The 273,864-nt window shown below is 32.0% G+C and overlaps 37 protein-coding genes, 2 long non-coding RNA genes, 1 other non-coding gene and 2 pseudogenes across 68 annotated transcripts; 23 read left to right on the top strand and 19 right to left on the bottom strand.

Moving 5' to 3' along the window:
* Window positions 1-359: 359 nt before the first annotated feature.
* Window positions 360-3,385, bottom strand: LOC123195923 (ferredoxin C 2, chloroplastic-like). The gene is made up of 6 exons (XM_044609787.1): window positions 3,059-3,385; window positions 2,844-2,907; window positions 1,766-1,854; window positions 1,077-1,145; window positions 763-807; window positions 360-657 (listed from the first exon to the last, which is right to left on the bottom strand). The coding sequence occupies exons 1-6, from the start codon at window positions 3,314-3,316 to the stop codon at window positions 613-615; spliced, it is 570 nt and encodes a 189-aa protein (XP_044465722.1). The 5' UTR covers window positions 3,317-3,385; the 3' UTR covers window positions 360-612.
* A 339-nt stretch (window positions 3,386-3,724) lies between these two features.
* On the top strand, window positions 3,725-4,307 carry LOC123196517 (annotated as a pseudogene).
* Window positions 4,278-7,016, bottom strand: LOC123195924. The gene is made up of 2 exons (XM_044609788.1): window positions 6,628-7,016; window positions 4,278-4,779 (listed from the first exon to the last, which is right to left on the bottom strand). Exons 1-2 carry the CDS (start codon window positions 6,862-6,864, stop codon window positions 4,543-4,545), a joined length of 474 nt encoding a protein of 157 aa, XP_044465723.1. The 5' UTR covers window positions 6,865-7,016; the 3' UTR covers window positions 4,278-4,542.
* A 641-nt stretch (window positions 7,017-7,657) lies between these two features.
* LOC123196984 (AP-2 complex subunit mu) lies at window positions 7,658-13,495 on the top strand. The gene is made up of 13 exons (XM_044611151.1): window positions 7,658-8,002; window positions 8,085-8,262; window positions 8,350-8,440; window positions 9,437-9,531; window positions 9,751-9,840; window positions 9,929-9,977; window positions 10,049-10,187; window positions 11,207-11,323; window positions 11,982-12,072; window positions 12,144-12,286; window positions 12,645-12,759; window positions 12,910-12,954; window positions 13,030-13,495. Exons 1-13 carry the CDS (start codon window positions 7,920-7,922, stop codon window positions 13,108-13,110), a joined length of 1,317 nt encoding a protein of 438 aa, XP_044467086.1. The 5' UTR covers window positions 7,658-7,919; the 3' UTR covers window positions 13,111-13,495.
* Window positions 13,496-14,584: 1,089 nt separating this feature from the next.
* LOC123195762 (AT-hook motif nuclear-localized protein 13-like) lies at window positions 14,585-19,863 on the top strand. Its single transcript, XM_044609591.1, has 5 exons — window positions 14,585-15,477; window positions 15,570-15,625; window positions 17,149-17,280; window positions 19,068-19,229; window positions 19,335-19,863. The coding sequence occupies exons 1-5, from the start codon at window positions 15,009-15,011 to the stop codon at window positions 19,602-19,604; spliced, it is 1,089 nt and encodes a 362-aa protein (XP_044465526.1). The 5' UTR covers window positions 14,585-15,008; the 3' UTR covers window positions 19,605-19,863.
* A 2,943-nt stretch (window positions 19,864-22,806) lies between these two features.
* Window positions 22,807-23,447, top strand: LOC123197054. The gene has a single exon (XM_044611235.1). The coding sequence runs from the start codon at window positions 22,955-22,957 to the stop codon at window positions 23,330-23,332; it is 378 nt and encodes a 125-aa protein (XP_044467170.1). The 5' UTR covers window positions 22,807-22,954; the 3' UTR covers window positions 23,333-23,447.
* Window positions 23,448-29,773: 6,326 nt separating this feature from the next.
* LOC123196850 (AT-hook motif nuclear-localized protein 23-like) lies at window positions 29,774-31,269 on the bottom strand. Its single transcript, XM_044610992.1, has one exon. It carries the CDS (start codon window positions 31,024-31,026, stop codon window positions 30,160-30,162), a length of 867 nt encoding a protein of 288 aa, XP_044466927.1. The 5' UTR covers window positions 31,027-31,269; the 3' UTR covers window positions 29,774-30,159.
* A 16,719-nt stretch (window positions 31,270-47,988) lies between these two features.
* Window positions 47,989-56,682, bottom strand: LOC123195642. Of its 5 annotated transcripts, XR_006497508.1 has the most exons (6): window positions 56,542-56,682; window positions 56,103-56,219; window positions 50,979-51,131; window positions 49,251-49,494; window positions 48,331-48,699; window positions 47,989-48,225 (listed from the first exon to the last, which is right to left on the bottom strand). It is a non-coding gene; the product is annotated as an uncharacterized LOC123195642 (long non-coding RNA). The 5 variants fall into 5 exon arrangements; XR_006497509.1 differs by lacking the exon at window positions 48,331-48,699; XR_006497507.1 differs by having other exon boundaries at window positions 48,149-48,699.
* Window positions 56,683-60,842: 4,160 nt separating this feature from the next.
* LOC123196971 (transcriptional regulator SUPERMAN-like) lies at window positions 60,843-61,733 on the top strand. The gene has a single exon (XM_044611136.1). It carries the CDS (start codon window positions 60,891-60,893, stop codon window positions 61,599-61,601), a length of 711 nt encoding a protein of 236 aa, XP_044467071.1. The 5' UTR covers window positions 60,843-60,890; the 3' UTR covers window positions 61,602-61,733.
* Window positions 61,734-70,894: 9,161 nt separating this feature from the next.
* On the top strand, window positions 70,895-84,345 carry LOC123196419 (acetylornithine deacetylase-like). Of its 2 annotated transcripts, none has more exons than XM_044610440.1 (10): window positions 70,895-71,329; window positions 71,569-71,813; window positions 71,951-72,059; window positions 72,494-72,632; window positions 72,714-72,771; window positions 81,096-81,113; window positions 81,260-81,382; window positions 81,531-81,684; window positions 81,770-81,803; window positions 83,960-84,345. In XM_044610440.1, the coding sequence occupies exons 1-10, from the start codon at window positions 71,003-71,005 to the stop codon at window positions 84,061-84,063; spliced, it is 1,311 nt and encodes a 436-aa protein (XP_044466375.1). In that variant the 5' UTR covers window positions 70,895-71,002; the 3' UTR covers window positions 84,064-84,345. The 2 variants fall into 2 exon arrangements, with proteins under 2 accessions (XP_044466375.1, XP_044466374.1); XM_044610439.1 differs by lacking the exons at window positions 70,895-71,329; window positions 71,569-71,813; window positions 71,951-72,059; window positions 72,494-72,632; window positions 72,714-72,771 and adding exons at window positions 79,122-79,564; window positions 79,794-80,038; window positions 80,176-80,284; window positions 80,719-80,857; window positions 80,939-80,996.
* Window positions 72,857-74,684, bottom strand: LOC123196107 (acetylornithine deacetylase-like; the record flags this gene model as incomplete). The annotated part of the gene is made up of 5 exons (XM_044609989.1): window positions 74,301-74,684; window positions 73,819-74,063; window positions 73,573-73,681; window positions 73,000-73,138; window positions 72,857-72,918 (listed from the first exon to the last, which is right to left on the bottom strand). Coding segments are annotated over exons 1-5 (882 nt in total), but the record flags the coding sequence as incomplete, so codon positions are not given.
* A 2,902-nt stretch (window positions 84,346-87,247) lies between the features above and the next one.
* Window positions 87,248-90,611, top strand: LOC123195505. 6 transcript variants are annotated; one of them, XM_044609246.1, is made up of 10 exons: window positions 87,248-87,725; window positions 88,145-88,296; window positions 88,557-88,598; window positions 88,671-88,766; window positions 88,865-88,927; window positions 89,252-89,317; window positions 89,403-89,505; window positions 89,603-89,674; window positions 90,097-90,182; window positions 90,273-90,611. In XM_044609246.1, the coding sequence occupies exons 1-10, from the start codon at window positions 87,386-87,388 to the stop codon at window positions 90,423-90,425; spliced, it is 1,173 nt and encodes a 390-aa protein (XP_044465181.1). In that variant the 5' UTR covers window positions 87,248-87,385; the 3' UTR covers window positions 90,426-90,611. The 6 variants fall into 6 exon arrangements, with proteins under 6 accessions (XP_044465181.1, XP_044465180.1, XP_044465183.1 ...); XM_044609245.1 differs by having other exon boundaries at window positions 87,254-87,725; window positions 90,094-90,182; XM_044609249.1 differs by having other exon boundaries at window positions 87,313-87,725; window positions 88,141-88,296; window positions 90,094-90,182.
* Window positions 90,612-93,438: 2,827 nt separating this feature from the next.
* LOC123195536 lies at window positions 93,439-100,766 on the top strand. 8 transcript variants are annotated; one of them, XM_044609305.1, is made up of 11 exons: window positions 93,439-93,734; window positions 94,112-94,189; window positions 94,799-95,605; window positions 95,700-95,987; window positions 97,546-97,631; window positions 97,769-98,277; window positions 98,383-99,070; window positions 99,185-99,415; window positions 99,500-99,624; window positions 99,730-100,148; window positions 100,226-100,766. In XM_044609305.1, exons 1-11 carry the CDS (start codon window positions 93,699-93,701, stop codon window positions 100,625-100,627), a joined length of 3,669 nt encoding a protein of 1,222 aa, XP_044465240.1. In that variant the 5' UTR covers window positions 93,439-93,698; the 3' UTR covers window positions 100,628-100,766. The 8 variants fall into 8 exon arrangements, with proteins under 8 accessions (XP_044465240.1, XP_044465241.1, XP_044465238.1 ...); XM_044609306.1 differs by having other exon boundaries at window positions 94,802-95,605; XM_044609303.1 differs by having other exon boundaries at window positions 93,439-93,730.
* Window positions 100,767-100,913: 147 nt separating this feature from the next.
* On the top strand, window positions 100,914-102,423 carry LOC123195538. Its single transcript, XM_044609312.1, has 4 exons — window positions 100,914-101,281; window positions 101,370-101,534; window positions 101,672-101,860; window positions 102,047-102,423. Exons 1-4 carry the CDS (start codon window positions 101,204-101,206, stop codon window positions 102,329-102,331), a joined length of 717 nt encoding a protein of 238 aa, XP_044465247.1. The 5' UTR covers window positions 100,914-101,203; the 3' UTR covers window positions 102,332-102,423.
* Window positions 102,424-103,833: 1,410 nt separating this feature from the next.
* LOC123196744 (mitochondrial carnitine/acylcarnitine carrier-like protein) lies at window positions 103,834-107,462 on the top strand. 3 transcript variants are annotated; one of them, XM_044610847.1, is made up of 4 exons: window positions 103,834-104,045; window positions 104,234-104,317; window positions 105,864-106,267; window positions 106,724-107,462. In XM_044610847.1, exons 3-4 carry the CDS (start codon window positions 105,876-105,878, stop codon window positions 107,223-107,225), a joined length of 894 nt encoding a protein of 297 aa, XP_044466782.1. In that variant the 5' UTR covers window positions 103,834-104,045; window positions 104,234-104,317; window positions 105,864-105,875; the 3' UTR covers window positions 107,226-107,462. The 3 variants fall into 3 exon arrangements, with proteins under 3 accessions (XP_044466782.1, XP_044466780.1, XP_044466781.1); XM_044610845.1 differs by having other exon boundaries at window positions 103,838-104,045; window positions 105,876-106,267; XM_044610846.1 differs by lacking the exon at window positions 103,834-104,045 and having other exon boundaries at window positions 104,053-104,317.
* Window positions 107,463-112,268: 4,806 nt separating this feature from the next.
* On the top strand, window positions 112,269-113,212 carry LOC123195735 (abscisic acid receptor PYR1-like). The gene has a single exon (XM_044609556.1). It carries the CDS (start codon window positions 112,360-112,362, stop codon window positions 112,999-113,001), a length of 642 nt encoding a protein of 213 aa, XP_044465491.1. The 5' UTR covers window positions 112,269-112,359; the 3' UTR covers window positions 113,002-113,212.
* Window positions 113,213-117,769: 4,557 nt separating this feature from the next.
* On the bottom strand, window positions 117,770-120,203 carry LOC123196897 (protein HAIKU1-like). Its single transcript, XM_044611047.1, has one exon. It carries the CDS (start codon window positions 119,262-119,264, stop codon window positions 118,275-118,277), a length of 990 nt encoding a protein of 329 aa, XP_044466982.1. The 5' UTR covers window positions 119,265-120,203; the 3' UTR covers window positions 117,770-118,274.
* Window positions 120,204-122,146: 1,943 nt separating this feature from the next.
* On the bottom strand, window positions 122,147-122,235 carry TRNAM-CAU. Its single transcript is given in 2 exon segments — window positions 122,147-122,182; window positions 122,198-122,235. It is a non-coding gene; the product is annotated as a tRNA-Met (tRNA).
* A 415-nt stretch (window positions 122,236-122,650) lies between these two features.
* Window positions 122,651-126,111, top strand: LOC123195640. 5 transcript variants are annotated; one of them, XR_006497503.1, is made up of 3 exons: window positions 122,651-122,935; window positions 123,305-123,380; window positions 125,372-126,111. XR_006497503.1 is itself a non-coding variant. In XM_044609458.1 (2 exons), exon 2 carries the CDS (start codon window positions 125,361-125,363, stop codon window positions 125,877-125,879), a length of 519 nt encoding a protein of 172 aa, XP_044465393.1. In that variant the 5' UTR covers window positions 122,665-122,935; window positions 125,342-125,360; the 3' UTR covers window positions 125,880-126,111. The 5 variants fall into 5 exon arrangements, 2 of the variants coding, with proteins under 2 accessions (XP_044465393.1, XP_044465394.1); XR_006497504.1 differs by lacking the exon at window positions 125,372-126,111 and adding an exon at window positions 125,233-125,347; XR_006497505.1 differs by lacking the exon at window positions 125,372-126,111 and adding an exon at window positions 124,153-124,328.
* Window positions 126,112-127,446: 1,335 nt separating this feature from the next.
* On the bottom strand, window positions 127,447-127,803 carry LOC123196518. The gene has a single exon (XM_044610583.1). The coding sequence runs from the start codon at window positions 127,801-127,803 to the stop codon at window positions 127,447-127,449; it is 357 nt and encodes a 118-aa protein (XP_044466518.1).
* A 1,507-nt stretch (window positions 127,804-129,310) lies between these two features.
* On the bottom strand, window positions 129,311-131,590 carry LOC123196519 (transcription factor MYC2-like; the record flags this gene model as incomplete). The annotated part of the gene is made up of 1 exon (XM_044610584.1): window positions 129,311-131,590. A coding segment is annotated over one exon (2,004 nt), but the record flags the coding sequence as incomplete, so codon positions are not given.
* Window positions 131,591-144,171: 12,581 nt separating this feature from the next.
* Window positions 144,172-148,138, top strand: LOC123196805 (probable ADP-ribosylation factor GTPase-activating protein AGD8). Its single transcript, XM_044610931.1, has 7 exons — window positions 144,172-144,373; window positions 144,490-144,608; window positions 145,655-146,108; window positions 146,253-146,507; window positions 146,999-147,124; window positions 147,696-147,797; window positions 147,906-148,138. Exons 1-7 carry the CDS (start codon window positions 144,305-144,307, stop codon window positions 148,011-148,013), a joined length of 1,233 nt encoding a protein of 410 aa, XP_044466866.1. The 5' UTR covers window positions 144,172-144,304; the 3' UTR covers window positions 148,014-148,138.
* A 672-nt stretch (window positions 148,139-148,810) lies between these two features.
* On the top strand, window positions 148,811-150,855 carry LOC123196899. The gene is made up of 2 exons (XR_006497757.1): window positions 148,811-149,245; window positions 150,154-150,855. It is a non-coding gene; the product is annotated as an uncharacterized LOC123196899 (long non-coding RNA).
* Window positions 150,856-151,556: 701 nt separating this feature from the next.
* On the top strand, window positions 151,557-155,801 carry LOC123197077 (ubiquitin carboxyl-terminal hydrolase 21-like). Of its 2 annotated transcripts, XM_044611261.1 has the most exons (9): window positions 151,557-152,269; window positions 152,364-152,484; window positions 152,801-152,911; window positions 153,254-153,426; window positions 153,560-153,898; window positions 154,225-154,347; window positions 154,551-154,776; window positions 154,876-155,118; window positions 155,219-155,801. In XM_044611261.1, the coding sequence occupies exons 1-9, from the start codon at window positions 151,802-151,804 to the stop codon at window positions 155,512-155,514; spliced, it is 2,100 nt and encodes a 699-aa protein (XP_044467196.1). In that variant the 5' UTR covers window positions 151,557-151,801; the 3' UTR covers window positions 155,515-155,801. The 2 variants fall into 2 exon arrangements, with proteins under 2 accessions (XP_044467196.1, XP_044467195.1); XM_044611260.1 differs by having other exon boundaries at window positions 154,551-155,118.
* A 2,849-nt stretch (window positions 155,802-158,650) lies between these two features.
* Window positions 158,651-163,116, bottom strand: LOC123196521 (glycine-rich cell wall structural protein 1.8-like). Its single transcript, XM_044610586.1, has 2 exons — window positions 162,186-163,116; window positions 158,651-160,015 (listed from the first exon to the last, which is right to left on the bottom strand). The coding sequence occupies exons 1-2, from the start codon at window positions 162,969-162,971 to the stop codon at window positions 158,783-158,785; spliced, it is 2,019 nt and encodes a 672-aa protein (XP_044466521.1). The 5' UTR covers window positions 162,972-163,116; the 3' UTR covers window positions 158,651-158,782.
* Window positions 163,117-167,105: 3,989 nt separating this feature from the next.
* LOC123195885 lies at window positions 167,106-168,069 on the bottom strand. Its single transcript, XM_044609749.1, has one exon. It carries the CDS (start codon window positions 167,900-167,902, stop codon window positions 167,252-167,254), a length of 651 nt encoding a protein of 216 aa, XP_044465684.1. The 5' UTR covers window positions 167,903-168,069; the 3' UTR covers window positions 167,106-167,251.
* A 9,472-nt stretch (window positions 168,070-177,541) lies between these two features.
* Window positions 177,542-179,736, top strand: LOC123196937 (protein RGF1 INDUCIBLE TRANSCRIPTION FACTOR 1-like). The gene is made up of 4 exons (XM_044611090.1): window positions 177,542-177,801; window positions 177,901-178,089; window positions 178,668-178,883; window positions 179,197-179,736. Exons 1-4 carry the CDS (start codon window positions 177,799-177,801, stop codon window positions 179,446-179,448), a joined length of 660 nt encoding a protein of 219 aa, XP_044467025.1. The 5' UTR covers window positions 177,542-177,798; the 3' UTR covers window positions 179,449-179,736.
* An 8,200-nt stretch (window positions 179,737-187,936) lies between these two features.
* Window positions 187,937-189,844, bottom strand: LOC123196025 (protein TORNADO 2-like). The gene is made up of 2 exons (XM_044609907.1): window positions 188,990-189,844; window positions 187,937-188,527 (listed from the first exon to the last, which is right to left on the bottom strand). The coding sequence occupies exons 1-2, from the start codon at window positions 189,485-189,487 to the stop codon at window positions 188,210-188,212; spliced, it is 816 nt and encodes a 271-aa protein (XP_044465842.1). The 5' UTR covers window positions 189,488-189,844; the 3' UTR covers window positions 187,937-188,209.
* A 355-nt stretch (window positions 189,845-190,199) lies between these two features.
* On the top strand, window positions 190,200-192,771 carry LOC123196522 (annotated as a pseudogene).
* A 3,001-nt stretch (window positions 192,772-195,772) lies between these two features.
* LOC123195908 (RING-H2 finger protein ATL52-like) lies at window positions 195,773-197,427 on the top strand. The gene has a single exon (XM_044609775.1). It carries the CDS (start codon window positions 196,127-196,129, stop codon window positions 197,222-197,224), a length of 1,098 nt encoding a protein of 365 aa, XP_044465710.1. The 5' UTR covers window positions 195,773-196,126; the 3' UTR covers window positions 197,225-197,427.
* A 2,772-nt stretch (window positions 197,428-200,199) lies between these two features.
* LOC123196020 (transcription factor bHLH71-like) lies at window positions 200,200-202,327 on the bottom strand. The gene is made up of 3 exons (XM_044609901.1): window positions 201,684-202,327; window positions 200,831-201,256; window positions 200,200-200,442 (listed from the first exon to the last, which is right to left on the bottom strand). The coding sequence occupies exons 1-3, from the start codon at window positions 202,107-202,109 to the stop codon at window positions 200,329-200,331; spliced, it is 966 nt and encodes a 321-aa protein (XP_044465836.1). The 5' UTR covers window positions 202,110-202,327; the 3' UTR covers window positions 200,200-200,328.
* Window positions 202,328-204,803: 2,476 nt separating this feature from the next.
* On the bottom strand, window positions 204,804-214,108 carry LOC123197085 (uncharacterized protein At4g17910). 3 transcript variants are annotated; one of them, XM_044611269.1, is made up of 16 exons: window positions 214,026-214,108; window positions 213,875-213,938; window positions 213,748-213,793; window positions 213,550-213,677; window positions 213,396-213,466; window positions 212,929-213,004; window positions 212,733-212,822; window positions 211,716-211,789; window positions 210,872-210,959; window positions 209,594-209,720; window positions 209,401-209,505; window positions 208,143-208,272; window positions 207,996-208,047; window positions 207,868-207,912; window positions 205,421-205,519; window positions 204,804-205,322 (listed from the first exon to the last, which is right to left on the bottom strand). In XM_044611269.1, exons 1-16 carry the CDS (start codon window positions 214,061-214,063, stop codon window positions 205,170-205,172), a joined length of 1,386 nt encoding a protein of 461 aa, XP_044467204.1. In that variant the 5' UTR covers window positions 214,064-214,108; the 3' UTR covers window positions 204,804-205,169. The 3 variants fall into 3 exon arrangements, with proteins under 3 accessions (XP_044467204.1, XP_044467205.1, XP_044467207.1); XM_044611270.1 differs by lacking the exon at window positions 212,929-213,004 and having other exon boundaries at window positions 212,733-212,781; XM_044611272.1 differs by lacking the exons at window positions 204,804-205,322; window positions 205,421-205,519 and adding an exon at window positions 205,895-206,205.
* A 1,794-nt stretch (window positions 214,109-215,902) lies between these two features.
* On the bottom strand, window positions 215,903-216,730 carry LOC123196523 (RING-H2 finger protein ATL29). Its single transcript, XM_044610587.1, has one exon. The coding sequence runs from the start codon at window positions 216,728-216,730 to the stop codon at window positions 215,903-215,905; it is 828 nt and encodes a 275-aa protein (XP_044466522.1).
* A 1,231-nt stretch (window positions 216,731-217,961) lies between these two features.
* LOC123196465 (zinc finger CCCH domain-containing protein 12) lies at window positions 217,962-221,113 on the bottom strand. Its single transcript, XM_044610510.1, has 2 exons — window positions 219,720-221,113; window positions 217,962-218,619 (listed from the first exon to the last, which is right to left on the bottom strand). Exons 1-2 carry the CDS (start codon window positions 220,552-220,554, stop codon window positions 218,339-218,341), a joined length of 1,116 nt encoding a protein of 371 aa, XP_044466445.1. The 5' UTR covers window positions 220,555-221,113; the 3' UTR covers window positions 217,962-218,338.
* A 582-nt stretch (window positions 221,114-221,695) lies between these two features.
* On the bottom strand, window positions 221,696-224,148 carry LOC123196466 (cinnamoyl-CoA reductase-like SNL6). The gene is made up of 4 exons (XM_044610511.1): window positions 223,749-224,148; window positions 223,516-223,673; window positions 222,374-222,565; window positions 221,696-222,290 (listed from the first exon to the last, which is right to left on the bottom strand). Exons 1-4 carry the CDS (start codon window positions 223,885-223,887, stop codon window positions 221,859-221,861), a joined length of 921 nt encoding a protein of 306 aa, XP_044466446.1. The 5' UTR covers window positions 223,888-224,148; the 3' UTR covers window positions 221,696-221,858.
* A 755-nt stretch (window positions 224,149-224,903) lies between these two features.
* LOC123195638 lies at window positions 224,904-227,696 on the top strand. The gene is made up of 4 exons (XM_044609456.1): window positions 224,904-225,276; window positions 225,446-225,584; window positions 226,884-226,969; window positions 227,114-227,696. Exons 1-4 carry the CDS (start codon window positions 225,010-225,012, stop codon window positions 227,240-227,242), a joined length of 621 nt encoding a protein of 206 aa, XP_044465391.1. The 5' UTR covers window positions 224,904-225,009; the 3' UTR covers window positions 227,243-227,696.
* A 4,686-nt stretch (window positions 227,697-232,382) lies between these two features.
* Window positions 232,383-233,286, top strand: LOC123195933. Its single transcript, XM_044609797.1, has 3 exons — window positions 232,383-232,600; window positions 232,701-232,873; window positions 232,961-233,286. The coding sequence occupies exons 1-3, from the start codon at window positions 232,412-232,414 to the stop codon at window positions 233,076-233,078; spliced, it is 480 nt and encodes a 159-aa protein (XP_044465732.1). The 5' UTR covers window positions 232,383-232,411; the 3' UTR covers window positions 233,079-233,286.
* Window positions 233,287-234,612: 1,326 nt separating this feature from the next.
* On the top strand, window positions 234,613-237,993 carry LOC123196312 (RNA-binding protein 34-like). The gene is given in 7 exon segments (XM_044610287.1): window positions 234,613-234,792; window positions 234,795-235,309; window positions 235,431-235,489; window positions 235,850-235,919; window positions 236,010-236,135; window positions 236,239-236,367; window positions 237,329-237,993. Coding segments are annotated over 7 exon segments (1,476 nt in total). The 5' UTR covers window positions 234,613-234,686; the 3' UTR covers window positions 237,800-237,993.
* Window positions 237,994-238,448: 455 nt separating this feature from the next.
* LOC123196313 (uncharacterized membrane protein At4g09580-like) lies at window positions 238,449-241,658 on the bottom strand. The gene is made up of 4 exons (XM_044610288.1): window positions 241,202-241,658; window positions 239,654-239,924; window positions 239,407-239,577; window positions 238,449-238,904 (listed from the first exon to the last, which is right to left on the bottom strand). Exons 1-4 carry the CDS (start codon window positions 241,396-241,398, stop codon window positions 238,779-238,781), a joined length of 765 nt encoding a protein of 254 aa, XP_044466223.1. The 5' UTR covers window positions 241,399-241,658; the 3' UTR covers window positions 238,449-238,778.
* A 13,465-nt stretch (window positions 241,659-255,123) lies between these two features.
* On the top strand, window positions 255,124-256,811 carry LOC123195519 (inositol-tetrakisphosphate 1-kinase 1-like). Of its 2 annotated transcripts, XM_044609278.1 has the most exons (2): window positions 255,124-256,140; window positions 256,238-256,811. In XM_044609278.1, the coding sequence occupies exons 1-2, from the start codon at window positions 255,308-255,310 to the stop codon at window positions 256,371-256,373; spliced, it is 969 nt and encodes a 322-aa protein (XP_044465213.1). In that variant the 5' UTR covers window positions 255,124-255,307; the 3' UTR covers window positions 256,374-256,811. The 2 variants fall into 2 exon arrangements, with proteins under 2 accessions (XP_044465213.1, XP_044465212.1); XM_044609277.1 differs by having other exon boundaries at window positions 255,131-256,811.
* A 2,959-nt stretch (window positions 256,812-259,770) lies between these two features.
* LOC123196800 (binding partner of ACD11 1-like) lies at window positions 259,771-263,534 on the bottom strand. The gene is made up of 5 exons (XM_044610927.1): window positions 263,313-263,534; window positions 261,711-261,814; window positions 261,553-261,628; window positions 260,605-260,685; window positions 259,771-260,524 (listed from the first exon to the last, which is right to left on the bottom strand). Exons 1-5 carry the CDS (start codon window positions 263,316-263,318, stop codon window positions 259,934-259,936), a joined length of 858 nt encoding a protein of 285 aa, XP_044466862.1. The 5' UTR covers window positions 263,319-263,534; the 3' UTR covers window positions 259,771-259,933.
* Window positions 263,535-264,689: 1,155 nt separating this feature from the next.
* Window positions 264,690-269,197, top strand: LOC123196828 (cysteine-rich receptor-like protein kinase 10). Of its 2 annotated transcripts, XM_044610961.1 has the most exons (8): window positions 264,690-265,562; window positions 265,661-265,804; window positions 265,881-265,993; window positions 266,199-266,409; window positions 266,508-266,745; window positions 267,637-267,787; window positions 267,870-268,241; window positions 268,972-269,197. In XM_044610961.1, the coding sequence occupies exons 1-7, from the start codon at window positions 264,779-264,781 to the stop codon at window positions 268,200-268,202; spliced, it is 1,974 nt and encodes a 657-aa protein (XP_044466896.1). In that variant the 5' UTR covers window positions 264,690-264,778; the 3' UTR covers window positions 268,203-268,241; window positions 268,972-269,197. The 2 variants fall into 2 exon arrangements, with proteins under 2 accessions (XP_044466896.1, XP_044466895.1); XM_044610960.1 differs by lacking the exon at window positions 268,972-269,197 and having other exon boundaries at window positions 267,870-268,476.
* Window positions 269,198-273,864: the final 4,667 nt, after the last annotated feature.

Below are 273,864 nucleotides of genomic sequence, written 5' to 3' on the forward strand. Positions count from 1 at the left end.
GAGTCAATGGTAAAGTGTTTCCTCTTTCTTGTGTTGTTTGATTTTGTGTACAGACATGGTAAATATGGGCGAGAGGATTGTTTTTTCGTGTTTTTGAGGAAGTGAAATTTGCAGGAGGTTAGAAGAGAAAGAGAAGGCCTGTGAGTTATTGCAATGCCAGTTCCTCTTGCTCCTTATCCAACTCCCCCAGTTCCATATACACCTCCTCTTCCTCCTGCAGATGGAATCAGTGATGTTAGAGCTATTTTTGTATATCCTGATTCCTCATTTTAGATCTCCACAAATACATTGTGGCTGCAGTGGGCTCACCATTCAGGTACTTTAAATAGGAGTAAAAGAAAAAAAATATACATTCAAAATTCCTGGTGATAATGATATCATTGATAAGCTGGCAAAGGTAAATATACATTATCAGCACAGAGAGATCTTCCTCAGCAACATGCAGACAACTAACCAACCACAAACAATTAGGAATGTTTGTCATATAAATAGAAGGCCAAAACAGAGTAAGAAGTCTAATCTCAAATAACAAAAAAGAAACGGATGATGGAAAAGAGAATCTGTAAGGTTTTCTCAGAAAATCCTCAACATCTACTTGGCATGTTGTGGGGCTCATTCATCAGCGATAGCAAGCTCCAATGCATAGTCATCCCTTTCCTGTGCATTGCACAGATACAGAAGTTGGTAAATTCTTCTTACTTTCAAAACCTTTGTTAAAAAAGCAATGTAATTTTCAAAAAAACTTGTCAAATAAAAACTTACAATTGGTCCCCGGGCAAAATATCTTCCAAATTGAAGCCAATATACCTGCACAGACTAGTAAATTTACAGTCCATTCCTAGCAAAAGTCTATAAATAATTTCACATCATATAGATGCTGCATTGCTCTTACCAGAAAGGATCATTTGGAAGCACAAAAGATGCATTCAGTTGCACCATTGAATTTTTTTGTTTATGACAGTATACACAAATCTTTGAATGCAACTAAATCACAGTGTAACAAAAGCATTTCAATTGAAAATTCAAATAATCAAGTGGCATCCATTTGACTGAAGGGTCAGATTTTTGTAAATTACCTCATCCTCATCCTGTGTTTCTACTTCAACATCAGAGGAGGGGAAACCTACACAAAGAAGTGCATACCCCTGCATCACAATAGAAATACATATACTCAATTTCCTCAAAACCAAATCATAAAAAACTTCGTTAATGAGTAGATTACTGTACTTCGTTAAAAAATAAAAAGTGTCAAAACAAAATGGAACATATCCCTAGTCAAAAGAAATATACCAGAGAACCACCCAAATGTCATGAATGTTTTACAAGTTATATATTTTTATTGGAGAACATGAAAGAAAACATAGCTATTAAAATGAACACAACAAGATCACAAAATTGTTGCTTGTTCAATTGGTTTGACCACTGATTGTTCTTCAATCACATATATATAACTGCTGGTTTAATCAATTCTCCATGAATTTTTGCATATCTGGTCAAACTGAGCCAGGAAAAAGCTCTGTTCATGATTTCTATGGTCTCAGTTACCAAGCATAGCCTCAGGGTGAAGTAATGAAGTTGCCTGATTGGATAAAGCATCCACTTCCAGCTGTGTTTTGTGAACATTAATTGATAAACTGTCAATAGTTATGCAACACCAGCATCAATACAACAGAGAGATTTATTCGTAGTTCCCAGAAAAAAAAGATAGAATTATGCCAAGTTTTATTCCACAAATCCAAACATATATACAGGTACCAAAACATGCCTTTGATTTCAGTTCAGCAGATATCCCCAGTGCTTCAGGCTGTCTAATTTGTCCAGATTTTATACGCACAGCACAACTAGTACAACAACCTGCCATGTAGAAGAAATCTTTCATCCAAGAAAAAAATAACTGAAAAAAGAAAACAGAAAAAAACTTACACTAACATCAGCTTGAAGTGCACTTAATAGTTACTATTATCAGGATAAAACTGACACAGGAAATTTAGTGAAAGATGGCATTCTGAAATCAGTAGAAGTCAATCTTTTACAATTGTCCAACTATCCAGGCATCAAGTAATACTTTTGAAATTTGTAGATACATGTTACATATAGAAAGACTACATAGGGAGCAGAGAACAAATGAACAAAAATGTTGCATCAAAGCAAAAGGTTAAATAGTTGGCCCATAATATACTGGTAGCACAATAATTCGACGGCATCTCAGGGAGGTCAAAATTTTATGGGAACCACAACTCTGTGTATAGCTGAGCTTTGCTTGAATCTATTGTTAGAATTGCACTTAATGCTTATCTTTTAGTAGGCTATTTTTCACCAACACCAAAGTGCACAAACTTAAAACAGCAATACTTGATTTCACCTCATTGCTATACAGGCCAAGTTGTAATTTGAATACATTACATCTCTTGTCAGTCAATCTCAACAGTAATTCATGTGAGCAAAGAACTCATTAACTTATTATCAGCATCGACCGAGAACTAAAGAAGCTCTTTAACAAAACAAAAGCTGCGAAGTGCTAAAAAATTCATCCAAAAACTATAAAGAATTGAATTCAATACCAAACATTTTCATGATTTAAAAAAAATTAATTTTCAACTTAATAGTAAATTTATTTTACAACAATGTGTTATAATATACAAAAATTATTAACAATTAAAGAAGTCTCCAGCTGGTCAAGGCATTTAAATGAGGTTAACCAAAAATGTTATTCGATGATGTCATTCCTAATTATCACTACTACTCCAAATGATGCAATGTGTTAATACCCATGTGTTTTTGTGAAAAAATTACAGTATCATGAATTTTGTTATGCTTAGTTTCGGAGAATGAGAGAACAGTACCGTGCCTGCAAGCGAAAGGAAGAGAAATGCTTTGAGCTTCTGCTGTATGCAATATGTACTGGTCCTGCATTTGATTTTATTAACACAAGAAAATCGATCAAATTCACCAAACTCAATCACACAACCAATTTAGTAACATAAATTTTAATCTAAATTTAAGCAATAAGTTACTAAAAAAAATCGTTTCTAATGTTCCTGAAATTGCGTTTTCGCACCTCGGGGACGACGAATTCGTGAACGACACCGCGTTGTCTATCGTGAACGGTGACTTTGTGGGTCGGAATCGAGGGAGAGTAATTAACAGAATTACCGGCCACGCCGACCGGAGTATGGAGCTCTGAAGACGCCGTAACACGACAGCATTTTAAGGAGTTTAATCGAATATTGCTAGTCTTTGGAGAAGACATTTCCCGATGCAGCGACGGTTGCCGGCAGAGATAAACGCATGAATTGCACGGAACGAGCAGGTCCATGGATAACTTTGATCTGTATCTGCTACAACGTGGCAATTCAAGGATAAAAGCAAAATGAGCTTTTATAAAATATATAAAATTGTATAATAAAACTCGCATGAGCCATCGATGCACCGTTGATTTTCTTAAAAAAATTATATTTTGTACATTGAAATTATCCTAAACAATTCTGTATAATAGCTGACTAAGCAGAACACGTGGCACGTAATCTAAAAAGCGAAATTGCATGATTGATACGTGGCAGCAACTGGTGATTCATCATCCATAGCTGGTGGGAAATTAATCTGTATAAGGTTTAAATTGTGCTCTATCACTGCCTACTGCTACAAACATTAACTACTTCAGAATCTTTGCTTAGTAATTTACAAGAGATTGAGTTATGCATACAGTGAAGGAAAAAGTGAGTGACGCAGAGTCGATATGTACAAAGCCAAAGTTGAAGAGCACGTGGAGCAAGCGGCAGCAAGAACAGAGGAAGAGAAGGAGATAGCGCACCAGCGTAGGAAGGCCAAGGAGGCTTAAGCGAAAATGGAGTTACACCAGGCCAAGGCTGAGCATACTGCTCAGAAATTACGAGCCAGGCAGTCTCATATACTCGGTTACGGCCAGCATCATCATAACGACCCGTATCTTGCTGCCACTCATCAGATGAACGAGCCGGTGGTTAGGACGACCCAGGGACACCAGCACCATCCAGTTGGAATGGCTGCTCCTGTGCCTGGGACCACTGAGCCCATGTATCCTCTTGGTGGCAACCCTACTCCCCCCGAGGCATAAGAAACATTTCTAGTCAAACAAACTACTTTAGTATTTGGACTGGAGCTTTTGTCCGTAATCTTGTGAGCAACAAATAATAGTATGTGTTACAGTTTGTCGCCACTGACTATCATTTATCTCTATTTTATAGTTTCTGCTGTAAACAAAGCCAATTCAACACCAAAACATTAATATAAAGACGAAGTTAAAGCAAGGAGCTTTTCATTGATACAAATCAGTTCATGGAGAGAAGCTACAATTTGTAAATATTATGAGTGATGATAGGTACAATCAAAATCCCCAATAGACCAGTTGCGGAAACCCTCTTATGCAATGAACATGAACACAAAAGGAAGCCGAGACAGTGGGAAGGGTTTCACAGCATTAGTAGAAAGATCATATACCCAAAAGAACTAAAGTTAACATAATTTAGCTGTCCAATGTAAAACCTGTACGGTCACAAAAGTCCTTCACACCCATTGCAATCTACCTTGGTATTCCACACATTGCTGGATTTTGCCATCAGGGGTCAAGACCTGGTTTTTCACTTTAGCTGGTCTGGTACTGTACCTCACTTCAAATGTTGGCAATGGCCTTTGTTGCTCTTCCATACTGGATGACGTAAGTGAGGAGACCTCATCAAGGAACTCATCTGCTACATCTCCATCTTCATCTATCCTGAGACGTTTGGCATACCATCCTAAACCCTGAATCCAGAAAAGAATTAAAAAAAATACCATCCTAAACCCTGAATCCAGAAAAGAATTAAAAAAAAATACGCTTGAAAATGCAAAAACATAAATAGAAACTAGGAAAATCAGGAGGTAAAAGAAGAATCAGAAGTGATTTCAGAAAAGAGAAAAATTATAAGGACTGATGATGACAGAGGACAGTCGAGTATCATATAATGGTTAGTTGTCTAACCATATGAAACAATGTTTAACTTTTCTCACTAACTATTGAGATTTTTAGTGAAAACTATATAGAAGCAAAAAGTGTAATATAACAAACAAAACAGAGTCTTATTCATTTATTTCTTTTTATTTTTAATTGAACAAGGGAGTAGGTAAAGCCAAAAGTGTAACACAAAAGTAGAGTCACTGTAACGTCAATGCTAAAGTCTCATGAGTCTTTATTACTTTGTAGCTGGAAGTAGCTCAGCCGGAAGAAACAATAAAGGCTAAAAATTTTGGTTAATTTGATTAACAAGCAGGATGGTCAATGCAAAATCCTCCTAATTCATGAAAAATTGCCACAAATACGACAATCAATTTTCATACCGTAATGGCTAAGCAATACATGATACTTGAAATGAAAATTAAATATATGCCAAGGTGATCAAGTCTGGGAAATTATATATGAGTGTTGTTGATGATATATGCAAGACATGAATTATCTTTGCTTAGGAAAAAGGATATTGAAAGATCTTCAAACAGGTCTGGAGAAAGTAACAAACCATTTGCCAGCAGAGGCATCTTTATAAGCAAATGCAAAGAATAAATTGACTGCAGCAAGCAAAATGAATTGAAGTCTGGACAGAAGACATCACATTCTATGTTTATCACTAAACAAGCTTACAATACCCCAAATGATTAGATATTACACATGACTTACAAAATATACATATTTCTTTTTTCCTATAGGAAGTTCATTTGTATTTGTCAACAAAAAAACTATAAATTTATAGCCTTAAAAAGAAAATTGTATGTTTCATTGGACACCAATGACATAAATATAAATAACCATCCTATAACACGACACATCACAACCTATTGATTACAATTGCATATGACACAAGAAATTTTTAATAGCAAAGTAAAGATGAACCAAAAAAGAGCATCCTAAACTTGCTCTTCACCAATTAACGAAAAATAATACATGCAAAGCAACAAAACCCTGATATACTCTTTAAGAGATTAAAAAAACGAGAAATCATTTTATCAAAGAGTGATTCACAGGCCCTCAATTACCAATGGTTGAGAGAAATATATTGTTACAAAGCAGTCTTCTAAGGTGAAGCTAAGGCCATCATGGATGGCGATCAATGTTGGAGGTGATAGAAATAATGTCTAGCACCATAATATGTATAGGCTGTCATCAACAGCACTGGTAGGGAGGTTTGTTGAACAAAGTGTGCTGACACAGGAAGCTCCATAATTGAGCCTTAGCCTAGCAGCCCGCATGATGGCTAAGATTTATATAAAAAGCAACTAAAGCCACACAAAAACCCAATCCCTTTGAATCAATCTAGACACTCTAAATTATACAAGTTATCAGTTATGTACTTCGGATACTATTGGCTCTTTGCTCTTACATCTCAAGGCAAACAGAAATAATCAAAACTAAAATAAGTTCCATTCAATCTTTACTTCAACTACTTCGTAACTTGCTTCTTAAAAGATCATCTAACTGCTTCATAAACAAAACAAGTAACACTATATGAATCATTTTAGGAAAATTTTCTATCATAACGAATCATCAAAAGTTGTTAAGCCAGCAACAAAACATAATTAGATTAAACGATTATAAAAAAAAGAAAAAAAAGCGATAAAAACCTGGACACCACCGTCGCCGGAAGTACAAGGGACAAGAACGGGACGGGGCTGAGCCCGTTCGACAGGGACTTGTACCTGGATACCAAAACCTTTACGAGGAAGACCGGTTCCCCGAAAATTGGGGATGTTATTGACTAGACTATCATCGACTCTACCTTGGTCTTCGTCTTCTTTAGTTTCGGGACCATTGTCTCTAGCTAACCCTAGAAATCCTGCAAATCTTCTGAAGAATCGCATCGCAGAGAAATGGAATGGAGAGGAAGAATTTGGTAAGGTGGCTGGATAGGAGAAGAGGAAAGGAGTAGAATGTTGAGGGCGCCGGTACCGGTAAATTGGTAAGATAAAAAGGCCAAAGGACTATGTGCCACCCAAGGTATGCTGATTACCCGTGCCCCCCTTAACTTTAAAAATGTTATTTATCCACCTATTAATTTTAAGGATGAAATTATTATTTTCTATTTAATATTAAAAATAAACTTAAATATGATTTCATTTTTCCCCCGTAAAAATGTAAAAACTAATATTTTCTTTCTCAAGTCAAGTTTAAAAAAATCACATTTTTTTCCTAAGGTTTAGTTTCAAAATTTGGTCGTCTTCTTCGATGGTATTGTTGGCTTTGCCTTCATCATTTAAGAAGATGATTCCTCTTTCCAAACAATGTTTTTGGATGTTAAAGGGGTTGAGGTAGAGGTGAGATAGATCGTTGGAGGAAGAAAAACCGTTAGAAGAGAGAAACGACCAACAATGACATCGGAGAAGGTGATCAGATTTTGAAATTAAACTTTAAGAGGGAAATGTGATTTTTTTAAACTTGGCTTGAAGAAGAAAATGTTAGTTTTTAAACTTTTAGGGAGAAAAATGAGATAAATTTTACAGGGGTTAGAGTTTCGTTAATTTTAACTAGCGATGGGTGGATAAATAGGTTTTTTATAGTTGAAGGGGGAAATTTTGCAAAATCAGCATACCTTGGGTGGTAATATGTTTTGGGCCCTTTTTAAACGCTACCAAAGTGCTCATTAGAAATGCACGTGCGATACAAAGATCGCATCGATGGTTACATACCCTTCAAAGATCAAACGCTTCGGGGTTTCAAGTTTTAAAATTTCCCATTTACCACACGAAAGAAATTCAACTTTTTTACTCTGCCAAACTCAACGTCTTGAGTTTACTTAATTCTGTTCTGTGATCCCCAGATCCAAATCAAAATTAATTAAGTCATCACCGTCGAATTTCCAGATCTCAGTCTATCGTCATCGTTTGTCCGTGCTGATCGTTAAACCACTGGATCCGACATGCCGGTGGCTGCTTCGGCTATTTACTTCTTGAATCTCCGTGGCGATGTCCTCATCAATCGCCTCTATCGAGACGACGTCGGGTTAGCTTCTCTTATTGTTCGTCTTTATTATCATTTCATACCATTCGAGTATATTTTTTTGTGATAAATTGATTAATTGTAGGGGAAACATGGTGGACGCGTTTCGAATGCATATTATGCAAACGAAAGAGCTTGGTACGTGTCCGGTACGGCAGATTGGAGGTTGCTCATTCTTTTATATGAGAATTAGCAATGTTTATATTGTAATTGTTGTTAGCAGCAATGCGAATGTGGCTTGTGCGTTCAAGTTTGTCGTCGAGGTAGTTAGGGCATTTTCTTTTGTTGTTTGTAGCTTCTTATTTGTAGCTGCTATTTTGGGTTTTATGTTGCAATTTTCATTTATGCAGGCGGTCGCTTTGTTCAAGTCTTATTTTGGTGGTGCTTTTGATGAAGACGCTATCCGGAATAATTTTGTTCTCATTTATGAGCTATTGGATGGTAAGGAGTTTGAATTGTTGTCCTTTTTGTTTTTACCTTTTAATGTCGTTGTATGAGCTGTGTTCTTTCTTTAATATCTTGAATTCTTGTCAATTATGCTTTGATACGGAAAACTGCAATGCTATCTGGTTGATATGATGGGAAGACTTTGACATGCATCATGACCAGTGGCTTATTTGCTTTTACTGATACAATATTATGACTCAAGAAAAAATTTCAGTATCCAAAATCTGCTGGAAATGCCAAAGTGATGTAATTACTATGTAGGAAGAGATTTTTATTTTTTTTAAATAAAACCAGGTTATTGAACATTGTGTCAATATTATAGCAAATGTGTGGTCTCTTTGATGCCATAATATTGGAAAGCATTGCATGCCTTCTTTTTCTTTTGTTTTCAGTGTCTTTTCGATGTTATTGAATTTTAATATTCTGCAACATAGAAACCTTCTAAGGTGGAAGAAGACATTAAATAGTTAGTTCATTGTGTTCATGAGCTTTGCTTACTTCTTGTACCTTAATTTTAGTTGTTGCTTTCCATTCTAGAATCTTTGCATCCTGTGCTAAGATTTGTAATGTTTGGCCTATAAATGTCCATTAAGTTCAGAATGAAAGAATTTATTCTGGATTACCAAAACGTGTGATAAGCATTTTGGTAATATCTCAGTGTGACTGTGTCTTGCAAAGAGTTGAATTCTACACACGATACAACCATGAAATATAATAAATCAAAGACTCTAAGTAACAGCCAAACTGATATACACAGTGCACCATTAGTCTGTTGGTAGCCCTTTAAGTCCAAATGTTGCTTTGATGACAGATAACGAGTGAAATTAGTTCATACTAGCTGATTCAATTATTAATAAAACCATACAAGTTAGTGGTGTTAAAATTTGAAGTGGTCTGTTTAACAATAATGTGATGTATTATTTACCCACACTCTGTATCAAAGTCTACATGTTATTGTATGAGTGATTGATATCAACCTCTAATATGCAGAAATTATGGATTTTGGTTATCCGCAAAATCTTTCTCCTGAGATATTAAAACTTTATATCACTCAAGAAGGAGTGCGCTCACCATTCTCATCCAAGGTTAGTTGTTTGTTTATAGTTTAAAAATGTGATTTTGTAAGGCAATCTTCAGTGAGTTTGTTTTTGATATTTTGTTTATTTTTCTGAAACATTTTTTTTATTGTCCTTGAATAATACTCATGCTACATCTTCATATTAAAGGGCTCAGTTTGTTGTTCAATGTTAATACTATTTAAGTAGTACATAATCAGTTATTTCCATCACTTTGAAAATAAATAGCCTACAGATAAACCTGTCCCAAATGCAACTTTACAAGTTACTGGTGCAGTTGGTTGGCGCAGAGAGGGCCTTGTTTATAAGAAAAATGAGGTGATGAAATTGTCTGTGTTTCTTTCATTATCTCTTTCTTGGCATTGATGATAACAAATCTGATAATTTTTTTGTTCATTTTGTGCAGGTCTTTCTTGATATTGTGGAAAGTGTGAATCTTCTCATGTCATCAAAAGGTGGGCTTATTTTTCTGAAGTGTTTTGGATGATTGTTGTCTTGTTGCTTACAAACAACATGGTGATTGTAGGTAGTGTTTTACGCTGTGATGTAACGGGAAAGGTTCTTATGAAGTGCTTCCTCTCTGGAATGCCTGATTTAAAGTTGGGTTTAAACGATAAAATTGGACTTGAGAAAGAATCACAGCTGAAATCCCGTCCTACTAAAAGGTACCTTCTGATGGTTTGCATGTACTTTCTACCAAAGTTGCTGTGTTGATTTTTTTCCCCTAAAATTATAAATTGCAATTTTATTTATGAAAAAAAAAAGTGGGTGTGTAGAGGAAACTTTGGGTTGGATATGGCTCCGCTATTTTTTTAATAATAAATTGAGTGTTTGAGTTATTTGTTTAGAATTTGCCAAAAAAGGTTTTATTGTTCTCAGAAAGTTATCTATAATGGTAGTTTTTGTTCACTAATTTTCCTTTTAATCTGGTTGCTTTTGAACCATAGAACGTTTGTTAAAAATTACAGAGTATCTTTTAAAAGTATATTATTAGTAACCGAATGGGTATGTGTATATGTCAGAATTTTCCTTATTTTGTCACTTGATTCACATTAGATTTTTTCTATTTTATTATGCTTTCAAATTTTGTACAATATTTAAATTAAAATCTTAATTTTCTTCGTGATAATTGTATTAATGCCTATTTTGTGGCATTTTTGGGTCTTAATGCTGGTATGCATTAATCTTCTGCTGTTGTTTATTTAAGCAGTGTAATTATTCTTTTCATGTCTGTGATACTCTTCTTAATGGAGTGTTACATACTTTTTTTTTTCTTTTTTTTGCTTCTGTCTGCTTCTATCACAATCGATTAAATATAGTCATGATAATATGATTTTCATTTTTTACCAATAGTTTTGCCCAACTTATTTTAGATTCTTGAAGTCTATGATTGTGTGCAAACCTTTTCTGATGTGTGAAGGCTATAAGTTTTTTTTGGTTCAATAATTATATACATTTTTAAATAGCTCTCTATTATAAATCAAGATACGGTTGAGTTATATAAAATTAATGCAACATATGCTTTGTTCATTTAATGCATAAATATGAGTTAGCTTTTATTCTCTGTTTGTTCATTATATTGAGAGTTGCATTTTGTTTGAGATTATGTATATTTAAAATGAAGAACTGCAACATATTTTTTGTTCCTTTCCATGTGGTTAATTGAAACTGCAATTTGTTGCAGTGGTAAAACAATTGAGCTTGATGATGTTACTTTCCATCAATGTGTGAACTTGACGAGGTTCAATTCGGAGAAGACAGTGAGTTTTGTGCCACCTGATGGTGAATTTGAATTGATGAAGTAAGTTGAGAACTTGTGATATTCGATTTTACTAAACCATGCAAATTATGTTTTATGTATAATTGAATTAGCTTCCAGCTACCTATCCCTCTGTTTAAGTTAGCTGCCTTTTACAGAAATATCAGTCACTTAACCATATATTGCATGTCAAAGAATTCTGAGGTTGGTCAAAAATTTTTGTTTAAGAACATTAGCATTGGTGCACTAACAGTTGACAGTTTTTTGACATCACTTTATCAACCTAATTCTTGTTTTCCCCTTGTATTGTGCACTGTATGTCTATTTATAATTCTACCTTCTCGTTTGTTTACCACTTCTGCCATTCCTATTGATTGAAAATTGCACAACTTATGTAAGCAAAATTAATCATTTTGTCTGACAAGCTGTATCCTTTTGCCTTTGTAGACTCTACCCCTCTTTCTTCTTCCTTCTGAAGCAGTTATCAGAGTAGATTTTTCCCTTGTTTAATCCCAACTTTTACCCCATTAATTCTCTGGTTCTTCTTCTAAATTGATTGCTTGGTTTATTTCTATTTCTGATGGCATCACTGTCATTTAATATGTGGAAATTCTAGAAAATGTTAGACTGTATTGTATTTTCTTGGAGGTTGCATAAGTTATAATTTTCTTGGCTCTGATTGTTTGTTTGAATGAATTAGGTATCGTATAACTGAGGGTGTTAATCTTCCATTCCGTGTCCTGCCAACAATTAAAGAGCTTGGTCGAACACGCATGGAAGTAAATGTTAAGGTCTGTAGTTTTTAAAGTTTTCTATAAAATCTTCATGATTCCACGTTTTACTTATACATTGTAAATTTCAGGTAAAGAGTGTTTTTGGTGCAAAAATGTTTGCACTTGGGGTTGTTATCAAGATTCCTGTACCAAAGCAGACAGCAAAGACGAGTTTCCAAGTGACATCAGGTCGAGCAAAGTACAATCCTGCTATTGATTGCTTGGTTTGGAAGTGAGTATTTCACTTCATTCTTTAGGCCATTGATTTGATCTTACTGTCTACATTATTATGTAGTTTTGTCTATTTTGGTTTCAATATTATCTTCAGATAATTAAGTGTCTGCCTTAACCTCATTTGATGCATGGATACCCCACTGCAAAAATTTACCTTAAGGCTTCTATATCAATTTTCTTTGCATCTAAAATAAATCTAGTAGTTGATAAAATTGCCTCATGGAAAACTAGTTTTGAACCCCAATTGCAGAGATTGAGATGAAATGGCTGATAATTATGTATGTGGCCATATGTTTCATTTTTCAAGAATTTAGTTCTGAAACTGTTGCTTAGTGTCATGTGTATATATTTTTCAGGATAAGAAAATTTCCTGGACAAACTGAGCCGACCATGAGTGCTGAGATTGAGTTGATCTCCACTATGGCAGAGAAGAAGTCTTGGACCAGGCCACCAATTCAGATGGAATTCCAGGTTCTTAAATATGTTTCTGTTTTTGGTTATTTCATTGATTTAGAATCATGTAAAATATTTTACCTGTCTCATGTGCAAATGCATTGTTCTTGTATTGTTAACATATCTGTCATGGATGAAAACTGACAGGATTGATCTTTGTTGTTGCAGGTTCCCATGTTCACAGCATCTGGTTTGCGTGTTCGTTTTCTAAAGGTATTTATTTTTGCTTAAAATGTTGTTAATTTTTTTTTTTTTTAAACACTGAATTGACACTAGCACTTTCTGCAGGTATGGGAGAAGAGTGGCTACAACACTGTTGAATGGGTCCGTTATATAACCAAAGCTGGTTCATATGAGATTAGGTGCTAGAAACATGGCATTGCTGCAGCGAGACTTCTACTTGACTGGAGCAGAGATGGGAATGTGTTGCCAGTTGAATTGATTGAAATATTTCATATATTTCCTTTGTGACAAGGTGAATATGCCTAAAACATCCCTCTCAAATAATGCAGCTCGGCTTCTGCCCTCTTTATTCTTTGGGCTATTTAATTGCTCATGGTGGAGTTTTGTCTGTATGATTTGTTGTGATTGATTATCTTGGTTTGATATTTGTTTTGTAAAGGCTGGTTAGCTTCATAGAAACTGGAAAACTGAACAATTTTTGTGACAAATAGTGTTTATTGCTTTTCCCTAGAGCTATGTTTTCTCTTTTAATTATAGATTTAGTGAATGAAATCGACTGCGATTGTTTTGAGCTTGGGAACTATTATTTTACATATATTAAAGTTGTTTTCTGCAAGGTTTCACCTCATTACCGAATTCTGTTTCTGTGCCTCACCCTCTTAAACCTTAGTGTCTTTGAAGGCATAATATTCATTTCTGTTCTCTTTTTCTTTTCTCCCACCTTGTGAAGTTGAAATCTTGACAATTAATGCAATATGACTACCTTTAATCCGGTTGCGACATCTTCTAGATTTAACTTTTCAGTTGTTTTTGAACCGAGTGATAAGTAACTTTTAGTGTTTAGTTTTTGGGATTTTTTATCTTACTGTCCATTTGTTTGGAATTAATAGTGGATTCAAACTGAATTGACTTTGGTTTAAATTCATGTTTGATTCAAACAAATTGAACTTAAATTAAAGTTTTAGTTTAAATTTGATTTGTTTCTTCGATCGGTGTTTACATAGAATTCAAGTCCACTTTTACTGGGAATGTGTTTCTTATTTTTTAACCTCCTGAGAGCCTTGCAGTGAACCTCGGTCTGCTGTCATCTAAACCTGCAATTATAGTTCGGATAAATCAGGATAAAACTTTATTGCGACAAACTCTGAACGTCTCCCTCGCCCCATTGGGCAAGATCAGGACCTCTGCTTGGAATGTTGCCAAGTGCCAACTGTCTCTTTTATTGGCAACCGGTATATTGCGACTTTTCTTTAAATTCAATCAGACGTGTCACCTACCACTTTCATTTGGCTCTTTCAAACTATTCGGCCCTGTTATCCATGCAACTAAGCATATTTATTGTTTATTTGACCGTAGAAGATTTTCTGGTTCCGGGCATTGCGCAAAGAAAAATGGCAATAATCAAACAATCCTTTCCAAGAGAAGAAAACATGATCATCTCATGAAATTGACACCTTCGACAGCACTAATTAATCAAGTTGAGAACTTCCCTTTTGCTTTTCGATTTGTCATAATAATTTCAATAATAGACTAATATTTCAAGAATGAGAAGAGCCAACCCTAAAAAGGATAAGTTGTGCCCTTTCTCATGAATCATAATACATCATTTATAAATCAAAGATTCTTCTCCCAATCTACCAATCTTGGGATCATTTTTTCACCCAATGCCATTTTCCCATATTACCCTTCCTTCAAGTAACCAAAACCTTCACACCCAATAACCATTTGCCACGTACACATCTTACCCGCCATAAAACGGTGGGCGAAATTTCAGTACAAGTTTAACTTCAAAACCCCTGAAACCAATTTAAAACCCCACCTGACTTCACAGATTCCCATTTTCACTTCCTCTCTTTTTCCTGTTTTGATTTGTTCTGTTCGAGGTAATTGAGATGGGATACAATACAATGAAGTAAACTAAACTCTTTCAAGTAGGATAACTGACTGCTCACTCGTCATTATCATCATCAAATTCTTTTTTAGACTTAATCACTAAGAGAAATTTCACTAACCAAATCTGATACATTTCTTGGAATCCAAACATAAAACCGTTCTTTCATTTTGTTTTCTCATTTTCAAGAGAAATGGATGCAAGAGATGCACTGCAACATGGGCATTCAAACATTTTAATGGGGTCCTTTTCTTTCGCTGGCAATACCACCATGATTCCGCCTCCGTCTTCCGCAGCAGATGCCGCTAGCAGGTTCCAGTTCAACTCTCTGGCCCCACCGTCTCCATCACCGTCACAATCACAACCTCGTCCTCACTCTAGGCTGCTTGATTCGCTTACTGCTGCCAACCCTTTTGATGGATTACAGTCTTCGAGGGCAGGTGGTGCGGGGTTTGCCATTGATTCTTCCAAGAAGAAGCGTGGCAGGCCAAGAAAGTATGCCCCCGACGGCAACATTGCCCTCAGACTAGCTCCCACCGAGTCGCCAGCTTCACATAGGGGAGATTCTGGTGGTGGGGGTGACACGTCAGCATCCGAGCCTCCGGCTAAGAGGAACCGGGGCCGGCCACCGGGTACGGGGAAAAGGCAGCTGGACGCATTGGGTAAGTTTAGTTAGTAAATTTGTGAAATATCTTATAGGCTGAAAATGAGTTTAAAACAGATGAGAATCAATCGATCGTTTTGTTGTGAACAGGAGGAGTTGGAGGGGTGGGTTTCACCCCTCATGTCATTACAGTGAAAGCCGGCGAGGTATTGATGATTTATTTTTTTCTCTTATTTTGGCAATAGTAACCTTGGCATCCATTTGCATGACTTTTTTCTACACATCGAAAAGATATATTCTTTTTGTATTTTAATAATAGAGCCAATCAAATTAAATTTAGTGCTTACATTCCTAGCTTTAGCTTAGCAGTTGAAGAAAGGAAATTGATGCTTAACATGAGGTGACAAATAAATTGATTAAATTAAATCTAATGTGTTTGAGGATATTCTATGTTCTTTGGGTAAATACAACTAATTATGCACTTACAATATGAGTTAAGGAAGTGATCTTAGTAGTGGGATGGATAGCCTTTGTGTGCCACAACCCCTGTCAGGGAGCAAAAGGAAACACACGAGTAACATGGGATGTTTAGAATCCGTAAGAGATAAGATGTTGCATTCTCTATATATGGTATCTAATTAATGAAAATTGAAATTTTCCATACAAAAGAATCTGGTGAATTAGTGCCAAAGGGTCTGCACGTTGTAATACCCCTTCTTGCACAGTTTGACATCACTCAACCATTGACCCAACAAACATCAGTCTCCTGGTCACTCAACATGTATCGGTCACCCAGTTATTAATATACAGGGTTTCATACTTGCAGATAAAAGGCTTGTGTCATATCTCACCTCTTGTCTTGATAAGCAGTCATTTGCTGTTCTTAAGTTGCAAAGCTGCTTGGGGCTGAATTATCAAGACTACACGCACACACTCACATAAATATGCAAACACACACAAACACATATACATACATACATATAAAATTGGTTAAGTTTATCTTTTCTCTATGTAAGATTTTAGGATATTTAGATGGTCAAATATGTTGTATGAAGATGTTCAGTTTGATTTCTTTTCCTTATGACTGCTATAAGCCTACTAGAAATATTTATAATGACTAATTTTGAAAAGGAACTTTAAAACACCATTTCTGAGCCTTAAATGAAAATCTTATCTTAGAAGCTGTAAACCGAATATGCAATTTGTCATATCGTGCGTTATTAAATTAATTGTAATAATTATTAGATGTAACTTGCATTTGTGGTGGCAAACGTGTATCTGACAAATGCTATGCCTTAAGAAAGAAAAAGATAGAGATGCACACTGCAGTTTATTCAATTAGTGGATTATGTATATATACTATCTTATATGTTATTCACTCATGGATTAAAGAATAGCTTTATGATGTGGGTTATTAGAAAAAAAGATTTGAGTTTGCTTTGCATTTGTACAATATTATAGGAGTATAGTTATTTCATAAAGAAAAATTTATGTATGAAGTTTAACACACATTTTGTTCTCTTTCATACTGTAAAATTATAAAAAGGACTTTCTTATTTTTTCCTTCCAAAAATTGTTTCCTTTGGGTTTTTCCATAGTAGGATTTTATAACTTTGTTTAGTATTTTTGTTGGTCATGAAGGAGTGTAAAGAGTCTGGTTATCTCTCTCTCTCTCTTTTTCAACCGGGATCCATTTGTTCAAAATGTACTCTGCCCCTTTGATTTGCAGGACATAGCAGAAAAATTAATGGCATTTTCACAGCAAGGACCTCGGACAGTATGTATTCTCTCCGCAAATGGTGCCATCTGCAATGTTACCCTTCGCCAACCTGCAATTTCTGGTGGTACTGTGACTTATGAGGTACTTTTGATGTTCATTTATGATCGGTTTGAGCATTACCTATGTTTGACTGACATGAAATGGAATTTATTTATAGCTTCCAAAAATTCAAGGCCATGGAATGTAGCACTGTGGGACGGCCAAAATGTTTCTACATAAAACCTTTTTTACCTTAATTAATTTGAAAAATCTTATACAAATCTACATGGAGATAATATCAATTTGAAACTGCCTACATAGAAGCTCTTGCTCATGAAACAGGCCTAAATATAGCTCAGTATGGAAGACAATCTTAATTTCTTATTTGAATATGTATGACACCTTTTGATTTGATTTGATTTGGAACATCTGTTTAGTTTAGATCTTTTGTATTTTCTCAAAGATTTAGTACTTGCCCATATAGCATATGAACCTTAATTAAATTAGTTTCAAAGAAAGGCCTGCTGGTAGAACAGGATAGAAGGTGATACAAGTTATGATGCCAAGGTGAATTGTTTAAACCTAAAGTAAGGTTTTATACTTTTATATTACTAATTATGTCAAAGGAGAAATGGTATGCTTTTTGGAGTATAATGTTGGGCAATTTAACGAAGAATATATTTGTTTCAATTTATGAGATTATTTTAGTTAGATTTTAGCTAAAGTAGTTTCTATAGCTCGAGTGATAGATTGGTAAATAACTTGCATTCATGAGAAACTTATTCAAGAGTTCCAATTGAAATGATGGGCGGGCTGTGTTAAAACAAAACAAGAGAATTGCACATGAGATAGTCAAGCCAGTTATTATCATTTACACCGGGGATGTAGATGTTATAATGGGCTTATAAATAATTCTAAAGTGCCTAGAATTTGAACTTTGAATTTCTCAATACTCATCAAGCATGGATTTAAGTAATATAGGATGGAAAGAGGTTGGTTACAGTGAACTTGAGCTCAATTTAGTCTATTAGGCTTAGCAGCTGCACAATAACACATTTTACTTCGGTTTATCCTAGTTTCAATTTATAACTATCACTATAGCTGAATGTGATACACACACGTATATAATGTGAAATTAACTATAAGTCTCTTCTCTCCTTCCTGACAAGCACCCTTCCCTCTGTAAACTGACATAAGCATACCCTCTGTAAAGTTTTATCTTGACCAACCAGACTTTTTTTAAAACAAAATAGTCAGTCAGAAAAAGTGTGTATTTGTATGAGTTATGTATCAAATAATGTTGGATGCATCCACTTTACAAACAAATCTTGAGATATCCAAGTGCATCCTGTTTTGACTGGAAGACATCTAGTAGAGATGTCTGTGTTAATCTAAGCTGAGGAGCTTCTTGGAGTCCTATTCATTTCTGAAAGTTGGACAATGTCCGGATTTCCTGTTTAACAGGAACACTTTATTGGGTGGGTGGGTTCTGTATATCTGCCAACAGCAAGAGCAGGTGAGGATGCCTTTTTTTGTTTTTCCTTTTATGGATCAATTGTAATATCATATGGTCAGTTGGTGAGTGTAAGCTCATGTGAACTTCAAAGCCTGGCAATAGTTGCTACCCAATTAAATATTACTATTGATAATTCTGTGTTCGCTTCAGTAAATTGCTGACTGCGATAGTTCATACTCTCTTTGACATCTCCTTCTGATCTTTTTGTTGTAAAATGCTATCAATAAATTGCTGGGTCTTTCTCCCAGTCACTATTTTGTAAAATATCCCTTGCATTAATGCGAAACCCTATCTTTTAATAGATTTGAAAATGAATTCTTTCTCATCTAAACTATATACTTTCTCTTCTCAAATTGCCATTTCTTCTTTGCAGGGACGATTTGAAATTATTTCACTATCAGGCTTCTTCCCGCTTTCTGAAAACAATGGTAGTCGCAGCAGGACTGGTGGACTAAGTGTGTCCCTTGCAGGATCAGATGGTCGAGTTTTGGGTGGTGGAGTTGCTGGAATGCTATTGGCAGCATCTCCTGTGCAGGTATCATTCTACCATTGTTTGCATCCATTCATAGATCTATAATGTACATGTTAGAAGGTATGGAGCAATTTGTATAGATTAAACTGTATTTTCCATTCCTTATAGGTAATTTTGGGAAGTTTTATCACGGAGGGGAAAAAATCCAACCCAAATAATTTGACATCTGGTCCATCTTCATCAACAGCACCTCATATGTTGAACTTTGGTGCACCTGTGACATCTAGTCCTCCCTCTGATGAACGCTCAAGTGATTCTTCAGATGACAATGGCAGTAGCCCTCTTAACAGAGCCAGTGGGCTTTTCAGTAATCCTTCTCAGTCGTATCATAATATGCATATGTACCATCATCTATGGTCTGGCCAAGCTTCGCAATGAAGACGAAGCTGTGATAATGCTACTGACATAGTAATTGAACTTGCATAGTGGATAGATCATATCACTGAAATACAAATGGTAGAAGATCTTCTGTCTTTCCCATTTAGATTGGGTATTTGTATAATTCTCTTTAGTCATAGTCCTCTTTTGCATCTCTGTTTGATGCAATAGCTACTGTTGACAGATGAGGAAGTGCAGCCTGTTTATTTATTGTTTCTTCTCCTTTGACCTCAATGATCATCGTATGGTTGATTATCAACTATAATTTCTTCTACCCACCTTCATCACAACCACAATCAAAGCCGCTGTCTCCCATTCAGCCACCACATATTTCGGATCATGAGCCAATTCTGGCAACAAATAATATGAACCTAGAAGAGAAAGAGAAGCCTCCTGCTGTAACAATAGTAATAACCTTTATAAATCTTCACAAACACTGAAACCAAACTGATTACCAAAAAACAATAATTAAAACGAAATATGGATTTCAAATTAACCAAGAATAACTTAGAAAAAAAAAAAAAGAAATTGAAACAACAAAAAACCAGGTAAAGAAAAAGTAGAGATGATGGAAAAAAAAAAAAAAAAAAAAATTAGGCTTTCATGTTCCTTTGCAATTAAAGTGAAAAAATGTAATTTCTAAAGCTTGAGATAAAAAAAAAAAAGTTATTAAAAACATGTTGAGTGGGAAATAATCATTCTCCCTTAAAAAGTAAATTAATCAAATTTAACTCTTCAAGGTAATTTTTTTATGGCTAAAACACTAATTTCCACTTAAAATTTGGTGTATTTTTAAATTTTTTATCTACAAAGTTTTAAAATTTTAAATATTCATTTTTATGTTAAATTTTTTTATTAAAATAAAAATAAAACTGTTATTTATAATAAAAATTAAAATTTTATATATTTTTTTTCATAATTTAAAAAATTAACCATTTAAAAAAATTTAACATTATCCCTATAGAGAAAATACAAAAATTAATCATATTTAACTGCTCAGGGTAAATTTTTTATTATTTATTATTAGTCACACACAGCCCACAATAGAGTGCAAGGACGGCTAACTCTAATGCCTTCTCAGTCAAATACAAATTTGTATAGCTACCAATTCATCCACCAAATTGAAATCATCAAAGCTTGTTTCATCATCTTTCGCAATTTGGGTCGTCAAACCTTAATTTTCTCTCATTTTTTATTTTTATTGTATGGTGGAAATAATCTAAGTTTAACATCTTCCTATTATGGCATAAATCATGTTATTTTTCAATACACAAAGTTTGACTAAGCTTTTATGAAAATTACTATCGAAATAATAATTTACTTTTATGTGAATTATCTTATGTTATGATCTCTCTATTTTTGGTAAGTCATTGTCTCATGAAAAATTACGCTAAATATGCTTTTATAGAAACTATATGTATGTTTTTCGAACCCTTTTAAGTATATAAATTAGACTCGTATATAAATTTTACCCATAATTCATGTGTATACTTATGTAATGTGTCTTATTATTATCATATATTATATATATTATGATAAATCGTCAAGATATCATTACAAATGGATGAATAATGTAATAAAATATGTGGGCTCTTGTTTGACGTGTAGACTTGGAAGCTAAAATTGTTATTTCTTAGTTGTTTTAAGGTTTTTTGAACATTTAAATTTGAATTGTATATGTAATTACAGTAATGTAACTAAACCAGAGCCTTAATGGGATGATGGACAAGTCAAATGACTATGTAACGAAAGACGCGTGTCAAGGTAGGAAAGTGAGTCGGCAGGGATGTTCCAACGACAATTCAACCACTGCAAGATTAAGAATATTCGCATAACTACAACGGGCAAAAAACCTGTCAATTCTCATATTTCCAAACCCAAGGCATATAAAATTAAATATTTCCAATTAATAACCCCAATAGTTTATGAAATTATCTAAGAAAGAGTTTCAATTTTTTTTTTATTATAACCAGAATTTTGTTTGTATTAATTAGACGAATAAATCTAAAATATTATAATCAGATTTATAATTACTCGTAAATTAAGGTTTTACAAATGTTATCTAAGCATATCCTCAATTTTTATTTAAAAATTTATTCAAAATATACTATAATATGTAATATATTTCAAGGAGGGCCAAAGATATTTTTCACCCAAAGTCTGTTGAAATGATAAATTTTTAGTTTTTAAGTTTAAAAAAAATCAAATTTTTACTCATTATCTACTTTTATGAGTAAATTTCATTAAATAAAAAAGTAAAAATATCGTTTTAATATATATTTTTTCTATTCTATTTTTCTTTTAAAAAAACATAAAAACATATGTTTAGAGGTGAATTATAATTTTTAAAAATGTTAAGGGTATTTCAAACAATTTTCAAAGAGGTTTTGCAAATTCAAAAAAGTTTCAATTTCAATATACCACCAATAATTTTAAAATTAACAATTGCACTTCCAAAAAGCTAAATAAAATGTAACATATTTAGGTTGGTTAGAGTTTTGATATTTTTAAGGGTTTAAGTAATAAAATTTTAAATTGGATGTATCAGTAATTTGACATTAAAATTTAGTGTTAATAACAATTTCGTAATTTCAATAAAATAACGAAATAATTATATCTAGAAAAACCAACCAAAATTCACTAACAAAATTAAAGGAGAGGCGAAAAATTTGATTTTTAAAATTTAAAAAGTGAGAATTTGTCATCCCAATGGAATCTTGGGTGGAAAATAATTGTTTGGCCTTCAGGAAGATGATATCTCGTCGATTTAGTCCTTAAATATGTTCGAAAACTTCAAATTATGGTATTTCCTTTTACTACAAGATAGATCATGTAAGGATGAATTTCAATATATATGTCAACATTAACATGCAAATCTCTAGACTAATTTTTTAAATAATAAAATTATATACATCTAGTTTTATATATTTAATTGAGTATTTTGATGATGTGTTATTATATAATTTGATATTACTTTATTTTTAATTTAAAATTATTTAATTATATGATAACATATTATTTGGGTACTAATTAGATACTAAAAAATAGTGGAACCTAGCATGAAAATACAACAGTAATTTCTCACTTTATAAATTCATGAAATCCGGGGCCTTTGGTATTACTTGTCTTTTTCCCTGTGTTTTGCTTTGCTTATAAATTGTGTATAGCCGTTAGTTGGCCAATTCCAAAGGGAAGCTGTCAAACAAACCCTTTCTTCAAAACCTTCACTTTCACTTCTCAGCTCCAAACAGCGTCCCCGTCCTTCTATCCATCATCCATTTATATAAAATTATAATTATACATATATATACATATGCCTTCTTCCTCTACCATTTTCTTCTAAACCATCAATGGATTGCTTGGTCTTTCCCGTTTCAATTCTGAGAAAGCGCTCCCGCTTGGCCTATCACCCTCTCACACAAGAAGCTGGCTGCCTGGAGGCCGCAGCTGCTCCGCCGGTGACTGTTGTAGTGGGGAAGGAGAAAAAAGAGTTTCTGGTGGACCCTTTTGTGCTAGAAAAAAACCCTTTTAGGGTTTTGATGGATACAGTCACAAAGAAGGAGGAGAATAATACCATCGAAGAAGAAAACAAGGAAAAAAGAGTAATATTTGTGGACGTTGATGCAATTTTGTTTGAGCATATGCTGTGGCTGATGAACAACGATTGTTCTTCTTTGTTTCAGCTTAATGTCAGAGAGATTATTGACTTCTACGCTCAAGATTATTAGATTCTATATATATATATGGTTCTAAAAGTTAATTTGCAGAAGGGTTTCACAAATTTTATGTGTAATTTCCGATCAATCATTGTAACAAAAATTAATATATAGGTTAATACAAATACAATAGATTCTTCTTTTATCATTTTCATTATTTCTCATTCTCGACGCCATGGTCTCTTACCTTTTTCATCAGTTTATGTAGATAAATTCCAGTATATATTATTTGTTAAGTATTTAATTTGCATATATTAAACAATTAATTAGTGCACAATATACTGCCTACTTAAATTGCAGATTGGCCAAAATAGTTGAGAGCACAGTGATTTAGAATTAATTAATTTAATCAAATTATGTATATCCAATTTTGAGTGTTTAATTAGATATCTAAATGATATGTTACCATATAATTAAATAATTTTAAATTAAAAATAAAAAATTTTTAATTATATATAATATATCATTTAAATATCTAATTAAATATTTAAAATTAAATAGTTACGTAGTGTTTAATCTTTTTCTACTTCATCAACAGTAATAATTTACTAATCTGAGGCAGTTCTGTGGCAAATCTCTTGACACTTGTTCCTTTCTGCCAATTCCATTAACTTTGCATAATGAAATGGAACTGAAAATGGTCAAGGTAATGAATGATCAGCTTTAAGTTGTTGAGATTGACCACATCAGCCTCTTTCTCATAATCACAGCCTATAATCATTATAAATTTTAGAGATTTAAGTACTGACAGTTGCTTAGAAAAAAAGATTAAAATAATTGATGGGTGATGACCATCACTATCTCGATTTCTTTCCTAATTTAATGGGGTAATATGAAATTATAGATAAACAATAAAAATCAATTGATTTTGATGACCTTTTCCAGGAAAATACATATGGATATGATTAGAGATTTAGAAAGAATTATAAAAATTAAGATTCAATCAATTTTATCACCCTAATTAGACCAAGTGCCCTAACAACTAATAATAGATGGATGCTTAAGTATTGGCATTGGCCTATTCATCACCTCATTAATAAGCTTTTGAATTCCACAAGAACCATCACCCAATTTCTATTGTTTGGTTTCAAATATACAAAACATTCCATATAAACACTTATGATCTTACTACTTATTTTAAAGAACAATAAAGTTATGTGTATATACTTTTAAATGTATAATTAAATACATAAATAATGTGTAATTATACGATCAGATCTTATTTTATACTTAATATAAAATCACTCAATCACATAATAATATATTAACTATGTACTCAATTATATAATTAAAAAATAAAAAAAATGCATTAATTATTTCTCTTTAAAGAAAGTCATACGATGAATTTATATTTTTTAACAAAATATTATAACATATTTTATATTGACATGTAAATGATTAGTTGACATGGTTTTGTCCTTGTGACATATCTATCTCTTTATTTATTAAGTATAAAACGTGATTTGGTAATTCATATTTGCTTAATGTATTAAAGGGGAAGGTTTCTTTTGAGATAAGTGGGAGACAAATAGAACCACTCAATAATTTTTTATTTACTTATAATATATAATGATTTTTTATAGTGGAAAGAGGAAAACTAAGTAAAGTTGAAAAGTATAGAAATTATATAAATAAAGTTAAAAAATATCCTTACCTTAGACTCTCTTAGAAACAAAGAAAATAAGATTATAAAAGGTGTGATTAAGATATTATTTATTATTATCATTATTATTATCAATTCCTTGGCAAAAGCGTTTGGGCTATGCATTGGGTTTCCATTTGTATGACCCAACTTAACCTGAACCAAAATTTGCAAAAGGCAAATCCCATCTCAAGTGTTATTTATCCACAAAAAATTCAGTGTTTTTTCAAACTTATTTCTCTTTTAATACAATTTAGACTATGATTTTAAGTTTAAACCCAAGAAAATATGTGAAATATAATCTCTAATACAAGAAAGTTTTAGGTGATATGAATGTATTATACTAATCTAGGTTGAGGATGGAGAAATTAAGGTGGTGTTTTTTATTATTATGTATTTATGTGTGTACACGCCCTTTGGTTTTACGAAAATGAGTGTTTACACCCTACAATCACAAATGAGTAATATTATATGTATAAACTTATTCATACAATACTATGTAATAATAATTGATTGAGTGATTTTAAAATAAAAGAAAAAAATAAATAATCACATCAATTTACACAAATAAGTTAATAAAATTTATTTATATACATAGTTTTATTCATTACAAATATATCAAAGATAATAATTTTTCTCGTGCCGATGGATGGTTATAAAATGTTTTAATAATTATTGTTAACTTAAAAGGTGGAAGCTCCTTATTGATTTATTGACTCTTTTAACTGATATTAGTTCTGATAAAGCTTTATACATATATATTGAGATGACTATTTTATTCACAAATTTTGTGATGAATCTCATTTTTCAAAGAGTTATGATCAATTTTGTTGGTGGCATCATTAGTTAAAAAAGAAAAAAAATAGTTACTCTAGCATATGTGTATATATATATATATATATATATATATATATATATATATATATATATATGAACCTTATATTATGAAGAAAAAAATCAACAATCACCTTTGTAGTATAATCGTGGTACAATATTTTAGAGCTATAAAGTGATTAAAATCCAGGAACTTCTCAATATATTTGATTTTGTCGTCCTGTCAAACACTACTTCTATCTTGTTCCTCAATGTTATATTCTTCAAACAAAATATCCAAAAACAGAAAAAAATATTAATGGTCATGAAAATGTAAACAAATTGAAACATATATCTAAATTTTGAAATAAATGAGTTAGCATAAAAAATGAGTAATATTATATGTATTTATTTTGAATACACAATTGGATACACACTTATAGTGTTATTATATGATTGAGTATAATTTTATCCTTAATTTACAATCACTCAATTATATAATTATACACATTAAACATATATCTATTTATGTGTTCAAAATTGATAAACATAGTTTTGCTGATAAAGAATACACAAATTAGGGTTGGCATATTATGTGAACCCCAGTTCAGGTTTTTTTTTTTTTTTCCCAATTGGGGTGAAAAACCACCAAAACCAGAGAATTTTATATCAACTATAAGGTTTTTTTAATTGTTTCTTTGTTGTTTATATGTTACTTTCTCATTTTATACCTCTCTACATTCATTAAACGATTTAGGGACCTAAAATAACACACATTACACCATTTAAACGCCTCTATATACTAAAACAATATATATGTACATTAATAATAATTAAATCAAATCAATAACAATACACAATTATTCTAGTTTGAAATAATCGAATTGAAAGTTAGTGTTAATCTTAATACATAGATGTAATGATCTTTCTAGCTTTATTTTTTTGTTTAAATGTGAAATATTGTAAATGAGAAATTGATGTGGATAAGGTTTAGGGTTTAGTTTAATGTTTTATTAGAATGTTCCAAATGAAGACCAAATTGTATTTAATTAACTTAATTAGTTATGTTAGTATAAGATTATTGTCATCGGTTATTTTCATATAAACCTCATACATTTTAGTAAATTTATTAACATTCCATAATTTTTAATTAAATGTTCACCTTTTTCAATTGAGACATTCTTTCATGTGAGAAAATCAGATCATATAATGATGCTCCCAAGAGGCACAAATCAAGCCCTTGCTTTTCCCAATTAGTTTAATTAATTAATCATGAGATAAATTTGAAAGTTATGTTAAGAACTGTTTACAACACCATTAATTTCATAGCACATTAATGTCAAAATCATTTTCATGTTACAAAATCATGTATATACATATATAGGATGTAGTTTAATTGATTAATTAAGATTAATATAACAATTGAAATAATTAAGCCCGTTAACTCTTCCATGATCAGTAAACACAAACTAAATTAACACTATTATTTCACGTAAAAAAAAAAGGATATAAATAAATTAAAGTGTCATTGGACATTGTGTATTAGTTAATTAAAGCTTAATTTAATCTAAGCATGAACTTTGCGCTTTGAGAATTGAATATAAAATTCAACTGACCTTGATTATCTACAAAGATGACAGCTTAATGTAAGCATAAATATATAGATATAGGTTAGGCATAATTATATATATTATATATAACACAAGAGCCGGCCTTCTCGTGCTTCAATCCAGCTTTTCTTAATCATTATTCCAACTCTTTATCCTTCTAAAGCTAATTAAGATCTCCATTAATCATATAATTCAAATGATAATTAAAGATCAGAATTTGATAATTAATCACACTTCAACAAGCTACAAATTGAAGCAGATGAAATTTGTCTAATAATAAAAAGATCTCCCCAACAGAAGGGATATGGAGGTTTCATGGTGTTATATTAATTATCTAGTAACTCATCCATCATTCAAACTGTAATTAGTCGAAAGATGATCTGAGAAACCACAAAAGGAAAAATTAATTAATCTTAAGCATAATCTGAAACTAAAGTGCTTTAAGGAATCAAATGCAGTTCTTCCAGGATAAGCACTATGAGATTTCGTTACATCAACTTTCATTATCAGTAGGAGAATTATCAGCTTGCAAAGCATACACTTTCTCCATTAACACGGAACCTACCTAGGCATGCTAGCTGCTGCATACAGATTCGCTGCGGAGAATAAAGGCAGCTGACAATTCATCTTTTTTACTTATAATATTTGAGCCTCCGTTTTCACTTCCATATAAATTAAACCTAATTGCCCATGATCAGCAACCTGATCGTGACTGATGTTAATGACTTTAATCTTCACTCAAGGGTTACTTGCTGCTTCAAAAGCAGGCAAGAATGGCAATAATTAATCTTTTAATATGTCAAGAACTTAAGATTCAACAGGAAATTGATCATAAATATATATATATAAATTGCTGTCTCATAATTAACAAAGATCATCCAATCTTTTGAAGAGAATGATTCGAGATATTAAACCAATTAAGCTCTAAAGAGAAAGAAAGTCTAATCTAAATGTATACAGTATGAAATATTTCGTGGTTAATTAACTAAACACACCCAAAAGAATTGACTAGCCGATAGAATAGATATTATTTTAGATTTTAAACAGACCACTTTGAAGTTACTAATTATATGCCTGAGAACAGTAGTATTATCCCACTTGAAGATGCTTAGTATGTAATTAATATGATTAAAGTGGTGAGATATATATATATATATATATATATATATATATATATATATATATATATATATATATATATATATATATATATATTTAGCAAAGAGAAGATCAAGAGATCATGAAGAAGCACAAGTAGCTACAGTGAAGAGACAAGTATATATGCAAACACAATATTCGATGAAGAAGAAGAAATTATTGTCATCAATGGGGAAGGAAGAGACATGATATAGATAGAACTACATTGTTTCTAATTTTGTGTGCTTCTCTTCCAGTGAGTTAAGTGCCTAACCACTGAGTGTGTTAATTAAGAGAAATAATGGCTTTCCTTCTATTTCAACACTGTCCTTTTGATTCCCCAATAGATATATTAAGTATCAAGAATAACATTGGTATCTGAGTAGATGATCACCATTATAAATGCCAATTGTTCAAGCTGATCGAACGCCTCAACTATACAAAATGGATGAACTACAGATATATAACAGAGAGATAGAGACCAAAAGTTCTTAAAGGTAGTTAAACCAAAATTCCTATATCGGAGACAGAGACTAAGTATATTATAACACTAATGAAAAGAGTAATACTATATATACAAACAAATTATTTTAATTTATCTATATAATTTGATGTGATAACATATGATTAAGTAATTTTAAAATAAAAAAAAATGTAAATAATCATATTACTCAATTATATATTAACACATAAGTTGATATAAGTAAGTTAGTTAAATTTATTTATAATTTATTTATACTTATAGTTTTATTCCTAATGAAAATATTAATTTGCATACGGAAGAACATAGTTTTGGCTTTATTTCAAAAGAACATAGTATTATAAATCTTGAAGCCTTTGGGGAATGTCATTAAATGGAAAACAAGATGGAAAGGATCATTTCCAAGAAAACTAGAACAAGAGCAATAAAATCACCCCTTCTATCATTAATGAATTTTTGTTGGTTGGGAGACGACACCAGCTCCTTCCAACAAAAAAGAATTCTCCATTGAGAAAATCCTTGCTCTTTTGTTTATGTTTTTTACACTGTTGTATTTATTCTCTCCTGAAAACAATGGACAAAAGAAACAAAACTCAAACCTATGTATACTGCCAAATCATGCAAAGATTTGCTTAATTAGAACTCTTTATATGGTAACCGTAAAAAACCCAATAAATACTCTATATGAACAAATAAAGAAAAAAAATTATTGTACCAGTTGGTCTATATATGGAAAGTTAGATGAGATCCTGCTAATGGAAGACAGAAGAAATGAAACCCTAGTTGATTGATAAAGAGAATCTCAGTTTGTAAACATAATAAGGTTATATCCTCAAACGATTGATTTCTTATAAGAGAGAAGAGAATTCCACCATTAACAAGAAGACTATTTCCATAATCAGTACAGTTCAAAAAGCCAAGAAGAAGAGAAGAAAGTAACAACGAAAAAAAAGCCCTAAAATTAACATGAACAAGAAGGAGAAGAAGTAACAAGAAACAAAGCTGAGGATAATAGTACATAAATCTCTGACCTTTTTTCTTATCCAAGAATCCAACTCGCTCACCCAATGTAAAGCAGTGCTCCAACACAGCTAGAATCAATTTCACATCCATAGATCATATTAAGTCAAGTAATTTTACCGCTAATTCGTTTTCATCAAAACGGAGGCCTGACGCCTGCGTTTCCTGCCCATCCATCCACCGGCAATTGCACATTTGGAGGCATATTTAGAGGCAAATTAAAGAACGGGAGACCCCCAGAAGCCGGCCCCGCCGCACCTGCATCTGCAAACAAGTTATTCCCGCCTCCACCGCCGCCACCACTACTCTGCATCTGCAACTGCTCATCCTCATCCAACGGTAGCCTCTCATACGCCACATTTGTAAAAGACGCTGCAATTACAATCACAGGCCCCGCCGCCGTGAGCTCCCCCACCACGCTACCACCAACAACTTGTCCTTGACCTCCAGCCAAAAAGATTGTCAAGCTCGTTGCACCTGGAGGAGCCGGTGGTGGAAGAAAAGACCCAGAAAGAGATAAAATTTCGAATCTTCCATGAAGAGTCACTACTGCTCCAGCTGCCGCTGGTTGTCTTATACTCACGTTAGTGACCGTTCCGCTTCCACTGAGCACACAGATTCCCCGCTGCCTTCTCCGGGCGTAGTTCGCCACACAGTCAAACACATCGCACCCATTCCCCACCTCAAGAATGTGGGCTCGAAGAGTGTTGGCGCTCTCCCGAGTGATTATAACGGGAGGTTTCAGTTTGTTTTTCGAACCCGGAGGACGACCTCTGGGCCGACGAGCCATAAGGTCTCCATGGCCCGAGCTCACTGCGCCAACGAGGTCAAGCCCTTGATGATCAACGCCGTCGTTGTTGTGATACTGATCGCCGCCGGCTCCCGAACCAACTCGATTGTTGTTGTGGTCGTGGTCTTCAGGCTCAGGTTGATGTTGAAGGTGAAGATCGGGTCTATGAAGCTGAACGTAGCGAGAAGATGTCCCTAAATCCAAACCGGCCATGCGAACATGAAAAGAAAACAGAAAACAAGGAAAACACAAGATTAAAATAAAAATAAAAAACTGTTTTGGGGTTTATTTTTTATAAACAAGAAAGGGAAAGGGAAGGTTCCTGTATTCGAAGAATAATAGATTTCAATAGAGAAAGATAAAATTTTTATTTTTATTTCTTTCTTTTTTAAAAACAAAACAACAACAACAACAAGAAGAGGAGAAGATCGAGTGCAAAGAAAGGAAAGGCAAGAAGAAGAAGAAGAAGAGAAGAAGAAGAAGAAGAAGAAAGGAGAGGAGACACAAACAGCCTTAAAACGCAGTCATTTATCTCACTTTTAAATATTTACATATAGTTCCAAATTTTTAACATTTTAATTTCTTTTTTATTATTTTCATAAATATATATTCAATATACAATCTGAACCCCATTTACAGTGCGTGAAGCCAACGCGATAGCAAATTGACAAGTAGTTGGTTTAATAAAAAAAATAAAAAGCTTCTTAAGTTAACTTCATTTTGCATATTTTTTATATTATTTATTTATTTATTTATTTAAAACTAGTCTTGTTTTTGTCGACTACATTGAAATGCATGACAAATTATTAAATTACAGTTATGAATTAGTTTTTAATTAGATATTCCTAAATAATGTTTAAAAAATGTTACTTTTGTGATAATAATATTATAAATAAAATCATAAAATATATAATATTAAAAAAGAAAAAAATAATTGGGTCGTTGGTTTCACGCGAAAAGAAAGAAATATAGAGTGAAAAAACCCTAGAGGAGGGAGATTGTGTTGCGTGGGTGGGGTTACAAGGTCATGTGGGTTTGAACTTTGAACCATAATGAAGAGGATTAGCTTAATTAACCATGGTTAAGTCGGATTAAGTTGACCGAGTTTGGTTAAGTATATGGGAGGACAGGGACAGTTTTGTTTGTTTAAATTAATTGATTAAAATTATTGGAGGGGAATGGGCAAGTGGGGGGCTGACGCAGCGGCGCGTGGGTCCTACTTTTGTCGTTCTCCTCCTCCCACCCACCTTGAATGGTCCTCTTCCTCTAGCCGTCACTCCCACCACCCTTTGCTTGACTGCCTCAATTCTCCTTAATTTTAATTGTATAATTATTAATTAATTAAGATCATCCATTAGTCTGCATTTTGCTTTCATACTCATATATTAGCCCATGGATAATTTGTTTTAAATATATATAACTATATTTAAAAGAATTTTTCAATAAATAATTAATTGTATAACTTGTTTTTTTTATATTTATTTTATAAATATATTATATATATTTCATATTTATTTTATAATTTTATATTATATTCTTGAAAACTATAATTCAATTAATTATATTAAATAATATATATTTAAAAGTAAATAATTTTAATATGTTTAAATTATAATTCAAATTAGACTAAACCGTATTTTTTTTAGTTTGATTTGATTTAAAAAATTTTCAAATCACTTTTTTCAGTTTTGTTTAAAAAAAACTATCAAATCGCATCAAATTGGATCGTGTATACCCTGTTATTTCCTGTTTTTAAAACCAACTATTATAAAAAAAAAAAAAAATCTTATGAAAATACGTTTTGGTAGAATCTTAAAAAGATTAAAAAACATTAATTTTCAGATACAACCTTTAAAAAAATAATAATAATAGAAAGAGCTTAAAAAGTCTACAAGGAAAATTTAACTTTGCACATGCATTATATTTGTTGTATTATCATCATCAACACCGTCGAAAGAGAAAGCCTAACTAATCACAACTGTAGAGATGCTCTGACCAGGCCATCCAATCTTCTCCTAATAAATACAAGAGATGCTAAATAATGTTTACAAGTCAATTATCCAATTTCAGTTGGTCGATTATGTGTTAATTAATGTTTAATGTAAACCCTAATTAAATTCAGGTGTACATTGGATACCATACCACACGTTCAGGAACCATATTAATGCTCTTATTAAATAGGTTAATTGATAAATATTTTAAATAGATCGCGACCTTAAATTGCTAAATATTATAAGTACCATTACAAATAAACGCAAATTAAGCGGTTTCACATCTTGAGTTAGTATGAAATTACAATTGACTTATGACTTAATTATATCATAATTAAACAATAGATCAACAGTATACACATCCATTTTAGATATATAAATAAATACACATTTATGTGTATTATTATGTAATTGAATATTACTTTATCTTAAATTCAAAATCATACAATCACGTAATGATACATATAAATATGTAAATATTTATGTATCTAAAATGAAGACACATAATTTTATTATAAAAGATAATAAAACTTGTGTATAAATATAAACATGACATCAGTAATTACGATATATTCTTATAGCTAATTTTAAAGTATTTTATTATTGAAACCTCACTCGTATTGATTGGATAGATTTAAGGTTAGAATTCAAACTTTTTTTTGTAATTTTAATATTTTATTAGTTTTACTAATTTTAAATTTACTGTTAAAAAAGTTTAGTTAGCCATTAATTGTTATTATTAAATTATTCATCCTCAAACAAATTAATCATATATTAATCAGTCAAATCCATTAATGGAGACATTGAATCTCAACAGTGCCAAATAAGACCTCAATTTTATTCGTCAAATTAGAAAATTATAGATGGCATAGTCCAAGAAAACACCAAGAAGTTTCTTCTAACCATAGCCCTTCTGATGTATATAATATGTGAAAGTTTAGGAATCCTGTAGTTTTCATTCTTATTAAATAGTAAATTAAATCATTATCATCAATCTTCTTTCTGTGATGGCTTCATTGTTTATTCTATATTTTAAGGAAACGTTTTTTGTAATAAAAAACTATTATGGTGGGTTTCAATCTGGCCTTGTTGTATAAATTCATCAATCTAAAGTTGGCATTGGTTCAATTTTTTATAATAATTTGAGGGTTTTGAGTGAAAAAAAAAAAATAAGAAGGAGATGGGTTTTATTTTTTTTTTTAATAAAATATTTACAATATGGCCGTGCCCTATATCAATTATTGTTGATTTTTTTTTATATAACAAAGAACTCTATTTAAATCATTATCACATTAGGTCAGAATCAATCACATTCAATAAGATAAATCTCGATTCTAGTAAACAACTTCATAATTACTGAACCAAATAAATCAAGAATTTAATTTTGATATGTTAACTCATACTTTCTTGTATATAGAATTTTATCTTTTATCATTCAAACTACTTTGGGATCATCATTGATGATTTTTGCAGTCTCAAAAGTTCATTTTTAAACAAATGAAACATATATTTATGGGGTTGAATTAATTAACATGATTTGTACTATATTTACACTTAATTTATTGAATGATTGATTATATTATGTTAATTAAGCATACGTTAAAATGTTACAATGCAAATATATATTTATTTATGGAACATGAATAATAAAATTATTTTAATTTTAAGTTTGTCTGGATTGCATTGGAACAATCGTTATGGATAAACCATTTAATAAGGGGAAGTTTGTTAATTAATAATTTCTTTGGTAAGCAGCTAGCACTGATTTCATATAATCGGTAGCTCTAAAAGAGATTGTATGCTTAATAGTTTGAAATGAAGCAGCCTCAAAACATATTGCATTAACCCATCAACATGAATTTTCGGCTCAAGGAATTTTCTTTTATACTTAAATCATGTGTTTATGGATTAATTAATATAGATGAACAAAAGTGAGTTAGTAGCAACGCTTAAGCAATCAATACGCGAAGTCTCTCTCTCTCTCTCTGTCTCTCATCAGTATGACTAGGGACCATGGGTGGATCTCAGCAGGGTTAGTTTGAGTGTAGTTGTAAACTCAATTCGAATAAGTTCAATTTAAACAGGCATGAGCTTAGAAAATTTGTATTGTCAAGCTTAAACACAAGTTTAATTCGAGTTTGGGAGTATTTGGTTCACCAATTTTGCAATTCTAAAAAAGTTATATTTGAATATACTAAAATAATATTATTTTGACCAATACTTATTAAAACGATATTATTTTAATCGATTTTAACTTAACTACAATACTAGTCAATCTCAACTATATATTATAATTAAACTTAAGTCAAATTGTCCTCACACTTAGCCGAGTTTGAAACTGATTTGAGAGAACTCGTCAAACTTAAACCTAAAGTTAAACTCAACTCTTTAAAACTAAGTTGAACTCAAACTACTTTAAGTTTGAACTCAATTCAATTCGAATTCACCTCTATTAGTAACTCTTAAAAAATAATAAATATCCAAAGTTATATATACACAACCATTATTTAATATTTTTCAATTCAATAAAACTTTGTGTCTTAACGTATGGTTAATAAATTTTAAATATTTGTCTTACATATTAAATTTGTCCCTTAAAGGATAGTTTGAGTAATAAAGAAAGAGACTCGATGTATAAAAGAGTATAAATTCAAGTTTCTTCTGATGATATATCAATATCAAATTCTTGACTTACATAATTTAGTGATTATAAGAGTAATCATTGGATTCGAAGTTTGATCTACTTAATATGATTGATTCGATCATGAAGGGACAATCTAGTTTGGGTGGAGCTTTTCATTGCCAAAAAGTATGTCAAAATTTTCAAGGACACGCAAAATATTTAAAAAAAAAAAAAGCTTCTAACATGTAAACCAAAGAAATTTAACATTTTTGGGGAAAAAAACTTTGGTAGAATAAGTTTGCTTGTATGCCTTTTTGGCAAACAGAAAAAAGAAAAAAATAAAGATATACATAATCATCTACTTATTAATTTAATCAGATTTCATATATATTCAAAAAAAATTAATCATAATCCTAATTTAATTAAATAAATTAAAATCAACAATGTAATTAATGGGACATCAAAAGAGACAAATTATGTATGGCATTCTTCTCATTAGTTTTTTTTTTTTTAATTTCTAGTTTACGTTATGTAAATTTATGCAAACTAGGGTTAATCCAGAACCCTAAAGCGCGTTAAGAGCACATCCAGATGACTGGAGAGTTTGGTGGTTCAAGCAGCTGTTTCGTCGTACTTTAAGAAGACCAAAACAGAGAAAAGAAAATTAAAAGTAAAAAAAGATGTTCATACTTAAATACACGAATCATAAACATCAAATCCAATTCTTGGATCCACGTAACCTTAACGCAGACTCCAGGGTTTATTATACTTTTGTCGTACTTTATTTATACTAAGTTATTTTGTACTGCTTTATCCTCTCTCTTCTTTGTTCTTGAAATGACAAATATTACTTTATTTTTATTCAGAATATTTTACACTTTTGAAAAAGATTATTAAAGTTTCATTAGAATTATTGTATTGTATTTCTCCATTATACTTTGCTGGGTCCAATCACCTGCTTATGTTGCTATTAAAAAGTTTACACTCGTTTAATAGTTAAAGTTCATATTAAAAAGGTATTTGTATAAGTCATTTTAATGATTCTTTCCTGGCCATGGAAGCATGTTCTATTTTATACCTTTCTTCGAAATCTATTCTTATTTCTATTTACAAACTTTGATTTCATTCTGCAATAACTTTTGTTTTTTTTTTTTTTGGTTTCACTTCTTTTGAAAATTTTCTTGCCATCAATATTTATAATTCCATTTGTACAAATGTTTGAAGATTGAAGTTGTTTATTCGATCATAGTTGATCGTCGACAACCCTCTTTCATTATTATCAATCAGAAAAGGCCTTTTTTGGTTGGATTTTATTAGAAAATCCTTCCTTCAGTAAGATATATTTCACCTGTAAGGATGATAATATCTCATATCCACCTTCCCAAGATAACACGTTGAAGTCTTAGAGAGAACAACTTTGAATTGGTTTACAACTAGCTTTAAGATGTATCAGTACAATAAATCATAATATAAGATTGACCAAAAGTCAACCATGCATGTCCGATTCTTGATCTTAGGGACCAAAGTATCCTGATACATGAACTCTTTAATTTAATTTTTAATGTAATAAACTCAAATACAATAAACCCTAAATTTTAATCCCGAAATTCGCCCAACTGCAAAATTTCTTCAAAGGGTTGGACAAAATTTTTGTTTCTTAAAAATTCAAAGCAATGAGTAGATGGAGTATGGTCCAAGCGTACGTAGTTAAACCCCCAAGGCTTTCAAGTTTCAAATCAAATCAAGTCATGCCGGCACAAAAATCACAAGCTACCCAAAACCCTAAAAGGCCGTGCCCCAGCTACAGGTAATACAGAAGCAGAACGCAAGTGTGTCCCTTTGTCAGTACATAAATTTGAGGCAGGAAGGAAGAAAGAGAGCTTCCGTTTGGGATTGAGATGAGGTCACGTGTGATCTCCAAGTCAAAACGCAGAGAGAGAGAGAGAGAGAAGGGCCACCGTATAGCTGTCGGCCACGAGGCCGCTGTCACATTCCATTGGAATTGCTTTCTTTTTCTGAAAATATATCCCTTGAATTTCTTACAGACCCATCTCTTCTCTTTTCCCATCCGCCTTGCCCTGCTCGTACCTGCTCCTCCACGTCTACCTTTCATCATCACTTCACCTCCACAGTTTCACTCCCTCCTTCAACAGAGAAAGGATTGAAATTAAACGAAATTATAGTCATAATTAGGAACATTGTAATTAACATTAATGATAAAGTTAACGAGGTTTCTTAGTAGTTTAGAGAGTTTATTTTAATTGATGATGAATTAATATGCCCAGATTTATATATGATTAAATTCAATTTAAATAAAATTGAATTTGGATTTGAATTTATCTCAAAATTGTTCAAATTTGATTTACTAATATAATTGAGTAAAAAATAACTAAAATAATATCATTTTTTATACATATATTGAAATGATATTGTTTTAGTTATTTTATATCAAACTTTTTTAAATTAGTTTGACAAGCTAATCTTAAAATTTGAATTCAAATTCAGACTTGAAAATATATAATTTTTAAATTTTAATTCAAGTTTGAATTCATTTGAATTAAACTTATTTAAAATTTATTTGAATTGAGTTCACTTTTAAGTTTGAATAAATTCAGTTTGAATTTGAACTAGATTTAGATGCTGTGTGGAGAAAAATACTGTTGGTGAGTTTGATTAAAATTGCGGAGGTCTGCAGATTGTTTGAGGCTTTTAATAAAGAGGGTTTGGCTAACTATAACCTTGTTTATCCCAATCCTTAAAAAACAAAACATAGGTCCCCCGAAACCTAGGGCAGCAGCAGAGACAGGGAGAGAGAGAGTGCTTCAGTTTCTTACTGAAGTTCAGAGTAAAAAAAAAAAAAAGCTATTTTTCTCTCTATGATAATCAAATCTCTCTCCTTCCTTCAATGGCTGAACAAACGTAACATTTATGTCATAAAAACCGAACCCACGAGGGTAACCTTTCAATACAAGAACACAATAAAATAAAGCAAGGGAGGTAGCAAAGTCGAAAGAGTACGAAACCTTCCACCAACTCTGCTTTCATATTGGATTTGAATTCAAGTTTTGAATTCAGTTCGATATTATAACCAAGTAAAAATTAACTAAAATAAAATTGTTATAATACGTATCGATTAAAACGATATTATTTTATATTTTTAGTCAATTTATATTAAAATATTTTAAGCTTGTGAGATCGATAAGTTGAACACCTTCAATCTCAAACTTGAAAATATTTAACTTTAAACTCAAATTCGTTTAAACCAAACTCGTTTTTGAATTCGAATAAAGCCAAACTATTATATTATACCTGATGAGATACTAGGGGGTTTAATGTGATTATTAAAAGGAATTAGCTACACTTTTTATTTGGTGGCTTGGACAAACGGTATATCAGTGTGGGTTAATAGGGTTTTTACTAGGTTTTTGATGAGCCACCGGTAACTATAAGAAATTCGTATTATCAATAGGAAATTTCGATTAATGAGCTCTAACTGTGCTCCTCTAGATTGAGAGGTATTTAAACAAATCACTGTATGCTAAATGAAGTTTGATTCTAATGATTCTTAAAAGATAATTTGAATGGTAATACAAGAGTTTTACGTAAAAAAGATATGAGTTTAAATTTTTTTCGACGATATTTCAAAGTTAAAATTTTTATTTACCTATTTTGTAAGTATCTAATTACTCTTAAAATCAGATTGACCGCATCAACAATCATTTTACCATATAAGTTCCAGTATAGTCTTGAAGCAATGATGATTAAACCTGAATGGGGTTACATGGGTTTAATTACATATATTTGTAAACTTATCAAATTAAACTATTTTTTTATTATCAAATTAACCATATCAAATAACTAAAATTTTAGATTCAATAACTATTCTTATAATCATTAACTCAAGTAAACTTAAGGTTAATCTTAAAATATGGTTAAAAAAATTTGAAATTATATATCTTTTTTTATACATCGAATCTTTTCCTCCGAATTGGCATAATTTTATAATATTGGTTTAGGGAATCAGATTTTTTTCTCGTGTAAAAAATGAAGAAAAGCAAAATCTTGGTGTCATGTCTTGGGTTGGTGTTGTTGGACAAGATCATTAATTTTTTAGCATAAACAGTGATGAACTTTAATTTAAGCATCGGATAATTTCTTTTTTTATTTGTCCAATCATTATACGATTAGCACTCTGTTGACACAAGAATCGATTCCCTAATTAATTATAAAAGAAAGTCTGATCTTTCTATTCTACTGCAAAGCAACATATGATATTATCTTCTTCTTGTTTATTTGATAGTTGCATTTCTATAATTAATATTATAATTTAATATATACTTAAAATAATTATATTACAAACAGAAATATATATATATATATATATATATATATATATATATATATATATATATATATATATACACACACACACATAAAGAACAGTTTGTTTTAGTTGTTTTTAATTGTCAATATGAGCAGATTTATAATAATAATAATAATTATTATTATAATTTACAATTAAGTCAAATATTAAAATATGTTTATAGGATATCAAAAAGGAACTTCAAGAAAAGAAGGATGTGGATAAATAAATAATTATTAGCCAATATTATATGTGAATTAATTTGAAGAAAACAATGTTAGATCTTCTCTAGATATTGTAAAATACTAAACTGTTCTTCTGTTACTGTGAAGCTATCTCCATTACATAAACAATTTACTTAATTATATTATTCAACTTGTTTCTTTTAATTTTTTTTATTAAATCACATATTGAACATAAAGACATATCAAGAATAGGGTAGACCAGAACCAAACTGATTCAATCTTAAAAACCGATTTGATTTAGTTTGGTTTGGCTTAAATTTGCTTAATTTGAATTTAAATCGAACTCAAACCAAGAGAGTCAGTTTGTTTTTTAAACTGAATCGAATTCAAGTTAGAAAAAGTTTGACTTGATTAAACCAGAGTTTGATACAAATTTATAATTCAAATTTGTGAATCAGATTTGTGACTAAAGTCACATTATTTTACTAATAAGTAGTGAACTCGACCTATAAATTTAAGTTATAATTTATGAATTTGAACTAAATTTAAATTGATATCAACTGAATCAAACTATTTTTATTTAAATTGAATTCAAATTAATCTTAATTTTAATTTAATAATTTAAATTGAATTCAAATTAAATCAATTTTTATTAAAATTTAACTTAAACTAGAAAATGTTCAAGCTCGGTTGTAGTCACGACAAGAACCTCCGAATTCAAGAAGAGTGACAGAAAAAAGTGGAAAAGCACAAACAACTATATGTGGACAAAAAAGCTCCACTGTAATTATAATGTTAATTAGCTGTGTTAATTAATTAAAAAATACTCCAAAACTCATCAGCATCAGTGTGTGTATATATAAAATGTTTCCTGCTTACACAAAAGCCAACTAGCAAAGCCCACTTTAATAGTAATTAATTAAATGTAAAATGTTTCCTGTTGCAGGTCCTACAATTAATTAAGAAAATTGACAGCCAAACAAATCCATTACCGCATAGATTCCAATCCTTGGTAGCAAAAAGAAAAAGTTGAAAGAAAATTATGGGTGCTACACTACGACCATGAGTGGCCCACGTGGCTGATTTTCTTAATCTTGTTTACCGAATTATTAATATATAAAGAAACTAATTATGTTTGGTAAAACCAATAGGAATTTCTTCTTTAGTGGGAATAACCAAATTATTAAATCTCACCAATTGTCTCTTAATCCAAATAAGACAAAATGAGTGACCATGAATATATCATATATTCTCAAGCTTTGGGTTATGTGGACGCTTAACCCGATAAACATACTAATAACTTGAGTGTGTAAATAAAATATTATTGTTTTGATTAATTTAAAACAATGCCATTTTGCATTAGTTATATTATGTAATTAATACGAAACAACATTTTTACTATATAATTTAACATTAAAACAAAGTTGTTTCTATATTTATGAGCTTGATCAAACTGAGTTGTATTTATAGTACTTAGTTTACAAGAGTTAAACTCAAACATCACCCATTATATTAAGTTTGAACTAATCTCCTTCCAAAACTTCTCACACTTGGGAAGGTCTAAACTCAAACTTAGTTTAATTCAAATCTACTCATATCTTTAATTATAGTAATAGGATAAGAAAAGTTAAAAGTAGAAGTAGAGAAGTTTCCTATTGTATATTATCTTTTCAACTTTTAGACTTAGAAATCAAATCTCTCCAATTACTCAATCAAACATAAACTCTGTAAAAATGGTGACATATATGATACAATAAATAAAACTCAAAAATTAGAGTTCATGTAATATTAGTAGGTAGTGTTATAATATTAATTTAAATATGAAAGATAAAGAAATGAAGGAAAAATTAAAGGAAGGAAGTGAGGCAGAATTGAGAGAGTAATTTTATATAGAATTCAGATGTTTCTCAATTGTGATTACAAGTGATAGAAAAAGGGGGTTTATGTAGCAGTTTGTTGTCACCCTTTTTACCTAATACATTGACTAACACCCTTTTGTTTTTCTTTTCCTGCGTCAGCCTTTCCAATTTCTTCCTCCATGTGATTGCCATAATAAATGCTTTCCCACCCCTTTTTCTTGACTTCATTTGGTGGAAAGTCATCTGGATCTGTAACACTCTCTCTTAGATTTTCACCACTTACAAATAATTATATTAACATTGTTAAAAAAAAACTCAATGGGATAAAAACAGAAGCAAAGAAACATAATTATTTAATATCTTGTAAGTTGGTGTTGGACGTGCTTAAACTGCCTCATTAAAAACTTTACTAGGAAAACCAAGTGGGACAAAACCTAGTGAAGGAAAAAAGAGTACAGTGCACCTTTTGTTTAATATTTGATAAACTTAAAAATTTTGCCTAATGAATGCTCTCCCCTCTTTGTAGTAGGATTAACTTAATTGCTTGTTAAGCTGTCACATACCGATGTTATACACTAACTTTTCAAATGTTGATGTCGATAGTGTCTTAGTGAACAAATCTGTAAGATTCTCACTAGATCTTATTTGCTTGACATCAATCTTTTTTACTTTGCTAGAGTTTATGAATGTAAAAGAACTTCGATGAAATATGTTTGGTTATGTCTCCTTTGATGTATCCACCTTTAATTTGGGTAGTACATGTTGCATTTTCTTCATATAATATGGAATAAGCGTCTGTTGTAGAAGAAAGACTGCATGCATTCTGGATATGATGGGTGACAGATCATAACCATATGCTCTTGACCGGCCTCATGGAGAGCTAAACTTTCTGAATGATTTGAAGAAGTTGCAACCAAGGTCTGTTTGATAGAGCCCCATGATATAGTTGTGTCATTATAAGTGAAAACATATCCCGTCTGTGAACGGGCCTTATCGGGGTTAGAAAGATAATCAACATTTACATATCCAACCAAACTAGGATTTTTAGAGGATTTGACATAATAAAATAATCTCAAATATATAGTTTCACATAAGTAACAAAGTATATGTTTGATTCCATTCCAGTGGCGACGGGTTGGTGTAGAGCTAAATCCGGCCAATAAATTAACTGCGAATGATATATTCAGTCTCGTGCATTGGACCAAATATAATAATGCTCTAATGACATTAAGATATGGTCATTCAGAACCAAGTATCTTTTTATCTTCTTCTTTAGGACGAAAAAGGTCTTTTTTAGATCAAGAGACCGAACAACCATTGTGGTGCTCAAAGGATAAGCCTTATCCATATTAAAGTATTTTAATAATTTTTCAATATACGTTGATTGATAGATAAGTATTCCATTTGAATTGTGTTTAATCTGCAGCCGAGACAATATTTTGTTTTCCCCAAATCCTTCATTTCAAATTCTTTTTTCAGATATTCAACAGTTTTTGAGAGCTCTTCAAGAGTTTCAATTAAATTCATGTCATCAACATAAACTGCTATAATAGTAAATCCCGATTCTGACATTTTGATAAAGACACATGGGCATATAGAGTTATTCTTATAGCCCTCTTTTTTCAAATATTCATTGAGACGATTATACCACATACATTTGGATTGTTTTAATCCGTACAATGATCGTTGTAATTTAATTGAGTACATGTCTCTTGAATTGACCTTTTTTGCTTTAGGCAATTTGTATCTTTCAGGGAGTTTCATATAAATTTTAGTGTCCAAATTTTCATACAAATAAACAGTAACTACGTCAATTAGACACATATCCAGTCCTTCAGAGACTGTTAAACTGATTAAATATTTGAATGTGATTTTATCTATTATAGGTGCATATGTTTCATCAAAGTCTATATTGAGCCTTTGAGAAAAGCCCTGGACTACAAGTCTGGCTTTATATCTAGCAATTTCATTTTTTTTATTTCATTTTTCTCATTTCTTTTTCTCACAAATATCCATTTATACCCAACGAGTTGTACGTCTTGAGGTGTTAGAACTACAGACCCAAACACTTGACGTTTTGCTAGAGAAACTAATTCTACTTGAATTGCTTATTCCCATTTAGGCCAATTATGTCTTTATTTGCACTCAATCATAGTACGTGGCTCAAAATCATCATTATTCAGAATTTTAATAACTACTGCAAATAAAAATATATCATCAATTATAATTGTTTCACGATTTCACATCTCTCGTGTATAAACATAATTTAAAGATATTTCAATATTCTCATTTTCCTATTCTTCAAGATTTTATACCACTTCAGGGGTTTGTGCCACTTCAGGGGCTTGAGTCTCTTTAGGGATCATAACCTCTTCTGGAGGAGTATTAGAGAGTAGATTTTTTATTTATCTTAGAATCATCATGATTGATATTTGTTTAATTATTTGCCTTTCTTTTTCAAAGAACAGTGTCCTTCGATCCAACAAGTCTAACACGTTTCTGGCGTGAGGTAGATTGATCAGTTACGGCTCTAATGGACTGTTTAGCAGTCACATTGATTCTTGCTAGTGTATTAGCAGTTGAAACATGTGATCTTGTCACTTTTGTTGTATCTACAAATGCATCAGACATTTGGTTGGTAACAATTTGTAAACGCACTATCCTCTGTACTTCAGTTTCACTTTGGGATGTGCGAGGATCTAAATAAGACATGGTAGGTACATATAAAGTAAGTTCATACCTAACTTCAGGAAGCATTTTCTTTATCCCTAAAGGCGGGAAAGTTGTCTCATCAAAGTGACAATCTGCAAATCGTATAGTAAAAAGATCACCTGTTAATAGTTTCAAATACCTAATAATGAATGGGGAATTATATCTAACATATATTTCCAAACGAAGTTGGGTCTCATTTTTTTGCGTTGAGGAGACGCAATAGAGACATATACAGTACATCCAAATATTCTCAAATAAGATATATTAAGTTGGTAACCAAAGACCAATTGTAAGGGAGAATATTGATGATAAGAAGATGGTCGCAAGCGAATTAACGCTGCAGTATGTAATATAGCATGTCCCTACATAGAAGTAGGAATTGACCTTTTAGTAATAAAGTACGTGCAATTATCTGAAGTCGTTTGATAAGAAACTCAGCTAATCCATTCTGTGTGTGGACATACAAGATTGGATATTCAATCTCAATCCCTATAGACATGCAATAGTTATCAAATGTTTTGGATATAAATTCATCGGCATTATCTAGCCGTATTGATTTGATCGAATAATCTACGAAATATGTATTTAATTTGATAATTTGTGCTAATAGTTTAGCAAATGCAACATTTCGAGTAAGCAATAAACAAACATGAGATCACCGTACAGATGCATCAATTAAGACCATAAAATAATGAAATGACCTACTTGGTGGATGAATGTGTTCACATATATCCCCTTGAATCCTTTGTAGGAATGATGAGGATTCACCTCCAATTTTGGAGGGAGATGGTCTTATTACTAATTTACCTTAAGAATAGGTGATGTAGAATTGTTCACTGGACGATAAAATTTTATGATTATGTAATATATGTCCATGTGAATTTTTAATAATCCTATGCATCATTGTAGATCCTATGTGGCCTAAACGATCATGCCAAAGTTAAATACTTTTGGATCAACGAACTTCTAGTTTGATACTGCGTAGGTTTCAATTGCTTTTATGATTATATAATACAATCCAGATGATAAAACATATAATTTTTCTAGTATAAGCGTTCTTTCGAGGCATTACTAGTTATATAGATGAATTTTGTACCATTTCCACTCATGGTTTCAAGATAGTAACCATTTTTTCTTATATCCTTAAAACTTAGTAGATTTCTTCTAGATCTACTAGAATATAATGCATCATTGATGCTTAATTTGGTCTCATTGTTTAACATAATTGTGGCTCTTTCGGAGCCTTCTATCAAATTAATTGATCATAATATGATATTTACTTTAGCTTCAATTAATATTAAAGTTAAGAAAAATTTCTTTTCCTTGAGAATTGTATACGTTGTTGCATTATCTACCAAAACACGTCTCCCACATCAGTTTTTGAAGTCAATGCTTCAATTTTGGAGTCTATTTCCTTTCATTTAAAAATTACGTTAGTTATAACGTACACAAAATATTGAAAGGAAGAGAACATGATACTAAAAGACAAAATAATATTTATGAGTCCAAAATATATATGATGAACTTATAAAAATCTTGGGCACCCTTATCACTATTCAAGTGACCCATATTATTATTCTTTGTAAGAGGATTTGAAACATAAAAAATCATTAGATCGATAGGATCTAACTTATAAAAAATTTAATTTTTATGAGTGGTTAATATAAATCCACCCAATGTTTGTGTGTATTACAGGTACACCACCAATGACATTTATAACCACACTTATTATTTTATGGTTTACTCTGCATTATAATTTACTTCGTCTCAGTCTTGGTTCACTTCTGGTGATGTGATTGAGATTTTCTATTATTTCTCACATCCATGATAACTACTTCTGATAGTTGCGATCACTTCAGGGAACGATATAATACTTATAGAGTGAGTTACTCATACTCATGATAACTATTTCTGGTAGTTGCATTCACTTCAGGGAACGATGTATAACAAGAAAATATTAATTCAAAATTTTTTTTTCGATATTGCTACTATAGGAGTATGACATAAAATGTGTGGAATATTTTATCTTCCACATTCAGAAAAAGATTCTAAACATTACAGAATTATACGAAATTATAGAACCATTGAGAGTATTATTGAATCTGATGTTCAAATCTATCTTTCAAATTTCTCCACAAATTTGATGAATTTATCATTATATCCATATTTCGGCTTGCAATCATTCAGAGATATGATGCCGAAAGATAATAGTTTTGTATTTATCCTTTTGTGACATTTTATTTAGTTAGTTTTCAAGACTCATAAATTCTAGGTGAAGACTCATGCAACAAGCTCATTTAATATTATCCATATAATTTTAGTAACTTCATGTTTAATTATTGCCATATTTACAAAACGTCTGGTTTTGTAGACAATATATATAAGTTAATTTTTGAAACTTCAGGTTCAACTATTATCTTATATTTATAAAATAGCTGATTTTGTAGGAGAAATATTGAGATTAATTTTGGAAGCTTCAGGTCCATCTATTATTTTATATCTACAAAACTTATGGTTTTATAATTAGTATTCAAAATATTATAATATGTATTCTGATTATATTTTTGGAGTTCAAGTCCATATTTTTCACACTTTATGCAAACTTCAAATTACAAAGGTGATATCATTATTCTAAAATAAAGACTTTGATGAAACTTGGGACTTCCGACTTATATATATGTATTCTCATGATTTGACAAACTTCAAGTTGCAAATCGTAAAACTTGAGACTTTGGGCCATATATATATTCTCACGATTTTACAAGCTTCAGGTTGTAAATCGGATATAAATAAAAATAAATATTCAAATAACTAAATATGCGAATAAATAAATATTCAAATAAATTGAATATAATTATTATAATAAAAATAAATATTCAAATAATATTTATGATTTCAAGTCTAAATTTATGATTTCGTAAACTTCAGGTTACGAATGATGTTCAGAATTTCAGATCTAGATTCATGATATTCATGACTGTAGGTCCAGATTCATAATTTTGTAAACTTCTAGTTATAAATAATGTTCAGAACTTTGAGTTCAGATTTATGATATTCCAGACTTCAGGTTTAAATTCATAATTTTGTAAACTTCAGGTTACAAATAATATTCAGAACTTCGGATCCAGATTTATGATATTCCAAACTTCAAGTATAGATTCAAGGGTTTCAAAACTTTAGGTTGAGATTTACAATTTTACAAACTTCGGATTACAAGTATAATATAATTATAAAAAAAAAATTAAATAGAGACATAACAAAAATTAAAAGATAATTAGGATATCATAACTAAGATATTCGTATTTATAATATATAAGTAACATAACGACATAATAGAAAAATATAATATATCTGAATTGATTGTGTTGATAACGTATTATAATATTAATTTAAATATGAAAAATAAAGAATTGAAAGAAGAATTGAAAGAAGTGAGGCAGAATTGAAAAAGTAATTTTATGTAGAATTGGGATGCTTCTCAATTGTGATTACAAGTGATAAAAAAAGGGAGTTTATATAACAGTTTGCCGTCACCCTTTTAACCTGATGCATTGACTAACACCCTTTTGTTTTTCTTTTCCTGCATCAGCCTTTCCAATTTCTTCCTTCATATGCTTGCCATAATAAATGTTCTCCCACCCCTTTTTCTTGACTTCATTTGATGGAAAACCACCTAAATCTGTAACAGGTGGTGCATTTATAATTGCATTAGCTTCGGTAACTAAAATTTGAATCAAGTCAAACATGAGGGAAACCAATGACCCTATAATTTAATGGCCTTCACCTAACCCCCAGAATTCTAAACTCTTCCTTTAGCTCCAGTAAATCCTGTATAATACGTTATACTTCTTTATTGACCAATCAATGCATCAAACAAAGAACTAGTTTTAACCCTTGGATGATCTCATTGACCCCAAATCCAAAGGTGGAAATTGAGGGATAAAAAGTGAAAAGTGGAAAGAAGAAGAAGATTGACAGAAAGTCCAAAAGATGTGGTAACTGAGAAAGAGAAGTCGAGGCTGAGGCTGGAAAAAGTCATAACTCAAAGGCCGGCACGTGGGAAAGTGAAGTTCACGAGGCTCTAACATCTATGTGTTTCCATGTGCGTTTTGGGCTCTTTCCCATTCATTCCTTCCACGCTCCCACGTGACTCCTATAATACTCTCATATTAATTAATTAATACCAATATTTATAACAAAATAAAATTAGATAGAATTCACTGTTGAATTCGTAAAAAAAAAAAAGAATTATTTAATTATTTATACGAAATAATTTTCTGAACTAAAATACATACAACATGTTCAAATTTTCAATAGAATTGCACAAAACATATAAAACACTGGTTCCAGAAAACAATTTCCTTCATTACAATATGAATTTTATATATATATATATATATTTTATCCTTTTGAGCTTTGCTCATGTGGGTTCCTTTCTAGAGAAAACTAATTCTTTTCATGAATAGAATAGGAACCCTTGCAATATTATATTAGAATAAAGTTAAGATCAGTAAAAGTCCTAACAAGAGAATATGTTTTAATTATTAAACTAATTGGTGGATGAAGATGAAGCAAAAAGAAAAAGCATGGTTAATGCAGCCAAAAGAGTCCAAAGAGGAGCCCTCTTTTCCAACATGAGAAGGAATATGCAAGTGAAGGTGAGGTGTGCGTGGTATTGAGTTAAGAGAGTGGGTAGAGATTGACCAGCCGTGAGAAACGCTGCTTTGCTAACCGCATTGATTCTTCCTGTCTCAACCTTGCTGGCAATGGCGGTGGGTAGCTTGATAAGTTTAGCTCCCTTTTGTTGAAGCTCCAAGCACAAGCAAAGCAGCCCCAAGTCAATCCTCAAGGTCAACCCACAACGCCATCCAGAACCTCACCAGCTCTCAGATATGAGCACCGCCGGAGTGATAGAATTCTGGAACAAGCAAAGCTTGTTGAACTTGAACTGCATTGGCAAATAAACTCAAGTTTGATATAAATGAAAAGTACATAGCCAATACAAAGTGAGTTGAATAACACTACACACACAAATGGTCTACAAAATTATATGTTATAATAGGAGAAATAAAAGAAAAAGTGACAATGGCAGTGTATTAGCTCTGGATTTCATGGAAGCATTCAATCTTGGACCTCTTTTGCATGGTCTCACGCTAGGCCACAAGATCTCGTAAGACCAATATCGTGTGGTCTCAATTGATGCTTCTCACACAGACAACACAATTACTCCACCATTCTTAGAGGAGTATGCAAACCCATCGGCTATCATATGCAGAACAATATGCAAACAATTTTCTTAAAAAAAAAAAAAACAAAGGCAGCATTAACTATTTCCAAGTTTTTTTGCTTTTTTTACTTATTATTCAATTCACAAGATTTTCAGCCTCTTAAAAATGTTTATTCTGTTTATATTTCTAAGATCATGCATAAAATTACCATAGTCTATGGTCCATATATTTTTGTTCAATCCTATGAACTTTTAGAAAGAAATATAAAGATCCCAAGAAAAAAGCGAAAAGCTCTTAATGTGCTATTTCTGTAAAGACTGATTAATATTATGCTCGTTTCCACTTGTGGAGACTTTGTGGCCCACTCAAAAGAGTTGTTATTGGCACACATTGTACAATTCAAAACATCCTCCCCCCCCCACCCCAACTATCAACTACCAAGTAGCGTAAATATTTATTAGAATACCTTAAAAAAGTAAGATTAACTGATGCAGCTCTCAAACTGAAAACAATAAAAATATATATATATTATGACAAAAACTGAACCCAAGTGATGGGTGAATCTGCAACTTTGTTGAACATAGTGAAGTTATGTAGTTAATATACTGACAAAAAAGTGCATAGAATTTTGAACAATGAGTTATGTGTGTGAACAACAGTCTGTTAGATCAAGCTTAGGCGAAATTTTACCATCTCAGTTATCTGCTACATTTAGTTGATAATGTTTAGCTTGACTTTTTTAGCTCCAATTGGCACAGAAACAACACAGGCTAAGCACAGCGCATTAGCTAAGCTATGATGATGTGCCTCCATCACTTTCTAGGTCAAAGCATATGTAGACACAAGGCAGTGTGATAGAATCAGGAGGAAATTACTCTCAAAATCTAACACAGATTGTGCTTAATAGAATCAGGGGGAAAAAGTGATAGATTAATTGTTCTCAATTTTCATGATATTAGAGAAAGATCTATAAAAAATTAATCTTGAAGAAAAAATACTTATTGGATAGTTTATTACAACATTTTCAGTGATTTATAACAAGTTTCTACTTGGAAGCAGTAAGGTATTTCTCGAAAGATGGAAGAAGAATAGTTTGGAACAACTTTATGATTTAGTGGACATCTTCATAAAATATGAAAGCATCTATACTAATATCAGGCATGAATCTCCTATTTCTTGCACATGAAAAATGGAAAGAAATAACCTTATCTGAATAGATGACTCAATCCACTTTTCTTGTTGCTAACTTCCAGAGTTTCCTTCATTCTTTATCACAATGTCTCCATACTGTCATTACAAAGCCATATGCAGCTCACAAGCCTGTGTTTGTAGTCCTTAATATTGATTTTCTATGTTTCTGCATGAAAATAAACAAACATATCAGTCATTAAGGAGCTGAACACTCAAATGCATCAACTATAAAATTGATTCAGTACTTCTTTCATCTAAAAACTTTACACAATGAACAAAGTCACTCACCAGTAACAGTTCAGTAGTGTAACTGAATCAAGTATGGACTGCACAAGCCTAGAACTCTTAATACTAGTTCGTTCTTGACTAATAGGGTCCACCACTTGCAAGAATGTAGGTGAAGTCATGAAGGGTGTTTATTAATCAGTTACATGCATACATTTAAATTCATTTGCAATCGCACAAGTATTGTGGCAGAAAAAATTCAGTCATTAACGACCATCTTTTTTGCTATCTTCTTAGCGTAGAAGCTTTTAGAAGTAATTGATCTATCAAACCAGTAGCTCTGCTCAATTAACATATCACATGTATGCTAACACTGTGGTAATCGGATTATGCAGCATACAATTAGTTTTCTTGATCAAGTCAAGCTAGAAACATTAATAACTCATAAGCTTTGAATGTAATAATTAAGGTAAATATCAGGAAGGCAAAAAGCCTGGCAAATTAAAAGATTAAATATTTAAGGGCTATTAATTTTCTTTGTAAGATAATAACAAAAGTGGATTTTGTACTTGTAACATCATAATAGAAGGGGAAAGAGTTTGGGGTAATATAATGAAGAAAACTACTGTGAATCCTGAGAGTAATAACTTCCATTTTCCATTAATCGTGTGAGGGCAATAACTTCAGACTACTGTTGATAAGTTTTGTTCAAGGATTTGGAATAAGATTTGAGAGAATATATAGATATTCAGTCCAATTCCAATAATTTAACCAAACACTCACCCTTGCGGCTTTTTGGTGCTACTCTAAGGATATCACTGAAAGATGAAGAAGAGTCAGCGAATTGATGTATTGAGAGGATTAAAGAAATTGACCACCTAATAGGAGTATACACTTTAAACATCAAATGTAAAAATTCCTTAGATATCACACCAAAGGTTTCCAAGGCATTGCTCAAAATTACAGAAAATCTGAACTTCAACTTCATTCATAAAGAATTTCCCACAATTTCGTTATCAGATCACATTAAGCATTCATTAGTCATCATAATTTTTTTTTTTTTGCTACCTCAAGTCCTTAGCAACCTCTTTCTCAGCTCTTGCATATCCCCCTTCTGCTTTTGACCTCCTATGAATGGTTTATACAATGGCAGCTTAGTTGCTTATTTAGCAAACCTAGCAAATAGCCTATTTATCAGATTTTTGAACAATAACTACTGAAGTAGTTACGATCACTATGATGGCAAGGTTCAAGGATGTTTGCACCTGTTGCTATAATCCAGAAGGCTAGGTATTAATGATTGGACATTAAAAGTTGACCATAACTAAACAACTTTTTGCAATCACTTTTCAGGCCTTCCAGTATCAAGGTTAAGTAAGGAGGATGTTGATGAAGGAAACTGATTAAATTCAGATGGAATAACTGCTAACAGGAACAGATTAGACAATGGAATACTTTGCCTATCCAGCCATTTCATTTGCAGTAACTATGTGTAACATGAAATTGCCACACAGCAAAAAGGTTTGTAATCATATCCTAGAATTATATATAACCCTGTTGCAAACCAATTTGAGTCTGACTGATGCATATTATGCAGAAAGCAGCTACAATTACTTTAGTGTTTAATAAGTTTTCGCCTTGAACATCAAGTTTTAGTGTTGAAAAAAATGATTTTGAACTCAAGTGGCAAATGGCAAAAATTTATTGAGATTTGAAGTATGACTTTTCTATCTTCAATTAATTGCCAGACTTGTATTACAAAATTTGGTATCTAATTCTAATGGGAAAAGGAATTATTTCTAATTGTAAAATATTTTCTACATGCTAATTATATCTTATTGATCTCCCATTAATGGAACATTGAGCATGTTTTATTTGTGTATTGGGATGGTTTCCAAGAGATGTCTCTCTTCACTGTTCCTAGTCTTTTTTTTTTCCCCTTTTAAGTGACATGATTATGAATCATTAAAAAGGGGACAGAATTCATGTGTACTAGGATATAGTATGAGAATCTCACAGCAAAGTTAGAAACATTATCCAGCCAAAAAGATCAAGGAAAGAAAATAGTGGGACCAGCTTCAACATCCAAAAAAGTTTCTTCCCACCACTGCCATAAAATTACAAATCCAAAATACCACATGGAACAAGAGGGAACTAGCCTACAAGGTGCTCCAGTCCACCCCCTCCTTATAACGAGCCAATAAGCCAAGGTTTCTGTTAGGACTCTAATTGTAGAGCAGAATCATTGAAAGGAATGGTAAAATGGTGGGAGCAGATTTTTGTTAATGGATGATGAAAAACACATCAATATGATATGAAGTTCAATTAGATCCGATGCTATACCTGATTGAGATTAAGGCAATACACCTTCTACAGCCAAGTTCCTCGGTTGCTATTAACCAACATACAAACTCACTGCCCTTCCACTTAAACCATCCTAGTTTAAATAGGTGGCCTCCTTCCCTAATTTATAAACCTAATGTAATTGTAATGCTAATTCTAATCCAATCCTATCAATAATCACAATCAAATTGATAATCCTAATCCCAATCTAAATCTAATACAAAAAGGGTAATTCCTAAATAATCCTTATTCATCCTAATCTCCATCTATGATGGCACCTAACAAATTCATCAACATAATAAGGCATTGCAAAATGCATTCCAAAGGTAATGAATATAAAAGAACAAATTATACAAACAAAAAGTTTCCCCTGTGCTTTTTATGGAGAAAGAACAAACTGAATATCACCTTATGTCAATTAATTGTTCTCAGCTGTAAGGGTGTAGTGCAAGCCATTGAGCAAACAAATAATAGTTTTCATCAAAAAACGCAATAGCATCACTGGCACAGTTCATTAGATGATTTATGTGCCTTCCTCTTCTATAAATTTAATGTATTTATCCATATTCAGTAAGTTGATTAACTTGAAAGATGAAACTACAAAAGAGAGCTCTTACTACCACCAGTGAGATAGAACTTATGATGACTTTAATGCATATAAGAAATCCTATGCTATATAAGCTACAATTTTTTATATGTATTAGTCCTTACTAGAGTGGCAATATTGGTCTCTAAGTGTCACCTAAAAGTCACAAATCTGTATCAGGTTAGAATTGACATTATTTTATGAGCAAGCACAATCAATATACTTGATTTTCACCAAACACCTATAAAGTTCTAAATAAGATTAAGTACCTGGCATTTAGATTTCGTGCAAATACAGTGTTACATTCTTCTGACAGGGTATACTACACAGCATATTGGAATTTAACCGTATGAAAGAGCAGGAAGCAGATTCTCTATCACCCTAACAGATTAATATCCACAAACCATAAAAGATCTTCCGCAATAATTTAGAAAAAAATGAAATCTATTTATTTTTACAAGGGAAAAGTGATTAGTATAGAACTTGTCATAGAGCTCAGTGTTCTCTATGCTCTAATGTAACACAACAATTCAACTTACTTTATACAATACATTAAACTAATCATTGTAACAGATTCATGGAAATGAAATTTGTTGCTAAACTCGTACATGCCACATAGGAGGAGGTGTACAATTCATATGATATCAACCAACAACCTCCTAATATGATTTATAAACAAAGGATATGAGCCCTGGTAATTATGATCAATAGTGAAACTAGAATTTAAATCAGTGCAATCAGATATAATTGTTGTCTCTGCAAACCCTTAATTAAGATAGTCACGTTGAGTTGAATTATGTCCTTTGCGTACACATAGCACAAATAAATTTTGATTGACCTTTGACTGAAGCACAAAGATAGTGATATGATATGAAAAACTGTTATCTTCCTATTGGGACTGGTACAGATAAATAAGCCAGTATCAAATGGTCATGGCAATGCGCTTGTAACTTTGAATTCATGACTAAAATAACTGCAGATAACCTATCATTAAATCTTCTTTATGTTCATTTAAAAGGTATCATTCAGCTAACATATGTTTTCTTAATTTCATTTCCACATATAAACAACTCAATCATTCATATTATAGGCTAAATCATATTCAATAAATTAAAGCAACTCCAATGGTATTCATACAAGATTGACCAAAAGATATTATGATTCACAAAATTAAAACAACTGAATCAGCTTGGTCTTGTACTTGATCCTTGAGGACCTAGCACAAGTTAATTATCATCATTTCAAAGTATTTTTATACAAGTTATAAAGCAAGTTGGACTTGTTACAAACAATCAATACTTCTATGAAGTCATGACAGCAAGACAAAATCAGAAATGCCGCCAACGAATTTGATGCCATTTCAGTAGACTAAAAACAAAACCATAAATTATAAGGCACTTGATAGTAAGAAAGACTAGAAGAATGTTCTCAACGGATTTGAAGGGCCTGTCATTTGACAGAGCAGGGTCCAACCTTACAAAACACCCTAAATACTTTTCTTGGTATATTAATCCTTCCTGATTTTATCCACTCTTGTCAATCTGTTTTAACAAACACAAAGGTTCAACTCCTAAAAAGAAGTGTGAAAAATGTAGACAAAGCTATTAACAAGTACTCACATTCTCTTAAAAAATGACAACCAGCCGACCTTATCGAGAAGTAAACCCTTAGCAGCAGCCAAAGAAGATTATTTAATCTCCCTCCATTTAACAACAAATGATATTGGCCGGTTTCTTAGATTAAAGAGATATTTAATTGCTGATACCGATACTCATTGCTAGATCTTATTACTCCATAGTGGTGCAATTCACATATACCAGAATAAAAGATCATGACCAATGTATGATATGCTTATCTTCTAGGCTATTTTACAAGCCCATAAACAACTCAAGGATCCTACAAGCAGCTATTCAAATTGAGAAATAAAGTAACCCAAGATTAATGCTAGCTTAATATTGATAGAAGAAAGAGGCATATACATACCAGCTGGAATTTTGGAGCTCGGCCATTTGATGGTCCTTTTGATTGCTTAGCTATCTAGGTTTTGAAGTTAAAAGTAACAGCTAAGAAACATCAAGAGAAACCATTCTCTCTAAAATCCTGAAAGAAACAACAAATGTGAGCTAACTTTCTCTGAAAAAAAACCATGTTACAATGAATTAATCACAAATAAAGAGAGCTAGTAACTGAGTTTTAGCAACAGGAATACATCTTTCCTGGGCATTTTTCTTTAAAATTTGGAAGAACACCACTAATTAAGCTAATTAAACAAATAAAATAAAATATAATCATATGAAGTAAAAAGAGGTGAGCATAAATCAACGGCAGGTGAAGTGAGTAGGTTAGCTTTGTATATGCGTTTGAAAGGCAATAAAACAGTGAAATATGAATATACATCAGGAAGATTGAAGGAAACGCAGACCTTGTTCAGGTGATTGAGTGTGGAGAGAAGACGGTGAAGCTCAAGAATACTCGCAGCTCGGTAGCTTTCACTACAAAATAAAACTATTAACAGGTTTGATTTTGATCGTGGACTTTCTTTGGGCTTACAGTAGGTTGGTGCTTTTTTAAATCAAATAATACATGAAAACAAAAAATAAACCGGTAAAATACGAAATTAAAGGACTAAAGCCGATTACGGCGGACCTAACCCCAGCCAGATAATGGGCCAGGAAAGCCCAATGAGCTTGAATTATTATTATTATTAATATAATGAAAAATAAAAAATTATATAAATATTTAATCATACAAATTATTGTTTATGAAAATTATACTTTTTTTAATCAATCATCTCTAATTACTCTATAAAATTATCGAATAATTGATAATTGTTCTTTTAAGGTTTAGTTTGGAATTACTTTCCTTTATTGGAAGTTAATCATTATTGTATCACTAATAAGACCATAGATAGACGTTTTTGTATCACTATCGAGACTATAGATAGACATTTTTGTATCACTAACAAGACAATACTCTTTTCCTCTTTTTTGTGTGTACACACTTCACCGGCCAAGTTACCATTGAGGAAAACAGTTCTAACGTTAATTTGGTGAAACTTGAGATAAAAGTGAGTCATCAATACTATTATAACTTGGAAGTAGTGTTTAGTGGAAATTGGTGAAAATTTTTCATTTAAGTCAATGTCTTCTCTCTATGTGTAATCTTTGGCAACCGACCTTACTTTGAACTTTTCAATATTTCCTTTATTGTCCTCTCAATCTTAAAAATTCATTTACAACTTATTGTTTTATGTCATTTGGCTAATTTAATGAGTTCTTAGACATTGAATTTATCTCATATTTCATCACATCGATCCATTATCTACTTGATAACTTTTGAAAGCTTCAATAATAGTTACTGAATCGTACTTACCGAGTTATTTCAAAATTTTCCTTTGATCCAAGGTAGACATAGTAGTCATTGGCAATTCTAAATCTCTTCTTCTCTAACATCTCCTCAGAGAAGTTTAGGGTGTCGATTCTATAGTTGGACTACTTCAATTTGTTAATCAACAACAATATCAGAAGCTTTTCAATGATAGGTTGATGACTATATCTTACTTCATTTTGAATTGTTGGTATCAATATAGAAAGTGGATTTTAAAGTTCTTTTTATTCTAAAGACTAAAAGGAACATTTTCCAACAACAAATAATTAATCCAAGAACTTCTTGATTTGAGATTCAATGACTAATGCTTCACAAAATACAATAGAATCTATAATTAAAACAAACTTTAAATCGAGTGATCGATCCCACAATCACTGAACCGAAGAAATTAAAAGTTTAATCTTGATATGTTGTCAAAAAAGACTTAAACTTCTGCTCTTTTTATACATTGAACTTCCTATTTTATAACTCAAAACTATCATGATGGGATAAACTAATCCTTCCTTGCATACATAATTCAGAATATGATTCATAATAATCTTGTTGGATGATTACATAATTACTTTTATTTGCTTGATAGGAAATAATATTTTAAATATAGGTTGTTTAGTTTTAAGATCCCTCAACATTAATGTAATAAGCTATATGTAATGTCAGTCCTTTTCGTAGAAATATGGATCCCTCAATTATGCAATTGTTGATGTGGGATGGATATTTCCACACAACTTCCTAAATTGGTTATATTATACTATAGAACTACATACACAGTTTTAAATAAATAATTAAGAACGCAGATAATATATTATTATATAATTGAGTGATTTTAAATTAAAAATAAAATAACATTCAATTATAATATACATGATATTTCTCGATATCAAATATCACTCTCTCTTTTACCTTTTTTTGTGTGTCTCGTATGTTTGTCTAATTCACCTTGAAATATAATAAGAGAGCCAAAAAAAAAGAATATCTTATGAGACGATAAAATCAAAGATTAGTACTGCAATGAATGTGAAAAATATTAGTAAGCACCCAATTGATTAAAATACTTTATTTTATTTAATTTTATAAATCTCGTTACTCACTAGGAGGAGGTCTATCGATATGTTAATTATATAGAGAATTTAACTTGTTAATCAGGTCAATTCTTTGCTTAATTAAATAATTAATCAACCTAATGCATTCTACTTGTAGTAGGATATGGCAGCTGGATAACAAAGATAAGCTTAAGTTGGAATAGTCCTCTTGTCATAGTACCTGGTGGCAAGGAAACAAAGACGATGCAAACAATGGTTAGCTCGTACGAAAATTAAACTTAATTAAAGGTTAATTAATTAATCTTAATTTCTTGTTTAAGTCGTGGGCGAAAAAAGCTATGTTAGAAAGAAGACTGTTTCTCCATGGACTTCTTATAAAAAGTTCAACCTTTTCTCTTTGTTGGGGGGGGGGGGGGGGGGGGGGGTGTTGGGGGGTGGCGGTGATATAAAATAAAAATAATAAAAACTTCCTAACTTCCCAAATACTAAGAAAAAACTAAGTAATTAAATGCTGGGAGCCACCCTGTTACATTAATTACATCTCTTCTTTCCGTATTATCTAAGTCCCTAGTCATGGATTACAACTATATATAATTAAACTTTGTATGTTGAGCATTAATATTCTAAGATTGGAAAGAAGTTTCCTCGTTAAGGGTCTTTAATTTTTGTTGATGCCATGACAAGAGGAAAGCAACAAGCAAGAGAATTTAAGAGCACTGTGATAATTACTTCCAATAATTATAATTAATTAACTTGGCTTTTAGTACAAGTCAGCCTCCATTTTATAGTAATAAGGCAGCAGTGCCTTCGAGAAATGTACATAATATTGAATTCTTAATTTATGATTGAAAATTATTGATTTGTTACTGTTCATTTTCCACAGGTAATTTCTAAGTAAGGCCATGGTAATGCTAATGAAATTAATAATCTTTCTGTCTTTACTTTCAATGATCCAGAGTAAAAGGACAACAATTGAGTCTTATAGCCTAAGTTTGCTTTTTTTGAAAGTAACCACATTAACTAAACTTAATTTGGGGAAATTATGAATTGAAAAGTTCAACAAAATGTCTAAGTTAAATTTGGCATTCAAAAGCTTTAACACATCGATTCTTCCATAACTATATATATAAAACTTGTCATATCTTTTTAGAATAATGTTATTCGTATATATTTTTTAATATATGATTGGGTATATATAATTTTATTTTTTTCAACCCTAAGTTTTATCACACATGATAAATTGTGAACTTTCACCCAATAATCAAGAAAATATTATTGGAAATTCCTCAAATTTTCATTAAAATCAATGATTTGTTATAAGAGAGTATTTATACAAGAAAAATTGTATCTTACAGAGATTAATCTCAATCCTACATCTAATCACATAACAAAATAAACTGAAAGATTTATCTTGGTCATAAGATCATCGAAGATGCTTTGATGTGCAGTTGTGATGGAGAGAAGCTTGGAATGACAGTGAAGAACAAGAGACGGCCCCCTTTTCGTTGAAGCTTCTCAAATGACAGCCAAAGAAGTTATTTCATTTTTTAAGTTGAATCGATACGTTTTTCTCTCTTTTATCCGTAACATAAACACAATAAGATCATTTTATTGGAGCTAAAAGTACTTCTTTTATTGTGCTGAGGTGATTAATTATTGTGTTTATTGTTGTTCAATTAAGGCTCTAACAATCTTGGAACCATTTTTGAAGCAGTTTTTAGTAACTTATTTTATATGTTCAAAGACAGACAAAGAGATAAAGGCATAACATATATTCCTATGCCTTCAAATATTTGCCTTGATTATTACTTAGACTTATAAAAATTCTCATTCATAAACTTTGGATTAATATATACACTACGCGGCATGGTCAATGCTAAAATCCAAAGCCAATCACTGTATCGGCATTACCAAAATTATTGCCAGAAATCTAGTAGCATTTTCACTAATAGAGACTAAAAGTAGTGGCAAATTATTAAGTATAGCTACTTTTTGTTTCTTTTTCTTGTTTTTTCTCCTTACATGTAGAATAGTATGTTTTCTTCATTATATTATTTAGTTCTAGGGATAATTAATTATATATGTAAATGGTATTTTAGATATTTGAAGGAGTAAATAGTTGGGCGTCAAAGCCAAAGTTGCAGTTTGTTTTTGTATGCAGAGAATGACTGATTGGAAGAGGAAGTTATTACATTAATATTGTCAATCTTACTAAAATCCAACTGCTTGCTACTGAATTTTGTAATATACCTCCACCTTAGCCCATCCCCTATTTAACCCATTTCCCCATTTCATTCCACATCACCTTTCTATCACCATTTATCTTAAATGTTTCACTAGTACCATGGCTACTGACCTTGGCCTTCTTTCATTGACCCAGATTCAAAAATTAGCTCAAAATCAACCACAAAACCCTAACTTTTCTTCAGGTGATAGTTCTTGGATGTTGAACCCTAAGCAACCTTCTCAGGAAGATGATGATTCATGGGAGGTTAGGGCGTTTGCTGAAGACACAGGTAATATAATGGGCACCACTTGGCCTCCGAGGTCTTATACTTGCACCTTTTGTAGAAGGGAATTCCGGTCAGCTCAAGCCCTAGGCGGCCACATGAATGTACACCGCCGTGACCGCGCTCGCCTCCACCAAACACAGCCGGGTTCAATCAATCTTTCCTCTTCATCATCTTCTACTTCTTCATCGACATTGATAATTCCAACTCAAGAGTTTGCTTCAAATGGTGGATTATGTCTACTCTACCAATTGCCTAACCCTAATGGGGTTTTCACTCCCACAGCATTGACTGCATGTGCCGTTGACTCGCCTTCGACTCTTCTCTCTATCTCGCCGTATCCCTCCACCAACTTGATAGCGGCGCCGTCGATAAATTTCCCAGTAACGCCACAAGTGCTAAATTCTTCTTACTCGAGCAAAGATCCATCAGGCTCTATCGACAACGGCAATAATGTGAAGGAGAACTGCAACAGCTACAACGATTCGGAAATCGAAGAGCTTGATCTAGAGCTTCGGCTAGGGCACGGACCAACACCATCGTGACAACAAATAAACAAGAAATTACATTGTGTGAGTTCGATTTCTTCATTTGCAGTTTGAGAAAAAAGAGTGTCATTGATAGACTTGTGTGAGATTTTTTTGGTTCTTTTGAAAGTAAAACGCTTGATTGTTTCATTAGTATATCAGTTTGTGTGATGCAAGGTGCTTGGAGATGGAGGCAAAAGGAGAAGAAACAAGACTGAAACTCTTAAAAGCATCTAGTAATTAATTACCTTCAAAGAAAAAAAAAAACAAGATTTGTTTATTTTTAAGAAGAATTAATAAAAGAAGATTAGGGTTTGAGTGAGACTGGTAAAGTTATTAGCAGTGCAGTGTCATTTTCTGCTACAGATTTCTGATTAAAGCATGTCTCTGGGCATATATTTCCGTGGGGATATGTTATATATATCTATCACGTATAATGCTAATGGAAAACACCTGTTTGCAGAAACTACAGAAATGCCATTTTCTTCTTTGAAAGAAACCTCTCCTTATATATAGCAGATATATATTTCAAGCTCTATACACTCCATTGAATCAATATCTTATATAATTTAAGTGGGAAGAGAGAGATAATGAAATGAAAATAATGGAAGTGATGTTTGATTTCAAAAGGAACAAATGAGTGAGCCCATTCCGACTGTGGAAGTCCAAGGCTTGCTCAGAGAAGAAAATTCTGTTCACACAATCAAGCCAAAATCAGTTCATTATATCTCCTTGGGATTTGGGTAGTTTGAGATGAACATAAATACAAAAGTTGTGGACAATAATAGAAGAGGTGATTCTGGTGAAAGCGAGATGTCGACACCGGGTTAAGGTGAATATTGATGATTGAATTATAAAAAAGATTTTTATTTAAAGATTTTCATTCTTGTTAAATAATGTGTATAATGATTTAGGGTTTATAATTACCTTAATTTCAATATGGTATGTGTTTCTAATTAATAATACATAAAAGAATTATTGCCATTTTTTTGAATTTTAATTTACTTGTTCAATAAAATATTATATATATATATATATATATATATATATATATATATATATATATATATATATATATATATATATATATATCATTATATAAATGAGTAACATTGAATTAAGAATAAAATAACACATAATCACTTAATGACATATCATTTATGTTATCATTTTGTGTACTTAAAATATGTATATATAGCATTGTTCTTTGTTCGTTTTGCAAACAAGCTTAAATTTGAGCCACATGATGTATCATCATATGAGTGAGTGATATCAAATTAAAGATAAAATAATACTCAATTATATGATGATACATCATCTATTTATTCATTTTATGTACTCAAATGTGTATATATAAAATTATTTTTTGTTCATTTTGCAAAGAGGGCTAAATTTGAGTTGAATTAATTTGGTCTTGAATCAAATAAGTTAAACGTGAGTTGGGATAGTGTTGCTCATGTTCAAGTTAAGTCAATTCGATTTAAGCAAGTGATTAATAGATTTATCTTTTTTAATTTTTCTTTTTCTTTAGTGGTTATTCTTCTTTTTCAGTGACAATTGATTTTCTTATTTAACGTTTTTTAATGGCTTTTTCAATGGTTTCGAGGTAGCCTACATTTAGACTCGGATTGTTTTGAATACTCTCTTATTTGCAAAGAGAGGGGCAAATGGTCTGGGAGAGAATTTGCTGATTAATATGTTCAAATAGATAGACATTTATAATGCATTTTATTAGTATATAGCTGGCGAGTAGGGATGACAATTTGGGTCCGACTTTAGGGGCTCTGACCCTAACGGGGAGGGGATTCTCTGATAAAAACAAAGAAAGGGGCGGGGATGGGGACGAAAAAAATCTCCGTGATCAGGGACGGACCGAGGATGGAGATATATATGTCCCCGCCCTCCCCTCCCCTCCCAGCCCCGCCCGATCCCTAGCCCACCCCACCCCCCCCCCCCCCAAATCTAATATATTAATATAATAATTTCTGAACTATTAAATTCTAGAAACTTTTACATTATGATTTATTAAAACTATAACTTTAATTTTACTAATTTTTGAATAATCAATTATCAACTTTTACTAATTTCTGAACTATTAATCTAATATATTAAAAAAACCCCAGAATCTTATTATCATAAAATGCAAATGCACCAAATTAATTCTATTTCAACTTCAAAACTCAGTCAATCAATTCACCAGGTTTTACAAAAAAAAAAACAAATTATAAACTTGATAAAATCAATTGAAGTGAATGAAAAGTGTTAAATTTAATGTTATTACAAAATTACCCTAAATCACATACATGAAGAGCTACTAATGAAAAGATTGATTATTACATATTGTTAGATTTTGTGAAAACTTTGTATTTGAACTAAAATAAAAATAAATATTTTGTAGCTCTTGTAGCAAGTGATATTTTGGGAAAATATGATTTATTTTATTTATTGAAATACAAAAAGAAATTAAAATTTATATTTACTGGTACGGAGAGGAGATTTTTTCCCGCGGGGACGGGGCAAGGATAGGGAGAAGATTTTCTCTGCGGGGACGGAGAGAGGATGAGAAGGAGATTTTTCTTCGCGATAAGGGGACGGGGATTAATATCCCCTCCCTATTGTCATCCCTACTGGCGAGTATTGATGTCACCAAAAGGGGCGTTTAGTTCATCATTCGAATTTTCTTAAAACTACTATAAATAAGCTTATGCTTAGAATTGTATGGAAAATATTAATGTTGAAGACCCTGAACTAAACATTACAGATGATTTCATACATCCTTCAAAAAAAAAAAAAACGTTTTCCTTGAATGCCTTGTACGGTTTATATTTTATTAGGGATAATACTCTCGGACTCTTGTTCCTTGTTACAGTTGCACTTCTGATGGAAATGTCGAATGAGTATATAATGAGGTTCAAATTTATTAGAAATTGGAGTCGGTTTAATAAGTACTGTTTATTTTTTTGGCTTAAAAATGAAAATTATATGTCATGTCTATATAAAATTATACGTATCCACTTTAAATACATAAATAGATATATATTTAATATATGTTATTATGTAATTAGGTGATTTTAAATTAAGAATAAAATAATATTTAATCACATAATGACATATATAAATGTGTACTCATTTATATATTCAAAATAAGTACATACAATATTACTTCTTAGTATATATAGTTTGATAATATATATTATTAATGCAATAAAACTACATAGAGCAAAAGCTTAATTAGCTTCTGCTAGAGTTATTCTCTCATTAGTTGAATCCAACCTAGAAAAAAAATGAACCCCAATAGCATCATTTTCTGAACCTATTCTGTCAACAATGAAATTTATCAACTCTCCTTCAATGATTATTTGACCACTTAACACTAATGAATCATAAACTTCTTTCATTTGTCTAACATAATCATGAATTGTTAGATTCCCTTTCTTAAGTGTTTGTAGAGTCAACTTCAATTCCATGACTCTTACCTTTGATTCTAAAACGCAATGGCTTTGAAGAGTACCCCAAATTTCCAAAGCAGTGGTACACTTTGAAATATAACCAAACAAAGATTCAGATATCAATACAAACAACTAACTCATTAATAGTCTATCATATTTCTTCCAATTCGAGAAATTAGGGTTTGTTTTAACCAAACTTGTTCCTAAATCATCTTTAACCATAACAAAAAGAGAAGGTAACGACATAAAACCAGTAAGATGATTTTCAATTTCATAAGTACCGATAGAAAATAATACTTGAACTCTCCTATAGCATAAATATTTTTTGGTAAGTTTAGGACTTACAGAAATCTAGGAAAGAAAACATTGATAATATTTTTTGTTAAGTGAAGCTATGTTGTTCATCATTAAATTAATCTTTTGTTAGTTATGAATGTGTAGTACTTACTGGTCAATTGCCTAATTATATTATTTTTAATAAATTATTCCCTACCCTGAAAAAACTTAATAGAAATTTGAAAAATACAGCATTAAACGAATTTAAAACTTGTATTAATCATGGTGGGATAATAACTAGGTCCAGAGAAAGCTGGTGACTATAATGAAAGATAATATAAAGCAATTATTGCAAACATAACTTGCGACGAAGAGAAGAGAAAGAATTACTCGTTGTTGCAGGATAAAAATTTAGAAGAAACTAAGCAAAGTACTTTACAGAGGGACCAAGAAATCTAGTTTGAGGCGCTGGTCGCACATATATATTTTAACTTAAACAAGGGATAACTTTGGATGTGATCGATGATAATAAAATCTTAGGAGCCTCTCTGCCTTGGAATTCGCCCGATTGGGAGGGAAGTGAAGTGGTCCCTCTCCCTCGTTTGACATTGTAAAATCAGATGTTTGAAGTTTTTAATTTCTTTCATAATCTTTTAATTAAATATTAAATATGATCAAAGTTCTTGATGATCCATGATGAAGTTCTCAGATAACAAGACTATTATGTGTATAAGTGGTAAAGAATTATACATGTTTGAATCCTTCATTGGACTATTTCTATTTAATATGTCTCTGTAGGCTATTCTATTATTTTATCATACCAATATCCAGTCCGCTTCGCTTCAGAAGGTTTCTACTATTATACAGAGAGGAGTTAAATGTGGTTAAGCTACAGCTCTTGGTGGGTTGAAATGTTACAATTTCATCATCCGGATTGACAGCAAAAACTTTCATGGAAATGACTCGAAGAATTTGAGTTGCATGAAGCAGTTCTGATGAAATTGTGAGAAGGAAAATGAATGCATTGTCGAAAATATAAATTGAGTTTATAAGTGTGAAGATTGAAACTCATATTACATAAAATCAATTAGTTTGTATTAAAATTCAATCTACATAGTTATATATCACTCTCTTATATTTTATTTATTAGATGTAAGACTCTCTTTCTTTCCTTTTTATTTGAGTCTCCAACAAATTACCAACAAATTACTGAAGAAGTGTTTATTCGGGACCCTGGAAGTAATGAGTTTCAACTTTTGCATCTATCTGACTGGTGTAGTTGGGAATGTTTGCTTTGTATCTTTATTTTTGTCTAAAGAGGAACAAAATGTGCATTAATAGCAAGTTTGCAGAGTAGAACTACATGTGCAGAAGTGATTAATCGTCCAAAAGAACGGACACAAGCCGATCGACTATGCTTTCTGGTGTAATCGTACAGGAAAAAGATAGAAGAGATGCACGAATTTAAAAGCTGCTAATGACTGCTCATCACCAAACTTCTGCCTTTCTTCATCTGATAAAAGTAAATTTCGTATAAAGTTGACAGCAAACGTGGGGTTCGACAGAAATAAAGAACATGACTGTCATATTTCCTAGCCATTAATGGAAGATTTTGACCTGTTTAAAATTAGTTTCCTGTTTAGGAGCTTCTCTTTACTCAGCTAGAGAGAAAGATAACTTCTGTTTTTTTTTTGGGGGGGTTAAGTAGATGAGCTTCTTTGTCTCTCTATAAAAAAGTGAGTCTCTAATTTTTTTTTTTAAAATTTTCATATTGGATCATTTATTTCCTCCATCTTTTAGATCTAATATATCCACTTAACCTTTTTAGTATGCTTAACCCAGAAAATCGACATCACCGATGTCTTTAGTCTTCCCTGAACAACTTTCACATACACAAAGCAAAAACAAAACAGATAACCCAGGAAGACCACCAAGTGAACGATAAAATACCTCCAAGAAACTCCAAAATCTGCCACCACTCAACTAGCAAAATTTTCAAAAAAGTATCCCAACGTCCACACCTAGAATAAAACATGCCGAAATCTAAAACCAAACAAAAGGTAATTATAACTTTCACAAATAATCAATACTAATTACAAAAAGAAAGAAAAAAAAAAACATAAAAACATCATGCTTGAGGCAAGATAATCTGATTCATGCAGCCAAACCGTGAGGCGAGGTAACCACAGCTGCTCAGATATGGCATTAAAAGAAGAGTTTTAAAGGAAAACAATAAAGAAGAAGAATAGGCATCAGAAGGAGAGTTTTCTTATAAAAAAAATTAAAGAAGAAGAAGATTGATGGGTTTCTTTGGTGCAGAAGAAGAGTTTTGAAAAAAAAAAAAAAAGGACGATAAAATGGGTTGGGTGTGCATGAGAAGAAAGAAAAAAATTGAAAGTGGAGAGAAGATTTTGTGTGTTCTGTTAATAGGATATTAGAAGAGGAAGGTTGTCGGCTAGAGATGCAATTCTGGCCATGACAAGATTTTGTGGCCATGGCGAAATTTTTTCATTAACATTATTAGATTTTAAGTGAAAATGTGTGATTTATACATTTAATAAGCCAAAGAGTGAATGTTTAAGCAAAGGAAGAGCTTAAAGAGATTTGACATGTTAGCCACAAGATCATGGACACAAAACTAATACTATGACATTATAATTTTTTAAGTAGAGAATGTGACATTTGAATGTCTGTTTTGGATGGTTAATGAGGTTTTATGATGATCAGAAATGATTTTGATCATATATATAAAGACTGTAAAATAATACAAAAAGAAAAAAGATGGATAATTTACACCAGTCCGTAGTAGAATGTACCAACAAGAAAATTTGCTTGTTTCGGATTCTATGAATATGTATAGCGAGATGTAAAAGCTCTTCAACTGTAACTTCATACTATTACCATTTATTTTTCGTTTGTTTGAAACTGTTGATAGAGATCCAAACTAGGGTTTTCCAAGAAATGCTCATCCACAAGGAGGAGTTGTCTGGGGGACACATTTCTTCTGACCTTTGCCTGGCCTTCTGCGAAAATACTGTCTTACTCTTACTGAATCTGTGTGAGTATTGTTTTAATTTCCAAGCTCAATATTCATGAATTTGTCATCAACATTTAACCTTACCCTGTCGTGGACCCCTGCAACATCCGTAGCTTGCAGAAGAGCCAGCTAATAAGAGTGAACATTTATCAGTCGCCTGAAATGATTTTAAGAACTACTTGCCATTGCAATGCCAGAGGAAGCTTGGTCCCCTCTCCTCTCTCTCTCTTTCTTTCAAGGCGTGTAAAATTTTACCCTCTTCTGCTTTCTGTTTAAGGCTGAAAGCCCTAATTCAAGATTTGATAGATATACAAATGCTGATTTAAGTAAACCCTTTTGGTGCTGACATGCAGATGCAATATCAGTGGTGAGTAGAAATCGACCAAGATTCGAAGTAAAAGCGAGAAATCGAGGAATAGTCGCGGTCAATGCATGAGGCTCTTATTCTCAAGTCTCAATCAAATCATTGCATGCCCTTTCTCTCTCTTATCTTTATTTTCATATTTCGTTTTTCATATTCTTTCAAGAGCCTTCAATTTCAGCCCTCATTATCTCTCTTCACAATCTGCGTTATTAATAGTGACAGTTCCCCTAAGTGCTGCATATCCTCTCTCTCTCTCCCTCGTCTTTTTGCAATTTTTTTCCCTAGAAACCCAGCCGGAATCAGAATGCTCTTCGAGAATGAATTAATAATGTTGTATAAGTGAGATCTTAAATTTAGTTATTAATTTTATAATAATTAAATAAATTAATGAAAATTTTAATTTTAAAATATTATTAAAAATATATAAATCTATATTTTCTTATATATAAAACTTTCTCTTTTTATATATTTTCAAATTTTCATTCATGTGTCATCTTATTAATGATTTAAATCTTCTTTAAAATCACAGTTAATTGCCAACCCATTAAAATTATGTACCAAGATAAGTGAAAAATTAATTTATTTATTATTTATCCATAATGACTTTTATTTGGTTTAGTGTAAAATAGTGTTTATTATTTGTTTGAAATTATGAGAATCAATTATATTTATCATTTTTTATCACCAACACCATCAGTCTTTCTAAAAAAATTTCATTTTTATGCTCACCAACTATATTATCGTCCAACTAATGATTAGTGGTGTTGATAGCGAAGATTATAGTAAAACCGTTTTCGTCACTACATAGTGACGGAAACGGTTTTACTATAATCTTCGCTATCAACACCACTAATCATTATTTTCACAAACCTATCACTCTTCTCAAGTGAGCCCAACTATCAATCATCTCTATCACTAGCACTCACCATTTAGGAGATGTTTGATTTGAGTAATATTTTATTACCAAAATAGAAAGATTACTTTGAAAATAGATTACTTAGAATAGTATTGAGTATAAATGATTACTATGTTTGATAAAATTTGATAGGTATAAATAATTATTGTATTTGGTTAAAGGTAATAAAATATTACTAATAAATTATTTTACTTAAATGCATTTGAATATAATTATTTTTAAATATTTTTTATATTATTTGTCATATTAATTAAAAATAAATTTATTTTTGTCTCAAAAAATTAATAAATAATAATATAATTATAACAAAATCAAGATTACCTTGGTAATATTTAAATACCTAAGGTAAATGTGGTAATCAGATTATCATCTATATTACTTGTCATGTCAGCATTAGTAATATAAGATTACTGTAATATTTTATTATGAGCAATGCTATATGTACCTTTTTTTTTTTTACACAATTCATGTACACAATGGTGTGTCATTATGTAATTAGGTGATTTTAAAACATGTGTCATCATATAATAAAGAAACATCCAATCACATGATAACACCACATCTGTGTACACAAATTGTATATCAAAAATGGGTACACATAGTTTTATTGTTTTATTATTGACAAACCAAACAAGAGAATAAAAGATAGATTACCAAGGTAATCTTCAAAAACTAAAACCAAACGGCCCCTTAATTACAAAATTCTTGCATTGTCATTTTGATTACTAATACCATCAATCATCTTTACCTTGAGATTTTATTGATCATGATAAATCTTTTTTTATAAAGTCACTAGTTGAATTCAATATATCATCTCATGAAAAGCTTTGGTGTTCAAAGTCCTCCCATCTCCAACACCCACAAATTTGGTGATCAATATCTTATCATTTTGGAACCTTAAAGGTACAATTTTGAAATATGTTTTCAAGCTCATAAGAGTAAAGCAACTAGAATATAGTAAAATGTGAGAAAAAGAGAGTAAAGAATATAGCATTTTCGTGATTTTAACGCAATTTGGCCGGAGTGATGCGATTTGGTTAAAATCACATTGAGATCAGTGATTCTAACCAAATTGCTCCACCTTGAAAATGGGTTTTGTTAGCCAATTTTTATAAAACACGTTTTCAAAAGAGAAAAATAAAAGTAGGAAAGGAAAAGACAAAAAAAATTTAAAAGAAAAAGAAAAAGACCAAGCCATATGTCGACCATTCACTGGTTGGTGCTTTAGAAAATATTTTAAAATCGAATCCAACTCTTCCGAATCCGTCAACAGCAAAAGCAAAGGCAATCTATTCAAAGTAAAAACTTTTTTAACGCTCGACTCCACTCATCGACTTTAACCAAACCAAACCGTTGGTAGCGTAATTCAGTCTGCCAATGGCTTCTCAACAAGTCAAAGAAAGTCTAGGCACTCTGAACAAGGACTCCTTCGTTGCCCTCCTCACCAATCTCATTGGAGAGTCCAAGTTTGTCCAAAACAACCCTCCAGAGTTGATCCCTCAAGAGGAAAGAGTGGTCAAACATGTGCTCGATGTTCTTCTTCCTTATAGCACGGCCAATGGAGGACCCTTGCTTGTTAACCACGTCACATATTCTCCCGGTAGAGGAAATCTTATTGTTGAGTATCCTGGAATTGAGCTCGGAAAGATCTTGTCTTTTGTTGGCATGCACATGGATGTTGTCACTGCTAATCCTAATGACTGGGTTTGTTTTTTTTTTGCTTTCGATCTCTCTTTTCGTATTGCAGAATTGTGGGTTTGATTTAGATCCGTCTTTTACTGGGTTGTTTATATGTCAAAATGGTTTTTTTAAGTTTGAAATTTGTTGTGGGGAATTTAGAATTTTGTTTTAAAGTCTGCATAGAGAATTGTGAATTGTATTTATATAGGGATTAAATAGGTTACTGATGATTACGGGTAATCATATGATTACCGTATGAGCAGGAATTTGATCCTTTTACATTGAGCATTGATGGGGAAAAGCTTCGCGGCCGTGGTACTACTGATTGTTTGGGACATGTTGCCCTTGTGACTGAGCTAATGAAGAGGCTGGGGGAGACTAAGCCGAAATTGAAGTCAACTGTGATGGCAGTTTTTATAGCTAATGAGGAGAACTCTGCCATAACAGGGGTTGGTGTCGATGCACTTGTGAAAGATCGGCTTCTTAACAAGTTGAAGGGAGGTCCTCTGTAAGTAATTGCTAGGACATAAATTCAGCTATTATTATTGAACTCTTATAATAAATATGAAACATCATTTTGAAATTCTACTTCTTTATTTAGTTTATTTTGTGTGTTAGTTGTCTGATATGATATTTTGTTGACAGTTACTGGATTGACACAGCAGATAAACAGCCTTGCATTGGTACTGGAGGTATGATACCCTGGAAACTTCATGTGACTGGGAAGCTTTTTCACAGTGGTCTACCTCATAAGGTATGCCATTATAATATTTGTTGCCAATAGTTATCTTCTCACATCTTACCATGGTAGGAAATTGTTTGATGACTATATATTCTATGAAGTTTAAAAAGTTCTATTGGATTGTTTTTCTGGTTTTGGTTTAAACATTTTGAAAAATGGAGTAATCGGCAAAATATGCATGCTCACAGAGATGGAATGCAAATTCCCTTTTTTGATATGTAAATAAAATGAAACTGAAATGGGGAGACATCGTGCAATAAGTCAATGTATGCAAAATGTATTTCAGAAAATTTATACCAAAGTAAAATACTGTTCTTAGTTGAAGCTCTCTGAGTGATGCTTTTATTTTACTGAGAAGAAACTATTGTTAGCAAAAATAAAATCTGAAACAGCATGATCAGAATGTACACATCTATAATGTTATGGTTGTCATTGGACATCTGCAGGCTATAAATCCCTTGGAGCTAGCCATGGAGGCTCTAAAAGAAATCCAAACACGATTTTACAGAGATTTTCCACCTCACCCAAAGGAGCAGGACTATGGGTTTGCAACACCTTCAACCATGAAACCAACCCAATGGCATTGTGAGTTGAAACTTGAAACTAGTAAGCTATTGAAGGAAAGAAATATCCTTTTATTTATAAAATTTATGTTCTTTATTGCAGATCCAGGAGGTGGTATCAATCAAATTCCTTTTGAGTGTACAGTATCAGGAGATGTCAGGTTCAAAATTTAGTCAGATTTTTTTAATTGAAGAGGCCATTAATATATAATGATGTCTCACAAAATTTTTTTTCTTCTTAATTTTGAACCTGACATCTCCTGATACTGTACACTCAAAAGGAATTTGATTGATACCACCTCCTGGATCTGCAATAAAGAACATAAATTTTATAAATAAAAGGATATTTCTTTGCTTCAATAGCTTACTAGTTTCAAGTTTCAACTCACAATGCCATTGGGTTGGTTTCATGGTTGAAGGTGTTGCAAACCCATAGTCCTGCTCCTTTGGGTGAGGTGAAAAATCTCTGTAAAATCGTGTTTGGATTTCTTTTAGAGCCTCCATGGCTAGCTCCAAGGGATTTATAGCCTGCAGATGTCCAATGACAACCATAACATTATAGATGTGTACATTCTGATCATGCTGTTTCAGATTTTATTTTTGCTAACAATAGTTTCTTCTCAGTAAAATAAAAGCATCACTCAGAGAGCTTCAACTAAGAACAGTATTTTACTTTGGTATAAATTTTCTGAAATACATTTTGCATACATTGACTTATTGCACGATGTCTCCCCATTTCAGTTTCATTTTATTTACATATCAAAAAAGGGAATTTGCATTCCATCTCTGTGAGCATGCATATTTTGCCGATTACTCCATTTTTCAAAATGTTTAAACCAAAACCAGAAAAACAATCCAATAGAACTTTTTAAACTTCATAGAATATATAGTCATCAAACAATTTCCTACCATGGTAAGATGTGAGAAGATAACTATTGGCAACAAATATTATAATGGCATACCTTATGAGGTAGACCACTGTGAAAAAGCTTCCCAGTCACATGAAGTTTCCAGGGTATCATACCTCCAGTACCAATGCAAAGCTGTTTATCTGCTGTGTCAATCCAGTAACTGTCAACAAAATATCATATCAGACAACTAACACACAAAATAAACTAAATAAAGAAGTAGAATTTCAAAATGATGTTTCATATTTATTATAAGAGTTCAATAATAATAGCTGAATTTATGTCCTAGCAATTACTTACAGAGGACCTCCCTTCAACTTATGAAGAAGTCGATCTTTCACAAGTGCATCGACACCAACCCCTGTTATGGCAGAGTTCTCCTCATTAGCTATAAAAACTGCCACCACAGTTGACTTCAATTTCGGCTTAGTCTCCCCCAGCCTCTTCATTAGCTCAGTCACAAGGGCAACATGTCCCAAACAATCAGTAGTACCACGGCCACGAAGCTTTTCCCCATCAATGCTCAATGTAAAAGGATCAAATTCCTGCTCATACGGTAATCATATGATTACCCGTAATCATCAGCAACCTATTTAATCCCTATATAAATACAATTCACAATTCTCTATGCAGACTTTAAAACAAAATTCTAAATTCCCCACAACGAATTTCAAACTTAAAAAAACCATTTTGACATATAAACAACCCAGTAAAAGACGGATCTAAATCAAACCCACAATTCTGCAATATGAAAAGAGAGATCAAAAGCAAAAAAAACAAACCCAGTCATTAGGATTAGCAGTGACAACATCCATGTGCATGCCAACAAAAGACAAGATCTTCCCGAGCTCAGTTCCAGGATACTCAACAATAAGATTTCCTCTACCGGGAGAATATGTGACGTGGTTAACAAGCAAGGGTCCTCCATTGACCGTGCTATAAGGAAGAAGAACATCGAGCACATGTTTGACCACTCTGTCCTCTTGAGGGATCAACTCTGGAGGGTTGTTTTGGACAAACTTGGACTCTCCAATGAGATTGGTGAGGAGGGCAACGAAGGAGTCCTTGTTCAGAGTGCCCAGACTTTCTTTGACTTGTTGAGAAGCCATTGGCAGACTGAATTACGCTACCAAAGGTTTGGTTTGGTTAAAGTCGATGAGTGGAGTCGAGCGTTAAAGAAGTTTTTACTTTGAATAGATTGCCTTTGCTTTTGCTGTTGACGGATTCGGAAGAGTTGGATTCGATTTTAAAATAATTTCTAAAGCACCAACCAGTGAATGGTCGACATATGGCTTGGTCTTTTTCTTTTTCTTTTAAATCTTTTTTGTCTTTTCCTTTCCTACTTTTATTTTTCTCTTTTGAAAACGTGTTTTATAAAAATTGGCTAACAAAACCCATTTTCAAGGTGGAGCAATTTGGTTAGAATCACTGATCTCAATGTGATTTTAACCAAATCACATCACTCCGGGCCAAATTGCGTTAAAATCACGAAAATGCTATATTCTTTACTCTCTTTTTCTCACATTTTTCTATATTCTAGTTGCTTTACTCTTATGAGCTTGAAAACATGTTTCAAAATTGTACCTTTAAGGTTCCAAAATGATAAGATATTGATCACCAAATTTGTGGGTGTTGGAGATGGGAGGACTTTGAACACCAAAGCTTTTCATGAGATGATATATTGAATTCAACTAGTGACTTTATAAAAAAAGATTTATTATGATCAATAAAATCTCAAGGTAAAGATGATTGATGGTATTAGTAATCAAAATGACAATGCAAGAATTCTGTGATTAAATGGTGAGTGCTAGTGATAAAGATGACTGATGGTTGGGCTCACTTGAGAAGAGTGATGGGTTTGTGAAAATAATGATTAATGGTGTTGATAACGAAGATTATAATAAAACCGTTTTCATCACTATATAGTGAGGTTTGACGGTAAGATAATTGGTGAACATAAAAATGAAATTTTTATTAGAAAGAGATCATTAATGACTCATAGTGTTGGTGATAAAAAATGATATATATGATTGATTTTCATAATTTCAAACAAATAGTAAATAGTATTTTACACTAAACCAAATAAAAATCATTATGGATAAATAATAAATAAATTAATTTTTCACTTATCCTGGTACATAATTTTAATGGGTTGGCAATTAACTGTGATTTTAAAGAAGATTTAAATCATTAATAAGATAACACATGAATGAAAATTTGAAGATATATAAAAAGAGAAAGTTTTATATATAAGAAAATATGGATTTAATTTTTTTAATAATATTTTAAAATTAAAATTTTAATTTATTTATTTAATAATTATAAAATTAGTTACTAAATTTAAAATTTTACTTATACAACGTGATTAATTCATTCTCGAAGAGCATTCTGATTCTGGCTGGGTTTCTAGGAGAAAAAAAAAAGATATTGAAATTTTTACCACTATTTTATTCCGTGTATACAAAAATGTCACATATCCTAAAGCTTTTATAAATATATCACAACAGTAATCACCTTCCCCAAAATATCTCTCTTCAATCTTTCATGCATAAATTCTCTCTCTTCTTCCTCTCCTTTCAAAGTGATAAAGGAATCATGTAGAAAATAGAATAAATGTTTCAAAAACAAAAGAAAAAAACTGAAAAAAGAAATAGATTTCAGATTAAGAATTTTTTACTGAAAAAAATTCAAAAGGTTGGCAAAAAAAAAATCTGAAAAAAAACTGGTTGGCAGACTTATGGAATTTTATTTTGTAAATTTTAGATTTCAACTTTAACAAATAAGATAAGTATTTAATTAAAAAAACTGAAAAAAAAAAGTTAAAAAGGGCTGGCATGGGTTGGCCACACGCCAACCCTTTTTTAATTTTTGAAGGTTGGTGTTAACGCCAGCCCTTGGCGTTAACGGAAACCCTCAAAAAAAATTAAAACAGGCAAAGGGTTGGCGTCCTTTGCCTGTTTTAATATAATATATATTATATATTATAATAATATAAAAAAATAGGGTTGGCGTTGACCCTCTTTTTTTTTTTAATTAAATTTTTATTTTTAGAAGGCAACCCCTTTTATTTTTTTAATTAAATTTTTTTTGTTTAAAAAATATGAACACCCACCCTTTTTAATTTTTTAAATTAAATTTTAATTTATTATAAATTTAAATTAATTTGATTTGATTGGATTAATTTGAAATTTGATCCAAATTTAAATTAATACAATAAAAAACAAAAGAAAATAATACTGAAAAAAAATTAATAAGGGTGGGTGTTCATATTTTTTAAACAAAAAAAATTAATAAAGGTGGCCAACCTCTTTTTTTATATTATTATAATATATTATATAATATATATATATATATATATAATTAATATTATAATTATATATTATATATATATAATACTATAATCTATAATATTATAATTATTAAATATATAATATAGATATAATTAATATATTAATATTATATATATTATAATATATTTATATATATTATAATATATATTATATATTATATATTATAATAATATAAAAAAAAAAGGGTTGGCCACCTTTATTAATTTTTTTTGTTTAAAAAATATGAACACCCACCCTTATTAATTTTTTTTCAGTATTATTTTCTTTTGTTTTTTATTGTATTAATTTAAATTTGGATCAAATTTCAAATTAATCCAATCAAATCAAATTAATTTAAATTTATAATAAATTAAAATTTAATTTAAAAAATTAAAAAGGGTGGGTGTTCATATTTTTTAAACAAAAAATTTTAATTAAAAAAATAAAAAGGGTTGCCTTCTAAAAATAAAAATTTAATTAAAAAAAAAGAGGGTCAACGTCAACCCTATTTTTTTATATTATTATAATATATAATATATATTATATTAAAACAGGCAAAGGATGCCAACCTTTTGCCTGTTTTAATTTTTTTTGAGGGTTGGCGCGTTAACGCCAAGGGCTGGCGTTAACACCAACCTTCAAAAATTAAAAAAGGGTTGGCCATGCCAGCCCTTTTTAACTTTTTTTTTTTTCAGTTTTTTTAATTAAATACCTATCTTATTTGTTAAAGTTGAAATCTAAAATTTACAAAATAAAATTCCATAAGTCTGTCAACCAGTTTTTTTTCAGATTTTTTTTTTGCCAACCTTTTGAATTTTTTTCAGTAAAAAATTCTTAATCTGAAATCTATTTCTTTTTTCAGTTTTTTTCTTTTGTTTTTGAAACATTTATTCTATTTTCTACATGATTCCTTTATCACTTTGAAAGGAGAGGAAGAAGAGAGAGAATTTGTACATGAAAGATTGAAGAGAGATATTTTGGGGAAGGTGATTACTGTTGTGGTATATTTGTGAAAGCTTTAGGATATGTGACATTTTTGTATACACGGAATAAAATAATGGTAAAAATTTCAATATCTTTTTTTTTTTTCCTAGAAACCCAACCAGAATCAGAATGCTCTTCGAGAATGAATTAATCACGTTGTATAAGTAAAATTTTAAATTTAGTAACTAATTTTATAATTATTAAATAAATTAATTAAAATTTTAATTTTAAAATATTATTAAAAAAATTAAATCCATATTTTCTTATATATAAAACTTTCTCTTTTTATATATCTTCAAATTTTCATTCATGTGTTATCTTATTAATGATTTAAATCTTCTTTAAAATCACAGTTAATTGCCAACCCATTAAAATTATGTACCAGGATAAGTGAAAAATTAATTTATTTATTATTTATCCATAATGATTTTTATTTGGTTTAGTGTAAAATACTATTTACTATTTGTTTGAAATTATGAAAATCAATCATATATATCATTTTTTATCACCAACACTATGAGTCATTAATGATCTCTTTCTAATAAAAATTTCATTTTTATGTTCACCAATTATCTTACCGTCAAACCTCACTATATAGTGATGAAAACGGTTTTATTATAATCTTCGTTATCAACACCATTAATCATTATTTTCACAAACTCATCACTCTTCTCAAGTGAGCCCAACCATCAGTCATCTTTATCACTAGCACTCACCATTTAATCACAGAATTCTTGCATTGTCATTTTGATTACTAATACCATCAATCATCTTTACCTTGAGATTTTATTGATCATAATAAATCTTTTTTTATAAAGTCACTAGTTGAATTCAATATATCATCTCATGAAAAGCTTTGGTGTTCAAAGTCCTCCCATCTCCAACACCCACAAATTTGGTGATCAATATCTTATCATTTTGGAACCTTAAAGGTACAATTTTGAAACATGTTTTCAAGCTCATAAGAGTAAAGCAACTAGAATATAGAAAAATGTGAGAAAAAGAGAGTAAAGAATATAGCATTTTCGTGATTTTAACGCAATTTGGCCGGAGTGATGTGATTTGGTTAAAATCACATTGAGATCAGTGATTCTAACCAAATTGCTCCACCTCGAAAATGGGTTTTGTTAGCCAATTTTTATAAAACACGTTTTCAAAAGAGAAAAATAAAAGTAGGAAAGGAAAAGGCAAAAAAGATTTAAAAGAAAAAGAAAAAGACCAAGCCATATGTCGACCATTCACTGGTTGGTGCTTTAGAAATTATTTTAAAATCGAATCCAACTCTTCCGAATCCGTCAACAGCAAAAGCAAAGGCAATCTATTCAAAGTAAAAACTTCTTTAACGCTCGACTCCACTCATCGACTTTAACCAAACCAAACCGTTGGTAGCGTAATTCAGTCTGCCAATGGCTTCTCAACAAGTCAAAGAAAGTCTGGGCACTCTGAACAAGGACTCCTTCGTTGCCCTCCTCACCAATCTCATTGGAGAGTCCAAGTTTGTCCAAAACAACCCTCCAGAGTTGATCCCTCAAGAGGACAGAGTGGTCAAACATGTGCTCGATGTTCTTCTTCCTTATAGCACGGTCAATGGAGGACCCTTGCTTGTTAACCACGTCACATATTCTCCCGGTAGAGGAAATCTTATTGTTGAGTATCCTGGAACTGAGCTCGGGAAGATCTTGTCTTTTGTTGGCATGCACATGGATGTTGTCACTGCTAATCCTAATGACTGGGTTTGTTTTTTTTTGCTTTTGATCTCTCTTTTCATATTGCATAATTGTGGGTTTGATTTAGATCCGTCTTTTACTGGGTTGTTTATATGTCAAAATGGTTTTTTTAAGTTTGAAATTCGTTGTGGGGAATTTAGAATTTTGTTTTATAGAGAATTGTGAATTGTATTTATATAGGGATTAAATAGGTTGCTGATGATTACGGGTAATCATATGATTACCGTATGAGCAGGAATTTGATCCTTTTACATTGAGCATTGATGGGGAAAAGCTTCGCGGCCGTGGTACTACTGATTGTTTGGGACATGTTGCCCTTGTGACTGAGCTCATGAAGATGCTGGGGGAGACTAAGCCGAAATTGAAGTCAACTGTGGTGGCAGTTTTTATAGCTAATGAGGAGAACTCTGCCATAACAGGGGTTGGTGTCGATGCACTTGTGAAAGATCGGCTTCTTCATAAGTTGAAGGGAGGTCCTCTGTAAGTAATTGCTAGGACATAAATTCAGCTATTATTATTGAACTCTTATAATAAATATGAAACATCATTTTGAAATTCTACTTCTTTATTTAGTTTATTTTGTGTGTTAGTTGTCTGATATGATATTTTGTTGACAGTTACTGGATTGACACAGCAGATAAACAGCCTTGCATTGGTACTGGAGGTATGATACCCTGGAAACTTCATGTGACTGGGAAGCTTTTTCACAGTGGTCTACCTCATAAGGTATGCCATTATAATATTTGTTGCCAATAGTTATCTTCTCACATCTTACCATGGTAGGAAATTGTTTGATGACTATATATTCTATGAAGTTTAAAAAGTTCTATTGGATTGTTTTTCTGGTTTTGGTTTAAACATTTTGAAAAATGGAGTAATCGGCAAAATATGCATGCTCACAGAGATGGAATGCAAATTCCCTTTTTTGATATGTAAATAAAATGAAACTGAAATGGGGAGACATCGTGCAATAAGTCAATGTATGCAAAATGTATTTCAGAAAATTTATACCAAAGTAAAATACTGTTCTTAGTTGAAGCTCTCTGAGTGATGCTTTTATTTTACTGAGAAGAAACTATTGTTAGCAAAAATAAAATCTGAAACAGCATGATCAGAATGTACACATCTATAATGTTATGGTTGTCATTGGACATCTGCAGGCTATAAATCCCTTGGAGCTAGCCGTGGAGGCTCTAAAAGAAATCCAAACACGATTTTACAGAGATTTTCCACCTCACCCAAAGGAGCAGGACTATGGGTTTGCAACACCTTCAACCATGAAACCAACGCAATGGCATTGTGAGTTGAAACTTGAAACTAGTAAGCTATTGAAGGAAAGAAATATCCTTTTATTTATAAAATTTATGTTCTTTATTGCAGATCCAGGAGGTGGTATCAATCAAATTCCTTTTGAGTGTACAGTATCAGGAGATGTCAGGTTCAAAATTTAGTCAGATTTTTTTAATTGAAGAGGCCATTAATATATAATGATGTCTCACAAAATTTTTTTTCTTCTTAATTTTCTTTGTACATGCAGGTTAACTCCCTTCTACAGGTAAGCCAGTGCCTTTTGTTCTTGAAATTAGACTATCAGGATTTATTTTTGTTCTTTCAAGTAATTGATCTGAAAAATTCCAAGCATTTGGTATTTCTAATAAGATAAGTAGTATATTATTTCCAATGCTTTGATACTTTTTTCAGTGTAAAAGATGTGATGGAGAAACTACAAGAATTTGTGGATGACATAAATGAGAATATAGAGAAGTTGGACACAAGGGGTCCAGTTTCAAAATATGTTCTCCATGATGAAAATTTGAGAGGAAGGTGTGTCTTCTCTCTTGCTTGACTCTGCTTAGGACCTTTTCCACATCTAGAATTTAGCTGCAGTTTTTTTCTAGACTTTGCATCCATTGTTTAGATAATACTTTTTGGTGTGGATACTTTTCTTCTATATATGTGCTTCTTTTTGCAGCCTTACGTTAACTTTTAATGAGGCGAATTCTGGAGTTGCTTGTAATCTTGATTCTCGGGGGTTTCATGTGCTCTGCAAGGCAACTGAAGAGGCAGTTGGGCATGTGAAACCTTATTCAATCACTGGGAGTTTACCACTCATTCGAGAACTGCAAGTGAGTTATTTATAATTTTCTGTCTGTGTACTTTGCTAGATTTGCATTTCTTTGTTTAATCATTTTTCTTAATTTTGTTTGTTAGGATGAAGGCTTTGATGTTCAAACTGCAGGCTATGGTATGATATTATCACTACTTTTTGGCAGTTTGCATTTTACTTTCTTAACTTGTGGTTGAAAATTAAATAGGCCATAATTTTTGAATTCTGCCTAAGAATGGTCACCTATTGTTGCAACTTGGTTTGTTTCAAACGTACTTTTATTTCCAAGTAGTAAAAATTATATCCATTTTGTGCTATACTAGTCCAGATAGTCAAATCCCATTCGTTGCTTCACTGTCATCGGATTTGGAATTTAACCATAATGACATGTGCTGTAAATTGAGAAGTTAATAGATAGTTTGTGTGGATATAAATGTGAATTTTATCAGAAGGGGTGGTATTCGGTATGCTTGTAGCCAGCTTTAACTAATTATTAGGGTTAGACAGATGAATTGTTGTTGTAGTCTGCCAGGGAGCTTATCTGTGGATGAGCTTCCATATAGTGTCATCTTCCCTTAAAATGATAAGGCTTTCCAGTTCATGGGTCAAAATTAAACCCATTAAAAGTAAACAGAAGTGATAATCCAAAGATAGATGATATGAGTTACTAGTTTAGTTAATTTTTCTCTGTATGGTAGCAACTCAAACTTTTTTTACTCTGGTGTAGTATGAGTCTGGATTTGGATGGAACTCTATCAAGTTCCACACTTTGGTAAAAAGTCTTACTCCCATTTTACTCTTTTAAGTAATGTTCTAAAAAGCCAGATTGTTATAGGGATTTCTTGGGTTGTAAAAATACAAATTTATATACTGAACAATGACTGGAATAAATATTACAATCATTGTGCGAGGAATTGCTTAATTAGATTTAAAAAATAAAAATCTCATTGATAGGGAATTGTTTTGCGTCAAAGTGTCATATATCAAGTGAAGGTATGGAGCATGTGTATCAAAATTTCACATACAAGATTTTGATAGTAATAGCCTCTAATTTACTCATTACATGAGCCTCATAGTGAAGGTTTATTCGGACTCAAGGCTTTTGAATATACCAAGGGTGCACCTGAAAAGGTCACATCTTTATATTTACTAATTAATTGGAATGGTATGATGATGTGTATATCATAAGAAAGGTTATGCAATGAGAAATAAATATAGACAGAAGAATAATTAGGAAAAGAATCTCAACAGATTAGAAGGACAAGTTTATAGAGTTGAGTGAGATAGATAGAGATGAGTTTATATGAAATGATTACATACTCCAAATAATATCTCAGAATACATATAGTATATTAATAATCCAAAACTAAAGAGCAGCTGCTTATAAGCCCTGTATCAATGATGCTTTAATATAACATCTATTACATCTGGTCTAAGTTACCGATTCTTCAAACCTTGGTCCCTCTGTTAAGCAATTTGAAATGTATAAACTTGAACCATTTTTCTAGATACAAAAATTAGGGTCCTTGGTGGGAAGAAAAAAATTTTAGATAAAAGAAATATGACTGAAAAGGGAAGAGAAAGGAGAAGAATTATCAGTCAGTAATGATAGATATTGATAGTGTGGAGAGAGAAAAAGAGATGGATCAGCTGAAGAAACACTCTTTAGTTATTGATATCACATCTCTTCTTTGTCCTCGCTCTCAAACAGAGTTTCTCTATTTTATAAACATCCTTCTCACATCTCCATTTCACATTTTACCTTTACTGTTAAGATTGTCGTAATTGTACAGTGGACTTAACAATAACCGTAGACATTAAAAGGGTATCATTTTGTAAGTTCATATCAAATTTTGCATTTATCTTCTATCCTCTAGGTTAGCAATGAAACGGTCCAGTTGTGAGACAATGCTGTTTTCAAGTAGTAAACTTCCTGTTTTTTCTTCATTGTGGTAGTGACTGCACGGTCTAGTGTAGGGGGAAATATGTTCTGCTGGAGCCTTTATGAACTGTAATCTGGTTTTTGCATGTAGTAGAATGGTAATTTGGAGTTCAGGCTTGTATACAGTGTTTTAAGATCTACTCAAGAATTTCTGGGCCAAAAATAACGCAGTTGTCTTCTGTCATTTACAATTCTGTTTCAACAGATTGCAGCCTTCTGATTTACAAATGATTTCTTTGTTTTTATACTCTCCTCATCTCAAAAATGTACATTATCTGGTGAAGATAGAATCTGGGAGCTATGGAAGTTAATCAAATTTTGTTTATTGATTTTATGTTGCATGCATCTGCAGGCTTAATGGCGACGTACCATGCCAAGAACGAGTACTGTCTTCTATCGGATATGTGTCAAGGATTCCAGGTTTTTGTCAGCATTATCTCCCAATTAGAAGATTGACACAATATAATGAATGGACGGTAATGGTCATGTTTTCTGCAACATAAAGATCAGATTGTGAGCTAAGTTTCCGGGTTAACAAATTCAGTCATAACCGATCCGGATTTGTTAATGTAGTTTTATTGTAATCCTCAGCAACTTATTGAAACAATCTATAAATAATACATATGCACATATGATGAAAATATAAGTTGTCATACAAATGGTGTAGTTAAAATGTTAGCAACAGTGTAGTGTATGGAATCTTTTTTCTTCTGTTATGAGTGAGCTAAACTTAACCGATTTGAATTATCTATCAATTTTATTATTGTATATGACAATGAAAGCGAAGCATTTGGTTTTATTTATTTCATATTCAATGATGGACCAAGATAAAATTTTAAGAAGTCAAAATAAAATAAAAATAAAATATAACAGGTCAATAAGAAATAAAGTATTCTAGATAGAACAAAATTTGGGTCACAAACAAGTTTGAATAATATTTTTGTTCCGTAAACATTACCAAATTTGAATTTGAATTGAGCTTGTTCAAAACTGAGACCCGAAATGATAGGCATGCACTTGAAAATGTCTACATAGAGAAAACAACATTTATCGAAGCATTTCGTCTATATATATCTATTCTAGTATATGTCATGCAAAATTGAAATTAGGTCTACATGATGATCTCATCTCTGGCACTTCCTAGAAGAAAAAATTGAAGTCTTCGCATGCATTTCTCCATATTTGGTCATTTTGAAACTTCCGCCATCAATTTTGTCAATTTTAACGACTGCTTCTACTTCTCCTTTCCTTCTACCATCATAAGATGACTAGAAAATCAGGAGGACAATTTGAAGATAGGGATGAAAAAGGATTCCATATATTCACCATTATGACTATAAGATACACAATCATATATGATGACAGACAGTTTCTTTGGCTTGACCCTTTTGTCAATCTTTGACTTTACTTTAGAAAATGAGAGTGAACCAATCCACCCGCTCACTCGACAGCTAGTCTTAATTTGACAAAGAGAAGGATGGTGGGATCATATACGGTGAAATGGAAAACAGGTTTATCATCCTTTCAAATGATATGCACAGGAGTATCATACATATTAACATTACGTCCATCACACTCGCACTTGTCACCACAAAGAGCTTATGATGTGCCTTCAGCAAATCATGCCCCTCATTCATGTCCACCATTCACATACTTGGCATAATTATATTGAAAATTTGATGAATTTTTCATTTGCCTAAAATCTTCAATCGACCTACATTTGAATCTAACCTACAAGTAAAGAAACAAATATAAGTCGAGGCCAAAGGACTATTTTCTACCTAAGTTTAGGTGCATTCTTAAAGTTACATCTGTGAGATTTGAAAAGTCAAAAATCTCATTCGTTCGTTAAAAATATTAGTTAGGGTTAAGGATAAAACTATTGTTTAACCAAAAAAAAAAAGTTTTATTACTTTTACCTCTCTCAATTTGAAAATCTTACAATTTTCTCCTACTTGAAGTTTGAAAAATTAATATTTCCCCCCTAAGGTTTGCAAATCATTGCCAAAGACGACAAACTTTGTTGTCTTTGATCGCGTTGGCTCTCCCTTTCATCTTAACTCTCTCTATTTCCTCTAACGAAGACGAATTATCTTCGTCGGATTATTTTCATCTTGAACGAAAATGATCTCGTCTTTGTTCAAGATAAAGATGACCATCGGAGGTCTTAGACGACAATGTCGTCTTCGTCTGAGACCTTCGACCATTGTTTTTGTCTCAGATGAAGACGAAAATATTTCAACGAAGATGATTCCATCTTCATCAGAGGAAATATGTTTTGTTGGTGGTTAGGATGTGATCGACAGGGAGATTTAAGCCCGGAGAGAGAGCTAACACGACTAGAGACGACCGTCTCCTATAACGATTTGCAAACTCTAAGGGGGAATTGTAAGATTTTCAAATAGAGAAAGGGAAAAAATAAAACTTTAGTTTTTTAAAATTTTTTTATTAAATAGCGATTTTACCTCTAATTATAACTGAAATTTTCAATGGATGGATGAGACTTTTAACTTTTTAAACCTTATGGGTGTGACCTTGAGAATGCACCTAAACTTGGGTGGAAAATAGTTCTTTGGCCATAAGTTGAAGCAAAAACTATGTAAAATAAGCTAAACTATGTAAAACACATCACAATTATATATCAAAATCAAATTTTTAGACTTATTTATTATAATAATTATAAAATTAGTCACTTAGTCCAAGATTTTGCCAACATAATCAGTTCAACTCTAAAAAACAATTCTATTGATATAAAAAGTTTTTCCTAACATCATATTTAAGATAGAGATGACAATTTTAACTTGAATTTATAAATTTTAACTCCAACAGAGAGGAAATTTTCCAATAAAAAAGGAAACGAAGTTAGAGACAGAGACGAAAAAAATCTCTGCGATCTGGGACAGATCAGAGACAAGGATACATATATCCCCTCCCTATCCTTGCCCCGTCTCCATCTACATCCATTTATATTAATATATTTATTTAAAATACTAACGCGTCTTTATAGTTTTAAATTATTTATATTTTTTAAATTTATTTAAGTTTTTGTTGTGTATATTAAAATTGTTAATATATAATATTTGTGTCATTTGATTTTAATTTTGTTATTTAATATATTTTTGTTGTATTTAAAGAGTATGAAAAAAAAAATTTTTTTTGTAGGTAGAGGAAGGAGATTTTTTCCCTCAAAGTCTAGGAAGAGATTTATTCTCGTAACGAAGACGAGGATTAATATCTCTTATAGAAACAAAGATAGTGATTGAGATCCCTTACCGAACACCATCCCTAATTTGAGGACTATCATAGTTATGTTCTAGAAGTTGCTTCAATGAACAGTTTATATGAGTGTCCCTCTAATATCCATTATTCTTTTATCCTAATTTATAATCTCAATCTCTCATCACATTTAAAACCTTTATGCCCCCTTACTTTTGTAAACTAACAATCTCATCCGTCTCAGAAACCGATGACATGAAAAATTTAGGGTAGTATTCTGATTTTATGAAATATAAAGACAGGATCCACGTCATCAAATAAAGAGCAAGCATTATCTCCACAACTCAAGCTCTGATAGGACAAACCGGATATTCATAGCCAATCCGAAAATATCGAACTACAAATGTGGAGCCCACTTCCTAATCTCGCAGCCGTCCGATCACAACACATCACATCGTTTAAAAACTCGGACGACCTCGGTCCTCTGATCGTCAAACTATGTTCCATGAAGACGAGACGACCACCCAATGCTCACTAAACTAAAACAGCCAACCGACGTCGTATGGAGATTCCCCTCCCGGTGGCTTCATTGTCCACCCGTCGTGCGACCCCGTCGTTGAGTGGAAGAAGTGTTTTGTGTTCTGAAGTCTTGCTGAGAAGGAATAACCTCCGAAGTCAAATCCAAGTACGATGTGTGAAGGCTTCTGCAGAGGGAAGTGGTAGTGGTGGAATAAAGCAGGGAGATAGTAGAAATAGTAATCATGGAGGTGGGAGAGGAGGGGTCACGGGAAGTGTGATGGAGGTGACGACATTTGACCGAGGCGGCTTTGGTGAAGCTACAACGGCTGAGTTTGCTGTTTGGGATAAGATTGGCGCTGTTGTTAGACTTAGCTATGGAATCGGTTTGTTTCGTTTCATTTCCATGCAGCCTTTACTTTCAGTGTCAAGTTTCCTTTTTTGGCTTTCAAATGCATTATCATTTCTTTTGTCATGATGTTAAAAGTAGTTGCTTCTTATAATCGCTTGTGGAATAGATCAACTGTGCTTTTCTGGGTGTTCTCTTTATCTTCTGTATTTATTGAGTCATGTTTTTACTTCAATTTTTAGCTTTAACTTCAACTTTTACAAGTTATCTATGAGTTTTGATAGTTTTTAACTCTGAAAATTATTATTATTTTTCAAAGGTCATATTGAAATATTTCCAAATATAAAAAATTTGAATATAAATTTGAATTTTTGAATTGTGTGTCTGTCTTTTGAAAAAAATTGGGATGTCAAACCAAATGGAATCTGATTATCTTTTGTGGGCTTGTATAGTCAGGTATATATGGGGCAATGGCGCTAGCAGGAAGGCTTATATGCTCAATCACTGGAATTGATAGCATGGGAGGTTTTCATCCATCGTTAGATGCCATTCTTGAAGGACTTGGATATGCAGCTCCACCAATAATGGCCCTTTTATTCATATTAGATGTATGCGTCTTTTTGATCGTATATTTTGACAAGTTTTTTATTTACTTATTTCTGGCCAGCGACCAACTGAATTTGGTCATGTTTGTAATGTTGAAGTCTTTTGTCGAAAAAAAATAATGTTATACTCTGGAGTGTTTTTTTTTTTGGGAATTACTAGAATATATGATTTTGATGTTCATACCAAGTTATTAAGTTTTTCATCTAATTCTTGAAATATTGAGCATCTACAATGTTTGGTTGCATCTTTGGTGGAAAAGCAGACCAAAATGTATGAGACAGGGCCTTCGCGGCATTTTCTGAAGGTTCAGATATAAGTATGAGAGTTTTCTTTTATATAAGTTTCTGATTAACTGATCAAACTTGTATGTTTGCAGGATGAAATTGTGAAACTATCACCTCATGCTCGTGCCATTAGAGATGTGGAGGATGAGGAGCTGCATAGCTTCTTTTATGGAATGTCACCGTGGCAGGTATATCTACTTTTGTTTCATAATGCTTATGCTTGTTAATACTGTCTCTTTCTCATGGAGCATAAAAAGATTGATATAATTGTAATTCAAATTTACAGTTTATACTAATGGTGGCTGCAAGCTCAGTGGGGGAAGAGCTTTTCTACCGGGCTGCTGTTCAGGTTAGTTGTCAGGAAAAGCGTCCTTTCATCTTCTTTTAATATATAATAGAGATATCATAGGACTACTAAAATCATATATCGAGATCTCCTACTTTTTGACATATTTGTTATCAGTTGTAGAAGAATTTAGCAACACCATATTTTACTGCAAATGCTACAATTATTTAGGTTTTTGTGTATCTGAAATGTGTTCTTAGGTCTCTATTTCAGCAAAGGGCACTCCAACTATTTTCTTCTCAAAAACCATTGATGTAAATAGATCTAATTATACTGTTTTGACAAAACTACTGAATCATGACCTTTCCCTTTTTGGGGTTGATCCAGGGAGCATTGGCTGATGTATTCCTAAGAGGCACCGATTTGGCTGATGCTAGAGGAATGGCTTCTCTGGTATGGTTCATTGTATCATTTTTTAGTTGTAGTTTCCATTGATTAGAACTTTCCTGCAGCTAAGTATTATTTCTTCTAAATGTAGATTGGCATGCTGCCCCCTTTTGTTCCATTTGCTCAGGCATTTGCAGCTGTAATAACAGCTGCTCTTACTGGTTCTCTCTATTATGTAGCCACCACTCCCAAAGGTAGATTCTCTCAAAATCCTTTTAAGGGATTTTTTATTTTATTTTATTTCCAACTCAAGATCATTGTTGACTTATGAGTTGCTTAAATATCTTTCAGATCCTACATACATAGCAGCTCCAGTTTTAAGATCTTGCTCTGGTCATGAAGATTTGAAAAAGCTTTTTGCAGGTTCTATCTCTTTCCACTACATGCTATTTCCTCATTGTTTCTCAATTTCTTCTGCTTCCAGGGCTTATAAATGTGTATGCTTCGTAACAAATGTTCCTGGGTAAAAATTCCTTAGAAAATGCTTCTATATCGTGTAACTATCATTTGGTTGTTCATTATGATAATTTGCATACGCATACCCAGCTCATACTTAGGCTTAAGACTTCCTACATCAGCATAATTTTCCTATTTCCTCTTGGAAACACAGTATATCAACATAGTGACTGAAGATTTAGAAGCTAGAGGACAAAGATAGAAGTTTATATCTTGCGATTCAAGATATCTGCTTTTTCTGTTTTCATTTATAAAAACGTGGTCAGTGGCTATACTTATGGTGTCTGCAAATTCATGTTCTCATCTTTTCCTGGTGACATTTGCAGCTTGGTTTGAGAGGAGACAAATGAAAAAGATATACTCTCCCTTATTGGAAGGATCATTGGCCCTGTACCTTGGTTTCGAATGGATTCAGGTGATTCATGAGCTTATTTTGTCAATGAACTACTCACCAATCGAGAACACGAGAACGATACTTAAATTACCTATTGTGTTTCATTTACAGACAAATAATATTCTTGCTCCGATTATCACACACGTTATATACTCTGCTGTAATACTGGGACGCGGCCTGTGGAAGATACATGATCACCGGAGAAGACTGCATCAGAGAATACAGCAACTCAAATCAGAAGTAAAAGACTCGAATAAATTATGAAAAAGCTGTTAACAAAGTGCAAGGAAATTACTAGAGCTAGTCATTTATAATGGCAAAAACATCATAAATGCAATTTTGTCGGTCTTTGAAATGTTTTAATGGTTATGGTCTATAATTTGTTGCGACTGTCAGATAAACTTCATTAAAGAATCAACTAAGAGAACCCAAGATAATGATTCTCCTGTATATGAGCTTGGAGAAAGGGGTGATATTTGTGACTTCTAGAAGTAGTTGTATCTTTACATGCGTAAACTAAACTTAAAGGTTCTGAATAGGTTTCCTTTAAAATTTAGTTTAAAATGACAGAATGAGAACACCTGGGATGAAAAAATTAAGTAATTTTTTACTAACGTTATAGATATTATCAGGGTAATTTGATTATTACTTTGTTTTCCTCGTAAGAACTAAAAAATAAATAAAATAATCTTCATTTTATTATGGTTTTAATCTTAAATTTAATTTATAATATTCATAATATTTAATTAAAATGATATATTAATATTCTTTTATTATTATATAATGACAATTATTTATGTAAATTAATTTATCTAATATTTATTAATCTTTAAAATAATTTTTATATATATATAATAATCTTCTAATTATAGTAATAAAAGATTATTTGTATCAAATATAGTTATATTATTAATATTTAATCTCACAGAGAAAGGCAATTTTTGATCCAAACGTTTGCTTTTACAACATTTTTAAAATTAAATTTCTTAGTTTGCAAAAGGTATATATTATAGGGTTAATGTACCTTACACTTTTAAAATTCGTATTCTTTCCTAATTTAGAAAGTATTTATTTAAACTTCTATCTCTAATTAAAAAATATTAAAACCCTAAAAAGAAAAAATCAAATAATTGAAAGAATATTTATAAGTTAAAATCACAATCTAATGATAAATCTCATAATTAGTTAAATTAAAAGTTGATGTTAATACATTTATTAATGTATATAATTTTTTTAATTATTCAAATTACTTCATAGGGTAGACTATATTTTTAAACGTATTTTACTAACAAAATTGGACAATGATTTGGAAATGGATTTTCAAAACTTTAATAAGAGAAAACGTCAAAGAAACAAATGTTGATTGGAAATTATTGTATTTGGAGCCACTAATTATCGTTGATAAAAACATGGTTAGTTGACGAATTAGCTAATTAAAATCATGATTATGAGATTTGATTTGATCCCTAATCTTGATTTATTTAATCAATCCTCCGTCAAGTCACATCGCATTCTCATTCAACTAATTTCACGCTTTAGGATTACTTAGCCCACACGCTACAATTGAGAATGCAACTTCGGCTTCAACTGAAACTCGTCATTTTCGCATCTCAATAAACTTATTAACTTAAACAAGTTATTTAAAATCTTATATTTATTTTACTAAATTTATATATCTTAAAATAAAAAATTTTTAATTTTTAAATATTTTTATTAAATAATAATTTTATTTTTGATAATAATTAAAAAATTTTAATAAATAAATATATATTTAAGTTTTTTACTTTACGTGGGATAAACCCCTTGGCCTTTTAAAAAACAGAAGGGTCAAATATAATTTCCAAAATTCAATCAAAATAATAAAGGATCTTTTATTCTTTATCATCTTGAAAATTGAAATCATTTACAAGTTGGTGAATCGTGAAAATTTTAACCTAAAATTTCCCCCAGTTACCCTAACATCGAGAACCTTCCTCGGGTATCAACTGTCAATTACTTGGCAAAGATTCTCCCAATCCAACGGCTCCAAATAAAAGATAAAATATAAAATAATTAATAACATTCCTTGCTTATCCCATTTGCACCGACCTTTCCTTCATTGACAACAAAAACCATTACACGCCAACTTCCCTCCCATTTCACACTCAACCACGTGGCGCTTCTTCATTGAATAATTTATCATCCTAACACGCACACGCTGCATGTTAACTCCAACTAAACAATCTTTCCCCACCACCACCCCCACGCGTGACGCTCTTAACTAACTTTTCTGGCTCTAATTCTCTGCTTCTTGCTCCACCACAACCCTTCACCATTCTTCTTACGCGTGTCATTTAATTTAATACACCAATTTTATTATTTAATTAAATATTTTAATAATATATTATCATAAATTAAACATAATTTTACACTTAGTTTAAAATTATTAAATTATATAATAATATATAATTTAAATATTTAAAATTAAATATATTATTTTATTAATTTAATATATTTATATATATAACAAATTTTATAAAATATAAAATTTTATTGATAGAAAGTGGTGTAATGTATTATTTTATGCATAAAATTATTTTTATAAACTAATATAATATCTGATTGATTAATTTTAAGCAATAAAGAAAATAAATCATTATATTGTCTGATAACAAGTCTTCATTTTAATTTATATAAATAAATTTATATAATTTATTTATATGTATAATTTTATTTAACAAATAAATCATTTACTACACACCGAATTCTTAAACAAATTAATTATGTTCTAATTTTACATTTGAAATATTTTTTAATTTTTATATTTATTAATCATTATTTTATTAATTTTATTTATACGATGATAAATTTATTGTTTAATCAGTTTTTATTAGTCTCTTATTAATATGAGTTTAAATATTCTTTGATAACATACGTTTTAGTCTCTTTCGATAATATATTAAGATTAGACTTGAAATTGATTTTATTTAATGTGATTGATTCAATTCTGGAAATGATAATTTGACTTGTGTGGAATTTCTAATTATCAAAAAAAGAATTAATTAGTAATGATGTCCAGAAAATGTAGATTATTTGATGATCTTATATCAACGGATATCAAGGACCCACCATGTAGTCACTAGCCACACACAAAAATACCTCCTTATAAAAAAATCTGGCAATTTTATATGGGAAGATAATAAATAAAATAAATAAGAGAATCAATATTAATTTATTTATAAATAGCAAACAACTTAATATTATAAATAATATGGTAATAGAGTTGAGACAATGAAAGCAAAGAAAACGTTTCCAAATGCAGAGTGTCTATTTATATATATATATGTATGTATGGATACATGGAGGTCATACATAGCCACAAGAAGAAACACAAAATCAAAAACAAAGCTGAATAGAATCTTATATGGTGTTCTACTATTTGTGTTTTCATTTTTTGTTTTAGTGGGTTTGCTTTGTTGTTGCTTGTGTTGATGGGTTTGCGTTGAGAAGGGGTTTTTATTATGAGAAAAGTGAAATTTAGAAATGTGAAGGAACTCTATGACAGTGATGGTCAAGTTTTGGATCACAAGGCACGTGCTCTTTCTTCGATGTTTCTCTTACTTATGCGTGTTCAATTCTTTCATTGCCTCTGTGTTTTGATCGTGGTTACATGGTAAAAGTTTTATTTTTTTTTTTATTTGGGCTTTCGCGTTTAACTGTTATTAGCTTGCCTGTGAAGTTTTGCTTTCTGGGTATGTTTTTATCTTCTATTCTAAGGATTTGGGCAATTCTGTTGGTTCGTTTCTTCTCTTCATCTCTTGACGAGCTTTGAGTAGTGTTCAATAACAGTATTTGCAAATTGTTTCAGTAAGAAAAAGGGGTCATTGATCGATTTGTTTTGTCTGAATTTGGCTGCTAAGGAGCTGCTGAGGGCGATAGCTCATCCTTGTTTTATTTAAATTTCTCTACAGATTCGGCGTGCATTGAAAGACAGTTCTAAGATAGAAGGGCCTGCTGGTGAATCGGACTGCATTGCTTTGTTGACTATGGTAAATTTTTTTTTTTCAGTTTAATAATTTATCTTCACTATCTGTTTTGGCATATGGTATGCCGGATTTTTAGATGTTTAGAGTCCTTATCATTGTGTTATTACCTGTTTGACTTTACTTATGCTAGAGAGTTTAAACAGAGTTGATGCTGTTAGTTTTGATTTGGAAGAATTGTATGTAATGACATTGATACATCTTTTGATGATTTTTATTTATGATTGATGTTTCCTTATGCGATTGGTAGTTTCTTGATGACTTGGTTTTGAGTTTTGTGTCAAACGATAGACTTTGGGGAATATACTGCAGATTTTGAATATTCATCGAGCATCAGTAACTTTGAATTCTTAGAATTTAGCTTTAGTTGATGTCTTGTTCCAAGTGACTTCAACATTCCCAAATTTATTTATTTTACTAAGTGGTCAAATCTTTTACAATACCTTTTAAGGGATGATGCTTGTCATTTTAGTACAACTTTGCACTTCTTGCTATTTATCACTTATTCAGTTTTGTATCTTTCATTTGTTTTGGTAGTAATTACTAATTATCAAATTATAACTGTTTCTCTTATAGTTTCTCTGTCTTGGTTGTAATTTTTTTCCCATTTTATAGCAGCAATCATATGGCAGTGAAGGGGCCCATGTTGAGAGAGTGAGACATTTCAAAAGCAGTGAAATTGATATGAAAGAAGAATTCAGGAATTGCAACATCTGTACTATCCCATGTTCACATTGTAGGCATTCCAAGAAAATGGCATCTCCAATGGGAAAAAATGCTGATGAATTTTCTCATGATTGTAAGAGAAAGGATGTTTGTCAGGGCTCTTTTGATAGTGTTGATGTGCTGTCGAAATCTATGTGTTGTGCATGCAATGGGGGACATCATACAAGCAGTGAGAGAAGCAACCTGCTCAGTGCATGCTCAAGTCGTGATTCTTTCTCAGAAAATGTAGAGAGTAAAGAAACTTTGAGGGCTTCTGCTACTTCTGAAGACACTGATGGGGAAGTTCCAGAGAATCATGGTTCTGTGAAAGCATTAATCTTTCATGCTGACAAAATCTTATCAAACAGGCTCAGGCAACAGAAAGAATCAGAATGCTTCGGTGACAACATATCTTCTATAAGTGGATCAGACAACACAAATTTGATGGCCTGTCAACGAGGCAATGCAGAGGGGAAATGTGCATCATGTAGTTTGGCTTTGCAAAATAACTTTCATGTGGCTGAAACCCCTGTCGGTGACCAACCTGCATTGTGCTCTGTGCCAACTAGTCGTTTATGTGAGGTGGAAGATAATCATGCAAGGACTGACAAATTTACCTATGAATCTTCACAGACAATTGATATTTGTTCAAACAAATCAGACTTATCAGAAATTTCTTCCTTAAGAGCTTCTTTTTCTGGCACTAGCTTGTTTAAGGTGTGTATTTTGGTTCCTTCTCTTAAGTTATGAAGTTTTAATTGTGCCAAGATTTTCTAGTATTAAAAATATTGCTTGTCTTCTTAATTTGCAGGGAGAACCTTCAGGGTGCTGTGAGGAACAAGTGGAGTCGTCCTTGATAAGAGCTGCAAGCTGTGGGTTTGGTCATCAGATTAATGATGTACGTAACAATGCTGAGTTGTTAAAACCTGATGCCAAATTGAGTGACAGAATCCTGCAGGCTGAAGTGGTGAAATGTCCTATTCAAAAGGAAGATATTGGAACATCTAGTGCTGGGGTTGATGAATCTGATGTGGTTAAACATCCGCTGGAGTCACAGCCTGTTGACTATGACAAAGTATCCAATCCTGCTGAGATTGAAGTAAGTGCTATTCCTACCCATGATATTAAAATTTATTTAGTACTTGATTTACCTTTCTTGGACATGGCACTTGGTGGAACTATTGGAATTTTCAAAATACAAGAGACCATAGGAAAAACTTAGAGAAAAGTTTATGATATGAGCCTTGGGAGAATTACATCTTAAAAGCTAAATGTTGAGATTGGAGAGCCTAAAGCTATATTAACATCACACCAAAAGCTCATACTATTCAATATGGGATCTAAGTCTTATATCTTACACTTTGAGATCCTAACATACTACCACACTTCACAGTCTCGGTGCCTATGTGGGCTGATTGTGTTTTAGCTCACAGCTAGCCTTGGACAAATACGATTGCAACTAAAAGATGTGATAAAGGTTATAATGTTAAATGATATGATCTTGGAAGAATCACACCTCAAAAACTAGTCATTGAAATTACAGAGTTCAAAGCGATATAAACCCCACACCAAGAAACTCATACTTTTCGATGTGAGATCAAAGTCTCATAACTTGCATTTGGGATTCTAATAGTTTCCTTTAGTTATAAAATTGTGGGGTGTTTTCGTTTAACAAATAGTGAAGAGATCTTTAATTGGGAAGGAAAAAGAAAGATTTTGTTCTTACATTGATACCTGGTGGTTTTTAATTGTAGACCTCTTAGTTTTTCCAGATCTGTAGTTGGGATTACTGTGTAGTTACTGATTCCTTTTTCTTTGTAGCCAAATAGAGTTTTAGGCTAGATTTGGCGATGGATTATTGAGCATATTTGTATAATATGATAAGATGTATCACTAGTAAAGTAAACTAATGAATTGAAGATTATTGACTACAGTTAGCATAGTAAGAATGCGTTTGTTGTAATATTCATAATTGTAACTGTAATCTGTAATTGAGATTCAAGTTGTAAAATTGCCATTAGTAAGTGAATTCCTGCATATGCTATGATGTATTAACTGTTCTGCAAGCAAAATGGGAAGTAAAGGAATTTCATTTTACCTAGTAAAGATCAGTCTCTAAGGTATTGGAATAAAATTTTAGCTATCCTATGAACAAAAGCATTTGGCACAACCAGACTAGGTTTTATCTCTCTGGATTTATGTGAGTCTGAGATAACATAGGGAGCACAACTTTAGTGGTAACTCAGAGCCTGGGTGCAGGGTTACTGAAGCTTGATAGGGTAGAATTTCAAAAGTGAATCTTCTGGTGATATTGGTTTTCACCTGGGAATTACAATGTCACTAATAAAATAAGCAGAATGGATTGGAGAAGAACTTACTTAAAAATTGGAGGGAAAGTTTAAGGAAACCAACCTATGTTCTGAGACTATATAGTGCCAAATCTTCTTTGAAATTTTGGTAACTTGGGATTTTTTTTTCCCTGGTTGTTTAATTGTTCATAATTTGATAGTTGGAGGTTGGCAACTAGCATTTTGGGCCATCCACTGTCATACAAGATCATTGTATATTTTAGTTTACCATTTTCCCCTTCACTTAATAGATGCAATTCTTTTAAATTCAATAACTGTGTGGTTATTTTCTGGTGCCATTGGGAACAGCTAAGAGTTTGTGATATATGTGGAGATTCTGGTCGGGAGGACTTGCTTGCTATCTGTGGCACCTGCAGTGATGGAGCGGAACATATGTATGTCCTACAAAATAAATCCTTTCCCTTCCTATTTTATCTACTTATAAGTTTAAATTACTGGCACTCATGCTCCCCTTTTTGCTTTAATCTTTTTGGGAGGGTGAGTTGCTCATCTTTTGTTTTTAATGTTTCAGCTATTGCATGCGTGAAAAACTGGAGAAGATTCCTGAAGGAGATTGGATGTGTGAAGAATGCACACTCAACAAAGGAAAAGAAAGGAATGTGAAACATAAAGTTGAAAAAGAAGCTGTGAGAGGATCAATTCAACCTTCCTCGAATACGGCAACACAAAACTTCAGAAATTCTAGTGTTTTGGATCATAATAGTAGTTTGAAACTGAGTAATAATAGTTCAGTAATAAAAAAAAGCAGAAGTAAAGTTAAATCCAGTCCTTGCTTCTCTTCTAAGAGATCTTCAGGCAATTCAGAAGCTATGTCAGTGACCAAAAGGACAGTGGTCAAAATGGTCGAACAAGAAAGGGCTTCCAGACCCTCAAGCAAAACTTGCCCTAATTCTTCATTCAATAAGGAGAAATCAAAACAAACTCTTGAAGTTACTGCACACGGTGATTGCTTTTCTAAATATACTTTCAGAACAGGAAATAAGTCACATGAAGCACAGCCAGAGTATCAAAAATCTTATGGTAATTTTCTTATATAGCTTTGAGGCGGATTACCTGTGCTATTCACTATAATGTGTTATTTGACTTTTAGCTGTAATTGACTAATATTATGTTTTGGCTTTACAGGTATTCTTTCTAAATCAAAGTCATTTAAAATTATGGACTCGAAAGTGAGAGGCGATCAGTTGGAAATAGGTGTTAAACAAAATTTTGTGGGAGAAACTGCTACCAGTAAGAATAAGGAGATGAGAGTCGCTAGAATGAGGAAGTCTATATCATTTAATAATACTAGCTTAGACCACAGAAATGCTTTAAATCCAAAAGTTGTGCTGTGCTGTTCTGGATTTTCCCATGGTCAGAATATGAAGATATTAAAGCATGCCAAAGAACAAAGGTCAAATGAAACTGAGTGTACTTCGAGATTTCAGAATCCTGTTAGTAGTTCTCCTGTGCCTGCCTCTGGTGTTTCTGCATCAATTTCCAGTGAGAAAATTGCTAATTGTGGTGAAACTATTATACTACCCACTGATGGATCCAATTCTCAAGATCTAGTGGATGTGCAGCCTCATGTAAAATTGAATAACTTATCAAATTCAGCCAGTTTCTCAAACAAAGACTTTCCAAATGAAGAGAAAAATGGTGTTTTCAATGATGTTGGGCAGTGCATTTTGCACTCTGCTGACAAGGCCTTGGCTATGGAGGGAAATAATTTTATTGCTACCATTGATTCCAACAAAAGCCCTTCAGCTAAAGTCCTCCTACCCTGGTTTGCTTCTGGAAATTCTGTTGTTCCACAGCTTAGTTACGTCTGGAAGTATGACCTTTTGCTCTTCACTCACATTTCTCAGCATCTTGATATTGTTATTTCTCTCCTATTATTTCTCAGTCTCTCCAGATTATCTCATATGTGAATATTCTGATCATGCAGAGGTCAATTTGATATTCAAGGAGGTGGAAGCCTTCCAAGTTCTTGTGGTGAAATTCAAGCACACATCTCAACTTGTGCTTCAGCTAAAGTTCATGAAGTAGTGTGCAAACTTCCTCAGAAGATTCTACTGGAGAAAGTGCCTCGCTCAAACAATTGGCCAACTCAGTTCCTGGAAAATTCCATCACTGAAGATAAAATTGCTCTCTACTTCTTTGCAAGTGATGTTGACAGGTCTATTAAAGATTCTTCTTTGTGTTTTTAAGGTTCCCTTTCATGCTTACAGTCTGCTGAAGTTCTCTTATGTTTCTTATGCAGCTATATAGGAAACTACAAAACTTTGCTTGATTGCTTGATTAAGAATGATTCAAGTCTCAAAGGAAAATTTGATGGGGTTGAGCTATTAATATTTCCATCAAACCTGCTTCCTGAAAAATCTCAGCGTAAGGATTGACTGTTTCAATTGTTGTACTGTAGACTAAGCTTCTGAGAGCACAAAGAAATAAATTCTTCTCTTTTAACTAAATTTTAAAATTTAATGATGGCAGGTTGGAATAATCTGTTGTTTTTGTGGGGTGTATATAGAGGAAGGAGGGTTAACTATTCATCAGAATCACCAATTGTGCGGAATAATATTTGTATCTTTAGCAGGAATGGAAGGCAAAATCAGAAGCAAGAATCGTGTGATTTTCCAGTGTCTGCTACTCAGAATATATGTTCGTGTGCAGAGTCTAGTAAAAGTTTATCTGCGTCTGTTACATCTTCCAGAGAGCAGCAAGGACCAAAATCCTTTGCCTTGCTGGGACAACTTTCTCCAGAAAGAAAAGCTGAGACTACTGGATCCAAAATATCCTACACTGGGCACAAGGATATTAATAGTCAAACAAGTCTGGCCTGCCAACGAACAAGTATTAACTATGCCAAAAATCATCTTTCTAGAGATGCACCACATATTGTCTCGTTTGAGGTAACATTCTTTCAATTTTGTAACCACACTTACAGGAAGTTGATCTCTAGGCTGAGCTGTATTTGTTCTTCCTGCAGAGAGAAAAAGATTACAAGAGAAGACAGGTAGTTGACCTCAATCTTCAAGCGGGTAGAGAACTTAACATCCACAGCATGAGGATCAATGAAGGCCTGAAATATAAGCGGTTGAAGACCTGTTTTGAAGAAGCGGCTGAAGTCGGTAGTGATTCCAGGGACATAAAGTTTTCGGATGAGACAACTTCTACCAAAGTAAATGGGTTTAGTCCAAGTTTTGACATTGTAAATCTGGAGCTATCATTGGGGGTTGCAAACACTGGTGTAGCAGAAGAGAAAAGCAGGCAACCCAAAGCAATGAGAAATATAGATATAAAAGATGAGAAATCTGAATGCTCGGTGCCTCTTGGTCTTTCTCTTGGCTTTACTGAATGCAATGATGTCAACACCTCATTGTGCTTGTAGTGGGTGGTGGTGCAAAACTCGTAGTTGCAGAGTAATCCTTTGTAAATAACAGTTAGTCAACATAGATACTGTGTACTAGATCATCAATAATGATGTTGACCCGGTTGGCCAGTTTTATAGAGGAAACTAGTTTAGTTTAGTTTTTTTTTTTTTTTAATCGATGGAAATTTGAAAATTGTCTTGTAAGAGAATAAATATACAAAAGGTACACAGCCAGCATAGAGGCCAGCTAAAAGATCAAATTTTAGAAGAGTTATAAATTGAAATTCAAGTGAAATTGCTTATATGTATACAATATATGTATAGAGCTGTATAAGAATACCAATATTTTTCTTCCAAAATCTTTGGAGGCCCATATGATTTTGATAAGGAGATGTGACCGAGTAGCCTCTCCAGTCTCCACTTGGTTTTGATGAGCATTGTACGTATCTAACAAATTGCCCAATGACCAGGCATACCAGAATCCGTAGTCTTAACGGAAAATGAGGAACCTTTTTCAACTTTTATGATCTTATATCATAATCCCAAAACCTCATCTTTCCTTAAAACTGAAAAACCGCCATTGAAGCTGAAGCTATGACATCAATGGAAAATGGAAAACAAACTCACCACTCCGCGCCTCATGTTACAGGATTGGATGATTTAGAAGTCATTGTGAGCTTCTCTCTTTAATATTATCATTATTTATGGAGAAACATACTATATTATCATGATGGAAACTTTGTGCTTTTCATTACAACAGCTGAATAACTTACGAGGGCAACAAAATTTGACACAATGGGGCACCAAAAACAAGGTTCAAGGAGTGGAGACACCAGATATCAAATTGAATATGGCAGTCAAAGAAGCACAGATGAAAAGTTTATCGATGAACGGAGTGAAATCTCTTGGAAATCAGCAATCTCAGGTGAAATCATCTTTAATGGAACTTTATACATTCTCTGATTCACTTGAATCATTTCATTGCATGTGTCTGATGCCTCTTACATGAACCTAATAGAATGATCTGAATGTTATCTCAAGTTTTGTAAATTTGTTTCTTAGCAAAGCTTGGTGCATGAATCTTCAACAAGAAAAATAAATGAGGATGCAGCTTCGAGCCTGGAAAGTAAACGAGGGTTCTTTGGCTCCCTACCAGTTTTCAGCTCTCTATATCAATCTCAGAAAAAAGACTCTCAGTTACTTGACAAAAAGGACTGTCAACTACTTTCAAATATTTCTGGAGTTCATCAGGTCATATCTTGTACATTAAATATTGATAGAAGGCCACTTTCAAATAGTTCCAGGCGTTTTAATAATTAATAATCCAGAAAAGAAGTTTTTAGCTCTAGAAGATTTTCCTTACGATAAATATTGAATTTCATATATGCAAATCCTAAAACCTGAGCACAGAAGTTATAATTTTATTTCTTTTCACAGGGAAAACCTGGTAAAGAGCAACGAAGGAGGAAGCAGCCAGCAAATAGTGCTTTGAAGCGTCTGAAAGGGGAGAATAAGCCGAGTAATAAGGATGAAAAAGCATGCAAAAATGGGGTGAAAAAGCCTGAGAAAACATGCAAAAATGTGGAGAATAAGCCAATTAAGGATGGAAAAGCATGCGAAAATGGGAAGAATAGGCCAAGTAAGGATGAAAAAGCTTGCAAAAAAGAGGACAAGAAGAAGAGGGTGCCTAGAAATTGGTTGCCCAAATTATTTGGTTGTTAAGATTCTTCCTATCTGTTCCTGTTATCAGGACCTACTCAGGGTGATTTTCATATATATCGAATGCAAAATAAAGTAATTATATGTTTTTATAATACATGTTTTTTTCTTAACTCTATAACCTTTTATGTACAAAGAAAATAATAATGTTCATTAGAATTCATTAAGTTAAATTGATCATAATGCGGTAGTCGATTAGAGCGGAGGAGTTGAGTATAGTGGAGGATGTCAATGTTCGGTTTATAATGAGACAACTCCAGTAAATGTTAATGTTCATGATTCATTGCATTTCGTAAATATTCATAATTAGAGTATTAATTGGCAACGTCACCGCATGACAAGATGTAAGTTTCAAAGTATATTATATATATATAATGTCTTTCAAAGACATACATTAAAAAGTGGTTATCGATACAAAGTTTAGGGTCCAACAAACTCTCGATGGGATATCAAATGTTTACATAAATAATGTTAATGGGTGACATGGTCATTAAGAATGGAAGATTGTAACTTTTTAAATTATAAATATTAAATTATATTAATCAATCGACAACAACTAAAAAAGATATATTGTAAATTATATATTTTGTTTAAGTTAACTGAAATAAAATCATGAATAGTTGTGAGCTGGTATCAATTACCCCCCCCCCCCCCCCCCCCCCCCCCTCTCGGGGGCGGGGCAAACAGACATATGACCTACTAATTTTTCTTTGAATAGTTTTGGATAGGGTTTGTAAAATATGCACTGGCCCCCTCGACGTCTAACCTATCCATTTTCCCACTAAAAAGTGGTAGGTTTAATGTGCTTATTCAAATTTCAACTCTAATGATAAGACATTTCATTCATTATTTGACTAAATACATCATCTTAGTCTATAAATCAACTAAAATATTAACCAAAAATAATATTTCAAAATCTACAAACAAATTTAAACTTTAAAAAAACAAAAAAATTACTAGCAAAATTGAAAATTTAAACCTCAATTCAACAAAAAAGAGGTCTTTTTTTTTGGTAACATTGTCAATTTCAACACTTAAATCACCACCAAAACTAACAACTAAGTATTTCCCATCAATAGATTGCCATTTCCAAACTCAAAAGACAAAAATTTCAAGTTGAAAATTGCAAAATATAATTGAATATAAACAAACCTGAAAAAGAATGAAAAATGAATAAACTAGTAACCCGTGAAGCCATTTTGATAATGAAATTGAATTTGAAACCAAAAATGGGAGAAGAATGTGAGAAGTAGAATGGGTAGACAGCTGAAGTAATGAAAATGAGTCACTCGTCAAAGGTAATTTTGCTAAGTGCTTTTATTGGCTAAAATTGTAAAATAAAATAAGGTATTTTAATTAATTTTCCTTAAAAAAACAATAACTTGATATAATTTGTGAACTTATTTGGATGAAAACAGATGATCCAATAATAAAATCACATGTACCAAACCACACAAATCCTTTGCATTCTTGTATTCACCAAATAAAATAAAATCCCCTTACCTTACACGCCAGTCTTCACTCAATTTTTCTAGGCAAAATTCTCCAAAGACATCAGGGTTTGGTGGAGCACACAAGAGAGGCTCAATATTGGCCCAACTTACTGTTTTTTGTCAGCATCCATACCAACAACAGCTCCAGCGATAGTTTATTTTTACGTTTTAGCAGCCACATCTTTCTGTTGTGAAGTTAAATCCACACTCCACCAGCTTTATGGGTAGGTTTTTGTCCAACTTGAACCACTCTTTTGTGGTTGTAATTTGAGGCTGTAACTCAAGATTCAGTTTCTCATTTCAAGATTCTCTCAGCCTTCAAAAACCCACTCAACACTCCACCTTTTTGCACTTTTTTTTTTTTGAACTTTGCATAGTACATATTCACGTCCCATTTCTTTAATGTTGTCAGGTTTTATTGTCTGAGACAAGCAACTTTCCTCGGATTCGATTCTTTTCATATTCTTTGTAGTGGTGCCTGCAAGAATCGGCTCTAGTAAGATTTTTATCTTTGTTAAATTTTCTTTTCTCTATTTATTGAATATAAATGTTCTAAAGGATGATTCTTTTCATATGGGATGTTTGTAAATTGAATTTATATGGTGGAGAATATGTATTTGGATTGGATGAGTTTGCTTAACTTAATTGGATTACTCATATTTCCTGATTCTGAAGCCTCATTTTGGCGACATTTCTGTTTGGATGCGTGTAACATATTTGAGGTTAATCACTATTGAAGTCTGATTGGTTTGGGATCTACCAATCTCTAGTATGCTGTCTATTATTTTGTTTGGCAACAATAACCCATTTCAGCTGTCAATTTCTTCTCGTAAGTTTTGCCTTCTGTCGAATTTTTTAATATATATTCCTGAGTCAAGCATCAAAGGATTGATGCACTCGCAGATATGCTTATCACAGTTTTTTTCCTTTTTTCTCTCAAACCTAAACGAATTTAACCTGTTGTTCTAGCTAAGGCTTTGAATTTAATGCCCTGATTGCATATTAGCATTGTGGAAACTTGTTTGCTCTTGGTTACTAGTGAGTTGGATTTAAGTTGCTCATGGGCAAAAGATTGTTTACCAGCCTTTCTATTTATTTTGTTAAAATTTTAGCAACACAAAAGTCATTTTTATGTATTTTTTATGGCGGATTCACTTATATTTTGTTGAGTTGAGAATTTCCTCTCTGGCAAGATATTTTCTCATTGAAGTCTGATTGCGGTCATGCTTTTCAAGAAAATATAAATGTTTGTTTTTAAATAACTGTGTGGTAAAAGGATTAGATAATGTTTCAAATCCAATAACAGGGCATAATCTAGTGCTAGCATTTGCTTAACTGAAGGTAGAAGTATAACTTTGGAAATTTATCCATCTTCCATGAATAAGCTCTATATTCAATTAGAACTCACAGCTGCTTCAGTTGTGTGCAACTCAGAACTAAGTATAATGGTTTTTCGGTCTATGGTATTTATTGATTTTTCATAAAGGCAGTTCTCTCATTCTATAATGAAGGAGCCAGTACAGTTGCTTGTTTTATCATGCAATGTCAGGGTAAATATTGAACTTTCTTCTAATTCTTGTTTGCTTAAAACCTGATCTGAATACTTAAGTTTGCGGCTGGAAGTTTATTTATCTTTCGATATATTTTTAAGACAGCTTCATGTTTGTTGAATTAGTGTTATGGCTTGTAGAACATAATTGTAGCCTCTTTGCCCATCATGATAGTTGTGTTTTATGTGCTCATGTTTTCCCTGCTTGGAACTTATGGTTTTAATAGGGCTTGAATCTGTATTAGTTCCTACTGTATGAACGCCCTTTCTAGGTCTCCTCCAAAAAGAATTGAGGATGAAAATAAGTTTGGAATAGGTCCTTTTTGGATATGCAATTAGGCTTAGTCCTTTAGATGATGCTAGAATAACAATCAGAGATGTTCTCTATGTCAATTGTTTTTTAGCGGTTTCAATCTCTCAATCAGGCATAATTATTTTTTCCTTTACAAATTTCAGTTAGTCCCCTCTATTATGTGAATTCTATGTTTGCAAGCAAATTTTGCAGATGGAAGATGTAGCCAAGGATCTAATTTCTGGGACTGTTGGAGGGGCTGCACAATTGATAGTTGGGCACCCATTTGACACCATAAAGGTCAAGCTCCAAAGCCAGCCTGCTCCACTCCCTGGCCAACCTCCCAAGTATTCTGGTGCAATTGATGCTGTCAAGCAAACTGTTGCTGCTGAAGGCCCTAGAGGATTGTACAAGGGTATGGGGGCTCCTCTTGCCACAGTGGCAGCTTTCAATGCCCTCCTCTTCACTGCGAGAGGACAAATGGAGGCATTGCTGAGGTCTAAACCTGGCGAACCCCTTACAGTTAACCAGCAGATTATTGCCGGAGCTGGAGCTGGAGTTGCTGTTTCATTTCTTGCTTGCCCCACTGAGTTGATAAAGTGCAGGTTGGTATACTATGAATTTTTTGTTCCATTAAAGCTTTTGAATTAATCATCAAACTTGGTTGCACTTGGACTAAGCTTCCTGTTCTCTTTTAATGTTTTGATTTTTTTGTTGTATCTGATTTTTTTTTCTAATCGTGTAGAGCTCAATAGTCTTGTTTCAATATTGAGAAATTTCATGTTCTGGACAATTTATCTATGAGAGAAATGAATATAAAACATTAAAAAAAATAGTTTATATTCTTTAATGTTTTTTGAACTATTTTGAAGCATCTAAATCAAATCTCTTGTAAAAAAAATTATTTTGCTTCTTCTCTGGTAAATTGCAGATTATTGATAGTGTTCTTGATTAATTTTTTGGATTTTAAACTATGCTTTGGACAATAAATCTAGTCTTTGATTTTCCATCTTGTCATTAAAACAGGTGTGCTAACAGATTAAATTTCATGTTGAGAACAGATTGCAAGCACAAAGTGCATTAGCAGGTTCTGGTTCCGCCACTGTGGCAGTGGAGTATGGTGGACCAATGGACGTCGCCAGGCATGTTCTCAGATCAGAAGGTGGTGTGGTGGGTCTATTCAAGGGCTTGGTTCCCACTATGGCAAGGGAGGTTCCCGGAAATGCTGCCATGTTTGGTGTCTACGAAGGACTGAAACAGTACATGGCCGGAGGCCAGGACACATCTCAATTGGGAAGAGGCTCTTTAATTGTGGCAGGAGGTTTAGCTGGAGCTTCATTCTGGGCAGCTGTCTATCCCACCGATGTTGTAAAAAGCGTTATTCAGGTGGATGACTACAATAATCCCAAGTACTCTGGTTTCAAGGATGCATTTCGGAAGATCCAAAAAACAGAAGGCATCAAAGGCTTGTACAAGGGTTTCGGCCCTGCAATGGCTCGTAGTGTTCCTGCAAATGCAGCATGCTTCTTGGCATATGAGGTGACAAGGTCTAGTTTGGGGTAATTCTACCTGCCATTACAGGTTGCTGGCCAATGATTTGGGTGAATGTTAACCACTGTTATCATATTACTCATTTAAAAGCCATCTTCTAGTCAGTAAATGATGCCTCTTCAATTGAAAAGAATTCTTTAGCAATATGAAAACAGGCTTCTTACTTTCTTAAGTTCTGTTCAAGTTTATTTTGTGTTCTGGGAGAAACATTCTTTCACAAATGACAACTATGGAAGTTTCCCTTTTTAACATTTTCTTGCAAATGAATTTTATGTTAAAGATATGAAGCAATAAACGAATTTTACAAACTCAACTGAACAAACCATAGTGATAGATTGTGATTGGGTGATGTGAAGGTTTCTTTTTTCTTTCACTTGAAATTTACTTTATTAAATGTTATTATCTTAATTTATACAAATAAGTTTTTTACCATTTGTATATAATGGTCTGAATAATTATTTTCAGATATAAACCCTAGAATTTTCTTACAATGAAGATGCTTTAGAGCTTCCAAAGATGGAGCTCTATCCCCTTTCCCATAATCTCAATCTAGTGGAGGAGGTCAAGCCATTATTAATGGGCTGGCAACCTAATTTAATTTGGGATAAGAGTAAGCATTAATATTAATACAATAAAATTATTTTTATACACAGAGAGAGGCGGAGAGAGTATCATTCATAGTCATAATTCAACGTCATGTATCATCAAGGCATATATGGGACAAAATTTCTAACATTAATTCTTTCTACTTTATCACTTAGTCAAGGGGAATGACTATTTATACCTAATTTTGATGAAACAGCCGATTTTGACCCAAAACAGTTTGATTTTATTACAAATTATTAATTTTTTTTAAGTAAAATTATAAAATTGTCTTAAATTTTTATAATTTATCTTTATTTTTATTAAAATTATGAAAATATTTTATTTCTCTTTCTTTTCCTTTTTCATTCTCTCTTCATCAATCAACATTTTCTCATCTTATATGAGAAATCAAATTTATCGTTTCTAATAGTTAAGATTCACAATAATAAAATTTTATTTTTGTGTTTAGTCCATTTTGTCTTTTTCAACTACTTTGTCTTCCACTACATTGTCGACTTTTCATATCTCTTTCCTTAAAAATTTTAAAACCTCACTTTGCTTCACTTCATAATAATAGTAATTCTTTTACTAAAATCCTCGAAATATGATCCTAAACACAGTTAAATTCAAAAACTGATTTCAAGAGTCAACCCACGGAATTAGAACTTTCATCTACAAGTGATCACATTAATTTCATCAAAAAATGGGGCAAATGCAAAGCGAGGTAAGGCACATGCAATGACTCATCACGACAAAACCAAATTGGTTGTTAAACATGATTCTATGATTGTCGAAATAGAAGGATGCTCTATCCCTAGAGGAGAGGGAGATGACACTACAATGTGTAAATTACTATCTTTGCGCATAATAACCTCGGGATGTTGAATTGAAAGACTAAAAGACGTGGGAGTCGACACAAGTGAAGAGAAATACAAAACATATGAAAAAAAAAATTTGACTTCATTGTTGTGAATCTTGACAACTTAAAATGACGAAATTGATCTTATTGATTTCTCTCTCGCAAGATGGGAAGATGGCAATTGAAAGAATGGAGAAGAAGAAGAGGAAAAAGGATCAAAGCAAAAGTTTGGACAAGAATCGCACAAACCCTCCTTAAATTTAATTAAAATATAAAAGAGAAGTAGCAACAATTCATTCTCTCCACGAAAATACACTTATATAAATTGTTCTTGTTGCCAAGTTTCTTTATTCTTAATTTATAGACTTCAATTTTTATGTATAATTTTATATATTAATTATTTGATATATTATTATTTTTATATAAAATTACATTAAAAAAATTTGTGTGGATGGGATTTGTGAGTTATTATGCATGTAAATACAAAAGAAAAGGGTATGCTTAGCTGGAGCTGCCGTGGAATGATGTTGACGCCTATTTCTTTACCAGGCGGCAGCTGACCACGCAAGCTCTAATTTAATATTAATTATACTTTATTAAGTCCCTAATTCTTTCAGTTCAGTCCTAATTAATATTAAAAATGTGTTCTGAGGACTAATTAATGGTTCTCAAAAGCGCAAAATATTTGTTTTTTTTTTTTCGTTTACGGGGGCTAAAATTTCCCTATAGTGGAAATCATAATTATTATATTAAATATGTGATCGATCAACAACAAAACTATAAGAACTGTTATAAGATACGTTATTTATTAGTTAATCATCTATCAACATAATTAAAAAAATTATTATTTAAAAACAACAAGAAAAAAAACCTTAAATCTTCTCAAAATCTACAAGATTACTTTCCTATTTCATCGTGTATTTATCAAAAAAATCAATCATCTTCTAATTTGTACAGTTAAAATAGCAATAAATTTTTGTAATTGCATTTAATTTTTTTAACATTCAAATAAAGTATCCGTATGTAACTTTATCTTTTCATCTTACTGATAGGACGAACTAACATAGAAGTAGGAATATATAAAAAAGAAAGATCATTTTAAAGAAGGCATCTAACAAAACTTTTCTATCTAGGGTTAATAATTAGACATTCTAAGTGTTTACTCGTAGTGACACAACATTTACTTGTATTCACTATAAATAAATTTCATAACCATGGACATATATTTCCAAGTAATAGGTCAATCCATCTTAAAAAGCTCTTTTATCTTCGCAATTTTCTCTTTTTTTTTTTTAATGGTATTTAATAATTAATATAGTGGACAATATGGCAATTCACTGAACTTTGATTATCATTATTATAGTTTATTTTGTATATGACTCAAATTTACATATTTCAGTTAACAACGAAAAATCTCCTTAATAGTTTTGATGTTAGAAGGAAGACCTTCTTCAATATTATAAATATTTATTCACTGTCAATCTTTGATATATCATTTTTTTCCAACCGCGAAAAAGGGAAAAGGAAAATTTTGGATGACCAAGCTTTTGAAGAATCAAACTTTAACCTAAACCCATCTAATCCTACCACTAAAAATCAGCTAGCCTTGATAGTTGAGACAAAACAACCAAAATTCAGTATAGTTGCACAACCACATATGGCCATTGGCAACCTTGCCAATATCATCGAACAAATATACAAGTTTACCTCAAAAGACACTCTCATCGTTGAGGATCACCATCCTTATGAATTTCATGATAAAATTCGATTTTGTCAACACAAAATCCATAATAAAGTTCTCTTTTTCTCTTCGTTATTATCTCACATTCTTTGAATTATATTTAATCTTCAATATATGTAATAGGGTTAACTAAAATTACCATAATTATAGTTTATTTGCATGAAGTTTAATTTTTTTTTGTAACACATCAAACAGATCAAATCTTCAATTTAGTTATCACAATAAAAGTTTGATTTTATAATATTATGTATTTAAATAAATAATAAAAAATCTCATCAATAATTTTCAAATTTTCTTATAAAACGATATTAATATTTTTTAATAATGTGATCTAGAATGTATGAATTCATAAGTTAAAAAAAAAAAAATTGTCTAAGTTTGTCACTCCATTTATCAATAATGTTAAAACTAAGAACAAAAAGCGGATAATTAATTAGTTCTATATTTATTATTCGACTAATTTTGAAAGATATTTAAGCTTAAACTTTAAAAATTAATAATATTGATAAAATATTAAAATTTTTAAAATAGAAGTTTATATTCATATCTTTATTATATCAGTAAAACTTTAACTTTTTATGATTGTGAATTTAATTATTCTACACAGAGTTTATTTACCCATGAAAAATTCACTGGATTGAGGGAGGAAGAAAGTTATTTTGAGGGAAAATACGAGAAAAATCTTATTAAAAACCGGGTAATTAATTAAAATAAGTAAAATTTTAAGCGTTTATACGTTTTTAGGCCACCCTAGAAAAGTTTTACCAAAATAAGCAAACCGTATTTTTTTTACCCTTATGTTGAAAAACCAAGTAAAAATATTTTTTTTCTGAGAATGTGCTTGGTTTATGGTGGTTACGATGGTGGCTAGAGATTTTACACTGAAACCCTAAATATGTTGAATTATGTATATGGATGTTTTTGAATGTTTCGAACGCTTAAAATGATGTAGTTTCAATGTTAATGGATGTCTGGAAGTGTAGCCGTTGAGAGACAAAAGCGCGTAAATTTACAGTGTCACGCAAACTGGGTAAATTTACAGTGCTGCGCAAACACTGTTTACACCGCGCAAACCTATTCACATTGCGCAAACACTGATTACATCGCGCAAAAGTAGATATCATAGTCTGTGAACAGTATTTTTTGCGCAATTTTGCAAGCAGTTTACGCGATGTGAGTAGTTTTTGCGCGGTTTGCGTAGCACTGTTCACAGTTTGCGTGATACTGTTCACAGTTTGAGTGACACTATTTATTTTTTGCGTGATACTGTTCACTTTTTGCGCTTTTGTCTCTCAACGGCTACACTTCTAGGCATCCATTAACATCGAAACTACATCATTTTAAGCATTCGAAATATTCAAAAACATCCATATACATTCGACATATTTAGGATTTTACTGTAAAATCCCTAGCTACCATCGTAACCACCATAAACCGACGCATATTCTCAGAAAAAATATTTTTACTTGATTTTTCAACATAAGGGTAAAAAGGGTAAAAAAAATACGGTTTGCTTATTTTGGTAAAACTTTTCTAGGGTGGCCTAAAAACATATAAACGCTTAAAATTTTGCTTATTTTAATTAATTACCACAGATTAATAATTTATTGGCCTATGAAATTATACAAAATTTAAATAATATTATAATAGAAAATTTAAAAAAGAAAAAAATTGTAGTGTTTAAAGACAATTTGACCTGTCAAGCAAACAGTGCCAAAGCCACTGAGCTCTAACCCATCTGTCCCCTTCACCCACTTGACACCTTCCTTACATCTCAATTTTATTATTTAAATATATAATCCCATTATTTATTTAATATTTAATTAAATAAAATAAATCCCATCCCTTTTGCCATTTTCACCCCTCATAATTCTTCTATCCTCCACAATAAAATATAAACCCCCTTATCTCTCCCCTCTCTCTCTCTCTCTTTCTCCTCTCTCTCTCTCTCTCTCTCGTTAATGGAGATCAAACCTGAGACTGAATCCTCTTCTTCAATGGAGGGCCCAGAAACTACAGCAACGTACACGCTTCATCACTTAACGGCTCCCTCCGGGTTAACTCAGGACGAGTTCGAGGGGTTGAAAGGACAGGTGGTCGAGTTCCACACGTACCAACTCAGCCAAAACCAATCCTCCTCTCTGCTAGCACAGCGCATAAACGCCCCGGACGACGTCGTTTGGTCGCTCGTGAGGCGATTCGACAAGCCCCAGACGTACAAACACTTCATCAAAAGCTGTTTCGTGGCGGACAATTTCCAAATGACAGTAGGGTCCACCAGGGACGTCAACGTCATATCGGGGCTACCGGCGGAGACCAGCACGGAGAGGCTTGACATTCTGGACGACGAGAGGCGGGTAACGGGGTTTAGTATTATCGGAGGTGAACATAGGTTGAGGAATTACAGGTCGGTCACAACGGTGCATGGTTTCCACCGTGACGGCAGGATCTGGGCAGTTGTTTTAGAATCATACGTCGTTGATGTGCCCGACGGGAACACCGTGGAGGACACGCGTCTCTTCGCAGATACGGTGGTGAAGTTAAACTTGCAGAAGCTGGCTTCAGTCGCTGAAGGGCTGACACGGGAGGGTCAGGTGATATGAAACAAAAGCAAAAGAAAAAGAAAGAAAAAAACAACAAAAAATAAGCTGTTTTTTTTTCCTTCTAATTTTATTTTCGGTTCTGTGAGTATTTTTTTCTTTTTTTTTTAATTTTTTTATTGCTGTTGTGAATCACCGGAAATATCTTTCTTGTCAATAGTTTTGACTGATCTGCCAAGAATCCGATTGCACTAAATGGGGCTTTCATTTCCTAGGTTTTTTTGTTTGGTAAGGTGAAACCTTATCTGAGTCGAATTTTCTTCGGGCAAACTCAATTATATCAAACTATAATCTTGAAATATCATACTTGAAACTTTGTTCATTACCACTCAAGTGTCCCTTCAAACACACCTTCGAACAGATTTCTTCTTTCTCTGTTTGAAATGGAAAAAATTGAAGGCATTGGTCCCCTGAGAGTGTGAGGTGGGGCTGGGAGAGGAATTTATAGGAGAGACGAATCTACAGAAAGAGCAAAAAAAGAAGATGACAACGGTGAGGTTGAAAAAGCAAAGACTGGAATTTCTAGGGAAGCTAAAAAATACAACAAATAAACAGCTCCCTGACCCCATTTCTGGTAACTTCTGGCCACCAAATTCACCAATTCAGTTTAAGGTTAAGAAATATCGTTATATGCAGTTAATATTTTCCCAAAGTGTCTTTCACATTACCACAAACTGATAAACCTTCTGAAGATCTCCATCATCAACTGTAGACATCACTAATCATACAGAGAGTCAGATCACAATCATGCATGATTCAGGCCGAAACCCATGATTTTAATTGGTGAGTTGTGTGGGCCTGTGATGTATCTAGTTAGCTAGCACCAGAGCTCATGCGGGAGCTCTCTCTAAATGCAGTGTTGCAGAGCTGGATTAGGGTTTTGAAGAGTATAAGATGGATGACGATACAGTGTCTGTCAACGTCTCCACGTTAGGTTTTTATGGTTTCGATATGAGAAATGAGATTAGAACGTATCGGTAAGGATTTGTTAGGTACAATACAACAGATTTCTGAAAAATGCTATGTGCATGCATTCTTAAGTTTTGAGCATATAATTGAATATATAAATACTATATTATTTTGTAATTAAATGTTATTTAATCTTTAATTTAAAATCATCTAATCATATGATCATATATCATCTTTATATCTAAGTATGTATTCAAAATTGTATATACACAGTTTTACTGATAGATTTATATTATTGCATCTATAAACAATAAAATTTTAGGGACTCACTTTAAATATTCACTTATATGTGTCATCAAGTGATTGAACATACTCAATCAGATGATGATATATATAAGTGTATATTCAAAATAGGTATACCTAGTATTACTTGTTCATGAATACCTGTAAAATAATACTCATATCCGTCACTCACATGATATGATCTTAATTCATATAAATAAGTTAATAAAATTTATATACAAATAATTTTATTTATAATTGTATGGATGAGATTTAACCAAATCTTTCTCCATAATATTTTAGAACCGAAGATGGAGAATGCCAAAGCTGATGTTAGCTCTTGATATAATTCATATTTGTATATTCACAAAATGGTGGCATAGTTTGACTATGTATAGTTGTATTATTCTTGACAATTCAGCTTCGTAGAATATTCCATGTTACAATAATTTTTGCTCGAATTTTTTAAAAATTAATTTTTCAAATCATATGTATTTAGTTTGATTTTCTCGAAAGCAACAATTTGAGAGATCATAAAATAAAAATACATGACTCTAACGTTAATAAAATATTAAAATTTTTAAAATAAAAATTTTAATTTAAGTTTTAACTTATCTAATATAATAATTATAGGTCTAATCTCAAATGTATCTGTTTAATTTTGATTTATCTAATATTCTAAGTTTATTTATTCAATTTTAATTTATTTTATATAATAATTATAAACCTAATCAATTATCTCTTTAATATATTCTTTTAAGAAATACAGACGGTCCGGTTAACAAAAAATATATATATAAAGAAATGGAAATTGAAAGGTGTAAACATAGTTGGAACATCTTTATCCAGAATTGGATTGGATAAACAAGTGGGGACGAATGGTTGAATTTTGCTGGAAAAGATTATGAAAACTTCTCAATTAAAATTATTATGTAGAAAAAAGCACGAACGTGAATGGGCAAATATAAAAACATTACAAAAAAATTATATAATAAAGTTTGAATAATGGTCACAAATTCAGATTGTGAAGACCACGTCACGTGCAGAGCACTTATCTTCTTCACAATAATATAAAGTTAATGGAAAGCGACTGGCCTCTTTAAGAAGAGGAAAGGCCAATTCACTCACTCTGCAACTTGCCAACTTGACCTATTAATTATAAGACAAGCTAAACTTTGTATTAATTAAGGTGATTGATTTGTATTTCTCACTTTTTAACAACTTGTCAACTTTCTAGATTCTTTAGGGCCTTAATTTCTGCCGTTGTTTCTAACTTTAATTTTTTTTTTTCTTTTTATGTGAGAACTGATTATTGTTGATTACTGTTGTTTAATAGTTGGTTATTTTCAACTTAAATAAAAACCGGATCCCGGCTTACGTATGTTTCTCTCTCTTTTTTAAAATCTTAAATTTATATAAATAAATTCTGAAATATAATGATTAAACTTATTATTATTATATCGATTAATTCAAGATTTAGTTTGACATGACATTGCCACGGTTTCAAACCTAATCCTATCATCTCTTTTTTTTTTGTGGCCATAGTGCATATTAAAAATCATCTGGTATCAAATTTGAATGGTTGCAATCATCTTAAAGCCATAAATACGGGATTAGGAATTAAAAATGCCAATTCATCTCTTCAATTAGGTCTTAGCTTGGCTTGGCTTGGCTTGGCTTGGCTTGTCCCACCCAGAATAAAATGGTAATTCCTCGACTGAAACAGGAATTAGGTTGGAGAGGAAATGAGGACTAGTGAAATCCCCACAATTGGGGATAAGATGGCGACGGGAATAGATTTATCCTCAGCCCATACCCACCTCAGCTTACCCCTTCGCCTAAATCATTTTGAAATGTTTGGCCTTTAGACTTTCAAATTATAATTAAAATGTCATGTTTTTTCTTTGTTTTTCATTTCTAGCCACTCTCTCTCTCTCTCTCTCTCTCTCTCTCTCTCTCTCTCTCTATATATATATATATATATATATATATATATTTTCAGTGTTGATATTTCATTCAGAGTCTTATCAAACCCCCAGTACAGATCCATTTATTTGCTTCTTTTGATATTCTGAGGCTTTGGTTCAATACACCCAAGCCAGGGTATTAATTTTTTTTTCCTTTAATCCTCTCATCTATTTGCGTATTTTGATTAGTTTTGGTTTCAAATATGGAAGATTTTCAAACTAATTGAGACAACGCATTTATAATCTAGCCCATGCAACAGTTGAAATTATTTCCAACAATTATATCAATAAAGGGTAATACAAGAACTTTGGCAAATTCAGGCTTTAGTTTGATGATTTTTATACTATAAAACTCGATCATTAAGGGTGTTTGTCTTATCTTACCAAATTTACAAGCATAAAAATATTCAATTTAAAATTAATAAAATAATATTATTTCGATCAATACGTATCAAAATAATATCGTTCTAATCGATTTTAATTCAACTACAATACCGAATCAAACTTGGCTCGATATTATAATCAAACTCGAATTCTACTCTTTTTGAATTGAATTGAGTTTGAACTAATTTAAGATAAATTGAACTCTTTCAAATTGAATCAAATACAAATTCTGACTCAACCAAAATCCATATCTAATGCTTAATTTCAAGTCTTTATATACAATTTAAAGTCCAAGGTTAATTTTTTCCAATTATTATTTTTTTTATTATTACTAAAATATCCTTGTCAATAAGAAGGAATAGAGGTTATGTTTGTGCATAAGTCAAAGAAAAGACTTCCAATCTGATATTGTTTAGTGCAATGCAGCCTGTGAATTGAATGGACTGAGAGAGTTAAGGGCCACAATTGAGCTTAAAATTAGCCGTGCACTCTGGACAACCATTTCTGTTCCTTTTGACTTGACTTCACTCATAATTTATTACTATTCCAAGGATACAATGTCAGCTTGTCAAAACAATTCTGACTGAATTGTATAAAAATACCACAGGCAATATCGCAGGCCTGCAATTCACTAAAGCCATTCAACTCATTTTTTGGATTTTGACTTGCTTCTACTCAAAATTTATTACTTTTCCTAGGGCAATAACCTTTTTTCAAAACAATTCTGATTGAAGTCCGCAAAATCTAAACCTTACAGCTGATTTTCTCAAATAATCCTCAGATATCTCTAGTTCAAGAAAATCAAGCAAGAAAAAAGGCACCCAGACTTAGGTTGTGGCCACAGAAAGCAAGCTTTTATCTGGGATTTTACTTCACTACATTAATTAGTTGGCCACCAAATACTCCCATAGCTATTACTACCCTTTTGACCACACAATGCAAGTCAGTTTATAACTGCATTTTAACAAGACTTCCTTGTATTCAACCAACAAAGGTTTACATCTAAAAGTTATGTGGTTCTTCTGGTCAAGTACCAACTACAACCAAAACCCTGATTTAGGCTTAATTTGATGTTATTGTAGCATAAGAAATAATCAATAATATGAAAGAATTTAAAAACCACAAGTAATTAATTATCCATACTAATAAGTAGAGAACTGGAATTTGAAAAAATAACTAAAAAGAATTACAAAACCAAAGCAGCCAATTAGCTCATACAACAATTCAACTGAGCCTAAAAATCTGAAATTATTCAACAATTCATCGAGCAGAAAATGGTACAACAGAAAAAAGATCAGGGCTTTGAATATTAAAAGTACAGAAGGATTCTTCCACTAGGTTGCCTATATATAAAATTTAATGTCCGTATTCCTAACTCCTGTCAAGTTAAAGCTGTCTTTCATGCTACAACTCTTGTCTAGGTAACCAGTTGAGTTGTACGATCTTTACTATTCCACCTAATGTAGACTTTCCCAAGAAAACAAAAACATCGTAGCTGCAGCAAAATCTAATCTCAAACAAGCTGCAGGATTGCTATAAGTGAAAAAAAGGACAAAAAAACTTACAAGAATAAACATAGAAAAGAAGACTACAAACTTTTGATAGGTCCTCTTCCACCATGGTACATTACATTTTCACAATGAATTTCCCATAATAATAGAATAAGTCGGCATAAAGAAGGTGTCAGCTCCACATAAGGTAGGAACTCATGAATACAACAATGTTATGCGTCCGTTAATGATCCCTCCATCTTGGACTTGAGATAGGGAAAAATCCAGAAGGTGATAACGGAAAAAAAGGCCCAGGTGAAAGTGGGGGTTGAGGCCCTGGACCTAAAATCCCAGACTGAGCCATGGGAGAAAATGCAAAGTTGGGTGTCATTGGTGGAGGAAACTGAGAACCTGGAGAGAGCAGTGGATAAGGTGAGAAAAAGTTCATGTAACCAGTAGGAGATGGCAAAAGGAACTGAGAGGTTGGTGATGGTAAAAGTGGAGGTCCATTCATTCGTGGAGAAGGGAAATTAGGCATCAATGGGACTGGACCTGGACCGTTTACTCTCGGTGAAGGAAGACCAGGCATAGGTGGGTTTGGTAGCAAACCAGATGATGGTGGCTGAGGGTGAACTTGACCCTGAACTTGAGGCGGTGGATGTAACTGTGCATCTGAGGGAGGTGGAACTTGGTTTCCCCTAGGACCCGGGTCTCCAATAACATTCTGAAGGTCACGCATATAAGCTGAAATAGGAGACTCAGCTGTATTAGGCCAACCAGAGTTGTCCCAAGGTGCCATTGGTTGTAGTTGTCCATATTGTGGCACTGGTTGTCCATAAGGAGCAGGAGGCCTCGCTAAGTTATTATTGTAAGGAACAGGGGGTGGATGTCGAGCAGGCATTGGAGCAGGAGCAGGGGCCATAGGGGGTATATGGGGTCGGTTAAATGGTGTTAATGGAGGTGGCCGTATCTTCTGCAACCGCATACTTTGGGGTTTTGGTGGATTTTGGGGAGGTCTAGGCAGAGGTTCTTGTGAAGGTGAACCAGTAAGCTGCTGCACAATGTTCCTAAAATCATTCTTGCTTATGTTGTAAACCTGAGGCTGCGGTTGTTGCCTATTAGCATTGTTATTAGCAGCAAAATTAGGCTGGTGCAAAGGACTCTTCCGTATATTCTTACCCATCTTATTCACTCCCAGATGATCATTATTATGCCTATTTTTCGAGTTATCCATTTTGAGAAACTCAATTCTAACCGTACTCCAAAATCTAAACAAGTTTATCAAATGCTGACAAAATCAAACTATTGAAAAGCTTCAAATAGAACACCACAACACAAAATTCAAGCTGAAACAGTACTGATCTCCCCCCAACAACAACTCAAAATACTAGCTTCAGCAAACCAAGAATTGATTTGCTTCACATACCCTCTATCATTCAAAACCTTTCACAGGAAGCCCCACAACGTCGAAATTCAATCTCAAATAGCATCAGTAATCTTTCAAGAGAACTTAACACTTACTTCAATAGCCCAATATTGAATTCCCTACTGCAAAGCTTGAATATAAAGGTACCCAAAACCTCCAAATTCAAGCTTAAAACAATCCGCAGGCCTAACTTTAAGAACAATTCAAGCTCGAAGCAGATCAAAATTTTCACCAAAAGCAACAGAAAACAAACCCAAGACACGATATATAAGCAGCAAAAAACATACCCTTTTTCCAAGCTTTATCAAACCCACAAGCACCAAACTGAATCAGCCTCAAATCTCAAGCTCGGAATCTCGCAGCGAACCCCAAGAAAACCCAAATCAAACCTAAAGCTGAAATATTCCCGGAAGAAAATTCAACAAAACCCGTGAGTAAAACCAACTTTATTCTTCGGTTTCACTTTCACGCACAAATACAGGAAAAAGCAAAAGAGAAAATACTAATAGAGAAAGCAAAACAAAAAAGAAAACGCCACTACAGAAACGACCCAACAGATCTTCTTCACAGTCTAATAGGTTGAAGTAAAGAGGAAAGTTAAGCTGAAATGAAACGAAAAGAGGAAACCCTAATTGAGAGACCGTCAAACCGAAAATGTAAATCGAAGAAATTAGAAAATAATAACATGGGAAAGTGGGTGAGGTGAGCTGAGGTCTTCTGTGTAGGACCCAACCGAACGAGAAGAGACGAGGCTTGAGGATTTCCAGTGCTTATAAACAGTAACATATGAGTATCCACAATTAAATTAAATATTATTTTATTTTTAATTTAAAATTATTTAATTATAAAATATTATATTATTATATGATTGGTTTTATTATACCACTACTGTCTTAATATAATATATTAATGTTTTTTATTTAAAATTTTTTTATTTTTTTAGAAATTAATTATATGATGAAGTATGTGGTCAGATTTAATAAAATCGCAATGATAATTAAATTTCCAATTTTGACTCACTGAAGTCAAAGTAAAGAACCGAAACGGAGTTAGCGCCGGTGTTTGGCTCGTGGACCCTTATTTTGTCATTTATTGTTTAAACTTGGGACGATTTCTTGCAGCTTATTCAAGTCATGGATGACTTTTTTTTTTTTTTTTTGGGTAAAGAAATTTAGGATAGTTTGATTTTAAATTTTTGATAGGTTGTAAAAGTAAATTTGAATTCATATTCCCTTTTATATATATATATAATATATATATATATATATAAATAATTTTATCTTTTATTACTTAAATTCATGATAAAATACAGTTTTACAATAAAGAATGACATTTTTATTCTAAAGTTTTATTACAAACACATTTTTAAAAATTCTAGTTATTATATTGCTTTAATTGTTTCACTTTTTTAGAATTTATATTTTTTTTATATCAAAGAATTTTATTCGAATTGAATTATTATTTTTAAGATTAAACTAATTATTGAATCAGATAAGTTTGATTTTGATATATCGTCAGATAAAACTTAAATTCATATTCATAGAGTCTCAATTTTTTTCCATTGGTATTTATAATATTATCCCTAACTAAATGTTGGTAACATTTTTACTTTATTACCTTAAAAAACCCACAAAATGTTGTGACTTGCATCTCTAGTTTATCAAAACTCTTTCCTTATGGTCTCCTCTCTCACTCAATCAAAGATACACAATTTTGTCAATTATGGTATCTCCGTAGGTTCATGACTACGAATAAAAAATTTCAAATAGAATTCACCCACAATCGCAATGAAATTTATGAAGAAAAATAACGGAAGAGAATGAAATGAACAAATGTGAATTTTGTTGCCAGAAATGGGTTTTGCTCTAGTTTTGATAACTCAAAAAAGAAAATGTTAATAATAGTGTTTTATACAATAATTGATATAAAAAAAATAGTTAAGAATAACCTAAAAAACGAAAACAATAAATATGATAATAGTGAAAACTCATATCACTTAAACTTGTGTCGTAATAAATCTAATTTCTCTTATCTCTCTTTCAAACTATCAGTCCAAACAAACGTTATTATTTCTCCCACGAATCCTCCCATTGTTATTGTAGATCTCAAATCTCTTTTCACCTTCACCACCACTACTTCATTGTCACCTCATCAACCGCCACAACTTTTACCAAACTTCACCTCCCTCCACTATTCTGACACAATTCATTGTTGTCATCATCTTCACCCATTACAATTCTTGGGCATTCAATCAAAAAACGAAATATGACCCAATATTATGCAATGTTCATGTGTTTGGAAAGACCCTTGAGTTTTTATTGTTTGATTTCCTTAAATTTACCTTCCATTAGTCATGCGTATGCAATGCTTCGACATTATGATTTGAAGGACCCCAATTAACAGGTTGTTAGCTTCTTAAGAGTTTAATCTGAGGTTAAAAAGTATGACTAATTTATGTCATTAAAAAAAAGGAAGGTTTCAAACATGGCAGGCTCCAAGTTTCAACAACATACCCGTCAATGAAATAATGATGAATTAACAATGTTTATGTTAGTCTTAGTCCCAAACAACCACAATTCTCAAGCAGCCGATGATAAAATCAACAATGAATAACAAAGTTAGGCAGATGTTAGTTTCATCAGCTTCACTCATCGTGACTTTCTGCATGCTGTAAAATTCAGCAAAATGATTGGGGTGAGAGAGGCTCGAACTCTCGACCTCAGGATAACTCAAACTGCAGCTATGAGACCTACGCGCTAGCCAACTGCGCCACCACCCCTGTTTGTTCGCTGGGAAAATTGTAACGATAAAACCCAAACTACCGGATTCAATCAAACAAAATTACCTCAGAATGACTGTTAAATCTCATTGAGCATGTAAATGACTGAAAACAGAAAGCCCCTTTGAGTTCATGTAAAAAGACAAAACCACCCTCGCAAATGATTCATTCCAACTATTTTTATAATTATCCATATCTAAGGTTTTTAAGTAATGTTATTAAGTATCCGGTTGAATATTTAGTTAATTTATTTTTAATTTAAAATTATATGATATTATATTATTTAAATATTTAAAATTAAATATATAAAATAAATATTATTAAAAAATAATAGATCAACGTTGATTAATTTAATTAAATAATTAGATATTATTTTATTATTAATTTATTTTAAAATCATGAGTAATCCACGGCGCGCGAGAAGACGGATTGGTTGGGGCACAGGGAAGGGCATGGGAAGGGAATGGTGCTAATGTTATATTGATCGTTAATAATATAAATAGCATTAACATCGCTCTCCTTTAAACGCTGAAGCCTGATGCCACTTCATCAAGTCAGATTCCGACCGCCACCGCTTTCTTTGCTCTTACAAACACCTCTTAACTTCTTGTCTTTCTCTCTGCTTCTTTTATCTATCTGCCCATCTCTTTTTCTTCTTGTTTTTTGAACAATAGTACTACACTCTTTCTGCATTTATCAGGTACATCTCATCACCATGTTTTTAATTTTTTAGTAGTTTTTTTTTTTTTTGTGGAATCTCGATTTCATCATATATTCTTTCAATTTCTTATTTATCTAGTCAACCTTTTTACTTTTTTCTCCTGGTTTATTCATATCAACTGATTTTGATTGCTTATATGACTTCACGTCATGGTGCTATTGAATAATCGGCAGATGGGTTTGGCCTTTTGATTAATTTATTTCATACTTTATTCGTACTTTTTATGTGTATCTTTTTTAGTTGTGTATGAATTTGAATTACACTTAAACCTGTCAAGTTTTTGTTTTTTTTGGCCATTCTGGTTAATATTGTTTAAGTTTTGTTGAACAATGAATACACTCTCTGCAGTAAGATGCTAAGAATTTGAAGTGGAATGGGGCTACATAGTCTCGAAATCAATGATCTATAGAGATTTATTATGAAGGTAAGAAACCTTGATTAAGTTTTAGAATAATCTTTCCAACATTTTAATGACTGGGTTTAGAAACTAATATATTTGATAGGGGTGAACTATTAAAAAGTTGGAGAATTTAATCATATTCGAGGTTTCATGTTAGACACCTTAATGTTATTTAGGAATATTATTTATAATATTTAATAAAGAATAAAGAGATTAGGAATAAAGGGTGTTAGGAATAGTTACTTAGGAATAAGGAGTTTAGGAAATGAAGGGTTGATTAGGGATGGTAGTAGAAATTGAATAAGGAAAATATGAGATGTGGAATTTGAATAATGAAAATATCCATTTATTTATGAATATTATTTATTAGGATTATTTAGGAAGTATTTGATTGGGATTCATGTTAGGAAATTCAATTATACAAGTGAGCATTGTAAGGGCTGAAAGGGGACAATTTCAAAGAGAATTGTTTTTATTCAATAAACTATTTCTTAATTTCAATTTTCCTTTTATTAATTGGTTGAATTTATCGCAAAACCTAGTGTCGCAACATTACAGCATGAGTACTACAAAGTTTTTCCCCAACATGTAGTCTAATTATCAAATGAACTAATTTGGAAAACAAGATAAAGTGAACTCTTGAAGGTAATAGTTTAGTCAAATCACCTAGCTATATGATAATATCCATGTTCCAAATTTTAATTTTCTGGATCTCTTTTGTTTTTACCTGAAGGTGGAAATATGCTTTCTAATTTGCTTAATACTTAAGATTTACAAGTCCCATTTATTTTTACAGCACGTATGGCGGAGGATAGATAATAGTTTTCATCACGGATTATTTTCCGGATAGTGTTCTGGTATTGTAAAATTGATCATTTTCATGGGGAATGAATTTAAACAGTAACTCTATTAAAAGCTGTCTATATTTATTTACCATCTTTATTAATAAATAAGACCTTATTTCCTTGTCCAGTGTTAAGAGTATCAATGAATCCTACAATGTTGCAATCAGTAAACATGTGAGGTGTTGAATACACCTGGCTATGCACAAGATAATTGGCAACTCCTAGATGAAAACTGAGTCATTTATAATTGTGATTCTGTCTAATCTAGTGCATATACTTGTTGATTGATCGTAGTTCAGAAATTTGAAGGATGATAGTAGTAAAATATGAATTTATGGCTGCCTAGTGCTGTATTAGAATTAAAATAATAGTTCGAAAAGAAATTTTGAGGGGGGATGAGTTTCTATCTGTTCAGTGAGATGCTGAGGAAAAGACAAAATTTTTTAGATTTCTGAGGTTCACCTGGAAGAAAATTTGTACCCATAAAAAGTATATCTAATATTTTAGTTCTACAAAAAAATATACTTCAGAGTTGTTCTCTGTCACATGTTCAAATGGCATCTCTTTTGAAGTCTTAATAGTTTTTTATTCTGTATCCCATTTCTGAGAACCTTATTCTATTATCAATGGAGCGAAAAAGAAAAGAAAGTTTAGTATATGATCCTTCAAGTGGATTCTCATTGTTCACCCCATATACTGCATTTGATATTATAACCTTTTTTGAGCATATCAGATAAATAAATTGCTTAAATTGCATTTACCATAAATCAAAGTTTTTCATAAGAAGTTGCATAAAGTTCTCATACCATCAAAGATTCACTCTGACAAAAAGGGCTGGATAAAGAACTGTTCAGTTTCTAGAATATTGTCGTTTGAAAATCCTTGATAATGTGATTTTGGATAGATATGTTATTAAACCACATTCCATATGTTTTCCAGTCAGTCAGTTCAAAAATATTACATTGGTCATTGAACTAAAATTTAGTGCTACCAAATCTGAAGTTAAGTTTGTGAAACTGGAAAACATGCAGAGTGTGGCTTGGATTTTTTCCTTTCATTCATGTGGATGTTGAACACGATACAAAATGGAAGTAGAATTTGTATGACTGCTGCTGGAACACGGTTTAGTTGTTCTTGCAGATGCTGATCATTTTATGCAATGGAAAACAGGCAAAGTATGAATGCTGTGGGTGCACATGATGGTATAATGATGAACTCTCTTGACCAAAGAAATCATAACAAAAGTCGTAATGACATTATGGCTCGTCGGCTGAGGAATCGAGAACGGCAACGTAGATATAGAGCTCGGAAACGCGTTGAAGCAGACTTGAAGAAATCTACTGTTATAAATCAGTCACTGACCCCTCAAGTTGATCAGCAACTAAATGCAAGTCTTAGCAATTTTATAGACCGAGTTTACTGTAAACGAAATTGGAAAAAGGATGCAAGAAGTGCCTCGACATTTCAGAGTCAAGGAGATACCATTAATGGTTCTCTTCTGAAGCCTGCTCTTAACCACAGTGCTGATAGCCATACACTTTCACCCTCTGGAAACAAGGAAGAAACACCACTAGAAAATAAATTCTGCGCTTCACGGGGCATGGTTAATATTGAAACAAATAAAACAAAGTTGGGGCGTAGAGATTGGAAAGCAGAGGCAAGAAATAAGAAAAGCTAACGTGGTTAGTGCCAAGATGTTGAAAAAAATGAACACGTATAAAGGAATTGGATGTCTCCTGACACCTGACTGCATAGCTAATAGAGCTTACAGTGTCGCGGTAAGTAAGTTTGTTATGGTTTCAGGAAGAACCTCTGTTGTTATGTTTGTGGTAATATTTACATAATTTTATCGTGTTTGAGATGAAAAATGGGAATCAATATATGCACTGGTCAGGGTTTACACTGTGGTAGATGAGTTTTGAAAATGCTATGAACATGGTGTTGGTTATGGCATATGTTTCAACATCTTGTTCTTTCTGGACATCAAGCAGAAGTTTCCATATTTTCTCCTGATTGGCAATTGGAGATCTTTGCTGATTCTTTACGCCTGTAATCAAACTTAAAAACCACCTCTTATAAATCACCATGTTTTTTAGCTACCCTTTTGTGTAGCCAGCCTCCATGGGCAGGGCTTTGCCATTGAAGAGAAATTGAATGAGGTATGAAAATGTACTGTTCTTCTGTTAACCAATAAACCCAATGCTTGTTGCTGAAAGATAGGGGCTAATTACAGGGAGAAGTTGGTGTAGTCCATAAAATAAAAGAGAAGCTCACCAATTGAAAGAACAAACTACTATGAATATTTAGATGACCATCATAATTTTTTCCTTGAATTAATTAACAAGGCCATGTACAAAATGTAATATTTAAATTTTCATGAAAACCTTTAGAAGTTTCAAAATACTTGAAATGTCATACATTCTTAATCAGTAGAGCTTTCGAAATTAATTTCATTAGAGTAACAAGTCTTTCTCCCTTGAGTGACAAATCTCAATGGATAAAATTGTTTGGTATGGATTTCAGAACCAGAGTCTAGCTAATATATAGTAGGTTATTGAACTTTATTAAATGTCCAATAAATTTTAAAACCCACTCTAATATTGTCTAGTTAGTGAATAATCTTTTAACTGTATTGGGTAATTTAAACTAATCTTTATACTCTCGTCTCACTAATCAATTACCCCATTAAATATCCAATAAACTTTAAAACTCGTATTAATATTGACTAATTAAATCATAATTTTTTAAGTATATTGGGTAATTTAAACTAATCTTTATATTTTTATTATACTATTTAATTATCTGTTTTTGTTAAACTAAAATTATAATTAATGTTAAGACGGAAAAAAATTTTAACACAAAAGGGAAAGAAATGGTAATAAGATTACAGTATATTCACACAAATTTTTGTTTAGCATAATGTGAACAACACAGCACAAATTTTTGTTTAGTACTATATGAACAACACGCCCCTCTCAACTAGAACTAGAATTTCAATCTTCCATTTGTGAACTTCTTAGGTTTACCCTTTTATAGTATTATATGAACGACACACCCCTCTCAACTAAAACTGGAATTTCAATCTTCCATTTGTAAACTTCTTAGGTTTACCCTTATATCGAAGTCACAATTTATCTACAAAAAATTAAAAATAAAACGTATAGAGAAACCCAAAAACGACTGAAACTGGAAGAGAAGGTGGCAACCAGCCATTAACCATGATAGAAAAATATATTATAATTTTATTAATAATCAATCTCCTCGTCCTGAGTTGGTGTTGTCTTAATTCTGAATGCATTTCTTTTTCTGAAATCCTCAAAGCTCCAATCCCTTCTCATTCCTGGGCTTCTCACCAACCTGGGGCTGTTATCTTCAAACGTCACGACTTTTGGGCGACGAATCTTCTTCAGCTTTTCAGAAGAAACTAGCTCCATCGACAATGGAGTCACAGGCTCTCTTATTTGCTCGCATGGCGCTGAAGCTAACTTTCCCGACCATTTCCTCTCAACGTTTACTCTAAATATTTTCTTGGAAGGCTGATGATCATAGTGACTTAAGTTCCCTTCAGAATCGGTCCGGCAAGTCAGGCAACTGAGAGTCATTGTGGCAGTGGTGTCAATTATATTTACACTATTTCTTCAGGTGAAGAGAAGAAAAGAATTGAAAGGGGTGTGAAGCTCAACATGAGCGTACAATGCAGGCAATTAAAAGAGAAGAAGAGAGGAACAAAATTTTAGTGATAAGATCTGATGAGTATTTTGTTGGGAGAGAGAATAATCACCATTGCTAATTTTGATTATTTCCGCAAACACAGCTTAACCGATTCTAAATATGTCCTTAATCTATCATTAGTGCACGGGATTTGATTGGATAGAGAGAAATATTTATTTGTTTATTTTAGTTATTAAACTTGTAACTTGACAAAATGGTAAACACAAAACTCATATTAATGTTATAAATAGGAATGGTAACGACACCGTGTAAGAGATGGATGATCTAATTTTTATCTCCGTCCCAATAAAGAAAACTTTTTTCTGTTTATGTCTTGACCTCGATACAAGGGTAACAAAAAATCTTCATACCATTCTCATGGAAAAAAAATTTCTCTTCTTTCCGTTCCCATCTTTCCGGGGATAATTGTTTTCTCATTTTTGCTAAAACAAATTAAAATATTTATTAAATATTAAGATATTTTTGTAATAATTCAAAATTTTTTTAAGTTTTTTACTATTTTAGGGTTTATGGAATATTTAAAGAAAATAACAGATTAAGAAGAAAATAGGTCAAAGATATATTTACCATATTCTTATTTTATCCCTGATTAAAAGGATTTTAACTGTTTCTGTTTATATCTAAGAATCTCTTTCCTATTCACAAATTGACAACCCAATTTTAGAGTCATGTGATTGAGTTAGATTTCATGTAGAGAATACATTACCTACTCTGCTTTCTTGATGTATTTATAGAATAAATTTATGAAATTATTAAAAATTGAAACAAAAACATAGGTTTTTAAAATTAGATCGAATTATTCGATTCTATCAATTGAATCATAAATTAGTGTATAATTTTATCTAGTTTTATAATTTGATTTACTTTATATATAAATATTAATTTATTTAAAACTTGATAAATTTATTGAACCGAAAAAACTATTTAAACTCAATAATATGTAATTAATTTTTTTATTTATATATCAAAATATCAATTATTTACTTAATATATCTAAAATTATATATTATATATTTTAAATATTTTATATTTAACAAATATAATAAATATTTAATATTATTAAATATATATATATAATAATTTTATAATAAATTAAATTGATTAGTGGTGTAATTAAATAGATACAATTATATATTAATAAAATAATTAATTTAATTATTAAATTAATAAAATAATCAATTCAATTATTGATCCGCGGAAATTCCGCGTAAACCTTTGAAAAGGAAATAATGGTGCAAAAATATAAAATTTGTTTAGAGCGCCGCCCGGTCCCATCCCATCTTACGGCGAATTTAAGACGAGCAAAACGCGCACCGAACACATAACTTTGATTGTTTTTAACACACGATTATGCCGAAAATTTGCAACTACACATACTAAATTTCAACGAGAAAAAGCTATATTCAATTGAAGAGAACCTAATAATGTTCATGTTCAGTTCCTTGACAATTGAAACCGTCTGCATCTGCAAACTAAATTTACACTACAAGCTACTCAAGAACAACAACAAAATATATATGCTATATATAATAATTACAGAGCCTGCGCAAGCTACCGGGAAGCCTTAAAATGTCCCAGAGCCCTACAACAAATGCAATTTTCATTGAAGCTCTTCTCTACTGATGCCAAAGTTAACTTTCCTTCTACCAACTCTTATCCAACTTTGGCTGCTAGGATGCTCTTCAGCTGCTCTTGCCTGTAAAACTGACTTCCCATCTTCACTGTGGCTTGTTGGATCATCAGTTCATTCACTACTGACATACTGGCGTAATTTACCTCCAAGTCCAGCTCTTTCAAGGCTGCCATTAGCTTGGCTGCAGGGTGGTTCTTTTTACTTGATTGAATCCTGATCATGGCGTCCAATCCAATAATCTTCACTTCGATTTCCATATCAGTCAATTTACTAGCATGGTTTGACAGTTTGAGCCCTTGATCAGATGGTGGTGGCCCTGGATGCGAATTGTTACCGCCGCCAAATTCTTTCTTCTTCGATTCCAATTGGTTTTGGAGATCCGCTATATCAGCTTCAGCATTTTGAAGCTTGGTTTTAAGCTCATCGATATATGAAATTGCGTCACCCAGAAGTGAAGCTTTATCCATCTTTGAAACATTAGGAACAACAGCTCTCAGAGAATAGAACCTCTGATTGAGCTTCTCTCTTCTTTGTCGCTCCGCTTCGACATGATTCAATGGCTCTTCTCTACCATTTGCTGGCTTTCTCCCTCGTTTACGCGGCTTCTTTTCAGGTTCCACGATCCTGCTACTATCAACCTCCTTAAGGGCAGAAGCCTCAAGATCAGAATAATCAGAATCACCGCCACCACTTGATTTTACAACCCCAGAAGACGGCAATTTCACACCAGAAGTAATCGAAAGCACCCCTTCATCGTTACTTCCCCGCGAAGCGGGCGATCTTTTCTTCTTATTACTCTCCTCTGCTCCGAAATGAGAATTATTCAAAAACAAATTATTCCCACTCCTTTTACTCTCAGCAAAATTTAATATCTCCCCTGATTCGGGCTTCGACAAATGAGAATTCCCGTTTCTGTTATCATACGCATATTCAGAGAAATTCAATTCTCTCGAGAAAAACGTTTGCGACTGCTGAATTTGCAGTTGCGGTAAAGAAACTCGGCTTGGATTTTCAGTTAAAGAAGTTATACTAGGGTTCTCAAACGGAATTCCCTTTGAAATCTGCAGATTATTATTACTAACAGAAGCTGAAACAGAACCCGAGCCGGGACCAGAAACAACCGCAGGCGTTCCTCCTCCGGCAGAGTCTTTGATATCAAACATAGTCGACGTGGGATCATTAATCCAGGAAGAAGGATCACTTTCTCCTTGATCTGGATTTTGAATGGAAGAAGAAGGCCAAGAACCCAAATCCATACCATTAAAATTAAACAAAAAAAGGACCTTACTCATCAGATCCGAGTTCTGAAGAATCACCTCAGTGGAACCCAATTCAACAACGCCATTGGCTAAGGGTATACAAACCATCGTCTGTAACCCGAACGCCTGTGCTTGTCTAGCCCGCTCACATCCCGAATTCATCAGTCGTTCCGACCCGCAAACCCAAACGGGGCTGCTGCTGAAAAACGCTTGACCCGGGAGCTCGCCTCCGTTAACGAAAAACGATTGAATCATAGAAACCAAGAAGAACCATTCCGTATCGGTAACTTCTTCGTCAACAGAATAGTCGGTGGTGGCCGTTGATCCAGAAATCATGGAGTTGAGGTCGCGAAGCACCCTTTTACGGTGCTCCTGCTCAACAGCCGATGATGTTCTGATTTTGGCTTTGCCTTTATCGCCTTCGCCTTTGTAGTAGCCATCACCCCAGCCCAAAAGGGAACAGCCGGAGTAATCACGAGAGAATTGCCAGAAGATGGCGTAGGTCCAGCTCTCCCGGGCGCCTTCGATCAATTGGTGAAGGCGTTGCTGGAGGGTCTCTTGATTGAAGGGCTGAGAGGATGAAGGAAGGTGGGTTTTCGAAGGGTCAGATGTGGATGCAGAGGACTGAGAAGGAGGCCACATAGCGGTTAAATCGGAGGTCATGAAAGCTTCCATAACAGAAGCGTTGTCGTCGGTCCAAAGATTAATGGTGGGTGGCAGCCGGTAGTCCGTCAAAACAGTGAGTGGGCTGAGGTAGAGAGGGAGATAGCGTTAAGAGAGGAGAGGGAGAGGGGAGTCCATTTAGAGTGCATTTGGGTTTGGGATTTTATTTGGAGTGAATTTGAGCTGAATTTTAGTTTACGCTAGTGAAAAATCAGAGTGGGTGGTTTCGAGGGAGGAAGATGGACGATTTAATCGGTTAAAAACCGGCGTTGAGTGAAGTAGAGTTAGCTGACTCAGGTTTAACAATCACATATCCAAATTAATAATAAAGTAAACAAAATTAATAATAAAGTACCCAAATTAATAATATCAAAATGGAAAAGTTAATGCCCCCTTATATTTTGTTGAACTAACAAAGTTATATTTATTATAAATAAAAAATTTGAATACCTATTTAAGTTTTAATTTATTAAGATATATATACAAATTTTCTATTAAGATTAAAAAAATAAATTTATTATTTTATCAGTAATACTAAAATAATTAAAATTATTATCTTTTTTTCTTCTTTTGTTTAAAAAATTAACATTTTTTTCTTGTAAATTAAGTTTTCAAAATTTTATTTTTTTCTCCTAAAATCTAACCACGTTCTCTGTTGAACGGCCAACTAATAGTGAAAAAACAAAACAAAGTCATCCAAAAGACGATAATCATTGTCCAAGGATGATGACTATCATCTAAATCTGAACGATATGAGTCATCCAAATCTGAACGATATTTCACTGTCCAAATCTTTAAACGATGTTTTGTCATCCAAATTAGGCAACAAGCATCGTCCAACAACCAACTGCATCAGTTGTCAGTGGCCGGAGGGAGGAGTGAAGAAAAAATTAAGATTTTGGGTCAAAAAAGTTATTTTTTAAAGTTTAAGTATGAGGATTAAATGTTAATTTTTAAAACTTAAGGAAGAAAAAAGATAAAATATTATATTTTTTAATATTATTATTAAAAATAGTTTTACTCTTATTTTTAATAAAAAAATTTAACATTAGTTTAGATATTGGTGAATGTTTAGATTTTTCATCTATCACGGGTATATTTTTGAAATTGAACTAAAACTTGCATAAATTATAATCCTTTGCGCTATCAAAATTAATAATAAACAATCACATTGTATTTACATAAAAAATATATATTCTCTCTTTTCCGATAATTCACTTGAATGCGTTATCAATCTTATTACCAATAATCTCTCTCCCTCTTTAGTGACTTCTCAATATGAAAATCACTTATCCTCAAATTGAAAAAATTAAACGACATCACACAACTTTATGATCTGTCAGATAGATTGTTTAGACAAATATCATACGAAGCTGGAGGTGCACTAAATCTTTTGTGAGAATAAGCCCCCTTGGTTGTGTTTTGACTGAGGTAAGGTAAAAACAAGGTGAATTCTTTATTTTTGTATATTATAAGTTTGGAATTGGAAGAGTGTTTTTAGGATTTTAAATTATTTACAGTGTTTAAATTATTCCATCCCCGTCGATTGAACTCGTTCTACATAATCCTACATAAAAAAACGAATTTTACACCAATTTTTTGATAAAATTTGATAGCCAAACAAAACCCATTTCTTCCATGAAACACAAATCCAGCTATTTAAGTCATGACGGAGGCTGTTATATAGCTTATCCCAAGGCTGATACATGCAAACACTTGCTCAAAATTGGAATAGTTATCATCAAAAGCTCTACAACCAAATGAGAAATGACGATGACGACCACGACATCAAAGAAGAGGAGAGGTTGCCACCGGTAGCTGGGCAAGAAGAGAATTGCAAGAAGAAGCTGTTGTCATCAATGGGTGGGCAAGAAGAGGCTTGTCAGAGCTGATAGAAAGTCGAGGCGACAAGGACGAGCATTTAAAATTGGATGGTATTGGTTGGGAATTAAAAATCTATCAAAAATATAAAAAATTAATCTTTTTAAGTTTACTTCAAAATATATATTCACCCGCTTCAAACAGTAAAAAATCTTCAACACTTTTCCAATTAATCGGCTCTCCGCAATGTTAAAACTTTAAAACGATATTTAATTTTATTGTATATATATAATATTATTATATAATTAGATATTATTTTATTTTTAATTTAAAATTATTTAATAATATATATTAAATATATATTTATTTATAAATTAAAAATAAATATATATAATTTTATTAATAAATAAAAAGACACGTTTTGCTATAGACATATTATGAAAATAACGTTTTTATTATATTTGTTGCCCTTGCCCCACATGCAAAAGCCGCTTTCCCATGTGAAAAACCATGCACCACTTCTCAAGTTTCTCTCTCTTCTCCATCTTTGCATTTTTTTTGTGGTTAAAATTAAAAAATTTAATAGTGTATGTGTGAGGGAAAAAAATTTTAAAAGTCAACCAATTTCTAGAAGAAACATCTCAATCTCGAAATTAGCTAGGTGTCAGTCTCAACAACATTACCAACGGTTGATTAAAAAAAGAAACTTTATGTGTAAAAAAATATAATTTAATTTTGTATTAATATATTAAAATTAAACTATTAATTTATCTTATTATAAAATTAATTATTAATTTTAAAATTTATCTTTTTTAATATAATTGATTTAATTTCAATAAAACTGTTTAATTTATATGAAAATTTTTATTAAAAAATATTTTTTAAAAATATATTAAATAATCATGATAAAATTTGAAAATCTTTCAGTTTAATTATTCTTGTGTGAATTTTAGAACAAGTGAGAAAAAAAAAATCAAACGAGAGCACCTATAAATGAAAATATAAGTAAGGATTTTATTAGAAATTTAAGAAATATTAAACACTTTAAAATATATAAAAAAAAAATGCTCTGATTAATAATTACATATGATTTCTGAAGTTTATAAAAAGAATAATTAAAACATTTAGTGGGTAGTTGCAATTATGTCAGTCAAACAGATACAACGCATGTTTGACCAAAGTGTGCTCAAATGAGTTGTGAAACTTTCACATGTGAGAGAGTGACAGATTCTGTAATTATCAATTGGCTTATGCTTTAATTAGTGATTAAAGAGGATAATAATTATTTATTACAAGGATTACTATAATCTTTGTACTTTTTTTTCTTTCCAAAATTTATGATTAACTATAATCTTTAAAAATATTAGGGTGTTAGTGCAATTTCAAGGAATTTTTTTTTGGAAATTTAAAAAATTGTTTGAAGTGTTTTTTAAATTTTAATACATCCTTAAAATTTAAAAATTGATAATTATATATCTAAATAATTGATTAAAATATGATATTTTAAAGTTAGTTAAAATTTTTATATTTTTTAGAAATATAAGTTATAAAATTTTAAACTAATAAAGGTATGTTGATAATTTATCTATGTTAAATGTTATTGATAGTTTTATAATTTCAAGAAAGAATTAAAATAATCATTTAAAAAAATATATCAACATGAGTGGTTAATGGGTGAAAATTTGGTTTTTTAAAAGTTTAATAGTAAGTCATTTCAGCAAACCTTGGGTGGGATCTTGTGATTTGGCCTGATAAAAACAGCATAATGTGGACGGCAAGTGGATTAAATGCACATGGAAATATGACCACGTGTGACTCACTTTTTTTTTTTTTTCCCCAAACGTTTCGGAAGTCTTCTAAGGCGTTGAAATATTACTACATTAATACATTCCCACGTTCACTTTCTATTTTTTATAATCATTTCATTGTCCCTTGTTTTCAAAATTTAAACATGAAAATTGAGGAATTGGATTAAAACTCTATTATTGTTAATTTAATAAAATTTTATATATAATTATATATATATATAATAATATATTAATATAAAACTCTATTATTATTTTTAATTTTTAATTATTTAATTATATGATAATATATTGTTATTTATATCTAAAATTATGCACATAATCAACATATTTTTTATTTTAAATATTTTTACAGTTAATGAATAAGGAAATGTTAAAAATAATTAATTATAATGCCACTGTCTAGGTTAAAAATGTACGCATTGTTTTCACAACAAGTTTCTTGAAAGAGCGCGTGTACCACAAATGTCGAAGCTGGGATATGGGGAACGTTGTGGTGACCAAAGAACCAAAAATAAATAATATATGTTTAGTATGAAGAAGGGAATGGGCGACAAGGTGCACATGTTTCATGCGTTACATCCCATCAAACAATCTACGCGTCAATTTCACGTGTCAAACAATCAACGTGTCTGTTTTTTAGCCGCCGTACATGCCTAGTCTTCAGCAGCCTTCAATTTTGGCGGCCAGGTATTTTTCTCAAATTTAAAATTATTATTATGAAATTGAATTATTTTAATTTAAAAATAAAATAAAATGCAATAAGAATAATATATTCTCTCTGTATGTAATTATATAATAAAAACATTAAACCTATTACTCAAAATAAATATAAGGCCAAAAGACTAGTTCCCACTCAAACTTAAGTGTAATCTCAAATTTATATTCTTTAATTTTTAAAAATTTAAACTTTTATTTATAAGTAGAATTATGTTAAAAAATTCAATTAATGTTAAAGATAAAATCATCATTTAACAATAAAATTAAAAAACTAATATTTTATTACATTTTCTCCCTTTTTAATTTAAAATTTTAATAATTTCTCTAATTCAAAGTTTAAAAAATAGTAATTTCAATTCTAAAGTTTTGAAACCATTGTCAAAGATAACGAATTTTACCATCTCTGGTCACGTTGACTCTCTCTCCTGACTTATCTCCTCTTACCGATTTGTTTTCATCCACTGACGACAATAACATCCTCTAATGAAGACGAAATTATCTTCTTTGAAGTTAATTGTTTTAATTTGTAGGTAGTCATGGTGGCAGGAAGAACACAATCGAAAATGGTGAATTTCATCATAGCTGACAATGGTTTTTAAACCTTAAAAATGAAATTATTACTTTTTAATTTTTTAATAAGAGAAAATATTAGATTTTTAAACTAAAATAGATAAATGTAATGAAACTTTAGTTTTAAAAAATATTTTATTAAATAATTAATTTATTTTTAATTTTAATAAAATTTTATTTATAAATGAGATTTTAAATTTAAAAAATTAGTGGGTAAGACCGAGGTAAACAAGTCTTTTGGCCTAAATATAAAGAGCATGTAATGCGAGGAAATAGGGAGGTGATCCCACTTGAAAAACGTGATTTGAGTGGTCATCATAAACAGACACGCTAATAATATATGAAATTTTATTAGCAGTCAATTATTGTGCGTAGAGAACAAGAAGCAATGCGGTGTACCATTTCTATTGTATACCGACACACACGTGATTCTGATTCACAACTCCAAACACTGTTAAAATATGCAACGGCGCCGTCCCACTTGTTATTGCCGACACAGTCTTTATCCGGCCCCACGTCCGAAAGCAAAACCCGTCATTCTGCCTTTATATGGAGATATTCTAGAATTTGGAGTCGTTTTATATTAAATATTTATATATAAGTTCAATATAATATAATTATACGGTGATATATTATTTATATATAAAAATTATATATATAATTGTATTGTGCATATATATTATAAATTTTGAAAAAGACTAATAATAATTTAATTATAATTTCCCTCTTGTTATTCATTGCAAAGGACTTATTCTAACTTAAATTTTGATGTGTCTGTAAAGTCTCATATATAGAATTTTAAAAATTTAAACACTCATTTATGAGTTGTTAACTTTAACTAAAACTGTTAATTATATAGAGTAAAATCGTCATTTTATCACTAAACCTTAAAACTTTAAAAATTTATAGCATTTTCTCTCTCATAGTTTAGAAACTAATATTTTCTCTCAACCAAAAGTTTAAAAAAAATTTTTTTCTTCATTCTCTAATGATGATAACCCATTGTCGCTATTGATTGACCACCCTAACATCTTCTTTTCTGATCATTGGCTTTCTTAACGGAGTAGGTTTGTTGGAAGAAAACGAATCATTGCTTTCATCTAATGAACTTACTCAGATGGGAACGTCGATTGCTGGAGAAGAAGATGCTGGGGTAACCGACCAACGATAACAGCTTTTCTTGTTGCTAGAGAATGACAAAAAAAAAAACTTTAGAAGAAAAAGTAAGATTTTTAAACTTTTGGATTAAAAAAAATTGTTTTTTTTTAACTATATAGGGAATAAATAAATTCTTAGGTTTTAAGGTTTACTGTTAGAATGACTATTTTATCCATTGTTTTGGTTAAAATTAACAATCTATGAATAAATATTTAAAATTTTAAAATCTTATAAATATAATTTCAAAAATATATTAAAACTTGGATAAAATAATTTTTTTTAATTAATAATAAAATATATTTATATATAAAGGTATAATTATTTATATATTTAAAATAAATATATATTTTATTACCGGGAAAATAAATTGGCGTCAACTTGAGCATATCATGTCTTCAGTTTAGGAATCCCATGAAAAAGTTAGGTAAAGGTGTGACGTTCGGAACATCTACCGAAGGCCACAGAAATTTAACGTCGTTATCTAGAAACTCAAGCATTTTCCGTCACGAGGAAAACGAGTTACAGAATCGCATGACGGCCTCTTTTTATATTTTGTCTACGATCATTGAACGCAATCCTACTTTTTCTTGGGAAGATATGTTGGGCCAAATTACTATTTCCCATATATGGCTCGATTCTATGAATATGATAACTTTTTATATTTTAAATTAGAAAAAATTAATTTTTTATTTATTTATTAAAAAATTATTTTTTAGAAATTTATTAAAAAGGCCAAATTTTCTTAAACTGAACAATAATTTGCCCCCCAATTTTTCTAAATAATTTTATTTTTTTAATTTTTATCAATTTTGGCTAAAAATAATTAAAAAATCATACTATAAATATAGATAAAAGTGTCAATTATATAAAATCCTATCTATGTTAGAGAAATAAATTATAATTTTTAAAAATTTTAAAGATTGTAATAAGATTTCAAAAGGGTTTTTGAAATATAAAAAAAAATTAGAATATATTTAAAAATTTTTAAATGTTAATATGTCACTTGGTATTTAAAAAAATGATAATTACACTTTAAAAAAATTATAGGAGATAAAATAATTATAAATATTATATTATAAACTATTGAAACTATAGTTATATTTTAAAAATCTATAAGGATGAATATGTTAGTTTTTTAAGTAAGATAAAAAGAAAAATATTCAATTTCCCTAATTTTTCAAATAATATATTTACACCTCTATAAATTCGTATTTTAGTCTAATAGGGGTATTTTTGCAATATTTTAAATATTAGAAATGAAATAATGTTTAATTAAATCTCTATTATGATATTTAGATTTAATGATATACATACCCGTTTGATTTTAATAAATAAGTGGAAAATTAGTATTTTTAAACTTAATGGGTATAAAGTGTAAATTCATCAAATGGTGGGTGCGAAGTAGTCAATTAAATCTCTATAGCTCAATGGCTATGATAACGACCTTAACTTCTCTCTGAGGAAACATTGGCCTATTATTCATTGATTCAAAGCAAGGCCAGCTTTCAATCAAAATCAGACCAAATATTGTTGTAAAATTTCAACGAGGTTGGCGAATCTTAATTATTGGTAAGAAGAAGTCATAACGTTTCTTGATTGCATGGATGGGACAAAATTATATTATTTAAAGCAACCATTCATGGTTATGATCAAATATGCATGAATCTCTCAATTGAAAACAATCTTCAATCCATTAAAGGGTAGCGTTATATGTATAAATAATATATATAATTTTATATATAAATTATAATATATTATTATGTGATTAAATATTATTTTATTTTTTATTTAAAATTAATTGATTATATTATGATATATCATTATTTATGTATAAAATTATGTAAAATATTTATGCATATTATAAAATACAAATATAAAATCAAGTGACATAGGGGCAAGAGGGATGTGTGGTACACAACTGGAGTAACATTTATTGAAATAGATAAATTGCTAGAAAATATTAGAATATATTTTTAAATTATAATATATTTTAAATGCATGATTTTTTATGTTAGCAAGTATGTTAAATATATGTTCTCTTTTTTTATATTATTGTATATTAATTATATTAATTTATATTTTCTCATATATGATATGTGATATGTATAAATTTATATATTATCACGGTAGTTGAATGTACCATAAACATGGTTTATTCGTATTTTATTATGGTGTCAAAGCAGAGTATTTCTATCGGTATCATTAGTTTGGTTATATTATACTCACGTCTTTACCTAGAGTGGTTATAGGTCGAGTTGGCTCCAACATGACCAATTGAACCCATGGATTCGGTTGGCCCATAAAAATGTTAAGGTCTAACTTTATATACAATAGGTGGGTTTTAAACGGGCCGACCTATAGGCCCTTATCGAGCCAGTCCATTAACTTTAATAATAAATTTTTTATTATGTTTTCTTTTATTAAAAAACATGTTAAGAAATTAAATTGTGATAAAAAAGAAGATAAACTTATTTATAATAGTTGAATTGAGTTTTTATAATAAATCTCATAAATGTGAGATCTAAAACATGAGTTTAGTTAAATTTTCTATTTTACTTAGTCTTTATGTATATTGCATGAATGGAATTAGTGATTGTATTATTTTATATGTGAGACTTTTATACTTATATTTTTACAGTTTGTAAAGAGTCTCGCATCTAAAAGAATAAAATTTTTCACTTCTTTCACCCACTATAAATAAATGTTAAACAACATGTTTTAATCAAACTAAAATTTTGGTTATCTCATACATGTGAAATTGATTTAAAGAACTCAAACTCACTTTTTTAACTATAAAATTTTTATTTCTTATAAATATTTATATTTTTTTATATTATAATTATTAATTAATTATAATATATTTTTTAAAATATTATGAATGGTAATAGACTGGCCCATGAGCCTAACACTTAGGGTCATGAGCTGCCCAAAAATCCTAAGAGTTAAGATTGACATGCTACAATATTAGGTTAGACCCTTTTGGGTTAGACTCATTTCTCGTGCCATGGGTCAAACCTCAATTTAGCCTAACCCAATTGCCACTTCTACCTTCACCTATATTGAAAATAAAAAGATAAGTTTATTAGTTTAACTTACTCACATTTTCACATATTTGGAACTCGCGTCTTCACCTATATGAAAAATAAAGAAATAAGTTTATTAGTTTGACCCACTCATGTTTCACTTCTTTGAAAAATGAAAATTATCAGATAAATTCATGTGATAAAATTATCAAACCGTATATGATAAAATGCATGAATATATTTTAAACAATTAGTAATATTATATATAATCAGTTTTAAATACTTAATTAAAAATTTAGGTGATATATTATCATATAATTAAATATTATTTTTTAATTTAAAAAATTTTAATTATATAATAATATATTATTTAAATATTTAAAACTAAATACATGATATATCTACCAAGAAGCTTTGTATAGGTTACATTATAAATTTCTGTCCTAACTTCGTACTTCTGGAACCTAGCCCGGCCCCTTTGTTAGACACACAACATAGATTGAAGTGGGTTGGCATGTTCTTTACTTCTTTCACAGCATTAATGATCACCATCCTCGTGGGGCTTAATTAGTTATTTAAATTAGGCCAAAGGACTATTTCCCACCCAAGTTTAGGTATATTTTTAAAGTTGTATTCATATAGTTTAAAAAGTTAAAAATTCTATTTATCTATTAAAAATCTTAGTTAGAATTAAAGATAAAACCGTTATTTAATAAAAAAATTAAAGTTTCATTACTTTTGCCCTCCTCAGTTTAAAAAAATCATAATTTCTTCGTCTAAAGTTTGAAAAATCAAAATTTTTTCTTTAGGGTTTGCAAACCGTTGTCAGAGACGACAAACTTCGTTGTCTCCGATTGCATTAGCTCTCCCTTCCGACTTAACTCTCTCTGTTTATCACATCCCAACCATCGACGAAAACGAAATTGTCTTTGTCTCGAAAGAAGACGACGTCGAAGGTCTCAAATGGCCAAGTTGTCTTCTTCTAAGACGAAGACACTCTGACGAAAATGATTTCTTTTTCGTCGGAGGGAATATATTTCACCGGTGGTTAAGATGTGATCGACAAATAGATTTAAGTCGAGAGACAGAGTCAATGCAATTAGAAACGACTGTCTACAGAGATAGTTGCAAACCCTAGGAGAAAAATTTTTAATTTTTCAAACTTCATGTAAGGAAAAATTGTGAGATTTTTAAATTGAGAGGGCAAATATAATAAACTTTAGATTTTTAAATTTTTTTATTAAATGATGATTTTATCCCTAACAATAACTAAGGTTTTTAACTGGTAGATGAGATTTTTAGCTTTTCAAAATTTACGAGTATAATTTTAAGAATGCACCTAAAATTAGATAGGAAATAGTCCTTTGGCCTTTTAAATTAGTATGAGTAAACAAACAAAATTTATTGAGATGATAAGTAGTTAAGCACTGGCCGGTCAGATAGACCAATATCTTATTAATAGATAAGAGCACGTTTTAATTCAATCTCAACAAATATAAATTTGTATTAAAATAGAACTTGTAATTAATCTTAATATTAAAAAGAGAAGTTAGCAAAATCGATTTTAACAAAAAAATTTGAGTTTAAATCTTTCTCACATTTAAAAAGGCAATTCGATAGAAATGATGCCTTCCCAATTGTGAGTAAAATAAAGGATTGGATTCAGATTTTTACTATATTTATAAAATTTTGATTTACTTAATATAGTAATTATGGGTTTAATCATTATATTTTAAATTTATTCATCTAACAAATGCGAAGGAAATTTCCGATTATCAAAAAATTAAAAAAAGTGAGGAGTCATGAGCCAATTTTAAACTTAACTGTTCTTTTGATAAATATTTTTGTAATAATAAAACGCATGAATTCTAAATTAGTTGAGATGCAATTGTGATTAACGTTGACATTTTGGAATTCCAGCCCAACCCAAAATATTTTCAAATGGGCCAATGAGACCCTAATCAGTTTAACTACTCCACTTTCTGCGTAACTCTGACCCATATATCCACCAAGATAAAGTTAAGACATTCGGTAAAGATAATATAAAAAATCTTTTCAATCGATGGTATATCATTATATGAATGCATGATATATTATATATAAATAATTTGTAAATATACATCAAATTATCGAAAAACTATTTCATGAGGTTGAGGAGATATTATCATATAATTAGACAATTAAAAATTAAAGATACAATATCCAATCACATTGTGACACATCATTATTTCTGTATATAGTGTTATTGCTAATCTACTGTTGTTTTTTTCTTTATTCACATTTCATTATAGTGAACACAGAGATCTTATAATATCTTTATATTTGTCGATGAAAAGAAAATTTATCAACAAAATATAAATTAATACTCATGACTAGTGTGCATAATTATATTTTAATCACAAACCAAATTGAACTAGTTGGTTTAACTTGTTTGATCGAGACCTATAAAAATAACAATTTTGATCATTATTGAATTGTATTGAATCATGATTTAATCTAAAAATTTGTGTTAGGTCCCACATGAATTACCGATTTAGGACAAAAATTATTAAAATTAATAAAATCATTGTAAAAGATTATGAGATCAACGTTAAGAGGTGTTGAAAATGACGATTTCATTGTCAAATAAGGTTTAGGGTTTAGGGTCAAACCAGTAATTGACCCAAACCAGAATGTTGAATGGTCAAAGCCCAGTGAAGTATTAAAACATTGAATTAATATGAAAAATTACATAAAGAATTTAAAAAAGGATATAATCTTTTGAGCTTACAAAGCGGTCTTCTACTCCAAATTATCAGTGTTTTTAAAATTAAATAATATTTTCTGGTTTAATATGTTAAATTATAAATCAATCTGTAATTTGGTTTAATTTTATAATTTAATATAATCTACATGAAAAATATTAATTTATTTAAAATTTGAATAAACTCAATAAATTTGTTAGAACAAAAAGACTATTTAAAATCAATAATTTGTAATTAATTTTTTTATTTATATAATAAAATATTAATTATTTAATTAACATATTTAAATTTAAATTTTATATGTTTTACAATAAAAAATATAATAAATATTTAATATTATTTAAAAAATATAATAATTTAATAATAAATTAAATTGATTGATTATTTAATTAAATCAATAGAATTATAAATTAATGAAATAATCGATTCAATTACCAATTCAATTATAAAAACACTACAAGTTACAATGCGTAATACTCAGATCACGTTGGTTAAGCTTTTAACAGCCATAAGCCACCATCTGCCCACCCACCATACCATATCTGTAATTTCACATTACTATTAAATTCTATTGTAAACAATTTCTAATTCCATAGTCAAATTGGTTAATTATTTAAAATATTTTTTTGGTAAGTAATTATTTAAAATATTTAGTGAAATTAAAGTTTTTCCCTTTTATATTTATACATAATTGATTCTTTTTTCCCTGTCAAAATTAATTCCATAATGCCAAGAAATAATGAGTGACAGATCACCAAACAATTTGATGAGGTGGCAAGGGTATTTTTGTCATTTAGAAAATTCCAATTAATAATATAATAATTGTTCATGTTAATATCACAAATAGCATTTAGCGTTTGCGGTTTCTCTTATTTAGCTGAGGAGGTGTTGTTCCGTCGCACCTCTTCGGATTCTCCTATTTGAACCAGAAAAATCAATTACCCTTTTCCAGTCCCTTCCTATAGTGAAATTCTCATGGCCTCCGATAATCCCATGGACAGGAACACTGTTTTTAGAAAACTCAAAGCGAAATCTGATAACAAGGTGATTGTTTTCTTCTTTTTATCTTTGGATCTGATTCAGATCTGTGAAATTTCCTATTGGATCTTCACAATTTTGGCTCTTATTTTTGTTTTTTTAAAAATTGTTTTTGGTTGTAGATGTGTTTTGATTGCAATGCGAAGAACCCCACCTGGGCGTCGGTAACGTACGGGATTTTTCTATGCATCGATTGCTCCGCTGTTCACCGGAGTCTCGGTGTACACATCAGCTTCGTTAGGTAACATATAGTTGTTATTATTCCCATTTTTTTTCTATTTAGCATAACTTATCGTATTTTAAAAATTTTTTTATGTGAGTTTTTTTCTGCAATATGTTGATATGTTTGTAGATGAATTCGAGTAGGTATGATGAAAATTGTCTGGTAACGATCGGATGTTTTTGTTGTTGGGATCACCGCCTTATTGTTTTTAAATTGTAATGTGCTCTTCCAGTTGGGTTACTGTGTTAAATGGACAGATATTTTGAGCTCAGAGTTATATTATCTATTTAAGCATTGGGGATTGGATGATAGCTGATGCAGTTGTAAGCATTGGTTCTGCCAAATCTAGATTTTTGATTATTTGTGTCTACTCTTTCCAACATTTTGTTATATATTGAACTGCTTTGATTGTCTCTATTATGATCTCTCGAAATCATGAACATGTATCTTTTAAGCAGCATTAACTTGATAAAATAAGAAAATCTTTTGTAAGAAGTTAGCAGTATAGGATTGGTTTAACATTTGCTGGACAGGGTTTATGCTTGTGATGCCTTGAAATTGTGTGATTCTTTAGATCCAAAGTGACTCTGATCTATCATTTATTGTTGATTTATGATGATATTTGGCCTTTGGTCTGAATTTATTGTTTGTGTGGGCATTTAATATTTCTCAATTAGAGATGGGTTGGTGGTTCTATTGTATAACTTTGGGAGGCTGCCCTTTGTATTGTTATTTTTCATTTTAATGCTTTCTCAGCCCAATAGTTTAAATGCATGTTATAGTGATTGCCTTCTTCCCTACTTGTTATCCCTCAATGATTCTCCTCATTAAGGTTGAAGATTTGTGTTGAATCATGCCTCAAACTATCATTAATAATAATTGTTACCTTTTTCTTTGGGGGGATGTCTTTCCCTCTAACCCCATGTCATTAAATGATCAAGGTTGACTGTATATAATTATGTTTTTCATTTTACATGCCTGTAATTAAATAAATATATTGGTGGCTTTTCTTTCCTTTTTATTTTTCTCTTCTGAATTAATTTTTTTTTATAATATTCATATAGGTCAACTAATTTAGACTCATGGAGCACTGAGCAGTTGAAAATGATGATGTTTGGAGGGAACAACCGTGCACAGGCTTTTTTTAAACAGCATGGATGGACTGATGGGGGCAAAATTGAGGCCAAGTATACTTCAAGAGCTGCTGAGATGTACAAGCAGATACTTGCCAAAGAAGTTGCTAAAAGTATGGCAGAAGAGGTGGGTTTACCATCGTCACCTGTTGCTTCTCAGTTGGTACAAGCAACTAATGGACTTTCAGATGTTAAGATCCAGGAAGATCCAAAAGAAATTCCTATAGAGGGGCAAGAAAGTAATGTAGGAAAGCAAGGAACTCATGATGTCCCTGTTTCGCCGAAAAAGTCTCATACACTTGTTACCAGTACTATCAAAAAGCCTCTTGGTGCAAAGAGAACAGTGAAGACTGGTGGGCTTGGTGCCCGAAAACTTACTACAAAGGTAGATATTAATGGTTTCCTCTCTGTACAATTATTTTAGCTGCAGGAGTTTGTAACATAAAGAACAACTGCATTTGATATATATTTTGCATTTTTCACGTTTGATTCAAATCTTGTCTTTGTAAAACATTCTTATGTAATGCAGACAAGTGAAAGTCTCTATGACCAGAAGCCTGAAGAACCAACTCTCCCAGTTCCCACATTAACTAGCAATACTCCGCCCACTGGTTCATCATTTGCATCTCGCTTTGAGTATGTGGAAAACACCCAATCGGCTGAGTCGAGTTCTGGTGGCCCTCAAGTACTTAGCCATGTAGCTCCTCCAAAGTCATCAAGCTTCTTTGCTGATTATGGAATGGACAATGGTTTTCAAAAGAGGTCTAGCTCCTCGAAAGTACAAGTAAGCTTCTTGTCTGTCTTTTCAGATTTAGGAAAGGTAGAAAGACTTTTCATGCACACATATATCAATGAAAGTCAAATTAACTAGACATAAACACTCGAGGAATATGGTAATATACATGTACATATGTGCATGCACAAGTGAATTGTAACGTCTCAAACATGAAACCGGAAAACTGCTGATGTCTGATATCCCCCTCTAAATTCCCATCTTACTCTGAGTTGTGATTTTCCAACATTTGTTTTATGACTTATTTAGTGCAAACTCAATTGTGAATTTCTTTTTATTTAGCAAGCTTAGTGTTTTCTGGTCCTTTCTTTTTCAACCTTTGGGTGTTTTGGGGCTGCCACAAAAGGTAGTCTTTTCATTTCTTTGTCGCATATATTATGTCATTTGGTATGGTTCACTCTGTTAGCTACGACATTGCTTGAATGATGCTTGCAATTCTACTATATTATTTTTATTACATCCTTATATAACTGCATTATCAGATTCAAGAAACTGATGAAGCAAGGAAGAAGTTTTCAAATGCAAAATCTATATCATCAGCCCAATTTTTTGGGGATCAGAGCAAAGATGCGGACATTGATTCTCAAATGTCTCTGGAGAAGTTCTCTGTATGTATTCTTACTCTTAAACAAGTCACAGTTTTCTTATGATGCTGATGCTATTATCATATATATTATGCCAGAGTTGTTTTGGCTAACAAATGTTTAAATATCATAGGATTTTCGTAAGATGACTTTGAATATGAACACTAACACTTTGTGGTGTCACAAAGACCTTTCTTTTCTTTTTCAGTATTGGGTGGGTTATAAGGGAGGTGGAGAGCTTGAGCTTTGAAGTGAGTTTGGGGTTGGTAAATGAACACATCTGTCAATCAATGGTGTAGCACAGCTTATTAGATGATAAATTAACTAGGTTTAAAACACCTTTAACCTGCTTAATTTTCTCAACCTGACTTCTGGAAACATCTAACTTATCAAAATTAGTAAACCTGTCTTTTTCTTCCTGGCATTTTGTTTTGTGTATTTATCAATGAAACTTGAATGTTAATTCATGTTGATGTGATATAGCAAATTACTTTTGCTCATAAATTCAAACAGAAATTGCACTGAGGGTCCTGTGAGATGGAATATGTGGATTCACTCGTGTTTTGATTTCATTAATAAAGTTTTTGTTATTCAGAGTTCATCGGCCATCTCTAGTGCTGATCTTTTTGGTCACGGTGCTGATAATTCGTCTATTGATCTCACTGCTAGTGACCTTATCAACCGACTCTCATTCCAGGTACATAGAAATATTGTGATGTTAGCAAACTGATCTAATTAAATTTAGTGAGTAAGAAGATCCATGAGAGATTAGGCCTCATCTCTTTCCATCGTATTTTGTTTTCAGGCACAACAAGACATCTCTTCCCTTAAGAATATAGCTGGAGAGACGGGGAAGAAGCTAAGCTCCTTGGCATCCAGTTTAATAACAGATCTTCAAGACAGAATCCTCTAATTATGTAATAGAGATTGTCCTTGTTTGTTACATTACCAGCCAACTTGTTATGTAGGGAATGTAAAATGAGTTGATCATACAATTCTTTTTGAAGACAAATAAATTTTTAAAACTGTTAAAATGCCTATCTCAGCCTGCCTGGACTTTTATTATGGGGTTTATTTTGAGACATTGTATGCGCCTTTTTCATTTTGCATGGTAAATTTTGTGCCCCCTTTGTAAAACCATATCCAAGCTTCCTGCTGTGTATTAATCCTACTTAGTAAATATGCATATTAAATATGTTCAAAAGAATTTTTGAACTCAAAACATATTAAACTTGTATTTTATGCCTTTACCGTATTAAATGCGAATTATATATCGTATTTTACATTTGTTTTAATTTTTAGTCGTAATTTTGCTTTTTTCCTCTCTTGTCATTTGTACAAAGATTTACTTTGATTTGAAATCTAAAATTCAAGCAGATTAATTTATTTGTTTTTTCTAATTAATTGGTATATTATTTATTGTGTAAAAAATTTTGATTATGTATTAGGTTATATTAAGTTTAATAGTTAATTAAATATTTTACATTTGAATTGTTATATTGATTTTTAATAGGAGATTCGTGAAAAATAATAAAATTATTATGATATTATCGTATTTTTAGAAATATATTATTGGTAATATACCCTGTATTAAACTCATATATACACATTTTGTATTTTTTCTGTATGAAAAATTTAAGGGCATTTTTTTATAAACGTATTTTTCATTATTTATCGTATTATACCTATATAATTTATATACCATTTTTCATTCTTATCTTTACTATCTAGGTAATTAATATGTTTTAGGAATTGTCAGTTTAACAGAGTGTTGTCTTCTTGAATCATATTGTGGGTGGTGTTTCCTTGAAAGTAGGATTGAATTTGAATTAAATTTGTTTAAACTCTAGTTTAAACTCGGTTTGAACGAGTCTGAAATGAGTTATATGTAAACAAGCTCAAGCTTTATGTACTTGAAAAATTGAGCTCGAGCTTTGAGCTGAGCAACTCCGCTTGGTTTGCGAGCCAAGGCAGCTCGCCCATTCTCCTTTCTCCAGCTGGGGTTATCTGTGCTTGGTGAGCTTCAAGGATCTGGGGATGGTTACTATGTGGCGGTAGGAGGGATCACTCCAACTCGTCTTGGAGTGGGAGAGTACTGCAGCCGTTGGGCTACGTCAAACATTGGGCACTTATCTGGATAAAAAGGTAAAACTTTCAAGCGTACACATTATAATGCAATTGTGGTTGTTTATTTTCCCTTGTTTTGAAGTCCATCTAAGTGTTTATATGGAAATCTGGTTAGAGTGACTTTTGTCTGAGATTTTTTATCCTTGTTTACGACTTAATGGTGCAAGCTCTTTTTAGTATTCATAGAGACAGCATCCCTCTTTCAGATTGTTGAGTTTGGATTCAATACTAATATGCCTTTCGTCTTTCTATTTGAATGCATAATTCCTTGAAGAGTTTTAAGCTGTCTTTGAATTCATTTGGAACAATGATACAGTCACTCGTCAGTCTTAGAGCAACAGAGCAAGCCATGTTTCAAAAGCATGCTATTGATGAGAAAATCTTACAAAACGAAGATTATTTTGGGTATCTGAGTGGTTATGGAGAACAGTTTTCTAATATTTCCTTGGCCAAAGCAGAGTTGTAACTAGGTATTCCGGTGAGCCCTATTTAATTTTAAAAAATTTGTGGTTTGTCCACTTCTCACACGTCATTGAATTTCAGACGTTGCTGAACTTTCTCATATGGAATTCATGTCAAGTAAAACTAGAATTTGCTTCTGGACTCACCTTTAAGAGTGGAAGCCCATAAAAAATTCTTCCATATAATGATCATTAAAATGAGCAAAACTGGAAATTTTGCGATTGGCAGGGATCTGGCGGTTTTATATTTTTCTAGTTTATATAAACCTACTGGTTTACCATTATATTCAGCTGATGAAGCTTTCTTTATGGTTGGCAATTCTGCAGTAAAGTAAGAGAAATTTAAATCATTATAGTGATTGTGATGTTGCAAGAATTTTGAGTTGTGACTAGCTGCTTTCTTTTACTTTATATTGGCATTCTGTAAGGTTTAACCCTTGGCATTTTTCCTGGTTCTGATGTTAGGTTGCCACCTGCATTTGTCAACCATCACGAGGACTGACCTTTGGAATCAAAGGGGGTGCAGCCGGTGGTGGTTTCAGTCAAGTGATCCCAATGGATGAGTTCAATCTTTATTTAATAGGAGACATTCATGCTATGACACCTGCAAACAATCTTCTTGCATCTTCCATGAGTCAGCACAATCAGATAAGGCCCTCTTGAACTGATTGTGCCACCAAGCAAAGAAGGGAAACGAAGCTTTAGCAATATAATTTTTAGACGACTGAAGAAGCCTAATATCTTCAAGACCGAGCCTGAGGATCATACACCGCAACAAGTTTAAAATTTTCTAGGCTTGATATTGACCTAGATTGCATCGCACGGAGGAGAGTTATTGGTGTGAATGGCAGGTTATTAAGAAAGACTGGTGTTAGCCAGGGGCCAGAAGAAAAGGGGATGACAAAGGAAACAGAATTTGATATTTCAGTTGCTAGTGAGATAATGGCAGTTTTGTCCCTCACAACAGCTCTAGCTGATATGAGAGAGATGCGTGGAAAATGGTGAACAGGCTCGTGATCAGGTTCGTTTGAGCTTGTTAAGCTTGGCTCGTTATTAGGGTCGTTGAGTCTATTTGAGTCGAGTTCTAATATTAAATTTTTTTGTTTATCGAGCCTAAACTTAGGTTTGGGCTTGTTTTAACAGTAACCGAGTCAAATTCAAACTCAATTTAATTTGAATTTAACTCTATTTGAAAGAAAAAACTAACGATAATTAGAGAAATTTTAAGATAGATATCAATAATTTCAAGTACTTTTTAAAACTGTTGGGGTGAGTTTGGTATTTTAAGTACAATAAAATCATATGTATATTTTTAAATACACAAGTGTCATTTGATTTGATAATTTAAATTAAAAATAAAATAATATCTAATAAATATTATACATAACAACATTGCTCTTTTCACCAAAGCTCAAACTAGATTATCAAAACTATCAATTAATCAGAGAGTATTGTTATGTTTACATAATATGTATATATTTTTAAATATATAAATTATGTGTTATGGTATAACTGATTGTTATTTTACTTTTTATTAAAATTTTTTTAATCATATAATGATATATTATTTATGTATTTAAAAATGTATACTCATAATTTAATAATTAATCAATAACATTATATATGAAACTTAAGATTACAAATTTATATATAAATAATATCATATTATAATATAATTAAATAATTTTAAATTAAAAATAATATAATATATTAAATTATTATTTTTACATATAATTGTAATCTAGAGCCGTACCAAACCTAATTAATTATGCTTTTACCAGGAAATAGCGGCGGTAAAGAAGTGAGTTGACCAGTCAGATTGCTCTCTAGCAATTTGCATCTCCTTTATATTCAATTCACTCGGAGTTTTCAACCATAATTCTTTTTGGCTTAGGCAAGAGAAGCCGAAAAAATGGCGGCTTAGTTTTCCCTCTCTTTTCAAAAACCTCTCTAAATACTTCCCGCTTCTTCAGAAACCCTAAAATTCTCTTTCCAAATTTTAAATCCCTCTCATTCAATTCCTTACTGCTGTAAACATTAGCTCGAAACGAATCTCTGATTCTCTTTTATCGATTTCTTTGAATCCACTCTCTATATCAATTTCGCTTACTCTATGAATACCCTTTTGATCGAAACCCTAGAACCTGACTCTGGTCCTGGTCCTTCTCAAAATCTTTATCACTCGCCGCGTAAAGAGACTCTAAATGACCGTTCGTTGGTTTCTTTATCTTCTAATCGAGATGGGTCTTCATCAATTTCGGCTGTAGTCCCTTCTGCTTCAAAAACCCTTGATGGGTCTTCATCAATGGAAGAGAGTGAAACTCCCGACGATAATCAAGATGGCTGTCAATCTTTGATTCGTTATGGGCCTCAGCCTTTGAGTATCGATGGATCTTCGGAATCAGTGGGTCCCCAAGAACATCAATTAGACTGTGATGTTGAAGAAGAAGATAATTACGAAGAAGTTTATCGCGATTCCTTGCAACCGAACTTGAACTCACGGTTAGAGAAGGTGTGGCCTAGTAGCAACATTCCGTGTCCGTCTAGCGGAGAATTTTTACAAATCAGGCCCACTGGAGTGGTTAGTTATCAAAATTTATTTTATTTTATGTTAATTGTGAAGGATTCTCTATGAGTTGATTTAATCTACGTATTTTTTGTTTATGATTTTGCAGGGGGCAGGCCTTGAAAATTTAGGGAACACATGCTTTATCAATGCAATATTGCAATGCTTCACTCATACTGTGCCCTTTGTTCAACGTCTTCGTACTTGCAATCACGTAAAGCCGTGTGATGGTAAGGCCAATTGCTGTTTTTGGGGTTTTCATATTCTGTATATGTTGCAACCTTATGAGAATAGCACAATATTGGGAATATTAGGTTGTCGAAGAACGTGATAGTGTTAGAAAGGATGCATATTTTAAATTTTAAGATTGAACATAAGACTTGCAATTATATATTTTTTAAGTTTTTTATCCTTGTATCACAAGGCTTGTTGTGGTATTAGAGTATACCATTATGGAAGCCTGACTCAAGTATATTGATCATTGATATCCTTTGTTTCTCAATTCCAAGATATGAATTTAATTGTAGCTGGATTGCTAATTTTCAGGTGCTATTGAAGGATTCTGTGTCATTTGTGCTCTTTGTGATCAGATTGACCTTTCATTAGTGTCTTCAGGGAAAGTTGTCTCTCCCTCAAAACTTGTGGATAATTTGCACTGTATCCTCTTTTGTATTTATATGTAGATCATACAATTCTTTTCATGTTTGTTTATAATAATGCAAATATTTCCTCTTGCTGTGTGGTATTTTTTTGGGTGATTTGTCACTGTAATACAGGAGCATTCATGCATAGGTATTTGATTTTTGCATATCGTATCTTATATGAATTGAATTAGTTTTGTTGCAGCAGTGAAGTTTATGATATTTTTTATTCATTATGCATCTGACACTTAGAATTTTACATCTGTTCACTAATTTGCAAGATAAATTTATGTGTGGAAAAGGGGTTTTTTCAATGAGTTTCTGTCATTGATTGTTATTCTTAAATCGTAATAATTAGACATTTCATCTTCTTTTGAGAGATATCAGCAAGAAGATGCCCATGAGTTCCTGCAGTGTTTGTTAGATAGACTTGAAAGATGCTGTTTGAACTCTAAGAAAATCGATGAGAGTTTGTCTTGCAAAGATAACAACATAGTGGAGCAGGTTTTTGGTGGCCGCCTCATTAGTAAAGTATGAAATGACTTTTAGCATCTTGACCTTCAATTGTATTGGATACTTATCTTAACATAAATGCTATATATCTCATTGTCTGCATTATAGATTCTTTAACTGTATTTGCTAACTGATAGCAACTGCATTTCAGTTGCAATGCTGCAATTGTGGCCATTGTTCTGACACATATGAACCACTGATTGACCTGAGTTTGGAGATTGAAGAGGTTGGCTCTCTTGAAGCTGCACTGGAATCTTTCACCAAGCTGGAAAGGATTGAAGATCCAGAGACAAAGTTTACTTGCGAGAACTGTAAGGAAGAAGTGTCAGTGGAAAAGCAGCTTATGCTGGACCAGGCTCCTTTGGTTGCTGCATTTCATTTGAAAAGATTCAAAACTGATGGATCCTATATTGTGAAGATTGATAAGCATGTTGAATTCCCTTTGGAGCTTGACTTGAGGCCCTACACCAATGATGGTCAAAATAGTGATGTGAGTAAAAAGGTTATCTATTTGTTGCTAATAATTATGGTATTAGTAGATTACTGTTAGATTTGTTCAAATTTTTGTTGTCTAGATTGGAGTGCTTTGCTCTTTTTTTTGCACTGGTAATAATTTTATTGTTACTTTTTACTAACTGTTTAGAGATAAGAACAAAAGGACCTAGGAGTTTATGGCTGGATGCTTAGATCATTTTGCTGTAAATTTTTATGCAGTTCCTTAATGTTGTTTTAGTGGGCATTGGGTTCGCACCATATTTCTTTTCCTTTAGCTAAAGATTAGTTAACAAATTTTCTTGTGCTGTTTAATTTCTATAGGTGGTGTTAAAGTATCATCTATATGCAATTGTGGAGCACACTGGGTGTTTACCAACTTATGGGCATTACTTCTCTTACATTCGATCTTCTCCAGACACATGGCACAAGCTGAATGATTCAAGGGTAATTATTTTATAAATGATTCTTAGTTAGACTTTTAGTGCAATATTCTTTCTCTTTCATGAAAAGGATCCATGGGGGTGGTAAATTTTGTTCTTTGGTTCCTTTATTTAAATTGGAATCAAGGTGGTCAATACCAGATCACTTTTCTTGAATTTTCTTTCATCCATGCAACTTCATGTATTGTCTCGTTTGATCTATTGTAGGTTACAAGGGTCGATGAGGATGTTGCTCTCTCCCAGGATGCCTACATTCTGTTCTATGCTAAGCAGGGCACCCCGTGGTGTGTGAGTTTGTTGGAAGCTGAGAAGTGCCTGGATACCTTTTCCAATTTATCACCAAAGTCAGTTCTTGATAATATGGACGGTGGTTTTACTCACTATTGTAGGGCAACAAATGCTGAAATCAATGAATCCAGAGATACTTATGGAGGTAGTTCAAGCCATTTCTCATGTGAAACAAGACCAGAGGCTCTTAAGGTCAATGAAACTAGTGATGCTGTGGAGGTAATTTCTGCATCTTTTATCACAGGTTCAAGGCAGAATGTATCCAAATTTGAGACTAGAGATGATTCTCCCTTGATTGATGCTTTGAAGCCCCTTACAAAGAGTGATTGTCATGGAGTCTTTTCGAGTGAGAAATTAGATAATTTGCCCTCTCATGAGGAAAGTAAGAGCTCTCAGGGTGTTGGCAAAGTTAACAGCAATGATTGTTTCCGTCCTTTGACACCATCCCGATCTCCTAGTCCAGATGATTATCCTAATAAGCCTTCAGGTAAAGAATATCATTATTGTCAGTTCTTTTTATTTGTATGAATGTTTTCCTATGAAATTGTTAATTTGAATTAACTTGGTGTGAGTTTTGAATTTGTTAGAAACCTATGCTGCCCCTCGAGAGCATCTAAAACTGGATCATTCTAAATTGGAGGATCAAGTAAATGGCAAAAGACAATTGGAAAGGGATGGTAAGGCTTTTGAGAGACAGGAAGCTATTCGCTGCCTTAAGAGGAATATGACTGGCTCAAGGTGCTTGAAACTTATGGCTGCTATAAATGATGATTCTATGAACAAGAAAAGAAGACTTAAGTCATCTCCATGTAAAAGGTCCAGCCCACGAAGTGCTCGCCGCAAACACAGCCAAAGCTTGGTCATGCGGCGTGTGGCAATATGAAGCTGAGAAGTTACAGAAATGATAGATTTTAAGGTTGAGGCGCCTAATATTATACTGAATGTTACATTGGTCTTGTGTCTACAGGAAAAATGTAAAGTTCAGTTTTAATGCGATGAATCATTTTGCTGTTATATTCTTGGAAGTAGGATAAAAATTTTTAGTTTCTAAATGAGCTGAATTGCTCAATTGTCTTACTACCCCAGGCATTGCTACGAGTTGGCCTTGTTGTGAAGCACTGGTAGTAATAACTTATAATCCAAGAAGGCTTCATGTCTTTCATTTTAACATTTTCAAATCTATGAGGTTTCCAATAAGATTTGACTTGATTTCAGTCGCTTGACTTTAAATTGAGTTTAAATCAAACTAGTAGAATTTGAGTTACGGATTGAGTTTGTTTTTTAAATAAATGTATGAGTTGATTTAAATATTGAAGTTTAAGTTGGTTTTTAAATATGAATTTAAAACTAAAATTAAACTGGGGTTATTTTTAATATTTATTTAAATAGTTCATCAGTTTGATTTATAATTAAATTGGACTATCCCCTCCATTGAGATAGTGTTTGGCCGAGCTTTGGAAAATTGGACTTGAAATAAGTCTTATTGATCTTCAATTGGTTTTTTAAATTTGAGTTGATTTTAAGTTTGGATCTTGTTTGTTGGACTTAATTCAAAATGAATTTTGTTTGAAATCTTAAGAGAATGTTGGTTATCATAAGAAAATTTTAGAATTATATATTTTTGGTATCAGTCGCTAAAAAATAATTTAAATAACAAAAATAAAATTCTATATTAAATATATTTTTGGATTAAACTTTTACTTATATATATATATATATATATATATATATATACACATACACAGACACTCTCCTATTCCTTAGTGGTGTGGGAAGTGGACAAACTGATCCGCGATCAAGTTAAATGAAACATAAAGTAAATTGCAGGAAAGTTTGTCACTGCTGTGTTAGCGTTCTAACAATTTGTCCTGCTACGATACTTTCTGCAGAAATAGCACCATAAAATTAAACATGAGAAAAATTTAACACATCTTCGCAATTGCATAGATATTGACTCAGAATCTGGATTTATTCTACAAGCAGTCTGCTCTTGCCTTGGTTGTAGCCCAGTTTATTTCAAAAACACTATGTTCATACTTTGTTTTGCCAGACCTTCATTTTGCTGCTTCCCACAAGACAAATTCTGAGACCCATTATTTTAGCTAAACCCGTTAACACAAATGCCATCCCTTACCTCTCAAAACAATTTCTTCTCACATGCAACTGGAATTTTTTCTTGTATTGGAAAAATATATTAGAACCATCTAGCTGGAAAAATGGTCTGCAACTACTACTCAACAAAGGCAAGGCTTTTGGATGGAAGCCAGAGATCGTCAGCAGAAGCTTATGATTGTGAGCCTCAGGTGGGCGAGTCACCTGTTGACTCAGCTACAAACATGGGTAATAAACATGTGGTTATTGTAATGCATGGACTCAAATATTTCACCATGGGACCTCTTGAATGGGCGCTCAACAATATTTTGCCTTCTGGTTCTACCGTCACTCTCTTGGGTCTCATGCCATGGCTTAACATTCCCTGTAAGTCCACCAACCACGCCCACCCACCCCGCGCCGCGCCCCCCGCCACCCCCCGCCACCCCCCCCCCCTCTCTCTCTCTCTCTCGTAGGACAAAAACGAAAACACGAAAATGGAAACAGTGAATGTATTTTGTAAAAAATATATGAAATGAAAATACGAAAAATGTATAAATATGAAAGTAATACCAAAATTTTTTAAAAAGTAATCTGTATTTCTTTAAAAATACAGATATTTTTAGTAATAATGAGGTGTACATTCAATTAACTTAATTTATTAACAATAATCATATAAATAGTATATATTAAATCTAATAAATTTGATTTTTTAAACATTTGTTGGTAATTTAAAAAAAAATGAAAAAAAGATGAATTTTAACCTATAAAAAAGGAGAGGGGATGAAATTAGAGTTAAAATTTGAAATTATAAAACATAAAATTAAGTTTTAATCATTTAAAAAATAAGGAAAAATGTGTTTTGGAATTTTTATATTTTCAAAATACTCCCAAAACTTAGTTTGGAGACAATTTGGAAACAGAAGAAACACATCCCATGTTGCATTTTTCCATGCTTCCTAGTGACTCTCTCTATATGTATAAATTAATCTGATAGTTAACAATTATGTAAAATATATAAAACTTCTCTAGTATCTTCAAAGACATGGAGGGACGTGTGGATGCTGGAACTGGAAAACCTGAAAGATAAAAGTGAATGGAAAAGCGATGCAAAATATTTAAAGCTTCAAGCTCTGATGGACGTCTGCAAAAAATATGGGGTTTTGCTGCAGAAAGGAAGTAGTAATGGGGTATCCTCCTCGACTACTGGTTGTTGAGAGAATCATCAGCCTTCATGCTACATGGGTTGTTTTTGACAGGTGATAATTAATTTAATTTAATTTAATTTTACATTGTTTGAGAGTTTTTTGTTGAAGATATAATGGACAGTAGAGTTATAATGTGTGATGTGCAGTGACAAGTATCACAAGAAGAACAGAGAATTCTATGCGGAAAGAATTCCATGCAACATGGTGATAATGAATGAAGAAGGAGATTTTGATATGATAAAAGGGCTACCGTTGATTGATACTGTAACAACTCCAGGAGAATCTCCGGCCTCTTTCATGGCGACTCCTCAGCTGATTCTTTCCAAAAGGTTGAAGGAAATACTTGAAGATTGTGATGAAGATTCAAGTATTGAAGAAAGTAAAAAGGCTCAAGGGTTCTGAGTTGCACTACTTCTCATGCTAGGGTTATATTTCCGTCAAGCCAAATTCAAAAACTTATCATCGAGATATTATCAAAAACTTAATAAATTTTTAAAACGAGAAACACATAATTAATTAGAGTAATACTATGTGTATCTATTTTTAGTATACAATTCATATATACAGTGATGTATCATCATGTAATTAGGTGATTTTAAAATATATGTTATTATATGATAAAGAAATATTAAATCACATGATAACATCTTATCTGTGTATATAAATTATGTACTAAAAATAGGTATACATAATTTTATTGAATGAATTATATGGAATGGATTGCCAAATAAAATTGTAAATTATGATTGATTAATTACCACACAAACTTCCAATATTCTTCTTTCGCTTAATAAATTTGAAGCATCTTCTTATTATTATTTGGAGTACAATCTTTCATGTAGTAAGGGTTTTTCAAGGAGCATAGCCTCCGCCGCCTCCACCACCACTACCTCCGCCGCCACCACCACCACTGCCTCCACCATAACCTCCTCCAGTTCCTCCTCCTGCACCATATCCACCTCCATGTGCTCCTCCTGCACCATAGCCTGCTCCACCACCACCTCCACTTCCTCCCCCACCACCGCCGCCAGAACCAGCACCACCACCGTAGCCACCTCCTTCTCCACCTCCGTAACCACCCCCATGTTGCCCTCCAGCTCCATAAGCGGCCCCACCGCCTCCACCATGACCACCACCTCCTCCCCCACCAATATTTCCATATCCACCAGCACCTGCACCCCCACCTTCTCCACCACCACTTCCATATCCAGCACCCTGATTTCCTCCAGCGCCATAAGCTGCTCCACCTCCACTGCCACCACCACCACCACCTCCCCCTCCTTGTCCAGCTCCTCCTCCATAGCCAGCACCACTGCCTGCGCCACCTCCACTTCCGTATCCAGCACCATGCTCACCTCCAGAACCCTGGCCAGCTCCACCTCCACTGCCGCCTCCACCACCATGTCCACCAGCGCCTCCATAGCCAGCCCCAGCACCTTCACCAGCGCCACTGCCACTTCCATATCCAGAAGCATAGTCGCCGCTAGACCCATAAGCACCTCCTCCACCGCTGCCACCACCACCACCGCTTCCATATCCCACACCATGCTCACCTCCAGCACCATAACCAGCTCCACCACCACTGCCACCACCACCACCGCCACCATATCCACCAGCACCTCCATAACCACCGCCAGCACCTTCTCCACTACCACCACCACTTCCATACCCACCAGCTCCCCCTACAGCTGCATGAGCACCACCACCACCACCTCCTGAGCCACCTCCACCTCCACCACCATACCCACCAACCTCACCACCACCATATCTAGCACTTCCAACAGCACCATGGCCTCCGCCATAGCCAACTGCAGGAATGTGGTGAATAGGTTCTTCAAAAGTAAGTAGCCCTCTAGTGGCAGAACATATTCCTAAGCCTAATAACACAAAGAAAACAGAAGAAACAACTTTGTGAGTAGCCATGGGGATGTGTTGGCTTAGAAACGGAGGAGAAGGATGAAATTTATAGGCATAGGACTGGGGTCCAAAGGCGTGTTGGTGGCAGAGAGAGTGGTTGAGCACATGCAAAAGCGAAAATGGTGCCCCCCACTTACAGAAGCCCACAAAATGCCATAACAATATTCTCTATTACTGATCTTGTTGCACTCTGCAGTAGTGTGCTTCTGCTGTCCTCCACATCTAAACAAAAACCAAACTACTCTTTCACCGATTCACATTTTTGCAGACTGAGTTTTTGTTAAGCCTGTTGCGATTCATTATTACCCTTTTGACGGTGGACACAGTGGGCTAACATTTTCTATTCTGATTTATCATGAATGAAGTAATATATGTACGATCATCCTTTTTTCAAATTTGCATAATTTCTCAGTACTTACTGATTTCTCAAACTTCTAGTTCAAAAACTAGAGACTTAAATGCAGAGATTAAACCATACAATCAAATGATTTTTTAAGTATCTTAATAAGCTTTTGCATCATTTATCAGGATGGCGCAAAAGTCCTGGAAAGGCAAACATAATGATCATCTCAACCCATTATTTCTAATTTGTGAAGGAGGATGGTAATACTATTTTTTCATTCATGTTTGCGGTTCACAAGGTTTTTTTTTTTTTTTAATAACTGGGAATTGTCTTATTTAATTAGATAAGTAAACTTTGAGATACAATAACTGAACTGATAACTACTACATAAATACCTTAGGCTTCCTTTATAAAGAGTTTACAAGTTCTTCAGTCTTAGGATTCTTTCATATTTTCCAATGAAAGGTAAATTCTCACAAGACAGGGAGCTTATGTTTTGAGGATTAGATGTTTGTTAATCGGGTTTTGTTAGAAATTTAGATAGGTTACAAGGTGATTCAGTGAATACGGTTATCTTGCTATCCTCCGCTTTTTAGGATGAGCTTAGATTGTTTTGCTTTCGGACTTGTGTTTTTTGTGCAATGTAAATATTTACTTAAAAAAAATTCTCACAAGTTCTCAATTACGATATGTTCATTGAACATATATTTTTTATTTAATAATTTTTAAGTGATGGAATATATATTACATAAGTTGCTTTATAAATAAGTAAGATTATATATCCAAACAAATTTTACTAACTTATCCAAACAATTTAACGTGATATTATATAATTAAGTTATTTTAAAGTGACGAACAAAATAAATAATTGTATCATTCATTTATATATGTTGTCCTATTAGATTATATCAATACGTTTGTAACATTTATTTGTATATATAGTTTTATTCTTTTGAAATTGTTAACTAATATATATAATCTAGCATTAACAAAACTATGTGTATCTAGTTTGAATATTCAAACGGGTATCTCTAATAACTTGACTATATAGCATCTGAATATTCAATTGGATACTCAGAACTTAGTGTACAATGCATTGTTTTTCCCGCATTGAACAATTATGCTGTTTCTTGCTCAACTGTTTTTTATTGATGCATGGGATATAATCTGGACATCTCTAAATCTGGAATGGAACTAAGTGGAATTTCTTAGTTAAGAATTTCCAGCAGCGATCTAACATTAACGTTGGTTCGACCTTATTTAAACTTGTCGTGTGCCTTTATGAGTGGATCCGACCCCGCTCTAAAAGAACTTAGTTCATAAGAACTGACCTCATGAACAAAGCTTCTTTTCACTTTTCAGATTTCAGTCATCCATATACATGCGCAAGGCTGCTCCACTTCCTTTACCAATCTTTCTGTAAAATTTACTATTGAAGTTTCACTTCAAGCATTCCAAAATTCGTTACTTACAATTTTTTTTTAATCCAAAAAATCTTATTTAAGTTAAATTGTCTCAAACATTTTCAATATTAAATCGATCTATATAAACAGATGACATCTAACGGTTAGTATGATTGGCTTCTTATGTTTAACATTTCACTCTTTTGTCATTCATTATAGTCTTGGGGTTTGGTCACAAATCATTCCTTGCATATTATCTTGTTTCTTTCTTCAAACCCTAGTTTACTTTTGAGGGATTGGTTGTGTAAAATTATTCAAGAAAGAAGCAAGCGTGCATTATTATCGTAGACTTAAAATTACTAAAATAATTGGGAGAAGATTTCATACCATAATTTATATAATTTCAACTTCGCTTTCGTTCAAATTGACATTGATATTATACATATGGTTTTCTGTTACACATGGATGTCTTTTTTTTTTTTTTTTAATTTTTTATCACCCAAATTTAACCTTATTTTTTATGTTATTAGAGAAAGATACACCCATTATTGGTTTAAGGTTACGATGTAGAAGTGATGAGAAGGTATATTCAAGGGGCATAGCCACCGCCGTGGCCACCACCACTTCCACCTCCAGCCCCATAACCTCCCCCATGTGCCCCTCCAGCACCATATCCACCACCGCCACCTGAGCCGCCACCACTGCCACCTCCAGCACCTCCTGCTCCTCCACCACTTCCATAACCAGCCCCATGTGCTCCCCCTGCACCATAACCACCTCCTCCTCCTCCACCACTTCCATAACCACCCCCATGTGCTCCCCCTGCACCATAACCACTTCCTTCTCCTCCACCACTTCCATAACCACCCCCATGTGCTCCCCCTGCACCATAACCACCTCCTCCTCCTCCACCACTCCCGCCACCACCTCCTCCTCCAGCGCCACCTGCACCTCCACCCCCATATCCACCTCCGGATCCTCTTCCTGCTCCACCTCCATATCCACCACCACCACTACCTCCACCAGCCCCATATCCAGCTCCACCACCTTCACCAGCTCCGCCTCCATATCCAGAACCTCCCCCACCAGCACCAGCACCACTGCCACCTCCACCACCATGTCCAGATGCGCCTCCATATCCAGCACCACCACCTGCTCCAGAACCAGCACCACTTCCACCTCCATATCCACCTTCCCCTACAGTTCCACATCCAGCACCATATCCCCCACCGGCTCCAACGCCATGTCCAGCAACATAGGCTGTTGTCAGAGGGTGATTAACTTCTTCATCACGGTAGAGGAGGGCTCTAGTAGCAGAAGATATACCTAAACCTAATAACACAAAGAAAACCAAACTAGCAACTTTGTGAATGGCCATGGGAATGTCTTTATGTTTTCATTTGCAAGGGAAGATGGGTATTTATTGGACCCAAAACCGCGTTTCGCAGTACTTTGAAAAGAGAAATCGTGGTTAACTCACAGTGGTCGACTGGAAAAGCACAGAGTTTAAGCAGTCGTACTAGCAGGCCCAATCTTTACTCTCGAGTGTGCTTGGCTGTCCACCATTATTTGTTCATGCATGTTATGCGTATGTACACACAGTAAGGTTAATCACAAATTCATACGTAATATTTACCTAATCAAACCAATTAAACCAAAAAAAAATTTCCATCTAAAATATATAAAATATTTAACGAAGAATCAATGCTGAATCCGATCAATTATCAATATAGTGAAATTGGTCATCCTTTCCAATATATTCTCAACATGTTAGCATTTTAATATATAATAATCAAGTGCGCAATTGATAAAAAGGTCTTAGCTTTTTTATAATAATTATTAGATCTTCTTATCAAAGGTCCAATAAATTTAGTAGTCTATACTTATATGATTATAAACATAGATTTTATTTATGAAGTATATGAGACATTTATAATATAATCACATCATGTCTGTAAAACTTAATTCATTGGATTATAAATTTACCCAAGTTTTATTAAATTAAAACGATATCAATATTTGGTCACATTTGTGATATAATATAACACATACGAGATTTATTAATGCATTTATCAATTAGAGACCTAATCTTCTTGTGTACACTAATATATATTTGATGAATAGATATCCCACTGAGTTGTAACCTTTTTCCCATTAAGATGGCTAAATATTATTAGGGTTCAAATTGTGATTGAGCAACTTTTTTCTGCATTAAGATACTTTAATAACTTGAATGGAAAGATCTAGTAATAGCTGGATGTGGAAGAAAACTGTATATCATTTGTATTTAAATGCAATATATTTTGAATTAAGAGAAACGAAGGCTCATTAAGATAAACTAGTATTAATTATAATGTGAAGATTGTTAATCTTTAAGGTAAATAATACCTGGATTATAATATTAATTGATGATGAACCTTATCCCAGTGGCCGCCACGATAAGATTTGATCTCAAAACAATAATATGATAAGCCACTATCTTTGAACTGTGTTACAGTTGGCACGTTGCATGACGTGTATGTGGGGTTGCAAAGTAAATTGGTACCTCCTCCTTCTGGGTGCCGTGGTCATGCATGCCTCCTCCTTGTTGAAAATATAAATTGGGCTTACAAGTGTGAAGATTAAAACTTATGTTACACAAAATCAATTGACTTATGTTAAGGTCCAATCTACAACACTTATATACCACTCATTTTACTTAAGTTTATTAGATGTGGGACTCTTCTTTATTTGAGTCCTCAACACCTCCGTTTAAGTGCAAGCACCTAGGCTGTTAAACCTGCCTTTTGGCTCAGCCGATTTTTGACTGGGTACGTTGTTACTTGTATCCAGAAATATTTAGGCTGTTAAACCCAACCCGCCATTTGGTTCGCGCTCTGATACTATATCGAAAATATAAATTGGGTTTACAAGTGTGAAGATTGAAACCCATGTTACACAAAATCAATTGACTTATGTTAAGGTCCAATCCACAACACTTATATATCACTCATTTTACTTAAATTTATTAGATGTGAGACTCTTCTTTATTTGAGTCCTCAACACTCCTTCTTAGTAAATTTAGTTGTGTTCTTCTGCATCAGTCGTCACTTATTTTGTTGTTTTATTTTCATTAAACTCAGTCAACAACTGTTCTTACGGCATTGCAGTGTTTGCTCAGAGTTAAAGGGAGCACAGGCACTAATTTATATTAATTAATTATGGAAAATTTTGAGATACCATAACATTGGTTCAGTAATCCCTCTTAGTTGGATTATGGTTTAATTAATTTCTACTGCTTATTGTCAAGTGGAGTTCTTTTTTCGGAATTATACTGAGGCGATTTCTTCCTACATTCTAGCCGATCTATAGATGGGTGAGCTGAGTGAATAGCTTATCATTGACTTAATTACTTCCTGAGTGTGGTGTTCAAGTGTCGAACAGCTTCGATCTGGCTGGAGTCACGTAATTCTAAACACGCCGACGCTCTGTTTGTATTGACATTGGAAGTACTGAAAGTGGTGCACTTTCTAAAGTGTTTATTATCTTGATAATGAAGTAAATTAGGAAATTTTCAGGGCATTAAAGTGGGTATAATAGTTTTACGCCCTTCGTTGTTCCTGCTACTGGAGACCCTACATGTGATTTACTCATTAGGGTTTTGCAAATGGCGCCGCCCAACCCACCATAGACGTTGAAATGTTTTTATACTGTGAATCACTTTCGACACTGATGTATTGTCATCTCAGTCTCACCTTTTTAGCCCAACAGGATGCGAAGGAAAACGACTGCTGTTTCCCCACAAGAAGAACGAATAACGAGTGAAAATCCTACGACTCAAAATTTGAAAAAAAAAAAAATCTATAAATTGTAATACATTTGAGTTTCTAGGGATTCACTGATATAAAAACGCTTTCTGGGGGTTGGGAAATCACGTGCAAGATCACCTTCATTTATCGATCTCTATCATAAATTAGTGGGACTAATCCATCTCAGTTTGCTTGTTTAGTCGATCGTCTTCTCCACGCTCGATTGTTTCTGTGTATTACTGTAATACTGCATCATCTGTGACGTCTAAAGATTTTAATTAATTTACAACATCGTATTTTCTCCGGCTCCTGAATCAGTTCAGCAATTTTCTAGGAGAAAAAAAAAAGAATCATTAGTGCATTTGGGTTTCTCGGGCTGTATTGTAGCCCATCTTTCTAGCCCATTTGGGATTTTTCTTTACTATATGATGGGATAGAACTGAGCTATCAGAAAGAGCAACAATTTAGTGCATGATTTGCGGAAGAAGAAATGAAGAAAAACAAGCAGTGGTTGAATGCTCGGAAAACGACATCAGATGAAATGGGAACTATTTGAAGGTGGGCTTTCATTTATAAGGAGAAAAGCGAGTTGGCACAGAGTTTAAGTACACTTAGAATTCAAATGCTCACTTAAATAATTCATGTTCCAATAGCCTTCAGTCTATGATAAATGAAAGGCAGATCAGGCAGAGAATAAAATGGTTTTAAAACCCTTTTACATGAAACAGTGTTTGATTCTCTTAAAAAAGGGCTTTACAGCAAGTAATATAAATTCAAGGGAAGCAAATAATGTTTTGGTCCCTACTTCGATTCGATGCCTGTAAGTTCAATCTGCTTAGTAATTTGTATTGTTTCCTTTGGATGTTTCTTAAAAGGCCGTTTGCATTGCAGTGTGGTCAGCAAATGGATATACATGTTGGCCTGTCATAAAACGACTTTCAGCTGTTCAATTGCAATTTTATCCACCCAAGTCGGACCTCCTGATTCTATTTATTTACACCTGTCTGATGCGATTTTACATGTATTATTAGTTCCAAGTACGCAATTCATAAAAATCTTACGTAGAAGCTATGGTCAATCTTTTAGTCTCTGACAAGAACAACATTTTCATGAAACAAAAATATTGTTAAAGGGGTAAATCTAGAAGAGTGTTGGGAGACAGGTTAGAGAAATAAAAATCTAGTAAAAAGAAAAATCTAATTTTTTAAATTAATATGAGAAATGAGATAAAATTTTATTATTTTTAATATATTATTAATTAAATAATAATTTTATTAATTTTATTAATTTCAACCACATATAAAAAAAAGTTTTGATATTCGATATTTAATAGGTATTAATTTAGGGTTTTAACCAATGTTAAATAGTATAAACCCAAATCTATTGACCGATAATAAAATCGTACATGATATTACCTATAATATGGGTAAATATGATTAAACAAATCACCAAAATAGTCTCAAATTGGATGATCTCAAATTTTTTAGATGACTTAGATATGGTAGCATTAATGCACAAACTTGAAAGGAATTGTTGAGAATTCTTTAATCAAATGAATAATTGATTGATTAACTTAAAGTTGCTTTCATCATACCTTCAATCATTAATTTCATGTAAATTACTATTATGATATGCCCGACTGCTAACAACAAAGCTAAACCTTCATTAGAAAATGTTAAATTATTATTATTTTAGTATTAAATTTAAAAAAAAAAAACCAATAATTGACCGATGCTCCAACATAATTTACAATTTCTTTGCAAATTAGCAAGTACAAGATCACTAACATTAGTATAATAATTATAATAATAATTAAAAGAATATTTTTAGTTAATTTCTTTACAAAATTAAAAATAATATAATATAACAATCAACCTCTGTACATAGGCGAGCGATCTTGCTCCACTACTTTAGACAGCCTTGACCGTCTTAGAGCTTTAATCGGGCTTGGAAAGTACCATTTTGGCCCTTTCGACTTCCCATAATCCGACGTCGCGGTAATAGCCACCGATCTCGATTTCTTCATCATCACTCTTCTCTCTTCTTCCACGTCTCCACCTCTCCGACTTTTACTATTTTTATTCCCTCCCTTCAACCACCGCCAAAACGACACCGTTGTCGTCTGACTTCTACTTTCTTTATTAACTTCGTTTCCCACCAAATCCAAATTTTCAACGTACTTTGACTTTGACCGAAGAAACGAAACTGCCATGGATCTCGATCTACGAAACGCCGGTTCACTCTCAACCAAATTGCCGACACGGCCGACGGTTCCGATTGCGGCAGAAAAATTTTCGCCACCAGATACTGAAAACCAAGAAAACGAGGATGAAGAAGAGGAGGAGGAGGAGGACACGGTGATGGCGCGGCAAGCACAGGGACGTTCGTTAGCACAGTCTGGACAGAGAGAAGAGAGACGGTCACGGAGACAGGTCGGACAGACTCCAGAACGGTGACGTTTAGAAGGATGCTTTCGACATTTCCAGACTTCATCCTCGTCCAAGTAAATCGCTGCTGCCATTTTCCTTGTGCTCAAGCTTTGAGTTGAGTTAAATGATTTAACGTTTCAGCGACTTCTGTGTGTTTTTGTTCGTTTTGATTTCTCCCTCTTGTGTGGTTGAAAGCAGCTGAAGTTTATATACGCAATAAGTTCTGATTCGGTGAGAGAAATCCAACCATGGTTACATAACTGTAGTTAAAGTTCAAAACCCTAGTCAACAAAACGCAGCGTTTGATGCTATTTAAGTTGCTCCCAATTTATATCATATGTATAGAAATGACCCTGATATAGTGTTAATTTAATAAACAATATTCTATATGCACAATTTTTTATATTTTAATTTAAAATTATTAAATCATTTATAATTTATTATTTATATATTTATTTTACGTAAAAATAAAAAAAAATATATAAATAATTTTATTGTTATTTAATATTAAAATGACAATAAATATAACTAATCTCAACACGTGGGGGGGAGTCAAATGTATTTGTTGGAGGTAGGTATATTTAGATAGCCAGCGTTGACCATAAAGGCTAAATTTTATTTATTTAACCAAAAGTTTTGAGCTAATCAACGTCACTCATTAAGCTGGATTCGAAAATTAAATTAACACTATTTAAACTAAAACTCGGCCGCACTAAGAGGTTTTAGTGTAATTAAATTATGGACGAGAGAAAAGTTGGATTAGAAATCTTTGTGGGTCAAAGAAGTTGACAGGATGAATGGTGAGTTTGTGAATATGGAAGCCAGCCAAAGCAGAGAAACAGAAGCTGCAAATCTGGAATATTCAAGAGTAATAATCATATATAATGGTTCATCAAAAAATTTTATGGCGAAGAAAGGCTAGCCAGTAGTTTCATGTCGAAAGCACAAGCAATTACAGTAAGACTGTAAAAGGTTACATCGAGAAGACGTTAGATTAGAGATATCATTAATAATTGAGTCTTACAATTACAAACCCATCAATTTCTTGCAAAATATCAACCATAATTTTTCATAAAATCATATAACTTAAGTGCCTAATTATAAAATTATACATTTAATTTTATATTGATTAATATTTTTATGTAACATTATGTGTGTTCAACGAGAATGGAACCCAATTAGGCTTTTAATTATGAGGTAATTATTAATTACGTCTTGTTCATATCTTAAACCCAAAATTTGAGTGGCTCATTAAGTGAGTTGTTGGGTTACCTTTTTCTACTAGGCTTTCCATAAAGGCCCAAATTTTAGCCCACAGGCTTTTGATTTTATCATCCAGAGGGAAGAAGACCATCTGTCCGTTACAATTGAGCCAACATAGGGCTAGAAAATTTTATTGATTTCTATAGATTTTTGTATGATTGGAACTACACATTACAGCCGGAGTTGAGACGAGTTGATTTGAATTTGTTTGTTATCTCAGTTCAAACCAGCTGGAACTAACTTGCCTAAGTCAAGTTTGATTTTAATCGGTTTGAGCTCAAGTTTGAGGGTATTTAACTCGACAAGCTTGTGACTTTGGAAAAAATTGATTTGAATTAATTAAAATAATGTCTTTTTAACTTATACATATCAAAATGACGTCATTTTGATTCATTTTGACTCAACTACAATATTGAGTTAAACTAAATTCAAACTCAATTTGATATTATATCTAAACTCCAGTTTAGCTTTTTGAAAATGAGTCAAACTCAAACTAATTTGAGAGAAGCTCAACTCCCTTTAAGTCAAACACAAACTCAAATTGATTTAAACTCGAACTGAATTAAGTTTGAATCAATTCCGACTATTGACACCCTACTAATAAACTAAAAAAACTTGATTTTTTAAAATAAATTTTATAATTAAACATTTATCTACATATTAATTCATAAAATAGAATCTATAAATATAATAAATATTGTCGGTGGGATTGAACGACCTCTTTCATAGGGTTTACATCTGATCCGATTTTGAAAACATTAACAAGTGTATCGATAAAAAATATTAAATGATTAAACAGACTTTATGGAAGAAGATAAGAGAAAATGATGAAAATGGGGTTTGGCCTTTATGACTAAACCAATATTATAACTAGTAGAAATCAAAAGACTAAATCAAGTATACATTTGAACCGAGCAAGTTAAGACAAAACAATGAGAGGAACAAAATATAATTATTAATTAATTAGAAATAAACAAAAAATATTGGGATGGGTACAAATTTCGGGACCAGAGTCCAAGGACGATAAAGTAATTTCACAACTGAATTAAAAGACGACAAAAAAGATTAGAACAAGTTGCATGCTCCTGTCCTGCCCATAAAAGTTTTAAAAAGAGGTCATCCCACTTTCTTTGCAACTTGCTCCATTTATATTCTATTTCTCAAGAAATTATAAATTTTTTATTCCTTTAATTATTGTATATAATGCATATTATTTCCACTAATAGATGCTTAGATACTTTATTATGCAACTCATCATAATTTTTTAACCTTTGATATTATGCAATCAGACAATCAACAGATCTGCATAAGATTTTAGTGCTCCCTTTAGTCGGATAAGTTGTAGTTTATGCAATTTTTTTAATGAAAAATGAATTAAAATAATCGGATTTTATTTTTGTCAAACGAGATTAACTAATACTATGGAATATACAAATCCAACTAAGAAAATATATTTTATCAAAAATATCTAACTTTATAATTGGTGACGAATATTAATTGGAAATAATAATATGTAAATAAATGCGATTATGTTTATTGGGTTTTTCAAATCTGATAAAGGGAAAATTATCTTATTTATGGTTAATATTATCGTTTCACTCAACCAATTAACATAAAGCAATTTTTCATCGTTTACAGGATATTTTTTACTAAAAAATATCTTTTGATATACTAATTAAAATTCAAAAATTTGTCGTAATCTTAAACCTCAAATCTCCTATTGATGAAAAATATATCATTTTTTGGTAAAATAAATAGTTTTTACATACAAAACATATTATAGTATAATTGATAAGTAACGTACGTCAATTGATAACCATCTTTCTTGTTTTTTTTCGTTTTTTCATAAAATTTTGGATAAAAAGATATTTAAGAGAATAATAAATATTAATTTGAGAGCGTAGAGTGTTAGTCAATATCAATTACCCTAATAAAATTAGGTTATTTTATTGCATTTCATTTTCTTAATTATCATTTTCAAGGTTGATTTACTAACTTTGAATTTGGACATACCCCACTCTACCCTAAATTTGTAGTATTCACAAGCACATCCCTATCCTACGATTAGAGACATTTTGGCCCTAATACTTGATAAATTGAAATAATTAAAATGTTAATTGTTAAAGATAATCAACATTAGGGTGGTCTTAATTCTTATAAATTAACTTTAAACATAATCAATGCTAGGGAAGATTTTAAGACTAAAAATTTTGTGACAATACAAAAAATGAGTAGGAAAGTTAATTTCGAAACGATAAAAGATATTTTTTATTAAATCCCAAAATATTATGAATAATGTTAATATATCATTAAATATTTAAATAATATATTATAAAATGATTTAATATTATTTTATTTTTAATTTAAATTATACTGTTTATTTACATAATTTTATTGAAAAAAAGTAAAAAAAAATTAATTTAGAAATAATAATGTTTTTGAGTGAAAGATAGGACTTCTGAGATTGTCACCAATAGCTTGATATTTTTACGGGCGATGTTGTTTTCAAAGTGTTAATCAAATAATTTAAATATTATAAAAAAAAAAAAGCATTAAAAATAAAACAATTATAAAAGTCCTCCATCCATGGGCAAAATTTCCAACCACTTTTTCAAGTGAAGCAAAAATTGGTCAAACTTTTGATGTCACGTGTCAAAACATTACTGACTTTGTTAAATTTTAGGAAGGAATGTGGCGTACGGTAGCAAATCCATAGGCCGGCCAGGAAAGCTGAGTGGTAGGATGGATGGACCCACGTAAGCACAATCCCGAAGCGGTAGTTAATGGGACCTACAGAAGCAATTAGAATAGAAGTGGGGACCACATCAAATGACATAAACATTAAAAGTGGCCCCTCAAAACGCCGTAGTATTTGCGGGTCAACACACGCAAACAATGCCCATGGGGCAGGGCGGGCAGCAATTCTGGGCAGACGGGCAGCAATTCTCGGTCATGCGTGGTGTGCCATGGCCATTTTTACTTTGACCCTATTTCTCTCTCTAGCCATCCCTAGTCAAGCCCCCTGTTGTTTTATATCATTTGTCGTTTTTTTAAAAAATATATAATAATTATATGATGGAAAAAAAGTTAAATTATAATTTATTTATTAAAATATATAAAGAAATTTCTTAATAATTGTTTGATACATTAATATAAAGTAGCATATGATTTTGGTTATCTTCATTAACATTAAGAGGGTGTTTAGTTTGAATAATATTTTATTATCAAAATAAAAAAATTATTTTAAAGATAAATTACTGAGTATAAATGATTATTACATTTAATAAAATTTTATAAAAATAGATGATATAAATAATTAATGTGTTTGGTTAACAGTAATAAAATAATGTTAGTAAGTTATTTTACTTAAATACCCTTGAATATAATTATTTTTAAATATTTTTATATTATTTTTTATATTAATCAAAAATAATTTTTTTCTATCTTAAAAATTAATAAATAATTATGTAATTATAATAAAATCAAGATCACTTTGGTAATCTTTTAATACCTAAGGTAAATGTGATAATCAGATTATCACTTATATTACCTGTCACATCAGCATTGATAATAGAAGATTACTGTAATATTTTATTACTGTAATATTTTATTACTAACAAACCAAAAAGGTAATAGAAGTAATAAAAGATAGATTATTAGGGGGCGTTTGGTTTGGGTAATGTTTGATTACTAAAATAGAAAAATTATCTTGAAGATAGATTACTTATAAGATTATTGGATATAAATGATTACTATGTTTGATAAAATTTGATAGGTATAAATAATTATTGTGTTTGATTAAAAGTAATAAAAGATTACTAGTAAATTATTTTACTTAAATGCCCTTGAATATAATTATTTTTTATATTATTTGTAATATTAATTAAAAATAAATTTATTTTTATTTCAAAAAATTAATAAATAATCATTTTTCTATAATAAACTCAAGATTATCCCAGTAATCTTTAAATACCTAAGGTGAAGGTGGTAATCAGAATATCACCTATATTACCTGCTACGTCAGCATTGGTAATAGAAGATTACTGTAATATTTTATTACTGACAAACCAAACAAAAGAATAAAAAATATATTACCAAGGTAATCTTAAAACTTTTAACCAAACACACCCTTAAGGTAATCTTTAAAGCACTTTAACCAAACAACCCATAAGGGTTTGCTCAGTTCCAATTATTTAAGATTATTTTGATAATTTATCTTTTATTATTTATATTATATTATTAATTTGTTAATAAAATAATTTATTAATATTATTTTATTACTGTTAACTAAATACAATAATTATTTATATTTATTAAATTTTATCAAATATAATAATTATTTATATCCAATAATATTTCAAATAATATATCTTTAAAGTAATTTTTAAATTTTGATAATAAAATATTATTCAAACTAAACATCATTTAAAAAAAAAATTTTTTTTTAAACAAAAAAATCTTTATTAGATTCATATTATTTTTTTATCAAATTAATTATAATTTATAGATCAAACTTCAAATCCATTATGAAATTAAACCAATTCGCTCTCCCCAATGGTCATATTATTAAAAACAATAAAACTATGTGTACCCATTTTTGATACATAATTTGTGTACACAAATGAGGTGTTATCATGTGATTAGATGTTTCTTTATCATATGATGACACATGTTTTAAAATCACCTAATTATATGATGATACATCACTGTGTATATGAATTATGTACCAAAAATAGGTTCACATAGCATTGCTCTATTAAAAAAATGGTATGAAATTATTTGCACGTGCATGTACAATTGACCCTAATTTGTCATTCTAATACAAGTTGGGGTGCTACTACTTCTCTTTTTGGCAATTTTCCTTTGTCTCTACAACAATCTTCTTCAATTTAACCCCAATTTCACTTTTCTGATAACAAATAATAAAAAATTTATAAGAAATTTGAATTCATATTAACCCTAGAAAATTAGGGTTCTTAATGTTACCTTAATTCACCTTAAAGATTGGAAAGTAGAAGAGTAATTTGATAGAAATTACCCTTAATTGTAGATCTTATTGTTATTCTTAGAGACATTTTGAGAGAATTCGGTTTAATTACGAGGAGGAAAGGGCCAAAACATGTTTGTATACATGCCCCCATATTACCTCTTTACCCCCTCCTCACTAAGTTGTATTACATAGTTTAATCATATGAAATTATTCCTTTAAATTCTTACATCCTTAGTTTTATACTAAGGGTAATTAAAAAGTCTAATCTACCCTTCAGAATTCGTTAAATAAGTTTAACCACTAAATTTAACGATAAAAAGATTATTATGCCATCAAGACATATTTATTGGATTAAAAATTTGAAATATATATTTTATAATTTATTCATTCTCATTTAGTTGTATTTAATTTAGGCGTTACTCTGATTAAATTTGGGATGGAATCTAGACAACAATATTTACAAGAAAAGTAAGAAATCTACATTAAATTTATAACCCCGTTTACATTTTTTAATTTAAATTAAATAAAAATATTTTTTTAAGTATAATTTTATTTTAAAATATTTAATTAGAACATTTATGATTATTGAATTCAATGAATCTGAAATCTACATTAAATTTATAGCCCCTTTTTAATTTGAGAGTAGAATCTTTTTGTCAAGAAATGAAAGGGAAAGATAAATAGAGGCATCACATCGAGTACCAACATTAAAATTAAGATTAATTTTCCCACCCAAGGTTCGTGGATATCACATTGTCAACCCCCTAAATTCAAAAACTACAAAATATTACCCAAAACTCAACTTCACAAACAGAAAAGAAATCCTAACAAAGTATTAAACAAATAAATTACCATATTACCTTTAATTATGTTATTTTACAAAATTATCACATTACCCTTCAAAGAGTCAGCAACAATCTATTAAATTTAACGACTGTAATCATATTTAAAATATATAATTTTATAGGATTTGATTAAGTTATAATTACCATATTATCTTCGATTATGTCATTTTATGAAATTACTGTATTACCTTTCAAAGAATTTATAACAATCCATTAGACCCAATGACCATAATCAAATTAGAGAGATGTAATCTTATCATATTCGGCTGGATTGTAACTTTTTAATGTGATTTTTATTACCATTCGATTGCAATTTAACCGTTAAAATCATACAAAAATTGTAATCTTGTGGGGTTGAAATAAACTTAGTATAATTTGGAATTCTACAATTACAACAAATGGACGCGACCCCAATTATGTACATCACTTGAATTGCACCTGACACGTGCAATCTAGAAGAAAACGTACCTTTTAGACCGTGGTAATGGCGTGACAATTGCGGCCAAATATTGTATTAGTTTTTACTAAAAGCATTAAAAATTATAGTTGAAATTTGGAATGTGGCCATTCATGCTCTCTATGGCTCATAATCTCTTAGCGTGGGATGCTCTTATGGACCGCCCCACTTTCATCCTTATTAATTAAATATAAAACTTGCTTTAAAATGCCTAATTAATCCTACCTAATATAAATAATTTTAATCTTTAATTTTTATTTACTTATTTTGTTTATTTAGATATCTTATTACTACAAAGAAAACAAATTAGGGTTTGTTTCATTTATGTTTAAAAAATAATTTTTAAATAAAATTACAATTTTTATTTTTTTGAAATGATTAAAAATGTGTGTCAGTTGATATTATAAAATAGGACTACGATAAATAAAATACTATAAAACTACTTTAATTATTTTTTATTAATTTTAATTAATTCTTACCTTATAGGGTTTTTGCCGAACTTATTTAATGAGATTTTCCGCAATTTTGTTTTTATCAACGAAACATTGTATTTAACTTACATAAAAATAAAAATCATTGATAATTAATAAATAATAATAATAATATTTATATTTTTATTAAAAATAAAATTAATATTATCTTAATAATTTTTAATACTTAAATTAGGGATAGTAATCATATCAGTCCTATTCCAGCTACCATATTATCTAATGTAATAGAAAATTACAAAAGAAACCAAATAAAATAATATGAATAATAAAATATATATTACCCTTAACTAAACTAAGCAGGCCTCTAAATACCTATTAAATTTGCATAAATATAAATATCTTAATACCATACAATGATTTAAATTAAAATATAAATGTAAATATATTTTAATTTAAAAAAAAACATAAATTTAGTTTATTGGGTACATGAACACCATACAATATCTTAATACAATAAATTTTATTTACAAATAATGATGTGTTATTATATAATTAAATATTTAAAAATTAAAGATAAATAAACATTCAATTACCAAGTGATAAATAATTATTTATGTATAAAAATTATATATATAATTTTATTAATAAAAAGAAAGGGCGAAATTGATTTTGCCATTTAAGTAATTAATCTTATAATTAGGAGCACTAATACAAATATAATTTTGGGTCCTCAATCATCTCATAGACCAATTTGAATGTCGTTTTAGTACTACAAACAGTAAATAATGAATAATGGATAGGAAAAAATTGCCGAAATAAATAGAAAAGTTTTGCATAAAACTCAAAAACATGATTTACATGTGCTGATATTCATATTTTGATAAAAACACTTAACAATTAACAACTAACCCATGATTTAATATGCTAATTAAAGATTAAACAAGAATTTTCCAATTGAAGGGAAAATGTTGAACGGCTGAACAAAACCAAATATAACATCTAAACTTGTCTCAAACCTATTTCGTATTTTGTGGCTACATTTGTTGTTTTATTTTCAATAAAATTATATATATTTATTTTAGATATATAAATAAATATATATTTAATATATATTATTAAATAAATAAATAATTTTAAATTAAAAATAAAATAATATTTAATCATATATTAACATATATAAATATATATTATTTATGTATTTAAAATTGATACATATAACATTACTCATATTATATACACCTAAATTTACGAAAATTATTATACAATATAACTATGTATATTTAATTAAATTATTAGATAATATTATCATATAAATAAATAATATTAAATTAAAAATAAATTTTAATAATATAATAATATTTTATATTTTTTTTTGAATGGGTATATTATTTATATTTATTAGAAGTACGTTGTATTATTTATTATTTATATTAATTTATATAATTGAGTGGCACCAATAATGGTATGTGGTTATGACTTATCATTTGAGAAAATATACGCGAACCTAGATAGATTTTCCCATTTGAGGTGAATAAAAAAGAGAATAATTAAATAAATTATCCCAGATAATGAGTGGGGAGAAAGAATAATAATTTTAAAACAAGGCAAAAAATGATATAAAAAATATTTAAAAGGGATGGAAGAGGTGGGTTTCTTTCGGCCAACGTAGGTAGGTTTGGATTTAGGTTCGGAGTGTCAGGCTTTGTGAGGATAAGCACGGCCACTCTTTCTTTGTTGCCCTCTGACTCTCTCTCCCTCTCTCTCTCTCTGCCTCTCAGCCGCCTCTCTTCTCTCTACTTTGTCTTCTCCCTTCTCTCTCTTTTCCACTACTATTTAATCCTCTTCTCATTGCTTACACATTTTTTCAAAAAACACACTCTTTCTCTGTTTCTTTGTAACTGTAAGTCTAAAACCAAAGCCAAACCGCACTACTCTGTTCAAGCTGGCGATCGAGAATCAGGAAACCACAGTCCGCGAAATCAAGCCCAAGAATAGGAGAATCATGGTATGAAAAATGCGTGTTTTGGGGTTTTTTTTCTCCTTTTTTGCTTTTTGAGGTTTTGGTTGTAATGTTGTTTGTTTTGTTTGCGTGAATGATTTACAGGGTCCGGATGAAGATGACAACAGGTGGCCTCCATGGCTTAAGCCATTGTTGAGAGAGAGATTCTTTGTTCAATGCAAGTTACATGCTGATTCTCACAAGAGTGAATGTAATATGTACTGTTTGGATTGTATGAATGGCGCCTTTTGCTCTCTCTGCTTAGCTTACCATAAGGATCATCGTGCTATTCAGGTTTGCTTTTTTTCTTCTCCTTCTCTTTGTGTTTGGTTTCTGGGTCTCTTATTCTTTTTTCCCTTGTTGCTTCAGTCATTCTTTCAATTTGGCTTCTTCTTCATTCGTCAAATCTTTCCGATCCTCTTCTTGTTAGACCTATTTTGGCAATCTTCTTGGTTTCCTCGCTTTCTTGATTAAGTTTGATTCTATCCCTCCTTGTATTCCTGAGTTGAAATGAGCTATTTTGATTTAAATCAGAAGCTATAATTTTCTCTGCTCCCTATTTCTATCTGGAAAATTATTGATTTCTGAATTAAATCAAATTAAAAGATTTTCAACTTTCACCATTGTTCATTTCCCCCATGTTTTTCTCCAAATAAAAATTTCCTTTTGGACAGATAAGCCGAAGCTTCATCAATTTCCCCTGTATTTAGTTCCAAAACAGCTCAATTTCGGATTAAATGATGGTAAATAAGAATCCCCTGTTTCCACTTTGATGGCTCATTCTGTTTTTTGACTATTAATTGACAGTTATTAATACATCAGTTTACAATTATGATTTTCTAATTGGGTTTTGATTTTTCTTTTCTTGACAGATAAGGAGATCTTCATACCATGATGTGATAAGGGTTTCTGAAATACAGAAAGTGCTCGACATTTCTGGAGTTCAAACTTATGTCATAAACAGTGCAAGGGTCGTGTTCTTGAATGAGAGGCGTCAGCCTAGGCCTGGCAAAGGTGTAACCAACAACTGTGAGGTCTGTGAAAGGAGCCTTCTTGACTCCTTCCGGTTCTGCTCTCTCGGCTGCAAGGTACTACAATGTTGCAGATCTTCTGTTTCTGCTGTTTGGTTGCTGAGAAAGTGTAGGAATTTTTTTTTAAAAAATAAGGTTTTTTATTTTCCCTATATCCTTAGTCATTAAGTAAATAAAGAATTCAACTTAATAATATTTAATGTATGAACATTTTGGTTGGTGAGATTATTTTGACTTTTTCTTTAGGGACAGTGGCAATGTGAAGCATTAAAATTCCCGTTTTCTTCGGCTTCTCAATTGCAAATGAAAAGCATGAATTGCCTTTTAATCACCAATTTTCTAAACATTCTGTTGAAATCATTGATCACAGATTGTTGGAACATCGAAGAATTTCGAGAAGAAAAGAAAGAATCGACTTGCAATGGGGTCGGATTCTGAGGACTCATACAGCAGCAGCAGCCATGGCAAGCACAAGAACAGTAGCAGCAACAACAAAAACAACAAAGTTCAAAGCTTCTCGCCATCAACGCCACCTCCAACTGCTGGTAGTTTCCGAACTGGCAATCGAAGAAAGGGAATCCCCCACCGAGCCCCCATGGGGGGATTATTCATAGAATACTAGTGTCATTATTAGTCCCTCAGTTATACAAGTTAGTAGTTTAACAGTGCTTCTACTACTGCTTAGTTTTCTTTAGCGTTCCCTGTACATAGAAGCAGCAAACAGAAGCTTGGAAAATAGGAGGGGGGAAATGGAAATTAAGACAAAATATGGAAGGCTTGATGGTAATAAGTGAAAGGTGCTCTATACTTAAGTTTTGGTAATAGTTGTGGGTTGGGATGTAAATAGAGAAAAGATAGTGGATGTATTTATATATGGAAATGAAATAAGACAACTATATCTTTGTTGTTAGTTTTTTTTTAATTGTTTCTATTTTTAGATGTAAATCAATGGTGGTAATAAGGCCTTTCCAAGTTTGGTGGGTCCATAGTGGTGGTGGCACGTGTGATCTGTTTCTCAGTGCGTGTAATGAAATAATGGGGCTCGCTCGGCCGCCGCCCTTTACAAAACCATTTTCTCAAGGTCAGAAAGGCGGTTTGGATTGGATTGGTTTGCTTTCTGAGGTCAAGTGGGCTCCCTTCTTGTTTTCCATAGATTCGATAAAATCAATGATATTTTTACCTACCCACTAAAGTAAAATTAAAAAAAAGTGACTTTCTTTGATCTTATTTTTGTCACATTTTTCATGTATTATAAAGTTCGACTCTCATTGGAATTAAAAAAATATATATTATTGTTTGAGTTGCGAAAAATGGGATTCCAACTACACGAAGAAGTGTTTAAAATTTTTTTAATAATATTTTAAAATTAAAATTTTTATTTATTTAATATAGTATTTATACCGTTAATTAGTTATTTACTTTGATATAGTTGATTTAATTTTTAAAAAATAATTTAATTTAAATAAAAATTTTTGTTATTAAAAAAAAATAAAAGTTATCCTAAGAACATCATATATCGAAATAAATTTTTTTATTATAAAAAATAATAATTTAAGATAATCATCGGATCTAAAATTTCGTCACTGAAGAGAGATGTGAACGGTGAAAAAGAGAGTGGGGTCGGGAAAATTGAATTTATGGTATATTTTTGTGTTAGGTCGGTGGTTAGATGCCACATTGAAACAGACTTTATTGTGTGAAGGCAATCAAATTCAAAGGCTTTCAAGAAGTTTGCTTTTTCTCATGTAATTGCCAAATGTCGTTTTGGAACTTGTTTCATCTGACTCATAATAACTACATCGCAAAAAACGTGTTCCAATTTTCTACCTTTTTAAAACCTTCCAGAACATCTACTTCTTCTTCACCCTCATTTGGGGCAAATTACTATTTCCCACCAAGTTGGATGATACCATATATTTTTACCTATTAAGTTAAATCTTTAAAATCTATTAATAAAAAGAATAAAAACATTCAAATTAAATAATATATTATCTTCAAAATTTCATTACGTATATTATTTTATCAATAATTTTCATTAATTTTAATTAAAAAGAAAAAATTAAATTAATTATCGCCAATGACATTTATTATCAATGTTATTAAGAATCACAAAGATTTGATACGATTTCAATAAAAAATTAGATTGCACTAATCAGTATGATTCTCAACCAGAATCACATCAATTTGGTATAATTTCAATTAGAAAATAGCATAAATTGATACGATTTTGATTGAAATTGTCGCAAATTTGATAAAGAATCATATCAAATCGGTGTGATTTTAGTTGAGAATTGTATCTATTAATAAGATTCTCAACTTTGTTGGTGATGAATGTCACTGTCGTAGTTAATTTTTAAATTTTATTTAAAATGAAATAAAAATAGATAGGAAAAAAAATAAAGTGTTTATATATTTATAGGTGAAGTGTGATTTGTTTGCATCATTAGAGATACAAATATACTAATCATATTATAATATTTAGACAAATGACAATGTACTCCCAAAAGTTTGATAAAACGACATATTGCCACCCCCAACCATTTTTTCTACCTAAACCTAGATTTTTTAAGTCCATTTTTTCACTGGTGTGTACCGATGAATTACTTGTTTTTCCCTTATATGGACAATTTAGGCCACATTAAACCCCATCCCCAAACATAATTTTTACCCCAAAGATAAGTATTATCTCTATAAAAGTAAAAAAAAAAAAAACTATTAAGCAATAATTAATAAACAGCAGTACCATATTAAAAATATGTTGATGATATTAGTGATATTTCAATTTTCAAAATTAAAAATGATCGAAAAAGAAAATTATATTGAATATTGTGAAAAAAATGAAAGGTTTTTTTATAAGAATAATATTATATACATAATTTTATATATAAATAATAATATATTATCATATGATTAGATAATTAAAAATTAAAAATAAAATAATATATAATTATTTATATATAAAATTATATATATATATAATCCTATTATTTTTATAATACCAGCATGGCTACCTAATCTCTTAATGGAATTTACAGAAAATAAAAACTTAACCGGTTGGGGTGGTGCGTGGCAAGCGCGTGCTTGCCTTCCAACGTTTTGTTTGTACATGTTTGTACTAGTTTCTAACTTTTTACCGTCCAAATCTTTTTGACTGAAACATGGGCCCACGCTGTTCCCACTTTAAGCGGTTGTCATCGAATCGATGTTTTCCAATTTTTTTTTTTTAATATAAGCAATCATATTGGATAAATTAAATATTTAATTCAATAATTATTTTAAAATATTTAAATTTTTATTTTTTATATAAAATTTTATATATTACTTATAGAATATAATTGTTAATATATTATGATAATATATTTTATAATATGATACAAGTAAAAATTAATATATATTATAAAATATATCAAATTAATATAATATGATAAATATATTCTATAATATTATATATCCTATGATGTAATATATATTATTAATATAAATTAATATGTCTTTTTTAAAAAATACGATATAATAAAGATGTATAAAAAAAATTTAAATTTTAAAGATATTTATAATATTTAAAAAAGTAAAATATTATTTATATTATTTATTATTTATTAAAAATAATATAATATAATATTTAATATATAATATAAAAAATTAAAATTTTAATATACAATATTATACCCAACTTAATTATCATATATCAATTATCGAGTAATTTTATATTTCGGCCAATACTGAACATAATCATGGGATCCAGGTAATTTTCGTGCCATCATAAATTTAAAACGCACAACTTGTACGAATAACACTGAGTGCTTATGAATTGAAAGTTTGACCGGGTAAGATGCTGACACGTGGAAAATCGATTCCTAGTTAAAGTGATGAAAACTAGAAAACGCCACATCAATGGCGGCAACTAGAGTCTATTATGTATTTCATCAATCTACTGCCACGTGTCCATAAATTGACCTTCATGTTACACGTTTCAAAGAATAATATGTTAATAACGTGTTTTTAAAAATATAATATTATTAATAATAATTTTAAAATTTCTATAAATCATCTAATTAATAATTTAAATATAACATATTTAATTGATTATATTATATAATATAATATATAATCAAGATTTAATCATCATAAAAAATTATCAGAAAAAGTTAGAAATTTGAATTAAAAAATTAAGTTTTTTATTTTATATAATTATATTATTAATTAATTGAAAATGTAATAGATATTTTTATATTTTAAAAAATTTATAAAAAACAATATAAATACGTATTAATACAAAAAATATATTAAATACGTATTTGATATATTTTAAGTTCAAAATTTTGAAATGACATATTTAAAATGTAAATAATTCATATTTTTATTTACTAGGCAAAGAGGTATTAGCCTTCTAAAACCAATGTATTGCTATTTTTCAAGTTTTTTATTCTTATTAAATATATATAATATCGTTTTTATTAAAAATATATTAACAGGTAATAAATTAATAATTATAATCAAATTATAAAAACATATCTTTCTTGTATAACTCATCATCTAACACCAAAACTTTGATAAGAAATTATTTGATCTTATTCATCACATGTGTGATTAATTTTAAAAGCACAGAAAATGAATATTATTACGAATCACAAATATTCGAAACTATAAAATAGGGTAAACGCTACAAAATACAATTAGCCTACTAATCTTATTAAAAGAATGCAATTAGTGATGGATGTGTTGCCTTTAAAATAGGGAATACAATTTATAAATCTTAAAAAAGTAGTGATGATGATGGTAAGAGGAATATATTATAAGACTCTTGAAAGAAAATAATCAATGGTGGATGTGGATCTCACTCCATTTATCTTGTCTCTTTATTTATTTATTTATATTAATTTCATGAAATATGTCCATCACCCTTCTTTTTCTTTTTTTTAGTAAATGACTTTTCGATTCACCTTCGCCTTCGCCTTCGCCTTCATCTTCATCTTCATCTTCATCTTCAACCTCTCTGCCAATTTAAATACGTTTCTGGCCTATTACCTAAGCAATTATGTCGTTTAGTTTGTTAATCTGTTTCAATCTTCAATCACGTCCACAACATGCTGATGAACTTGATTTCTTCTGTCTCTCCATTGGGTCCCCTTTTGATTCAATTATTTTAAAATCCATCGGCTATTGCTATTCCACGTCACCTATCAATTTCCTCTGCAAAACAGTACACCCAGCTGCATGTGCTAAATCTTTACATTTTTTTTTTGTGTTTGATGTGATGTATAATATTCGATAATTTGATTGCACCTTGCATTAATTTTTTTTTATTTTTAATTAAATTTTGAGTATAAAATTATTTTTATTTTTAATTAAAATAACAAATAACATCAAAATTATTAAATATAATTACAATGAATTGACAACTTCAAAAAATAATAATTTAATAAAAAATCTTGAAATCCTAATTAGTAGTATGAAAAATATTTTAAAAATATAAAAAGTAAATTTTATATTATATGAATTACATTTAACACGAATTAAGTGTGCGCACCGCACATGTGGGATTTGGATATACACATTGAAAGGACTAGAAATTCAACTCGGCGGTCTTCAGATATCTATTTGTCACAAGTTAAACGACAATAATAATTATGGGATCTTCCAAGCGGTCTTGGTTCCTATGATATTTTATTAAAAGGTCAAAAGACTTTTATTCCCAACCTCAAATTTTTATTTGTTAGATCTTACAAATTTAAATGTCTATCTGTCTATTAAATTTTATTATTATTTAATAAAAGTAAAAATATTATTTAAAAATTTTGTTTTAAAAAAATAATTTATCTTATTTTCTTATTTTAATTTTAAAAACTAATAATTTTTCTTTAATTTAATTTTAAAAAGTTATTTTCTCACCCCAACAATTTAGGGTTTCTATATTTTAGTGTTAGAATCGCCCTCTCAAAGTTAAAATATATTACACTTACACAACCAAAATTGCATTCTCTCTTTTTGACGATTCATTCCAGCATATCGTCAGCCTCACCATTAACATTTTCTTCATTTCCCCGATGGTTTTTCAACATAGAAACCACCCAAAAATTGATAAAAATGATTGAATTTGTCACTCGGATCCATGCAACAAAGCTGTGCATTGGCCGACGCATAACTCAACAGGGTGACATCACACGAGAAACCACTGGGGAGAGGAATGAGGTGCAAGTGATGGTTGACGATGTGTTGTAGTGAATTATCAAAAAGAATGGTCACTAAAAGAAGAGAATGTAATTTTGAGGGTTGACTTGAAAGACCAGTTTGTTTTGTTCTCGTTGTCGGCCTTCTTGGTGCCTCTTGTCGACACGATGCACCAAGGAGGCAGAATTTGAGCAAGATCTCTTACTCGATTTTCATTGATTTTTGCTTCGAACGATAGAGATATGATAGGGAAAAGAACGCTAATAGCTCATGCTCAATGATGAAGATGTTGGAGACGAAGGGAGAAAGTTGTCGATGGCGATCTAAAGGTGAAGTGGGGGTGAAACTCAAATATTTTAGAAGGCTTGGGGTGACTGCAATAGAAAAAATATGGATGTTATGCAAACCTTAGACTTGGTGGGGAAAAGTTAGTTTTTAAACATGGAAAAATTTGAGGCTAGGGGAAAATTGTTAGTTTTTAAAACTAAGGTGGGAAAAAGATTTTTTCTTTAAATAAAATCTTTAAATATGATTTTACCTTTAACAATAACAGTAAAATTTAATAGACAGATGAGTATTTAGATTTTCAATAATTAATAGATAAGAAGTTAGGTTTGTATCAAACCTTGGGTGGGACATAATCATTTGGCCTAGGCATAATGACAAACTGTTTTTAAAAATATAAATTTAAAAGTAATATTATATATATATATATATTTATATAATTTAAATATATAAATAAATTATTATTATGTGATTAAATATTATTTTATTTTTAATTTAAAATTATTTAATTATATAATTTTTATTGTAAATTTTAGTTTATTCAATTTTTGAGGTCACAAGTTTTGGTAATTCTCAAGATAAATTCTTGGGTGGGTTTAAAATGTGGGAGTTAAGATTGGAATATGAATTGGCGTTTCACGTAAGAAATTGCTTATTTTTTTTCATTAATTGCAAGAAGGATATGTATGGCGTGCTTCATATGTTTTTCACTTTCTTTAAATTCTTTTTTTATTTGTCTCATAAAAAAGCACTTTAGTGAAAGGCTAAAAATCTGAGGCAAAAGTACTTTTTATTTAAAAATATTTTTTTAAAAAATTGGTACAGCAAAAGGGCCCTTAATTGCTGTGGAAATCTCGCAACTTCTTCTAGCCTTTAACTAGCACTTATCACTAAGGATATCTTGGGATAAAATTTTTTTTTTTAAATTATGTGAATTTTATTTTAAGTATCTAATTAAATATATAAATAATATATTATTATTTTATTAAATAATTTTATATTGAATTAAAATCAATCATACTGAATAAAATAAATTTTGAGTTTAATGATCGATTGTATGCTTATAAAATATTTAAATTTTTATTCTTTTATATATGAGATCATTTTTTTTAACACTTAAACTATACCGGACAGTGATTTGCTATTTTCTTTGAAACTGACTGAACTTCCATTCAAGTTAAAGAAGCCAAAGCTTGTTGGCATATCAAGCGAGCACAAATACTTAGGCAAGAAAATCTGAAACCCTAATACCAATTTTTCTTAATAACGACATGCATGGGGGGCCAAGAAGATGCATAAATGGGGTCCGAAATACGGTGAAGAAATTGCAAATGATAGTGGATAAGATTAGCAAGTAGCAGATCCAATGATAGAGAGTGGATCCATCATAGACACGCCATGTAAGAGGGGCCTCCTCTAGAGTTCAAATATGATTTCTCTTTCTCCTCCAACTGTATATATCTTTCTATTCAGAAACCCTAAAAGGGTTCTTTGTTTAAATGTTTCTTGTGAATCGGTTTAGGTTTATTTGGGTTGCTTTGACTGTGCAACAATTGATTAGAATCTCTCTTTAGTTTGATTATTTTTTAACAATTAATTATAGTAAGAACTTTATATTTCAATTGAATTATCTTTTCTGGGTTGAATTATTTATACTAAAAAAATAAAACTTATGTTCAGTGATCGGTTTTATAATTATTATATAAATATATTAAGAGTTTAATTTTGATATATCATTAATAATTTTTAAACTCATATTCTTACACTTGGGCACCATGTCTTTGACACTCAATCCACCATGTTGGGGCTCCTAAATTCAACTTTTTTGTTTGATAAGTTCCTTATGTCAACTTTGTTCGCTCAACCAATTGTTGCTTCTTCCTTTTTGCTACTTCTCATTTATTGCTCATTTTCTTGGTCATCTGTCTCTGCACCTGCCATATCCATATGGACAAGAACAGTATTTTACTTGCGATAGCCGAGCCACAAATTAATTTCTGAGATGTGGTACTGGGCCAACCTGAAGTTGAAAATTCCTGGATTCTTCAGGGCCAAAATTTTGATTTTGTTCAAATTTAATTTTCTTTAAATCGGATTGACCCACACTAAAGGACCCAGCCCAAATAAGCCTTTTGTACTATGTGCAAATTTTAGGGTTCATTTCTTGCTGGGCCGTAATATAATTCAGTTGGGGCCTACCATTAATTAAAATAGCTAACCCACCATTTATATTTATATGAAGAATAAGTAGGCCATTGAGCCTACTTGAATACTAACAACAATTTTGCTTTCCCGATTTTCCAAAAGCAATTTCCTTTGTTAATTAATTTAATTTAATTTTAAGTGCAGAAAATCAAGTTTGTTATTTAATTAATTTAATATATTTTTCATATTTAATCAAAAATTTGAAATATTTAATGGTAAATTTGAGTGCATACAACAATTACCATCTGGATGTTACAGCTTTTAGTTAAGAAAATACCTAAACCTTCGTTCTTATATAAGTGATATAATAAACAGGGACACAGTCTACCAAAATCTGAGCTTATGGCCCATTGCTTTGACTTGTGCCACTGAAGAAGACGACGGACATAGTCCTAGTTCTGTCAAATTTTGATTGAGAGTATAAAAAGCTTGCCCGCAGAAGATATGAGAAAAAAAAAAAACCCTAGCTAGTAAATCTCTTCCCTTAAAAGATGGCCCCTTAAATTGCCTGCCACCATCACAACAACAATTATTCAATTCAAAAGCAATCAACTTTCGGTGCCCCTCCGCAAATCAAGCACAGCCGCGCCCATTGGCAGCTTTAGTCCCTCATTATATCACCAAACCCAACACATAGTTTTACTATCTTTTACAATAAGTTGATAAAATTTAAGCTATCTAGAATCAAATTCACACTGCTTAATCATATTCTATCTCTTCTCTTACGTGTAAGTGGTTCCTTGCTTGTATCTTCGAAAGAGGTCTTCCGTTTTGGCATTTCTGAAGGCACAACATCCAATCACATAAACCCAGATCAAAGCAACGAGAGTTATGAGTAATATGATGTCTGCTCTTCGCCATTCTTTCTTTAGATTTGCCAGCAATCCGGCTTTGCATGAATCGCAGTTGTAGCATAGCTGGTTTTGGTCATTGCTCCATTGCAGGCAATCCATGTCTGCCGCATTGTTGATAGGACTTATCCAATACGTTGGATTAATAAATGTGTACCCACACTGTGTGGGGGGCTTACAGCATCCAGACTGTAAAGATAAAGCAAAAAAGAATAAAAATAAAAGATTGAGAACACTTTGTAAATCAAGATTAACAAATTGTTTCAAGAATCTAATGCTGTTTTACTTTATATAGAGATATTGTTTATTGTTCTTTGCTTAAGAAGAATGTAAAAACCATCTGTCAAGAGGATATGCAAAGTAGCTTCATAGACTACCAGTCTTATTTTAACATCCCAAACAATGTAAAATGCATATACAAACAAAAAATCTCTCGTATTTTATCAATATATGATTTGTTTAAGGATGTCACGAAGAATGTGTTTATATACCTTCTAAATTAATTAATTTTAAAAATATCTAGCATGATCTATATTTAATTAAATGTTTCAAAAACAATGTTGAAATATATAGAAGAAGACATTCTTGCTTTCATTAGGATTTGAACTCAACAAGTTCTGTTCTTTGAATAATCCTGGTAGTATAGTTTACCTGCAATGGCGTTAGATGGGCATTAAAGAAATCCTGAGCCCCCTGATAACTCTGATTCAACTGGGCACATATTTGACTTGAGGCAAGACAAGTTTTAATCCGATCCCATTTGTAAGGCCTCCGAACTCTTCTCTGGAGCCATCCTGAATAATCTTCCAGACGATACTCCAAGTAAGCTCTACTTGGTGCAAGGTGGCCCGAGCCCCTAACTGTAACCATGTAAATAAACACAACCAAACAGGCGAGCAATATTATGAGAATGAGCATCGCTACAAGGTAGAATATAAGGAGCCACGGGATGCGCCAAAAGCCTCCTATAAAGCCTGCAAGAGCCACAACCAAAATCAAAATGCCCAAGATAATAACCGGCCATTGCAAAATCTTTACACAGGAATTATCCGGTTCGGTTGCCAGCCAGATTCCGGCACCGATGACCGGGATTGAAAGAAGCATGGCGACGAAGTTGATGGCTCCGATAACATTGTTGCTTAGTGCCATTTTTCTGAGAGAAGTCTGAGGAGTGTTTTCTTCAGGGTTTTGTTTGTTGTTGAAGTTACACAAACAAGGAGCTCAGGTATTAATTAAAATGGAGAAAAAGTTTCCATAACCTACCTGTTTTTTGTTCTTTACCTTGGATCCCTGAAACTGAAAGCTACTAAAGGTGGTAATAATAATTTTTAAAGGAGGGTTTTGATCTTCTAGTCTAATCACCGAAGGACAACTTTTTGAAAAGGAATACCTTGTACAGGATGAGGAAGAAAATAGAGGTTGAGTAAAGAGACAAATTTGCTTACAACCAATGCCATATATGTGGTGGGAAAACTTTGTAAAGAGAAGGGAAAAAGGCTTGGATGCATGAGGGGCGCATATGAAACTATTCGTATTCTTATTTATTGAATTATTTTAGTGAATGAAGGGGTGTGTGTGTGTGTGTGTCTATATATATATATATATATAAAAGTAGGGACAAAGCCACTAAGAGGTGATTTGGGGCTCATGCCCTCACTGACCTTTGAAAAAGGTTTCAGATTGAATCCTTCTATCATGTATTATAACATTTGCACTCTGGCTTTAAGAAGTTGCTTGAATAGTAATGGAAAAGTCTTTAGGTACAAGAGGGTGTGGATTGAAATCCCTTTCGAAAACATTTTAAAGTACCGATGTAGTTGGTAAAGCGTCTCAGTTTTTTTAATTTTATTTTGGCGGAATAATGACTATTTCCCACCAGTCACACATCTTCTTTCTCTGGATCCCACATTTATTCCAAGCCACCACGTTCCTCTGTAAAGCTACTTCTCATTTCAAATTTTCCTCTATTCCCTCTCACCAACACAACGGAAAAAAAAGGGACTGCTTTCAATTATGCTCTGCGGTAGAAGAGACAACGGTAGTAGAAGAGAAAGAGGCGGAAACCCAGAAATAAAATTTAAGGAGAAAGCTATGTGTATTGAATTTGCTTGGTCTCTCTCTGTTGTAGATATCAAGAACCTCTTTGGCCAATGTGGAGCTGTTACTGATGTTGAGGTTCTTCTTCTCTCTTTATATCTATTTTTTGTTTATGTTCATGTTGTTTATGGGTTATCAGTGTAAGATGTTAATGTTATAGATTACAAAGCATTAAGATGGTTAGAGCAGAAAATTTTCATTTGTGACAATGGCCTCAGGAGAAGAGGCTCGGCTGCTCTTGATAAGCTTGACACTCTTGTAAGTTAAATTCTACATGTGCTCTTAATTGATATTACTATTATGTTTTGTTACTCTTGTATGCTGCATTATGTATTTTGTGTTTGTAAATTGTTGTGTCAAACTTAGTGTTGATAGATTTGAATTTTGGTTTCTTTCATTTGTTCAAAATTCAAAATACAAAAATCGCACTAAGGAGATTCGTTGATCAGAGTGCTGCCTCATTAACTCTAATTGTCTCTTAGATTTTTGTATTTGTCTTATCTATCTATCTTTTTATTTGTGTTAGACTTCTTTTCTCTGTTCTGTTTTCCTTTTTGATCTTTCTTTGCTTCTTGTGTGCCATTCTGTGTGAAATTTTACAATAAATTTAATGATATAAGCATTCTCAATGGATAATTTTTATTTTGGAAACAAGTAAATTTACTTCAACTAAGATTTTGTGCTGTAGGAAGTGTCTGGGAGGATTATTAGAGTTGAGTTTGCAAAGAAATTCAAGAAACCTCGTCCTCCAATTGAGAGCCACGGCCTCCAAGTCCCCTTGATGAGGAAGCACAAAATGGAGAGACACAATCTATAGATACACAACATAAGTTAATGCGTCAAATCTTGCTTGGAAAGTTAGATCCAATAATCTCTGAGGATTTTTTTCAGCCGATCACAATCCTGTTTCTGCCACGATCGTTTTTGAAGCTCCAGGAATATCTGATGGTTACCGCTTTGTCTGGAGTAGGCAGAGATTGCAATTTCTTCTCTGAATGGGAAGGTAATGAAGATAAATTTAAATACTCAATTACATTAGCCGATTGCATAAATTTTTGTTGATTTGGTGTATTAGATAAATATCATTATTAAATGTTAGTCTTCAACCCTATAAAAATGGTGGGCTTCTTGTTACCTTGTTTAGTTTCTCTTGACAAAGGAAATAGCATGAGCTGTTTTCATTTACCTACTTGTTCTTTCATACTCAGCTTCTATGCAATCTTTAGAATGAAATTTTCCATTTATGTTCGTGAAACCTTTCGTTTGGCTCTCTTGGTTGTGTATTTGTTTGGTTTCTATGATGCACATGAATAAATGGAGAATGTAAGTTGATAACTTTTCTCTCTTTTAGTTTTTGGCTAAAAAAGGGGTCTTTAGGTGACAAAAACCTACAGCTCATTTATTGAGATTTGGTAGAACCTGTTAATTCTTGGAGTTCTTTATAAAGATTGACATGAATGGAGTGGCAATGGAATACGTTAATTAGAATAAATTCCTCTCCATGATGGTTAATGCAGTAAGTATCAAGTAAAATTTTGGAAATCAAATATTTGTTAGTGGTTAGTAAAATTTTCAACATAAACTTAGCTCTGGCACTCAGCCATGGAGTTATGGACTTGTCGACTCGCTTTAATATGCATGCCATTTTGCTGAATTGGCTAGAGAATATATATGAGGGAACCATATAACTAGCTAACTGGTTTAGTAAGACAAAATGACTATGTATGCAGGACTGGTAATTAATCAGTTTTGTAGACTAGTCTCAATGATTGAAATATTATTCATTTATATCTAAAGCAATAACAATTTTGGTAACGATCTCAGTGCAGGGTATGCAGTTTCTGGCCTATTTACTCTTGAACAATCTTACATGCATGGCTGCACTCATGTATATGTATATCGATTGCTTCATAGCCATACAAAAATTACATCGTCTGCAACTTTTAAAGAAAAACCTGATGTTATTGTTTAAATTGTCATGGTGTATCATCTTAATATTCTTCTTCCTACAGGAGTTGATGGGTCGACCAATTCATTTGAAATTCAGTGAAAGGAAAGTTGATGAATCTGAAAGTAAGAAGGAACCAGAGGATGTACCTGAAGACCAGCCTGCAGAATCATAGATTATTAAAATTGCCGTATAGTTTCCATATTGACTCTGCAATTTTCTGATAAGCAAAATTTTGGTGTCTTAAACTCATGAAAGCATTTTCTTTTACATGTATTTTTTACATGCTTTTGTTCTTGATGCCTTAAATTTTTATTTGTCGAAACTGCTGATACATACACTCATATTACTTCTCGAATGTCCAGAATATAGAAAGAAATTTATCCTGTATCAGATGATTTCTTAGTCAGCAATTTCATCTAGTGTCATACTTTGATAAGAACCCATTTTGAGTTTCTCTGTATGGGCAAGAGATCCAATGCTTTACTCATTTCAGGAATAGTAAGAAAGTCTAGTTGTGGGGAATTCATGTTTCAATCAAAGACTTTTTCTTCACTTGTAACGCATATTCAAATTAGTTTTTGACTCTGAGTCAAAATCATCCATTCACACGATGATATATTATCTTTAATACATAAATTATTACTCATTATTAATACACATAATTTTATTAATTAGCTTTCAAATCTACACTCATAAGTGAAGTCCTGTGTTTCCCACTATGAATGGTACACACAAAGCAAGTTAAACTTAGTAAAATTTACAACCAAATTGCATTCATCATGAAAAGAAATTAACATGCAAAGAAGGTGAATTGAATATAGTTGGGGAAATGGTAGGTGGCCATAAATTATTTTAGGGGGTCTTTAAATTGATGAAAAGCTGATTCAGTATTCAGTGGGCATGGAAAATGAAGTTGTCATTTTCTCATAAAAGCTCAGCAATATGCTTCCCTTGTCATCATTTAAAACGCTCTTGAAAGGTGGCTTTTGATTAGGCCTAGATGAATATAATCAAATTACAAATGTTAAGATTACAAAATAAGATGAACCCAGATACAAAATCTTAAGGATTTAAGATTTTTTTTTTCAATAAAATTACATATATATAAATATTTTAATATATAATTAGATATATTAATAATATGTCTTTTCTGCCATTAATTAATAGTTGGAAAATGTACCTAAATTCTTCGTAGTGTAAAAGAGGAATATGGGGAACATTATGTGACGTCTCTTGTTATTTATTATTCGGCTGCAGGAGCAGCCTACCTTTAAATGCATATCGTTGACTCTGAGGCCCAAGCACCCCACTTAGAATCTATAAGAATCTGTTTGTCTCTCATTCCAGGCTGTAACTATTTAATCGGTATTAAGGTGACGTGTTATAAATTGTTTAAATATTTTATTAAATATTTAAAATTAAATATATATAATTTTATTAAATTTAAAAATACCCAGATAAAATTATCCCTTTCTTATTATATTATTTTTTTTCCATTTCATATCATTATATAAAGAAGATTCTTGAATCAAATTATAAATAAATAAAAAAAATTATATATACCTAATTTTAAGTATCTAATTATATATTTAAATTAAATATATTTATGTGATTGAGTAATTTTAAATTAAAAATAAATAATACTCAATCATATAATGATACATTATTTATATACTTAATTAAATACTCAAAATTAGATATGCATAATATTTTGTATAACCGACATATAGGGTTGGATTCGAATCGAGTCAATTCAAGCTCGATCTTGGCTCGGTCTAGCCCTAAACAAGCCGACCTTAGCCGAGTTCGATGGAGCTTGAGCTACTCGTCAGATTTTCTAATTAAAATTTTTGATATAAAACGACGTCGTTTTGATAACAAAAAATGAGTCGAATTGAATTTGAACTTAGCTTTCACGAGCTCGAACTCGAACTCGAGCTAAGTATATATGAACCGAGCTAAGTTTGAGTTTGACTCGATTCGAATCCAACCCTACCGACATATATATATTTTATAAAGAAAACTTAATACTTTTTTAGAGATGATGACCATGTAAATTTTTATCTATAATTTTATTTCCTCTTCGAGTTGACTGGCGTCAAATGCTCCAAGTATTGCTTAAACAATTTTATAGGTGGATGTTGGGCATCATAGGAAAGTTCAATACAAACTTTTGACAAAGATTAATGGCATTGACATTATAGGTGGGTATTGTATCATGTCTTAATCATTCACTTAATGATAATTAATTATAATAAGCATAGTTGAATTGGCAAGACTCTGGAGTTTGGAGAGAAACACCATTGCCAGTCAGAAACAGAACATAGAAATTAAAAGAAAGGGAGATGAAAAAAAAGAAAGTGAGATGAGAAAAAGGAAAGTTTGTTTGTCGGTAAAAGAAAGATAAAGGCTACTTGGTTCTCGAGAAAGCTCTTCTCCATTTGAACACTCAATCACTCAGGTATTCAAAACTGGGTGCATACACAAATTCGGACAACGTGCAATGCCTCTTTGAACTATCCATCCTGATATATTACAAGTTCAATGCTTTAGGTTCCCTTATCTGCAATTCCTAAAACAGTGTCAGAATAGTTAAGTATTATAAAGTTTAGAATATAAAGTTAGCAATAGTAAAATTCTTTCTTTCATGTTGTCAAGTAAACAACTATAAATTCCAGGTTCATGCTTTTTTCTTTTTTCCTGCTTTTGATATTCAATGGTCTACAAGTTTAATGCAGTCGGGCCACTTTTGATTCTGGGATATAATGTTAATTTAAGACTTGCGAAAAAGAAAACCCTGGTCCCTTGGTTTTCTGGCAGGGGAAAATACAGATGTTACCTCCAGTGTCTTTTTGAAGAACATATTCTCCTCTCAAATGGAATCTTATGCCATTTACTCAGCCCCACATGCCAACTATTTCATACATTCATAATACAGACACTTGAAACCTTAATTGAACTGAACCATCTTTTAAGAGTTGAATCAATCACATTAAATAGATAAAATTTTGGATTCAATAATTATCAGGACAGTTAAGAGTTTAATTTTCATATATCACTGAAAAGAAATTATGCACACATTTTAGCTTAATAGTTAGCCAATTATTCTGTCAAATGTGCTGTGTCCAATATTGTTTTGCTTCGCTTCTTTTTGTGCCTTCATTTTTCACCATTTTTGCGTCAAAAGCTAGAAGCCTGGTGAAATAGAGATGGGGATAAAGTTTTTTATAAATTTCCCTCTCATTAATGAAGTTCTAAGACTGGTACACCTAACTTGACGATACATTAAAGTACTATGGAATCATCTTGATGGAGATCTTTTGGTTAGATATGGTAAAGTTCTTGTTCTTACGGCTTCAAACAAGAGGTGAAGCAATTGTAGGGGCCAACTGCTACTGGCTTGAACTATAATAAAGCCTTTCATTTATTTTAATCAATTTCCAACCAATTCATCATACCATAACCCTGAGTCAACAAACCATTTTCTTAGGAAAAAGAGAGAGAAAAAAGAAAAGAAAAAGAAAATACTCATCATCATCAACAACAAGAAGACAACCCTCTTACTGTTTTTCTTTCTTTAGTTTCTTTACCTTTTTTCCCACCTACTTATCTTTCTTCAACAAATCTCTACACAGGAAACTCTTTAACTCCCATTCTGTTCTCTGAGTTAAAGGGCTTATCAGGAAGAGAATATGCAGCCATTAGTACTTGCTTAGAGTTTTACATTTTTGTAGTTTGTGATGGGTTCTATAGGAAATCCCAAAACTTGGGTTCCATTTGTGAATAACAAAGATTGTTCTCAAAGATTCTGCAGCGAGCATTGTCCACAATGGTGCTACATAATCTTCCCTCCTCCACCTCCTTCTGCCAATCAGTTCACTGAAGACAATTCAAGTCTAACTTTTTCTCCTCTTGTAATTGCCATCATCGGCATTATTGCAAGTGCTTTTCTTCTGGTAAGTTATTACACCATAATCTCTAAATGTTGTGGCAACAGAAGCTCTGTAAGAGCAAGTGAAAATAATCCTGAGCCAACTCAAGAATTGGAAGACGATCACAACCCTTCTCTCCATGAGCCATGGTTTGTTGTAACTGCTGGCTTGGATGATGCTCTCATCAAGTCCATTACAGTTTGTAAGTACAAGAAGGGAGACGGTTTGATTGAAGGCACTGTCTGCTCAGTTTGTCTCAGTGAGTTCGAAGAAGATGAAAGCATTAGGCTTTTACCGAAGTGTAGCCACGCTTTCCATCTTCCTTGCATTGATACATGGCTTAAGAATCATTCAAATTGCCCTTTGTGTCGGGCTAACATCTTTTTCATCAGTGCTTCGCCTCCTCAGTTACCTCCGATCATTGAATCTCCGGCAAATCAAGACTCGGTACAAGATAGTCAAGCTGCGAGTGAAAATGTAGCAATTGTACAAGATATAGAAAGAGGCCTCAGCGAAGAGGGGATAATTCAGAATGATGGGAATTTGAAGACTCCATTGCGTGCTTTTAGTGATCTGGGGAATTTGCAAGGGAGAAATGCTGTTATGGAGATGACAAAAGAATGGTGTCAACACATAAGAAGATCAATTTCAATGGATCATTCATGTCAAACCGGGGTTTCGATTGCTGATATGCTGAGAATGAACCGAGATGAAGATATTATTCGAGAGGAAGAATGTAGTGGAAGTGAAGGATCATCAAAACAATCAGCAGAAACCAGCAAGGCCATGAGCAAGAAAAAGGCTTTGCATTGTGTAAGGAGTCCTGTGATGAAGAGAACGTTTTCAAGTGGAAGATTCCTGCTCACCAGGCAAGGAAGATTGCGAGACTCAATCATTCCTCTGTAAAAAAAAAAAAAAAAAAAAAAAAAAAAAAAAAAAAAAAGAGGAAAAATTGACACTGTAAAATGTAAGGATTAGTATAATTAATGAAGAGAAAACCAGAGGTCTTCGAATCATATATAGCTTATTCCGTGAGTGATAACTTTGTTCTCTGTGTCTTTTCTCGCTAACATTCTTTAGATTGCAATGCTTAATTTCTTTTAGTTTTATCTCCATGTGCCCCATTTTCTTCTGCATTCATTCTGGTATGCAATTCTGTCACTTGTAAGAAGCCTCAACAGACCCTTAACGAAGCTACCTTTGATTCATATTTTGTTATTTACCATCTTTTACACTCTATTGTCCCGTTTCAATCTGACTTTGAGATTGAAAATTTTAGTGGAATGAAGTTTCCGGGTTTTTAAAGAACTGATTCACGCATCCAACTGCAGAACATTTTAGAACACTGATCCTTGAAAGAATTTGTGTCTGGCCAGCAGAGAGAATGAGAACACACAAGGAGTAGTAGAAATACTATTTCAGAATAGATGCTTTTCAGTGCAACTTGCTAATTATTTTGGCATTTATGATTTGGCATCCATGAATTATTTTCTTTTTAATGATACAAAACCTTACTCTAATTAAAAATTAAAGGTTTAATCTTAATATAATGTCATCGAATTATGAACCCAAACTCGTTCACCTGGGGATTTTATATACTCTACCACTCAAATTATTCTTTGAGGACTTTATGAACCATAATGTCATGTGTCTTGTATTTAAATCGGTCGTCAGTAGTACAAGTGATTTGGTGGGTTCTAAGCTTTATTCAGTGACATTGGCTGCAAAAGTCTTGTTTCTTGTATTGTAAATTTGAACAAAATATATTATATCATATACAAAATAAAAAATTAAAATTTTAATATATGATATAATATATGATTCGATTATTCCAAATCACGCTAAAATTGGGATAAATAATTTGTTTCTACCTTACGGATCAATAACTTACCAGTTAAATCATGGGCTTCGTCTTCACGGGCCTATAGTTACCTGGTTCGACCATGTGGTTTGTCTTGGGCTAAGAATAGGAAAAGCTGCAGCTTCAATGAGCATTGCATGCAAACGGATTATCCCACTGTACCTCTTGTCTTCTTGTGCATGCAAATGGATTTATATAGGAAAGTCATTACAAACACAACCTTAATTCAAATAAAATTGTTCACAATCATCCAATAAGCATAGTTTCCAGTTCTTTATGATTTAAATAAGTAATTAATTAAATCTTAATGAACTTTTACTACTTGGGTTCAACTCTTTCGTTTCATATTTTTATATTTTTACTGATTTCACAGTTATGGGATAAAAATATTATACATTATTGTTAATATTTAAAATAATATTTACACGGAGCATTACCGGAAAAAAAGTTATTCTTGGCCGTTATTTCCAAGAGAAAGAAAAAACACTAGATAAAGTAGAAAAAAAATTGACAGCTACAGTGAAAATTGCCAATACCGAGAAAAAGAATCTAATTGTATTATACAGAAAAAAAAAAATGCAGTAATTTTATACGATTTCAGAATAGATTATGATTAGAGGCACTGAAAATTAATGTGGAAAATGTAGGTTAGCCAAATGACAAGATCTACCTCTTTTTCTTCATGCAGTGTCTCTGTCGAGAACCACAGGAGGACATGATCATTTTAATGAGAATGCAGATTTATCCCACGCAAAGAAACAAAAATTTTTGCTTAGAATCAACATCAGTGGCCTAGATGCATTGAACCCATAAAACCCTTCTCGCAGCTTTTCTCAAAACCACAAAATTTCTCACAATTTCCAATGCCCCCGTGCACCTCATGCACTGCCTACCTTCCATTATTTTCCTTACCAAGGAGAGAAAGGAATTATACTGAATTACGCTCTCTCCAGATAGATCGAACAATAGAAGTTGAAGAATTTCAAATATCAAAATAAAGATTTAAATTTTTTAATTATATTTTAAAATTAAACTCTTAACTTATATGATATAATAATTATAAATTTAATCATTAAAATTTAAGTTTTATCTTTCTAAATAGATTGATTCAATCTCAAAACAACATACAAAAGAAGGTATTACATTTTTTCAATAGTGACAATTGTTTGTTCCTTTGTGTGGTAACCCAGTTACTTGGTAATATTATTTTGTCTGTAATATCTTTGCTTCTTGCTTAAATTGGGTCATATTGGATAAATATAAACAATAAAGAATATTAAAGAACTATGTATTTTGTACTTTTTGTTCTGCCAAACAGGTAACATCCAAATTATCCAAACTTTGTCAGTGAGATTACAGGGACCATGGAAACTTTTTGATTTTTATGGGGCTGCAACATAATTACATATATTAGTGAACAAAGTGTTATGATGTTATAGAGTTGATAAGGCACATGTACAACCCAATTGTATCAAATAAATGTACAAACTGATATGACATAACCACATCTCAGAATTGTCGAGTCAGTATAATATTTAAAAAAAAATACCATAGAATCCACAACTGTGTTTCAACACCTGTTTTCTCAATAATAACATTATATTTTTAGCCATATCTTGTGATACATACCTGGAGATGCTGTTGTGGATTTAGATTTTTCTAATATGGGGATGATGTGGCAATTTTGTGATGTGGTAAATGATGTGGCATATGCCACATAGATGTTACATCAGTCTGTACATTTAGTTGATACAACTGGATTGTACGCATAACATTTTACTTAATTGATACTGATGATAACTACACATAACATCTCTTATATGTAATCAAAATAAATCCCTGTTAGTTTAATCTATGTATGTTACATTTTTCACACTACTAAACACATCACAAACAAATTAACCAAAATTGTCATGCATGGACCACTGAAACTTTCCTTTTTTCTTTTTTAAATTTGTTTTGGAGTGAAACCCTAAAAACCCTAAGTGCTTTTCAAAATAACCTTATCAAAACTCACAAGTTATTCTGAAGGGGAGATAAAAGACAAGCATTAATATAAGCCATACACTAAAAAACAAGGGCAACTTTTTTCTGAAAAGAAAAAAAGAAACACCATGACTACAAGCCCAAGAGTACTGGTTATGGGTAACTAATTAATTATTGATAATCCATCAACATTTTGAGCTTCTTCAATCATCCTAAGCATGTGGTGAACAGCTGCTGCTATGTCACCTACTGAAGTCAGTTGGCATCCTTCTTCAACCTGCATTACAGCCTTCTTTAGCTTTTAGCCTAAAACTCTTTGATTTTCATTATCATATCCCAAGACATAATTTCTAAACAATGAAACTATACATATACAATTTTGAGTACATAAATAGATATACAAATGATGTATTATCATGTATTAGGATGTTTTTAAATTAATAATAAAATGACACCTAATCACATGTATATACCTATTTTGAATACTCAAAAGTATGTACATATAATATTGTTAGTTTCTGAATCTGGTAAACACCACAACTACTAGGAAACAGGCACTTTTCTGCCCTCATTTCCCTCATACAAGAAATACAATTATTAATGAAGCGTGAAGAAGGGGTTTTCTTAAATTTGCATATGATTGGAGAAAAACATTGAGGACATACCTTAGCACTGATAGAGTAGAGGGCCAATGGGTCCATGGTGGTGACATTAAGGTGAAGAATGGAGAGCTGAAGCGAGTGAAAACCAGCAACTAGTTTAGAGAGGTGTCTAGGGTTTGTCCTAGAAAGGATTCTAAGATTTGCATGAGTTTCAATCAAGGTGACCTCGATATCAGCTATGGCTGCTTTTGTCTTGGATGTAAACTTGTTAGGGATCTGAGACCATGTGTATTGAGGGTACACAAAAAATTGTGCAAAAGGTGGTGGCACCATTTCAGAGACAGAGAAGCTGCTGTCTTTGTTATTAGCAGCTGCTGCATTTTCTCTATTTTGTAGTAATTGGAGCTTTTGAGTCTCAAGTGACTGCAGAAGATGCTCTAGTTCCTTTAAAAACTCTATAGCTCCTCCTACAATGGAAGCCTGGTCACCCTGTGCCCAAGATATCAACAGAAAATTTAACTACTCAAATTTGAATTTAACTTAGAAGCATATTAGAAAAAATTTATACTTCAATATCCCATGTAAATACTATAATTGGAGCTTTTAAGTATCAAATGGCACTTTATTTTTATTTTTATTTTTTTAAAGAGAAAACTCATCCAAATTAGACTATCCGTTCAGACTGACTAATCTCACAAACCATTACATCAGATAAAAAATTTACTTTTGAAATGTTATTTAAAAGAAAATTTTGAAATATTACTTAAAAAAATTTAAACTTATATCTTCTTATGTATGAATCTCTTTTATTGACATTCAAACAACTCCTTTGGAGGCTCTCAAGCGACACTTTTCTATGGAAGTTAACTTGCATAGGGGGAGATAAAGGGATGAGAAAGAGATAAAAAAGACAAACCCTTTGCACGTAAGATTCAGGCATGAGTGAACGCAGCACAGCAAGATGCTCATTCATTTGTTTACGGCGGTTTCTCTCAACAGCAATGTGTGTCATTCTTTGTGTCTCAGCTTCCTCTTTGTTTTTGCAAACTCTCGGCTTTCTTCTTCTCTTTTTCCTCCCTTGCACTGCCAGGTGCTGCTTCTTGTCCAATGCTTCGACTCCCCCAGCGCGACGTTGTCTAGTCATTGGTGAAAACGAAGAGGCATTCAAAGCACCAATATTAAGAACTTGGTCTTGAAGAACTTGAGGCGTTGTTTTGTCATTTCCCAATGAGAAACCGGCTGCGGTTTCTAAAGAATCATGGTTGCTATATGGGGTTGCAGAGATAGTATCATAGATGATGAAGTTCAAGAACTCATTAGAAGAAAGAGCTTCAAGTGTCATTTCTTATAAATGAAACCTTAACGACTTGACACCAGGAACTTAGTTTCATACATAATATATATAGCTAGCTGAAAGCAATTCTGTAACTTTTTTTTTCCCTCGGTTTTGACGATCCTATCTGAATTAAATTGTCTATTTGGAGGTCAAATCAAGATTTAATGACTAATTTTACCATCATGATATTAAATAAATCAAAGATATAATCTTAGTATGATGAGAATGAGTCTCAAACTACCTTGCCTATACTCAGGAAGTTGAGATAAGAGAAATTAAAATGGGATTAATAGAAGGAAATGAGGAGAGGAGAGACGTGTTGCACGTGAGAGGAGCAGAAAAGGTGTTGTTCTTTTCTGCTCACAAAAAGAGAAGGAAAAGGAAAGAAAGAGGCTACTCACTTGTCACTCCTGCTAGTTTTGGTTTCCCTTCTCGATTTCATAGATGCTGTCAACATTACTGACAGAGATAGTTGATGCATGGGGACCCCAATTCTACATAGAAATATGCATACAAACAACGCCAACAAGCTGTGAAAAATGAAAAGTCTACTCCTCACATCATCCTCTCTCTTTATATTCTAACTCTTAACCCTATCTCCTAAAAGGACAGTTTTGATGGTAAATAACTAAGATTTTAAACTTGAGAATGAGGTTCAAATTCTCTATTATAATATTTTAAATTTAAATTTAACTTAATCAATATAATAATTATCACATCGATTATTAAACTTAATTTTTATTTGTTTGAAATAATTAGAGTTAGATTAGGAGGATGTTTTGGCACTTGATGACCAGACATACCTACAGAAGGGTTCATTGTGATGTCAATTGCCAGCCCTGCTGATGCTGAGAAAGAGAAATCTAAGAAACGGATGCAGTCAGAAATTGAAGGACTACAATCGTCCTGAAAATTTTATTGACCCCAGAAAGGAACTTTAATGTGGCCTTATTTATGTGGAATGAATGATTGATCATGGACAAGAAGATTTTATCATTATGTCCATGGCTCTCTTCTGTACAAACGTAGCCAGCCAAAAGACTTGTTCCCACCTAAGATATAATTAATTATGAAAGTTTTATTCTCTAATTTTTTAAAACAAAATATCTATCTATTAGTTAAAATCTATTAAAATTTTATAAAATCATATTTTTATAATAATATTTAAAAAATAAAAGTTTATACCATCCTCTTAATTTGATTAAGTTTTTAAAAGTAATATTTCTCTTCCACCTATGGTTTCAAATTTCACTGCAAATAACAGTTAATCTCTCTCCCTCTTGGTGACATATCACCTTTTGATTGACAATGCATGAATTTGACGAAATCCAAAGGAAGAGTTAAAATTTTTTGTCTAGACCTTTATCATCCAAATGAAATTGTCCTCGTTTAAGGGATAATAACTCCTCCTTTGGACTCTCGTCGCATTTGACTTTGTCTGGACAACAATGGATTTCATCTGGATTTTGTTGAATTCAGATATCATTAATTGAAGAGAAAATATTAGGGGGATATATGTTGTCGGGAGGGAGAGAGATTGACCATCATTCGTCAGAAATTTGTGCGGCAAAATTCGAAACCCTAGGTAGGGAAAAAATATCACTTTTCAAAACATAGTTTTGAAGAAAAATTGTTAGTTTTTTAAATTAAGAAAATAAAATGATATAAACTTTTATTTTTTAAATATTATTATTAAATAATAATTATATTTTTAATCCTAACTGAAAATTTTGACAAATTTTTATTTATGAGAAAATATTTACGTTTTTAAAAGTAGGAGGATAGAACTTTAAAATTTTACTATGCCTCATACGGTAACACGTCTTTTGGCCCATGTAATTTAACTTGCTCCAAGTTCCAACATCAAACTTGAAAATCAAGAGATTTTAGTTGGATCACAATCTTTTTATATCATGACAAGTATAGCACTTGAACACAAGTATGATTCAAGAAGAGAAAAAAGTTCTCTTCAACAATCATGATGCTCGTATGTACAAATGGTGGGATGCATGATCACTCCTGCAAAAACTTAAAGAAAATATTGTGTATGTTTATTTTAAATATTTAAATGTATATATATTTATATGTTATTATATAATTAAATATTATTAAATATATACTTATTTATATATTTAATTGAATCGGACTTATTTGCTATTCATGTATGTATGGGTATATATATATATATATATATATATATATATATATATATATATAAAACAGGTAAAAACTACAAACAGTGGGAAGTGTTGCCTTGACTGGCGACGAGGACTGATGGAGTGTTTGTCGACCTTGGACGATGGTCCTTTCCAGGCTGTCAGCCTTTTGCAGACGAATCCATGTGACCTTCATCTTCTCTCTCCAGATTATCCCATCTTACGTTAGCCCAATGCAAATCATCCACAATCTTCTTCTAAATTTTATTCTTCCTTTTTCTTAGTATTTCTGGCTAAATCGTTCTTCAACTTTTTGGCTTGTGGTGTCGTTTTGTACACTTAGGAAAAACTACATGATATTACATATCAAATGCATGAAAACAAGATGCCTTGGATTTAGAACAAGATTGAGAAACTAGTTTACGAACCATGACATGGATCTGTTAATTACCCCTCAAAGCCACTTTTTGCCTATAATTTCACGTGATTGGATATATAAATAATATATAATTAAATGATTAAATACCAAATTATACACTTAAAATTGTGTATAAAGCAAACATATTACATAAAAGCACAAAACTCAAAAGTCATATGGGCAAACACGAAACACATGCATCGGCATGTTAACATCCATGTGCCTTAGGTACAAATATCTTTCAATGTTCGTACGATGGTGTTATTCTCATACATGAAAGAAATGGTCCTGGCAGAGGTGGTACTACTGGCATTACACATTAAACAGCAAGAAATCAAGGTTTCATGTGCCTCAATGCCAGAGCTGATAAAGTTAGGCAATTTCTAGCCATAGATGGAAAGTTAGATTGAATATTTTGCTTCAAGAGATTCTTGTTCTGTTTAAACTCTGGATCTTCATTTTACAATATTTTGTCTATTGGACCTCTGGAAGCTACCAAAATTTTAACCTTATGCCACAAAAATGTGCGATCCCAATTATCATAGACAGGGTAAATGAGTACATAAACAAGATTAAAATAGATGAGATTGACGAGGCAGACAGTGTATCGACTGACACATTTACCAGCCCCGTGAACAGATTTGCCTGCGTAAATAATTTGTACGAGAACACCATAGATTATTTGTTGAACTTGAAAAGTAAGACAAACATATCAGAATTGAATAACAGATAGTCATGCTTACCAGAAGAAATGAAGCCAGTAAATTGCTGTTAAATGCTTCTTCAAGTGCTGTAATTCTGCACACAGGGAAGTACTGAGATATCATGAAGCCTCCTACAAGCTGAAAAATGAACAAATTTCTGTCAGCTATACATCATATAAAAATAAAAAGAATCAACTAACAAGCTAACAAAAGATCATACAAGCATATGTTATAGTGTTATACTCCATCTTAGAAGATATCCAGAGGCATAATGCCCCTGCCCAAACCTAAAACAAGCCAAACCAGTGATATCTAACTTCAGTAAATAAAATTAAATTATTGCACATTGTTAAACAGTGAAAAGGCTTTAATAAGTAAAAATAATAGGGTTCCAGTTGTTAGTGTCTACTTGGCAAGTAACAATGTCAATCGTTTCCATTAGGAAAAGCATGGAGAGCAAACAACTTACTTGAATTAGTACATAAAGACGTATGCAATCTAATACACCATGGAAACAGATAATTCATTCTATCCATTGATGATTATTTTAGAATGATATAGATCTACTTTATCAGTAATACAAGGCTTAGAGCTTGATAACTCTTGTAGCCTCAATTCCCAATTTTTTTGGAATTGGAATTGAATTACGTTTGCACAGCAAAGTGCCTATTTATAACATTTTTTACACAATAGAAAATACAATTCTCCTAAGGCTGCAAAGATGATAATCGGATGAAGGAGGCAGTCCAAGCTTTGTTTACTGCAGCCGATATTTAGTTGAACTTGGTTCTTCTACCTAGCTTCCTTGCATGTCTTCATTTGGGCTACAAGTTGCATCATTGTTTCAACACTCCTCCTCGATGTAAATTCTTGTAACTCCAATCAAATTTATGAGAAATCCAAATTTGTCTCACAATAATGTTTTAGTGAGATATTCATATTCACTACAGAGCTGAAAATAGAATTCTACAGTGCTTACATGGCATAAAAGAACGCAACATTTGAATCAATCTTATGGGTGATTCTAAACTAATTGACTGTACTAATAGTGACTAGACAAGATCAACAAATGACATAAAGAGTACTTCCGATTAAGCATTTACACGGGCTCTACTTTAACATTTTATTTTATTTTAACAATATTATACAGAATTCATTGACCTATACACAGTTGCATTCAGAGCTACGATTTGTTTGTTGCTCTATTCTTCCATTCCAACTTCTAAACCACCTCATTTGTCCCCAATTCACATGTCCCCTTGAGTTCTCCAATAGATGCAGCATTTTGGCTTGGTTCCTTGATTTATATTTGGTATGTCAGTTGGTCCCAATTTTAAAGTAACATTTAAGCATATTCTTTTTAATAGTAACCCCTAAACTCAAGGTCTATTCATAATTTCAGATATTGCAGACCACGATTTTCATCTTTTGCAGTCAGATTATCTCAATTTTTTTCTTGTCCTAGTTGCAAATGGCATGCCCTTGATTAGTCTACTAAATCACCTAACCAATGGTAGAATAATGTTTCATCTGAACAAGGTGCAGAAAAAAAGAGAGAAAAAGAATGCTGTCATAGATCACCTCCTGGCCACTGGGCTGAAACAGGGTAGGAAGGAGGGGAGATACCATGATTCACAACAGAATTTATAAATCTCCTAAACTAACATACCGTAAGTTGAACGTAAAAATCAAATCTAAAATTATTTAACAGCATTTATTTTACAACCCCCTTGCAGGATTGTTTAAATGAAGCATACCCAATCTTTTTGAAAACCATTAAACAAAACTACCTATACTTATTAGTACTCCCTCAGATTATTAAAAATCCTTGTCTCAGGGGGGGTTTCAATAGTTATAAGGTGGTTTTCTATATTTTCCGAAAACCTTGGGTATGCTTAAGATTAAATGATCCCACAAAGAGCTGTATGAAATAAACTCTTATTAAGAATCATGTTTCAGGATTCTAAATACTTCTAACTAAATAGCACAGCTCCTATTCAAGCATTATAGATTTCAACTCACCGGAATGATAATTATCAACACAAAATGACACCATTATTTCCAGATATACCAAGTAAATATATGCAACACACTAAAACTGATAACCTAGTTCCAGCATATCGCTAAAACATTCAAAAAAACACATAGGAGCAATTTAATATCAGATGATAGAATAAAGTTGATATGGTAACAAAGATTCTTTTTATATATGAATTAAGATTCTACTGATTCAGAATGTCTACAAACTACTAATAGTCTATAGGGAAAAAAAAAGGAAAATGGCTCAAGACAAACAAATTGAATTCAAACAACACAGAAAAACACATTGCATGATTTAAAGTTCACAAATGACATCAAAATATATAAAAAATTTTAAATCATCTTGGTGTTCACTAACAGTTTGATTTTTGTCAGGAACCCAATATCAGATTAACAATGGAAATTCCATCAAATAAGAACTAAATTAGAGTGGAAATATGAATGACCTGTAAATTCAGAGACAACACCCAAGTAACATAAGCCAGGTTGCACTGCAAAAGTAAATTTTGTTTTATTTTCATCAATATTGTAGATGAAAGATCTCACAAAATCAAACAAGAACAGCAGATTATACCATTCTGCGTGAAACTCTTTCAATGTGTCTGTCCACAAGCAATGTCAATATCCTGAAACAGGCATTGTAGAAACGAGTTAGAAGGCCATCTTCAGGCCAAGCATGTAGATGGTAAGGATTCAGATTATATCATGATGACAGATATACCATAACAGAAGAGCAACAAGCCAGACTTTAACAAATGTCATATTATTGCTTCTCCGTGTGGAATGAGAACCGTTCTGAAAAAAAAGATAGCGACTCAACTGGACACCAACAAGATAGAGGGCCCAATATCCTGAGAATAATAATAGTCAATAGCTAGACAAAGATTGCTTACCAGAAAATTACTTTGAATAAATTTTTTTTATCTGAGATAGTGATTGTTGATACTACTATGTAAAGTTTACATGCCTGAATATATAAAAGCAACACTTTATTCTTCTCTACAATAGTGAAATAAAATTCTAAGACAGAATATATGCAAAACACAATGAAAACTACTTTCTCTTCAAATTTTGAAATTTTCGTTACTAAAAAATGTAGTAGAATCTCACAGCGACATGAGGTCCATATGGAGGGGATTCATCACATCCCATGTCATTAGTTAATAAGAGGTCAAACTAATTCATAAATCTTGCATTACCTCCAGTAAATAGACACATCTAACGCTTTCAAGAAAAAAATTATGTTAATTGTTGACCTATGGACAAACTAGAAAAATATTCTTGCATAGGTGAACAAGCAAAAGGGAGATACTGATATATATCTTTATTAAGCCTTATGGACCTTATATATGTCTAAGCCTTACATATATTTGGAAAGAAATCAACCGCAAGTCAAACAAATCATTGAAATACTTTTAACAATTTTGTAGAGACAACACATTGATAACGTGCAAGGACAAGCATGAATGGTCATATCATGCACACACATGCAACATCTATTGTTAATGGTCAAATCACGCACACAGATGCAACACATATTGTTAATGGTCAAATCATGCATGCAAATGCAACACATATTGTTATTCTCCATTAATCAGTATTATCATTAGCTCCATCTATTCCCGCGCAGCCTCCCATTGACACCAGATTTAACATAATTACAATATCTCCTTGCCTTTTCACCAGATTAAGCAATTGTCATGTTTTGAGGGTTTCTTTAAAATTTTTCAGACTTCTCCAACCTGCCCTAAACCCACACAATCATGGAATGACTTGGATTTGAACGCAAGAACTCTTAAGTGCATGCACTAATATTCCTTTTCCTTACATTTTAACAGTAAAATATTTCAGAGCACCCAAACATCAAATAATGTCTAGATGCACAAGCAACTCACATATGAAAGTGCAGCTCCAATTTGAAAGAGAATGCATAGCATAATCACACAAATTTAATAAATATTCTATCAAATGTTTCTCACCAAATAGGCTAAAAATCCCTTCTTTGTTTTTGCTTATGATATCTGTTCCCCTTTCGTTAGAAAGCAGATACGCATTTAATCCACAATTCAACCAACTCTGGTATCCTGAAGAAGTCCAGTAGTTTGGCAAACATTAATCAGAAATGACTTTCCAGAGGCATAACTATATATAGACATTAAATTGAACATATACCTATTAGAACCAAAGAACCAAGAATTCCACAATACTTAGGAGGAACATTTGTTATAGATGTAAGAACTGATACACCAGCAAGTGTGAAAAAGAAATTCCAGTGCACTCCATATTCCCCAACGTGAACCTACAGGGTTAAAGAAAAACTAGTTTCAGGTACAAAAGCATAATGATGTTACAATCATAACATTTAACCCTTAAGAAGGCTTAATATTAAACTACATCCATGAATGACTAGAAAGTTCAACTTCAGTATTCGCTAACTGCTAAGAGTTTCAGGTCAGAAACATGTAAATGGTAAAATTCATATAACAGCATACTATGATTGCTTTTCAGTGATCCCAACAAGAATTTGCTGAGCTCATAAATCATGTGAATTTATTTGATCAATAGCTTATAGGGGTAAGGATAGTATTGAGGTTTCCCATCTCAATTTAGCAGAAGACAATCCTCTTCCCTTCTGGTTCTGATAATGAGATAACATTATCCAATGGAAATTCAATTTTTCTTACAAACTGAAAATTAATTTTTTAAAGAATATAATAACACAAATTAATTTGCCTAAGGTAGATCAATTTTTTTTTTGAACTTGATTGGTTGGGAAATAGCCTCTAAAAAATTGGGCCTACCGTCAGGCAAAAAGTTCAAGAGCTTCAGAATTTCTGAAAACAGTGGTAGAACAAATAGAAGAGATCAGATGTGATGCTTTTCTCTCTAAATGGGGTAAAAAAACTGAAAGTTGGTGTGATCAAGCTTGCTGTACATACTACTTAACTCTGTTCCAGATTGCATTTGGCTGAAAGCTGGAAAAATTATAAGGATTTTTTTTTTTTGGGAAATATTTCAGGAAGGCAAGAAACGTCACTTAGATTCACTTAAATCTATAGAATCGCCTTTAACCTCTTAAATTGATCTCTGATTATCCCCATCCATGGTGTGCATTCTAGTCTCATGCCTGTCTATGGAATATCTGACTTGTCTAAGAAATCCCCTTACAGTCTACTGAAATATAATCAAATCAATTAACCTCTTAAAGACTTCCCTGATGATCCTACTCTTAATGTCTGAGGAATCTAACTGTAAACCTTCTTGGAGGAAAACACAGGTCGTACCACTTAATTTTACCCTCAAGGTTGGAAAACTTAATTTATTAAATTACCTTTTTGGTTATTATACCTTTTCTCATATGATGCAAATGAATAAAGCAATATCTTCAAAAAAGCAGGAATCTAGATAACAATAAATATTAACAAGATTAAAAATATACATATCTTCTACCTGATAGTCCACACCTGTAGTAGTAAGAAGCCGAACGAAGCCCAGCAATATCAATGGACTAGTAGTTTTAAGTGCAGTTTTCCAATTTCTGTAGAAGCATGGATAAACAAGCAAACTTTTGATATCATCATAAATTCATGATAGGAATTACACAGCATCAAGTAATCAATGTATTTCAATAACCGAAACTACAAATCTGGCACTTAGTGGGAAAATGAAAATTGTTGCCAGAATAATAAAAGGAAAAACAAAGTAGGGATTTGAAATTAAGAAAAGAAACTATTATCATTATCACATATTCTCCAGGTAACTTGCATTTTAGCCCATCACAACACTTGGTGGGTATCAATTGGATGAATTCCTACCCAGCTGTTACATAATTTGAAACTATCACAACCGTTGAAAAATTCCAGAAAACATGCGTATCGATGACCAATATATTCATTTTGAAAGGAATTGGATCAATAGACAACAACCAATTGGATGAAAATGACCTAATTCAAGTCAAACACCAGATTCAACTTTTTAACTCAAGCAAACAATCTACAGTTGATCTGCATTCAGTCTTTACTAAGGTTCAATCACTCAGTTGTTTATCAATACAGACATAATGGCGCAAGCATGCACACAAGTAAATATACATTAAAAGTGAAATACAAAGTAATAATTATACACCAATTACAGATAAGTGATAATGACTAAGTGGAGTTCCACAAAACATATGCCTTAAGCAAACATTGTTCTCATAATACTCTTGACCTTTCTCCATTTCTCCTTGCACAAAGAAAGAAGTTAGTGTCAACATGGTCAAAGAATCAAGATAGTAAAGCACAGAAAGACTCACATTGATAAGGCATTCCGTGCTTGCCGTGATACTATTGCATTTGCTACCACAAAGGAGCCAACCCCAAGATCCATCTGAACCAATCAAAACAGGAATAAGATGTCAGTTGAAAAGAGAAATATATTAATATGTAATAAATGAAAAAAAGGGAGCTAAATTATAATATGGTGAAACTCAGATTCCTTAGCCCACAGTATGGAATTCTTGCTCCTATATATTAGAGTATAGGAATCTTCATCCCATTCAAAGGTGGATTCCACTAACCAAACATGAAATTAAAAGTTATTATCGACTCAGCATTGACCAGAATGCAAAACTGAATGAAAGCTACCTAACAAAGTTTCCAAAACTGAGGGAAACTGCCAGAACTAAAAAATGACAGCGTGCAGCAGCCTAATTAACATGTAACAACCACCGAAACAAAAAGAATTGAAAGCTTTGACCAACATTTTCCCATTAACAACTTGGTTTGAGATAGCTAGAATTTTACCACATCGTGTTAAAACATTTTCTCAATGACATAATATTTCTATAGCAATATTTAGATCCTGATTAGGAGAAAGTTAAAAGATTAGATATAACTTATTTATTTAACTTTGCTTGCAAGACATAACTAGCACTACTAACCATTAACTCATTCAAATTGATACAGAAGTAGTTGTTGTCTCTCAAAATATACAATTTATTGTTTCAAAGCTCCTACAACAAAAAATGCTAAACTCTTAAATTTCCCATCTTGTGTCATATATAGAACTCAAAAAGATGTAAAGTTCAAATTTGTCAATTATCTTTCTCAATTGCTCTGTTTTGAACTTAAAATCAGAACTAGACTTTCATGCTAAGAAAGTTTTGCTCTTTTCAACTTTAAATAATTTAATGTTGATGTTTTAGACAACAAATGCAGAAATGGTTTTTTTTTTCTTATTTTGAAGTTTTCACCCTAACAACTTCTGTTAAATGATGACGATGATGGCAGAAACACTGCAAAGAAATTCGGTAGTACTTGTAAATACTCACCACACTAGTACCATAAGTCTCAGTCTTAGCATTTTCTCTGGGAAATATTCTGAAATCGACGGCCAAGATACACAAGCATGTCATAAACATCTGCAGCAATCATCCCCATTGCAAGACAAAAAGTGACATGATACAAATATATTTCAAACCAAATAGAGCAGTATACAAAGTATGAATGAATGATATATATATATACCGTGCAAACTCGGTATGATGATATAAAAGGCCTGAGAGAATCAGCCCCTTCTCCCGGTTTTGGAGAAATAACAAATCTGTATGCAGCAATACCCGTGTTTAGCCAGTAAAATGAACTATGGCCACTCAACCACATGCGATAGTCTGAATTCTGAGTTCTCCCAACTCAAAAATTAAAAAAAAAAAAAACCTTTGATCCCTTCAGGCTTTGGCTAAAATGTAGACAGCAAATATAGGTTCATAACTCGTTGAAAACATCCCAAAATTGATGAAACCATCATAACTTTCCCCTCAAATTTTTTTAAAAAAAAAAAAAACCTCTATTATAAAATGTGTTGCCCACCTCCTCGGTAGGAAAAGGTATCTAGATATCCTTCAAACTAAACTGGTCCTTCTTTAATGATGCACAAACAACTATAATTTACCCAACTTAAAAATTAAATAAGTACATGAGTTACGAGGTCTGACCTTTTTCCTGTTAGGGAAAAGAATACTAACAACAACAAAAACCATCCTAGATAGGCCCAATCTGATAGAATCTGTTCCGAAGCGAAAACAGAACAACAATTGTAATGCAGAAACAAGTAACAAAAAAGGAAATGCAAGAAAGAACAGAACTTACAGTGAAAAATAAAAGCATGGGAACAACAATGAAGAAAAAATCCACAACAATAGTAGCAATGTAAGCCCAAAACTTCTTGGAAGCTAAAACTAACTCATCATTCTCCTTCTTCTTCGATGACGCCTCGTCTGAACCAAAAAAAAAAAAAGATTAATAACTCGTTAATGTTGATCAAACACAGATTAAAATTTAAGTTACCAATCGAGCGATAGGAGTTGAAGGCCTGCCGCAGAAGTGTTGAAGTCTGAAATCAAAATAAAATGTCAATCACTCAGGGCATGAGGCAGTGAGTAAGTTCTGAAAAGCAAATGTGGCAAAAACTTACAGGAACAATTGCTAGAAGCACAAAGATTTTGGTAAAAGAAGATCCGGTCAAATTGCTGACGAATCTGAAGAGAAGAGAAGAATAGAAGTAAGATTTAGATGAAATGGAGAAAGAGTTGGAGAATTTCTTGTGAGAAAGAGAGTGTGCTTACTGTTCTTTGAGTTGCTTGTTGAGATTGAGAGAGGCCATGAACGCAAATCTGAGAAGCTAGTCAAGTCAAATATTTCCCTTTATATATAAACATTTTAAGGAAATACCATGACTAGACAGGTAAAGGGCCGGGCAAGCCTGCTCTAAAAAGGCACGGGCCAAGGCTGGGCTTTAGGGTCGATCTTATACAGTAGAAAAATAAAGGAGATGTATTTGCACAACATGACAGGTCAATCAAGATATACGAAGGTATGGTTCAAGAGCCCACAAGGTCTAATGTTTGGCCAATCATGACCCGTGAGTATGACAAATGTCCGGGGTATAACCTAACACGATACAAATTCAAAATAAATATATATTTATTTTTTAAGTATTATTAATTATTTATTGAATAACATGATAAATGTGTCGGATATGGTCTAATACAATACAACTCATGATCATATCGATTCAAGACAAATATATATTTATTTTTCAAACATTATTAATTATTTATTGAATTGTTGTTCACATGGGACAAAAATGTTTTGTCTGTTATAATTTGAGACAGGGTTAAACTTTTCATTAGTCAAACTTACAAATGATTAATCATAAGCTGAACATAATTGCAAAGAAAAGACTTCACTTAATTTGTTTTATAATCTCTCTAAACATAATCAATCACGTTGACTAAAGAAATACATTCATATTTTGTTTTGAATCCTAACGGGAAAGGAAATCACTTTCTACCAAATGTGGAGTATGCAATTATCTTGTTCCATAGTTAGAATTGAAACTCAAGTCTAGATTATTTGTTGTACTAGCATTCAATAAGGTAATTATATATAACTATACCATTTGTCCTATAAATGTGAAGAGTCCAATAACTTTACTATATGAAATACATAGCAATACTAATAATATTTGACTATTATGTTAAAACACTCTTATAATATTACTGTAAATATAGATTTTCGAACAGAAATTTAACCACATTAAAAAATATCTTGTTTTAATGTCTCATTACTCTCTCTTCTTCTAGAGGCTTACATCTTGGATTTATTATACTTCTCATTAGTATTATTAACAATTTGGTGTGAGAAGAAACCCTTATTTAAAAAAGAAAAAGAAAAAAACTCTTTCTTTACAAAAATTTCAATGGCTCGAGCTACATATATTAAGTTATTAAACGCTGATCTAGAATAAATTGTGCATTTTTATGCATTATGCAGAATGCCGCTGGCCATTAACAAAAACAAAGAACAATTTCGATGCTTTCTTCTCGTAGAAGGTAAGCAGTTACAGGCACTTCAGCCTAGCATTTAAAAGAAGCTATTGTTTTTATGTATATTGTGACTTTTCAGTGTCATGATTTCTGCATTTTGTTTGACAGAATTTGTAGCAAAATTCATGAGCCACTACAAGTGTTGCAGAGGGAGCCTTAACTAATGTAAACAACTTATCAGCGAGCATGTAGATAGAGTGTGCTGAGATGCTGAGCCACATCCCAAATGGAAAATGTTCAGAACTGATATCAAAGCAGTGAAGATGCTAATAAAAGTTGGATTACTCAACACAATCTGAAAAAGAAAAGACATTCAGTCATATGCCTCCAAAAATTTTTCTGTAATGACCCTGTAAACTTACAGTAGCAGTTAGCTTTCCCTTTGCTTTAAACATATACCTTCATTTTTCAAACAAATTATACTTGCAGGGTCAATATATAATCTCAACTCAAGTAACTTACTATTTGTATGGCCTAATAGTTCAAGTGATGGCAAACCCAATAGGCAATATCACCTATGATTCCATAAGTATGTCCGGAATGAGAAGAAAAGAACAAAAGGTGTATACTCTATCGATGTCTCTGGCAGAACTCCCTGTAGCCTCACCAAAACCTCAAAATTTTCTGGTGGGTGTTTGGTCTGAAAAGTCCGCAGATGAAACACAACTTTCTGTCCATTCGTGCCCCCTTGTTAGTTTTATCTGCACATGTTCTGGCAATCTCAATGTATGCCTGTTTTCCTCTTGTGTTGTTCTTAATATTGAGTGTCCTGTTGAGTGACACCTTGAAAATTTCTCAAAATTTTCTCCTTTTTCACTTTGTTTAATTATGGCATCAGTTGGAGCCCCTTGCTCAACACTTTCTCCTCTACATTCTTCCTCTTCATTGTCCTTAATAACAATGCTTACTGCATCTTCTAATGGTACATTAGTTCCATTGATATCATTCATGGAATTGCTACGGACAAGGGATGGCGATTTTTCAAATGAAGGGTCAGGTAAATCAAGATCCTTACGACAAACCGGGCAGGTTTTATGAGATCTAAGCCAAAGATCAATACATTCTTGATGGAAAACATGGTAGCAAAGAGTTATCAATCGGAGCATATCATCATCCTCAAACTCTGCTAAGCAAATAGCACATTCCAAGCCATACTTTTTGCGTTGGAATTCTTTAACAGATGAGTATTCAAAGGTGGGGAAAGATTGTACAAGTGAAGGATCAAGTCCTTGACTTACAAAAGAAGAACCAACAACATTCCTTGAGGGACTATTACGATTATTCATCGTGTTAAAAATATTTTCCAAGAAACACCTACAAAAGTATATAGTAAAAAATCCCACAAAGAGGAACGCGAGAAGAGTTACAGTCAAAACAATTACTACTGGGGGGGATGAATAATTTTCTGGCTGTTGAGGATAAGCGGGATAATGTGACGACATTGAAAGGTGAGAAAATGGTAGCCGAAGCCTAAAAGGATGGCCGGAGAAGGGAAAAATCTGGCCTTGAGTCTTAGCATGGATGATAAAATAACAATCAAAAGGTGGCAGTTGTGGTGGTGTGATACTTGTCAGTTGGTTTAAGAGCAATACAAGAACAAAAGAATGCAATATGTTTGTGTGCAAATCCACTGGTTTACTTAATTTGGAAGAAATTTTGATGTGGGTTGCAAGGTTGAAGATGGGAATTGAGCGAGTCTTCCTCTTTGTGAGAAGGATGAGGCTTGTCTCAAGATTAGCATATGTAATTTATACACCATAAAATGAATTATGAAATTCCATTAACTTATAAATTACATTTAAATTGTATAGAGTAGAATAATTAAAATTAAAATGTATACTTTTTAAATTGTTTTTGGCTTATGATTTCTCTTATCTTATAATTTAATTACATAAAATCGGTTAATAAATATTAGTATTTGTATAGTTACAATAAAATTTAAAGAAATAGGGGCTGAAAAGAAAAGTTTTAAATAGTATTTATGTAGTATATTGATGAATTTCACTCATACATGTATATCCTTTGGGTGCATTGTATTTTCTCAAAATACAGAGGATGAAATTGTCATTAGCCCAATAATTTTTAATATCAATTTCAATAGTAATTTGTAAAAGGTTCTGCAATTAGATTACCTCTTCTTTATTTATCGAGTCAGTTCAATATTAAAAAATTATCCTAATATCTTATTATTCCTGTACCAATACTATAAAATTAGTTTTTCCTTGCAATTAAGAATCACAATTCAGAGCTGTGCCCCTGGTGTGTCTGCCAATCACCAACATAGCTCAGTGGCTTACTGCAGAAAATTTGACCATAACCGGAGCCGCAGATAATGCAGAAATTCATAGTCATTATGCATTTCATTCCAACACATTCCATTCAGAAAATTATCATCATATGTTCCAACATCTCCCGATTCTGGGTACTTAAAATTTACTAAAATCAGGTTTCAAAAGCATGGTAATCGGTAAAAATTCCGATTGACTTAAGAGCAATGCTCAAAGAAGACTAGAAGAAGGGAGATCCTGGAGCAAGTAACAAAAAAGACGTACATAAATAGAAAATAAATGCTAGCAATGACATACCTCAGGGTGTAGTGCAAGAACTGCAGCCACACTGGGATAAAAGCTTTGGTATAAGCTAACTAAAACAACATACATATCCTGGACAAAATGAGGGAATTAAACTTTATTTGTAAATTTCAGGAAGCGGTACAAATGTCTCTCATGAAGATAAGGCCATCTGGTAATTTTATCTGTTAATAGTGGTGAATACAACAAATAGTACAAGCTTCAACTTCCCAGACCTACGTGCGAGAATCCGTACATATAAATTACATAGTTGTCGATTTAGGCACCGGTAATACAGGTATAAACCGAAAACTTGAAGCATGAAAATAAAATGCTTACCCACTGAAAGCTGAAGATATATGACCCTGACGTCCCAGGACTGCGTAAATCATTCAGTGTCCCATAAAAAGCTTTTTCGTGGAAGTAATTTGAGCTTTCCCGGCATCTCTTTAACATTTTTAAGCTTCAGAAGTTCCCATTCTATTCAATATCATCAATCCAGTCACCATATATTCTACTGATTTTGTCCGGACCCTTCCATTTTTGATGAGATCTTTGCCCTGGCCGCTGGATTACAATAGACGACCTCTGTGATGGAACTCCAATATGATACACATCTGCATGAGGAACTGAAGTGACTGCTGCGGCAACAGTATCAGCTGGAGTTTTTGAAGGCACTCCTCCCAGTTTAGAGTCAGAAGGGGCAGCAGAAGAATCTTTAGTTTCCGAGTCCACAAGGCCACCCCCATATCGGTGTAATTCTGTGGTAACAAAAAATAAATTTCAGAGCTACATATGCAGTCCGTTAATCCATCCTATTAATTATTGAAGGCAAAAAAAAAGAAATTTTTTGGTTATGTTCAGTTAATTGAATATGACAACACAACTCAGGAAGCACTCAACAGCACTTGAAAGTATGAAAATCTGTATGATGTTAGTTTATCAAGCTACTCATCAGCGGCAATGGTCAAACAAACTGAGATGACAGTTGGCATCAGTGAGAGATTAATATTTTTTAAAGCCATGGGCATAAAGAGCATCTCTGTTCCCAAACTGTGACAGACAGTGCATACAATTAAAGAATGCCCAACAATTCATAATTCTTACTGGAGATGTTCAAATCACAAAGATGAAACCCTTAATTAGTTTAAAGACAGTTTGACACAACGATGATTATAAAGTCTACGGCAGGTTAAATACTTGACTGATGGTAATACCTTAATGCAGGATATATAAAACACATATATCTTCATCAGTTGCATAAACGGGGCAACAACGGCAGCTATTTTAATTCATCATATATGGACAAGGAATTTTATAATAACACATCAAAGATTATCAAACCTTATATAGCAGCAGCTATTGTGACAGTCCATATATAAATAACATTACAAAACTTAAATACTTACAACCTAAAAAGTGATAGCATATGACTTAAGTTGCAAAGCAACCACCTTGCTATTATTCAAAATAGTTCAAATCTGTCCAATGAAGCATTTCCTAACCGTGAAAAATTAAAATATCTCTCAAGAATTTAGGTGCTTCCACAATCGAGCAGGGACCAAAATCTCCAAAATGGGAAGTCCATGTCAACTAATCAGTGTCTAAAACAAATGCATAATACTCAAAGGAAATATTTTCATATATCCATTTCTATGTCATAAAAGGAGATCAATCACCACTTTCCCCTTCAAATTCAATCACCTTTATCTCAGATTAATGGGCTCACTACTTGCTCAAAATAGAAATAACTTCCACAGCCATTATCGGCCAACAAATTAGAAAATAATCACATAAAAATAGCTAATTTTGCCCACCAAAACTGCATAAAGTAAATCAGCCAATAATTAAAAGTTTATACCTTGAACCCCATGTGCAAAATGACATTTACTCCCAAACGGGCAATAACCAGTAAGTTCCCACTTGTTACAAATCCTTGTCTTCCAATTAGAAGGCTTAACATTCGACCCTCCATTGTTTCCTCCACCACCAGCAGCAGCAGCTCCAGCCCCAGCTACAACTACAGCAGCTCCCCCACTTCCTCCACCACCACCACTATAGCCTCCAGGCCCCAAACTTATTGCCACGCTCTCTCTATTCTTACTCTGCTCGTCGTGCAAGAACGTGCAATTATCTCCATATGGACATCCCTCCTCTGTATAAAACTTCTTGCAATGTCTCCCTTTATATGATCTTTGAGTTTCCACAACACAATTAGACGACCCCAAAGTGGGAATTTGAAACTCCTCTCTTGGAATATCATTGGAACCCCCTCTCTCCTCTTCATGAGCAGCAACAATCTCTTGCCAGTTGGGAGGTGGGCGCCGAAGCTCTTCTATGCTATGAGCAAAGTTACAGTTGGTAACATAAGGGCAAGTTCCATTGCGAAATTTACAACAAAGTTTAGTCTTGAAAAACATTTTCCCGATAGCCTTGGATTTAGAATTGGCATCTTGAGTGTTGTTTCTTGACTTTTTGTTAGGTGGTTGCTCACTGCCGGACCTCTGAGACTGGTAATTTGAGTTGGAGTTGGAAGGCGTGTCAACCGACGCGTCGTTCCAAGCTTGGTAGTCATCTTCGGTGGCCCATACTGAGGAATCAGATGGATTTGGAATCCAATTCTCGGGAGGCCCATTTCCCAGAACGATGTGTACCACGTTTTCACTTGAATCTCGACTGTAATTCATAGTTTTCATCAACAAAAGAAAAACCCTAACTGCTGATGAAGGATACCTGGACTCTAGAACCGGCTAAATTTTATGGGAATTTAAGAAAAACAGCGTAAATTCAAAAATTTGAGAAATGGGTATATGAGTCTGGAGCAATACTCGATTTACAGACATGAAAGAAACATGAAATTAAAATTTTGAGATGAAAACAACAACAACAAAAATAGTTGATACAACAGTACAGCTTAACATAAAATTTTAAAAAAAATGAAAAGGGAGAAACGTAGAACTAGAATTAGATCTAATATTAAAAAAATCAAGACAATGTCAAAGTTAAAAACATAAAAACCAGAGAAATCTTCAAGAAACCTTAACTTATACAGAGTAGCTTTGACTGTGATTGGTGGGAAGCTCAAACAAAGACAATCTCTTAGGGAGAAGAAATAAAGTTGTGAAATTTATAGATGGAATTGGTTTTAGGAAAAGATTTGGAAAGTTGGATTAAGAGGAAAAGGAAAACGAAGTGAAGTAAGCATTGAGAGATGGTTGGGACTCAGTAGCCCGAGTGTACTTTTGTTCAGTTATTTATTATTTCTATTTATAAAGAATAGATAATTATAGATTGGATTATCTTTTTTTAAGAAATTAATGGCGCTGAGATGAGACGTATCAGCTGTGTAATGGCACCGAAACCAAGATAAAATTATCTTCTTTTTTGGGCTGAATGGGTTGGCCCATTTGAGCCCAAAACAACATTAAATAGGAAGGTCCAAATAAAATTTTAAACCTCTACCACGTAATTAAATAATCTATTTTTATTATTAACATTTTGTATTTAATTTGTGAAGTAATTAAATATTTTGATAATTTTATAATATCATTATATATATTAAAAAATTATTAATATAATCGTAATTTTATTATAATTTTATCTGTATTTATTATTTTTTTAAGACAAAAATAATTATACCTAATAACTTTTAAATAAAATAATATTTTAATATTTTTTATTATTAAACATAATCATAATTTATATATAATATTATTTTTATGATAATTTTTCACTACTAATGATAAAAATAAAAATTAGCTAAACCAATCACACCCTTATTAAGTGGTTGAATAAGTATAGAGCATGCGAATGACTGTAAACAAATGAAGACAGTGATTTATCAAACTCTTTTTATTACCAAAATTTAATATAATCCATCTATGAACTTTCATTTGTGGGCTTAGAAATTAATCAGTCATTTGCTTTTGCATTAGGTTAAGGAAGAATGGTACAGTCGGTAATGATCGGTATGCATTGCATATACATGCATTTCGGTTCATTATCTCTGAGATCGGCTCTCGTGCTCTGCCATTAACCTGTTCAATTTCTTGCAACTTAACCTTGGTCGAATGATCCTCGAATCCTGCTTGTAGCAGCTCGGAGGCAATGAAGGTGTAGAAGGTGTTAAGATGGAAGCGAGTTTGAAGGCATCTTCAGGCTGATTAATAACATTGTTGAAGCATAAATATCGGCCATATGATGAAGCATCTTCGAAAACACAAATGTGAGAGTCGACCAAGAAATTTATATGCACTGTCACGAAGACTCCATCTTCGTACATCTGGGCTGCTCCTTTCAAATACGGATTCTTTATGGACAAATCAGGACTCATCAGCAATCCTCCATTGATAGTCACCATGTTCAACCCCCTGTCCATCGCCAGCGCCCACGCCGTCTTCTCCGCCAGCGTCTTTGCCTGGGCATGCCACAGCTGTACATTTCGAACAGATATGAGAAATTTTTGTTTCATATAAAAGACTTAGTGGAGGGAGGGAAGAAAGAAGATATTGGGACCTTGTATTTGCGACAAAAGTTGACATCACTCCAGTGTCTTTCATCGAAATCTGATGTGGTTGAATTGTGGTCGTCTCTCCAGAAAATACCAGTTGCTGAAGATGTGAATACAATTTTGCCGATTGTCTCTGTCTGTGCGCATGCTTCTAGCACATTGTGAGCCGCTCTTACTTCCTCTTCAACATTAAATTCCTACACCACAAATCTTCAACATTTGTCAATCTATTATTAACCCACTTACAACAATTAATTAATCTCTTTATATATTCATTAGTATGGCCTGTCACATTCAATATCTTAATTACGTGTGACCCATAAATTGACACATGAGAGCGACAAGCACGCACAACAAGCTGGAAATTAGAATTGACAGGCAATCGCACAGTTTCAATAATGAAAACCTGTCGTCTTATATTACATAATTTTAAATTAAATATAAAATAATATATAATTATAAAATAAATTTAATTAATATTTAAAATTAAATACATATTATATATTTAAATTTATAAATATAGTGATTATTTATATATTAATTATATTAGAGATGCAAAATTAATTAATTTATATTAAGATTTAATCTTTGTTGAAATTAAGTTATATTTATTGTGTGTTGGCCCACCTATTTGGTTTTGTTAGATCCACTCATTTGGTTGTAGGAATTGATATCATATTATAATATATTTGAGTTTATAAATATAAAGATTGAAACTCATATTACATAAAATTAATTAATTTATATTAAGATTTAATTTATCTCACTTATATTATTTTTATTAAATGTGAGACTTTAGTGTCATACAGACAAACAAAGGGATACTGAAATTATGTTTTAGGGAGGACTAAGTGTCTATATCATATGGACAAATTTTGCTACTAAAAACTTTTTCTTATGGTTTTTAAAAATTAATAAGCTTTTAGCCTAATTAATGTAAAAACCTATTCAACTCATCCAAATATTCTACATGAATTAGGCAATTTAAATGAATTAAGGGCCCAAGCCAGCGACCATTCAAAGTGCATGAAAGTGGAGAAAGATATCTGTATGTTACTGGTTATAAAATAATGCAGCATCATAACATGAATTTGCAAAGAGTTTAAATCTATTTGTAAAAAGAAACAAAGGGAAAAATTTAACATACATCATATGTGGCTTGGTCTTGGGGAGGCTCAAACGTGTAAAACAAACCACAACAGCCTCTAAAAGCTTCAACCATACTGTGATAATCAAACGGGTCTGCCTTAAAAATCTTCAGGTTCTTGTTATCATCGCCACAAAGTTTATTCAGTTTCAAATCATCTAAACAAACAGAGAGTACTCAATCCAGGATGAAATAAATTAAATTATAAGACGACAAAAGATATATAAACTAACCATGGTTTTGAACAGCAGCGTGGACGTTGTAGCCTCTTTGGAGAAGCCGCTGGACCAGGGTGGAGCCCAGGTGGCCGGAGGCGTCCATGACACAGACTGTGTTCGATGTTTGATGGAAAGAAGAAGCTGCTGGTGCCATTATGCCAAACTTTGAGCTTAAATTGAAAACTTCAAAAAGCTGTGCGATAATCGTTAATGGTGGTTTGATTGGTGAGTTTGTGTGGATGTATATATAAAGGAAAAGGAAAGGAAAGGAAAGTGTTAGCGAGCATTCAAAGAGTGTGGCTGAGTAGATGGTTGGGAGTTAGATGGTTGATATGGAAGGGAAATAACATTAATTAGAGTTAGAGAGGGGATTTGGATTCAACTGTGATAGACGAAGTTTGGTGGGTGGGAACAAGTCAATATATGTATACAAGTGCGTGGCAGCTGACACCGCCGCAGAAGTAATAAAATTACATTTAACAAAGAAATCTGTAGGTGTTTAGGCCTTGAAGGCACTTGTTATTGTGTGTGTGTATATATATATATATATATAAAATCGCAAAATAAAGTGTTAATTATAATATATATATATATATATATATATATATGTTATCATATATAAATATATAATTAGATATTCGAAAATAGAGTGCATATACATGTGCAACAAAAAATAAAATAAATATGTCAAGTATTTGATCTATCATACACAATCATTTTTAAGGATTTGTTTCTAAGTTTTAAATGTATGTTTATTTATTTGTTTTCATTGGACAAGAGAGAAAGATTGAGAGAGAGAATGCAAATGGAAACGGTGACAACCATTAGAAGTAATAAGAAAAATTTTTTTTTTTTAAAAATTAACATTTTTTAAATTTTAAATAAGATAAATTATTAATTTTTAAATTAAAGAGATAATAAATTTAAATCTTTTTAATATTATAAGTTAAATAATATTTTTATACTTAATTTTAATAATAAATTTTAACTGAATAATGGATTTTTGAATTTTTTTTTTAATCTTGATGAATATATATTTGGAATTTCACCAAAGCGTCGGTAGAAATAACTGTTTTCCACCCAATATTTGGTGAAAGGTAATTTAAATATTTAGTTCATCCAACCTTTAATAGTCATTTGGTCTTTAAAATTACTATTCATTATTTTAAGAAAATCAGAAAACGTCCTCACCTCAGTACTCTTTCATCAGGTCCTCGCTCTGAACTGCATCCCCCATTACAGCAAGCCAAAGAAATAACCTTAACCGTCCGTCGACATGGGATCCGACGACCGGCAGAGCTCACCAGGACTAATGATCTCCAGCACCCACTCGATTCGCTCCTTTCTTCTCTCTGCTTCTAAAGATTCTCACGTCTCACCACAATTACAACAGCTCGCTCTCCATCTCGCCTCTCTAACTCCGGTTCCCTACAAGTCCATTCGAAATATATGGATGGCGTCTCATCCCTCAGCACGACCCGAACTGATCCACTTGTTCTCTGGATCCGAATTCGTCTTAAACAGCCCCAGACCTAGAGAGAAGGTGATTTGTTGTTTGATTTCAGAGAAAACCTAGGGAAGTGAAAGAACATGTTTTTGAAGTTGTGCGAGGGATTGATTGTTGATATTTTATTGAGATATATATGAAGTTGCTTAATTTTCTACTTTGTTTACTGTTTAAGTAGATAATGTGGATATTTATTGTTTGTTAGAGTGAAGAATTGAAGGCTAGATTGAGGGACTTAGCAGAAAGAGCTGAGAGGAATGAGTATCGAGAGCTTGTTAAAGATATTATGCCTAACAATGAACAAAATGAGCCTTTCTCTTCTTATAAAGATCAGCTTGGTTTTGGTAAACTTTTTATGTTATTTGATTTTATTTATTTATTGTTTATACTACTTGTTTTAATCATAAACTGAGTAGATTTTGAGTTTCCATTCTTGTTTAAAACTTCAATAAATTTTTATTTATACAGAGTATTTGTTATCAGCTTTGTTTGTATATATAGTTTTAGATGTTCTCATCTGAGGTTCAGCTGCTTTACTTTGATAATTGATTATTGATATCTCCATTGATTTTATTTGCATGAGCTTCAGCTTTACACTGTCAGCAAAATCATAGGACCAATTTTGTCTGTTTATTGGGTTATCAACTATAATAATGGGTCACAATCTCCACATTTTTACAATTAATCTCTGATCACTGAATTTGGCTGCACAAATGTTTTTTAAATCAATAAAACTATGTGTACCCACTTTGGGTACACAAATGTGTACACATTTATATGTGTCATCATGTGATTTGATGATTTTGAATTAAGAATAAAACAATAACCAATTATATGATGACACATATGAGTGTGTATACATTTGTATACCCAAAGTGGGTACACATAGTATTGCTCTTTTTAAATCTCTAGTAGGGGATTTCATTCTTTTGCTCGATCACTTCATTAGGATACTTTGTCCTTTAATAAGATAAGAGAATCAATTTTCCATATTTTTATAGCTAAGTAAAACTATGTGTTGATGGCATTGTGCCCTTTGCCAAAAATTGTGACAATTTCAGGAATATGGTGATATTGCTAGTCAAATATTCTTGCATAAGTCTCAAATCATGCTTCTAAAACTTTATGGTTTATCTTGTAAACTTAATGTCGGATCTTTGGTATCTGTATCAACTTCAACCTTGGTAAACATTTTTTTTTTATTTTATTTGGGAAGAAAATAATCTCTAATACTTTGAATTGGATAGAGCTTCACATTTTTACCATTTCAATATGGTAGAGAGCTTTCTTATTTGACTCAATGCTCAATAGTAAGCTAAGGTGTCTCCACAATGCATTGTTCCTTACTGAGAAAATTTTCTTTCCGGGGTGAAGTGTCTCTGAAATGGCACCACTGTCATAATGGTGGCTTGATCAGTTAAATTGCTTTCTTGTTGTGACCTTATTTCATTGTAAATACTAGCCTACAATTTGCAAATAGTTGTTCAGTTTCTCATTCAATGGCATGATGATGTACTTGCCATAGGAACCCAACCTCTGCTTCATGTTTACTTACTCTTCTGTAGTAGTTTTTAAAAGTTTTCTTAACTAAGCATTGCATCATTAAAAGCTCTGATTTTACAAACTTATATTATCTTCTGCAGGTTTACATGTTGCACTTACAATGTTTACTGGCTATTTGGTTGGATATGCTGCGTTCAGAGCATTGTTTAGCCACAGCCCTGCCATGGTACCTTTATAAAATCCATATTAAGAATTATATATTTTTCTTCATAAGGATGAAAATTCTTTTTCTTTTGTTGTATGATTGTTTTCTTATCTTATATCTTTCAAGTGTTGCTGAAATCAGTGAATCCTTAATCTTGTTTTCCAGAGTGCTGCCGGAGGCATTCTTGGATTGGTTTTTGGCATGCTTGTGGAGACATTTCTTTTTATCATTAGAAGTTCTAATCAAGATCTCAAATTATCTTCTTCTGCCTCCAAGCAAAAGAAGAATCAGTAGGCATGGACTTCCTACACAGAATAGGAGAGAAAAGTGGGAGTATGGTACTTGTGATCTAAGTACAGGAAAGCGAGAAGATAGCAAACTGGGAAGGGAGGCATTTTCCAACCTCATATTTTTTCAATTCTTCAAATTGTGTGGCATAGAGAGTACAAGAAGAGACTGTGAACGAAGCAGCAAGTTCGTTTTACCCTTCTCCCACCGGTTTCCATTCCACTACAAAACATATTGGAGGAAATAATTTGCCTTCCTCTTACTAAATCTCCTACATTTCCATCTATCCTATCAATCAAGCTATTGATGGTAAGACCTACCTCCCAACCTACTCTTAGTATTACATTCTGGTGAAACACATTTAAACTAAGTTTCTTGGAATGTATCGTCAAGAATCTTTGTTTGCATAGGTTTGCGTGCCAAGATATGAATGAGAGCAGATGCAAAAAAATTAAGTAAATTCATTTGTGGGCTTTGCCAAGTAGTGGATCCTGGTAGACCGTGGGAATGCGAACTATTTAGGCAAGAATGGGATAATACATGGGCAACATTTTTAGTGATGTACTGAAAACTAGCAGAGATGTAGCTGCTTCATGCATCCACTTAGCATAATTTTTAAAACAAAATCTTCGTACAAGGGAAAAAGACAACTTTCAAATTAATAAAACAAATTTAAAAAAAAAACCCTTTAATGTCTTATATAAGCATTATGTATGAGTGCTTTTAATCCTGTATGAAGGGCACTGTGCTCAAGTAATATTTAGACATATAATATAGGCTTTAGATTTATAATAAAAAAACATGCATGCAATATAAGCAAAACATCGAACTCATCATTCATCAATAATAATCATTCAGTGTACCATCACTATTCAACATGTTATAAAACAAGAGAGTTGTCTTTTTATTTTTGGCCAAAGGACAATTTCCTATTTAAGATAATGCTGAATTCTCAAAATTTTACTTTTTAATTTTGTAAATCTTATTTATCCACTTATGCGGCAAGGGAGGGTAAATGTAGAAGCATGATGGTGTCACGTGCAGACCATTCTGCATGGACCGGGTGGAGGGTAGCCACGTGGGATATTCACAGTCAAATAATAATCTAAGAGTAGATTTCAATTTACACAACCAAAAATGTACCAGGTTATGTGCATGCGTAGCCCAGGGAAAGTTTTCGATGAATTGAATTCGGTGAAAGATTTTATTAAAATGGCCAGAAGACTTGTTCCCACCGTGGTTAAGTATAATTCTAAAGTCATACCTTTAATTTTTAAAAATTTAAATTTTTATTTATAAGTAAAATTTTATTAAAAAATTTAGTTAATATTAAAGATAAAATTGTTATTTAATAAAAAAATTTAAAAACCTAAGTTTTATTGTATTACCCCTAAATTTAAAAATCTAATAATTTTTTCTATCTAAAGTTTAAAAAATAACAATTTTAATCATAAACTTTCCCTTATGGCTTATCTTCAATTACAGAGTTAGCAAGAAAAGGTAATTGAAATAGAAGGATGCATGTAGTCGGAGTTGATGAATCTCATCGTCTTCAAAGATGGTTTCAAAACCTTAAAAATGAAATTATCACTTTTTTAAACTTTGAATAGAAAAAAATATTAGATTTTTAAATTAAGAGAGGAAAATACAATAAAACTTTAGTTTTTTAATTTTTTTTGTTAAATGATGATTTCATTTTTAATATTAACTGAGTTTTTTAATAAAATTTTGTTTATGAAAAAGAGTTTGAATTTTTAAAAGTTGAGGGGTAGGAACAGGATTTATGCTTAACCTTGGGTGTGAAGAAGTTTTTTGGCCTATTAAAACTGCCCAGAATATTTTTCTCTGAGGTGACAATATAGAGAAATGGACAAGTTTTGGACCCACGCGACCAAAAGTTGGGCAGAATCTTTGTTAGAACACCGAAGCTAACCAAAACCAAATGCGCCCGTAGCTTTACTTCTATTATTTTCACTTGTATCTTTGTAAGCACTGATGATTGTGACAGAAATCACCACTTCTCCCTCTAATTTAGTTATTGCCTTAATCTTATAATTGATCTTTTACTGAGTGTTTAATCCTTAATTAAAACTAATATGTACATTTAATATTTATGTTAAAAGAAATTTTCAGTTTGGGTGATGTAAAAATAAAAGGTCAAAGGACTATTTCTCACTCAAAGTATGCGTATTCCTCAAGTTTTCCTCCGTTAACTTTAAAAATTTTATTTATCCATCTATGAGCTGTTAAAATTAATTGAGTATATTAGTTATATCATTTTTCTCTCCTAAACCCTAAAAACTAATAATTTCACCTCAACCCAAGTTTTAAAAAATAGTATTTTCCCTCTAAGATTTTCAATTATTAGATTCAATTTTTTGGTATCGTTTCTTCCTCGCCGGTAACCTCTAAGCGGTGCCTTTTCCTCTCTAGTGCGGCCTCCTTCTGACGGCTCTCTTGGAAGTGGTTGTCCACGAAAACGAGTCATCTTCGTCAATGACCACTCCTAAGAGAGCCGTAGAAAGGAAGAAGCATCGTCTAGAGGTCACCGGAGAGAAAGAAACAACACCAAAAAACTGAATCTAAATAATTGAAAACCCTAAAGGAAAAAATATTGTTTTTGAAAATTTAGATTAAAAAAAATTATTAGTTTTTAGAATTTAAAAAAATATATATATATAAATTTGTTTTTAATAATATAAATAAAATAATAATTTTATTTTTAAAATCATTATTTTTAACTGTTTATAGGTCGGTTGATAAAATTTTTAAAATAACAAGAAAATCCAGAGAGAATAGCATGCTTGGATGGGAAATAGTCCTTTGGCCAAAATAAAAGAATATACTTACTTACTTCCCAGACGGCTCTTCCAGCTGTGCAAAGTCCACAGATTCAGTACTCCAAACGTATCCGTACACGTTTTAGGCCCCACATTTCGCTGACTCTTTCTACGTGGCAGCATCACGTCAAGCAATCACCCTTCGCCTGTGATATAGCAAAAAAGTTTACCCCTTCGGGCTCTTCCCTTCTCCCTCCTCGCTTACGCCTTCTCGTCAGCCTTCGTCACGTGTATTCATCTCCTTCTTCCTCAAACGTAACCACCGCCACATCTAACGCCGTAAAATTGTCTATAAATATAAACTCAACTAACTCCTCTTACAAAGATCTTTCACTCCACTGTAATTGTTCAAACCAAAGGTTAGATCAGCGATAAAACCTGTAATGCTTAGAGCCACATCAGTCCCGCTCCAACCGCCAGTGCGATCGACTTTGGTAACTTCACTCAAAGTCTCTATCTTCTGTCAAACCTTTTTGTCTTTTTAGGTTAGATTCACATTAGCCGATATTTTAAAAAAGGAGAGAGAAAATATTAGAGTAAGATGATACATCAAAAAAAAAACTTTATTGATGATAATAACATCGAAGATTGTAAATTAAATTCTTGAAAAAATATCATTTTTAAAATTTAATTTTAAAAAAAGTAGTTAATTTTTAAAAATTAAAGAGGAGAAAGATGAAATTTTAAGGGTTTAACTCTTTATGTGCAAGTAAATAAAATTTTTAAAATTAATAATCCTTTGTCCTACTGAAAATTAACAGAGATGTAGCTGCTTCATGCACCATCAGTATTCAACATGTTATAAAATAAGAGAGTTGTCTTTTTATTCTTCATCAATGCAAATGGGGTTTCAATCTTCCAATAATGGATTTAATTATATTGATTTTGGGTCATAATTCATGATTACACGCAGCAATAAGAAAATAGTTCATCTCTTTTGTGTTTTAAAGTACATAAGAGAATTCGGATTTGAATTAGTGTAAGATTATGAGATGACATAAAGCTAGAAAGATAATTTAATAAAATATTTCTACAGTTTTTTTTTTTTTTTCCGTTGATATTCAACCAGAAAAAGATAAAGTAGCTAATCATGTAAAATAAAAATATATATGATCTTGATATCAAAGTAGATCAAGTTGTCCATTTCTTTTATATTTTCATTCAAAATATGTAAGTTTAGTTTTTATATAATGACATGTCATCCAATAGTCAGTGTATAATCTTAATTGATATTCTTAAAATTTAGGAAGAGTAAATGCAGAAGCATGAGGGTGTCACGTGCAGACCAATCTGCATGGGCCGGGTGGAGGGTAGCCATGTGGGATATTCACCGTCAAATGATAATCTAATAGTGGATTTCAATTTATACAACTCGAAATGTACGAGGTTATGCCCCCAGGGTTAAGTGTAATTCTAACTCATACCTCCAATTTTTAAAACTCAAATTTTTATTTACAGTAAAATTCTATTAAAAAATTTAGTTAATATTATAGGTAAAATTATTATTTAATAAAAAATTTTTAAAAATAAGTTTTATTGTATTATCCTATTTAATTTAAAATTTTAATAATTTTTCTCTGTTAAAAGTTTAAAAAGTAACAATTTTACTCTTAAACTCTCTCTTTCAACTTATCTTCTCCTATAGAGTTAGTAGGGAGAGGTAACCCAAATGGGAGGATGAATACAGTTGGACAAGATGAATTTCATTATCTTTTGGTAATAGTTTCAAAACTCTCTAAGTGAAATTATCATTTTTCAAATTTTGAGTAGAGAAAAAGTTAGATTTTCAAATTAAAGAGAATAAATGTAATAAAACTTTAGTTTTTAAAAATTTTTTGTTAACTAACGATTTAACTTTTAACGTTAACTGAGTTTTTTAACAAAATTTTGTTTATTGATGAGAATTTATATTTTAAAAAATTGAAGGATAAGAATAGGCATTACACTTAACCTTGGGTGGGAACAAGTTTTTTTGCCTATTAAAATTGCCCAGAAGTACTTTTCTCTGAGGTCACAACATGGAGAAATGGACAATTTTTGGACCCACGAGACCAAAAGTTGGGCTAATTTTTGTTTGAACACCGAAACTAGCCAAAACCGAATGCGCCCCTAGCTTGCATTGTTTTCACTTGTCACTTTGTAAGAATTCCAGATTTGACAGAAACCACTACTTCTCCCTCTAATTTAACTATTGCCTTAATCTTATAATTGATCTTTTACTGAGTGTTTAATCCTTAATTAAAACCAATATGCACATTTAATCTTTATGTTAAAAGAAAATTTCAGTTTGGACGATATAAAAATAAAAGAATATACTTACTCGCCTCCCAGAAGGATGAGCGGAGGCGAAAGTTGGTTCTCACCGTCGAGAATTCCCGAGCAGGATATTGGCGGAACTGGAAATGATCGCGTAGATTACAGCGGCGATGATAAGAGAAAGATTGGCGATTATTATCGCGAGTTAGTAAAGTCAAACCCTGCGGATTCTCTAATTCTTCGAAACTACGGAAAGTTCTTGCATGAGGTAAGTAGTTACATAAAAGATCATGTCTTATGATGAACGATTTTGTTGCTTTTTGATGAAGCAATTGATATTAATGATGAATTTCGGATGGTCTATGCAGATAGAAAATGATACAGCGAAAGCAGAGGAATATTACGGAAGAGCAATATTGGCAAATCCTGGTGACGGAGAGGTTCTGTGCTTGTACGGAAACTTGATTTGGATGACACAGAGAGACGGCGACAGAGCAAAGGCTTATTTCGATCAAGCGGTCAAGGTCTCTCCCAGCGATTCGTAAGCTGTCTCCCTGTATATACAATTTTATGTTAACTTAACAGATTTGCGATGGAGTAATTAATTGGATGAAGAATGAATATGTAGGACGGTGTTGGCGTCGTATGCACTATTTATGTGGGAATCAGAGGAGGACGACGACGGAGAGGAGGAAGGAATCGATAACAAAGCCAAAACGTCACCGCCCTTGGTCGCAGCGTTTTAATTCGTGTAATTATCAAATAATGTAATATTAATTAATCGTTAATCCTACTAACCGGACGAATAATGATGTGATTATATTTGTACCTAACCAAAAAGGCTAAAAAGACATGGAAAACGACTGTGTATAAGGTTTGTATGTAGACAAGCGGAAGAAGTATTTGTATCTGTTTTCAAAATTTGTGAAGAAACATTCCAAATTATCTGCTTAATTTGCTTTAAGCATGCATCTTTCCAGACGCTGCTTCCTGCTGCTCGATACTGGGGTTTAGGTTTTGCCCTTGTTGAACAATTTGTTTAATTTCTTCCTTATGTTGGATCTCTTTCATAACTAAGATAAAGAATAACAGCTAAAGCTCACCTTGATTAATAAATTAATCTTTTGGCTTCTCCATTCTGAATGCATGCAAATCTATGATACTGAACAGTATTTTTCTGGTTAAGTTGAGAGCATGCAACTAGGGCTAGATTCGAACCGAACCGAGCCGAGTTCAGCTCCAGCTCGGCTCGGTTCATATATGGGCGGCTCAAGCTCAACTCGAACTCGGCTAAGGCCGGCTCGTTTCGGCTTGGTTCGGCTCATTTCCGTTATCAAAACGACATCGTTTTTAATATATATTGGTCAAAACGACGTCGTTTTGTATAAAAAAATTTTTAAAAAAATCTACCGAGCCAGCTCGAGCTCGGCCAAGCCCAGCTCGTTTCGGGCTCGACCGAGCCAAGCTCGAGCTGGCTCGGCTCGAGTCCAGCCCTGCATGCAACACAGAATTTAGTAATAAATCACCCCTTTTTTTAGATCCAAAATTGGTGCAAATGGCTGCCGGCAGGAAATGACGTTTGCATTTTCTGATTAAATGTGTTATCACCGAAAGCAGCATAATGACCACCATGACAATAAGGGGTGAATTCTAATCAAACTTGCTGGAGTTGGATTATCAAGTCAACTAAAGCAAGCTCGGTTGGCAAATTCAAACTTGGAAAGAGTTTAACTCGTCAAACTATGAGTATAAAAAATTCAATTCGATTTGATTAAAATAATAATATTTTGGTTAATATATATCAAAATAATGATATTTTAATTGATTTTAGCTTGGCTAAAAGACTAAACCGAGCTCAATTTAGCATTATAGTCAAATTTGAATTCAACTCCTTTCAAACTGAGTTGAACTAAAACTAATATGAAAAAATTTTTAAACTAAGATAAATTTGAGTTAACTCAAACTTGAACTCTGTTAAGCTCAAATCCACCCTTATTTTTTACAATTGTATTTTTATCACATCAGTTAACTGTTACTAAGTATAAATTATTTAATAAAATGTATTGAAATGATATAAAATTAAATTTATTTTATGATTTAACTTTCGTTTTTATTTATTCCAACCTTTAATTTTAAGCATTTTCTAGCAGGCCTTGCTCCTCTGAAACGATAAATTGTTTATGGGCCTTGTTATTGGCCCATTTATCTTCAAGCTGTGGTTAACCCGACCCGATCCTTTTATATGTCTTTCTCCCTCCTTGAGACCTTGACTGAAAACTTACCTTAGGGTTTTCAATTAAATTCTCTTATTTAAAAAAAAAAAGAAACTGAGTTATGTTAAAACAAAGCTGATAATGGCCAAAAAGAAACTCGAAGACGACACCGTTCCAGCTCCAAGCTCCATCTTTACAAGCCTATTCGGTGGCGTTCCGGATGAAAACTCCGCCGTTTCTTCCATCTTCTCGATAACAATCCCTTCAAAAGGAAAAACCAAGATTCGCAATCAGGGTCTGAGCCCGCCGTAAACCCTAAGACGTCTGGCTCCTCCGACTCTAACATTGCTAAGCTGAAGAAAGTTAAGAAAAAAGATGAAAAACCCAATCTTGATTTACGTGATGAAGAAGCCACTCAGACCCACCAAAAACCTAATTTGAATGATCAAGTGGGTGAAAAGAGGAACAAAAAGAAGAGGAAGAGAGATGAAGTGGAGAGAGAATACGAGGAGAAAAAGTATGGAGCAAAAGCTGAAGAAGTAGAGAAGGTGGTGGTGGGAGAGAAGAGAAAGAAACCAGAGAATGAGACGGAGGATATGTTGGCGAGTTCTAAGGACGAAGGTTTTGATGATGAGAATAAGCTCTTGAGGACTGTTTTTGTTGGGAATTTGCCTTTGAAGGTCAAGAAGAAGATGCTGTTGAAGGAGTTTAGTAAGTTTGGGGAAGTTGAGTCAATAAGGATTCGCTCTGTGCCAATCTTAGATGTGAGTGTAATTTGTTATATTTCAAGTTGTTTTGGGTTTTCGATGGAAGACTTAGAGTGCTTCGTGTTTTTTTTTCATTGTTTTCTAATGATGTGCTTTTTTTTATTGCTTGTTTCGGTAGACTAAAACACCAAGGAAGGGTGCAATACTAAAAAAGCAATTCAATGAAGATGCAGACAGGTAAAACGCTATTTGATTGAAACCTTGGTTAACTTCGTTATTCGGACTTTCGCATATAATTTCTGTCAGAACTGATTCAATGGATGCAGTGTCATTATGTAGCTAGGTTGTTTGCCTGACAATGAATTATTTTAAGTTTTCATCTGGTGATTTTTCCTCCATTATTTTGGTTGACACTCACCGGAACCAAACTCTTTGCATGTAAGTGGGCTAGGCTTCTATGATTTCAGTGGTGTGAGCTGTATTTCTTGCTCTGAAATGGTTCTCTTCTATTTCTTTACCACTATCTGTTAACATCTTTTATGATGATTAAATATGGTTTTCTGATTTTTATCGAATATCGGATTTCACGTGTTGCAGTGTTCATGCATATATTGTTTTCAAATCAGAGCAATCTGCTGAGGGTGCTTTGTCCCATAATATGGCTGTGGTATGTTGCTTATCTGAATATTGGCCATTAATATCGTTGAATGCGAAATTTATAATGTATTGATTCTGTATGTTTTCTGAGTGTATGTAGGTCGGAGGGAATCATATTCGCGTTGATAGGGCTTGCCCACCATGCAAGAAGTTGAAGGGGGAGGATGCTCCACTTTATGATAACAAGAGGACTGTATTTGTGGGTAACCTTCCATTTGATGTAAAGGTTAGTTTTCCATCTACAACATTTTGTCCCTGGATTCTGCCAATGCAGTTTTTGTTGCTTATCTTGCATGATTGTAAGCTTTATTTTATTTTTTTTAATGCAGGATGAAGAAATTTATCAACTCTTTTGTGGTCTTAACAATGTGGGATCCAGTGTTGAAGCTGTTCGGGTAATTAGACATCCTCATATGAGAGTGGGAAAGGGCATCGCATATGTCTTATTTAAAACAAGGGTATGATGCAGTTGTTGTTACTTTTTATTCCCATTATCAATTAATTTACTTAGAAATTTTACTTCTGTCCAACTGTTATTTTTTAACTCAAGATTTTACTTTTTAATTGTCTCAGTTTGTTTTTCTTATTTTATGACTGGTTTCTTTCCCTTTATGAGAGCCATGGAGATTGTGTTGCTTTATAACAATGCTTTCTCATGTATGTGGGCTCTCCACCTTTGTATTGTTTTATAGCACACAAATTTTGTAATTGGTTTGTCATGCCTAACATTTTGATGATGCTTTAGTGTGTATGAAACTGTGGAGGTTACATCTATAATTTACACAAAAATCGTGGAGACCATTTTTGTAAAATAAGTTTTGTTTATTCTAGGCATGGGAACAATTTCTGTTGCCATCAGAATTTGGTACCTGAGATTTTTCACTCATTTGCATTAAATCCTTGAAGCACGGATCTGTAATGTGAGAAGTGCTACGGTGAAAGATTCATTTGCATAAATCCTTGAATCATGGATTTGTAATATGAGAAGTGGTATGGTGAAAGAAATCTGGAATGCCTTATATTCTTAGCTTAGGGCAATCGTGGGAAGAACATATATCAGCTCGAGCAAGAACAACTCTTGGGCATTAGGAGATGGAAATTTGGAGCAACCATTTTCTCAGGAGAACAACTGCCTGGCCTGCTATTCACATTTAATTACTTAGGCAAATGTTTTTTTTCCAAGGGCTCTATTACTATTTTCTTTTACCTGAAGATTGGGCGGCAAGTGATGAGATTTCTTTTTGATTAATATAAGTGCAGAATCTGGATCAATAACATGTACATTATGCTAAATGAACTCTATGTGCTGATTTTTGCGCTGTCATGGCAGTTATTTTGCTATCTTGTAAACAATGTACAACGATTATTAAACTATCTGTAAAATTGTTTTACAATTTACTAGGTTGTTTGAATTTGCAGGAAGCTGCAAATTTGGTTGTTAAGAAGCGTAACTTAAAGCTTCGGGATAGGGAGCTCAGGCTTTCTCATGCTGGGCAGAATTCCACCTCATCTAAGAGAAAGAATATAGCCCCTGCAGTTAATACCCCCTCCAAGAAATTTGTGGGGGATTCAAGGAGTCCAGGCATTGCCAGTCAATCAAATTCAAAGGCTACTTTGTCATACCAGGGTTTGCGGGCTAGCAAATCTGGCACAGAAAAGAAAGTCCAGCTAGGGAGCAGTGGATCGGGTAATAAGATGAAATCAAAAGTTCAGAAAGGGGAGAAGGGAAAAATACGTCAGGAGAAAAGACCAGCGGTTGCTCTGAGGAAGGCAAGGGCGAATGCTACTAGGGATGGTGTTGCTTTGAAACAAGTAGGGGCAAAACGCAAGCTGGACAGCCGGACTCCAGATAGTTCTCATAGGAAGAAGAAAGCCAAGAGATTTAGGTAGGGGAAAGACGGTAAAGTGGGCACAATTTAGATGTTACCTCTATGCTGAGTAAATTTATAATTCATTTGTACAATGAATTTGAATACCTGTATCAGTATTTATAGATATTTATCAGCCATATTTATCAACCATGTGCAATTGTAACGATTCACAGAAGTATTAAAATTCAATTTTGCTTGGTTGTTTTTAGACCACTTTTTGGTATCATATACAAGTAATTGTAGCTTACAATTCCTTGGTAAAGTTTACTACTGCCCTGTTACTCTCTGAAGTAGTATAAAATTGTTTCTGGAAAATCCAACTGGGCAGTTAAATACCAATAAACCTACTTGCATTCAATTTTGAGTACCTAATTTAAGTAATTAAATGATATGTTATCATATTATATGATAATATATTATTTAAATACCTAATTAGATATTTTAAATTGGGTGCACTTAGCATTTGTTCATTTAAAATTTTGAGACTGATTTAAAAGTCTTAGCTATTCAACTGCCCAGTCAATTTTGTGTAACTTGCCATGCAGTCACCAAGCTAATAACTCCCACTCAGCTTCTTCTGTCTAAAACTGAAGTGCAATAAGAAATTCTTCTCACCATGAAATTAAAATCACAGCTAAGAACCAAAAAACAACACTGACAGACAAATCTTGTTAAAAGGTTATCCAACTAATTAGATGTTGAAGCCCGTTTTCCAATCATTTAAAGTGAAATTATACAAACACTCAACCTCCCTCCCTCGCCCTTAACTCACCTTCACCAAACAACACTAACAAGAACAAACACTTATCGTCACATAGATTTCGTGGAAGGCCAACTCATCTTCAGTGTCTGCCGCAGCATTGGTGATGAATTTACAAGCAGAAGAGATTGCTGCATCTTGATTTATTTGAAGCTAAATATGTACAGAATTGAAATTGTAATTTCCGTGGAGAGAAAGGCCCATCAATGTACACCAAGCATATCCAGCTAGTAGATTACTATGTTTTGCTCTTGCTTATTAGTGTTGGGGTAATGGAGATGACACCGATAAAGAAAAGAGTCGCCACGGAGTTGAAATCATAAAGATCCCCCAAAGACTGCAACTCTCCAAGCGCTATACCAGCCTGTAAAACAACCAGGTGAATCACTCAAAAGAGATAAAATCCTCATACAATTCAAAAAATTTATAGTAGTTTTTAGGTAGCTTCATGCTAATCTTCAACCAGCATTCCAACATGTAATACAGTGGTTCGGGATTCTGACTGTTAATATTAAGAATATTTGCAAAGCAACCCAAACAAGGAAGATCTAAAAAACCTTTTGACATTCACAAATATCGAAAAGAGAGAATGAAAAAAAAACAATTACCAAAGTAATTTAGAGTTTTCCAATCTACTGTCTCACCAAGAGAATAAACTTCCTACATTTAAGTGTCTAATAACAATTTCTTGTTACTCTCTATATGAAGTAATAATATGTTCTCTATCTATGTTTAATATAAGGATTATCACAGTCAAATTTAGATAGCTCGGTTTAGAGACCAGAAAGCTTTTGCGAGTTACTCACTAGATAACCCAGATGTTCAGACTTCAGAGTTATTAATCAAGAACTTCCTCGAACACGTACCTTGACAGTTACATAAGCAGCAGGAATGAGTCCAATAACAGTTGCCAGGAAAAATATATGATATGGTACATCAACTATTGGTGAAGCAACATTAATAAACGTGTTAGGCAAAGTTGGGGTCAGTCTCAGGAAAAGCATGTAGTTCAACAAATTCTCTCTTCTTCTAGCTACCTGAAAGTAAAAACCAAAAAAATCATTCCACCTTTTAGGTTGATATATATGAAGCCTGCTTTGAATTGAGATTAACCTGATCCTGGAAGAAAACCAGCTTGTCAGGCCATAATGTAAAGACAAGAGGTCGACCAATCAATTTCGACAAGAAATAGCAAGAAGAAGCACCAGCAGTGGCACTGAACACAACCAGAGCTACACCCTTGATGACACCAAAAAGGGATCCAGCAAGCAGAGACATAAAAATAGTCCCTGGAATCATGAAAGTTTGCATGAAAATGTAGACCGCACAGTATCCCACCAAGACCTGTATGGTATAGTCGCTTGCGTAGTTATCAAGGTGATCTCTGCAAAAAAAAATCCCACGGAATACAGTCAGTATATAGCAGGAAATAAGTACATCACATAAGGGGAAATAAAGCCCTATGAGACAGAAAAGAGCAGCAAGTAAATAGGAAATTAGCTATGCTGTTCATGTAAAAACCAGAACAAAAAATGAAACAACAATAGTTTTGTGAAAAAATAAAAAGAAATTTAGCCTCAACTAAACACTCCCCGAGCCCTTGTTAAAGCAGGATAGAATGAAGACCTCTTGTATGACTACATGAAGCTTTAGTGTCTAAACTAGCAGAGTATCTAAAATAGTTACCCTCTCTCCAGTGCGATGAAAGAAAATGAGAAGCTGCATATGCAATCCAAAATGCACTAGATATATCAGCTGAACAGGACTTCTGAGAATAATAAGCATTTTGAAACCTAAAAATTCCGAAAGCAAGTTTATGGTAGATCAGCACCTCTGCCACTCCCATTAAATGCTATATAAGAATAATATAATGTCCGATAAACTCAATCAGATCTCCACAGTCGCTAATTACACTTCCAAGGAAATAGCAAAAATCATCAGCATTCTTCACTCGGCCCAATGCATGTTAGTTTTATATCCCACTAGTTCTCTCCTGGTAATTCTTGGACCATTTTCAAGACTCCCATGGTTGACTTCACAAGAAGAAACAAGCGTCAAAATATCTGGACAAAACTTAATTTCCCTTAGCAAATCCATCTGTAATTAGTTTTCTCCACCCAAACCGGTTTCCAACAAAAGCATTAAAAGATTTCCAGCAAGCCTTATCACTAAATTCTTTCTAAGAACAACATGCAAGTGGAAATCATTCTAAAGCAATAAGATCCTGATTTTCTAGCACAGATCAATATGGAAACCAATGTCCATTAAATCATTCACTTCAAATAGAACAATTTCCAGAACCAGTTATCTATAAAAATGATAGATCCCCAAAAAGTAATTTCTTTTAATTTACACCTGAAATCAAATCTTTTGTCAGAAAAATGCAATAGCCAGTTAAAAAAAAAAAAAAAAACAAAGCTCTGCTTTTGCTTTATGTCCCAAAAGAGATATGTACCGACCGATTGAATAAACAATCGCACACATTACAATATAAACCCCAAAACCCATTTTCCTAAAACGAAAATTGTTCCCAAAAGAAATTACATTTCCCTATATAAACTCCAACAAAAAACAGAACTTAACCATCAAAATTTCACCTTTTAATTGTCAAAAACAAACAAACCGGACCTCATAATAAAAATCGGAAAAGACATACAATACCTAAGGATTTGAAGATCCTCAAGGCTTCTAGGGAGCTTGAGGAAGCTGTAATCAGATGCGGGCATAGTCAGATAAACCAGCAGCAACCCCACCACGAAACCAATCACCACCATTGAAGCCATCACCACCTCCCAAAACCTTAATGGAAACTTGTTAATTGATTTCAAATTCCCATTACTCTCTTCAATCTTCCCCATCTCTTCTCCGGTCTTTCTTCCCTTTACCTTGTTTTCACAATATATAAAGAAAAAAAAAACCTACAGACTAAAAAGTCCTTTTTTAATCCCCTTCTTGTACCTTCCTTTTGGAACACTTCCTAGCAGATATTCGTTCTGGTATTCCCAATTCCTCTTTTCTTCTTCTTCCTTACCAAGAAGAGGAAGAGAAAGAGAAAGAGAGAGAATAAAATTTGAGTGTTTCCTTTTTTTAATTTTTCCCTTTTACGCTTTGCTTTTGCCGAAGAAGCCAAACAAGTTTGATTGGTTTGGCGTCTTGTCGTCCTATATACCTTATTAGTCCACATTGTTAAACTAAAAATAAACAATAATTATTAGTAAATCGAATTCATTTTTTTAATTACTAATAAAGCAGAAAAGACGGAGGGCAAATATGACACGTAAGCCACGACAAACACGTGAGTGATAGTGGGAACGGCACAAAAACAAAAAGACACGTGCTTATTTATGATATGTCCTCCCACAGGTTGCTCGCCGCTGCACATTTTTCATCCAGATCACCAAAATAGCCTTTTTGTTTCATTTCTTCAATGTTCCAAATTTGCAAGAGCCAGCCTCAAGGGATTGCTGGATGCCCAAGGATAAGTGTATAGGCTGAAATAAGGTTTCCTTATTAAAGGAAATTGGGAAGTAGATGCTTCTGTTTTTTTTTTTTTTTTTTTTTTTTTTTGAAATTATAATTTATACTTATAAGCCAACCATAATCCCCACTATAAATAATAATAATAATGATCTCTAACACTATGTTATTAAATTATATTGAGTAGAGTAATTTTTTTTTTTACCTCTCATAAATAATTTAAGTGGTAAAAGAGAAAGATTTATGTATAAGAGAATATGAGTTTAATTTCTTATGCAGATATATCAAGATTAAATTTTTAATTTACTTGATTTAGTAATTATAAAATTGATTATTAAATCTGTAATTCATCCTCTCTAATGTAATTAGTTCGATCCTATAAAAGTGATGATTCAACTTAGGTGAAATTCTTTGTTTAAAAAAAATTACTTTTTTTATTAGGGTTTGATCTAAAAACAATTTTTCATTGATTTAGATGATGAAAATAATATTTTTTTTTATATTAAAATGCCAATTATGTAAGGTAAAATAATTATTTTAATATATATAAATTTAAAAAATAAATATTTCACAAATTATATCAAAAAATTTTAAACATAACATGTTTAACTTTTAAAATTTTCAAAAACTTTAGTTGGTTCCTAAAAAATTATCATATTCACCTTATTGGTCTTAACAATTTGAAATATGATATACGCACCCATGCTTAGTTGTGTTTTCTTCAACTTTTAGGTGTCCGGCTTTCATTTTTGAAGTTATTCAGGGACATTTTAAATTCTAAATTTCAAAAATCTCTCAAACTTTTTGAATTTTTTTAAAAAATTAATATTTTTAAAAATTATATTTAACCCTACACATATGATAACATGTCTTAACAATTGTATTAATTTTTTTAATTTAAAGTTATATAAATATTTTTAAAAAATAAAATAATTGAGATAATTTTCCCTTCATAATATTGTGTATTTTTTTTATTGACAAATTTGATTTTTGGTGACAGAACATTATTTATGCAATCAAAAGATGAAAAAGTGTTTTTAGCCTAAACCTTAAGGGGCTACATGTTATTTACTCTATTGACTAAGATGGTAGCTGCAAGTGTCACCGACGTAAGGAATTATGGTTGATTCGGCGCATTCATATTGTCAACATGTTGATTTTATGTATTCCAAAAGCCAGCTAGCGTTGACTGTTGACCCTCAGAACTAATTCATTGTCTAAATCAAATCATTTTTTTGGGGTAAAATAGATTACATCAAATAAATCAAATCTTAATTTAGTAATTAATATTATAATTATTAAATGAGATGAATAAAAAATTTAATTTGAAAATATTTTTTAAAAATATTTAAAATATCGCGAACATTTTTTAAGTTAGAATGGCAAAGTGATCTTAACTTAAGGAGATATAAACAATTTCATCTAAAAGTCAGTCTTCCCAACCCAATCCTTTACTTTGATACACAAATGTCATTAAACTACGGAACAATCTTTTAACTTACTTAAATATATTTAATTAAATAAATATTGCAATATTAAAAGAAAAATAAATATTCAAAAAATTAATTATTAAAGAAAAAGAAATTAGTTAGCCCTACCACCTTCTCCTCTCTTAATCTATCTCCAAACTCATTCATTTCACCCACATGCGTTATCCAAAACCTTTTACACAACCGAATGCACCATTCACTTGAGGCGACGAGCCTATTTGAATCGTGTGACTAAATATACAAACATGAGGTTGAACATCAAACTTATTAAAACTCATAATTAAAAAAAGAATATGATTGAAAGCGAAAACTCTATTGTGTTGTTCTTAATATTTAGAAATAATATAAACATACATTAATTAAAACTAATTATTTATATAAGTAGATCTCTTAATTTAGTTTTTACACGTTGGTCTAAATGAATGGTTAAGAACAATCTTTTGGAATTAAGAATTTTAATGATTTTATTTCTTTTTAAGCGAAAATATTTTAAAAAGTTATAAAAGGATTTTTTAACATATCCTTTGACTTTTTAGGTAACCTTGGCATTATATCTCATCCATGGTTGCCCCCACTGAGGCCTTGGAACCCACCCATTGAAGAAAGGAGATTAATCCAGCTTGCAGAAAATTAACTTTTAAGCTCATTGGATTAAGAACCTTATCTAACCTATGAATTGGGTCTCCACAACAAGATTACCAAATCTCCCTTTAAATGTAAATGAGAACAAGCCAAGGAATTGTTAGAATGGATATATTTAGATATATGTGAGCCATTTAACAGTATAGCCAAAGTAAAATTTCATTACTTCATTACCTTAACTGATGATTTATTTTCGGTATGAGAATCTATATTTAATGAAATACAAATTTGAATCATTTGAAAAGTTCAAAGAATAACTCCTATAATTCAGGCAAATAATTGGAGACTATGAATTTTGAAATAGATATTAATTCAAGCAAATAACTGGAGGCTATGAATTTTGAAATAGATATTAATTCAGGCAAGAAACTGAAGGCTGTGAATTCTAAAATAAAATTTATGCATGCTAATTAAGTTTGGACACTTGTTGATCTACTAGAGAGAATAAACTCTTATAAGCTGTAAGTGGGTCTTCAATAAAAAATTGGCAATGATGGAGAGGTAAAGACAAAGAGGTAAAAACCTTTAAAGCTCAGCTAAGCAATGAAAGATTATACTTAAAGACAAGGGTTGAATTATGAGGAAACTTTTTTGCTTGTATCTATGATTAAATCCATTCATATAATGCTTGCCATGATCATGAAATTTGGTAGATGGAAGTCAAAACTATAGGGTTTTTCAAGGTGCCAATAATTGATAACACAACAAAATTTAAAATTTAAAAAGAAACAATCCTAAAAACCCCAACAAGGATACATGTTTTAATCATAAAATTTATAAAATATGCAAAACACTCATAAAGTATTTTAGATTTTATACCCGTGTTGATGGTGTAGGGTTTTAGGGCGTTGTTAATAGGTAGCCTAACAAAATTAAAAAATTTATAAAATCATACAATCCTAAAACCCTTACTAGGATACCCATTTTAAAACAAATTTAACATGAACATTCAAAACAACCACAAAGTATTTTAGGGTTTATATCTAGATTAATCCACTGAGGCCTTGGAACCCACTGAGGTCTTTTATGGTGACATGTCAAGATTAAATTTTTAACTTACTTGATTTAGGAATTATAAGGTTGATCATTGAATCTGTAATTTGTCCTCTCTAATGTAATTAATTCGATCCAATAAAAGTAATGATTTGACTTAGATGAGATTCATTGTTAAAAAAAAAATTACTTTTTTTATTAGAGGTTTGATCTAAAAACATTTTTTCACTGATTTAGATAATGAAAATAATATATTTTTTATATTAAAATGTTAATTATGTAAGGTAAAATAATTATTTTAATATATATAAATTTAAAAATTTAAAAAAATAAATATTTCACAAATTATATCAAAAAATTTTAAACATAACATGTTTAGCTTTTAAAATTTTCAAAAACTTAGTCGGCTCCTAAAAATTATCATATTCACCTTATTGGTCCTAACAATTTGAAATATGATATACGCACCCATACTTAGTTGTGTTTTCTTCAACTTTTAGGAGTCTGGCTTTCATTTTTGAAGTTATTCAGGGACATTTTAAATTCTAAATTTCAAAAATCTCTCAAACTTTTTGAATTTCTTTAAAAAAATTAATATTTTTAAAAATTATATTTAACCCTACACATATGATAATATGTCTTAACAATTGTATTAATTTTTTTAATTTAAATTTATATAAATATTTTTAAAAAATAAAATAATTGAGATAATTTTCCCTTCATAATATTGTGTATTTTTTTTGTTGACAAATTTGATTTTTGGTGACAGAATATTATTTATGCAATCAAAAGATGAAAAAGTGTTTTTAGCCTAAACCTTAAGGGGCTTCATGTTATTTACTCTATTGACTAAGATGGTAGCTGCAAGTGTCACGACGTAAGGAATTATGGTTGATTCGGCGCATCCATATTGTCAACATGTTGATTTTATGATTCCAAAAGCCAGCCAGCGTTGACTGTTGACCCTCAGAACTAATTCATTGTCTAAATCAAATCATTTTTTTGGGTAAAATAAATTATATCAAATAAATCAAATTTTAATTTAGTGGTTGATGTTATAATTATTAAATAAGATAAATAAAAAATTTAATTTTAAAATATTTTAAAAAAATAATTAAAATTATATTATTTTATATAAAATATCGTGAACATTTTTTAAATTAGATATAATTTATTCACCCCCAGTTTCTAACTAATGGCAAAGTGGTTCTAACTTAAGGAGATATAGACAATTTCATCTAAAAGTTAGTCTTCCCAACCCAATCTCTTACTTTGATACACAAATGTCATCAAACTACAGAACAATCTTTTAACTTACTTAAATATATTTAATTAAATAAATATTGTAATATTAAAAAAAAATATTCAAAAAATTAATTATTAAAGAAAGAGAAATTAGTTAGCCCTACTACCTTTTCCTATCTTAATATATCTCCAAACTCATCCATCTCATCCACATGCGTTATCCAAAACCGTCCACACAACCGAATGCACCATTCACTAGAGGCCACGAGCCTATTTGAATCGTGTGACTAAATATACAAACATGAAATTGAACATCAAACTTGTTAAAACCCATAATTAAAAAAAGAATATGATTGAGAGTGAAAACTCTATTGTGTTGTTCTTAATATTTAGAAATAATACAAAAATACATTAATTGAAATTAATTATTTATGTAATTATTTATATAAGTAGATCTCTTAATTTAGTTTTTACACGTTGGTCTAAATGAATGGTTAACAACAATCTTTCAGAAATAAGAATTTTAATAATTTTATTTTTTTTTAAGCGGAAATATTTTAAAAAGTTATAAAAGAATTCTTTAACATATCCTTTGATTTTTTAGGTAACCTTGGCATTATATCTCATCCATGGTTGCCCCCTACCGAGGCCTTGGAACCCACCCATTGAAGAAATCCTGAGCATCCTGTTGAACCCACCTTTAATGAACCTGCTTGATTCAATTAGATCATTGGCGTCTTGATTTTTAACTAGACTCAATAGGAGTGGGAGGCAGTGTTGGTGGTGGTGGTGACGTAGGTTTTATAGCATTCAAAATAGATTTATATTCCAATAAATTAAATGAAAAAAAAAATGTCCAAAGAAAGTGAAAAAAATTATTAAAGTTTTAAATTTTGACCATGGGTTCTAATGGTCCCTCCCTCTGGTAACACTAGCCGACAATATTGAAGTATTCGTTGTTTAGTAAGATTTGCTTTCAATTGTTGATAAAGACATGTCGACAATTTCAATGTGATGATTGCCGAGTTTCTTTCTTTCTTTCTTTTTTTTTAAATGTGTGTATATATATATATATATATATATATACACACACATTTTTTTAAGGTCAAATAATTATTTTTCACTCTATCTTTATTATCGAAAACTCAAATATTTATATACCTATTAAATTTTATTATTAATATCGATATAAAATTATCATTTATTAAAATATTTAAAAAATCTAAAAATTTATTATATTTTTTCTCTCTAAGATTGAAAATATAATAAATTTTTTTTCACTTAAGATTTGAAATATTAGTATTTTTGTTAAGATTTTTCCAGCTACCATTATTGGCGGTCGAAAACAGACAATGATGTCCATTTTCAATCATCATCAATCGAAAAAACTAGTCAACGAAGACAAATAGAGTTTTCATTTAGAGACAAAGAAGGGTCTTCATCAGTCAATGACCATTGAAAATAAAAAAAGACTAGGAGAGAAGTTGAGAGGGAGAGAAAATGTCGTCGTTGTCATCGTCTCCGGCCATCGACAACATGTTGGAAAAACTCTAAGGGGGAAATATAAGTTTCTCTAATATTTTTGTTAGTTTTTTAATTTGGAGTGGAAATATGATAAATTTTTAATTTTTTAAATACTTTTGTTAAACAACAATTTAAACCCAAACAATAATAGTGAAATTTAATTAATGAATGTGTATTCGAATTTTTAATAGTTAACATACGAAAAATTAGGTTTGCATCAAACCTAGGGTAGGAAATAGTCATTTGCCCTATTATATATATAATTTATATATTTTTATTGTATACTAAAAATATATAAACATAAATTCTTTTATAGTAAAGTAAAAATTTTAAAAATACTCTAAAAACAATTAAAATGAATCCGTCAACCAGAGAAAACCTATTAGGTTAAACTGCGAGCCTAGTGATCATATTTGGACCGATAATTCAAGTATTTTATTTTAACTTGATACATCAGCTATACAACTTTATTTCATTCTTTCATGTTTTAGATTTAACGAGGGATAAAGTTGGAATTTTGGAACATCATCACATCAGTATTCAGTAGTACACCTGAAAAATGAGATGTTCATTTCTCATTCAAATTCACCCCAACAACATCTATGACCAAATTGGGCTTATTCTGGCCTTTTTAAAGATTCAAGATGTTGTCTCTTTAGTTTTGTGAAGAAAATTGAAGGCCAAAGGACTATTTCCCACCCAAGGTGCTGCAATGTCAAGTGTCCCTCCTTTATCTATGATAATACCAAATACCCACTCATCAGCAGTTAAAATTAACGAAACTCTAACCTCTTGAAATTTAATCTTATTTTGCCCCCTAAACTTAAAAAACTAATTTTTTTTCCAAGTCTAAGTTTTAAAAAATGGTAGTTTCACCATAGATTTCGTTTTGAAATCTCCGACGTCATCGCCGGCTCTATTGCCCACGGCCTCTCCCTCCGACGATCTCTTTCCTCTCATTGGACGCCAGATTGGCGTCGGGAAGAGTAGTGGAAGACAAAAAACTTCGTCAGGGAAGACGAAGTTCTTCGTTCTTCTAGACGAAGATGAAGTTATTGTCTTCGTCTAGGAAGACGATCGTCTTCCCAGAAGAAGACCTCTGGGAAGACGAAGATTGAACGTCTGACGCCAATCAGGTGTCCAAAAGGGAGGAAAGAGACCGCCAGAGAGAGGTGATGCTTCGGGAGGGAGAGGTTACCGACAATAGAGCCGGAGATGATGACGAAGATTTCAAAACGAAACCCTAGGGTAAAACTGCCATTTTTTAAAACTTAGGTCAAGGAAAATTTAGTTTTTAAAGTTTAGAGGGTAAAAAAATATTATATTTTAGTTTATTTTTAATATTATAGAAAAAATAATAATTTTACCCTTACTACTATTAATTTTAACTGTTGATAGGTTAGTGTTATCATAGATAAATGAAAGAGACTTACATTGCAACATACCTTGGTGGGAAATAGTTCTTTGGCAAAATTAAATAACATCCTATTCTTGTGGAAGAAAAGATGAAATGTCATTTCAAGAGGACATATCATATCCAGTGGACCATTTGGTGGGCTTGTCCTCCACTCATTTATGAGGGATTTCTCTGCAAATTTTAGTATTATAGTTTTGAAGTTCATTGCATTACACTATTTGATTACAAAAGCATTAATATTATGTTGGCGAATCCCCGTTTCTACCCAAACTTTGATGAATTATCTTTTTCACCTATTAAGTTTGAAAAAATCTATGTTTACCCAAATATGTGTACTTAAGTTATGATTTGAGTGCTCAATTAAAAATTTAGATGATAAGTTATTATATGATTAAATGACTTTAAATTAATAATAAAATAATATTTAATTATATGATGATATATCATTTAAATACCTAATTAAATACTTAAAATTATATATACATATTATTGTTTTTTATCAAAAATTTTAACATGTACTAATATCTATTAAATATATAAATAGAATATTGATAATTTTACTTCATGTGAAAAAAAAAAAAAATCCCATCTCATTTTTTCTTCTTTTTCCTTTTCCATCATTTTTCTTATTTCTCCCTCCTTTCATTACATTTTTCCACCTCTAATACCCAAAACTTTGACATCCTCAGCAATGACAATTTCCACACACTCAACCTCTCTCTCACCTCTCCTAATCTCAATAAACAACCACAAAATGGCCTAAGAAGATGGGCTACCAAGTCGACAAGAACAAAGGCCAAGCTTAGGAGAAAGCCGATAATGTGACCAACACGACAATAATGCAACTCAATCCGTAAAAGAATCAATGAATTGGGTTCATAGATTTACTCTTAGCTTATGGGTGCAATAAATGTTGTTTCATTAATATTTGATTCGTGCCATTGACATATTCTTGTATTTGTTAAATGTTATTGTGTGCATGTTGGTAACCATATGAAGGCTAAGGCACTAGGTGTTGATGTTGTTAAGAATGCAATTGGCATGAACAAACAAAGCAACTAAAACTTCATTCAATCAAATAATTTAGAAGCCTAAATGAAAGATCAATTGATCATTTTTTGTATCACACAAAATTTCATTTAGGCGTTTTTACTTTATAATTATGTATATTTTCTTATAGGGGGTATTTTGTAAAGTTTGAGACTGTCAATGATATTTATGACGTCTCTTGGTTCAAATCTAACAACTCTTTTACAATTGTTGTCATCATCTTTGTCAACAATATCTTTCCACTAGTTACCAATTATATTAACATCTATTATATAACTTGTAAGAGGAGAAAATGTCAAATTTGGATTTACCCAAGATTTTATAGATACATATATATAAACCAAAACATTATTAAAGTACATTGATAGATACTATAATCACTATTACAATAGCTTAGCTTTTTTAAGCATTTACCAATGAAAAATATTCATAAAACATGAAAGGTCAATGGTCAAAACCATAGAATTGTTCTCTTCTTTTCAGAATTTTGTTGTTAACTTTCACTACCTTTTCTATAGAAGTTATTGTGCCTTTTCTATAGAAATTATTACCACATCGAACAAAGGTCACTACCTTTTACTTTGACAAAGTCTTTTTTTATGCCTTTAAATATAATAATTTTACTCTTCACTTTCATGCAAGTTGGATGTGGTAATAATTGATCCAATGAAATATAAAATGAAAACCTAAATTTTTTTATTTAGAATTGGTGAGTAGAATTTTACAAGTTATATTTACATGCATACTTCAACAAAATAAATGGGTATAAAGGATTATATTGAATAACTTTTCTCATGACACTATTCTGTTGAATCCTAAATTTTGTTGAAAACCCATTGTGATGTAGGTGGTGTCTTAAATTTTTAGTTAAAAAAGAATTTTGGATCTCTTCCACCTTATAATATTATCCAAATTTTAGTGAAAATTTTCCATTTACCGGTCGCAATTTTTCCCATTTTGGGTTTTCCGTATAAAATCATATGGTAAAATTGTTTATACAATTTTTCGTCACCAATTATATATGTATTTTAGAACAATATAAAAGTAAAGAAACAAATTAAAGAATAAAAAGAATGAGACACATGATTTTTAATGTGATTCCGTTCAGTGGTTGTAAAGTCTACATTTATGATATAACTATTAGTTGAGATATATTAACGTGGAGAATGATTACAGTGAATATATGAGTTCTAATTGATCTTATAGTATAATCTCTAGTTATGCTCTTATGATGCTTCTCTCTCAGTGCTCCTTTATTCTTATTCAAATAAGATTTTAAAATTTTTTTCATATTCTAATTGAAAAAAAATTACAATATGGAAAATACCTAGATTGTGAATGCGAAATTGAGTCCTCTTTGATGTTACAAATGAGAAATAGGAAAATTTTGGTGGAAAATTTTGAACAAATTCCTTATTAATGACTCGGATATTTGAAGAGAAGCTTTTTGCATAGAAATTATGCGGGACAAAAAAATCAATAAAACTATGTATATATATATTTTTATATACTATTTATATATACAAATAATGTGTTATCATATGATTAGATGATTTTGAATTAAACATAAAATAATATCTAATCATATAATGATTTGTCAACTGTATATCTAAATTAAACACATAAATATTATATAACATCAAGTGTTGCTTACTTTGTAAGTCATTGTTGTTTGATTTGTAGGTCTCCTAACTACATACCTTTTGGGATGAAAACAAAAACTTAACCATTAAACAAACATATATATAACTTTTATTCTTTTTAATTTACCCTTCAAGATACTTATTTGGATTGGAATGAATTGAGTATAATATATAATACAATTTAAATTGGATAGGATTTGGATTTGTATTGTAATCTTTTATATTATATTAAGTCAATAATAGATATCAAACATTACTCGAATATAGAAAAAAGGGATTTGATAGGATAGGCTAAGGTTTGGCTAGAACAAACAAACTCATTGTGGGCAACATGTTGAAAACAAACTTATTATTGGGAATTATCTTATAATAAGCAAGAAAATATAGACTTGCATTGTAGGATAAAAAATTGAATCCAAAGTTTTATCTATTTAGTACACTCAATTTAATTTCAAAAGAAAAATCCAAATCAAATAAGGGTTTCTCGTTAAAAATAAAAGCCAAAGGATTTATTCCCACCCAAGGTTTACTCTTTTTCCAAACTTCTATCCATTAACTTTTAAAAATTCAAATACTCACTCGTTAGTCATTAAAGTTAACCAAATCTGTTAGTTTTCAAATTTTATTTTTTTTTCACTCTAAACTCTAAAAACCTAACAATTTTTCCCTACCTAAAAGTTTTAAAAGTTACATTTTTTCCCTGCAAGGGTTTTCAATTTTCTCCCTTCTTCTCTGGCGATCAGAGCTGGGGAGAGCCTCGTTAGGCCATCCTCTACCTGCTGTCAACAATCTTGACCAAAGAAAGACCAAAAGACGGTGAATTGACAGATTATCGAATGCATCCACGAAGGCCATCGACAGACAAATCAACAACAATTTCATCAAATTCGATAGTGATTCAGTTAGATTCAAAGGTGGGAAGTATTGCCTACCCTAAATTTGGTCGAATTATTGTTGAAATCCAATGAAATCGCAATTGATTCGTCTGTCGATAGCCTTCGTGGATGCATTCGATCATATGTCAATTGTCATCTTTCAATATTTCTTCAGTCAGGGACATCGACAACAGGTAAAGGATGGGTTGATGAGGCTCTCAACCGACTCTTATCATTGGATAAGAAGGGAGGAAATTGAAAACCCTAACAAAAAAAAAATGTAACTTTTTAAACTTTTGAGTGAGAGAAAATTATTAGTTTTTTAGAGTTTAAAATATAAAAATAGATAAAATTTTAGTTTTTTTAATAATATTAATTAAATGATAATTTTATCTTTAAAACTATTAATTTTAACTGTTAATTAATGAGTATTTAAGTTTTTTAAAGTTAATAGATACGAAATTGGCAAAAAGTAAACCTTGGGTGGGTATGTGTCCTTTGGCCAAAAAAAAATAGATCAGAGTTATCTGTTGCTTTCCTTTTAGTGGACTGCCGGATTATTAAAATAGTGCTTTGCATCTAGCATATTAGCATATGTTCCTTGCTTTATTTGCTAACCAATAATATATGAATAATCCAAACCCATCCCCACCAAAAGAATAGGTTACAAATTTATAAACAATAAAAACTTTGTATGAGCATTTCGAGTATATAAATCATATATAATAACGTGATTAAATAATTTTAAATTAAAAATAAAATAATATTTAATCATATAATAATATATTATTTATATACTTAAAATATGTATATATAATATTGTTCCTTTATATATTTGTTTGTTGTCAATTCAAACGGGCAAATTTTGTTTTTTCAGATGGAAAGGGTCAGACCATGTAACTATTTTTCATAATTTCCACAATTGCAAATAAAACATAACACACTAAGAGAGAGACACTTTTTATATTCATATCAAGAAGTAAACATCATGATACTGTCTTTATATTATTTAGATAATATCTAATTATCATCATCTTAGGCATAAACCCTTGCTTATTCTTGTGTTAGTTCAATGCCTTTTTGGCTTTAGAACAAAAGCCTAACTAAATTACAATAAATATTCTCAAATCTGAAGCCTTTTCTTATCTCTAAGAATAATGCCACTTTAAGTCCAACTACCAATATTCTATCTAATATTCTATTGTCAAAGTCACCATAAATATTAAGAAATTTCTTATATTCAATCTAATATACTCTAGGCCAAAAGATTTGTTCTCACCCGAAAGGTATAATAAAATCTTAAATTTTTATCTTCTAATTTTCAAAAACTCAAACATTTATATTTGAGCTAAATTCGGTTAAAATTCTTAGTTAAAATTAAAGACAAAACTGTTATTTAATGAAAAAATTTTAAAAATTAAAGTTTTACCATATTTTTTTCTCTCGATATAACAATTTACTTTTTACCTAAAGTTTAAAAAGTGACAATTTTTTCCTTTGGGTTTTCTCTCCTTCTCTCCAAGTACTAATTTCTTTCCCCCTTCCCTCCTTCTTCTCCCTTGATGTCGCCTCCCTCTTGCCTCCTTCTTCTCTCTTGATGTCGTCTTCCTTTTGCCTCTTTTGTCAAAGATAAAGGTCATTGTCTTTGTCTCAAACGAAAACAAAGAGTTTTAGTTTGAGACAAAAACGAATGGAAGATAAAATTTTGATATTTTACTATATTTTAGATGAAAATAAGTCTTTCAACCTATAATTTAACATTATGATAATACATTTGAAAATGTTTACGTGACCAACCATAAATAAATAAATTAATTTCATATTGATATATCTCAACTGCCCTTAGCAACTCTAACTCTGTAAACTAATAAAAAAATTATCAAGAAGCAATTTTAAAAAATAATTTTTAATTATTTTTTAAAATCGTTAAAACATTAACAGATAAATAAAAAAGAAAAAGGAATTTCCACAACGCAACCTAACTCAAAGACCTCAGTCAAAAAAGGTTCCATTTCATAATCAACATCAATTAACGTTGACCACGATCTACATTAATCACAGCCGTTAAATTTCATAATCAACATCAAGGTCCCTTCATTTACATGCGTTTCGTGGAGTGTGCGGCGCGAATCTGCATATTACCCAAGAGAATATGCCACGTGTACTCCTTTATGCTAAACCCTGGTTAACTTATCATTCGCCTTCTCTACTCTAACCCTATTCGAAGCTATATATACCTTTCTCTCTTTTCCATGCAATTGACGTTTTTCTCTTTACAACAAATTTTCTGTTTGTTTCTTTGGAAAATAAGAAAAGTGAATCGAATACAAACCAATCTCTCTCTGAAATTAATTAGCTCTGGTTTCTGATCTTGCATTCTGAATGATTTTGAATAAGGTTAAGAGATTGAAATGGCGGAGAGGCGATACGGAATAGGTTACGCTTTGGCACCAAAGAAGCAGAAGAGTTTCATTCAAGAATCGTTATTGAGCCTTGCGAAATCGCGCGGTATCGATCTAATCAAGATCGACACCGAGCGTCCGTTAGTGGATCAGGGACCGTTCGATTGTGTGCTACACAAGTTGTATGGTGAAGATTGGAAGAAACAGCTCCAACAATTTCAAATTCAGAACCCTAATGCGATTATCCTTGATTCTCCTGAAGCAATTGAACGGTTACATAACCGGATTTCGATGTTGCAGGTTGTTTCGGAGCTCAAGACTGGAAATCAGTCTGAAACCTTTGGGATACCGAAGCAGATTGTGATTTACGACAAGGAAACGCTCTTTGATCGACAGGCATTGGAGTTGTTGAAGTTTCCGGTTATTGCGAAGCCTTTAGTAGCTGACGGTAGTGCGAAATCGCATAAAATGGCTTTGATTTTTAACCATGATGGCTTTAATAAGTTAAAGCCACCGATCGTTCTTCAAGAATTTGTTAATCATGGAGGAGTTATTTTCAAGGTTTATGTTGTTGGTGATTATGTTAAATGTGTGAAAAGAAAGTCTTTACCTGACTATTCAGAAGAGAAACTGAAGGGCCTTGAAGGTTCTTTATCGTTTTCGCAGGTTTCAAACTTGGCTGCCAATGAGAAAATCGATGAGAACTTTTATGAGATGATGCATCAAGACACTCAGTTGCCTCCTCAGAGTTTTATAACTGATATTGCTAGGGGTTTGAGAAAGGCTATGAAATTGAATCTCTTTAATTTTGATGTTATTAGAGATACAAGATTTGGGAATAGGTATCTCGTCATTGATATTAATTACTTTCCTGGTTATGCCAAAATGCCCTGTTATGAGAAGGTCTTGACTGATTTCTTTTGTGATATACTCAATAAGATTGACAGAGACGTGTTTGAAGGAACAAGTGAGGAGAAAGCAAGGAACCTTCCTTGCAAAGAAGGCAAGATGGGAAGTGATACCTGCTGCAATGACGACCGAAACCCTATTTGACAAAAATGTAGCAATTACCTGAGAACAGTGTCTGCCGCGATGGTTCATGGGTGTGATGGTTTGGATTAATTGGAAACTGTTTTAAGGATTTGGACCGTTGTGCTGAATTGTGAACTCGAGCGAGTTGCATATTTCTCATTTAGGTGGCTGTTGGTTGGTTGGTACAGTGGTGAAATAAGTAGGTTGGTTGGTTCTTGGCTGTAGTTTTAGCCTCTTGACAACAATACATGGTGTCTCAGTGTTTGATCATGTATATTCCATCTACCATTACTCTGGAGATAGGTACTTCTCAAATACTTTGAAAGTCTTTGGAAAGCAAGTTGTACTCCGAGGCTTTAATTGTTTTTTAGACTTGTTCTAGTTTTGTTCTTTAATTTGTTCTACTTTTGTTCCTTTGGCATCTTTAGTCAATGAATTTTGTCATTCTGTTGATGATAATTTCATTCCATTTTTTTGCTTCCTTGTGTGGGTTGATTATTGCTGAGAATTGCTTATGTAGACCTGCTGTGATAGTGATCTATGTGGTTGCTAGCTTCTTAACATGTGAATTTGAACCCACCAAATGAATTTTAAAAACAGACACAATAAGTATGTTGCTATCCTTTATTTTCTAGAAATTGAGGAAGAAGCAAAAATATCAAATAGAAAGTTCAAATTTTGTATATTTGATTACCTCAGATGATTATATTGTCTTTACTTTAATGAAAACCTTTTGGTTGACATATTAATGTTATTTTTGCTTTTTGTCCAAAGGTCATAATATGACCTGTCTTACTGTTGTTGCAAATAATGTGAGGGAAGGTTTAGTGAAGAAAACTAAGTCTAGATAGCTTGCTTTATCTATTATTTTTTTATTATTATGTTTTGGAGTATATGATTGTTAATGTATAATAAAAATGGAAGTGTTGGCTAATGCCACAAAATAATGTCAGTTCTAGTGTGCTTTTTTCTTAGTCGGAAGTTATTCTTGTATTTGTTTCATTCATTTATTGCCTTCATGTTTTCATAATACACTGTTTGTATGGTTTATTGCATGGTTTTGAAGAGTGCTTTTCAAAGTATGCTAATAAAGTTTTGGATTATAAAAAAAATATATGCTTTTTGCCCTTAATGGATCATAAAGTTTCCATTTGAATGCATAATTAAATAATTACGCCAAATCAGGAAGGTAAATAAAGTTAGACTACCAATAAATTGGTTTATCAACAAATGTACACTAGTGATTGCAGGTCCAATTTGTCATAGACCAATGCTATGTCAAAAGGGATGGGAAAGAATTGACATCTGTGCTCATATAAGGGGTGTTGTACTAATGTCATGTCCTCGAGTCCTATATTTGAAAGGTTTCTGATGTTTAACTGTTGGATTTGAGATCTTTTATCACTATCCGATCACGACAAAGAAGGTATTGGTGTTGTATCTTACACTTGTCCTAGTGGCATTGAATAGACACCTTTTTATTTTGTCTAATTTATGGTTTGACCTTTTATTTTTAGTAGCCACACTACTGATTGTCCTTAAATCCTAATTTTGAGGAGTTTACCTTGTTTAACTGTGGGATCTAAACACTTTTGGTTTAAATAAAATATGCATTTGTTCGTAGGATTTTTCACGTGTTTGTTACTTATATGAATCGCTGCTGGGTCAAACGTGCATTTCTGTCTTTAATCAATAGTATACTTATTGCTTATTTATTGGTTTTCTATCTATAGTTAGTGTAATATGCATTTATTCCAGAGATTTTTAACATGTATGTTACTTATTTGAACCCCAGCTGGGTCAAACCTGCACTTCTGTCTTTAACCAATAGTATACTTATTGTTTACTTGTTTGTTTTCTATCTATAGTTAGTCTAACATGCATTTGTTCCTGGGATTTATAACGTGTCTGTTACTTATTTGAATCGCTGCTGGGTCAAACATGCGCTTCTGTCTTTAACCGATGGTATAGTATACTTATTGTTTACTTATTTGTTTTCCATCCATAGTGTAATACCTGGAGCACGTGTGCTCTCCATGTTGTGTTGACTTCTGAATGGTTACTGCAATGCATGCTACTTGAGTGTTGGTGAATTGATGAAAAGTTGTTCTAGAGTTGTGTTTCCACCTGGATTCTATCCAATTAGAGTAATGCCAACTTGTAGTAGTCACTTTGTTTGCTAGGCAAGAGTTTAGGAAAGGTGATTTTAGTCAAGTAGTCTGTGACACAGTCCTACCTTTCTGTATGGTTTATTTTCTTCTCGTTTTTGAAGTGTTGCATAATACTTTCAAGATATCATAAGTTAATTTTCATGCATCACCATTCTGTCTGTCATAGTCGATAAGAATACCTTGTAAAGATATATGGAATATTCATCTATGAATCTTTTCATCCTCTTGGATCTTTAATCTATTACTATCCAACCCTTCATGTTTCTCGAATCTACTCAAGATTCCCTTTTAGGTAAAGTGTCTCATGCAAGCTTTCATTAATTTCAACATAATTCTATGCTCAAATTAGAATATTCTTGATCTGTGTTTCAGTCTGCTTACTGTTAGTACATTCTGATTCCTTATGCCTAGGGTTGGTTGGGTTCTCAGATGGTTAGTATAGTAAATTACTTTAACAGTAGGCATAGGGCATATTTTCTTCCTTTTTAGGAAGTTTTATATGATGAATTCAACTATAGTTGGTGTAACTATTTTTTGTTTTTTTTTTTAGTTTTATGACTTTGGATTGCTTTTTGTTGGATGTGTACTTTGTTTCCTCTAGGTGACTTTAAAGATGAAGGGTTTAATTGGTAGAGGGTTAATTAAATAAGTGCATGACGTTTTGGAAACAGGGAAACTGGTAGTGTAGATGATCCGATCCGCTTTTGTTTTGATATGCTATTTGAGGAGATGAGTCATGGGTGTGGGCTTTCTTTGTCACATGAAGTGAGGTTAATAGCATCTTTCGCTAAGGGTAGACTTTTAAGCAGAAATGGATTTTTATGCAATGTATGGTTTAGATTAATTAGCTGGAAGGCAATTTCTTGGGCAAAATCACCTCGCTACCGATTAATGAATTATATGTTTGTTAAAATTCAGTATTCCACAATTTTAATCTGACCAACACCCACGAACAAAGATCTTGGGCCTGCTATCGCCTTGGCATGAAAGAAAATTATTTCTTATATACCTTCTGACAATAATCTTTCTTAATTTATTTGTGCAGATAATTTTAAATTTATCATCTAAGTTTTTTGAATTACAAATAATAATTTTGACAAGAAAACGGTATTGTTTTTGTTTAGTGTAAATAATATTGGCTTGATTAGTGTCCTCAACGACCAGATTTATTAACCAAACGTTTTGTTTGGTTCATGAGACACATTTCAGAAGCAGAAGAATAATCAACCAGACTGAGAGAGCACGTTAAAAAGAAAAAAAAAAAAAAAAGACAAGTAAATGATCATTAATAATTGAAAAATGAAAAGTCAAGACATTAAATCAAGATTCAAGTATATCCATATAATGACAACAATTTGTCCAAACTTCATCACTTCATAGTATAACAATAAACAAAAAAATAAGAGCAAATCAACAATTCCATATGTACAAATTAGAGGACCAAACCTTGTGCTGGTGGAGGTCCCGGCTTTGTAGGCTGCTGCTCACTTGGTAGGGTAGATGCTTTTGGAGAATCGGATAGGTGAATCTGAGCGTAATCTTCCACCATTTTTCTTTTTTGTTCTTCGTCGGCTATTTCAGCCCTTCCCACTTTCTCTTTTGCCTTCTGCCCAACATCCTCAGCAGCCTTTGCAACCTTATTGAAAGCTCCAGCCACCCATGATGCCCCGGTGAATACATACCGGTTTTTCATTATGGCAGATCCGGCACTACTGACTTTTTGCTCAGCGGCTGCAAATGCTGATTTGGTTTTCTCTGAAACCAGGTATTTCTGATCAACTTCCCGCACTTTATCACCCACGACAGTAGTGCCAACACTGATCTTCTCACTGAGTCCCATTTTTTTGTCGAAAGAAGCAACTTTAGCTGAGGCTGTTGATGTCAATTGGTGCTTCTCATCGAAAGTTTTTGCTTTATTGACAGCATCTTTGCCTAATATAAAACCCTTAGCAAGCATGCTACTGACCACGTCCTCTGCCTTTCGGAAAGCAGATTCAGTGCCACCATTTTTATTTTCTGTTCCCTGCAATAAATTGAATAATAATCAATTTAGTAATGTTTTAATGAATCAATTATTTTAGAAGTTTTGATCAAGAATATTACAAGGGGTGCTGAAGCAGCAGGAGGAAGCTTATAATCTGGATCTGGAGTTATGGTGACAGACATACCAACAATTGTTGCTCCCTGAAATAAACACAAACTTTTTACATAAGTTGTTAGAAAAATCAGGTGACTTATATTATCGAATAACATAACAATTCAGGTTCTCCATATTAAATGTAACCGGGTATGGTGTGATAGTCTTTCAGGTGTCAGAAATAAACAAAAGTTATGTCTTCAGGTCAATAAAAATCTTCCACTAAAAACTTCTGTAAACCTGGTGAACAAATTTCATAATAATACTAATTGCTCCAGAAGTTCCATTTGAACAAATTCTCTCATCTAATCAAGGGATAGTACCACACTTAGCACCACCCAAACGCATTAATTCAACATCTATCTTCTCCAACGAGCTTAAGTCATACCCTTCACACAGTTGAGACACAACTGGACTTTAAAGGGAAATTTTCTCTCCTAAATAATTAACTTAGGCTTATGCTTGTTGCCATAAATCTGTTCACAATCTTCATACTGATGAATATACATCTTCAGATGAAACCTAGATATCAGAAAACATTTTACACCAGCTTGCACCAGATTAATAATCTAATTTTGATGAGACAAATTCACTTTTCTAATAATAGATGAACATTTTTGATAGTTTCTGATGCTTTGCTGTCATTCATTGAGGAAAAAACCAATAAGTTTTTAGCATTAGAACACTTAGCTCCAGCTACAAGAAAGTTTCTTATAATCAAGAAGATAAGCATGAAAATATTATGGATTGCAGACCAAGTGAAACTAATTTCGTCTCACAAGGAGAAGAGGAAGTCATTGACATATTCCAGTAATAGAAAAATTGCTGAATACTTTAAGAAGCTGGAACAATATTTTAAACATACTTTAAACATACAATATAACAATGTAATAAGTACCAAGAGCTGATATTACCGAAAGGAGAATTGCAGTCTCAGCTCCTTGTGAATCTTTGAAGGTTACATATGCAATTTGAGACCTTTCAGTATCGCTGCAGAAGTGTATGATAAGCTTAATATTCACATTACAAATGACGGTAAAAGAGGAACAATGAAATTAAACAGGGAAATAACCTCTTCATTTCAACATATTCAATATCACCAGAAAAGGAAAAAAACTCCTTGATATCTCTCTCAGTTGCTCCCAGAGAAACATTGCTGACTTTGACAGTTTTAACCTGCTAGACAACAAATATGAGTTCTAAAACCTTATTGGAAACACAATGATCTTAAGTACTATCAATAAAAGATTTACTAAAATCAGCAAGTTGCAGTAGAAGAGGGTGCACGTGCGCACTCTATATATATATATATATATATATATATATATATATATATATATATATATTTGTATTATTATTACGTCAAAGTAGCTAACAGAAAAGTGTATTCATAACCATCCAATTATGTAGCATGAGATGATCAAATGAAACTTGTCTCATCCTTCGCTTATCCATAACCAAAAGCACACCAGGCTATTTGATTGGAATTTCTAACCTTAACTCATATAACTATTGGCAAAAGAGATAAATAGAGTGAAGCTGAGAATGATGCAAACATAAATATAGATAAACCACTGCATGTAGATGAAAGGGATTGAGGGTCAACGCATTTTGGCAATTACAAGTAATGGCAAACTATAGAGACTCAAGTAAAATAATAATGATTTTTTCCATAAATGTTATCCTGTGTCCTTTAGGATTTTAAAGCAAGTCACCAAGAGTTTGGCAAATAATTCACATGCCTTCAATGTGAAGCCAAGCATAGAACTTTCACAAACATTTCAAACCAAATCTTGAAAAATATGTACAATGATACAAACTCTGAAAATTTTTTCTTTCGCTCTTGTACATTAACGAAAAAATCCACACCACAAACTTAGGGATCAAGATGGAGCAACAGTTGAGTTAGTGCATGTCCCAAAACAATGAAAACATAACATTTGAAAATCTAAATTAATGTAGTCTTGAAGAATGAGACGACACTGAAAGGTTCAAGAAAATATAACTAAACTTATAAGAGAGCCAACGATAATTAATGCACGTTGTGGTTTATGCATATCAAACAGATAGTCACCAACTATTTGTCCTCATCAGTTAGTTTCCATCAACAAGCTTATAAATACTACTGTGTTCATACAAAAGTGTGTCCACATATATGTTCATTAAGTTAAATATACATAGACAATACCTTTTAGAGCTTAAATACAATTGTGGAACCCTTACCAACCAACTAAAGCTTTTGATTTAGTCACTAAATACGATATCAGAAACGCGTTGACCAAATGAGGGAGTTAGAGCTTAAAACCTACCTTTGAACCTCGCCTATGAGATTAAGGTTATACTTAAGCTAATAGTCTCGAACAATAGCAATGACCAAATTCAGAGGTGTTGCCAATTAATGACGCTAAGGTATATGAGCAAAACCTAGACAGAGGAGAATCAGCCACAGAAATCTCAGAGAATCTACTGCATTTACTCAATGCACAACATCTTGAATCCATAATTGTTAACAAGAAAACATAAACTAACAGAAATGAGCATGCTACCGCAGAAAAATTCGATAAACATCAAATCAGTCAAAGAGAAACAGTACATTCGAACAATTTCAATCTGATTGAAGAAACAGATAGATCTCAGAGATCAAATCAAAACGAGAAGGTAAATAAAAACTGACCGACATGATGCGTAAGCTTAGCTTGGAAGAGGATAAGAGTTGACGCGTTTCCAAACAGAGGTTTTGTTTTGTATTTCAAATAAGAAAAAGAGAGAAGAGGAGAAAGGTATTTATATGTCGAGGGGGGTGGGGCTGTGGTTGGGGTTTTGGAGAGCACGTGCGGAGCGTGGGACTCAGACCTCTCGCCGGCAGAGGCCGTGCTTGCAAGTGCAAGTTCCTATACCGTCCTGCAACGGAATTTAAGTTAAAAAAAAATCAGCGACGCGTCGAACGGTTAATCGAGTCGCATGATTAGCGTGCAAGTAACCCAAACACGGCCTTGAATTCAATGGTGGAGTTGGAATTTTCCAAGCGTGGCCCCCACTGCTGGGTAGTTGACACTGTTACAATGGGAAATTTTTATCAGTCCTCGTAGAATAATTAAAATTCATCTTCATGATTATTTTATTATCACTTTAGTCTCCAAACAAATATGAATTTACGCATATACCACTATCTATAAACGGTCAATTTAAAATATTCTGTATAAACGTAAATTACCGAATTCTCCTCCATAAATCAAAACTAAAAGGGTAAATGATATTTCCACCATTTTTTTCATGATTGATTTACTCACTTTAGATTTGGACGACGCTCATCGTCAAGATCTAAATGATGCGTATCATCCATCATTCAATGAGAATGATACTTGTCATCTATTTTGGATAATAAATCATCGTTTAGAATAGATGACTTTCTATTGTTCAAAGATCTAAATGATAATTATCATACTTGAATGATGATCATTGTTCAGAGGACAAACTTTGGATGAAGACTCTTTTGTCATTGATCAACTATCACCAGAGAAAGTAACTAAGTTTCAAGGGAAAAAAGTAAATTTTTTTAAACTTAATTTAGAAGAAAAAATTATTAATTTTTTAAATTAAAGAAAAAAATGAGAAAAAAATTTAATTATTTTAATATTACTAATAACATAATAAATTTACCCTTTAACCCTAACCAAAATTATATGAATGTATCTTAACAGATTAAATTTTGAATAAATATAGAAATTTTTCATCTATTATAAATATATATTTGTTATTTCAATAAAATTTGGATGAAAAATTGCTCTTTTTATCAGAGATGATAATTAAATTATAGTCAAATTAGAAAATGCACATCCTGAACCAAAACCCGATTTAAGCATTGAATTGATGAATTCCAAACTTCGACTTTGATGGGCAGGGGCAGCATTTTCTTTTCAACGTAATGCGTATAAACAAGCAAAATCAATTTCTCTATTTTAATTTATGCGTTCACCGGATCAAGTATTCTCCTCAGAGCGCGCTACTCCCCAAACAAGTTTGTTGACTTCTATGCTTTATGAGTCTTTCCTCCTAGTCATTTTCTCCACGCGTATTCTCATCAAATGCATTATATCCGTCTGCAAAACTTCGAGAGCTCTCTGCCACAGAAGAATAAAAATGCCTTCCGTTAAGTTTTTTGTATTTTTTCAGTTTGTTTATCTTCTATGTGATCTGGTGAGTTCGATCAACGCATTTGAGCCATTTTACTATTATCACATTTGCCCGAACACTTCTGCTTACGCCATTAACAGCACTTACCAAACCAGCCGAAATCTTTTGCTCAATTCGCTTTCTTCCCATGCCAACCGTAACGGTTTCTACAACGCCACCGCAGGGGACGGCCCTAACAAAATCTACGGCCTCTATCTTTGCCGTGGCGATGTCAATTCCAGTATCTGCCAAGGCTGCGTCAGTTTCGCCACTTCGGATGTAACCGAACGTTGCCCTCTTCAGAAAGAAGCTGTGATATGCTACGACGAGTGCCTTTTACGCTTCTCTGACGAGCCTTTCTTCTCTACTGTGGCTGACGACGAGGGGTTCATGATGGCTAATGTCGACGTAGTACAGTTTAGCGAGTTTGTGAATAGAACGATGAACGAAACAGCAACTGAGGCTGCGAATTCGCCGAAAAAGTTTATGACGAAAAGGAAAAATTTCACAGCCTCCCAACCAGTTTACTTTCTTGCACAGTGCACACAGGACCTTTCGAGTTTTGACTGTAACAGATGTCTTCAACTGTCTATTTCACAGTTGCAGATGAGGCGAGAAGGAGGAAGACAGCTGTTTCCGAGTTGTTACAGCCGGTATGAACTGTACCAGTTTTACAATAAAAACGTGACGGCAGTTCGTGCTCTGCCTCCTGTGACAACACCTCCTGTCTATTTCAAGTTTACAATGAAAGGTAAACTTGATCGCACTTTGAATCAACAATTAAAATTGTTACTAAAATAATCATGAATTCATTCTATCTATCCAATGAAAAATTTCCTGTTTTTGCAGGAGGGAAAGGTGTCCCTTTTTTAATAATCATCGCCATCATTATTGCTTCAACTGCTGCGGTGCTTTCCATTCCTGCTGGATTTTGTCTCGTAAGAAGAGGAAGAGGAAAAAAGAAGAAAGACTATACACAGGCATATATTTTTGGTAAAATTTGATTATCAATCTAAACAATATTATTAATCTTTTATGTCTCATCGTCAATAAACCAATTTTTCATCAGATAATGAAATTATGAACTCCTTGCAATTTGATTTTGAGGCAATTAAAGAAGCCACAAACAATTTCTCAACTGATAATAAATTGGGTGAAGGCGGGTTCGGTGAGGTTTATAAGGTATGAACAGTATAACATTGTTTTTACGATAATACTATGCTCACTATACAAATTGGTAAAGACATTTGTATGATTGGATCTGATGACACATAATTTGTGTGTTCATTTGTATACTCAAAAGTGAGTATAGATAGTATTGCTCTTGTTTTTATATGTATATGTATATGTATGCATGATCTATTGATTTATTAATGGAAGTTCTCAGGGCATACTTCCTGATGGACGAGGAATAGCTGTAAAGAGGCTATCGACAAGATCCTGCCAAGGTTATGAAGAATTTATAAATGAAATCGTATTGGTGGCCAAGCTCCACCACAGAAATTTGGTTAGGCTGCTGGGATTTTGCTCGGAGGGAGAAGAAAAGATTCTTGTATATGAATTTGTGCCAAACAAGAGTCTTGACTATTTTTTGTATGGTCTGAATCTGAACTGTCTCTATGAATCGAGTGGTTTATCTTGAGTTCAGTCTCCATTAAATTCTGGTTCTTAAAATCAATTTACAAACTTCATGCAGATCCTGAAAAGCAAGGAGAATTGGATTGGTCAAGCCGCTACAAGATGATTGGAGGCATTGCTCGAGGAATGTGTTATCTGCATGAGGAATCTCAACTTAAAATTATTCATCGTGATCTCAAAGCTAGCAACATATTGTTGGATGAGAACATGAACCCAAAAATTTCCGATTTCGGCATGGCAAGAATAGTTAGAGTTGATGAATCCCAAGTAAACACAATTAAAATAGTTGGGACATAGTAAGTTTTCTATCCAAAAATTTAAAAAATAGTTAGAAATGGCAATGGGTGATAGGGCTGGATTCGAGCCGAGCCGAGCTCGGGCTCGGCTCGGCTTTATAAGGGCCGGCTCGAGTTCGGCTCGAGCTCGATTCGAGCCGAATTTGGCTCGGCTCGAGTTCGGCTTGGCTCGGTAACGGCTCGGCTCGGCTCGTTTTTTATATCAAAACGACACCGTTTTGTATATATATATATGGATTAAAAAGACGCCGTTTTGTATAAAAAAATTTTTAAAAAAATATACCGAGCCAACCCGAGCCAGCTCGGGCTCGGCTCGAGCTCGATCGAGCTGAGCTGAGCCCGGCTCGTTTCGGGCTCGAACCGAGCCGAGCCGAGCTCGAGCTCGAGCTGGCTCGGCTCGAATCCAGCCCTAATGGGTGAGGTAATGGTCTGAATATCCTAATCTTTGTCTCTATCTCTACAAAGGTAACATTTTTTCTGTCCTTGTCCCATTTTCAATATGAGAATAATAAGAAATTTTTATCTCATTTCTGTGGAGACTCATTTCCCTCCTATCCCCACAAGAAATCTCTACACTATCCCCTCTTTATTCCGGTTAGAAAAAATAATAAAATATTTATTATAGGTTGTAGGACATATTTGTAATAATTTAAAATTATTAAAAATAAGTTAATATGTAAAAATTTAAAGAATGTCTGAAAAAGGGACAAGTCGACAATAAATTTATCTTGTCCCCAATTATAAGCATCTCTCTTTCCATTCCTTTTTTATTAATAAATCCCCTTCTTATTCGAGGAGCGATGGGCTGAAAATTCAATTTCACAAGTCAAATTGTGATCTCTATGTATAGCCAATATATGGAGCTAACATTAACACGTTTTCTTTTTATAGCGGTTACATTTCACCAGAATATGCTGTTCATGGCCAATGCTCAGTGAAATCTGACGTGTATAGTTTCGGAGTTCTAGTTTTAGAGATTATCACTGGCAAGAAGAGCAGCAATTTTTATCAAACAGACGGTGCTGAGAATCTCATGAGCTATGTAAGCAAAATAAAGATTATCTATTTGCTCCACCTTTGTTTAAGTGTCGATATCCTTACACATATTTGGGTTAATATTGCAGGCTTGGAAACATTGGAGAGATGGAACGCCTTTGCAATTGTTGGATTCAAGTTTGTCTAATTCCTGTTATTCTAGAGATGAAGTAATCAGATGCCTCCATGTGGGGTTGTTATGTGTACAGGAAGATCCAGTTGAGAGGCCATCAATGGCGACGATAGATCTCATGCTTAATAGTTACTCTGTCACTGTTCCATCTCCTCAACAGCCGGCATTTTACCTTGGCAGTACACAGGAGGTGAGCAAGACAGAAGACTTTGACTCTGATCTAACTGCAAACAAGTCAGCGCCGTGCTCTGTGGATGAAGAATCCATCACTGAAGTATTTCCTCGATAAAGAGGGATGATGGTTTATGTGCTTGCCCTTCAAAACAAGGTGATATATTAGAGTTTAGAGGAAAGTGGGAAATAAAAACTTCTTTGTTTGATTTGTAATCTCGCGTCCTACCACATTTTTAACTTTGAAAACATAAATCCTAGTCTGAAAGTAAGTAAGAAATCTAAGTGTCTTTTACAATTCGGGAGATGGCTTGTGTTTTAGAGCAACGAGCATCACAAATCCCAAACTATTATTTCTGATTCCCATTGTAAAATCAAACATTTATTTCTAATTCCTCTTGTCAAATCAAGCTATTATTTCTAAACCCTATTGTCAAATCTTCTGGAGCTGATTACTTGGCTTGAGTTGAGCCTGTTGACCCGTGTATTAAACGAGTCTTGAATAGTTGGATGATTCTTGACCACTCATGTTCACAGCAGAAATATCGTGATTTATGAGCAAAATGTGATACACGAAAAGTACGAAAAATTTTTAGGGCAAAATGTGATGCATGATAAGCATAGAAAATTTTCCGATAATGACAGAACCAAAACTAATTTAATAAATGTAAACTAGCATATGTATGAACTCGTATAATAAAACAGTAAAATGAATTTTATTTTCTTCAAACATGACAATTTCACATGTTGCATTATTCATTTTGACATGGCGATGTTAGGGCCATTTAGTTTTAAAAATTGTTAAAGAGTTCGGTGTAAGGAATCAAAAAGTTTTATTAGAATTTAGAAATACATGATACTGATACATGATTCATGAAAATTCTCAGGGCATACTTGCAGATGGACAAGCACTAGCTGTAAATAGCCAAGCTCCAGCACAAAAATTTGGTTAGGCTGTTGGGATTTTGCCAGGAGAACGAAAGTAAGTCTTAACATTACTTTTTTGATCCAACACCTCCTAATTGGAGATTCCACAACAAATACCACTCAAGTTATCCTTGGAATCATTGTCACTAAGTTTGTAATATCATTTTTGTGTCGTCATTAGTAGTGTGAATGGCCTCCAGGTTGGGCCCTTTTTCGGCCCGACCTATAGAGGCATAATCCGTTTTTATAGAAGGTTGCGCCTTAGACTGTAAAGTTTAGCCTGCACGTTGACCCAACCCGATATCACACTATTTATAATTTTTTAAAAAATTATTATTTATTTATTATTACATGGGGAATTCAAATAATTAACATTGAGAATCCAAAAATATTTATTAATATTATGAAGAATTAAAAAATAATAAAAAATTATTATTAATATTATGAGAAAACCAAAAGATTAATATAAAAAAACTAAATTTATTAATTATTCATCATTAATATTATGAAAAAAACTAAAATATTGGTTTTAAAAATTAAAAGATATAACAAAAATTAATTAAAATTTTGAAAAAAAAATTAACTAGTCTGCCTGTTAAGGGTTTGGCATGACACAACCCATTATAAAACCGTGTGTGTTGTAAGTTTTAATATTTATGTGTCTGCCAAACTTACAAGGTCTGTAACTATGCAGACCTTGGTCTGGTATAAGCCACAGACATGGTGGGCCAAATCAAAGTCGGCACACCCCATGACCACCTCTAGTTTGTAAAATCATTTTTCCGAGATCACTAGTTTATCAAATCAATAGAATTGCTAAATAAGGTTATAAGAGTGAAAAAATAAAATCCATTTAAAATTTAAACACCACCCTTGTACAATTCCTAAGATTTCAAAAAAAAAAAAAAAGTTTGAACTATCAATATAAAATATTCTACATAAACTTAAATGACCGAATTTTCCTTCATAAATCAAAACTAATAGGGCAAATGATTTTTGCACCATTTTTTTCATGATAAATTTACTCACTTTCTATATTGCCATCTATGATAAGTTCTTCACTTTGTTTTACCTATAACATCAAATTTTGTTCTGGAAATTTAATTTTAAAGATATTGTAAAACTTTACGGACATTAGCCTCGAAATTGTTTGTCAATATATTATTTTTCTTAATTAAAAAAAGATTATGTAGCATGAGATGATCAAATGAAACTTGTCTCATCCTTCATTTATCCATAATAATTCACGTGCCTTCAATGTGAAGCCGAGCATAGAACTTTCACAAACATTTCAAACCAAATCTTGAAAAATACGTACAATGATACAAACTCTGAAAATTTTTTCTTTTGCTCTTGTACATTAACGAAAAAATCCACACCACAAACTTAGAGATCACGATGGAGCAACAGTTGAGTTAGTGCATGTCCCAAAACAACGAAAACATAGCATTTGAAAATCTAGATTAATGTAGTCTTGAAGAATGAGACGACACTGAAAGGTTCAAGAAAATATAACTAAACTTATAAGAGAGTTGATGATAAATAATGCACGTTGTCGTTTATGCATATCAAACAGATAGTCACCAACTATTTGTCCTCATCAGTTAGTTTCCATCAATAAGCTTATAAATGTTATTGTGTTCATACAAAAGTGTGTCCGCATATATGTTCATTAAGTTAAATATACACAGACAATACCTCTTATAGCTTAAATACAATTGTGGAACCCTTACCAACCAACTCAAGCTTTTGTGTCTAAAATTTGAAATATAATTTTGTTGTGATTTTATGTTGTTTATATTGTTTAATGTTGTGATTTCATGTTGTTGTATTGTTTAATATTGTTATAATATTGTATTAATGGTTAAAAAAAATATAGAAATTCAATTCTAGATAAAAACCAAATAAAAAACAAGTTAGCGGAAAGCCAAGGGTTGACGACAATACCAACCCTTGGCGTTGACGCTAAGGGTTGGCGTTGCCACTAATCTGTTCTTCATCTAGTTTTTATCTAAAACTAAATTTTTGTATTTTTTAACTATCAACACAACATTAAACAATACAACAACATGAAATCACTATATTAAACAATATAAATAACAAAAAATCACAACAAAATTATATTTTACATAAAGTCATAAATATAAATCTATTTTACGTTATTTCATTTTCAATTATTAAAAAAGAAAACACAAAATATAAGCTCTTGAATTAAGACTGACTTGAATTTGAATGACATTGTTGTGAAATCTTTGCAAAAAATATGAATTAATAAAAGAAATTTAACAATTTTCATCTCTTTTTCCCTTTTGTTTATATAAATCCTTTATAATTGCTAGCAATTCCTTTCTCAAAATTTCTTTCATGGGATTTATTGATCAATCACATGTGTTTGTTTCAATTTTTTTTTTAGAATCGTAAAGATTCTTTCTTTTGTTAGAAGGATAATAAAAAAGAGAAATAATTTCTCTATATAAATAATGGCATTTTAGAAAAAGAGAATATCATTATGGTATTTTTGTTATGTGTATAAATTGTGTGTTATATATGTATGCAGAAAATGGCGAAAATGTTCAATATTCCCCCAAACAAGGCCTTGAATTCAATAGTGGAGTTGGAATTGTCCAAGCGTGGCCCCCACTCCTGGGTAGTTGACTCTGTTACAAATGAGAAAATTTTACCAGCCCTCTTAGAATAATAATAATTCATCTTCATGATTATTTTATCACTTCAGTCTTCAAAAATATATGAAATTACGCATATACCACTATCTATGAACGGTCAATTTAAAATATTCTATATAAACGTAAATTACCGAATTCTCCTTCGTAAATAAAAAATAATAGGGTAAATGATATTTGCACTATTTTTTTCTTGATAAATGTTTTTCTTAATTTAAAAAAATTATTTTGACATTTGTATAATTCATTCATAATTTGTTTAATGTTTCTTTGGAGTGTGGGAACTTAAGATATACGTTATTTGAGATATTTTGGCTATCAAATAATCTAGTAATTTAGCTTAGCATTAAATTTCTGAATGATATTATTTAATAAATAAATAAAAATAAAATTATAATAAATTTAAATTTATTTTATTAAGCTATTAACATGATAAAGGTCATAATTAAATTACTAAATAAATCAAATAAGATAATGTATACTTTCAACCAAACCCCATTTTAAATAGGCGAAAAGACTTATTCCTACTCAAATTTGTTGCATACCTAATTTAATATTTATTAAGTATTAAAAACTCAAACTCTTACATATGGCTGATTAAATCTAACATAGTCAATTAGTTTTAGGAGTAAAATTATTATTTAACCCGAAATATTAAAAAATATAAAATTTTATCATATTTTCCCTTATTTTTTAAAATTAGCAACTTCCCCCACTAATAATTTTGAAAAGTAAAATTTGAAAAATGAACTTTTTCCCTTACTAGGGTTAACATTTTTTGGTGTTATATGTCCAATCTTTTTTTGACTATCAATGGAATCTGTCTTTGGAGAAAAGATATGGAGATGAATCTTCATATGCTATGATGTTTCTTCGTCTAGACGAAGACGCATCTTTGTCTAGATCTAGACGAAGATGATGTCTTCATTGATGTCGATGAAGATGAGCCAGAGATGATGAAGAACGGGAAGAGAAGATAATCGAAGATGGATTGTGTCAATCTTGGGAAGAGAAGACAGTTGGTTGGAGAAGAAAGGTTGTTGGAAAATTTTACATCTAGCAAGGGGAAAAGTTTACTTTTCAAATTTATTAAGGGGGAAAGTATAGTGTTTTAGGGTTTCGAGGGGAAAACGAAATAAGTTTTATATTTTTTAATATTTCAGGTTAAATGATAATTTTACTCTTAGAATTAACTGGTTTATTAATTTTAATAACTAATAGAAAAAAGTTTGAATTTTTAATACTTAATAAATACCAATTTAGGGATGCATCAAACCTTAGGTGGAAATAAGTCGTTTGGCCTTTTAAATATTGAAATGATGAATTCCAAACTTCCCTTTTGATTGGCAGGGGTAGCATTAGAGCTAACAATTTTTAACACAATTTGTTAACCTGATATGATATAATATGAAAAATATCAGATTAAGATTGAGTTTTTTAATACAAAATTTATTTCACGTGAACCCAACACAACACAAAATTAAATTTGATAGTGTTAGGGTTTACACGAAAGTAACCTGATACTATCTGAATCATTTTGAATATTTTTAAAAAATTTTTACTTTAATAGAATTTGTTAGGGATAAATTATAAAAAAATATTAAAAAATAATATCAACAACAGTTAAAATCTTTATAGATTGTATATATTTGTATCTTTATATAATTATAATTACTCTTATTATCGTTTATTTTTATTTAAATATTTTTATTTTATTATTAAATAAAAAAATTGATTTGGTTAGTCAGATTATAAACGTCTTTTAAAGTTTTTACTATTATAATTATATGTTATATTTGTATAGTAAGAATTTGAAATATTTACCAATAATTTTATCTTTAAATAATTATAATTACTCATATTATTTTTATTTTTATTTAAATATTTTATTTTATTGCTAAGTAGTAAAAATTTAATTTGGTTAGACAGACGTGTTTTAAAACTCCTAATATGTAAATTTGTAGATCATTTGTTAATAAGATAAAATATTATATTATGTGTTTTATTAATAGTATATTGAGATAATTTAGTAAATAAATTAAAATAATAAAAATACTTTAAAAAGTGAAAATAATAAATAATTTTAAATTAATTTGAATTAAACCAGGTTAATTCAAATATTAAATGATTGAGTTAGAATTAAAAAATTTTAATATAATTATAATTTGAATC

The sequence above is a fragment of the Mangifera indica genome, chromosome 14 (genome assembly GCF_011075055.1).
Source record: "Mangifera indica cultivar Alphonso chromosome 14, CATAS_Mindica_2.1, whole genome shotgun sequence".
In the NCBI taxonomy this organism is placed as follows: Eukaryota; Viridiplantae; Streptophyta; class Magnoliopsida; order Sapindales; family Anacardiaceae; genus Mangifera; species Mangifera indica.

Bases quoted from the DNA above. Each gene is read 5' to 3' on its own strand.
- LOC123196020 (XM_044609901.1), bottom strand. From the start codon at position 202,109: ATGACACTTGAAGCTCTTTCTTCTAATGAGTTCTTGAACTTCATCATC. The intron at 201,257-201,683 runs GTTTGTCTTTTT...TCTTGGGCACAG, and splicing joins CTGAATCTTACGTGCAAAGG to GGTGACCAGGCTTCCATTGT. The intron at 200,443-200,830 runs GTATGTCCTCAA...GCTGTAATGCAG, and splicing joins TCTACTCTATCAGTGCTAAG to GTTGAAGAAGGATGCCAACT.
- LOC123196521 (XM_044610586.1), bottom strand. From the start codon at position 162,971: ATGGCCATTCACAAAGTTGCTAGTTTGGTTTTCTTTGTGTTATTAGGT. The intron at 160,016-162,185 runs TGAATATACCTT...GATCAGTAATAG, and splicing joins ACGGCGGTGGCTATGCCCCT to AGAATATTGTTATGGCATTT.
- LOC123195762 (XM_044609591.1), top strand. From the start codon at position 15,009: ATGGATGCAAGAGATGCACTGCAACATGGGCATTCAAACATTTTAATG. The intron at 15,626-17,148 runs GTATTGATGATT...TTTGATTTGCAG, and splicing joins TTACAGTGAAAGCCGGCGAG to GACATAGCAGAAAAATTAAT. The intron at 17,281-19,067 runs GTACTTTTGATG...TCTTCTTTGCAG, and splicing joins GTGGTACTGTGACTTATGAG to GGACGATTTGAAATTATTTC.
- LOC123196025 (XM_044609907.1), bottom strand. From the start codon at position 189,487: ATGGCACTAAGCAACAATGTTATCGGAGCCATCAACTTCGTCGCCATG. The intron at 188,528-188,989 runs GTAAACTATACT...TTATCTTTACAG, and splicing joins CCCATCTAACGCCATTGCAG to TCTGGATGCTGTAAGCCCCC.
- LOC123196466 (XM_044610511.1), bottom strand. From the start codon at position 223,887: ATGGCACCAGCAGCTTCTTCTTTCCATCAAACATCGAACACAGTCTGT. The intron at 223,674-223,748 runs GTTAGTTTATAT...CTGTTTGTTTAG, and splicing joins CGCTGCTGTTCAAAACCATG to ATGATTTGAAACTGAATAAA. The intron at 222,566-223,515 runs GTATGTTAAATT...TTTGTGGTGTAG, and splicing joins AAGACCAAGCCACATATGAT to GAATTTAATGTTGAAGAGGA.
- LOC123196518 (XM_044610583.1), bottom strand. From the start codon at position 127,803: ATGACTCTCAGTTGCCTGACTTGCCGGACCGATTCTGAAGGGAACTTA.
- LOC123196850 (XM_044610992.1), bottom strand. From the start codon at position 31,026: ATGGCCGGTTTGGATTTAGGGACATCTTCTCGCTACGTTCAGCTTCAT.
- LOC123195505 (XM_044609245.1), top strand. From the start codon at position 87,386: ATGGAGATTCCCCTCCCGGTGGCTTCATTGTCCACCCGTCGTGCGACC. The intron at 87,726-88,144 runs GTTTGTTTCGTT...TTGTATAGTCAG, and splicing joins TAGACTTAGCTATGGAATCG to GTATATATGGGGCAATGGCG. The intron at 88,767-88,864 runs GTATATCTACTT...TCAAATTTACAG, and splicing joins ATGGAATGTCACCGTGGCAG to TTTATACTAATGGTGGCTGC.
- LOC123195638 (XM_044609456.1), top strand. From the start codon at position 225,010: ATGGGATCCGACGACCGGCAGAGCTCACCAGGACTAATGATCTCCAGC. The intron at 225,277-225,445 runs GTGATTTGTTGT...ATTGTTTGTTAG, and splicing joins GCCCCAGACCTAGAGAGAAG to AGTGAAGAATTGAAGGCTAG. The intron at 225,585-226,883 runs GTAAACTTTTTA...TATCTTCTGCAG, and splicing joins TAAAGATCAGCTTGGTTTTG to GTTTACATGTTGCACTTACA.
- LOC123196419 (XM_044610440.1), top strand. From the start codon at position 71,003: ATGGCTTCTCAACAAGTCAAAGAAAGTCTAGGCACTCTGAACAAGGAC. The intron at 72,060-72,493 runs GTATGCCATTAT...GGACATCTGCAG, and splicing joins ACAGTGGTCTACCTCATAAG to GCTATAAATCCCTTGGAGCT. The intron at 72,633-72,713 runs GTGAGTTGAAAC...TCTTTATTGCAG, and splicing joins GAAACCAACCCAATGGCATT to ATCCAGGAGGTGGTATCAAT.
- LOC123197077 (XM_044611260.1), top strand. From the start codon at position 151,802: ATGAATACCCTTTTGATCGAAACCCTAGAACCTGACTCTGGTCCTGGT. The intron at 152,270-152,363 runs GTTAGTTATCAA...ATGATTTTGCAG, and splicing joins AAATCAGGCCCACTGGAGTG to GGGGCAGGCCTTGAAAATTT. The intron at 155,119-155,218 runs GTAAAGAATATC...TGAATTTGTTAG, and splicing joins TTATCCTAATAAGCCTTCAG to AAACCTATGCTGCCCCTCGA.
- LOC123195924 (XM_044609788.1), bottom strand. From the start codon at position 6,864: ATGCGATTCTTCAGAAGATTTGCAGGATTTCTAGGGTTAGCTAGAGAC. The intron at 4,780-6,627 runs GTTTTTATCGCT...TTCTGGATTCAG, and splicing joins CCGGCGACGGTGGTGTCCAG to GGTTTAGGATGGTATGCCAA.
- LOC123196828 (XM_044610961.1), top strand. From the start codon at position 264,779: ATGCCTTCCGTTAAGTTTTTTGTATTTTTTCAGTTTGTTTATCTTCTA. The intron at 265,563-265,660 runs GTAAACTTGATC...CTGTTTTTGCAG, and splicing joins TTTCAAGTTTACAATGAAAG to GAGGGAAAGGTGTCCCTTTT. The intron at 265,805-265,880 runs GTAAAATTTGAT...ATTTTTCATCAG, and splicing joins TACACAGGCATATATTTTTG to ATAATGAAATTATGAACTCC.
- LOC123196800 (XM_044610927.1), bottom strand. The intron at 261,629-261,710 runs GTTATTTCCCTG...ACACTTCTGCAG, and splicing joins GAATATGTTGAAATGAAGAG to CGATACTGAAAGGTCTCAAA. The intron at 260,686-261,552 runs GTAATATCAGCT...TGTTTATTTCAG, and splicing joins AGACTGCAATTCTCCTTTCG to GGAGCAACAATTGTTGGTAT.
- LOC123195536 (XM_044609303.1), top strand. From the start codon at position 93,662: ATGAGAAAAGTGAAATTTAGAAATGTGAAGGAACTCTATGACAGTGAT. The intron at 93,731-94,111 runs GCACGTGCTCTT...ATTTCTCTACAG, and splicing joins GTCAAGTTTTGGATCACAAG to ATTCGGCGTGCATTGAAAGA. The intron at 94,190-94,798 runs GTAAATTTTTTT...CCCATTTTATAG, and splicing joins GCATTGCTTTGTTGACTATG to CAGCAATCATATGGCAGTGA.
- LOC123196744 (XM_044610847.1), top strand. From the start codon at position 105,876: ATGGAAGATGTAGCCAAGGATCTAATTTCTGGGACTGTTGGAGGGGCT. The intron at 106,268-106,723 runs GTTGGTATACTA...TGTTGAGAACAG, and splicing joins ACTGAGTTGATAAAGTGCAG to ATTGCAAGCACAAAGTGCAT.
- LOC123197085 (XM_044611269.1), bottom strand. From the start codon at position 214,063: ATGGCCTCTCTCAATCTCAACAAGCAACTCAAAGAACA. The intron at 213,794-213,874 runs GTAAGTTTTTGC...TTTTGATTTCAG, and splicing joins TGCTTCTAGCAATTGTTCCT to ACTTCAACACTTCTGCGGCA. The intron at 208,048-208,142 runs GTATATCTGTCA...TGCCTGTTTCAG, and splicing joins CTTGTTGCTCTTCTGTTATG to GATATTGACATTGCTTGTGG.
- LOC123195640 (XM_044609458.1), top strand. From the start codon at position 125,361: ATGGAAAACAGGCAAAGTATGAATGCTGTGGGTGCACATGATGGTATA.
- LOC123195538 (XM_044609312.1), top strand. From the start codon at position 101,204: ATGACATCAATGGAAAATGGAAAACAAACTCACCACTCCGCGCCTCAT. The intron at 101,282-101,369 runs GTGAGCTTCTCT...TCATTACAACAG, and splicing joins TGGATGATTTAGAAGTCATT to CTGAATAACTTACGAGGGCA. The intron at 101,861-102,046 runs GTCATATCTTGT...TTCTTTTCACAG, and splicing joins ATATTTCTGGAGTTCATCAG to GGAAAACCTGGTAAAGAGCA.
- LOC123195885 (XM_044609749.1), bottom strand. From the start codon at position 167,902: ATGGCAGCAGCGATTTACTTGGACGAGGATGAAGTCTGGAAATGTCGA.
- LOC123196984 (XM_044611151.1), top strand. From the start codon at position 7,920: ATGCCGGTGGCTGCTTCGGCTATTTACTTCTTGAATCTCCGTGGCGAT. The intron at 8,441-9,436 runs GTAAGGAGTTTG...TCTAATATGCAG, and splicing joins CATTTATGAGCTATTGGATG to AAATTATGGATTTTGGTTAT. The intron at 12,073-12,143 runs GTCTGTAGTTTT...TGTAAATTTCAG, and splicing joins GCATGGAAGTAAATGTTAAG to GTAAAGAGTGTTTTTGGTGC.
- LOC123195519 (XM_044609277.1), top strand. From the start codon at position 255,308: ATGGCGGAGAGGCGATACGGAATAGGTTACGCTTTGGCACCAAAGAAG.
- LOC123197054 (XM_044611235.1), top strand. From the start codon at position 22,955: ATGGATTGCTTGGTCTTTCCCGTTTCAATTCTGAGAAAGCGCTCCCGC.
- LOC123195735 (XM_044609556.1), top strand. From the start codon at position 112,360: ATGGAGATCAAACCTGAGACTGAATCCTCTTCTTCAATGGAGGGCCCA.
- LOC123196805 (XM_044610931.1), top strand. From the start codon at position 144,305: ATGGCCTCCGATAATCCCATGGACAGGAACACTGTTTTTAGAAAACTC. The intron at 146,508-146,998 runs GTAAGCTTCTTG...CTGCATTATCAG, and splicing joins CTAGCTCCTCGAAAGTACAA to ATTCAAGAAACTGATGAAGC. The intron at 147,125-147,695 runs GTATGTATTCTT...TTTGTTATTCAG, and splicing joins TGTCTCTGGAGAAGTTCTCT to AGTTCATCGGCCATCTCTAG.
- LOC123196313 (XM_044610288.1), bottom strand. From the start codon at position 241,398: ATGGGGAAGATTGAAGAGAGTAATGGGAATTTGAAATCAATTAACAAG. The intron at 239,925-241,201 runs GTATTGTATGTC...TTTTTTTTGCAG, and splicing joins GAGGATCTTCAAATCCTTAG to AGATCACCTTGATAACTACG. The intron at 239,578-239,653 runs GTTAATCTCAAT...TTTTACTTTCAG, and splicing joins TGGTTTTCTTCCAGGATCAG to GTAGCTAGAAGAAGAGAGAA.
- LOC123195923 (XM_044609787.1), bottom strand. From the start codon at position 3,316: ATGGACCTGCTCGTTCCGTGCAATTCATGCGTTTATCTCTGCCGGCAA. The intron at 2,908-3,058 runs GTGCGAAAACGC...AATCAAATGCAG, and splicing joins ACGAATTCGTCGTCCCCGAG to GACCAGTACATATTGCATAC. The intron at 808-1,076 runs GTAATTTACAAA...TAGTCTGTGCAG, and splicing joins AAACACAGGATGAGGATGAG to GTATATTGGCTTCAATTTGG.
- LOC123195908 (XM_044609775.1), top strand. From the start codon at position 196,127: ATGGGTTCTATAGGAAATCCCAAAACTTGGGTTCCATTTGTGAATAAC.
- LOC123195933 (XM_044609797.1), top strand. From the start codon at position 232,412: ATGAGCGGAGGCGAAAGTTGGTTCTCACCGTCGAGAATTCCCGAGCAG. The intron at 232,601-232,700 runs GTAAGTAGTTAC...TGGTCTATGCAG, and splicing joins ACGGAAAGTTCTTGCATGAG to ATAGAAAATGATACAGCGAA. The intron at 232,874-232,960 runs GTAAGCTGTCTC...ATGAATATGTAG, and splicing joins AAGGTCTCTCCCAGCGATTC to GACGGTGTTGGCGTCGTATG.
- LOC123196897 (XM_044611047.1), bottom strand. From the start codon at position 119,264: ATGGATAACTCGAAAAATAGGCATAATAATGATCATCTGGGAGTGAAT.
- LOC123196937 (XM_044611090.1), top strand. The intron at 178,090-178,667 runs GTTTGCTTTTTT...TTTTCTTGACAG, and splicing joins AGGATCATCGTGCTATTCAG to ATAAGGAGATCTTCATACCA. The intron at 178,884-179,196 runs GTACTACAATGT...CATTGATCACAG, and splicing joins TCTGCTCTCTCGGCTGCAAG to ATTGTTGGAACATCGAAGAA.
- LOC123196465 (XM_044610510.1), bottom strand. From the start codon at position 220,554: ATGAAAACTATGAATTACAGTCGAGATTCAAGTGAAAACGTGGTACAC. The intron at 218,620-219,719 runs GTATAAACTTTT...TTGTTACCACAG, and splicing joins TTTTGCACATGGGGTTCAAG to AATTACACCGATATGGGGGT.
- LOC123196971 (XM_044611136.1), top strand. From the start codon at position 60,891: ATGGCTACTGACCTTGGCCTTCTTTCATTGACCCAGATTCAAAAATTA.
- LOC123196523 (XM_044610587.1), bottom strand. From the start codon at position 216,730: ATGTCGTCACATTATCCCGCTTATCCTCAACAGCCAGAAAATTATTCA.